Raw genomic sequence first — 274,887 nt, forward strand, 5'->3', positions numbered from 1 at the left:
CGGCTGTGCTTTAAAATACGTGCACTTGACACAAAAACGATCAGCGCAGCTATAATATCAAGAATCCCTAACAAAACGGACTATAATGGTCACAGACAAAACAAATATAATGTAAATTATAAGCGTTCAAAATATTCCCGCCGATACGGTTTATTTTTCAATACATATTATCAATACACGTATATGCAAATTTGTAAAAACAAAACCTACAAGCGGGTAAAATAGGAACGCAAAGATAGAATATATGTATACCTATAGGTACAAAGTGTTATGTAAAACACACTTGAAGCCTAACATTACATCCAATATGATTAATATTTTCTCCATAATTCACTTATTATTAATATTATTCAACAAAATCATAAGAACATCGTTTTATATAGTACAATAAATTAATGTCAATTGTCATACAACGGGTACATGATATAAACATGTTCCACAGGGGTTAATTTTAGAAACAATAATGAATATATTATACGGACGGTTTTCTGTGCACCTATACAATATTATAATAAGGTTAGAAAATTACAATATTTTCTAAGGCAAAAAGTATCCACGGCGAGAATATGAATCTATAAATATATTTTTATTTTCTAAATAATAAGAGATTTATTTCGATTTTGTATTATTTTTTAAAAGCGTTTCATTTAAAAATAAATTAATATGGATTACTTTATAGCTTAAATTTACAGAAAAAAATAATTTGGTATAAGGCACTTACTTGCGATTAAAATGTGCCGAACGTGTTTATTTAATTAGGAAATTTTGAATTTCAATAAAAATAAAATTATTTTATAGTTCATGTTATAGGTAACCAATAATAATTAATGTCAAGCATATACTCACTACATGTAGCGCATATAATACGGAGAGAGTTAAACTGCGGATATCCTACCACCTGGCTGAAATATTAAGTTCTGAACCAGACAATATTATCAAGCTCAGTCAATTTCTAACAGAAACTCACCTCATCGAGCTCCTGTAACCAACCTCGTCACTAACCTTCCATTCAAATCAAAACCCAATAGTATATAAATCTACACCATATTATATATATATATATTATAATATATTTATTATTTATATTTTTTATGAATTTATGACCTTATGTATTTGAATATTTATCTATATATTAATCCCATTTTATTTGTACATTAAGTCACAAAGTAATACATTGTAATGTCCAATAGCCATAGAAGCTGTGGATTGTATTCTAATAAAAAAAAAAATAATAAATATTATTGAGATACGAAAATTGAAATAAGTTAGAACAATTTTACAATATTTATACATGTAGATAGTATACATAAGTCAATGTGTAAGATTACTAAAAGTAATTTAGTGAAATATAATTTTTCCTGGTAAATAGTTAACTACAAAAACAAAAGGTACGATGTAAAAAATGTTTTGAATAATGTTTCAATTATGTAAACGCGTTCTTGTTCATAGAAAAAAAAACAAATACAACCATAATAACTTTAATATCTCTATGTAGGCTTCAATCATATATTTCTTTCAAATTAATTAATTTTTATTATTCCGAACATGTACAAATCTTTTTATTCGTTATCATAATAATAATATTATGACGTAATGGTGTTTTATTTCATAAGGCATAATTTATGGTTTTAATTTTTACCATTTTCTTTTATTTTATGCATCTTGTACTTTAAAATGTTTTTCTCTCACTCGAACATTTTAGAACCGTTTATAATTTCATTTTTCAAGTTAATATGTTCAACAAATTGTATTTTCATAATGTCAACCTCAAAACAAAAGTAAAATCAAAGTTGAAAACGTTATTAAAATCGTCACAAATAATAAATTATAACATATATAGATATTTTAATTTTACAATAATATGATGATGACAAAAGAATATGTTAGGTCCATTATTTGTCCATCGAAACGTTTACATCGTTTATAGAAAACTATATTGAAATATTGTGACGCGATGACCAATTGTTTAACATTCTTTTCTACTCGCTATTTCCGAATGATCTCATTCTATAACTAAGTTGGGCTCAACTTACTCATAGAAGTAAGAGTGAAAATATAACGTTGCTTAAACAATTCTATAGTTGAAGTACACCACTTTTGTTTGGGAACAATCAGTGTCCGATTCCTGTTTTATTTTGATGAAAGGTTCTAACAATCGCAAAACCGAAAAATAACCATTTTTCTATTTAAAATTTGATACTTATATATAATATTTATGTAAGCCATTTCTCAAAGTAGGTACTCACAAATCAACCGCGGTGCCGCCGTCTTTAACATTATAGCGGGTATAAAATAATCGATATCAACTCTAACAAAAACAATAGATGCGGCACGCGGCGAATAATAAGTTTAGCGTTATGCCGTTGTATACGTATTTTCCGAATATCAACGTGTTCGCTTGTGAAAAAATTTCGAAATTCAAAATTGTGAAAAGTTTGTTGAAATCAAAATCCAAGATCGTCATCACGGTTTAAGATTGCCATTGGATTTATAGAGCACAGAACACTATAATATAATTACACGCATAATCGGTATCAATTAAAATATAGACGTCGTGAATATAATTGCATTTGGATAATTCTTACATAATCACACCGCCTCAAGCATGAAAATTAAAAATGTCTTATTTTTTTTTTTATCTCATAATTTCTGCTGCTTACATTATATTCGTCCGTTTGTAATTGTTACAATGGTAATAATTGGTTAAGACGATCTCAAAACATTCTGGGTGCAAGAAAAATTTATTGCATAACAGCTGCTACACATCAAGACATGTCAGTTCAAATTTCTGTAACATTAAACGTTATCAACAATAATAAATTATTATAATAAGTACAACGCGTAATCTGAACATTTATCAAGTACAGTGTAATTTGTTTTCGACAATAACCGAAAGCGAATGGTGCAGTTATGTGATACATACAATACAATACTGTAATGTTCTTGATTGAAGAACCCGCGTTATTCACTATCGATTGAACCTCGTTTGGGGTAGATGTGGTTGGGTTCGTTCTACTCAATGGCATTTTCAATGTACAAAACTTTTGAATCAGCCCGTTTTTTGTTTCTGTAAATTGTTGCACAGCACTAAAATATGGGAACATTTGGTCAAGCATATGGAAAATACATTTTCGGATTTTTTCATCTATAAACCTTGATCATTTCTGATGTATTTCAAACTTTACAAAGAGATGGGGGGAAAATAGTCAAACAAGTAAAAACTGAGCAGGTCCGGGCCTAGTCGGCCTAACCTTGTAAACACGCCAATGGTTCTGCTTTAGACGTCACACGCGCAGTATTCGTGCTTGTAAATTTGAAAAGCTCTATGCTTTCACCTATACCTATACAACATAGGCGTGCGCAAACCTGTATTCCAGCGGGAGCTTACAATAATTGCGGCATCCATATTTAGAAAATGTGTAGATATATTGTGGTATATTAGTCCCAACGAATAGGTTTTCATTTAATCTCGTATATTAATTATTTGTATTTTTTCTATTAAGAAACATAATTTTTTTTTACCAAATATTTCTTCATTTACAATATTTCGGGGGGTGCCCGGGCATACCTGGCGTCCACCATACGCACGCCTATGCTATACAATGTCACTCACATAGGGATCGTCGAGCTAGGAAGTTGGACTACATAGCAGACATTGTCAAAAATTTACTGTACGACGACGATTCATTGTGCGCTGTGTATTGCATTATTAAATAAAAATAAGTATGATTAATAAGTTATATAGGTATTATATGTTTAAAAAATAATTGCACCAACACAACGGTTTACAGTAACATTATATGTTTATTTCATTTGTTTTTTATAAAAGTCATTAATATAATAAGGGTTATAATATAATCCAATAACTATGCTGCCAATCATGTAAATTTTAACATTTTATATATAAAAACCAGCCCGAATATTTTGTATTTAAATTCCATAATAAATAAACATAAGTACATCATAGATTTGATCCGATACATCACATTACGTGTTTATTTTTCATTTTTGTGTTTTTACTAGTCATTATACATACATACATATATATAAATATATATATAGTTCATTATGATATTCGCGACAATTTTTTTTTCTTAACTATGCCAGAGTCTTCTGAAATAACATAAAAATAAACGAATCATTTAAACAAACAATAATAATAGTAATAATAAAAATAATCGATATTTTAATAATGTATAATATGTAACTATCGCGCGGAGAAAAAAAAACAAACATAAAAACATAATAATAATAATAATAATAATATTAATAGTAGTTTTAACAACACTCTATATGATGTATAGAGGAGGAAGACGCATTCACGCAAGAGGACCGAAGGCAATGTGTGTTCGATAAAAAATAATGATAATAATTGATTTCGATAATCGTACAATAATTTCAAATATTTTTTATACGAACACCCGGTGACCGGTATGTGTATCCGGTTACGTTGCATATATACGTAATATAATATATATATATAATATTTCGTGTATCGGTCGTTTTCGCGACGTTACCCTACACTTTAGACGACGATGACACTACACGCGGTGTATCTATACCAAGTGCACACAAGGAGGAAACCTGTCGCCAATACAAGTTCTGTAAAATACTATAATATAAAAGTATATGTACAACACCCAACGTCCATGGCGGAAGGAAAGGGTTCTACCAAGCGCGTCGTCACTCGTCCGGGGCGACGAAGCGCACAAAAACGTGCGGGCCTACACGACCGAGAGAAGAGAATAAACAAAAACAAAATCGTTGGCCAACATTATAATGATATAGCGACTATGCGTTCGTAATACAATATATGATATCCGTGTGTACGGGTACTATACCGCGTACAAGTATCGATACCGTGATCGCGGGGTTCAGGAACTTGAAAAAAAATTTGACGAGAAGGTATAAAATGTGGAAATAAAACGCAAACGACCATCTCCCATTTACTCATCGAATCGCGTTAGAATCGAATGGCATGAGTAAATAATATAATATGTAAGTAAAAATGCATTGGAAAACTGATTGGCTGAAAACGGCAAAAATTATCCAATACGCGAATCTATGTATTATGTACGAGGAGATTAACACGAACTTCGCACTATAACCTTGTCGAGCCTACTACAAGTCACCATCACCACCACCGGACCGGTTCCCCTTTAATTTTATACCTAATAATATCATATTTTATTTTTGAGATTGCAGTGTACTAATTAAAACTTATTATTTACATCGATAAAATACTATTTCCTTTAAAATAATAATATTATATTTATAGTTTTATATTTATATTTAACTCTTTTGATTTCACGAAGCTAGAAATGGCTTTATTTATTTTTATGTTCCATTAAATATATTAATATATAACTTAATTATTTAATCATCAGGGACAGAAACCTGTTTTCGAATATTAGATATAAATTCTACTATTGGTCCGTGTACATAGTTGAGCCTAAATTTCATTTTTAATTGTTAAAAAAATTTATTGTTTTCCAAAAACAAAATGTATAGATAATGATAATAATGACAGTAATAATATTAAAATCTAATCGTGAAATCAATATTCCATCGACTGTAAATTAATTATTGAGTTGAGGTTACCGGGGGAAGCTCAAATAACGAATTATCTTGATAATACAACAATAAAACCAGACCTATATAATATATTCAGGAAGACTACATGTAAAATCAATGTCATCAATAATATAATAATAGCAATAATAATAATGATAATAATAATAATACAAACAAATCGCGGATAACTAATATTAGTAGGATATAAACACAGGCTCTGCCGTATCTCTAAACATCTAAAACAAAATTGCGTAGAGCTTCAATTTACATTTCGCTCCCTCCATACCAGCAGCTGTAGAAGTACAATATTATTACGTTTATTAAATACAAACGGAGTTGATGAGAGAAAGAAAAAAAAAACTAAACAATATTAATAATAATAAATAATACATTTTAATAACTACCAGCGCTGGACTTTGAAACACGGCTTGGCCACTTCCGCAGTACGTTTATACTATCGATATTTTATACATATAAAATATATGCATGTTATATGTATACATGTATAACATAATAATTTATAATTATGTATATAATAATGGTGCATTTTACAACATTAACTGTTAATTAATAAGGCACAACGACTTAAATACTATACGAATTAAATACGAATACAAATCAAACTAAACAAGATTGCGATCGTGGACTATACATTTTTTTGTTTCGTGGGCGAACTCATGCACAGCTCAGGAACCATCATCACAGTTCACCGAGGAAGAAACAGATCTCACAGTTCGACCACATTTTTGCCACCCGCAACTGTTATACGTCATAATATTGTATTGTTTATAATACGATTATGTATTGTAAAAATAGCGGTTATGCGGTATCTGCGGTGTTGATGTTGCGATTGCATATCGCAGGGCGAAAAGACGCACGACAACAACGAGTTTGTTTAATATCGTATTAATTGTCGTCTGAATATTATTTACACGCCAAGGATTTTTTTTTTTAATTTTTTTAATTTTTATTTATTATGATATATTTTTACAGCGAGAAGAAGTAAATAAATCGGGAATTTCTTTTTAACATTAATTGACTTGTCCAAAATAATGAGTAAATATACATATTTATATATATATATATATATATATAAATATATATATTTATATATATATATATATATATAAATATATAGATATATTTTTTTTAAATTTAAGCCACGAATTTTGTTGTTGCATAATAACGTGCGATAATACATAAAATACGTATTACCATCATCGTATCACAGATAGTATATTATTTAAAATAGTATCTTGTTGTAGTATCCGACGTGATTTGTATTTTACGGGAGTGCTGGTTGCTGCACACCCCGGTTTGGAAATGTCTTTGTGTTCGTTTGTCTTTTAGAATAACATTAAAAACGACAGTTCATTTATAAATATGATTATGGCACGGCGACGGCGGCTGTACCTATGCGATGGTGATAAGGCGACGTGTCCTCCTTCTCATCACCATTGGTTGTAGTTGTTGTAGTCACCGTAGTACTGCCCCGGGCCGTAGTTGTGATGGTTGGGCCTAGCTATGTGCTCGGTAGAACAGCACGAATGAAACCGGTTGTTATAACCGCCACTGGCGTACGACTGTTCCCGGTTGTTGTAGTATTGGTTGGGCGGTGGTGGCGGCGGCTGTTGCTGGTAGTGCATCCGATCGTATGACGGTCGGTAATACTCTTGTTGCTGGTGGTTCTGATACAACGACGGGGGCGGCGTCGGCTGCTGGTGATGGTGATGATACTCCTGGTGGTAACGTTGCTGTTGGGCGTGTTGGTTCCGGCTGTACGGGTCATGGTGGTACGGCGGTACTTGCAAGTGCCTTCCGCCGACGACCACGGCACCACCGGCCGCCGAACCGGACATATCGTAACCGGTGTACTGTTGGGCGGCAACCGCGGCCGCTGCCCGAGTCTGCTTGTTGCGCCTGTGCTGGCCGCCGCCACGTTGCGTCCTGCCCCGCCGGTTTTGCAGCCGTGGTGGTTCGAACGCGGCCACGGACGACCGTTCTTCCTGCTGAGCGGTCCCGGAACCGGGCACCGAAGACACTCCTGGCTGGCCGGCCGATTGGCATTCATTCATCGAAGCATCTTTCGGCGGTTCGTAATATTCGTGCTGTGAAAACCTGCCTATCTCGGTAGACCCAAAGGCCTGATGGAAGTTGGGCAATCGACCGTTGGGTTCGTGGCCCTTACACGGCAAGTCGCCAAGTTTGACATTACCGCTGCCGTCGCTGCTACCAACTACTGCAGTTGCTGCTGACGCTGCTCCTGCTCCTCCTCTACTTCCACCTCCTCCTCCTTCACTCCCACCTCCTCCAATTCCTCCACCACCGCTACCCCCGTCACCAACGTCTTGTCGATTACCGTGGTCGACTTCATCGTTTATGATGCTCGAAAGCCAGTCAATGGACTCCTCCTGAGGATTCGATAAAAAGAAATAAAAAAAAATACAACAAACAAAAACCGATATTAACAGAACGGCGGAACGGAGAAATGCAAACGGACCGATAATGACATATATTGGATGCATGGATAGGTTAAGTATATGATTGGCACGCACACGTTTTCACTTCGATTAAAACTATATAAACAAAACAGTGTGCGCGCGCCGAATCGGATGACAAGACGAGGAATATTAATATAAATTTCAAACATTACGCTTACCTTGATGATCTTGTCGTTTTCGTTCATGTTTTGATGGCCACCCAAGAAATCTGCCATGGGATCCATATTAGCTTGGGAAACCGGATGGTTGTTGCTGGCAAACGATTCCGCCGAAGATGTTGTCGCTCCTGAAACAAACGTGTAAATAGATTACGTCAGTTTCAGAAATCACTGAACGTGAACAACGGCAGAGCACGATTTTATAAGAGGACAAAAAATTCACCTGTCGACGTAGTTTGTTGATAACCATGGTTCAAGAAATTTCCGGTACTGTCACCGATATGTGTGTTGCAAGCGTTATGTGATAAACCAGCGTGCTGAAATACAAATTTAAATGTAATCATAAGTTCAATTTGACGTGTTCTCTCATTTTACATTAAAATATAACACTCCGCATACATCACGCGAATGTTTCATATTCAGTAATAAACCCGAAACGTCTCGCGGACTTCTACTCTTTTGACCCAGACTAACTCGTCATGTTGCATTATAAAGGTACACTGAGTAATTTTTTAATTATTCCAGTCCGGATAACTGCGAAAACATAATTGAAAATCTAGAGCGTACTTAAATTTTAAAAAATTTATCAACTTTTGAAACGAGTTTGTACTACGCACAAGGCTTCCGTGAGAAAATACTTGCGGGATATCGATATGGTTGGAATACAATAATTTAACAAAAATGTTCGTCTTAAATGTTATTCTATATTATAATTGGATAACATACGAATTCAGGCACTAATTAAGGTAATTAATTTGATAATGGAATAAATTACTCGAGATAATATTGTTTGAATTTTCTACAAACCACAGTGTAATATTATATTGTTTTATAAACCCTGAACGTGGTTCAAGAATAACAATAATGTTGAGCGAACCCGATTGATTATATAGGCTATTATGTAAAATCTCGTATAAAATATAGCCGTTCTTCGTTTATCGTCTGACGTTAATTTATAATAAATCAAAATGAATACAAAACGATTCTTCGCATAAGAACATAATTATTCAACATGCATTGGAAGACTAAGAACGCCTTGGATATTTCTCGAAAGGTATTACACACGCTCCGCAAAGTATGAACTATCGAATATCGCTGTAGTGTAAACACTACAAAGTGAACCGTATTTTCGCCGTCTCACGCGCAATCCCGTACTTCGGAGAACCGGTTAAAAATAATAAAAAGAGCTTACCATTTGCCCGTGATCGCCGCCAGGTGAGGGTGAACCATACCAAGATGACTCGGAAGCGGCGTAATTGAAGTAACCCGCGTCGGGCTGCGTCCCGTATCCGATGCCGCCATACGGCGTGTAGTCCGGTTGCTGTTGGTACTGCTGCAACATGGTTACCGAACCGCTGTCGCGTGCCACCGAACAAGTCGTCTCGTTGGTCGGCTGTGACCGGTGACTTGTGGTGATAGTGGTGGTCGTGCCGACGGTCCGGTTCGGCGACTTGCAGATCACCTGATGGGTCACGCCGGGGCTGGTGATGACGAACGGACCACCGCCACTCAACCGCCGCCGTTCGTCGATTCTTTGACAGTCACGGTGATCGAGAGGCGGTCGCACGTGTTCCGCACCGTTATCTTGGTGTTTCGATATCTCACCGTGATCTTGCCGCAGTTTTTCTTTACCAAAACTGTGAACTTCGTCTTTCGGCCAACCGCACACCGAATTCAAACGGTCAACGGTGACGTTCTGTACCTTCTGAAATGCGAAACAAAAAAAAAAAAAAAAATAATAATAAATAATCAATCCGTTATCGTATGAATGCGCTTATGTAAAACAATATACATAGGCTCTTGGAGAAAATCTTTAGTTAATCTTTGATCTGTACGTTTCTGAAACCGTCGTGGGCACGCACACGATGAGAAATACCTAATCGTAACGCTCGCAATTCGTTTCGATTTCGAGCGTTTATACGCACGGGCGAGTGTACATTCGTGTATACACATAGGCGCACCCACATGGGTTGCAGGGCGTGCGGTACCACCCCCAGTGATTCAGTTATAATTGATATTACATAATAATAATTAGATATAAATATTAACTAATAAATTGAAAACGCATTGAAGTGGTGCAACTATATAATTGACACGAAGACTTTAATAATTAGTTAATGCTGAAATACAAAAATCAATATAAACATTAAAAGACTGTAAGTTGTTTTTTCGAAAAAATAAGTACCAAATGTATTTCAGTGAAAATGTTCTGCGCAAGTCTAAACATACATAGGTTATACCTATATACGACGTTTGATTTAAAACTAGCTCATGGTTTTCATCGTTTCTAATATCACGAGTGTATTAAAATCGTATGTTGAATTCATGTTAAATATTTAAATAAATAAACAACGTACACAATACAACCTAAAACTTCGTACCTTTTAAAGTACAATACGTTCAACGTAATTATACGTTGTGCTCGTCATGATAGGCACTCAACATTTTTGTTTACATGAATTTCTTGTAACCCGTAACCGGTAGCATTACATTTTTTACATATATATATATATATATATATATATATATATATATAATACTATCCAAGATAAAATATTTTATTATGAATTAGATAGCATTTGTGGTAGAGAATCTAGAAAATTCATTAAGCATTTTTTTACGAGATAAATTTGTAAAAAAACTTTTGATCTATTATTTATTATTAACCACCTTACTGCTGAATGAATATACATTTTACCTAAATCTTATGAGCTTTTTCTTTTAAAAGTTATGTCCACTTAATAATATATTTATGAGATTCACTTGGTGTTCCATTAAAATGTTACTGCTGTTCGTACAACACATTTTCACTCGATTTAATTAAGTATCTGCCTAGGGATAATATTATATAATTAAACATGTAATTAATCAGTGTTTTTACCTGCTTGTTGGGTCGACGATGTTTAAATCTACTTTGATCCTAACTTAATAATTTAACTCTCATTTTATAACCAAATAGAATATTTTAAAAGCAACTTTATTAAATATTTAATTAAAAATATGATGTTACGTATCGTTGAAAATTATTTTATATTTATTTACGGTTTTATAAAAAAATATAAGAACTTAAATTGTTTAACTTCACTGGTATACGTAGTTTTATAATTCTATACATTATTTTCAAGTTATCTAATTTGTTTTAATAATTATTTATACTCACATGTATTCAGACAATAATACGGTTTATAAAAAGTATAGGTTAGACATTCGCAAAAAACACTTGATGTATGTAGTGAACATTTGATGGTAAAAATAAGAAACATCAATATTTATTTATTCGAATTAAAAACCCTTTTTAATATTATATTAATAATTCAATTTAATGATTATTGTCAATATGTATCAAAAAAAAATTAATGAAGAAAACCAATTTCTTAATCAGTTATAGGTTAAATTATCAACAATCCAAATTCTAAACCACGGCGATTCTTCTGAGTTATCAAAGTTTTGAGTTTTTAGAACGAATACATTCTTGTCGGGATGTGAAAATAATATAATATTTTTAGTGAAATAGGTTTCGGTAAGACTTCTAGAAGTGATTGGGTCTAACGTGCGCGTGAGAAGTCCTACTTGTAAAAATCAATCCGGTCAGCTAGAAAAAAAAAAAAAAAAAGAAAAGAGGGAAGAAAAGAGCAAAATTCTACTAGACTGTACTTTAACCGCAGTAAGAGTGCGATACATTTAGAAGAAAAATAAATTCATTATTCTAAGTGACGAAATACTATATTGTTTGTCAGTTGAGGTGACGATAGTAAAAAAATTATTGTCTGTAACCCCAAAAAAATCTTATATATTACATTGCCGAAGACTATATTTTATCGAAATTATGTCCACATAGAGTATCAGTATTCTAAAGATAATCTTTCTGGTGTTGCCGAGCCAGACAAATATATAGTAAAACGTCAATGATCAGAATTTGTCATTTCCAAGGATTTTTAGACAGTCGATTAACTCGAATAATTATGTATAAAATATATATTATAGTACATCAAGTACATAAAAGGTTAATACATTAATTTTTATTCAAAAATAAAGGACTTAAGTACAATCACAAATATTAATTTCCCGTATTTGAATTCGACGATTATCTTACATTTAGAATTTGATTAGAAATGTTTACCAAGTTGATTTTAACAACCATTTAATACGAAAAAAATGTTGGAATTCGCCCGCATCGACTATTTGCATCTCACGATAATCACTTTTGTTCGCATTCATTAACCGCGATAATTTTAATCGTTTTCCTGTCATTACGTTTTCCGTTCAAAGAAATAAAAAATCGAATTCACCAAGACGAATCGGACGAACGGTTTCATTGTAATCAGTACGGACACATTAACGTTCACTGGAAACGATTAAACATAATTATTTTGAAGACACGATATGGTGTACCGAACACCAGTGGCGAATACCAGGAATATTTTACCATACGGGCGGTGTACCGGTAGTAAAAATATCTGTTCACGTTCCGGAGGAGTACACGGTAGTATTATAATTTTCTGAACGCCTTCGACGAACAGAATACGTGAGGGCATATACGCCACGGGTACGTGTTTCGGAGCGGAATCGTAATACCCGCGCACGTATAGTACAGTATACGATAACGATGCGGCGGTTGGTATCTCGTACGGACAACAGTACCCGCCGACGACGTCGGAGCCGTAAGGTACGGCCACACTGCACGCGATTTGCGATACGAGCGATTAGACGAGCGATATTGTCCAGCGATTTTTACGATTTTGGTGTGGCCACTTCCGCGTTTTTATTGCTATGTCAAAGTAGGTTGTTACATATAATCACTAGTTGTTTGTCACCAGTCGTCGAGATGACTTCATACAAATCGAATCGTAAACGTAAAATACTTTTATCTGAAAATTGTGCTTCATTAGAAGCTGAAGTTGACTTATTTAAACAACGATTATGGGTGCATGAAATAAATAAACACCGAGAAACCGAAGGTGAATTTCACACTCTTTTTAATAAACTTCAAAAGCACCCGGATACATTTTTTGAATACTGTCGTATGGACGGAAACACCTCCAAATCGGTTCTTTCATGAAAATTGCTGACGCCAACTTTTCCGACTGGACGGGACATGGTGATTGAACAACGATTACAGAGCGATTAACCGCAAAGAAACAAACCATTTTGATTTTGACGCGATAGACGCGATTTATCGCAAAACGCAAATCCCACAACGCGCTCTATGTGGCCATGTCATAGCGATTCTGTAGTTTTGAAAAAATCGCTAGATAAATCGCTCGCATCGCAAATCGCGTGCAGCGTGGCCGTACCTGTAGAGAGCGAATCGCTAGAGATAAATCGCGGACGGCTGCTGCGGTGACAATAATAACTGCCTATTTATATGCGCGCGCGTTGGCCTCGCGCGAAAACGCATTTCCGGTACGCGACGTACGTGTTGCATTTACAAACGTACTGCGCGCGCGTTCCAGAGGATTTCATTTCATTTCACCGGTCCGTAGAGCGCGGAGAACACGGTTTTGAACGCATACGCGGGAACACATACGACGTTCGCACACGCGCGCGCACGGCACACATTAAGCGGTTTGCTTACCTCGTACGTGTTCCGGTGTACACGCGCGATACGTGTTCACGCGAAACACGTTGCGCACGTCGTACAACATATGCACGAAAATCATACGGTGCGCTGCGTACATACGACACCGTAGGTGTGTTGCAGTCGGGTAGGTTTTTGCGGTGTCCGCAACAGCCCGTACGGCAATACAGTTGTCATCCAACATAATCACGAGCCAAAAACTTTTCAACGGTCCACCCCGCGCTACGACATATCTCTTAGCGCAACAGTATTACACACGTTTATTGCAGAGGCGGCCAAATTTTTTTTCGGCCACGACCAACGAAAAATATACTTCACCTTTGAAGATCGACTCTCGTGGAAAATTTTTTTATGAACCACAATAAAAGATAAGAACTATACAGATAAAATGTATCGACAGTTTGTTCACAACCACCGCGATTGATTTTCGTGCACGCGGCCAAAAAATAAATTCTAACATAGATCGACTCCGAGATCGTCCGTTCGGCCGCCGCCGATTTATTGTGTACCAATAATCCCGATCTGCTGCCCGCGAACAAAAATGCACTATTCCACCGCTCGCAAATCCGTCCAATCGTACGTGTCCGCCCGCTGCTACCGCTTCAGTTACATCATTGTCGTTATCGAGCGACACCGGGCAGCGAGTCACTTGCAATTTGATATTAAAAAGCATCGCGCACTTTTCATAACTACTACTGTTACACACACATCATACGCGCGGACGAGAATTATTAACGACGACGAGAATATTCTATTGCAGTACGATATATAAGCGCGTGTAAACATGTTTTTGTCATTTTTTTTTCCTCCTCGGTCTCGTCTCTTCCGCCGCTGTTGCGTGATTTTAACACCACGTGCGCACGGTTTACAAAATAAAATAAAAAAAAATCCACTAAATTCGTCAACCACCACACGTCGCTTTAACGATTATTGTTATTGTTATTGTTATTATTATTTACGAAAAACGATGTTAAACCCATTGCCGTATACACAACAACGCGACGCGTGTTTGCGAATTCGAAATTACTGTTTTTCGTCGTGAATAAAAATCACTACTACGTTCCCAACCCTCTCACGTAACAGACCAACCAAAAAAACAACATACACATTCCTAGAACTATAATAATAACAATAATATTATGCCAAAAATGTTCAACAAATATAGGATATCCGATAACATAATATTGCATGGGGAAACCATCGATAGCTTATTAGCCACCTACCGCATGAAAAACAGCTACTTTAAATCGTTGTATAATTTTAATAAATGATTACGCACCGAATACACATTTGGGTAGGTAACCGAATATTATCTAATATAAGGGTTTGGTAGGCGAGTTGTGTATGTGTAAAACGCACTAATCTATATAATTATTCTTTTAAAGGCCGCCAAAGCTTTCGTTTTCAAGCATTAAATAATAACATAATGTACATATAGGAAGTGTGCATCGCTTTACGATTACGTATTTATAAATACGAAGTTATTATATGGTGCGAAGGAAAAGGGCGTCTACCGATCGTTATACTGTTAATAAATCTAACCGCGATCCTCCTCTGTCTAACATAATAAATATAACATATTTCACATTTATATACACACAACTCTGACCGCACGTTCCGTGTAAACAATGGCATCAAAACGCGTAGTATAATGTTTATACGATGATATATTACTGTAATACGTATATTATTAATAATACGCGTGCGCGGGGTTTTCTTTTCCTCTTCTCCACGTCCGGATTCACACATCGGTCACAAATCACAAATTAAAATCGTACATAATATAGTATACACACACACACACACACACACACACACACACACACACACACACATATATATATATATATATATATATACATCGTTAATGAGGATCTATGAAAAATGAATTCACCGGTGTATACGTACGCCACTTCAGGGCCTAAAACTGTGTCCACCACGAAATTTGAAAGTGTGTAACAAAATCTTATTCGTTGTAGGAACAAAAACAGTTACTCGCACGAGCAGTGGCGTATACAAGGGGGGTGTTTGGTAGATATGACACCCCCCTTGAGTTGTATCATATATTTCATTATTATAGGAATATAGGTAAATCGGTAATACAATATGAAATATAAAATAATGTACAATACTAATTACATATATACAGGTTAACATTATCGCGATTGCGACAATACGTGACGAAAATAATTCGTTTACGTTTTCGTGCAACACAAAACGTTTAATAATAGGTATTATAGCATCGAATACTGATATTCGAACAGTCAAATATTCGAATAATTTATGGTAAAGCTATCCGAATTCGAATATACATTACATCTCTATTACATACATTATGTATACATATTAATTAATTAAAATAAAAGTTTTAGTTCGTACGTATTATATATAATATTTAATAATTATAATTAACACCCCTCTTCAGAAAATCCTAGCTACGCCACTACGCACGAGCAAATATTGCAGAATCTGTTAACACTAAACACAAGAGGAATTACATAATTTCTACGATACATTTGTATCCAATATCGAAAGCTCACCTTCAACCGTGGATTTCATCGTGGCCTACAACAAACATTTGTTTATTTAAAAGCTCGGCGTGGTGAAGTACACAAAACTGCAAATTGTAGGCCACCCACCTACGCACGCGTCGACCGAACTCGCTAAATACAATATACGCACGTCCACCCGCGTGCCGTGCACCTCTATAATACGCGTACACGTGTGTGCTGCAGCAAGCAGACAGACGTACACATGTGCGCTGATAAAATGGTGAATTATATTTGTGCGGGTGCGATGCATCGGAGGCGCGCGTGTAGGCAGGAAAGACGCGATCACGTTAACAAATATATTATAATAATTAAAACAATAATAATAATAATAACAACAATAATATACGCGTAGTAAAATTTGTAATATTATTACGTTTATAAACGTGCGTGCACGGAAACGGGCGCTTGTAAATTGCGCTCACATTAAGTAGGTAGTAAAAATACTATAGTAAATTGCGCCCATAGTATCTGCTAGCTATCCAAGTAACCTCATATTTATAATTTTATGGACAAAATATTAGAGTTACAATCTGAAATTTATATAAACATTAATAGTATCAATACCTTTAATACCTAATAACTAAATACCTAACCTTGTAGGTTCATACATTTCATTCGTTCCTACATTTCATAACATCAAATCAAAAAAAGAAAAAAAATTTCAAAGAATGGAAAAAAATTATTCAACAATACAATGAAAACACTATTACGAGGGCTGAATATGTGAAGATGATGTCTCATTACTATGCAGATAACTTATAACTGTATTTTTTATTATTAACAGTTTTGACCTAACAAAAAATATTTAAAAAACTATAATTAATACCATAATATTTAAAAAAAATATATTAATTTTCTTAATTTTATTAATTAATTTATTCATTTCAAGTAAACCAAAAAAAAAAACACATTTTTTGAGGACAGTGATAGTCACCTCCTAGTGGTGTTCTCTTGGTGACGCTATATGACTATCGTAAAAATAATATTTCTATTGGTCGCAATTTACTATACAGAAATTTTTACCTGAAAAATACCGGGCGCAATTTACTACACAAAAATGTATACATGAAAAATACCGGGTGCAATTTACGTTTTCCTACGGAAACATAGGGGCGACGGCGACCGGAAACATACGAGTAGGTACGTACCGCGTGTACTTTATCGATTCGCTGCAGGTGCAAGGGGGTGTAACGATTATTAGTTACTAGACGACGACGACGACCCGGGGTTATCGCGGAGAGTGCAAACGATAAGCGTTATTGCACGTGGCTGCGCGATACGGTACGGCTTGCACACAAACCGACGATGTGTTCAACGCATTTTCTGTACCACAATCGTAAAGCTGCTGCTGATTGTAACGTAATAACGTACGTGTCACGCACTGCGGCTAAACACTGGCGAAGAATATAACATCGGTTTCGCGTCGCGGTCGTTGTACAACACATCGCATACGTAATACGCGCGTTGTAGTGGTATTTTATGGCGGACGACGACGACGACGGTTTTCAGATATCCCCGTAGTAGTAGTACACACTACTACTATACGGTTACGACGTACACTATAGTTATACGTTTTTGTGGATGTATCGCAACTTATACGCGTTCCGCAATCTCCGAAACGCTTTGTTCTTCTCTCGTTATACATTATATTATTTTTCTCCAGAACCAAATCTCACGCGAACCCGGCTATCGGATTTCAAAACGCAATATTTAGGTTAGCAAAACACTGCGTACTGCACGCACGTTACGATCATTAACAAGTGACCAATGTTTTATAAATGCTTTCGAGAACATGTCGCTGACCGCATTTGCTTAAACATCCAAGAGAAGTTGTTACCTACAATAGTGTATACTACTATTAATGCGAGATTGTACGATTCAACAAAGGTCTAATGAACATTTTTTGAGACGGTTTTTTCATCTTTGCCGTAAATGAAAAATTACGACAAAAGTACGATTTATAAATAAAATTTGTAATTTGTACGTCAAACATTATTATAGCAATCACGTGTACATACGAGTACACTTAAGCTAACATTACTAATGCATTTTCAAAATTTTGATGAGAAAACCATTAAACGAGATTCAGTTTTAAATTTCCAAACAATTCATATTTTATATAGAACCGATTTGCAATCTATATTATTTAATTATTTATAACAAAATCAAAAATAATACGAACAAAAAAACATTATAACACTATGAAATACTAAATTTATGGGTCCAGCAGTAAAATGATACGTCAAACATTTGAATATAATTGATTATTAAACGATTACAATATTTTGTTACAAAATATGACATTGCCATACATATTAAATATCCAAAATGAATTGCACACGAAAATAGTAATTAATTTTAATACAAAAATGTTAGAACCGATTCAGCTAAGTAGATAATTCATGAGCATCAACAGAACACTTCGTAGAATTTGATTGGTATTCTATATAAATAATGTAAACCTATTGAAAAAATACATAAATGTATATTAAATATTAAGAGTGATTTATATATATTTATATATTTTTATATAATTCATGTTAGAAACTAACTATATTCCATCAATTTAACGAGTACAATTAAAAAAGTGCGAATATAATTTAAAAATCTAATTGGGTTAATCAAATATTTAAGATAATTATTCTTTTTATTTAATTTTATAGTTCAATTATACAATAATAATACCTTTTTTATTTGAAACGCTATTAAAAAGATAATATTTTATAATGTAAATTTATAATAAGTACAAATTAAAAGAATTTTTGAAATAAATATGACATTTAACAACACAGCAGAATTGTTCAAAGTTTAAGTATTATCATTATTTCAATAACGAAAAAAAAACCCATTGGACATTAAATATAAACGATGTATTAAATACACAAAAAATAATAAGCTAAATTAGTGTCATTTTTAAGTCGAATATGGTGTGATTATCTGAACTACGTTTTTTTATTTTAGATTATTGAACATATGGTTTGATTACACAACGAACGGAAGAGAGGTCTAATCATGAGGTTTTTATTCGTAATTCATATTATAATCAATATACAGTATTACGCATTAGACTATAGATTAGACTATAATAATAATAATAATAATAATCGATAGCAGAAAATGTGAAAAAAAAATATATAAAACAAAACAATATACGTACATACGCTGTACGGACTTACGGTTTAGTAGTTATCTGCAAAAGAAAATGAAATAGCATTGCGAAACATAAAGAAAAAGCTACATACACACACATTTATACATGTATACATTTTGTAATACATGTAAGATACCCATCACGCATGCAAGTACTATAACAAAATATTAGCCTATCGTTAATATTCTCGTTGGAATATTTGCCACGTTCGACCTCAATCGATTGCAAAACCCTTTTTTCATTTTTCGGCCATCAGGCGACTTCGTCATCGTTTGTGCTGATATAAAAACACGCACGACCTCCCCTCTTCCTACTTATTTTTGCACTAATATGCAAACTACATAATAACACCTATGTTATGGCTGTGCGCACATGTTATAATACACACACGAGTACTCAAATATACTCGTCAGCAATTCGTACCTCGTACGTACAAGTAAATAACAATAAATACCGTTTCTCGATCAGCGAGCGCAGCGCAGGGTAAACATACAATAAGCTACATTTTATTTATAAACAAATAATACTCTATATTGAACTTATAACCAAATTTTATACACACATAAATATGTATAATAAATTTTAACTTAAATTAATATTAAATTTATCACCATCATCATAATTTATAAATCTTGATTATTATAATCAAATCTTGTCTGACAGAGTCCAATGAGTTAAAGCATCTTTCATTTTTAAGATTTCTTCAGAAGTTCTACGTGGAGGACATTTATCCCCGATTTTGTTTTCATTATATGTAAATGACATAATTAGAGTTTTCAAAAATTGTGAGTTATGTTTGCCTACGATTTAAAATGTTTTCGTATAATTTAATACTGTTGGATTGCAATTTAATGTTAAAAAATGTCATTCTATGTCATTTATAGAGCATCACTCCACTATTAATTATTCTTCTTCAATTAACGGTTCGTGTGTAACTTTTGTGAATAGAAAACAATATTTGGGTGTTACTTTTAACACTGATTCTAATTTTCATTCACGTACTGAAATTAAATTTTGCAAAGTTTTAAAAATGCTTGAGTTCATAATATGTACATCGAAGGAGTTCAATATTGAAAACTATCTATTGCTTAGTGGTAGTATTGAAATATGCGTCTGTTCTAAGGGATCCTTTTACGATAACCGACAAAAGTTAATTACAACGTATTAAAAAAACGATTTTTATCCTCCGCAGATTTCATATTAAAAATGAATCATCCTCCCAGTGACTATTTCTTAGTCATGCAGCAATGTTGTCTCATCTTATTGGTAGACCATTTATTAAAACTGATGAAATTAAGTGTTACTACCAATATTACATACTTATCATTATACTTATATTATTATCTTTTATAAAATTATGTGTGTAATTTTTATTAATTATGTAAATTGTAATGTTTTAAATTATTATACAAGGCTCCACCCATAAAGATAAATAAATAAATCATTGGAGGGAGGAGACCGTATCGAATATATTTCAACGTACAAACACATAATATCATGCATTCTTAAAAAAGAGAAAAATAAATGTTGTAGTTAAAATACAGAGATGCTCAGGGGCTTTGAATCAGTCAAAGATCAAATAAATCATCAACCGTTCTACGAGTTTCGACAGTTGCGTGTACAATAAATATTTTACTTACATACAACAATCTTCAATTAATTTTTTATGTGTATTTGAAAAGCAAAATGTTAGATTTTATGATGATTTTAAGCATTGCAAATATGTTTAAAGTTTTAAACTACTTAAATGACGGAACGAATTTGACAGTTTTCCTGATTCCACCGCTGTTCATGATTACACCTTAAACTCTGCTTTAAACAATAATATATATATATATATATATTACGGGTAGAGTACGAAAATCGGGTAATGTACACATCACCCGGGTAATATGAACACTACTTATGTCTATTGGATAAAGTAAACATATTTGTAAAACGTTTATTTTGTAGATATATTAACCGGGTAATTTGTACACTATCTACCTTTGAGTGGACAACATTTTTTCATAAAATAAAGTATGACAAAATATTAAATGTAATATTAATAAATACGATAAATACGATAAATAAATAAATTATACATTATGATAATCGTACGCATTGATATTGTATAATAATTTTAAACTTCAGTACAGTGCTATCGGTTTTTGAGTTCACTTATTTGGTTTTTTAATGTTTGATCATATAGTTTTTTTTTTTTTAAAAAAACTTGTCTTCTCAAAAAGAGAAATTTTATGAGAGTTTTAATAAATTAATTAATGAAAAGAAATTCGGTAAATTTAACGGAATCAAAATATTATGATATAAATATAAACATAGATATAAATATATATCTGAAATAAGAAACGTGATAAAAAACAAATAAATCATGATGAACCATTAATAAATAAAAAGTATCGGCTACAAAAAAAATTTTGTGTGAAATAGGGTGGTCAAAGTTTTAAAAAATGTTTGTGTAAAAATAATTGTTTTAACAAATAAATGTACGAGTAAATGTAAATCTGGGGAGATATTTTGCAACTCAAAATGCCACCCGAATCTGAACTATTCCAATAAAAAACTATATTTAATTTTTTAAATTTTTTTCATAAATAAAATAATAACTTAATTAATCATTTTTTTTTTTTTTTGAATTAATGTGATTTGGTTTTTTTTTCTCCTTCATACCTCATCCATAGCATACTGGATCGTTATACTATTCATATGAAAAAGTGTACTTTACCCGAGTATTGTGTAAACTACCCATTTTCGAACTTTACCCGTAACACATCTAAATATATATATATATATATATAATATTATTATCTATGTATATGATTTAGAGAAACTTCACACCAAAAGTCACCAATAGAACCAAATAAACGTAAGATGATAAAAGTTTCAAGTTATTTCATAGAAAACTACCCCTAAATATAGAATCGTCGGATATGACCCAGCGCTGTTGCGGAAACTATATACAAGAAAATAAAATATATTAAGTTGGTACATATATAAATGTTAAGAAAGTTTTCTCTTTCGCACTTGCTGAAACCCCACGGCCTCTGGCCGTTTGTACGTAGACGACGCGTTCTCTCCCTTGACGAACAAGATTACCTCCAGTGTAAAACGGCGATCCGCTGCTACACGTGACTCAACACGTGGTTCACCGTGTCGTATTGGATTGTTCAGATGGCGCTCCATACGCGAGCGCGCGCGCGCGCTATACGAGTACAACATAACAGTGCGTCGCCTTCGCCTTCACGCGTTTCCCGCGCTTATTATTATACACAGAGCACTCGCTGCCCGCGCGCCCCGCGTTTATACCTCCCCGTTTCGCCGAGGGAGTTGCCCGTTTCCTTTTTTTCTCAGTTTTTATGGATTTTCATCGGACGACGACTGCCACCGCCTCAACCGTTTCCATGAGTGAGGCCATCACCGTCCCCACCGACACATCTACCACCATCATCACACACACGCACGCACACATTCTAACACAGAGGCCTCTAAAAACATCAATTTTATCCACAGAGGTTCATGTTCTCTTCAACCCAGAACACTCTGGCGAGCTTTCGTTAACTTTGAAACAAGAAACCCGTGTACATAAAATTCGTCCCAATGGAAATGGGACGCTAGTTATCATTAGTCATCATAATTATTATTAACAGCGGTTTATATATATTAGATGAAACTATGATTAATTCGAAATCGCGTGAAAAATGATGTTCTGTTTTGATTTCGCGCTTGAGGTTCCAATTATCCCATATTAATGTTAATAAGTGATAGATATTTTTGAGTATTATAAATAATATTGGTTTTCCGAGTTTTATTCTAAAAAATATTTCGAATACCACGATATAATGAGTCCTATACAGTACGTAAATGTACGTTCAAATTGTATTTCAAATTACGCGTGTGTAATTTATGTGATGTTCTCGAAGGCATAATTCATTTCGAGAAAAATAAGCTTAAAAAGATCGTGAATAATAACGCTATGTGATGATTATTTTCGTATTTTTGAAAAGAATGAAAGAGTAAACATAAACTACATACTCAAAGAAATATATTTTTCGTTGATCACTCTGTTACAAGACGTCGCCAAACAGGCACATGCGTAATAAATAAGACTGCGATAAACAAATCGACGGCTAACTAACCAGACGCGAGCCAGAAGTTTCTTAACCCTATCGTTTTCTGGGCAAATCGCCTACACCGCTGACGCCGCCACGGTTACTGCCGCTACCTCTACTGCCGAATCGATACGGACGCTCGGCGGCAACCGGCTGACGACGGTTTCTGTAATCGAAAAAACTGTTCGTCGGTTGACGTCGTGAAATCGAAAATTTCCAAGCTGTGCCCTGCGGAAGTCATATCTTTGTGTGTGTATGTATGAATTGTATACCACACCCTATAAAGGTGGTTTCGATGGTCGAACAAGTAGTAGTCGATAAGTGGGGAAAATATTATTGACGAATACTTAGCTCAGAAATCCTAAAAAACGATTATATCATATTGTGTATTATGATGTAGAAATCCCATAAGTTTGGTAGTTCATAATAATGTTCAGTTACTGCGTATAAAACACAAAGTTACTTTCTTTTTAAGGAAAATAGAATATTATAGTTTGCCATGAGAATTAAATTTAATTATTTTATAATTTTATGTTCCAGATTTTAAACTTTCATAGTTTGTGTATACCTATTTTAAGTACGCGTCATCGATATACTAAATGTGGTATATGTAATTCGATATATTATTTATTTCTGACAATTAATGGCCGTTATCAATGTTAATATTACTTTACAATTAAATCGGCTATCAAGAAAAATTGTATACGCGGAATTAGTAGCTTCTCACATTGTAGTTTGACACTTAAAATTATAGTTGACACTAATTATTATTTTTATAGTCACATCAACAATATTTGGAATTTTATCATTAAATCTCGATTTTGATATTTTAATAGCGCAATACGTCTGTATTTTATTTAAATTCAATCAAATTGATTTCTATAACACAAAACACGAAAATTACTTTTTTAATGTAATGCTTGAATGTAACGACTTGGAAAATTAATGTTCTAAACCCGGTTCTAAACGTTTTCTTTCTTATAAAGGCTTATCATGTGAATTATACATATATAACATGAACAATATTTTGAATTACAACTGATAAGTAAATATTGCGATTTGGTTAAACTGAGTATGTTATTAAACATAATTAAAGAAGTAAGAATTCTGAGATGATATTGTACCATTCATTCAATAAACTAGTTGTAAATAAATTAACACGATAACGCGTTTTTTTCCGTGATGGATAAATTATTTGAAATACGATACTTAAAGCAACTTTAAATTAAATAATTACATAATATTTCTACATTTTTATTATAGTTAAATATGACCTATTTAAATATATTAAATCAATTATAACTCTATTTTTTAATATATTATACACACATACCTATTTACAATTATGTTTAATTTACTATTTTAAACTTAAATTGGAAACCCAGGACTCATTGTTTTTGCAGTGTTAAGTTCAAAAAATTATATATTTAAGTTATATATTTAAGCTAGTCTACTCAAAAACTACGTATAATAAATATATTAAACTATGCGTGGTGTGTCAATATACTTTTCTGGTATTCAATAGAGGATAACAAAATATAAAGAAATACAAGTCATTAACCGCTACATGAACTTGTATTCGACAAATGAATTAATATAATACAAATGTACATGTAATTATTCATTGACCAACACATGTAATAGCCTGCACATAGCACATTAAAACCAATTGATATTTTTTTTAAAAAAATTTGAATTATGATTTGCATAATGTGCTGATACGAATAAACTTTAAATAAAATTGTTCAGGTAATATGGAACTGAATTTAATACAATTCTTTTTCAATATATTTTTCTAATATACATTAATATGACAAAACAATTAATATTTATCACATGTAAATAAAATATATACGAAGTTAAGTAAATTTGAATGTGTATGGCCTATAGTGCACCGATATTTTTAATGTCACTGATAAATGATAATCAATATATGAATTAACTAAACATAACGTCACACGTTAAAAAAAATAAACAGTAAAAATCGACTCCCCTTGAGTTATGATAAGTTATTGATAAATACGTCAAAAGTCTTATCTACTCTTTATTTATCAAAATTTACTCTCAGTTTTTCATCTAAAAAAATATAAAAATAAAAGCTTTACGTATCAATAATTAAGCTATTCACATATACGATATAAATATTTTTACTAAATTGTGTAAGTTTGAAAAGCTTTGATGGAATTAACCTTCGTGTTCACTGATCAATAATACAATGTTAACAATGTATGGACAGTTATTTCATTTTGAAAATATTAAAATAATTACATGAAACTTTAATAAAAATTGTAAATAATTGTATTCAATATTTTACGGGAAATATAGAATGTTTAACATCATAGAACAAAATAAAACAAAAACGGTATTAATGAAACGATTTGTATTTAAGTTCAAAAGTCCCCAAATCACTTAATTCATGTTATGTTATGTTATGTTGTCTTGTTCTCTGGTTCAGTTATCATGATAACTTATTGTGCAAACCGTATGTGTATAGGTAGCCTTTTCTTCGAATAAAAAAAAAAAAAAAATTTAAAACTAAATATTATTCTGTAAAATAGACGAACATATACGGTCAATTGTACGGTAAAAAAGTAATAAGTTCACAGATATACCAAACATGTCAGTACACACTTATCACACGTATTGTAAACAAGTCTTATTTAAATTGTGACAAAATCCATGTACCATACATAAATGCGAAGTCGGTAAAATCGACTTGAAATCTACTACTTGGCATAAGTATATATACTCGGTACACTGCTGCACACTTTGCCTACTACCTAAAAACTGTCTCATTGTCGTCCGCCTCCCATACCTCTCTCTGCCAAAAACATATTTGTCCTACCATAGCACGAAGGCACATATCGATAACAACAGCGACACAGTGTTACGTAGAGTCGTCTGCTGATTGAGCGTTCGTTGTACGTGTGTGCGTGTGCGTGCGTGTACGTGTGCGCGCGCTTATACGTGTGTACGCGTACGCGTACGTGTACGTGTGCGTGCGTGTGCGTGTGTATTCCACAGGTGGTAAAAATCAATTATTCGTGGTAGCGCGCACGCGCCCGTCGTCCGTCGCGCTAGTGGAAATAACACCACATGACTAGCAGTAGCTGTAGCGTTACCATATAATACTACTGCAATGTACGTGCGCGGACGAGAGAGAAGGTATTATTATTTGGAGAGAGAAAGACAAGAAAAAAAAAAAGAGAGAATGATACTATAGACGGAACGAAAAAGATATAAAACAATAACACGTCGTTGTTAGATATAATATTGTGTGCACACACACGGACGTATAGTAATACTCCCATAGCGATACCGTACAACGTTCGTATACACATGTGCGTATACGCGAACAGGCGAACACTGTACACCGAACTTGGACGGCAAATTTGTTTACTATAAAAATATAGTGCACTGCGGTTAGGTGTAACCGTGATCGTGTTTGCGTATTGGCACGGTCGGTGGACGTTGGGCGATGAACGTGCGTATTGAAAACGACTGATTGGCTACACGTGCACTCACGCACGGTATACACACGTACAGTGTACGGGATGAGGCGTTTTCCAGAAGCGATCCAAACACATTTTTTCATTGTTAGATGAAAAAAATAAAAATAAAAATACCCAACAAAGTGTCAACAAAGGTCTTCCGGACGACTGAGGGCAGTAAAATAATAGTAATAATAATAATAATAATAATAATAGTGAAAGATAACGTACACACAATAATATCGTTGGATAGATTCCGACGAGAACCAGCCGATCAAAGATGGCCGTGATGTTACGCGCGCATGTTATACACGTATTGTGTAGTACGAGTAGCACATCGACGCGCCGTTGTCGTTTTCGTCACCGGGAAACGCGGTAGACGCGGTAGTTAAGCGAGGGGGAACACGCGATATCAGTACACGCGCTGTATGTATAGTGTACGGCTCACGCCGGGAGCGTATAAACACTAAGCAGCGGTAGCAGTAGCGTTCGTGTTGCGTAATCCGTCACATCTACGAGAAATCGCCAAGAGACTTACTGTGCACACGAAAACCGTACCATATACATGTACTAACAAGGGTCCTCCAAAATCGATAACATGCCCAAGAGACGCGCATTGACCGAACATTCGTGTTTGTGTACACACACATATAGTAAAAAACACACATTTCTATATAATGATGTGCGCAGCGGGATTTCGCGTGTTTGATATGACCGGGATAATATCAGCGCAGTGGCGGCATGCAGCACTATACCAAGCATCTTGTGTGTGTGTGTGTGTGTGTGTGTGTGTGTGTATATACGCAAAAGAAGTCATCACCCGCCCATGTATAGAATAAAGGCGACGAAAAAAAAAAAAAAAAAACACTAATAGGATTTTCGAAACAACGTGAGGGCGGAAGTGTAGTTTTATGTTTTGAAAGGATAAAAGCTGTCACGAGTAAATCCTAAAAACGTAGAAAATATCTTTCTTCGGTTAAGAATTGATTCCAACGCGAGAAAAAAAAAAGAAACATAAAAATGTATTTAAAGTATTTTGAATTATTAAAAAAACAATTTTACGAAGTTGTTAATAGTTTCCCGTTCGTCGACATATATATTCATTCCATAAATCGTTTGTAAAAATGTAAATATTCAATAAAATATCGAATAAAGAAGAAAATAAAATTGACCGATCGGTTAAGTACATTTCTAGTTGAAAAATATTTGAACACTCTGAATGCAAATACATTTAAAATAAACAAGAGAGCAACATTCGATAAGAATTATTTAGCTTTACATTTCACTTTTTACATATCTAGGAAAAATTATTTTATTGTTATAAATATACGTACTTTTTGTTTTTAGAACGATAATTTAAACATAAAAATTTCATAGCACTTGTAGAATTTAATAACACTGCAATTAAACAATTGTTTTGCTATACAGTTATAATTGTGTACATTCACAGTTGCTATAGAAATGTATTAAATTTATAAACATACAAATCGTATTGATGAATAATAGTTGTGAAAAGCATACGAAAATTCTGACGAAGATCAACATGTTGATGTGCGTAATTTTGGAGGATGCATCATAATTATAAATTTAAACAGGTTATTATATCAATAAAATATTAATGCCTAAGATTAACTTCGTTTTAACTCTTGAAAAATTAATAGAAAAAAATTAATTTGCACTCTTAAATGGTATATAATTTAACACTGTAAATATTTAATTACTTGAAAAACGTAAAAATCAAAAAATTTTATCGAAAAAGTATTTAAAATCGTAGAATAGTTTGAATACTAACAATATTTTGAAACAAATAAGTTTCGATGATCCTCTTTTATTTTTTTTAAAAAAAAAATTACGTAAATACTTTCTAGTTTCTAACTATTGATGGAAAATACAATTATTTTGTTAACAATTACGATTATATACACAAATAACAACTGTAAAGACGACTTATAAATTATAATTCTATTACTATATATAAATTTCAGAAGTCTTATGGTTCTGGTTTAACATATTGAAGATCATTTTTTTCAAATCAAACCATTATATAAATACTCAAAAATCGTTAGACTGAAAGTATATATATATATACACTTTACCTAAAAGTTTAGCCGCGGAAAACATGATTTAGCAAATATTGTTGCAAATACAGCATAATATAATAACAACAATATAGAACGGAATAAACTCGTGTCATTTCACATGATCGATAATAATCATAATAAAGGATATCAATATACACATTTAGTAGCCTCCGATGAATACGTTACCGGCACACTACACACGCATAATCGTGCACGGTGCATGGTGCGCGCACACACATACACACACACACACACACACACACACAAATGCATTAATTTATACTACACATCGATATGGTATAATACGCTATGTGTGGTTGTATATGCGTGCATCATACATGAAATACATACGAAATTCGTAATACGAATATATGTGACACATTTTAAAATCGTCGAGATAGATGAGTCGCGCCCGAGATAATTTTTATAATGATACCTAGACTTGGCAACAGTGCGTAAATGCGCGTTACGACTATTGTAATAACGTACACACACATGCGATCGCACGCGCACGCTCGGGTCCAATAAGTTTGATTTCCGGTGTTATCCGACAAATAATAATAACTTCACCGTACGCGCACATAGGTAGTAGTACTACCGAAAAATGTCCCCATTGTTTTGGTTTCCCCATTTCACAGTCGGCCGGGTCTCACACGAGAAGTCCTCCGTCGGTTTGTGCGGCCGTCGCACGGTTCACGGAAGGCGTCTGTATACACGTAATGTCCGTCACCACTGGGCGTATGGCGAACGACTTGTACCCGAGATGCACTGCACTGCAACACGGATTTACATCCCTACAGGAATCCCTCGTCGCGCGCCGCGGCCAATTATTCGATTTTCTAACGGCGCGTGTGCAACGGGCGGTATACGTTTACCGGGAACGGGCTAGAGCGCGAGGAGGGGGTAATCGTAATAATTATTATTTCGTAAAGAACACGTGATCGGAGGGGGACCGGTGATGGCGAACGATGACGTACGGTTTGGGGGTTAAACGAGTACAGATCTAAACGTACAAGTGTACATCGCACACGGGTGTGCGACGAGAAAAGGCGTTTTTAAACGTCATCATTACTTGTTGGTGCTCGTTTCGGGCGCGCACAGAGCGTCGCGGTGCAACGTGTGCCTATCCGCGTAACATACGTACTCCAGCCGCCAGACGAGAAGCGCACAGCTGGGAAAATACCGAAAAAATATTCGACGGTTGACCTATACAAATTTTAAGTTGAAAACGGAAGGAATTATATAAAAAAAAAAAAAAAAAAATCGACGGCCTGCGCCGTATACCAATGGCTGTACGCGCGTGAGGTCAGGCAGGAAACCCGAGCAAAGCGGTAAATGTAAATGTTCCAAAAAAAAAAAAAAAAAAAAAACAATAACAATAAAACGTGGAACGCGGTTCGGATACCGCCGTCCGTGCGTGGTGTTGGGTACACGCGCATAATGCGAGAGCGCACATAGCGCACGCTACGTAATGGGCGCGCGCGCGTATTATGTACATTACATTATAATAGTGCACACGCGTGAAACGTGGCAACGCGCGATATTGAAATCGTACGACGACAACAGCGGCGGCGTCGGTGGTGTCGGTGTCGCCGTTTCGCGGTGATGCGGTGACGGTGGCGGCGGTGGCAACGACGACGGTTGTTCATTATTGCTATTAGTTTTTTTTCGCCGGGGCGAGAGACGCGCACGACTGCCACCAGCAACACGGTACCCGCGGACTCGACATCATTTTTCCGCCCCATAGATGAGTACCGCAAACTGACGTTTACTTTTTTTTTTTTTTCAAATTAAATCTTTGGACGAAAGCACATATAGTCGAGTAGAAATAAAAATTAAAAAAAATAAACGCTCGAAACGAACATCGGAACGACAGTTTCATTTTACTTACAATGTAACTAACAATAATTCCCTAGGAATATGGCAAGACTATTCGGTAATTTACAGTGGTTAACGTTGGTTTTCGGTTCTAGTTCGATGAAAATAAAATTGCTACAAAGCACTTTGCACCCCAAGCAAGTTTCTTTGTTGCCTAAACGTGGATTCGTTCCTGCTGAGCTGCGGGCATAGCGAATTCTTCGAAGAAAAAATCCGGCATGTTGAGAATTCAAGACAACGTATGCACACGTGGTTTTTCTTAGCGAGCGCGTACAGATCAACCGTGTTAATTCACGGTTCGAAGGGGGGGGGGGGGATATCGTTGGTGTTGTTATTAAAATATTCAAAATATAACACGTCTATTGAATTTTTTTATTCAAATTCGGTTCCTAGTTTCCTCTTTAAAAACTGATCATATTATACGTACGACGTAGATAAGATGTTTTTGGGGGGTTTAAAACCCTTATTACCAAAATCCTAGCAAATAAATAAACAGGTAATAAAAAAAATTTATTTCTAAAAGCTCACAACATTAAAAACTAAATTAATAATATAACAATCTCTTCTTAAATCCATACGGATGTATGGAATACAACTTTGGGTATCAGCAAAAAAATCAAATTTAAACAAAATCTAGGCATTCCAAAATATCACACTACGAAAAATCACTAATATTCCACTCTTTGTCTCTAACCTAACTCTTCAAAGAGACCTAGGTATAAAAACAATAGAAAAATAAGCAGCTGTCTTCTATAAACGTTTCTATATTAGATTAAAAAAACACGAAAACTCCCTAGTGATAATCCTACATATCCCAACGCCTCCTTTAAATCCCAGGCGCAGACTTAAAAAGAAATGGAGTAGAAACTATTCAATTTAATATATAAAAAATTCAAAGTGCCACTAATGGATGACTCCTTACTCACGTAAGCACATATGTTTTTAGTGTCTAATATCATATACTTATTATGCAAATTGTATGTAAAATTGTATATTTCTTGTAAAAACAATGATATAAAAATAAAATATCTAAATTCTTTAAGCCCCATAAATAATCTTTACCTTTACTTAAGTATTACTGGTATTACTTGATATGTAAATATATTACGTATAACTTTAATATGTTTATATAGATGTGAACCCAACAAATCGTCGCCAACCATATTAATTATAAATATTATTGTATAATCACTGTTATTATTATTGTTGTTGTTGTCTTTATGTTACACGGTCGAAGTGTAAAAGTTTCAACGTTTCAAATAAATATTATTATAGAAGAAGAAAGAAATATAATTAAACAAAACGATATACTATATCGATATGTATCCTATATAATACATTTCATCCAGTGCTTGGAAACAGGGCCGTAGAAAAGGGATGGCAAGAGGTGCCTACGTCCCGGGCGTGATTCCTGGGAGAGCGCAAAAATAAGTATCTTGCATTTAATGTTAGAAATTACAACGGTCAATGTCGTATATTTTGTTTACAAAATCTTTAACATCTTTCATATTAATTAAAGCAATCATTGAAAATAATATCTAATAAGCATAATATTTTTAAATTTAAAATATATAAGGGCGCGTTTTAAAGTTTCGCTCCGGGCGCAATGTTTGGTTGCTACGGAACTGCTCGGAAAGTTCCTTTAAAAAAGGAAATCGTACACATTCACGTTCATCATGTTAAAAAGAAACTAAATCTTTTATCGTTTCTGACTTGAAGAAAATCTAAATAAAGAACATTTTTCTTTCCTCATAAATTTTAAATTCTTATCAATATAATTAATTGCATATAGTTAATTTTATAATACTTGTTTCAATTTTAATTATTTTATAATATGTAATAAGTCCATTACAAATTTAAGAAAAGAAAAATATTTATCAACTCCTGATCATAGAATACCAATACGTGAAGTCGAAATTGAACTCGTGCTTTCGTCTGACATAATTATTAATTTGTAATAAGTAAGGTTCGGATTTAATAGCACCAAAAATACTAAAATATGCGCTATAATATACCCAAAAAACACCAAAAATACCAAAAAAGAAAAAAAAAATGTAAATCAAAATTTTAAGATGCGGTTATTAGTTACTTGAGTTTTATTTTTTTCGATAATTTCATTATAAATATCATCAACGTATAATTTTCTCAAAAAGTGTTCGTCTGTGATTAGATTTTTAGTATACTTTTCTAAAAATTGTCCAAATTTTACATTAGACAACTTGTTTAGTGGTCCATTTACAGAAATAAGTCTTGCAAAAATTTATATTAAAAGTAAATTGTTGAGTGTTTTGGAACAACATAGAAGCAGAATATCCTGAAGTTGCCAACAAAGCTTTGCAGATATTATTACCATTTGCAACATCATATTTGTATGAAACAGAATTTTCTGCAGTTGTCGTATTAAAATCGAAATACCGTTTTAAACTTAATGTTAAAAACAAACGTGTTTAGCAGTTACAAGGTTGATTTCGAATTTTGAAGCATTAATACGCAACAAACAAGAAGCGTGTTCACAACAAATTAAATTTTTTTTTTTTTATAAAATAAAAATATTATGTATTAATTAGTATAAATATTTTATTTGTTTTTAGGAGGCGTGATTAATTGTTTTTACTTTCGGCGAGGCGTAACTCAAAAGTTTAGAAATTGCTGATATATGTTACGTACAACGATTTGCTAGAAATGTATATGAATTAGTGGCACTACCAGGATTGGTTGTGAATTTGGAAAAAATAAGCATTTTCTGCAGGCATTTGGTGGGATAAGGATGTAAGATTAAATTTGGTTTATGAGTTAAATATTTAACTGTTTAACTTCTATTTTATATTGTAATACCACAAAAAAAAGTATTATATATTCGACTATTGAGAAATCGTAGAAGCAAGGTTATTGATGTTCTTAAGTTGAACGGAACGTTACAAAACACGTTCTATATTGCCATGTTATTATTGTTATCAATTATAATACGAATAATATTTATATTTCATATCAATCAGCCGTTTCGCGTGTTCAAAATAAACAATTTTTTTCTTACGTAGGATTTGTAAATACCTAAGAAAAATTTTCTGGGCTTACAACCCCTCAACCACTGATTTGAATATCAAATATTTGTGTCTTTACACAACAAAAATATTTTATATTTCTCAACATAAAACTTTAATAATAAATTATACATTTATACTACATTGAAAATGTAAAGCTAATAAACTGTTATTCAAATATATAAGAGTTTAATTTTAACTTGATTTAACACTTAATGAATTAATAAGAAAATCAAAAACAATGTAATGAATGTAGATTTGTTATTGAATATTTATGAAAATATAAACCATATTAATTTAAGAAGTATAATCTGAACCAAAAATATTAATACCTCACACACCTAGTACTTAAGTTTAAAAATTGAACAAACATTTTAATGACCTAACACCAAACCAATAATAAACAGGAAACAATGTATAACATGTATAAAATTAATCTATGCGCCAGCAGCGAACAATAAACCCTTACATTTCCATAAACAATTATATCAAGACATCAATAATTGATTAATTAATAATTATTATTGACGTACCAACAAATATTCATTAAAATATATTAGAAAAAAATGCAGCACATATAAATATATATTCAGTATTCAAACATAAAATATATAATATTCGTATTTGTAATGTACTCTTAAAACCAATACTTTTGAAGACATGATATTCAAATTTTGCACGGTCTTACCTACACGTTTGAATAAATATAAATACAATTCATATATACTCGTACATTTCTGTAAGCACAGTACATTTGCCACATATTTTAGAATAATTATTCCAAAAATTATTCAAACATCTATTATCAATTTCTTATAAAACCTGATGAATTTATATTAGTGAAAGATTATATATTTCTGTTGAAATTATATGTTAACTGTTGGTGATTCAAAACTGTAAAAAAAAATAATTTTAAACCCACAAAAAGCATATGAATTGAATTATGAAGACAAACACAATTAGGATAAATATTAAAAATGTAATTGTTATAAAAATGTCAATATATATATATATATATATATATATATAGATTTGTCTTCCAGCCTTCTACATGCAATTAATGTGCTATAATTTCTTAACTATATTTTCCATAATATTATCAAAGCATACATGCAGTGTAGCAGACATGGTATGTTAAAGGGAGTGTAATCTAGGCTTCGTTTTTATCTTAAATCTATAGAACATTCTAGTGTTAAGTGCGGGTATAATATGGCAGACGTATCACAAAATATCTTAGTACATGTATAAGCACTCCGGTTTTTAATACATAATTGTATGCTCATGTATATATACAAACAATATACCGGTTGCAGGCATCAACATGCTATATATTATAAATGCAAACGTCTATGTCAGAGCAAAATGATAACCTTTGACCAAGTTCTGATAAAATAAAATAAATACACACATTAGAAGTAAACGTGGAAGACTTATGAAAAAAGAATAAAATGGTAACGAAATTAAAAGTATGCATTTAATAAAAAAAAAGAAAATTATAAATATGGACACATATATATATATATATATATATATAAATACATATCTTGTTACAATATAGACGAACACGTGAGATATCACGTGATTTAAATAAATTCTCAATGCTCAAATACAACCACATGCTTTTTAATTGTCAATGAATAATCAGTAAAATTATTGCCATTATTATATAGCAACGTATGAAATATTATCCAAAAAATGCAAGTATTAATTGGTTAAGAAATTTAAAAAAAAGTTTCGAAAGAAATATCATTAAGTATAATTGCAGATATTTGACCTATACAAACAATTAAAAATATAATTTGATAAATTAGTTGTATTATTATTATAATTATATTAGATCTATATACTGTATACAAGTTATAGCATGTGAAATGCATGAAAGTATTCAAATAACGTATACTTTTGTTGAATGTTGAGATTGAATTTCGATGTTAATCAATGAGCAATGAGTCAATAAATGAGCTTTCTATATTAATAAATTAAAACATTTTTTTCGCTTTTTCATAATATAAACTGTTTATCCGCTTAATAAAGAACAAGAACCTCATATTTAATATAGAAACGGCTGGTGTAATACAATCATATCCGATGATTGGTAAGACAGAGTTAGGAACAATCCTTATTACGCAAACCAAGGCTATTACTACGTATAAGATTTAAATTAATAATTATTGTCAATAAAACACGTCAACCAATAAAAATTTCTTTTGTGATTAAATAAAATGACATATTTTCTGATTAAACGAGGTGTGGTGGATCGTGGATATCAACGGTCAAATATCGTGTTAATTAATAGCATAATAAATACCTGTCATCTATACGTGAGAAAATATAAATAAGAAACATAATTTGATTGAAATCATCACTAGCTACAACGTGAAAGGTGCCAAATATATCCCATTTTTCGGGTTGACAAAAAACGTAGATGATAGTAAACTACAAGTACTGGTATATTTTAATACTAAATAATTTTAACTGTGTTAATTTATAATAAAAAAACTATTATTTTGATACAAGAAAAACTTAGGAAATCATTTTTCCGCTATTTTAGCTAAACTGCAATAATTGTATGTTTAATACCCGGTTTAATACTTATTGCGTACAATTAAAAATATATTCATCAATAACTATAAAATGTCTTCTCATTTAAATTATCTGTACACAAATTACTTAACAATATTATATAAAAATTACTTAAAATATTGCTAAGGTAGTTTCACATGAAAGTATAGAAAGTATTTCAAACGAGGATAAAAATAGCGATCGTAGTAGACTTTTATAAGTTATTTAATTGCAATTTCTGTACTAAAATAATAATAATATTAAATTTAGTTTTATAATTATTTAATATTATACTATAATAATTGTGGTTACTCACTAAAAAGTTTTAACATAGTTTTAATTTCAGCTGCTACAAACTTTAGAAAATATTTTCTTTATTATAGTAATATTTTATTATAATTTATATCCAAAAATAAATTATAAAATTAAATGTTGTGTACGCCTAATTAAAATTATTTTTAAATCTTCGAATGAGGTCAAGTCATTAGTTTCTTAATTAATTAAATTTAACAACAATAGCAATAAACAACATTAAGTCCCAAAAATAGCATTTCTTAAGTAGTTAATAAAACGAATGGAGTGCAAACAAATTAGCTATCAATATAATAATATTACGTCATCCAAGTAAAAATATTTTTTTTTAAACATTTAGTAGTATATATACAATCTATATCAATAAATACAATAAGTATATGAGCGTTTAGATATTTTAAAATATAGAATTTATTCTACCGTCCAATATGAGAAAAGCTTACCAGCTGATATATAATAACGGCATGCACAGTAACCAAAACCACTTGTTGACGATACAATAATACTAAGGTAAAACCCACAGTAAAACGCCCATAGTTGGTGAGTTCCCGAAACTAGTCGCATAAATCCGAATTCTTTTTTGCTATAAATATTCGGTATTACCAATTCAAACATCGCGCAATTATTTGGACATTATATTTATTGTGAGATAAGTACCTACTGGCTACTGCAAATATACATTAGTAATTTCTCGAAGTTTCTGGAGAAGTTTCAAGTATTCAGTATACATAATACAGGGAAAGTAAGGTGATTTTGTATGCCTTTTGGATGGTTAATCGATTTAATTGCACAATTGAAACTTATTCTGAGGTACGATAAAGTCAACTTAATTTTATTATTGAGTTTGAATTCTCGTTAATTATTGAGTTAAATGAATATTTGTTTTCATGTTAAATTTATCACCACCAATAATCGTAACTTAGGTACAGAATGATTAACATTTATTTCGTATGACCTAAAAGCATTCTTGAAAAATATTGAATTTTTATGGGAATTAGCAGTTGAGATATTACACTATCAAAAAATTTTGAGCAATAACCTGATCGAAATTGAAGATATTTTTCACAGGTTATTTATAGTTAAATATAAGAAATGAAGAAATAAATATCTTATTTTAAATAAGTATATAAATAGCATTGAAAACAAACCAAGACTTTAGAAATTAGTTTATTCTGTTTTAGTGTCTTAGCGAAAGTAGGTATACTATAGACATATATACTATAAGCTTTTAAAAATGCAGATTTGTCATGCAAAATCATCAACTTATAATTATTCATGTTTTTTCAGTCTCGGTAGTTTTACAAAAAAAAGAATTAATTCTTAAAGGAAAATAATTTTTTGATCATTTAAACAATGTAAACAGTTATTTTTAAATATTAGTAATCCTATACATGACAATATAAGGTATTCATTTAAAATCACATTTTAAGAATTGAAAGTATACATAAAAATTAAAAAAAAAAATTGAATTACAAAAAACTAATACTAAATTATTTATTTTATAGAATATTTGAAATCGAACATAAAATTATAGATTGTAATAATGAATTTTAATCTATGGGCTTTCATCTTATTAATAAATCGGATAAATACTTCAAAAAATATGAGGAACGACTTCACCAAAAACACATTGCAACAAAGTTGTATATAGGTAACTACATTAGGTCATGTAATTACGGAGAGTGCTCGAGTTTTGACTTTCCCCCTCATCTCATAAGCAAATCATCAAAATCAAAACAAAAATCAGCTTACCAAACTATTGTACATATATAAAAAATAATTATTAATTTTCAAAAAGTTTAACCTCTCCAAACTCGATAAAAATTTAAAACACTCCATTTCGTCATTAGTACTGTTAGGGGAGGCTTAAAATAATTTTCCCCTTAAAATCATTATCAACTATTAAATAGTTAAATTAATAATGATAATATAGATATATTGATCTGAATAAAAAATTATATACTACCTATATCGTTGTTTTTTGTATTATATCGTAGCCACATATATTAATAGTAATTTAGATGAATTTTATTATTAAGCTTTAGTCATTAGTTTAACGAAACGGTTAAACGTCGTTTTCAAATGTTCAATCGCAACATGTAATGTTATCAATGGATTTGACAACGAGGACAACCGTGGTTCATGAACGAAATTGAATCGGTTTTCATTAATAATTGTATAGTACAACACTTAACAGTTCAATAATTAAATAAACTGAAAATAATAATGGTAATTTCTAGTTCTAATAGGAATTAATAGTTTTAATTTGCAGCCTCCCCTAAAACTTTCCTACCGAATGCTTCTAGTTGTCAGCCACACGAGTCGATAGTTTTTTGAAAATAAAAAGCCGCAAGTCCGTTCGACTGAAATGCAACGACACGCATCAGTCGGTCTGTGTTAAACTTTAAACGACGTAGATGTATTTGAGGATCCAGAACAGAAACGTAAACCGTTTTTATGGCTCAAAAAGACGTAGACCCGTCTTACAGAGACATCCCAGAATCATTATATTATAAACATAATTTATCATTTTGTGTAAGTCGGCGTAAAGAACACGTGATGTTAAGAAGATAGTATACTAGGTGGTGATGGGTACTTACACGACGGTGAGGTGATGGTGCGGAAAAACGATGTAGTTCTCGTGACGCGTGGACTCTAAACGAAGGACGATACGTATTTCGTTCTCGGTGAAAACGGGACACGGACGAAGAGAAAAACGAGTATCAAGAAAGTAGATAAAAACGTAAACAGCGATTTCGAAGCAATCACGACGAGGCGCATCGGACGAACTGATGGCTGCAGACGGGGGAAAACCTGACGCGAATTTTCGCGGCAAACGGTCGCGAGAAAAGAGACGCACGGACGAGCGTATGCCGGCAACGAGGACGACGACAATTACGGTAACGTGACGATACGACACACCACAGTAGACACACTGCGTGTGAGGCGCGCACAGTGCTTGCGCTGCGGCGGCGGCGACGGCGGCGGCGGCAGGCGACGGTGGCGGCGGCGGTGTTGACGACGGCGACGAGCCCCAAGGCTGTTACGCGTGTTAAGTGCCACGCCCGCGTCCCCCTCCGGCCAAGCGGGTGCCGGGCGCGCGCGCAAACCGATCTAGACACGCGCCCGCCGCCGACAGCGGCACACGCACACCGGCGTACGACGAAGAATTTCGTCGCGTCGCGCGTTATCAATACGTTTTGGCTCGAAATAGCACACGTGCCCGCGTGATAACGGCGACGGCCCATTGTATAGGCCCGTTTATTTACGAATCGACTGTGTCCAATTGTCATTCCCCTCGTGTGTCCGTAATTACGGTTATCGGCCGTGACGGTTGCCAAAGACGTTTTTTTTTTCTTTTTATTTCATTTTTTTTTTCTCCCCGTTTTCTCAACGCGCTCGTTGCGTCTCCGGTTTATAATGGTCCGTAGGTAGGCTGCCGAGAAAGGTCAGACGACTCGCGGTCTTTTGAGCCACTAAATAAAGGTTAAAAGTGTATTAATAGACGCTGTATCGGAATCGTTTTCAGCCGCTAACGTGGCAAAACACGCTTATAGGCTCATATGCGAAAAATGTTTTTACGGTTAACATTTCAGAAAAACCATTGACGAACATTTGTATTCCATTTACAAAAATATCAAACATAAATAAGTCCATCGTGTAGGAAATATAAAATATGATTAATAGTATACACTAGAATAGGTGGTAAACTATTCCAAAACTTGATAACTAGTGGCGAAGAAGGGAGGTCTTAAGGGTTTCCGTTCCCCAAACTTTTTTTATATTGGTAAGGATTTAAAATAATAGGTAAATAATAAAAATATAAATGAACACGTATAATATTACTATACATTAATATAATGAATTACGCATAGCTTTATTTTTTCTTATAAAATAATAACTCAACTATTACCTACTTAACAGTTAGTATTTATTATTTATTTTTGTTGATTTAAGTACCCTTGTTATTGTTATGTTTTTCTTTAGTATTTAATGTTTATTATATTCTACATAAAAGCTTCTGTTATGAAAATTTGCGCTATTATTATAGTGTTACAAAATAAAATAAAAACTACATTTAGTTTGACTTGTAATCATAAATATTCTTTAAGCCATTCCTCCTCAGAAAAAAACGTATCCATGCCACTGACTGATATCATTGAAAAAATTGGTAGCTTTTTGGGAGTACACGGATATATTATAATAAATAAAAAGTCTTGTATAGTAAGTCAGTTATACCTACTAATTATGATCGTTCAGGATATTAAAACAAAACCTTATATATACGATATTTAAATAAATAAACAAATAATTTATGTATAGAAATAAACAAATAAAAGCTTAACCAGGAGTATTATTATATTTATCCATGCTTATTAATCCATGTTCCGATATTCACAAACATATACTTCGTAAGACTAGAATAATATTGTAATGTATTCAATAAGATCAAATTTGAAAAGCCATTTATTCAATGCTATTTATCAATAAACAAATTTTAGTGAATGTATAATTTAATTCCACATTTTAGTTATAGATTAATATTTAGAGTGATATTATGATATAGAAATAATGTTTCTAATACTACTGGTTCCTAGTTATTAGTGTTACTTTTGAATTATAATGAAATATATATAATACTTCGTAAAAAAAATCTAGTGTAAAAATGTTTATCTTTATGAATTGCATTTGCATTTGGTTATATATAATATGAAATATCTACAAGATTACTCTTTGAAATATCCTTCATAAATATGAGAATATTTCTTTAGGTTTAAGTACGTTTCAATCTCAGTTCTATCTTTTATCGTTGATAGTCGTCAACTATAATATCACAAATGTTCAGTTTTCAGCATAATGTGTATATTTCTCTGCTCGAATAAATGGAATGTCGAGGTTTGTATGGTTTGCATGTGTAATTCTAATAACACGTTAACCAATTATAAATGTGTCAAACACGATAATTTTTAATATTCACCTCTGTTACAAGCAGTCTATGAATGAGTAATGCTTTTGGTTACAAAACAATAGGAAAGAACCCATATCGTACTTAACAGTAACCGTTACTTGCAGCTGTAAACTAATGGTGGCAGTCTCAAATACACCGTTAAGTTGTAATAATATTTTGATCATTTGACTCTAGTAATTCAGTATATTATCTATATTATTACCACATTATAAATGTTTATCGATTATAACACTGTTTAAAATATTTTTTGTTTACTTATTAATGGGTAAATATAATACATTTAATAAGTATATCAGTATAATAAAATATATTCTACAAAATTTGAATGTTTCTGTTCGGCGAACATTTGAATCGAACACATGTATGATATATCAATGTAACAGATGCATGTATATCCGACAAATCATTTCAACCCCAAATGATCTAGTTCATGATAGGAAAATATTAATTGACAAGTGTTATATTTATAACATTGATAACCGTAAACAGGCATATAGTTAAGGGATGCCTTGGGGTGGCCAGGCCACCCAAAATATTTATATCCCACTATATTATACCCCAACATTATATTGTTGAAATATCTGAGACTCAAATGATTGAGTAAAAAAAGTTAAACCATATTTTAAAGTTTCCATTACGATATTTATTATTACATAATTATCTTTGATATTGTTTTTTATAATAACACGACCATTACTATATAATATGAGCAGAATAAAAAAATCTGCCTAACTTGAAGGACAGCACAAGTTTTTGCAACTTTGGCTCTTAAAAATATCCAAGTCTCTTATTAATTTTACTCCATAAATTAATAAACGATAAAGGAAATCGTTCAGTTACCGCTAAACGATCTTACACTGAATATATTTTATATTTGTATTACATTTGGTAATATCTTCTAACACACTAATTTTGTGAACCATAAAAAGTATAGTAAAATTTTTGATTATGACATTTCAAAATATGAGAAACGATTCTAACGATTATCTTAACAAATGTGATGAATAAATTAATTTTTTACATTTTGGAAAGATATATGGAAAATTTATATATGAAGAAGCTTTGAATATTTGTAGAACAAATAATATACTATCACCCAGTGAACAAATACAAAATATAAGAAAAAAGCGTTTTGCTTAAAAGTTTAAATAATTTTTTATTGATGAAAATATATCACTAGAAAATTAACAAGCTCAATCAAAAATATGATCTTACAAAATTATTTTTACTAATTTTATATAAAAATATTAATGAGTTATTTTCAAATATTTCCAGTACGCCATTGATTATCCACATCCGAAAAATGCCAATTTTATGAGTTATGATGACCTAAAACCTTTAACACAATTAAAAAAAATAATTAAAAAATACTAAAATCAGAACATAATATAATACCAAGTATAATAAACATTTATTACCGAATAAAATAAAATAAAATTCAAATGTATTAAATTTTGTTGATTTATTGGAAGAGTCTAAAATTGTTTTAATGAAACATACAAGATGGTTATGATTTAAATTACAATTTCGGTAATAAGTACAGGGTGCGAAAGAACTTTTTCTTGCCTAAAGAGACTTAGACATACATACGAAACAAAATGACGGATTTATTTATGATAAGAATTGAAAAGAAAATAGCAAAATCTACGGACTAGGAAGAAGTGGTAGATAAATTTGAAATTAATCATAATAATCGAAAAATAACTTTAATTAAATGTTTTTAAATTGTGTTTATTTTATAATTTCATAAATGTATTATATATTTATTATTATTTTATTATTTTATTATATTATTATATATTTAATATATTTTATAAATATGACAGGGTTGAATAGGGTTTAAATAAATCGTGATAAATTTTGAATGTAAAAATGGACTGTGTATAATTGAAATAAATAACTATTCGTAATATAGCTGTATATATTAAAATTATAATTAATTATAAAGTCATAAGTGACGAATTCAAACAAGAATTTTTTACTAGTAAAATTACTAAGTTTATTAATATCTAATAATAATAATTTATATGTTAAAAAAATAAGTTTATCATAATTTTTATATTTAAAGGCCCAGATATATACTCGTATATTAGGCACTGGAGCCTAAAATATCCTAAAAACGACTCTGGTGTTTTATAATTTTATTTATGAAAATATAATATTAACAAATAAAGTGGTATTTACATTATGTATTATAAAATACTCTATATTTTAGCATATTGTTATAAATCACGATAAAATATTATTAGACATTTTAATAAGGTTATTTATTTATTTTTATCCTCTACTTATTATTTCTTGAGTCTTAATATGATAAATATATTATCATGTATTATGGATATAAATTTTTGCATATTTACAGCAACTTAAATAGTAAATAAATAAAAAGTAATTTCAAAGGATTTATTTAGAGATTTTAAAAAATATTATTGCATTTCGAAAATTCTCTAAATTTTTCAAATATTTTGTTTACACATGGATGATGAACAATAGCCATACTTTCCACAGTAACGAGTCTGCGTATACATAATAAAGAAGTAAGGATGTGTGTTTCATTTTTTTTTAGAAATCCCCTCCGGTTATATGTGTGTTTGAAAGTCAACCGCGACAATAGACTTATTATGTTTTAGTTTTTTCTCTTTTATTTTTTATTAGAAATATACATAATGTAAGGCGAGCGACTAGCGAGTTGAACGCATGTGTTGGAGATGCGAGAGAACACAAGTGGGTGTGCCATTTGGGCAAACCATGGTTGTCGGCTATCGCTTTCACGTATTTTCATCATAGAGATTAGGGACTGTGAGAAAAGTAAAACGAAAATATTAATACTATCAAAATAAGTGTAGGCAAATAATATTTTTTGATGAACTGTAATAAAAGAAGTACTGAAAATATAATGTTTCAGTTGTCAATATTGTCTTATAATTAAGATAATATAACTTATTATAATATATTGTAATACATTCATACTGTATTTATTACTTAATAATAATGTAATATATAATGTTAATAAATAAGCAAAAATTATGATTTAGTTTGTTAAGATGTACATTAGGTACATAAAGATATAATATATTTTAAAATATTGTATTTATTAAAAATTAATAAAAATATGAGACTTTGAAATTTTTTATTTCATTTATCATTTGTTATTACACTTAAAGTATAGAATTAACAGAGGATAATCATTTTTTCAAATTAAGCCTTAAAATTAAATTTAATATCATTCCTATATAATATACATATAAAATATATTATATTAATATTATATAGATATCATTATATATTTGTATGCCAGTACAATATAGTATAATAGAGTGGTGGGTGACAAATAAGAATCACCTTTTAGATTGAAGTCGACAAACTCTATATAGAACCAGCACATAAAATTATAAGGTTTTACAATATACATATATATACATACACACAAGCAAGTACATATAAAGGAGCTCAAGGAGTGGGGGATCAATACGTTGACGTGCGACCACTCGTGTCGATGATAAGGGAGATCACCACCACCCCGTAGGGTTGGTAGCCACACTGAGGGGGCGGTGATCAATACGGTGCCGTGGGTCAGTAAACCTCTCCTTCCTCCCTCAACCTCCCCAATATCAACCTTTCTCCTCTTCATTCACCCCACCACCATATACTTTACACAGACATATACATAGTACACATAGGAGCTACATAACAAGCACCTGTAAGGATTCTTCTATTCACCGTCCCCTTTCCTCTTTTCTTATTTCTTTCGTACTATGTGTCTGTTTAGTCAATATAAGAGTTTCCTATAGTTTTTCTCATGTCCTCAAAAATTTCATCCGATACCCAATAACGGCAAATACTGATTATTACTCATTTTTTATTAGAGGAGGCGTATATTATTGCTTATGGTTTATCTATTTTATTAGAATTTAAATATTAATGTCATGTAATTTCAAATTGGTGATACAGATATTTTAATTATTTACATTGAAGCGCTCTGTGAGCACTATGGTAGTTAGCGGGGAAAAAATTATAATACATTTAAAGTGCATTGAAAATTATAAAATAAACTTGTTGCTATTTTAGCTACTGTACATTTTGATAAATTTCTAAATTCTGTATTTAATTATGTTTTTATTTATCCATAAAACACTCATAGATAGCGCTATCGTTTTAAAAGTAGATTGTACCGACTATGCATTCGTTTTATTTTTAAGATAATTTTTAAGGCGAGAATAACATATATATTAAAACCTGTCCAAGACTAACATTCGATAGGTACCAATTGTACTGAAGATATTGTACCGGATAACCTGTAACTTTAATAAAACAAAATATTTATTTATCCAATGAAATTTAGTTATTGACAATTTTCATAATACCTACCTAACATTCCAAATACATTATGCACTTAAAATTCAAATTAAAAACTTAAAAATCTTAAAATTTGTTAAGAAATATATTCATTTAATATAAATAAATCCAGGTAAAAAATAAATTATAATAAAACTTAAAAAAGGAAATTTAAAAAAACTTATAAAACATAGAATATAAAATGTTTATTTCATTAATATATTGTACTATAATTCCTAGTCAAATTTACTAATTTGTTGGATTTATTATTTTAATATGCAAAAATAAATTTATAGTTTTAATGAAATACATATTAAATTCCAAGTGAAAATGTAATAATAATTAGTAATTACAAATTAATGAGTTGTTATGAATTTTTAAAAGCTATTAACAATATTATTTTTCTTCCTTTTAATACTATCTTAAAACTTATTGCGTTTTCTCTTTTTCATTTCCGTTTGGTTCAGAATTCACTCAGTTTTTTTGGAAATTGAATAAAAGTGATAAAAAATCAAAATAATTAATAATTGGATTTACTAAGTTTTCTAATAAAGAAGAAAATATAATTTACTAAATATGGATAATATTTTGAACAGTTTTACAGTGTTACACTGCTTAGTTTCTAATAATTTAAGTCAATAGTGTTATACGCTTAAGAATAGTATAGTCGACCCACGGTAACTCGAAGTTCAAGGGGAAAAATAAAAATTCGACTTACTAAAAATTTCAAGTTATCAAAAACTTTTAGTAAGTATGTTTTTATTTTTAAATAATTTTTACATTAAAGGAATAAAAATAAATTAATAAAAATTCTTGCATTCCTACTTATATTTTATTATTTTTAAATAATTGGTGTAAAGTTAATTGTTTTTGTTTATTTAATACGTTTTTCTAAGTTCCATTTTCTAAAATACCTAGTGGTCTAAATAAATAATTTCGGTAAAATATTTTAAAATTATTTATTATGCCTTGGTCTAATAGTTGTAATATAAATGTAGTATTAGGATATAATAACTCTTGAATAGCATTAAAAGTTTAAGTTAAATTGTTTGCAGTACAATTATCAATAATAAGTAAGATTTTCCTTTACTCAGTGGCCATTTTTTTAATCTAATTTTATTAACCACAAATTAAAAATTTCAGATGTCTTCCAGGATTTTTTGTTCGCATAATAATCTAATGGTAATGATTTTACTTGTTTAAAACATCTTAGTTTTTTCTACTTATCAATCAAAAGTGGTCTTAATTTTTCTGTGCCCGACATATTTGCCCCTAACAAAATTATTACTCTTTCTTTGCTGTGTTTTCCACCTGAACAAGATTATCCTTTCAATATGAATTTTTCTTCAGATAAACATTTGAAAAATAATAAATTATAAGAAAAATAATCACCTTGATAAACAATTTTTAGTACTGAATTTGGATAAGAAAATTCGAGATATTGGAAACTTGTCAAATTAATTTTTGAGTTAACAAGATTATTTAAACATTAAGTGTTACTGTTGTTTGAAGGGGAATTTTAATTATTCGAGATATCAAGAATTTCGTGTTACCGAGAGTCGACTGTATAAATAAAATAAATAGGTATTTAATAATAATTAAATTATTGTATAACCAAAAAATTTAATCAATGTTATTATACTCGTAATAAAATCATAATAAAGGATCTAGGTAAATAAAATTTTAATTACCAAAAAAAATCTTAATATATTATGTTTAAAGTATAATAAATATCCTTTCAATAAATCAATATAATGTTACATATAATGTAAGTTAGTATTAAATTATATCTTTGGATGCTATTTAAAAAATGTCAAGTCCACTAGTTTGAAAATTCCTATGATATATTAATAATAATATATTCGTATTTCTTGATATATAAACATACATTTTAAGTTATCATACGACATAATAAAATCTAAAATCAAACATTTCATCTGCGATTCAAATTTCAACCGCACGATCGATATTTTTGTCATGCGGCCGAATATAAATTCCTATGATGGTGATTTGAAAATGTATGGTATCGTGGTGAGTTTAAATTTTGTTTTATATCTCACTTTAGAATTTTATTTAAAATTTTTTATCATTGTTAAACGTACATAAAATAGTGAAATACACGGAAGAGAATTTTTAATATATTATCGCTTATTAAAAAGCAAAAATTAATGTTAAATTTACTTCTATTACAAAAAGAACATGCCTTTATTAAACATAATATATTACGTAATGCAGAAAAAACAAAACCTACGATATGTATTTGGCTATAAAACCGAACATTTTTTTTAGTATTATCATAGAAAAATATTTATGACGGGATGGTAATTTTTGGTACATAACACTTCATATATTTAGGAACATACTTTAAGATATTATTGTGCAGAAATTATGCAAGTCCAATGCACGCTAAAAATTGATTTCTAACATTCTAGTATATTTATTCTATACATAAAAAAAATATAAGTTCAAGTTTTAGTTTTAAATAAAATGTTTGATATTATACCTAAAATATATATATAATCGCTTTTACCTTTAAGTGTTGAATTGCTCATTAGTTATTACTGGAAATAATGTAATTATTTTTAACAGTTTTTTTAAAACGCCTGATATTATTTGTCAAATATTTTCTCTCATGAGTTGAGTTTTATAATGTTTAACAAAAAATGAATGATTAAAATCCTAGCAGCGATGCAAGATAGTAGGAATGATGAGGGAGGATAGAGGGGATGAAATAAAAGTATTCAATAGCTATTTATAAATAAAAAATTGTAAATAATATAAATTACATAGTATTATTGTATTGATGTATGCCTATTGTTATATTTGAAAATCGACCATCGAGTATAAATCATTTGGCCACCCACCAACCAAATTTACCCCTTAATTTCCCTTCAATACTCCTGCTGCTCATTAAGATTTGCGCTTCTAAATTTTAGTACATCTAATAGTAAGAACGCAGTTTTCAATTTTGATATTCAAGATAAAGGTATAATTATAAATAATTGTAATAATTATTTATTATAAAGTAGTAGTAGTAGTAGTAAATGTAATAATACATAAATGAAATCATATTCATAATTCATGAACTAGTCAGTTATAGTAGATATTAAAAACTAAATATAGAACTAATTTAATAATTTCTATAATTTATTACATTGTACAAAAAAATTATAACCAACTCCTAAAACAAGAATTTATTGTTTACAAAATATATATTATATATTTCATTTATATATACCTATACTCGTATAAATAATACATGTCTACAAACTGGTATTTAACAATATTTAAATTTTCAAGTATTTTCAAAAATAGATTAATCTCAAATATTAAACTCCAACATACTACAATTTTGCCAATTTTGTAATTAGAAAACACTTTTATAAACAAATTGTTTAAAAACATACTCTACCCGAATATGTAAAGGAAAAAATGGTGATTTCGTTTAAAAAAAACGTAAGTTGTGCATACTTTCTGGGTCAACAATTTGAAATTTGTTTGGAATTGTGTTTTTTAGTAATCTTTTTCATTCTACGAAAACTCCATTTCAATACAAGATCATCCAACTGAAATATTACCTCTTAGCGTGAATACACTATTGCTATAGTGTTATATTAGTATAAATTTAAAATAATACCTGTCTACTATTATGTACTGAGTGCGAGTGTTTTGGTTCAAATACTTGATATTATGGTCAAACATTTTTATGGCTGATACTATTTTACAATAGAAGCTAGGAAAAATATAAAATGTGTGGAAATAAATTGGTAAAAGCTATTGATAACAGTAGACCATATATAAACTATATATAATATATATATATATATATACCATATATAGACCAATTTCTCCAGATCAAAAAATACCTGTTTGCCCAGTTACAATTTTTGAGTCACTCTTCCCCTGACTCCGACATACTATACTTATGATTAAACATTATTTTATCAAATAGTTATAAAAACATATTTTATATTATGCTCATATTCATACATTTATATTTATTAGTTAGTTGAAAAAATGTTTTGTCAACTTCTAAGAAAATAAATTTGTTGTAAAGATAAAAAAATGTCCCAACTTATGTCTCGTTTCAGTTAATATCTCCAATATAAATTAAAAACTTATTCTTTTTCACATTATAAAAACTCCTTTTCATTCGAATTAAAATAATTTTATGGCTATACAAATTTTCATAAAAATACCTGTTGTATATCTGAGTAATGGGACTTATTCTTTTAGCTGTGAGAACATATTTAGGGAAAGAGAATAATCAGGATTGTAAGCGTACAGTTTACGACCAGCGTCGTCAAGACAACTGCTACGACTACAACCTGTTGATTCGAATGCACTCCCCGTACCAATGAAAAGTGAACCACCCAATCAGTCAGCCGATAAATCGAAAAAAGTTATTAATAAAATAGAATTATTAGGTCAAGGTTTGTTTGGTTGATGTTAATTCATAATAATTTAACGAAAACAAATTATTCAATTATTGTATGTTTATATTTATGACGATAATAGTAAGTGATGTTTAGATAATAAACATCAAAGAGATTATCTGTGTTAAATATATGATTGAAAAAATATTTTTAAAATAAAAAAATAAAATCTTTTATAAATACATTTGTTGACGGATGATGATATGTATTCAAAAAATGTTATAATTTTTAAATATAAATATGCATTTGTAGTATGGTAATTATAAGTCTATAAAATTAAATATATTTTAAGTTGAGAAAATAAATAAAAATAATAAAAGGAGTAAAATTTAATCAAATAAATTAGAATTTAAGATTAAACTAACAAAGATGCAATTTTAGTATTAATTATTCAATGTACGTATTTAAAGAAATATAGGAATAATTTATAAACGCTTACTAAAATTAAAATCTTAAATTATTTTTCTGAGAAAATATTATGCATGCTTTTTTTAATTATATAAAAGCTAAAAAAATATTTGGTTAATATATTTCGTGAAAATTAAAGAATTAAACATAAAATATAAAGTTTTCATCCCTTCTACAGTACATAACCTAGGACCGGATTGGTGAATATTAGAACTATGTGCGAAAATATTTTGCTGGTCCTATTTAGTAGGTGTTTAGGTTTAACTTTGAAGCACCAATAACGGACCGATTTTCAGCATATTAATGAATTAGTGTCGAATGATTATTATTCTATGAGTAAGATTAACATTATGTATTTTTATATTGTGAAATAGTTTTTCAGTACTTTTTGTTTTCAAAAACATGTTCATATCATATATATAAATCAGTTTTATAAATATATTGATTCATAAATTTGTCGTTAAAACCATAGAAGTTACTGGTCAACGCAGCGTTCGTATGTGTCTTATATATTCCTATATTTATCAGTATTTATATGTCATTAGAGCAGGACAACACATTTCGTTAAGTCAACTTAACTTTTACAATTATAAATTTGACATAAATAGACCGAATAAGACGTATGTGTTTTTGAGTTTTGATGCATATCACAGACAAACCGTTTGCGACATATTAAATTAATGACCAATGATTTATTTTTTCCAACAGTCCATGGGGCCCCTCAGTACGCAGGACTCTGTGCCGCGGCACAGCTTGTATCGCCTTCAAACCGGCCCTTATATGACTATAGAATATTAAACTAATCGATGCATTTTTGAATGCAAATTATTATACTTAATTATATAAATCCTATGTTTTAAATTTAATTTGATTTATAATTATAAGAATAATTTAGTATTTATAAGAATATTTACTTTTATCACACATAAAATAAAAGATTATTTTTTGAATGTTACCTCGTCGACACTTTTAGACATATTATTTATTTCTCAAAATACACTGACGAATTAATATTATATCAATGAACGGCTATATAAATAAAATATCAATAGTAATCAGAATATAAATGTTGATAGGCCAATATTTATTAATGATATTATGAGTAATTATTTTTTATTACTATTTACAAAAATATATTCATGATTTAACGTTAAAGTATATTATGTACGTAGAGCGTGATATGCGAAACATATTACGATTACATTTTTATTCCAACTTAATCGTATGATTTTATAAAATATTTGGTTGATTTAAGATGATTTGGGAACCTAAATATTATTCACTAAACTGTTATAGTAACAAATCAACTTCAATGTAACATATATACTTATTTTTTCGTTCAATAAATACGTAAGTTGTAAAAAAAAGAATTACTTACCAAAGGCGTTATAATTGGCGTAGTGCATGATTTTAAAAACTTGACTCTTACTAGTTTTCCGATTACTTTTGACCCATTAGATTTGATGGTTTCCGTATTATTATTCCTACTTGATAGGGTCGATATAATTTCTGAATTTTTTCCATAATTTTCTGAAAATATAATTGGGATATTTATAAATAATGCTAAAAATATCGCTATATAATTATAATAATATTTAAATATAAGTAATATTTAAACATAATACATATAATTACAAAATATTTAAAACTTTTGAAGTATAAAATATAAAAATATATGTTCTTGCAGCTATTAAGTACCATACTATTTAAACAATAACTGTATAAATAATTCTAAAACTAAAATTTATAAAGGTTTATTACTATTAGTATCATTATTATCATTATTCGCAGATATAAATATCATCGGCCGATTGAAAAAATGTGATCAGTGTAAAATTTAAAAGTATCCAAGATATTTATTTTACTTAAATCAAAATCCTAAAAGAAACAGATTACATTAATTTTAAATAATATAACCATATTACACTTATATTTCTAAAATTAAAAAAACCGTTCTTTTAAAATTATATTTCCAAAAAAAAAAAAATTTCGCTCTAATAGTGGTATTATAAGGAAATTTTATGTCTGTGAAGATAATTGTATTCATTCATTTGATAATAAAACTAAGATGTTTCGTTTCAATATGTATTTTATCACAACATTATTTTTATTTTATCTATCATAACAATTTACCATGTATGTAAATAAAATGGGACTATTATACTTCAAAATATCATAATATGATCACAACATATCTCGAAAACAATTGAATCGTACATTTCGAAAAGGGCCCATATCGAGTTTTTATCAAAATAGACTTTGCTACATTTTTTTCATCTACACATATAGACCGATATTTTATGAGGGAGAAGGGCTCATATTTCTTTTCTATTTTGATGAATGAATTAATTATAGTTAATTGCTAAAACAAAGAAAACAATTTAAAAGAAAATCAGTTTCTTCAATTTCCTGAAAAATTTTAATTTTCAAAAATAAGCGCTTTCGAAATTCACGATTCAATTATTGTTGAGTTTTTATCATCGATATGGACGTATATACGTCAATACCTGTTATAAATAGTAAATCGTAATTACCAATTTGCTGTTTGTAGAGCTAAACATAATTAACGTTGTAGTTTTATTGATCCTTCATCGTGGATCGGAAACAATTATAATTCAATATGATTTTCGTGTCTAACAACCGAATGACGGTGATCTACAGCGAATAATATGTTTAGTATCACTTGAATGAGAGAAAAACAACCTCAGTCAGAACGATGACGTACAGTAGTGCATCTCGAGAGTCAAGAGTAGGCATTTGAGTATGCGATGCGTTGCGCCACGTCTTCGAGTGTTGGCAGTGTATTGAGCTTCCGCGCGGCGCACGTGCTGATCGCCGGTCTCGTAAGGTGCGCGCGCAAGTGAAAACACGCGCACACGCGCAGACATACCGTCGAGTACGAAGGGTGGAGCGGTGGAGAGCAAAGGAAATGAGAGCGAGGGGCATGTACGGTTCGGGAATCGCTGTCGTGCCCGCGGCAGAGTAGTCGTCCGCAGTCTTTTCGGTGTGCGTTTGCGCCGCTGCCGCCGTTACCGGCAGCGTGTTAAAGTAATAATGGATACGCGTCCCCGGCGAGTGGGTGTGGGACGTTGAAGGGGTGGTGACCGTGTGTTATTGTTGCTTGTGCGGAGGGGTAGCGATATCGGGGTGTGTAAAGCGCGCACGGTCGGCTGACGCGTGGGAAGCCACCGCCGCCGCCACAGACGCCGACGCCGGCGGCTGACACAGGCGCGCGTTTCAGGCGACAGTGGCGGTGTCCGCGCGCACTGCCAGTGGAATCAATACCGCCGTCGTTGCCGCCGCTGCCATGGTCGCTACCGCTACCGTCGCCGCAGCCAATCCATCGGTTTTCGACCGCACGGCGCCGCAACGCCGTCGACACGTCGCACAGCCACTCGGTGTGTGTGTGTGTGTGTGTGCGTGTGTGTTGGGTATATATGTACATATATATATACCGTATAGATTTTTTGCCGAGAAGGGAATAACAGGAGGTGGGCCACCCGTGTTCTGAGGGTTTCATAGCTGATGGTTCAGAGAAGGGTAGAATAACGCACGCACACACATACGCAGGCGCGGACTAACTCTGATATATATAAAAATTTAGGTTCGCTCACGCACAAGGTTCGTTTGATGAGTGGGGTGTGAAGGGAAAGTGTACGTGACAAACGCCAATCCCCATTACCCTTTCGCGCGATGGCATTAAACGTGGAGTGGCATACATACACACACACACACACACACACACACACACACACACACACACACACACACACACTTACTCATAAACATACATATATATGGTATATATGAGTGCGTATGAGCTAAAATATACGGTAGAAAGAGAAGTGAGAAAAAACATTTTTTCCGTGTCACGGGGTTGTAAGTCAAGTTCGGACGGGCGCGTTATGTCCCAGGTCCGCGAAAATGATCCAAAGCACACGGGATCCTTTTTGGTCTTCCTTTATCCAGAAACGACGGTATATGTATTCACCATGGACGTTATGGAATTTAATCGTACCAAAAACTAACTTTGCCCAATCGCAGTTAGCTAAGCATCGTGCCCAACTCAATTGTATTAATATTATAGTTTACGGATCATACAGCATGCATTACTTATTGCAGTTGACCGCACGCACAAGTCACTATGGTTTTTGAATGACGAAAAGAAATGATAGTGATATTGTAGTTATTAAGCTACAATAAATTATTATTTTTATTATTATTATTATTATTACAGTTAATTGTGTTCAACCTCTTTTGGCTATAAATTATCAACAATTCAGATATGTTTATAATAAAAGTTTTAAAACTAAATAATCAAGTGGACAATTCGATACAGAATATTAATACTATTAGGAAAATTCTTGGGATGGCTATATAAACTCGTTTGTAGTTTATTTCTGGACAAATTGAACAACAATTTTTCACGTAAAATGTAGGTAAGTAAAAATAATAGTATAAATATAAATAGTTGGCTATTGTTCCATTTTAAATTTGATTCAGATTTTTGATGATTTTAATTTTAAATATATGTAGAAACTAGGCTTTATAGAAAAATGAATGTCTAATGGTAAGTAAGCTTACAATATGCTATCAAGTTCAATATATTTTAATCTCAGATAACTATAAGTAGATAAATAAACTAATAAAATAAAATATTACAATAATGCATGATAAAAATATTTATATATGTAATTATATTTTCTTGAGAGGGGTGCTAAATATTAGCACTACGGATTTGGCGAATCCGGGGCCACGAGCTCTTACTGGTGGAAAGTCCCGGGCAGAAGATGGCGTAGGGAATGTGGGCACCCATCTTCCAACATAATTCAGGTATGTAGCAATAGCTTCCAGTCTGACTTGGAAGGGTCGGCCTGGACTCCCCGTCCCAGGGTTAAGTGTCGGGCCAACGATCCTACCATGTAAAAAAAACCATTGTTCAGGAATCAATCATCAATAAGCCTCGGACATATAGATTCAGTGGAAAATAGAACGAACACAGGAAACAGAATTTACTTTTTGAAACATGGAATGTACGAACAATTTTCCAACCAGGAACAGCTCTAAGTATAACTAAGAAATCAGGATAGTAGTGCTACAGGAAATCAGATGAAAAGGCGAAGGAAACATAGATATTAATGATACCACTATTCTGTATGGCAAGTGCAATGAAATACGACAGTTTGGGATAGGTTTCGCAGTACACAGAAGCCTAGTGCATACGATAAAGGATTTAAAAGTTATCAACAATAGAATTGCTATTCTTATAGTAAAGTCCAAGTTTTTTGACATAGTATTTCTAAATGTACAAGCACCAACGGAGGATAAGTCACAAGAGGAAAAAGAAAAATTCTACGATGAGTTAGAAGATATCTTTTCGAGAATAAGTAATAGCAAAATATGAATTATGCTGGATGATATGAATACGAAGATAGGAAAAATAATAGTTCTTCGAACCTACTATTGGGATGCATAACTTACATGAATCAACAAACAATAATGATATGAAACTGATAGATCTATTAACTGGCAAAGGATTTAGAATAATGAACACAATGTTTCCCCGTAAAGAAAATACAAAATGTACATAAAAGTATGGCTGTTCGATTGTTGCGTTTAAAAGTATTCATCACCGATTAATTGAAAACATCGATTAATCGATACATCGAAATGCAAAAAAAAAAAATCAAAATTATTAAGTTTATTACCTAAAAACTAAACTACTTAAGTTAACATTTAGTTAACTTGTGCAAAGAGACAGTAGTTGCGCTTGTAGGTAGGGATATAAATTAATGTAGGCATAGATCTTAACTTTTTTTGGGGACATTTTAATTAACATATTAATTAAAGCAAGAATATTAATCAAGACAGTCTGGAATTAATTAGCAGTTATTATATAATAACTTACTAATTATAAGTCTATAACTAACTATTATGATATTTGCTAAATAGAAAGATAAGGATTTATTTTAATTATAATACAAGCGCTGTGAGTTTTACTAGTTTTAGTCTTTAAAATTTTAAATACATTTCCTATAATAGTAGCATAAGTCATAACTACAAATTAGAGCCCTTTCATCAAAATTGTCAACCTATCTATACAAGTTTAAAATTTCAGTTTTTGGCACCACTTTAGATCTTAAAATGTATGTCACTACAGATCCTTAGTTATGTCATATTCTTAGCTTCCTGTAGGCCTACCCCTTTCTATAGGTATCAATGTAGTTGTTATATAATATACTTGAGGCCCTGGGGCCTGGGCAAGTAAACCGTTTGCACACACAGTGAAAAATTGTTATCCATCATCATTCTAATCATCAAACAGAATACCCTTAATACTTCTTAGTTCTTAGTATTTCAAAAGTATATTAAATATTAATCTAACGATAAATTTTTGCATTTTTCTTAAATGAGTTAACCAATAACATTAAACCTGGGCACCTGGTAGGAAATACAATAGAGCTATACTTAAACCAGTTAAACATTTATCCATATTTTGTTTTAATCGATTAATCGATTTTTTTAAATAGATTAATCGATCAAATTAATCGATTAATCGATAATTCCTTGGCTATTCCAACAAACGAACACTCTAGCACTCCTTGATGAAAATCTTCAATTAATCGAAATTATCGATTATTTAATACTTTGGACAGTCGATTATTTTATGACAATCGAATAGCTCTACATAAAGGTACACGGAGGTCACCAGATGGACAATATGTCAATCAAATTGAACATTTTTTAGTAAATTAGATATTTACAAATAATAACAATGATGTAAGAGTATATAGAGGGGCGGACTGCAACTCGGACCACTACCAGGTAGTTGAGAAGCTCAATATCTAATTGAAGATGAAACAACAGATTAATAACTTTAACTATGTCAAATATGAAATAAGAATGAAAAGATATGTAGAGTATTTCAAATTGAAATGGGGAGACTAACACAGCTAACAGATATTAATAAGAACCCATACTATGGAAGCTCGTTGGGAAAATATTTATCAGCTATTGTTAATGTATTATTAATGAAATAATTTACTTTTTGTTATCATGTAATTGTAATTAATTTTTTAGCTGAAAAAAAAAAATAAAATAAAATAAAATCCTCTCACCATCTCAAATAATTTTTTGTTTAATATGCAAACGATTGTGCGATAATTTTTTTCAGCTTTGAAATTTGATAAAATGTTACTTTATAAGTTTTTTTATTTTTTGTCTTGAATTTTAATAATTTCTGTTACAACTACTAGGTCATTAGCATTATATTTGTTAGAAAAATAAATAAATAAATAATAATATAGATAAAACAATAGAGTTTAAATCAATTATTTAGTTGATTGTGTACATTCAATTTTTAGTTATATAAAGTATAGTATTTTGATTAAATTGAAATTTTCTATTATGTTACTTTCTGTGTCTAGATTTGGGCCTAGACTTGTTCCAACAAGATTACTTACTTTTATGTTCAGTTTGTTTTTCATACTTTTTGTACTCCTTGAAAGTGTGTTTAATTGTGAGCATGGTTCGGCATAATTAACATATTGGAGAATCACATTTTGCCATCAAATAACCATGAATCATGTCTTGTGTAACCAATTTTGGTCCTATTTAGTTTTTTTCATTTATGATACTAATATTTGGGATTCGTTTCTATCTTTTTACTGATTGTTTTATTTGGTTTAATTTTTTTCTTTTTTTTTTGGGGAGGGGGGAAACTTCGTTTATATTGACAGAGGCAGTGTTTTCTTTAATCATCTGTTTTCTTATATCTGTATATGTGAAAAAGTTGATGTGTTGTGAGTCCTGTGAGTGGATTTTTCATTTGCCCTTTCACTGTCGATTATATCTATGTGTCTAGGTATCCAGATTAAAATGATTTTATTGTTCTTTTTTTGTTTTTTATAATGTTTTTAATTTGTTTTACTATGTCATGAGCGTTAAATTTGTTTTTTTACTCTAATGAGGAAGTTTAATGAGTCACTTAGAATGATATATTTTTTATCTTCATTTTGTTTTTAAACTTTATGGTCAGTAGTGTAAAAATTGCTTGAGCTATATATATATATATATATATATATATATATATATATATATATATATATATATAGAACATATTGACGGTAATTTAAACGATGTTTGTGCATTATTTTTTACTATAGATATTCTTAATCCTTCATCGCTTTTGGAGATATCAATGTATATTTCTTGGAATTCGCTTAAAGACTCAGAAGTACTTTTCAGGAAGTTTTTTATACATCTTTATAAGTTTATAACATATTACAAATAGATAGTAAAAATAATAAAAAAAAAACATATAAAATAATATTCTCAAAGTTTTCATAAATTCAGAATACATAAATATATTAGATGGTTATACTATATACTATACTATATTACTATAATATTATATATATTATTTACTATACTATACTATATTTATACTACTTTTGACAATAAAATGCAATAGTAAAAAATTAGAAATAAAAAAAAAATTGAAAAATCGTCTTTAAATATTACCTGAAAGGTATAAATGTTCAGGTAGATTATACATCGCACGAGCTTTAGTTGCAGTTTCATAGTATTTATGTTTGTCTTTAGTGTTTAAATGTTTCCACATATAGTTGAGTCTAGGAACAATAAAATGAAAAATATCAATTAATTATTCCTACTATTGTTACTTATAATAGATAAACAATCAATATTATATAGATAACAATATATAAATACATATATAACTAATTAAGCATGATTAATTATATAAACCTATACTTATTCATAAGATTTTAAAATTAATATTATTGTATTGATTCATTACATTATATAGATTTTATGATATTGTAGAAAATTAAAATAATATATTTCGCGTAAGGTTGATAATTTATTACAATAAAATATATTATAATATGTACTTATATTAGAATAATAATCTAAATAAATCTGAAAAGTATTTATTATTTTCGAAATCCAAGATAACCGATTAATTTTGAATTGAGAAATATAAAAAATAAATAAACTCCGAGTTTAGAGGATTTTTAACATATTTCATATGACATGGCATAATATGAAATAACTTTTAATCGACGATTTATACATTAAAAAAATAATAATCGAATATTTCATTAATTAACAGTTTATTTAGCTTACATCTATGATTATTGGATATTTTCAAAACAAATTATTAATTTCTGACTTCTGATTCACAAATATAATGGAGTTAAATACAATAATAATTATTTAATAATTTATAATTATGTTTAGTAAACAAGATATACGTTCTTATATTATTGTTAACTACATTAAAAAAAAAAAAAATCTATTAAGAACAATTTATCCACGGATTATATTTCGAGTTTAGTAAAATACAAGTAAATACTAAAATATTTTGTTTATTAAACAAAACATTTTTAATATTATACATTTTAAATATACTTAAATTTACAGCTTATTAGTTATAGTTAAATGTTTTTAGCATCATTATTAGCTACAAGAATATTTCTCAAGCTATATTTCTTTTTAGATTTAAGAAAAGAGAAATTATATGAAATTCTCACGAAAATGTTTATAAATGGGTAGCAAACACGATCTTTTCATACAGCCTTATATTTATTTATATATTTATTTTGAATAATTGAAAAACTATGACAACAATCGATTCTATATATGTATATATCATTATAAGCATACACAAAGTGGAAAGTGTCCATGGTTATATATTGTTTTTCATAAAATCATTTTAGGCAATCTAATAAGACTGTACTAAAGTATTTATAGTACGATTTTCCAATGTATCTGTAGATTATTTTAAGACGTTAGAATAAACTGAATAAAAAAATTAATTTTTAGAAGCATATAATATATATATATTTTTTTAAATATATTTATATTCACATACGAAAAAACTATTTTAAATGTATAAAACAATTATTACTATATCTTATATTATATATTTATTTTTTGCTATACCTACTTAAAATGTTTCAATTATTTTTATTTATATTTTTTATACACTATTTTTGTATACTTTATACTTCATATTAGGTATTAATTACTAAACCTACTACGTACTTAAATATAATATTTGTATTAAAATATACATAATAAAGACATAAGATTATCCATGTACAATGTATGTACATTGTACATGTGTATACATGTGTATGTACATACATATGTAGTAGCAGCCCATCAAAATACAGTATCTCACCGGACAGCCACTATTGGAGTATTTTTCAATGATATATAAATCGCACTTTTCTACTTAATATAACTTTTGTAATAAGAATAATGCGTATGATTAATTTTTGTTTATACAAAGCAAATTTATTGTCGTGTATTAATAAGTAGATAATATGAATATAACATTTAATTTCACATTTTATTGTCATAATGTTTTTTTCATTTCATACACATATTATTATTGATCAGTAGTCTCCATACATACGTTTTTCGCGTTAACTTAATCAGTCTAATTATTTATTAGTTAGGGGAATTATGTTAAACTATCCACCCTTAGTTCCATCAAGCATATAATTAGAAAACATTATAATTTTATCAACCACAATACCACATAATGTAAAGGTATAGATTGTACATATATAAATTCATATTATAACTATATAAGTTAAGATAATGTATGTTGTTAATTATTTATGAATAAAATTGATAGGTACTTACATCATATTGTTCAAAATCAAGAATGTAATAATAATTATAATTTAGCCTTAAAATTTGTTGAGCTACAATAACGTATAACAACATACGTACATATTATTATAATACCTATTTAAAAGTAATTATTATATTATTAGGATATTTAAAAAGGAAAATTGATTAAAAATAAATATGTAGAAAAATATTAATTTAACCTAACCATTATTGATGTAACTCTAAGCATATAAAATTATTAAATAATACTACTATGTGCATTAGTATCGATCAATGCTTCAACCGCGATGTATTAATGTTGTTATATGTTATTTAACGATTATAATATAACTACAACTATGATAGTCTAAGAAGTATAGATGTACACTATGTATATTATTCAGTAATAAAAAAAACATAATTTTCTCAAAAATAATTTTTATTTAAGCCACCCATATTAAAATTAAGGAATACAATAAGGATTTCAATTGTATTATTGGTTATTGATGTTATTGTTTGTATATTAGGAAGCAACGATAAGATGATAAAAATACTTTTCAACTCCATTTTATCTTTCAAATCTACCAGCTTAATAGTTTATGAAAATGGATTTTGGTACAATAACAATTCATCAGCTTTATTACTTAAAGGTTGAATTGTTTGTGCGTAGTATTTGACCTCTACCCTTCATCAAATGACATCTTCAATATCAACATGTACTATAGTAAAACATTATTAATCGGCCATTAAGTTTATTTACCATAATTTTATAACAGACACTTGTTGCATATTCGCGCAAATTGTCTGAAGTATTCTTTTTCGATGCGTTAAAGTTTTTTAGATAATATTTTACTAATATAAAAAAGTTTTCCCTTGTAAAACACATTTTTATAACATCAATGTTATGACACAACTGGGCGTGAGATTGGGATTTTGAAAAGGAAATTGGAAACATGGTTAGAGAATCATGAAGGAATGTGTTGTCTAGGACATTCTAGCACAAAATGTTTGATAACGAACCGGAAGAATGTAAGCATGTAGGGAAAAAAGTCAACGAAAAAATAACAAAATTACACAATATTTTCCTAGTAATTTTGACATTGATCATATTTTCATCCGAACCGACTTTTAATTCAATTCAATTAAGTCAATTAAATAAAATCCAACAGAACTAATGTATAATTAATATAAAGCCAAGTTTAATTTGAATAATCTATTTTATTATAATAATTATTTTTTTTAATGTCGTCTTACGACTGTTAATATCATTATAAAGTTGATTAATACAAATTAATCAAATAAAAAAAACATGTTCAGTAGCTATAATAATGACACACTAACAAGCCGTTTCACTATACCCCAAAATAATGGTGTAATTATTATTTTTTGTATATATATATATAAATATGTCTGATAAAAATTCCATTGATTAAATTAATTCCTCGTTAAAATAAAAATTAAGTATGGCATACAAAATTTTTTTTCAAAAAATTAAAACAAAAAACAAATGTCGTTAACTGTAGCATACATATGTAAAAATTATATATTCTAAGTTTCAATCGTTTTGATCAATTAAATTTTTCGGAATCCTAAAAAATATACCAAAAACTGGTTCACTTCACTCCATTTTACGGTATACATTGAACTATAAAATCTGAAATTAATGTAAATTTAATTTCAAAAATTATTTTTTTATGTAATAGCTAATATCTGATAAATTAAACACTTATAAATAGTGAAACATAATTAACAATAAAAATAACAAAATGTCAACAAATACAACATAATAGAGTTTCTGAACTAAACACTTATTTTCCTTCTTTCTTAGTGAGTTTATTGGGTTTACCTGAACTAAAATACTTTTTTAAAAGGTAGATATGAACTAAAGTTGAGTAATTTTTTCATTTCATGACAACATACTTAAAAAAAATATATTTTAATTATTTTCAATTGTTGTATTTTTTTAACCTTATTACTCTTTATCGAACTACTTTAAATATTAATAAGCATACTTATTCAAGGTTTAGATGAACAGTGTAGAATTGTGGTGATTTACAAAAGTTTTAATATACTACTTTACATCAAAAAATTAATATCAACTAGTATAAATACTTAATAGTATTAACTCAAGTATAATTATTATAAATTCTTTGCAATAATGATATTCAAATATGATGGATCATTCTTTAACATTCAACCTAACCAAAAAAATGTAGTAATTAACGTAATAAAAATTACTTTATTTATTTATTTATTTTACTTAACATTTTACCCGATTTTAAAATAAATGGTATTTAACAAAAAATATATAGGTAGCTTAAATGTATATCTTTCAAAGTTGACTTGTAATAAAATATTTAATACCAAATTTTTACTTAGCATCATATACTATATATTTCAATATTATTATAGTACTAAAAATGACTAAATTTGAAATTTATATTATTTTTTTAATTGTAATAAGTACAAAAGTAAATTATAATATTACATTTTATTTTGTTTTACGATACTTAGTATTTAAATAATACAATACACATTTTATAACTTGAATTTTGAAAAACAAGTCGATGAAATCAAACAATTAATACTAAAAAAAATAGAGAATTAGTTGTGGAACAATGGAAATTAATTCTAAATATAAATAAATATTTACGTATAATACATATTTTTCAAAGTAACTGATATTATGTATTATAAATATATGCTGTTATATTTGTAAATGATTTATTTCAAAATGTGTTATATATGATTATTACTCAAGTCAGTAAAAAATCAAGTATGAGTATTATAAACTTAAATTGAACACGCATATTTCTTTCTTCATTCAATGAGTTTAAAAAGTTCTAGATTTAAAAAAAAACCTCCTCAAACTTAAAGCATTCATATTCTAAACAATAACTTTAATAGTGAATACAAATAATCAAACTTAGTAAACAATCTATAATACAACATTATTTAAATTCAAGTAAATTTAGTATTTTAAATTAATGAACGGTATACATCATATACATATCGATAAGATCAAAGACGTACCCAAGAGGGGGTTTTGGGTCCGGACTCTCCTCCATTGGAATTTCTACATACTAAATGGTTTAATAGTAAATAGTATAATAAAAGTATATAGTGTATTTTAATTTCCTATTATCTTCAATATACAAAGTTTATAGATTATATAATATACCTATAATGTATAAACCATATAATAGTATATTAACAGTAATTTGTTGATAATGAGTTAAACTATAATTATAATTAGAGAACAGATAAAATAAAAATTTTAAACCACCCCCATAATAAATTCCTGGGTAAGACAATATAACAATTGTAACTACAACCTTTACAATTTCACTCATAACTATTTATTAAACATTAATTAATACCTATGTATAAAATTATATAGATATATTATTACACATTATTTTAAATGCCCATCAAAATGTATGTTTATTAAAACATTTTTTTAATTTTTTAACACTCACAAGTTCTTGCGGTAGGCTTCAGATTTATTAGCATATAAGTAACCAAGTTGCATACGAAAATCTTCACAAAATATATGAAATGAACTAAAGCTCAAATTTGCTCTGGCACGTCCATATACACGCTTCTGAACGTTGGTATTCTCATTAGAAATCAATTCCGGTTCAGTTTCTATGTCATCAGTTAGTATTGGCATGATATTCAATTTTTGTACAGTGTTCAACTTTTTAGCAGGAGCGTTTTCGTTACTGATAAAGTACATTGTGCCCCTAGGATAAAATGAATTATAATACGTGATTATGTATATACAGGTTAGTATAAGTAATATTACAAAAATATTAATTTAAACTATAATTTCTGTAAAATTGTTTAAAAATATGAAATAATTAGACGAAAAAAATAACCACGTTTGCAATAAGTAATTGTTGGGGAATTTTTAGAATTGATGCTTTTATTCGTAATAATGTTAGGCTAAAGACTAACCCCCAAATCCCCCTCGAATTTCGCCTATGAACAGCTCTGAAAATAGATTGAAATTGCCCCAGAAATTAGAATTAGCGTAAGTCAATGTCGCGCTATGTACTCGTGAAACAGTCATATTATTATGCAGTAAATTACTAATAGAGCGTATGTGTATGTGTATACTTTGAATTATGATGAAAGCAAAAATATAAATAAATAATAACAAATATAAGAATAATATAGAACGACTGGGTTGTAACTCGAACTGATAGGCATAGGTTGAAGGTAAATAATTTTGTGGGACTTTACTCAAGTATATTATACTTCCTGGATAACACATCTGAGAAGAAGCTTATCTTAAGCTCCTTTAAGATACTACAGTATATTATCAGATTTATACCTCCCTCTTCCCGGGAAGTGTCCGGACACTTAATCATTGTTGGTGGATTTCTCCTACCAAATACATAACTAGAAACATTCATTTTTCTGTAGAGGTTTGAAAAAATAGTACCAATAATACTTCTGAAATGTTGATACTTGATAAAAATGTACTAGAATATTATAAATACGTTTGGACTATAGCAATAAAAATAATGTCTTGTGTGCAATAAAATTATAAAGTTATACATTTTAAAGTAAAAACTTGCTAATTACTTGAAAAATGAAATATTAGGTTTAAAATATTATCATTATGACTTCAATAAATTTACTTTTCATAAAAAAAAAATAAAAAATGAAAAAAGATACGTATTTAGTCTATGGTTTACCTTGTTCATATACCTGGTTTTTATAACATACATGAAACTATATTTTTGATATTTTAAAAACATTAAATTCATATAATTATTGAAGTATTAAAAATATATATATATATTAAGTCAATAGTATAATTAACATACTATTTATGTTTGATCCAACTAGTGCTATCTAGTGATGTATTTTGTAATTTATAAATAAAAATATAATGTGCAATTTTAATTGTACTAACTCTACAAAAAAAAAAAAAATAATTTTCCTTTGACTGTTTAATAAATTTATTTACTTTTGTTATACCATTGTTATAATCTCCAAAATAATTAATCCAGTAATACAATTATAAAACTTATTTATATTATTAATAGTTCATATCCGCAAGTCATTGTATTTAACTATATTTAATAATGTTTATTTATTGTAGAATAGTTTATTTTTTTTTATTTAGTGTGATACTTTTCTACAAATGAGAACTAAATCCTAATATTTGATAATTACAAATATGTGCTATTTTATAGAAATAAATGGTTTTGGAAAGGACATATAAAAATAGCATTTATTATTAATATAATAATTACAGTGGCGTTTTTATATATTTTACTTCTAAGAGTAGGTAATTTTTAATTTTTTCGATACACCCTCTACCCTCTCGAAAAATTACTTCCATTGTCAAATAAGAATAGATTTGTGGATTCATTTTGATTAAGATTACAAATTATTGTACTCTCAATGGAATAAGGGATACCTACAAATAGTTTAACTAAAAATTAAATAAATTCATTGCACTTCTATTTAAGCCAATTGTAAATGTAATCATAATCTGGTGCAATATATGTTAAAAATACTTACAATATCATTGATGTATAAATAACCTAAGTACATCTTATGCAAAGATAAAATTTTTTTGGTGGTGGGGTTCTATTAATTTCGAATAAAATTATTATTATCAAATCGTCACTATCACAATCATCCATTTCACTACCTATGCTGTATAAATAACCAAACAATTAACTTCCAAAATAAATAAAAATTAAGCAAATTTGGTTAAATATGTATTTATACTATTAAAATTTAGGTCTGAACAATGGATTTACCAATTAACTTTAACCACTTATTTCAAAATTGTTTTCAATAAATATTTTTAAAATTAAAATTAAATTTCCCTTGAAATAGGTTACTTGCTCCAGTAATTAAATATACCACTTTTAGTAACTATTATCATTCATTAAATATATATATATATATTATCAATTGTATTATATTAATATTATAATTCCACATCACAAACTATGGTGTGCCATATATTTGCAAATAAATACACTTTTAATATAATATATATATATTAATTTTTAGTATTAATTATATTATTCATATCGACAAATCAATAATATTAATTTAAAATGTAAATATACTTTTAGACATAATGTCGACGATCATTTAAACGTTATTTTATTATTCAAAAACGTGTTTTAATTTTTGTGAAAAAGATATCATGTGTATTTACCTGTAAACGTTTATTACAAAGTGGTTCGGATAAAATGAAATCAATTGCCGATCAGTGAATCTTCGTTGACACTTTTTTAACTGTACGACTAAACTACATTAGAACGATTTATGACGGAAAAAAAAATGCCATTTACTCATTTTATAAATGGCAATATACTCCATAGAGCAAATTAATGGTACTATAGAAAAAAAAATCAATCTTATCAATAAACTCATCGTTGACGTCGTTGATGTTTATAAAATCAAAATCAAAATATTTTACATGTGCCTATTATTTAATATATATATTGATTCTTTTAATATTATACAATACGTACTAATAGTAGTATTAATACTATTACTGAAAATGTAACTGCTGCTAGTCCTATGACAATTTTCAGTTATCCTTTTCATAGATCTATAGCATACTTGTATAGATCTATGGCCTTTGCTTATTTGCTACTATATTTTCTGTTGTAACCGTTATTTATTTCATGGTAGATAACTGTATACGCTATCTATGTGTACGTCTTATAAATATTTCCTTATATTGTCAAACACTTAAAAATTACCATTGTAGGCCTAATATATAGCAAAGTTAAAGTATAATAATTTTATTAATTTTCACAATTTTCTAAGAAAATTATTTTATTTTTTATTTTATTATTGATGAATTATGAGAAAATGACAACATATAATTGTGTGATTATTTGTTTTTGTTTTACAATTTTGGTTACAATGTAAAAAAATATTACATTGAGAAATCTTGAAAGTTAAAACCAGAGATTCAATAATTGAAAAAATTTGAATAATAGGTGATGATTATTTAAAATGATTATTCAAAAACTGTAATATCTCCAAAAGAAATTATAAAAACATACCACACCTGTATATCATTTTTTATACATTTTAGGTGCTACAATTAGAATCAAATCATCAATAGTAGTAATATATATTCAAAAGGATTACAATCAAATTAAGACCACAATCAAAAAAGTTTAAAATCTGCTTTGAGTAGATTGTATAGTGTTACGGCTGCTATATGCAAATCTAATAATTCTCCGTTTTTTAGCCAAATCGGCTTGTAAAATATATTATTATACGACGGAAAGAGGTACTGCTCACGTCAACGGTCATAATAATTATAACGCGTAAAACAACAGTTGAAAAAACTACCATCTTTTCGTGGATTATTTGTATAATATGTATATGAATTTATTTATGGTTAGATTTTTGGTATTAGTTTATGTCAAGGAACGGGTTAAATGTAAAAAATACTATACATAATATAATTGGGTTTGCTTTATTTTATATTTTACCATGTATTAATGGGATAATATAATAATTTATAATTTTTAATATATTTGATGCTTGCTTTTTTCAGTTTTCAAAATTTTATCGATTATGGAGTCTAAAGAATGCTGAAAATCATTACTTAATGTTCATTGAATTAATAACTTAAATGCTATAAAAAAAAAAAAAGAATTAAAAAAAATGTAAAAATAAAATAATAAATATTTTTGGTTTATATATTTAAATATAATAATGTAATTATTTTAAATTTTCTGGAGAATAAACATCTGCTCCAGCAACACCAGTTCCTTTGGAGTCTCCAAGCCATGGGTATTTTTTAGGGCACTCCTTACACGTAGATAAATATCTAAAATAATACATATTTATGATTACATATATTTTTATACTTTCATTTAAATCGTTTGTTTTATTCATCTATTTTACATTAGTAAAATACAATTGTTAAATAGTGATTGAATTACCTTGTCCCTGATACATTAGTTTCTGGATGCTTAAATGAAAGTGGACATTTGTTTGGCAGATTACAAGGTGGTGAGGGTAACTGATCGGTTTTATCGCACATCCATGGTTCAAATCCATTTAAATCCTTGGTGGTCTTTGGATCAGTCATCCATGTTAATGCTTGAGTAGTTGTAACGAACCATACATCTGGTCTAAAATAATATTTGTATTAAAGATAATTAGGTTTTCATCAATTGCAAAGCAAACATTTTCTTTACTGTTTATTTGCCCAGTCAATGAACTTATGTAGTCCTTCTTCTAGTTCTTTTATTTGGAACCAGTTGGTATGGAATGGCATCATGTATGGCGCCCGATTTTGATTATAGTACCGGTTGAAGTCTTCACGAAGCCATTCGAATACTTCGGTTGCATCATGACTATGCAACACACATTGATCTAAGTATGGACAATGACCACCTTCGTATGTTTCCACATAATGAGCATTCAAAGGAACTTCCCATGTACCTATTATTAATAAGAATAAATATTATAAATGTATAATATTTAATAACAAGAGCATTGTTCAAACATATTTTGTCTTCATATTTTGTACTTCTATCTTTTTCTAGAAATTAACCTTTAAATGATTTGGTTGGACATGTCCCAGACTTGCATTCGTGTGGAATTCTATAGTCAAGGGAGTATGGCCATATTGGTACCTTAGATGGAGGTATACCGATTGAACTATCATAAACGAATCCATAATCTTCAATTACCTAAAATTAAATTAATGATGAGTATATAATCTAAGTTCACCTATTTTTTCGACTTATGGTAAAATTTCTTTACAAAAAATTGATAAAAACTAAATCAACAATTGGAGTAAACAGATTTGTGAAATTAGTAACAGTACCTATGTGTGATTGCCAATACAGCATATTCTTAAATATATACGTAAACCACATTAATTAAATTGTATTCAAAAGTCTAAATGGAATAATTATTACTTTTTTGATAGTTTTCTAAAGATTTTAGTAATTTATCTTATATTCATACACTTATATGACAAATAAATACCTCGTATTGTGTGTTTCTACCAGGTTTTAAGAATGGAGCTCTCATTCCAACAATATCGCCTTTGGTTAAATTTGCGAAATTTACGAGAATTTCTCTCATTCCAATCATTTCAGCTACCCATTCTTCATATCCTTTGTCATGTAGACCTTTTTGTAGGCTGAAAAAAATGTTGGTCTTTTATATTTTTAATTAATCGTATAACTAATTTATATAGTTTCTTTACACGAAAAAAGCGTTATATCAATACAACCATACAATATCCATTAAACCAGTGGTGTAACCATTATGGGGAGGGGGATGTTAATAGTATATAACCTGAAATACCTCTCTTATTTTGTAATATTTATATATATATATATATATATATATATATATATATTGTATATATGTTATGCCATGTCATCATAAAACAATTTTCACAGTTTCAATAAGCTAAATAAAAGCACATTTAATTTTTTAACTCATATTTAATCGACTTGTTTAAATTAAAAAAATAGTATTTATATAGGAGGGAATTTAAAATTTAAAACTCTTCATTGAATTATACAATGTTAAATGATTCATCAAATAATATTAATTGATTATGTATAATGTTTTCAATATGCAGGTACTTACGAAACAGTTTCAACAGCAATCTCATGGCCTTTATGTGCAAGCTCTTGTACCATGTTATAATCACAATACTCATGAGATATAAAGAATGTTCCTTTTATTAGACAGCCATTAGGGTTTTTTTTATTATGGGAAAATACTTTCTGATAATGATCATAATTATTTTGGTTTACTGCTCCATCGAATGTTAACAGTATTATTTGAGGAGTCTAAAAATATTTTTAATAATCATGTATTTATTATTAATAAATATATTTTATATTTTTATAACAATAAAATATACCTCTTTTGGATCTAAACCACCTGGTATTAAGGTTCCGTCTCTTGAACAAAAACAGTAAGGTAATACACATTGACTTGTATCACATTTTTGAGCTAAATCAATTGGGTTCTCTGTACTTGGGGCTTCAGCTAAATAAAAATAAGATGTTCGTTCATAAATGTCATATAATTATTATAAATTCATAAAGCCTTACTAGTTGGAAGAGGACCACAACGGGCTTCACTTTTAAACGTACATAACTTGTTTACATCATCAAAGTACAAACCGGCAGGACAACGGTTTAAATATGGGAAGTTATCTACACACTAAAAATTATTATTTAGTTTATTAAAAAGTAAGAAAGTTATAATATAAATAATATTTATGAAAAATACCTGATAAAATCTACGGCATGTTGCGGGATCAGCATAATTTCCGTTACCGCCGATTTCTGGGCAAACAAAAGTTTCACCAGCAGTCTCACTTAACACTAGAAATATTTAAATAAACATTAACTGATTTATTCAATGCATTTTACTCAAATTATTTATTTATTATTATACGAATATATTTAAATATTATATAATTATAATTGTTATATATGATAATTGTTTTTCACATTTTAACTAGCTGTACTCGCATAACGTAACCTGTGAAAATAATTGCATTTCAAATACCCGTTAAATTTTAATTTTATTGTTAAAATTTAAAATTGAATTAAAAAAAAAATATTATAACTATGCCAATAAAAAAACTGATGCTCATCACTATTTTTTTCTTTGTATATATGTAATCTACAAAGTGCAAATATTAGCATTAATTTATGGACATTTTTATAAATTAAAATTGTTTCGATTATTTGATTTGTAGTCTTATATCATTGTTGTCTAGGTAGAATGGGCTCAAATTTCTCATTAAAATAAAAGATGCCCACATTTTGAAGAACAGTTTTTGAGGTGGAACTCCAGAAGACATTTAATAATTAAGAAATTCAGTTGGAAAATTTTTTCCCTCCTTTTCTAAAATGTGTCAACTGAATAGTAAATTTGTGATTGTGTATCAAATTTAGAAAGAACCAAATCATACGACGGGAGAGCGTTGTGCTTACATGTGTTGTACGTCTGCCATATCAAAATTTGATTGATAATTGATTGATAATAAAAATGTTATTAATCAAGTTATATCAATAAATTATACACATAAACTGTCCTTGGTTAATTGTTTATCAAACAGTGTAAACCACATATAAATCCATTCAGCCATTTCGGAATTTATCATATATATATTATATATATATATAATGTTATTGATATTTATGGTACGTTTATGATTGAAGAACCAAACTTATAAAATTATAAACCATAATATAATTAAGTTATTATTATATGAATTTCATAAACATTATACACCCTAAAGTTATTTAAAATGAAAATGTTTGTGTATATTAATAAATAGTTGTATAAAAACTAATTCATTAAAAGTTATAAAAAATAAAAAATTTAATTTAAAAAATGACCACAACTAAGCTGTTATTCAATTACGTAACATTAACAATTTGTGTAACTCATTATCTAATTTATTCATTATAATATTTATTAGTAAAATTATATTGATTCCTAATTAAGTGATTTTACCGTAGTTTTCTTAAACATCCAAAAGAAAAAAATAATTAGAAACCATGGTTTCATAACAACATTTTATCAGTTCAAATTGCTTTGGGAGGGGTTATATTAAAATAAAAATATAAGATTCAACAATCTTTAATAACAATGGGAATATATTTTTTGCTAAGGTGAGAAAACTATATTCAATGTCTAAAATCATCTTTTTCAGCTTTCTTTAATTTAATGTTAATATTTACGAGAAAAATATTCATTTAATCATGATTTTTTTTTTTAATTTACCAGACTTAAGGAAAGCTATTTTTAACAAATGTACGAATTGTATGAAATTTATAAAAATTACATTATATTTATTGATATATTTTTATTTCCTTGATATTTTTATTGAATATAATATCTACAAAAATAATTTAACTTAATATAATTACACACATATTTATATAATGTAAACAATTTGGAGATATAAATAAATAGAATACAATCATTCTGAAAAACATAGTTTTTAAAATGAGAGATTAGTTATGTTATACGACATAATAATTAAAGAAGTAATATATTTTGCTGATTTCTTAATAATTAAAATTCACTTGTCATACAAATTTGACATAGGTAATTAACAATAAAATTTACTTTTGGACCACCTTCATCATTTTGAATGGCGAACAATGACCTGAGAATGTCTAGAAGGGTTCAATGTTCTTTGACGACCTTAGCATATATATTTATTAAAAACCACCATCAACATTTTTCTTATTCTGATATTGCTTGAGGTGAATAATAATTATGTAACAACGTGTGAGGACTGTGGAGATAATGTGAGAAGTTATTGTAAAACATGTGGTATGTACATAATCGACATTTAAAAAGATGAATTGAAATGTTACGCTTTCACAGTAAGGTCGATTATTAATCAAAATAGTATTTTAAATTGTCAGCTTTAAAAAATAATCGATTCATTGTCTTTTTAAATAATTATATAAATATATACATGTATAAGGATTATAAAAAAGTAAAAATTTGAAAACTAATTTGAAAATCATGATTGATATTTTCAAGAATTTAAGAATTGTCACTAATTATTATTTGAAATCGGTTTCACTGAAGTCTGATTTCACTTTTACTCACCGTGTGCTTGTTACGATTTATTACGAATTTCTCCTAATTTATAAAAAATCTAAAGTACAAGATAATTTTTTTATCAAAAGTACATATTTATTGTTAATTTAATAATAATAAAAACAATGTACCAATATAAAAGTATTAAATTAGTGTGCAAATTATACACTAAGGTTTCCAATGCATTAAAAAAAATTGTAGGCCTTTTTAATACGTTATTTATAATTCTGACTAATATTGTACATAATAACAAGTTTTAATTTTAGGTCAATCATTATTCAAAAATCAGTTTAAGTTACAAAGTCACATTAAAATAGTATAACCTCTTATTAATATTATTTAAAACAATATTCTTACAAATATTTATTTTGAATTTTAAATATATATGTTATTAATTTTTCTAATGTAGTATAATTAATTTAATACGAGCTTAGTAAATTTAATTTAATAACTCTATGATCGAAAATATATTTATTTCAATTAAATTTTAATCTATTTCTATAGTTTTAAAAAAATGAAATATTATACTATAATTTAATCACAAAAGAAGTTACGAGTAGAACAAGGTGTTCAACGAATGTACCTTCTAACCTTACATTCAGTTAAAATATTTAATGTATGTAATTTAAATAGCCAGACTTTCGTTTATAGTCATGAGTCATGAAATTATAAAGCATGTATGAAATGTATTTATGGTTATTTTTTTTTAATATATATGTTGTAAAATGTAGTTATAATCAATATGTTATTTGTGAAAAAAGAACGCAGTCACAAATCGTTTATATAAAACAAAAATATAATAAATACGAATATATAGAAGTAGGTTAATTTTAAATAATATAATAATACATTTAGGAAAAATATAATAGTTTATTTAAATCTCCTCAAATAGCTTGTTAAATAATCTATACGATTGTTTTGCAAAATTAAAATAATGTAGTAAGTTCATTCGTAAAATAATACAAAAAATGACAAAGAATTATTTGGTATCCATAAATACATACAATATACATAAACATACATATAAATTTGCAAGTTTACGTATTACTTATAAATTGCATTACATTTTTAACTTTTAGTTAATTTTGAGGTGATATGGTATTTTTATTTTTGTTTTCAGAGCAATTAAACAAAATTTTACTTACCAGTTGAACAATAGTTAAACACGATCACTGCGATCACTTTGACTGCAAAATTCATAATTACCTAATTTCGTATTATTAATTTACGAGTTCACAAAAATATCTACGTCATTTTTTCATAGGTGATATTGTTAATTCGACCAATGACCAACTGGCTTGCGTACTGTTGCTGAACTGTGTATACAGGTACGCTGTGTACGATGGTAATGTATAAGGTTGACCACTTTCTCACACCATAACCAGTTTAAGAGAATTTTTGATTTATCATTATTATGCTTTTATTATTATTATTATTATTATTATTATTATTATTATTATTATTATTATTATTGTTATTATTATTATTATTATTATTATCATCACAATCGTCAGTATATCGTTTATATTATGTAGGTATGAGGGTATGACAGGATTTTAAGTTAGTTTTGTTGTGTTTGCTACATACAAAGTCAAGGACATGTATGACAACAGAATATCGTAGACAGACAATAATGCTTAATGATTTATTCCTTTGAATAATATGATAAAAGAATATATTATATTAATATATATATATATATATATATTTTTTTTATTTAATGTTATAGAGGTTTTTTGATTTTATTTGTATATACATACTCGTATAAAATGTATACATGTAATATGCATGCCTTGAAATATTTGGCCAAGACTTCGCCTTTGAAAAGTAATATATTTAATATAAATAGTTAACAATTTTAAAATAATATATTTGATTAAAATAAAAAATAATTATTATTCAATTTCTATTGTAATATTACTATTTAAATCAAATTATGAAACTAAATGTAATTTAATACGATGTTGAAATTTTATTGAAAAAATGATGTTCCAACGAAACACTAGATTTATAGTTTTATGTGTAATTGATTTATTTTGATTCATGGTTAGACTTTCAAAAAATGTAAGTCAATCAATTACCTAAAACATATATATATATATATATATATAATAGTTTAATTGTTGTTACACATTAGGAAAGAAAGGTTAATTTATTTTATTATAAAAAAACATGTGTCATTTCATTAACACTTTCTCTATAACTGATAAATATAACTAAATATATCTTTCAACGCTTTTAAAACCTGAAGTTCTAGATTTATCACTTTCTTTTAAAATGTTTATAACTGACATAACTCGTTGGTGTAAGTTCAAATATTTCTCTATATGGTCAAATAATTATTGCAGTTTAATGGAGTGCCATTAAAATAATTAAAATTGTTATTTGCTTATATATTTTACTTAATTATATACATTTTAAAAACTATTGACATCGTTATTCCTAATGTTTTCTTATACTCATTCAAAGTTTAAATATTATTTAAAGAAAATACTTGAAAATACAATTAAATTCAATAACATACACATTAAACATTAAATATAATGTACTTAAATTCTAACAAATAAAATATTTTACACAAACATACAAAGTAAATAATGATTTGAAATTTTTTTAGAAATTAAGCATTAAAAATAAAATGTTATAGACGTTTTAATGATTATAATTCCATTAGTTTATTTTTCCAACTACTTTCATAAATGAATCATAAACATTTTTTATATCTCAAACTATAAAATATTAATTTATTTTTATAAAAAATGTAATAGCATTTAAACTATGATACTCCATGAATCTTCTGTATTAGTTTCATATTTTTCCAGCTACAGTGAAAATAAAATTCGAGATATTAAAAAAAAATACCCTGTTATTAGCATAATTGATACTTATTAATTTATTTTTAATAACAAACTTACCTTATCAATAATTGTGTCTTGACAAGACATTCTAATTTTTTCTACAGTTGCTGGAGCATCAAGTCTAAAATATCCTGTAATGCCAGCATCTTTTCTAGCTGAATATATTGCATTTTTGATGGCGAAAAAAATCGAAGAAGATAAAAACAATGGGGGTTCTCCAATAGCCTAAATATTATTATTATTATATAGTTTATACTTTATAGAATTATAAAGTAAAAGAATAAAAAAAAAAAAATAAATTATCTAATAAAATACTTTTGATGAATAAACAGCTCTTGAATTTTCTGAACCTTTTAACAGTGAAACCGTAAATTGTTTTGGTATATCTGAAAATCCTGGTATTTTATATGTACCAGGGCCTTTAGTGTACAGTATTCCTTTTGGACTGTATACTAGTTCCTCTAATGTGAATAATCCGTAACCTTGCATAAATGCCCCTTCGATTTGCCCCACATCTATTGTTGGATTTAAACTTTGTCCAACGTCCATCACTATGTCGGTACTTAAAACCTCATCGAAAGAAAAAAAAAATTAATAAAAACCTGTTTAATATAGAAAATATGAAACACCCTGTATACTTCATGGTCACCAGTCAAACAATCCACTTCTACCACCGAAACAGCTGCTCCATTAGTAAAATATAAATGATAGTTGACCGTGCCTTGGTCTGTTGTTGTTCCTATAATGTGATTTCTGTACAACATAAGTAATTAATTTTTCATGGTTATCTGCCAAATGCAATTATTATTTTTTTAATTTAATTGTCAGAGTCGGTGTGTTATGTAAAGAAAAAAAATCAAAATAAGAAATACACTTTTGTGTTAATCTTACATCAAACATATTCAAAATATATTATAAAGTTAAAAACCATATTATATAACTAATAAATAAAACCATATTAATATGTGTTATGATATTGAATCTAATGTTTTTTTTATTTTTTCTGTATCCGTAATTTAAGTTCAATAGTATACTATAATTTTTAATCGAATCTTCTACAGTATCGAAAATATTTAATGTCAAAAATACAATAAATCAGTATTTATTGATATAATATGATTACTTTTTCATATCAATTTAAGATTTGATTTTAATTTATTAATTTTATTAAAGATCTACAAAGTATAAGTTCTAATGTTTCGACTTTTTATAAATATATTTATTTTATGTTATCTAAAATATTTTACACATTAAAATAAAATTAATATTTAGTTCTTAAATTTACTATTTTTATTTATTTAATGTTTAGACATAGTTATGTAAATATAATACTACAAAAAGCAAAAATAGAACAACAAACAAATAGTTTATTCGTTTCATGATAGTTTGAATTTTAAGTTTAAAGTATAGAGATAGGCAGAATAATATTCTTAGAAAATAATATTTTTATGAAATTTCAATTAAAATATATGATTACAAATTTTTGAAAAATAAATAATTCGTGCTATTTTAAAGTACATAATAGTTGATTTATAGTTTTAAAAAAAGTATTTAAAAAAAAAAAAAAAAACTTATATAATATTATTAAATTAAAATATAAGTATTTAACGAAAAATATAAATCCATATTTTTTAGCTCATAACTATATGGTATATATTTTAATAAATTAATAACATGAATACTCACGCATAAAATCCCGATGCACATAAGTTCACTTTGTCAAAATAAGCCGTTTTCACCCACTCGGCCCATGAACCTGTTGGATTTTTTTTCTTTATCGGTTCCAATCTTTTATTAATTATCTCACATGCATTCTGCAAATTATCACTTATAAAATTAAATTACGATGTCTTTTAATTTAATTTATAAGTATTTAGGCAACCCACAAGAATAGCCATCCCATTGAGGTCGGAACTGAAACTACCGGCTGTCGGTGACATATTAGCCACTTTATCCGTGCTAGTTTCTTTAATGTGTATTAAATCCGTGGAAATACCCAAGCCTTTACTAGCCACTTGAATCATTTTCGTGTGCAATCCTTGGCCCATTTCGACTCCCCCGTGTGTTAACAGTACAGAGCCGTCTTCATAAATTAGTATAAGAGCACCAGCTTGATTTAAAAATGTAGATCCTCCTGAAAATCCAATACCATACATTGTCGGTATAGCTGCGATTCCACGTTTCTTCCATCGATTCATTCTATATCCACCAATCATGATGTGTTAATTATGATACTTGTATACTGATTAAAAAGAATATTGTTTGTAAATAATTATATTTATTATAATATTAAGTTTTTGCAATAGGTCCTAATATGTAAATATCAATATATATGTATACACACGAAATAAGAATCGCATACCTATTGAACTCTACGATTTCGTTGAATTTTAATGTGTGGTTGGATCTTTCTAATACTTCGTTCCAACAATCTTTTACAGTAAAATTAGAGACCAATTGATTATAATGCGTAATTTGACCGTTGCTGTAAAAATTTTTAACTCTCACTACATTTGAATCAATGCCCAACTCTTTAGCTATATGATCGATGATTGATTCCGCAAAGAACATCCCTTGCGGAGCACCAAATCCTCTAAAGGCTGTATTAGATGATAAATTTGTTGCGCATGCATATCCTGATACTCTAACGTGATCTATATGATACGCATTTGCTATGTGACAAATGCATTTCTCAATTGTCTACAAAGCAAAAATTAAATATCACAATACGAAAAAATAAGTTTATAAAATATATCAATAATTACACTCGTGGACAAATCCCTGGAACTCCCTGCATTACAATAAACCGACATATCTAATACTTGCATTATCCCATCTTCATTAAATCCTACATTGTACTGACATAAAAATGGATTTCTACCACCAGTGACTGACATGTCTTCGTGTCTATCGAGCATACATCTTACTGGTTTTCCAGTTCTAAGAAAGTAAAACTTAATTAACATTATTTTCTAGAAACCTATTCAAGTCAATATTTACTTCATAGCAGCTATTGCGCATGGTACAGCTACAATAAATCCTCTAGTTTCTTTACCACCAAAGCCACCACCAATACGCTTTGTTTTACAAACTATACGGTTTGCTGGGATATCCAAACAATGAGAAATACATGTCTAATCAAAATAATATCCAAAAATCAATTGTGATTTCTACATTTATAACATTTAGATGAAATTTTTATTATTGATAACTATATTTTCAATTCAATAATAATGAAAATAATTAGAATAATTAGATCATAATTCAACATGAAATATTAAATAAATAAAAACACATTCATAATAAAATCATATAAATAAAAATAATTTTGATACTCATGATAATTTCGATTTTGTGTAATCTATATTTAAACTAATTAAATATTATATTGGGTATTTTATGTTTTCCAGTTATGTGTTAATTGTTTTTTTTTTTATTTTATTTGATGAACATGATAATTATTTAAAACATATTTAATTATGTGACTATGTGTATTTTATTTTGAAAAATAATTATTTAACTTTATTTTCAGTAATTTTAAGTAATAATTTTTGTTGTGTATACCTGTAATTCACTTGGGCTTTGTGTTGCACTTATAATTTCGATCTCATTGTGTTCATTTAACGGTATTGCTCTACAGCAATGCGTTTCTAAATAAAAATGATCTTGGCCTCCTATTCTCAAAGAACCATTTATAGAGCGACTTGACTCTTTAAACCCTTGATCTATACTCCCTTTTTCCCAGTAAGCACATCGAGCATCATAATATGCTTCATTTGTAATGGCTTCCTATAATATGTTTCATAATGACCACATTATTTGTAATTCATTGCATTGATGTTCGTTTATTTCCGATTATTTACATTTTTTTAATTATTAAAATATAATGTGGTTTGATTATTATAATTTTAACTATTTTTAGTAAAACCAACCTCAATTGTTATTATTGGCTTTAATTCTTCATACTCAATATGTATTAATTTAATTGCATCCTGAGCAATTATCGGATCTGTTGCAATTAATCCACAAATTACTTGCCCAAAATTGATCACCTGAGAATAAAGATTTTTCTTTCAATGTTTGAACATAATTTAAGTTTGAAAAATTAAATTAATATTAATTTTAAATACCTTTTCTCTAGCAAAAACATAGTCATCTTTTACCGGCATTATACCAACCATATTACGATTTCCAGGTAAATCTTTTTCATCCACTATTGTTACCACACCACAACATGATAAAGCCTCAGTATAGTCAATTTTAATTATCTTAGCATGAGCATGAATAGACGTTTTAATAGCTAAATAAAGTTCATCGGAACGAGGAGGTATATCATTACAATAAACCGCTTCGCCTAAATATAAAAATAAAAGGGAAATTACAAAATACACAAGTTCTATTATTTTATATTCGAAATAATATCTTGTAATTAAATCAAATATATACATATTAATTTGTTAAATTATAATACAATTTTACCTGTAGTTTGTTCTATAGCTGACTTATGAACTAATGGTTTACCAATAGCATCATCAGAATTCTGAGAATTTGGATTTATTTGATAATATTGAGCATATTTTGAAATGCTCACAGCAGCGTTATAGTTATTTTCCACGTGTGTCATTCCCAAATGTAATTGATTGCTCACATAAAGATAGAATTTAAAAAATAAACTAAAAAATAAATAACTAAATAAATAACTAACAATAAATAACTCGTTAGATGAGAAATTAATTAAATTTCACCAAAATTTCACCTTAAAACAAGAGATTTTCGATATGTTACCATTCCTCCAGGGGCATTTAATGCCAGTGGTAAATCATTGAGTAACTCCAAATACACATCATCTAACATAGTCTCTGACCATTCGCTATTAATAACTAACGATTTAGTTTTTTGAGCTATAACTGCAGTAGATGACATACCACCAAAAACAAATTCTGCATCTTTTACCGTATTATTTGACATCTCTACATAAAATGCGGCATTAACTAATGCTATATCATCTTCTTTTCTTCTTGATTGTTTAAATGATTTAAAAAATGTATGCTATAAACAAATTTTTAATACGATTACAATATTTACTAATTTAAAATAGTAATTTAAATTTAATAAAATTTAATTTCATAGGTACGTACTTTCTTTGTAAATGGGATAAATAAATCTATTACCACTTCATCCGGGCTTAAGGAAGTTTTTCGATAACCTGTGAAAAAAGTACTGTCCATTTTCAGGAATCGTATTCCGTTTTCTGTAAATAATTGTTTATATTCAGACTATTAAAAATGATTGATTACAATAAATTTAAGTATTAGAATTATTTTTACTTTCACTCTGAACTTTTAACTGACAACGTGCAGCTAAAAATATTGGATTTAAATCTGATATAGGACTTCCCGTAACAATATTTCCAGCTATACACTACACAAATAATATTAAAATTAATAACCTTATCACTAAATTATTATTGATATAACTTACAGCAACGTTACGAATCTGTTTGCTAGCAAACCAGGGAATCATCTCTATTAAAGATTTTATTACTTGGGTTCTATAGTCTGTAACAAGTTATAAATATTATCACGAAAAAATCTATAAAACGATGTAGAGCAGAGATTGGCAACTGGCGACCCACGGGCCGCATCCAACCCACACATCTTTTTTATACGACCCGCCTTAAATTACAAAACTAGCAAATGTCATTGAATATAATTTAAATTTTTTGTATTCTCTGGCCTGTGAAACCTTTTTAAGTTCAAAGGTTGCCGACCACTGATGTAAAGCTATCTGTATCTTAACCTACCTGGCATGGTATCTACCAATTTTTTCAACTCATTTTCTAATTTGTCAATAGTTACCGCAGCTCCAACGATTAATCCCTTTACACTTTTTTTAATGACATTTAACTCTGAAACCTTGTTGGGTTGTATCATAACAGGATACTGACAATCTTTGAACTTAATTTCAACTCCTATTTTTAAAAAAAATAATAATGTAGTAGGTATTCAATTTTTAATTATAATTTGTCTATTTATAAGCTTAACCAATTTCGGTGTTTCCGACAACTATTCGAGCATTGGGATGTTCAGACTTAAGTTTCAATAACTCTAAAAGTGTTGTTGGCCTGTACCAGGTCGTCTTCCTACCTCTAAATACCGCATACTCCTCGTCAAATTTTTTAGTTAGCTACAGAAACATTTTAAATATACGTCCTGGACGTATCGTTCATTGAATTTAATTAAATATATTATGTTATTCTCACTACAAGTTCCGGTGGAAAAATTGGTTCTTGAGATGAGTCGTAAGGTAAAAAATCAGATTTTACTACATATTCGATGTCATTTTCAATTTTTTTCTTAGTCTTCATACAACATTTTTCTCCCATTGAACATATGCTTGTAGTCTTATTACTACTAGTCAACATCATTAATCCTTCTAAAATTGGTCTATAACCTGTACATCTGCACAAATTACCTGTAATCAAGTAATTAATAAGCAATTGACACGTAATAATTATTTATACTCAAATATTATGCATGCCTTGTAAAGCGATTTCTAGATCTTTTTCACCCGGTGTTTTTTCTAGAGATCTAAGCATTGCATATACTGACATCACGATACCCGGTGTACAAAAGCCACATTGAGTTCCATGACTTTTTGCTATTCGTTCTTGTATAGGATGCAATCTTGTTTTAGTGCTACCAATACCTTCAACTGTTATTACAGCACATCCATGTACACTAACTACGGGACATAAACAAGCATTGACAGCCATGTGTCTATAGTTAATATTTTAAAGAATATTTATTTTTATAATTAATATATACAATATATTATATATATCAGCGTACCCCCTAGGGGGTCGCGAGAAGTTTTTTTAATTATACAGACTGCAAGAAACAAGCACATTCATCACATACGCCTAATTATTAATTAAGTATTATATTATTATTATTATTATTATAAAGTAGTAAATAAGTAATAAAATAGAAATAATTTGTTTTTTGTAATTATGTTTATTGATTCTGCAAATGTAAAACTATGGGGTCGTGATAGATTTTTGAAAGAAAATTTGGGTCGCGGTCCTAAAAAGATTGAGAACCACTGATATATATATGATACAATTATGAGTTATAATTTATTGTTAATTAAGTATTATCATTGTATATATATTTTTATGTTTAAATCAGTCAAAGGATACAGTGGACAATTTTTCAAACGATCGTATTTTGATATCATTACAGTACAAGCTCCACATCCTCCTTCAGCACATCCCAATTTAGTTCCACATAAACTCACTTTAATGATGAAGTCAAGGAAAGTACGATACTGATACTTTTAATTAACTACATTTTTGTCATGTTATTTGAAATACAAATAATAATTCAAAAGGATACATTTAGTTCTCAAATAATAAAGTAAAGTCCATTGTGGATCAGCTTTGGTTTCAACAACCTAATTAAATATAATTAATTGTTTCACATTAATACATTACTATTATAGCAATATAAAATTATTGACATTTGTAATAGCTATAACATTTTCAAATGATCAGCATACAAGTTGTTAATAATCTATAATCACAATAAAAATTGACACTACTATACGGTTTATAATTAAGGACATAGGTACAGTGTATAAACATTGATACATACAAGTTACTTTATGTATTATAATCTAACAAAAATAAATAATGATATTTAGCTAACATTATTAACTAATTAATATTTTCTTTATTTAATAAAAATATTATGTTAAGCTACTTTTTTCTTAAAACTTATCTTTGTTTACTCTATATTTACTAAACTTTTTTGTTGAAATATTGCATTCTAATCACATTAGTCTTATTTATAAATTTACAATCTACATTTAACTGTACAACAATTATCTTCTTAGATTGTTGTGTATGTTGCATAATACTTTCAAAATTACTTACAATTGAGGAATTTCAGGCATATATCATAATAGATAATTAAATTATAACAGGCCAAAAATATTACTTTTAAGATCAATTATAATTTTTAGAGTAGCATGAAAGTAAACATGAAAAAATTCACTTTTTTAAATGTAATTTTATCAAGTATATTTTTAAGTCTTAAATTTAAATTTTATCCAACTGCCTTACACTATCATGAAATCTAAAATAACATAGATACAACAAAAAAAAATTTTGTTTAATAAAATATCTTACATTAATGTACTACAATTACGATTAAAATTAAAAATATTAATAATCCATTTACATTTTGAGTAAAGACACGAATATATATACTAATATATTGATTTTTATCGTTGAACTTTATTTAAATATTCTAAATTATTATTGATTTCCCAATGTATAAAATAAAAACAAGCGTAAACTATTATGTAAGTACATACCTTTTTACCATTGACAAAAAAAATCAAAGTAGATGTGATATTTGTCATCGTACAGTTTTAATATTTATGTTCTATATATTTAAATATTAAAATAAAATCATCTATTCAATTTTGGCAATTTAACTAATTATTAAATTAAAAAAAAATCTGTATTTCTAGTTGTTAACTGTAATAGTGTTATTTTATAAAGACATAATAAAACTGAACAGAAAACTATACATATATTATAGTTTTTAGAAAAATTGAACATAGAAGGCTTCAGAAACCATAAATTTCTATTTTTTAACTTGAGATCAAATACTATGATATCAATTTCGAACACATCAATAGCTTCTTGATCATTTTACGTAAATGAAACACATCCTATTAACGTGCAACAATGTTTTAAACTAGTTACTAGTTTAAAAAAATACTTTCAAGAAAGCAATTCAATTAGCATATCCCAAGGTCATGTATACCTGTTTCAATATTTATGTAATAAAATACTAAAAAATCAATCAAGATTTTAGTCATAGACCAGTATGTTTAAACAATTTTGAAACTCCCAATTTGTAGAGAGGTTCATTTAAATAAATATATATAACGTATTGAAGATGTTTGTTATGTACTAGTTAATAATGAATTACTGCTGCTAAATGCTATCAATTGTTGGTATTAATTTTATGTGACTCACACTGAAAATGTAAGGTTTATAAAATTAACAAATTCGATACACGATATACTTATAATTAATACTTTCATGCTCATATTAGTTTTATACATAAATATTTTATAATAAATATGTATTTTTAAAAACATATATATAACTATAAGATTTTGAATGATGGTGACTAAGTCCTCTCATTATTTTAACACAAAAATACATTATGTATCAAATTAATGAATTTGATTGATAGTTTAACTGTTAAAACTAAGACCCGGATTTATATTAATTTGCATGTTTTTTCTAAACTGTCCAAAAAATAGCTAGGTAAGCTAAGTTTTATTTTGCATATTTTTGCATATTTTGCTATATTTTGACCTGTACTGTTTATTTCTATATTTTATATGGTTTTTTAAATGCATGATATGTAATATTTTGCTTATATTAAATCAAATAATATTTATAATTATATTAATAGTCTCTTCTTTATAATTTGACGATGTCGTTTTCTTATCTTATCTGAAACCTAACGGGACAAGTAGTAATCTGTTAATGAGTGAATACATTAGTCGATTTAGTTTCTTCGTGTTTGTGGTGATCCGAGTGTGTTTAATTTTCATTCAAAATAATTTATTTATACTTAAAATACCGAAAATCTATGCAAATACGTGTAATAGGCTTAACAAATTTGATGTCGAATATAAAGATATTTTTTTTACAGATGGCTTAGTTTTGTTAGTTTAGTTATTTTACATATTTTTTATTTTTTAGAGCATATTTTTACAAAATAGGAGCATATATGTATATTTTATAATGCATATTTCTGAGGTTTTTACAGCATATAAATTCGGGCCCTTGCTATAACTCAAATATTGTAGAGTGGATCATTATTACATAAAAAAAGTCATATAACTAAAAATATAATGTCGTTATAAACTTCAGTCGATTTTTAACCCTTTCACTACCAGTGGGTACTCCAAGATACATAAAGTTGTAAGTGTGATAATGGCGCAGTTTATAGTGTTTAAATCTGAAATTTGAAAAAAATTGTAGCAAAATATATATATTTAGTATAGAAGTTGAAATCATACTGTTAAATTTCAATAATATATAACTAAAAGCTTAAAATCTAAAAAAAAATTCAAGTTTTTGATGTATTTATTTTTTTTTTCGACTACACTTCTTTTGATTTAATGTGGTACTTAGCTAATAGATAGCGTGGTGTTCAAATAAATTATAGTGATTAAGTAGTATCTTTCCATAAAAAATTATAAAATTTAAACTATATTATTTAGACGATTATTATTTAAGTACTATAATTTATATAATTATTCATTATATATTTATTATAATTATACTAATCTACTGAATTTAAGTATTTATCAAGGTAAAAATAATCTATATTATAAATCACAATGGCAACGTTGTATGCAAAATGGACGCATATGGGCTATAAATCGGCAGGTTGAACCTTATCTTTCGGGCGCATTTGTCCACATCCCTCAGGGCGCAAATCAGTGGCGTACCGATAAAATGGCATGACGAGCAATGGGCCACGGGCCACGACTCTAGAGGGCCCATCAAGAATAATTATAATAAATTCAAAAACAAATCACCATTATACTTATATACAGGGCTAGGGAATTAAAGCATTTGCTTATTTTTATGGATTGACTTAAAATGTAGCAGAGTTTTATAGAAGTGTATATCAAGTTATAACATGTACAGTTATGGAATTTGAAAATGCCTTTTTTTTTGCTTTTTTCAGCATTTTTCTGATTATTTTTGTTTATTTGACCAGTTTTTTTTTTAATGTTTTCATAGTTTTCTCCAGCAAAGTCGTTTTTGATAGAATTAAAAATAAAAATAATTCTTCTTATCTACGTTGTCGCGTAGTTTGTCGTCGCCCGAAGCATTGTTGTAGGGTTAACAAAGATATTCCAACGCTGAAAATAGAACTGAGTGTCAAACGTCAGAATGATCAAAAACAGAAAGAACAGTTTACATTTTATTTTTCAGAAAAATCACTTAGAAAATCCATGAAATCCTTAAAGTCTTGGAAACAATTGTGTATACTACGAACTTATCTACTTTTTATCACTGATAAAAAAGGAACGGATTAATATGTAAATCTGTAATATGTAATACAAATACAAAAATATGTACATATATATGGAAATAATTTACAAAATATATGTTAAAAACATGGAAATACCTGTATGTGATAAAAAAGTTTCAATTTCGGTACTAGTACAATAAATTTATAGAAAAAAATATTTTTAAATATAATTTAAAAAAATATCAAAGTATGTATAGCATTGAATATTTTTTTTTTTTTAATTATTGAATGTTGAAAATCGCTGAATAAGCCTCAAAATGTTTTTAAAACGACTAAAATGATCGTTCCAAATCAACCGATGAAATTGGAACATATTTAAGCGCATAATATCTGAAGGTGATAACTCCAGAGTTTTAGAAAGGTGACTCTAAATTAATTAATATCAATAAAGCCTGGATTTTTTTCTATAATGGTAAGAATTTTCGATTTTACAATACCTCCTACTTGCTCAGTTACGAGATTTAATTTTTCTATCACTGATTCGAAAATGTGTAGACTATCAGTTATGGACACATTTTTTATTGCGAACGTTACAATTGTAGGAGTAATTAAATTAAAATTCAATGAGATGACAAGCAAATCAATGTTTCGAGGTTTTCACTGTTTCACTATCGCCGCGAGTCCGTGCCCTTGGTTGTTAATATGAATATTGGCTTGAAAACACTTGTCATGTGAGACAACGGTAGCAACGAATAAACATCGAAAATCCCTAAATAAAAATAACCAGCGACGAAAGTTTTTCGATTGTCTCATTTGACATACCGCGTTGACGTGGAACATTATTGTTTGCGCTCTTACTGATATTTTCTTACATTTCATCCGAACGCAACAGATATGGACACGTTTGTATTAGAGTACTTCCTTAAAAGGATATTAAGAGTGGAGAAGCCGACGACGGACTGCCACCGACACGTTTCCGGCGGGAAATTAGGAACTAACGAGCTGATGATCGAACCGGCCACGGGCAGGTGGTTCGGAAAGTGCGCCACCTGCAAGCGCAGACGCGTGTACTCACGCATGGTACGGTGCTTTGGTACGTTCGAACGTGCATTGGTTTCGCGCGTGTTTGCGTAGTGGCTGCCTCCGGTAGTGCACTCCTACGCGCGGTTTAAACTTATGATTTTCCGTGTCCTCGTAACAGAATGCCAATGGTGCCACAAGGGTTGTGCGATTCGGGTGGCGGAACGCGGGGATGACCGGCTGCTCTCGGTCGACCGCGACCGCGACGTCGGTCGCTTGTTCGCCGACGCTTCTACAAACACGGAACCGGCCACGGTTGTCGGTACCGCGATCACGTGGAATTCAGCTACCTACGTGCACGATGAAAAATCGGCCACCGCGAATCTCACCGACCAGATTGTAGCCGACACGGTGGCCATGATTGTCGACACTGTGGTTTCTTGGGGTTTCGCTACCGAAGTGGACGACACAGATTCGGTCGCCGCGATACTTGTCGACGAGGTTGTAGCCGACACGGTGACAATGATTATCGACACCGTGGTGTCTTGGGGTTTCGCTACCGAAGTGGACGATGATAATTCGGCCACCACGACGCTTCCCGTGGGCGAATCGGTACATGTCATACCGTCCACTACGGTCAATGAAGACAGCAACTCCAGGACGCAGTCTCCGGTTAAAACCGACCACGACGACGATGAACAACCCGAAGTCGCCGTCGCCGTCGTCGTCGCTCCGTCCGAAATCGAAATCGTTACGTCGGACGTTCACCTCGATAACGTATGAATATAAATCGATGATTCCTTATAATTTCTTAGATCAGACCAATAGTTTTCTTCTTATACATAATTTTGGTTGAAAGTATAACGGGTCCCGCAACTGTTAGCCTCTAATATTTTCGTATCCGTTACGACCGTTGCTCGTGGTAAAATAAAAACCACATGAAGTACAGTCAATCTATCTTTTTCAGGATTCGGTAAAGACCGACGAACAATCGAGCACATGGCTTGCTCAATCGTTGAAGATTGGCCGGACAATTGCGGCCGATAAAGGTATGCTAATTGGTTATGTATTATGTCTAGTATAGTTTATGAACGGCGTTATTAAAATTGAACCATATTATAGAAGAAGACATTTCAACATTTAACGATGACGAAAATTCAAATAATCATGTTGATAGGCATTTTGATAAGGGCGATGCACCAAATTATCCGTCTAGTTATTCTATTGTGGACTGCAGTAAAATACAAAATATCGAGACGAAATGTGCAGAAGGTAAATTTTCTACCGATAATTCTAAACAAAATACTCTCTGCGATAGTACATATTTTTATGTTATGTTTGGTTATAATACCAGAAAAAAGTAAAATAGATGTTTCATGTTTTCGTGATGTAGAGATTATGGCAGAAAAAATGATTTCGACAAAAAGTTGGAACAAGTCAACTGATAAAATGAGAATCCGGCCTAACCCAAGCCTAAACACTAATCAAAAAAATTCACAAAAAATGATAAAAAATAAGATTTTACCCCTTTTAAAAAATGGTTCTCTACGTACTCCTTCCGGAGAATTGAAAAGTTGTATGGTTAAAAACTTTGGGCAAGTTATACTATGTAACACGTGCGCATTCGACACTATTGCATCAATATTAATGGTAACAAATTGCGATAGTGTTAACTACAACATTGCGATTAGTGGTAAAGAAATCGTTTTCATGAAGTTCATAACAGGAATAGTCAAAAATGGAATTTCTGCCAAAACATACTCGATCCGAGCGGAAATACTGGTATGCCTATAATATACGCATAATAAAGCAATGGTACAAATTTTAAATGAAGTACCTACTTTATATAAAGAGAATCCGATCCGAACAATTGATAATATGATTGTTGTTACATTTTCCAAAAAATAATTTATACAAATTTTTGTTGAGTTTTGCAAAAAAATGAACTTAAAACGTTTTTTTATAATGTTTGCGAAACGAGTATGATTACGAATATGATTCAATTGATTACTATGATTAGATGATTAATGTATGAGAATTTTGGTTTTATAATGCGTGACATTGTGATATCAAACAATTTATAATTTTTGATATAATATTTTCTCAATATTCTATTGTTACTTCGAAAATCACAGTAGATTCTATGATATTATATGTTGTGTATTATGATATGATAAACTATGATACGCATCAACTAAATAAACTTATATTTTTGTTAACAGATGAAATATTTACAACCAAATATAGAGTATTTAGATTATGGTACGAAATTGGCTTCATGCGAAACAACAGTGGGAAATATTATTAAAGAATTATTAATTCAATTACCGACGATAACGGATAATATCAAATGCACAATTCCCACTTGTACGAAAAATAATCCTTTGTTTTCGTCGTACATTACAATACTTGTGATGAATGGGAATTTAAATTTGTTGGAAGAAGACATTAAAGCTAGATTAATAGTTGAAACTTCCAAATGTCAAAATCGAAATCGAAAAGGAGTGAATTGCAATGGAATTAGAACAGTTGAACCAAGAATTTCTGCAATACATTTATTTATTGAATTACTCAATTGGGAAGGTATTTTACTGTCGCCCAAACATTTTCATATCATATAGTTATTTATAAAAATATTATTAAATGTAATTTTAGAGAATCCAACCAACCAAAATTTCGATTCCGAAGTGGCCCAACAAGTTTTGATAAATTTAGAAAATGTGCCTCAAATTGTAAATGTGAATAATGTCCAGTACCATCTTAGAGGAATATGTTCTCACGCGCATGGGGTAAACGGTCAAATAAACGATATAGGACATTACCGTGCCTACTGCAGAAGAAATGCTGGAAACTGGGAATTGTATGACGACCAACGACCTAAGTCCATGCCGATAAATTCCAAGACTAAAGTTCCATGTGAACTATTAGTATATTCAATATAAATGGAACATGGTAAACTGCGGAAAAATTAACCTTTTTTTAAAAGTCGATATGTAAGCTGCGGCAAAAGAAAAATTAAGATTATACAATCTGCGACAAAACCGATAAGTACATTATACAAACTGCGGCAATTTATCATATATACCTTTATATATACTATATATACATACCGTTACGATTACCTATATACACCTTTATTGTTTAATTAGGAATAATATGTGTTATGACAGCTCTTAGTCTAGTTACTCTTAGAGTATTAGGCATAAAAATAAATAAAAATCAATTTTTAAAATTGAAAAATATTATTATTTAAGAGGCCTTAAATTAATTATTAATAAATACAAATTTATTAACGAACAGCGAGAAATGTAAGAAGATGGACGAATTTCAAGATATGAATTTTTGGAAAGAGTAATTTTAAAAATAAACGACAAAATGTTAAGAGGACATCACACCCGCATGTGTTGTCTTTGTCTGACATACGTACAACAGCAAATTTGTGTTCAGTGATTCAAATGTAGTGAAGTTAGCTTTAATATTAGTGTAAATTGACCTATAATCCAACTTTAAGGGAATAACATTATCTGTGTTTTGTTGGTCGGTTTTTTCGGATATTTTAATTTTTAAGCGTGTTATGAGTTTGTAAAATATAATAATTAAAAAAACATCATAGCTAGCTAAAAAATTAAAATATCGGGAATAACCAACCAACAAAACACACATAATGTTCTTCCCTTAAAGTTGAATTATTGGTCGGTTTAATATTAAACCTAACTTCACTACATTTGAATCACTGAACGCCAATTTGCTGTTGTACGTATGTCAGACAGAGACAACACATGCGGGTGTGATGTCCTTTTAACATTTTGTCGTTTATTTTTAAAAATACTTTTTCCACAAATTCATATCTTGAAATTCGTCCATCTTCTTTCATTTATCGCTGTTCGTTAATAAATTTTTGTTTTTGCGTTTTCGCTTTATTTTTTTTTTTTTTTTTGCATTATTCCTTCTTCTGCGATTTTAATTTTTATACATGTGTCAACTTTTTTATAACTTATTTTATCAAAAGTAAAGGAACCGATATTACCGATATGATTCGTTAAAACTTAAAAATATATTTGGATTTACCTTACCACTTTGTACGCAAGACGCAACATTTCATAATTAATTAAATGATATACGTACATAGGTAGGTATATATGTATGATTTAGGTACTATAATAAATAGTAATGTATCTTATCAGTTTTGTCACAGATTGTAAAATCTTAATTTTTTTTTCTACAGTTTACGTATCGACTTTTAGAAAAAGGTTAGTTTTGCTGCAGTTTACATAGAGCCATATAAATAAACTAAATAATCTATAAAATATTTTTATGTTTACAAATAAATAAATGATTTATATTTCATAAGTATAATGTTCATTTTCATTTTTTTTTTTTAGTTTTATTTTACATAAACAATTTTTGCAATTATCATTTTCATTAAATGGACAAATTTATCATTGTTTTCTAAAAACTGCCCATATACTTCAATTTTAAATGTCTTTTAAGTTTATTTAGAATAGATCATAGCCACGAAAATATTATAGTTCACAATTCTTATACTTGATAGTCAATTTATTTACCGCCTGGTTTTAAGTGGCTAAATGTTTTTTGAATTTTCTCAAACAAACCACATGCTCACATCCATAAACAAAACTATGATCTAAATTAATTAAGTAAATATACAAATGGCAATGTCAATGCTTTACGTAAGCTTCATTTAAGTCGACGAAAAACAGTTATATTCTATGTTATAATCATATACGACTAAATATAAGTAGCCTAGTCGTCATAATAATGCCCATACCATTACTTCGTGTAACATTAAATTCAAATAGAATTATCGAAAACTAACGCTTTCGTTAAAAACTAGAATTTTATAAAAATATTTAGTTTTTACCTAATCGGCCGTATGAATTAAGTTCCTAGTAAATATAATACAAATTTCACATGATCACATAAAAATCTATATCTGAACAATTTTTTCCTGAATAAATTATTCAAACATCAGGTACAAGCATTACTTGATTCTGCTAAATGTTTTGAATCAATGAGTATGATCTAATATATTTTACAAAATAAATAATAATAAAATCAACGTTTGAACCTTGATAGAATACTTACTCTATAATACAACTATTTCTGTTCAACCCTTACTATTAGTACTGGAAAAAAACAAATATTTCAATGTGATTGAAATAATAATTTATAATTGGATTAGCTGAAAATAAGAAAATGAAACTACAAAGTTATATACAAACATTGAGTGTAAGTATAACTAGCATGTACAGTATTCATTTTTTGAAAATCAAATATCATAAACATTACAATAATGGATTAAGATACTATGGACGGTTCAAATAATTAATCAATCATATTAATTTTATTAAATCTTTTAAAAATTAAAAACATTAACAAATAATATTAATTATCTTTGCTTGAACATAATATTAATTTTATCTGACATTTTTTTCTTTTATCAAAATAGAAAACAATTGTAAAGTCAATGAGATTCTCGATATAAACTTAATTAATATTTATTATTCCTCAGTTCAAATAATAAAAAACTAATATAATTGATCATTTTGGTCTTAAAAGTAATTTTTATAATTGATCACAACTTATAACAAAATATTTTTATAAATCCACAAAACCATATTTTGGGAACGTATAGTAGATAAAATTATTTTTATAAGTTTATATTTTACTTAATGTTTAAAGCAAAATGGAAAATTTAAAAAGTACTCTGACGATCTAGTAATGATAAACATTTGTATAGTCAGAAGTAGTAAATTGAATGCATACATTAGGATATTTCTGCCGCCACTCTTGAACATTCACTTCTTTAATGTTCTCACAAAAGTTTACGTCCATCAACTTAAGATTCTCGCATTTCTCTAGGAACTTGAAGCAAGCGTCAACTGTTATTGCTCTGAGACCGACCAAATCAATTTGTTCTAATAAAGGACAGTGATCCGCAAATGCAAGAAGATCCACGTAACGAAACTATAATGATCTTTTTCAATTTTGGACATGATTTCACCAAGTCCACAAGACTATCAACAGGTATACTCAAGGCCAAACTATATAAATAAATATAATATCAATCGAAATACAACTGAGTATATATAATATAACATAGCATTGATTGAAAGTTACTTGCATCCCAACAAAGTTGTTAATCAAAATTTCTTAAAATGCCTTTAATATTATTCAGATACAAGTTACCTGATTTTATCAATTTGTGATGCAAGTAAAATGTACCATTATCATCATAACATATACTAACCACCATCCGAGATCAATTTCTTCTAGGTCTTTGAGGACTGTTAGAAACCGCAGCCTATTAGGACATAATGTGTATAATAACCCATGAATGCAAAAAATAAAATAAGTCGTGAGAAGGGATGAATGGGAAGTATGGGGGATGTGGTATATATGTGAATGGCGGTGAGGTATTGATGGATTGTTACCTTCCTCCTTGTTTGGGAGGGCTCTCAGGGTTGAGAAGGTTCGAGAGCCGATCAGCGCAATTATACAGTCTGCCAAGCTAAATAAAACAGCACTTACTAGTTTTGCCGTAGAGCTTTTAATGTTGACGCGAGGTTGAAAAATAAAGGACAAATAAATATTTCACTATAATAAATTATAGTGATTAAGTAGTATCTTTACAGTAAAATTATATAAGAATCGGAAGAAACGGATCACTAGATGGTGCAGATGCTAGTCATAAAGTTGGTGGGTATTCAAATGCCCACTGGTAGTCGATTCAAAATATGGATCAATCAATATTATTTTATGTTTAGTTTTAGAAATATCCTACCCCCTTATTTTTACTTATCTTCACAATTCAAATTATTATTAATGATAGGTTTTTTTTAACACATATATACACATTTATAATCTTGTCTGTTGATATTTTTTATCAAAAACCATAACATTTATAATTCGTCTGTCGAACAGTATCGTCTATAATATTTTGTACAAGTTATTATTATAATCGTGATTTTTCACTGTGAGATTTGACTATGGCTAATAAATTAAAACCGAAAGATATTCATCTACCAAGGCAGTGAGACTGAATTTTTCCCTCAATTTAAAAATAAATTTAGTCCAGGCACTTCAGTTGTTCTACAATTAACCGAACATATTGAGGAAAATAAGCACTTCTTATTTTTTGATAATTTTTTTGCAAGTTATAATTTATTCGAAATATTGTTGAAACGGAAAATATTTGCAGCGTCGACTATACGAGTGGATAGATTTTCAAAGCCCCCATTTATGACTGATAAAGTGCTTCCATAGGGAAGGGGACAACACACGAAATTCGAAATGACAAAAATACAATCGAATTGTTAAAATGGTATGATAGTAAATCTGTTCATATGGCATCAAATTTTATTGAATCTGGAAGTGTAGATAATGTCGAACGGTGGGATGAAAAAATAAAAAAATATGATACAGTTGAACAACCAGAAGTAATAAAACTATATAATAAGACTCTATACTAATAAGTAATATAACTATATAATAACTCTATAATATTTATAGTATAAATATATTAAAAAAGAAAATAATTAATTGTTAAACCTCTTATCATTAAAATATATGAATTGTCAATAATTTAGATAACTATACTCAATAGCGAATAAAAATGTTAAAACCTTCAACTAATAAATTTAATAAATATGGACATTTATTTTGGTATAGTTTATTTTTTAACATATATAAATAAATAAATAAATAAATAAATAAATAAATAAATAAATTATACAATTCATAAAGTGAGTAATTTATGTATAGTATTTTACTTTAAATGTCTTAAGAATCAGATTGCTTCATTTAAAGTTTCATTTTCGCTAACCGTCAATGATATAAAGGAACTAGGTTTTGTAGTTTCTTCTTCATATTCATCATCACCTTCTAATAACAAATCTTCAGAAACTGTCGAAGGCGTAGTGGTTGTTGACTTCAGTAGCATTAAACTAGGTTTAGGAGGTACTAAACCTACGATTTCAACCTAAAAACATAATTGATCATTTAGTAAAAAACCACAGTCATAAATCAAACATCAAAAAATAATACAAATGTATTTATAAATCTGTGTAATTTTCCTTTTATTAATTACGATTGATATTTTTTTTAAAGCTTATTAATTTTTAATTATTTAGGAATCATTTTCTTATCCCCTGACTGAGGCTATTATATTCACATATAAATGGTCCCATACATTAATATTTAATTTAAAATAAAATAAATAAATTACATGAATGATAATTTTAGCTATCACCATTTTTACCACGGAGGATAAGTATATTTTTACCATCTTATTCAACTAATAACATTTTATTTTTTTAGGTTAATTTCAATAGTTTTTTGCATTTAAATTCTACATATGAAACTAGATAATATAGAAATATGTTTTATATATAGAATAATTACTCTTTTTTTATCAACATCACAATTTCGTCCAATGTATCCATCAGCACAAAGACATCTATAATTTCCATCTTCTTCTGGGAGACTTATACAAGTAGCACCGTTTTGACACGTTACATTATTGGTTTCACAATATTTTAATTCTAAAAATTATAAATTGATTACCCTAATTTTTAATTTATGTTTTATTTTTACAGTTAAGTTTTCATTACCTTGGTCACAAAGCATACCACCCCAACCTGACTTACAGTTGCATTCCCACGGGCGATTACATGTACCATGAACACATCCTGGATATGGAAAACATTGAGTACAATTTTTACCCCACCAACCAACTTTACACCTATGTTTATAGTTAAACGAATGTTTAATTTTGCATTTTTTGTAAAACTTAAACTTAACATTTATACATACCTGCATTCATTTGGTTTACGACAATATCCTCGATCTCGATGACAACCCTCGGAACATACGGCTTTAACAAAATATGTTTACATAATTATTTGTTACAACTTTAAAAAAAAACTATTTTATTTTACTTACGTATCTGACATAAAATCCCTTGCCAACCCTTTTCACATTTACACTCCAAAGGCTTTGAACATGTCCCATGCATACATCCTGGCAATGGTTGACATTCTTTGCAGAGATCACCAGTCCAACCTAAACGGCATCTGCATAATTTTGATAAATACCAAGTAAAAATTAATTAATTCCAATGCATTAAGTTTTATGGTAATTTATAAGTATTGATAACATTTTAAACCATAATCAAAAATAAAAATGTAAACAATTTAAAATGTCTTTTTTTTATAATTTATATTGCAATGTTATAATGTCTTATTTAAGTATACATTTACTTATAATAGGGATTGTTAAACATGATAAAAATAAATTAAGATTATTATTAAACACAAATTTCAGATATGGTTTGAATATATATATCTAAATATTATTTTCTCAATTCGAATAAACTCATGAAATAAATATCAAATTTAGCGAACACATCAAATAAGTAACATAAAAATTAATACTTTTCAAAAAATAAAGCACTAAGAATAGTTGTTACTTTAATACTCTGTTCTTTCTTTCCAAAAACCATTTTTACCTGCATTCCCCGGGCCAGTCACAATACCCTTTACTTGGATGACAGTCTTCGTGACAGACCGCTATAGAACGTTGCACATAAAAAACATGTAAATTATTTAGATAATTTTAATGCACCATCTACATTCTCCATTACTTTCAATAAAAAATCATCATTACGTTCTGAACAGAATATGCCATCCCAGCCTTCTAAGCATTTGCATTCAAAACTATTGTTGCAATAACCATGTTGACAGCCTGGTAGTGCAATACACTTGTTACACGTATCACCATAAAAACCTAAACAATTTTATGTATTAGATTTAATTACATATAAAAGAATAAAACATAAATTCGTGATTTTCTACTTAATTTCACTCACCCAACTTGCAGCGGCATTCATTTGGCCGTTTGCAATAACCTTGAATTGGGTCACATCCTTTTTTACAAATGGGAACATCGCACAAATCTCCTATCCATCCAGGTAGACATTTCATATCACCATTATCGTCACAAATATAATGACTTGATTCATTTTGCGTTGCTGGTGCTTCACAAGCCTAAAGAAAGTAAATAAACAACACATGACATTCAGTAGATGGTTTATTTGTTCAATATCGTTAATCGACATTATACATTCATTTTTAATAATATTCAAAATAAATATTTTTATATGTTATATATAGGGCTCAGATTTTAAAGCAAATGCTTCTTTTTTTACATATAAGATAGAACTCCAATTTTTAAATATAAATTCATTTTACATCTTTCTGTTTCCAAATAAACTAATTTATTTTCGCATTTTCGGCTTTTTTGTTGCATTTTCAGTTATTCCAACTGTGGAATTTTTATATGTTTGTTATACTATAGTAATAAAAAAAAAATGTTTTTTTTATTAATAACAAAATTGAAAGCCCGGAATATGGACTAAATGGTTGTATTGGATAATTATTGTTTTCGGCTAAATTGTTAAATTTATTAAGCGTATAGATTATCAATACGCAGACAGTTAGATCGTTGACAAAATGTATAAATATTGCCTTAGATGCAGAAAAGAATCAAATTAAACTAATGGAGATATTTCAACTGCAATTTTAGGTAAACTAAATCGTATTCTATTGAAAAACAAAGGCTGGAAACAATTAATATATATTAATCATTAATAAAAATAAATATGCTTTATTTTTGCTTTTTTAAGACAATGTTGCGCTTTTTTTGTTATTTATTATGCTTTAAAATCCGAGTCTTATATATATACAAATATAAGATTAAAGAACATAATTTAGAAAAAAATGTATTATGCTGTTTATTTTGATAAAATACGTATTTGGTTAGAATTGAAATATGTTAAGATATATTAGACTATAATCATTATCATATAAAAATGTTTCAGTAAATGTTTAATTATGAAAATTCTTCATAGCTGAGCATATTGAAAGTAATTTGGTATTTTATACAAAAAATTAATGTATTAATATAACAGTAAAGCTTATTAAAACATGGACCTTCTTACTAAATATATTATCAGATTTTATATTTTAAATGTAGAAATATTTTGCAAATAGTTAAAAGTTAAAAGTGCTAATTACAATTTTTTTTTTGTTTATATTAATTTGAAATATAAATTGAGTAATGTAGTTAATGGACTTCTATTTAATATTTTATAAGAATTTAAAAAAGCAAGGCATGACAATGGAAACAATAATCATAACAATATGCAAAATAGATATAAGTAGTGGCGTAACTGGGAAAAAATCTAGGGTGAACAATATAATATATTTATTATTGCCAAAACCCTGACTCCCTTCCCCCTCACCAGTTAAAACATATTTATATTTATTTAAGGGGCACTTGCCCCCCTTTCCCCCCTACAATTACGCCACTGGATATAACAGTAATATAGATTAAAGACGTGTAGCTATAAAATATATATAATGTGTTCATAAATATACGGTAAATGTTATTATTTTTTTGTTGACTCTAGTTTGAACTCTGAAATAAGTATTTAAAAGGTACTGCTCGCATCGAGATTTTTTCATCTGAACATATTAGGATGCTTCATTGAACAATAATTGAGGAAAAAAATATCTAACTGATTGCATTATTATATTTTTAGTACTTCATATTTATTTATTGTAAAAAAACATATTATCAAAATAAAATAATCTAATAAAAAATAAGATACTACGTTCAAGATGTCAAAATTAAAGAGATATTAACAATGACAAATAAATAATTTTAAAGTTTTGACAACACAACAGTAATAATAATAATAATCATAATAATGAATCATATGAGGAATAATGGCTTCTCGTTGATATTTAATTAAGTTATATTTTAAAATCTTTTATTGTTAAAAAAAAAATATATTTTTATTTAATAATTAAAGTAGGTATTTGTTGTATTAATTTCATATTTGTTTTTTAGATTTTAAACCAATTACTTAAATACTTCCAACATATAGTTATTATAACCATATACAAAATATTTTATTACGATTTGTAAAAGTTTTTAATTATTCATTTATCGTATGTAGACTATCAATTTTACCGTTGTACGAAACCTGAGAACTGTAGAACATATATCCAACTTGTATGATCCAGAAATCGACACTTTAGCCAACACATCCTTGTTTATATAGTGGGTCACTAGGCTACCAGTTTTTATCACGGGTTTAACCAATATCGTATACAACGTGACCGACGAACGATCATAATAGAAAGTCACTATACGAGCCTTTATTGTTTCATTTGGAATGCAACTGTTTTTCGTTAAAAAATAATTTTTTAAATTACACTTAGATGATCATCAAGATACTCGTATTAATAATAATTATTATTTTTACATAAAAGTGATGTCACAGTTTAAATATTTTAAAACAAAATGAAACAATTTTATGTTTTAGAATTTAAAAAAAATTTAGTCAACTTCGTTTATAATTGTAAATTGTTTTTACCTGTTTTTTCCATTTTGGAATATTTTTAGATGCAGCTAGAATCCTCGGGACTCCAAAAGTACACAAAGTAAAAAGTACGGCTAAGATTCGTCTGTCGGTCATGTTGACCAAATGACGTTGTATCAATGCTTTCACCTGGACTACACTGACTCATCAAAACATCCAAACGAGCCACTTCCCATTTCTTTTCTGAATTATCATAAAAATGTGAGCTCTCTTCTGAGGTGCATTCCGTTATTAATTCTATAGCGGGGAGGAGTTCACCCAAGGGTTCTCATTTTTATTTTAAAAGTTTAAAAAATTAAAATTACTTTTACTACAAATAAAATAATAAATTATTATGATTGGTGAACATCTATATATCAGACGTAAAAAAAATCACCGTACAATCAAATACAATTCTCAATTTCTCATACCTCTTTACAAGAATACAAATTAATCCAATAAAATACTACCACAACATTTTATACAGTAATGTATAATGTCCCGAGTAGTTTACTATTAAGTTTTTATTAGTTATTTTTATTGGACTATCTTTTGCAAATCATAAAATATGAGATACAGACAAATTAAATGAGATAACATTGTTGAATGAGAAATCTAAATTCTAAATTATTTATCTAAATTTAATTTTTAAAAAATTACTTTATATAGAAAATATATATATCAAATATTAAATCAATATTCAATAATATAATATTTGATAAAAGTTCATACATATTACCGAAGTTCAATTAAAAATAAATAAAGCCATTAATTTATTCTTCAATTTCACTTCAAATAATCAAAATAAACTGTGTGTATTTATTATAAGTTATGTAAATTTAGTAACTTCTTTATTAATTATTATTCTTAAAAATTATTTACCTATATAATATTTTAAATTTTTTTTAGTTTTTATCAAACGTTCAAAGTAAAAAGATTAGTTTCTATGTATAATATTTAATAATTAATTTAATGAGGTTAAAGGTTACATTAGTCGAGAGTTAAGGTTCAATCAGGTTCAATTGAATACAATTTAAAATTTAAAATTGTATTCATCAGAATTTTGTTAACATACTTTATAAATATTTTATTAAAACAAAAAAAAAAAAATTTTTTTATAAATAATAAACAATTATTGTTTTGTAAAAAAATTACTAAAAATAAGTATGTAATTTTTATTAAAATATGACGTATGTACACGTTATTGAATGGAAAAGCTCTAAAGTATATGAACAATTTCCTCAATCCAACATAAATTTAAAAACATAAAAATATCTTCAATGTTAAAAGTAGTTATTTTAAATTTCTCTGGCCTTGGTTTGAATTTATCCTTTCACATTTTAGTCACAAGAAATGTTGTATTGATGGTTAATAGTTATAATTTCTTAAACAATTGTCATTAATACTGCATTTAAGTTTTGCTTATTTGAACTTGGAGGTAACTTAAGTACCTATAATACTTTAATAAATATATTAATAGATTTATCAATAAATAGTTTCTGCAATAATTGTACGTAAAAATAGTTGGAATATAATATACATTGGTAACACTAGACAAGCCGGCCGGTAAACATCACCCTATATGTTAAGGGCCCGTGTTGAGAATAGATAATGCAAAATGTATCTAAATAAAGATGAAAGATAATATGTTCAAATCCATTTAGATAAAGATAATAGATAAAAAAAGGATATTTTCAAAAAATTTTATTTTTTGGTCAATATTTCATATTTGTAATAATATCTATGAAGACTCAATTATAATCATTATTATGAATAGGTACCTTGGTGTTTAATGTTTATTGTAGTATTATTGTGTACCATTAAGTAATATTTATATATAATGTACAATAATTAATGCTAGTTAATCACTAAAATGTTACTAAAAAAAAAAAAAAACAATGAAAATTGCTCGTATTATGCTCGTATTGCTCGTATAATTGCTTGTACGTATCAGGATGGATACAGAATACATAAGAAATTATTTTAAATTAACAATATTGTTTTCCATATAATCTTAATTTGATGATTTTCATTATTCTATAAGTAGTTACGACTTAACAGGTTCCAAAAGTGAAGTATTGACTATTCAGCGTATGACTTACATGTGTATATTAAAATCAAATACCTATTATATTTGGAACTTCCATGGAAAAATAAGAAATTAAGTTTAAAAATACCAAAAATATTTTCCCAACATGAAAATACAAACAAAATGTCATACCAAGAAATAATAATTACTTATTAATAATACACAAATTATGATTATGAATACAAAATCTACATATATAAAAGAAAGTTGGGTTGGTTAGAGAATTTATAATTCAAGAACGGCTGGACCAATTTTTATGATCTCTGATTTGTTGGAATCGCCTCCGTACAAGAATAAAAATAACTTTAATCTTGGAAAAAATACAAACAATTATCTAGATAAGTCCCAACACTGTTAAGGACATTAACTTAAATATCTCTATAGTCAATAGTTCAAACCGAAATGTAATGTTAATTTTAACGATTTACTTCCATAATTGTTTTCATTATATTTTTTTCGTACTTACATATAGTATATGTAGTACATACAGACATACTTATGGAAATAATCTCAATCATTTACGTCTTGATTTACGTAGTAATAAATAATAAAAATATAAATCTATAAAATATACATAGAACAAAATAAAATGTTCTAAACAGGCAATATAATATAATTTGGTGTAATATTAGTTATCTATGCATAATATACTAAGGTGTCATCGAGAACTATGTTATCTTTTTTAAAAATTAGTCTCGTTTAATAACAAATACATAACCAGCTATAAACGCCTAAAATAAAAATTGTATATTTGATCATGTTTCAGTGAATCAAAATAATTTATGGTTTCTACAACTTTACTTAAATAAAACTTTTAATTCTTTTAATACAAATGTGTATAAAACTTTTTTAATACATTTTAACATTTATATGTTTGAGCTACAAAAATGACGTAGGTACTGAATTTGATTATAAATGTATAAGCATTATACATTTTGTTTTAGGTATATACATAATGAAACATATAATTTATAAATCAAAATATACAATACAATACTATTATGAAATGATTGTTGAATAATTTTTACTGTCGTAGGCTTAAGTTACAAAAATATAATTTCAAAACTGAATTAGTATTTTGAATAACTATTTAATCGTATTTATAAATGCTCAATTTAATCAAAAAATCATTTTTTATTCTAACTTATTTTGGAATAAAATTTGAATTAAAATTGTTCATGAAATAACACCATATTTAGTCATTTTTTATGTTACTATATATATTTACTTGGAATGTATCCATACAATTTTTATATATTTATAGAAATAAATAACATATGTAACTACTTTATTCCTAAATTATAGCCTGAACACAATTATACATTATATTAGTTTAGGTTTTAAAATATAAAATGTAATATAAAAGTTATTAATAATCAGTAGCGTACTTGTGGGTGGAGGGTCCCTGGTCTTAGACATTTATATTTCTTTTATCATACTATTATTTATCGATTACCCCAACATTCAATGGTATGAATGGCAAAAAACAATTTCGGGAGGGTTTTGAATAAGTGTAAAATGTAGATAAATAGCATGCTTTATTACTCATTATATAATATATTTATTTGCAAGTCTAATTGGAATCTTTGAAATAACTATTCAATTTGTAGGTGTGGTTATTTTTTCATAACATTTTCTTCTGATATGTCAGGGGAGTTTTAACCCCTAAAAACTTCACGCCTCCTACATACATTAATTGATACATTACATCGATCGTTATGGGTTCGTGTACAATTTTAATAGTGAGCATATTGTATTTTACATATGATACGATCAGAGCCGTGTCAAACATTTCAGCGCCCTGGGACAACATTTTTTCTTCGGGGCCACTGAGCACAGGTAGCATATTAAGTGAATATAAGGGTGTTCCATTACTTTTACAAAACTACTGTCCTCTTTGACTCCTCTCCCCCTTAACACGGCCCTGGACTTTATGGATTAAGTTCCAAAAAATTAAAAAATTTACAAAATTATTCACGCATTCAAACTTGATGAGATATTTTTCATTTTAAAACTACTAACCATTACAAACTACTATCCAAATACAAACGATACCATGTAAATTAAAATATTAATCTATTTCATGGTCCTTATATCCATAACACAAAATCCGACGAACCGATGATATTATTAAAATGTTAGATAATGAGGGCTGAGGAAGACGGATAACAGATAAATAACCCTTTGGTTGACAATGATTGCAAGATCGATTGTACCCCATTAATTTAAATAAAAATAACAATGCCCAATGACGTGATGACAAATAACGTTGAAAATATTATTAGGTTTTATTATTATACACCGTCGTTTTTACAAGCAGCCTGGATGCCGTAACGACACGGTGTTTTCGGGCACTGTCCGTGTTGGCGACACTGCGCCGACGGTTCGCGACGGCAGAACGCGAGTCTGCGCGCGCGCCCCGCCGCAGCTGCCCGACGCCCTTCATTAGTTGAGTTTGTCGGCCGGCTGCGGACGCTACTGAGAGGATTACTACGTGCTTGTGTTGTGTTGTTTTTTTTTTTTTTTGATTTTTTTTTTTTATTCCCAATTTTTTTATATTATTTTACACCAGTGACGATGCTCTAAGAGCAGTTGTTAATTAAGCGAACGGCTACGCCCGCAATAATATTACTGAATAATATATATTAATCGGTGAAGAAGAAATACTGTTCGTGTGCGATCTCGAGATTAAATACGGTGTAGCATTTTATCGTCCGCGGTTCGGCACCAAGGTAAGCGTTCGTCGTTTTAGTCGCTACACTTACCTTATTATTATAACTTTAGTGTGCGTGCTCTCGTCGTTAGCCAGCTATTTACGTTAAATATTACCTATTCCATAAAAATATGAGGGGAAAAAACTCGTTCGCAAACGCCCCCGCCCGCGCGCCCGTCTAAAACGGCAGTTGTAATTATTATTACTATTGGCGAACTCACTGCCGTGGTAGCCTTGACCGACATAACAATTTGTACGAATTTAACGTGTACACGTATTTTATATTTTATAATATTACTATAATCAGTCGGTGACGACGAGGTGGCTGCTGTATTACTAATGTTGTTTACCGCGGGTTCTGCTGCGCGCACGGAAACTCATTCCCTCCCATCCATCCTCGGGAAAACGCCGATATTTCCGACCGCCGAAGTCCCCGGTACCACACACCCCACCGATGATTCATCATTCCACTACTCATTTTCTTTCTCGTCTTCTTTCCTATGATATGTTGGTTTTTCTTATTTTAAATTGTTATACTTATTTTATTTAGTACATAACAAGCTATAGTGGTACTTTTGTTTATGTAATGTATATTTCGACTTTCATGTCGCATTGTTCATGATTGTCGAAATTGCCGACGCCCGACTCCGTGCAAAGTCATTCAGTGCTATCGTTAAAGATAACGTCTACTCTCCTGGCCCCCTCTATCCTCGCGTAATAAACTTTGCTTAGCCTTGTCAGATATATTTCTAGTCTCCAAAAAAGTTGTTGAATGCGATATAAACATATTCAATATACCGTGTTACGGTTTTCTTATCTAATTGTATGCGATAGGTTTACAAAAAATATTGATAGCAGCCCCTATCTTCCGATCTGAAATATGAATCCCAACCAATGCCTAAGCCATTTGCTTTCGGATCTGACAGTGAAAGGTATAAAAACTCAGAAATTTCGAACGGCTGTTTTTGGGATCGCAGTTTTGGCTTCTCTAGCGACGGTTTCATGAAAGTAATTATTCCTATTTTCGATGGGCGTCGATATCGCGGCGCATCTTTGCATAGTCAGTTGTCCGCGTCCAATTTATATTCGTCCCACTGTAGTAGGTCCTGGTATCCGAGGCACTCACGGTGTGGCTCCCTCCATCAATGAATTCCGTTTGTTTAACGTTTAACTAAGTAGTAATGATAACCAGGCGTTTCCGTTCTGAATTTTTATGCATTACCGCTAATTGTGCGGCTCTCATGCTAGGTTAGATAACGTAGTAAATTTTATTTTCATTGAAAGCTATTTATTTAATTTTTTTTTTCGCCGCGTTGAAACGTGTGATGCATTAGTTTACACTACATGTTTAATGCTAACGATAAAATATTGCTATTAGTACTACAAATTAATGACGAAGAATATTACTATATTATTGATAACTATTTACATAGTTCGCATAATTAAACCGCTCATTCATCTAATATTGTTATAATAATGCTGCTGCTATTATCTTTCCACCCATATAAAAATTCGTATACTCATAAACGTGATATCTGTATTCTGTTCTACAAAGTTTTGTAATTGCGGCTTACTTTTAAAACTTGTTTTGCATCCTTTTTGAAATGTTATTTAGTTTTTCTTTATTAAAAAGTGATATTCCAATCTCATCCATTCCTAATGGTGTACAAATACAAGTATGTTTTTATTTTAATTAATAATGATATGCACACGAAATATACGTAAGCATAATAGTATAAACGGAAATCACTTATTTCTATCTCTGCCAAGTTTTTAACTTGCCCATTGCCAAACCGTTGTTAATCAATCATTATGTAATTATTTTTGAATAAAGGATATATGTATAATAATAACATAATATGTGTAATATTTTATAAAAGTGTTTGAGATATTGAAAGAAAAAAAATGGAATTAACAGTATTTTTTACTTCGTATCATTGATTACAACTATTAGTATTTATTAATTAAATATATATATAGTATTATTATGTATTTATTTTATTAACTAATTCCTTGGAAGATATTATAAAGAAACCCTTGTCAATGAAACGCTGTAAAGATAACACATACATGTAAATTTCCAATAAGTTATTACCTACATTAAGAACATAAAACCTTTTGAGTTTAAATGATTAATTGATGATAATAATTTAAATGATGGGACAAAAATATTACCAGTGGTATATTTATTTATGATGAACGGGTAATAACCCTTTTGTGTGAGCACAAATTACATGTGTGAGCACATTAATACAACTATCTATTACTATATAATGAAATACAAACATTAGATATTGTATTTAATAGTTACAAATAAAAGAGTATTGAATTTTTTTCCAGCAAACAATGGATGTGTATATACTATTACGTTTGTTTAAGGGTTTCAAAAGCAGTTAATAATATCGTTAAACACTTATTATACAAAGAAATACAGTCCACCAGACTGTTAAAAAACTTCAATATTTGTAAATCATGAAATAGGTAATATATTTAATTTAAAACTTTCTTGCTTTTCTAAATATACTAAGTACAATAATAAATAGTATAAATATAAATATAAAGTATGATAATACATTATATTTATCTTGTGTAAAACATATAGGTACATGAAGTTCTTAATTTACAAATATTCAATACTTATTATAAAAAATGAAATTGCGTGGTCGTTTTCTTTCACGATGCACAAACCATTACCTATAATACCTGTTTAAAAATAATATTATTCGCGATTATGACATCATCTTTGACTGTGGGTTGCCGGTTTATAATACATCATATATCTATAGGTTTTAACTCCGCCTTCTATATATTTCTTTGAATTCTTCTATGTTACAGCTCGACAAAAATATCTAAACCTAAATGTATGAATATTTGCTACTTTATATACAGTCACTTTAGACCATATTTCTTATAATTTGAGGACCTATACAATATTAATTTAATAAAATATATAATCAACCTAGGATATTCAGTTTCGACATTTTACCAAGTACAAATTAGCTTTGATATTTCTACGCTTACCGGGGTTGACGATCTATAGTGGCTCATATCCAACGTTTTAAGACATTCTTTAGATTATTATAGAAAACTAAAATACTCATATTAGTCTTTATTTGGAATAAATCATTAGATAAAAAGGTCAAATTGTAGGTATTTATTTTTAAAATAATGAAACTTCATTATTATTGTTAACGAATGATTAATGTTTAACATAATGTACCCCACTCAAGTATAGCTATTTGTATATTTCGCCCACTTGACCTCTATCTATATAGTATTTTATGAATTTCTGTCAGCTGGCTTTAGTGTTGCCTTATAGTACAACAACTCAAAATATGTAATATTTACGTTGTTTATTATTATATTATTTATTACTAAATATCCTATATTTATTTTACTATTCAAATTATTGGTATACTAAGTTACAATAATTTTTATATCATACTATTGCTTAATTAATTGTTATTCAAGTATTTGATAGCATTAAGATTTAATAACGACTTGCAATAATAATTAGTTTTGAATACTAGTTCTGTACTTATCTTTTGTAACAAATATTATTCTAATATTTAAAACTATTTACCGTTTTATAACTTATGCATTCTATAAATCAGCACTTTTTTTTTTTTTTTATGAATAAAATCAGCACTTATAATTTTAATTTCCTTTATATTTTATGAACCTACTTCCTATTAATTACTCGAAAAACTTTAATTGCAATTAATTCTATACATTTTTTAATTGGCTTATTGAATTTGATAAATATTAAATTCGAAATTAAATTACAAGTGTCGTATCTATTTATTCTTGTAATATAATATATATAACCTTACTTCGATTAAACATCGCATGATATCAATGTTGTAGTTGAGAATTTCATTTTGTATATTTATTTTATTCGATTTATTTTAATAAATTAAAAAGAAAATTTTTGTGTATACCTATCGTATTATGTCCAATATAATTTTGTTTTACTGTCAGTTTAACACCGGAAAAATAAACAGTTTTTAAATAAATTTAAGATTTAAATTGACACTAAAGTATATGATATAGAAGTTGGTTGTATACAACAATGCCTCGTCGTAATCGTAACAGGCGCCACAAGGGCTATAAAACCAACCCGATATCAATCAATGCGACTACGGTAGAACGCTTGCAGGGGTGAAGGTCTGTAGTGTCTCAAACTACTACTACTACTACTACTACCACCACCACTACCATCGTTTCGTCGTTAGAGTAGAGTGTGTGTGTTACACCCGGTTCGATCTTTAAAAAGCTCACTATTTCTGCAACCCGTACACCAGCTGATCCCGAAAACGGATCGAATACTGTCTGACCTAGTTTTCGGTAATTTTTATCCATTAATACCTGATGGCAAAAAAATGACTTTATAGTTTTATTTAAGCTTTATACTTGATCTGTAGTGTAAAAAAATATCCTTTAAATACGATTTAAAAAATATATATATACACACGAAATTGCAAGCTTGTAAATCATGCAGATACAATATTTATGTACAAGCACGTTTGAGCGTATATATGATAATTTTATGCAAACATTGTGAATGTATAAGTGGAAATAAAGATTAATTGAATTTTTGAATTTTCATCTACATGCTTGTTCAAGTCGCGTTGGTACAATAAAATCTGAATGAGCGTATGTATGTCTGACAGGCAACGCACAATCAGTAAACAATAAATTGTTAACAAACATTAGATGTTATACCTTAATCTCATAATTGTATTTTGTTTTTTAATTAAAGGTGTGATAAGGGACATAGGTTTAAATAAGTTTCTTCGTCCATTCACAGGTAATTGTACCAATTACGTGAATATATTTTTAACTAAATTTATAATTTTATATAGGAAAAGTTTTACCTTACAGTAACTAATCTTTACACCACATAGCACGTTTCTACTTAAATTTTTTCCTTTTTAAAATCGCAGAGAAAGCTACTAAAACAAGCGCGTCATCGTCCAAACTCGTCATGTTTGGATCAAAAACTGACATTATTTGTGTTTTAATATTTACTTGCTTATCTAAAATATTATTGTTACCAATACTATTTAATAATAATATTTACAATTTCATATTTCTATTCAGATTGTACAAAAACTCTTACAAAAATATTCTAAATTAAAATATGGCGAATAATACCAAAGTGTAATTAAATTTTGTTTAGTTAAATTTTATTATGAGATACATATTTTAGATATTGTAAAATATAATAGGCACACATATGAATAAATATCAAGATAAGTATTAATTCAATTTTGCAACAATTTCCTATAATAAATATTATTATAAAAATGTAATAATAATATGTAATTGTATTTTTTTGTCAACATTGTTGTTGATATTGAATGTATAACTTTTATGACTTCAAAATGTATCAAATTACTTATTACCCTTTTACATACCCATATTAAATTTGAATCTATGTTGACACCTTACATTGAAAAAAAAAATTTGTATGTTTAAATAAACATAACTGTTAAACTTATCTTCGTATTATTTGATTTGAGCAATAGCTAGTCAGTAGAAATAAGATAATATACAATATACAAAATAAAATAATAAAATATTTAATCTTAATATTTTAATAAAATATTTAAAAATTAATGAGTTAAAAATTATTTGCCTATTTTATGAAGCCTTACACCAAGACTATTTTGACTAAATGCGGGAGAAATAATTTAGTTTATTTTGTTATCTACATTGTTAGACAATTTTATTACTAATTTTGAATATCTCTGACGAATATTAAATATATCAAAACCTAAGTACCTTGTTTAGTGCCTGAATAATGAGGGATTCGACATATTAATAATCGATCTAATTCATAATAACAAATAATTGAGATAAGATTTATCAGATCATATGTCAGATTTGTTATTTGTTTAATCATAAAGTATAGAAAATAGTCGTTTAATGTTATTAGCTAATTACAAATATTGAAAATATTGAACAACATTGAAAATGCTTGTAAAATATTATTAATATATGTAGTTGATATTCATTATTTGAATGGTATTTTATGATGTTGTTTTTAGTTTCATTCATTTGAACTAGGTTTTCATATACATTTGTACTGTTTTTTTGTTATACCTAACTGAAAAATATTTTGAAGTTGCGAGTTTATGAACTTTTTATACAGTTGTTAATACAAACAAAATTATTGAAAAAATGAATTCTTTACGTGTGCCCCATAACAAATGTTTCGGCTTTTAATATTATAAGTATGTAGCTTAATGAAAAAATACTTAGATAAAACTCTTTTTATTTATAATTTATAAACTATGACTATAGTCGATAATATTGTCTTATATGCTCATAATTATATTTATTTAAAATGTACAAAATGTACAACTATTTAAAAACAATATTTTGTAGGAATATGTATTACATGTTAAATTAGTTTTACACCCATAAACTATTCATAGTAATATACACGGCTTGCAAATGATTCGTCTTTAAAATTATTTTCATAAATATTGGGTAGTTATTGAACTTTTCATTGGTTTATTAGTAGAGTGGTTTATATTTTACTCTTTTAAAAATAATTCTTACATCCGCTTTTTTCCACTTTGGGTATTTTGAATCTATTTATTCCAAATGTATTTAAAAATATATTTTGTAAGTATCTGATGAAATAACTTCATATACAATTAAAGATTTGTGAAGTTCCTATTTGTATGTAAAGTTTTGTTTTCCTTCACAACAGTTTACTTAATTACTTATAAAAAAAGATTTGAAATTATATTTAATTTAATTATTAATACGTGTAAATATCAAAGCAATGAGGAATTTTCAAAATATTTGGAATTCTATAAAATTAATTGTCTTGAAATGTATTTTTAAAATTACTCAATAATTACAGTAATAATGATATTTTGTATAATTAAATTTAATCATCTGATTTCAATCTTCTACTTTTGCTTGTTTAATAATTTTGAGAATAATTTTCACTATTTATGTTAAATTTATTATGTTATTAAATTAGTTGTTTAAGTAGATAATCACTTGTTTTATTGTTATTTATGTACACTTAAATTATAAATAAATATCAACCATTAAAATAAATAAATGATGAAATAATGATGGAATTAATAAGATCATAGTTTTTTCCGTAGTTTTTATTTAATGACAGAAAGTTCAATGTAAAAATTATTTAACAATAATTAAGTGATTATAAATAATCGGGCTTTAAAGTTAAAATATAAATCATTTTAAATTATTGACTTTCTTTAAAATTTATGCAACAATCGTATATTTTATTCAGTTTTTTTTGTATTAATTATTTTTTTTTAAACAACACTGAGAAACACAAAGTACAGATTATATTGAAAATGTAATCAATGTGTTTATAATTCGTACATGACCTTTATAACCTTACGATTTTATTTTTTTCCTATACTCATTACATGAGGTCAAACTGCAGGTCATGTCCCCAGTTATTTATTCTTCTAAATTTATGGAGTATACAATTTCTATAGTGTGTCATAATCTTAAAAATTAATTTTGTATTTAATATTAAATTTCAACTCAGCTGTTCATCATATTTGATAATAGCCTTATTAGCTAAATATTTCTATTTTTGATTTAACAGTTACCTATTTAGTATTTAATTTGTATTCCAAAACTGGTTCGTTTATAATACTTTTTTTAAAGCATAGACATGTTATTATAATTTTAATAATATCATGCTTACTTGAAGTCTCGTAATACATTAATACATTTTCATATTTTACAGATCTATATTATAATAAGTACATAATAATAATACTAATAATAAAAAAATATTTTTTAAGAGTTGTAGGTACTTGTTATGATTTCTTCTGGAGTTAAAATTTTCGTGTTATATATGTATTTTATTTTTGTAATCATTACACTCTAAATACTATATAATTTCACTTTTTTTTTTTACATTTCTCGTATTTCTTTGATTATAAGTATTGTAAGTATAATTCATCAATATTTGAATGAATCTATTAAACTCTGTTTTGTTATAAATTTATTGCTTTTTTTCTACTTAAGAGCCAAATTATTGTTATAATCGATTACATTCAGCACACGAAAAAAAAAAAATGATCGTGATTTAAAATCGCTTTTATGAAACTGATAAAAAAATTTTGATGGGAATAGTTTTGCGCTGTGGACAACATTGAAACATTATTGAAACGTGACGCACGAACATGACATCAGACCTAAAATCTACTAATAAACTTAAGTGTGACGTAAATTTAAATAACAATCTTAAGAAATATTGTATTATTATATTATTATTTATTTAAATGTACAGATTATATTAGTTACATGCCTTATCTTAGTTTTAGGAATCAATGGGTCATGAATGATTTTTATCCATTAATTTAACGAAGAAAAATAATATGATTTATTTCTCCTATCGAGCTGTGACTATTAATGAGCAAATGAAACAAAATTGTTTTGATTACTTTTTATATGAATAATGCCAGGTCGCCAATGATGTTTCACTTTCTGTTTTTGACCTTTTATTAATTGGAATCAATGTTTTGAACTTAACAACAGAAATATTTTAAATAATAAAATATGTGACTAATATAAGTAGGTATAATAACACATTGAATTTAAACATAAAACAAAGTGCAATTTTTCATTTAAACTTATTGGTTGTTTTACAGTTAAATACTAGTTAAGTATTTATTTTTACAGAATTGCTTTTAGCGTAGTACCTAGTCTTTAAGGTAACTCGGCGTAACCGGTTTTGACTTTTACTTCTTCGTTTGGTTCTTGTTGTCGACTCATTGAAGCCATCTAAACGATTTTATGATGTTTTTGTATTAATCATCAGTGATACTGTACAATTTTACTAAGACTTTTTGCTTCCACTCTACGTGATGGAAAATTGTTGATTGTTTATTATGTATGAGCATAGTATTTGTTTTTTTTAATTGTTATTAATTGTTATTTTTTGCTTCAATGCGTCCATGAAATTAATATACGCCCTTTTTTTATAAATAGGAAGAATCGTATAAATGTTTGGCAAAAATGAGTGAAAATATGCGTCTATGTAATAAATGTAGATATGTAGTCAGTTCTATAACACTGACTCGACCGGTGTTGTCGCTTTGCCAATGATGGTGGAACCCGATGATGTTATTCTCGGTACATTCCTCCCCCGTTCGAAGGATCTTTCAATTTTATTTTTCATTCGTCGGTACCCACCACCATCGACTAGGGTTCTTCGTGTGAACGGGAAATATTATTATTGTAATTTCCTCCACGATGTTCACTTGTACATTTGAATCGCCGTTGCTTATTTAGTATATTATATTATTATATACAAACCGTTGATGCCGTTGCCGCCTGCGTCGGGCCGCCATTAACTACTTGCACGGAATTCTGTGCGTGTATAAAATCGATAAGTAACGCCGCCGCCGCTGCCGTCTCTCGGAGGCCAGTGGTTTCCAAAACGGAAACAGAAAACTGCCGCTTTTGTTTCGGCGCGCGTTCCGTGGCATTAAAAAAAAAAAAAAAAAAACAAAAAAATAACACAAATATGTCATGGTGGTTGAACTCGGAGGTCGGTATGAGTGTACGGTTTGCTATGGAAAACATAGTGTAGGCAGATATTACAATTATTATATTATCATTATTATTATAACGATGTATACATTCGATAACCACATAAACCTATATAATATTATGCTATTGCGAGTGAGAGGGAGCGAAAAAGAGAGTAGGGTCACCTTTGTGCCGCCCAGTCCGTGTTGTATATACAGTGTGTTTTTAGTTGAACGACCTGCACGTTGCTTTATTTCACTCGCGACACATTGTTCTGCCACTGCCGTTGGGTACCGTTACTGACGTTTCGCCGCGACTCGTGATGGTCGAACGAAAAAATACGGCGGCCGTGGTGATGGCGGTGACGACAATGTAATTAAGAGGCATGTATTTATGTATTTGGTGAGCTGAGAAGAGTTGTTTGAGTCGTACGTACTCAACCGTTATTTATATTTGTTTTTTTCTTACAACTTAGAAAATTACGTTTTTCAATTGGAGAATAAGGTTAAAATAATAACATGTCACATTTTTTGATTGTCAGTTGTTCCTCTATCAAAGGTTTACAATAAATACGATATAATCCATACACTTTTTAAATGTATGTATTTTCACAAATAATTTAAGAAAAATTTTTATGATATGACACTAAATTACGTTATTTTAGTGGTTGTGCAGTGTCCCCAAATGTATTCACGTATTCATTTTCATTATTGTAAAGTTTATTATTATCTGGCTGCCCTACAGTTTTAGTGACATTCGACTATTAATTTAAAACCTGTGCCCGTCCCCGACCTTTCCTGATTACTTATTATACCATACATAACTTAATTTATTGCAATAAAATACCAGCTTGACAAACGTTGCTTATTTGTTTGGATTTCGCATTATCATAATGTATTTGTTTCTTGCTATGCATAGAAATGAATATCTATATAATATATAGGTTACTTATAAACTAATATAACTTACTTTCATGAAATTTTCAATTATTATTTTTGTTTAAAATGTATTTGCTTATGAGGCAGTAGCGACTTAAATGAGTTTATATTTTATCTATTCTGTGTATATATACATATATTATATTCTCACAATATGCATTATACTTAATGGATTGTTCAGCGGCTATACATTGTTTGGGTGTGGCGCCCAAATGAAGAACGGCGTTTTCCTTGACAGACCACCGTTGGGACTTGCTCTGGATATTAAACTAAGTTACGGTGACTAACCCGCTTCTTAAATAAATCACACAACGAAATTATTCTATCCAATTCTATGGACATTATTAGACCCGATGTGTTTTATATGTTGTATAAAAAAATTATTATCCCGCTAGTGTTCAATAAACGGTTTTCGTCAATTACATATACGTTCATTATCGTGTTATTTTTCATTTATATGCTTTCAACTTATTTACTGGTATCGGATTTTATATTTCGATTAACCCAAGGTTTACACAATTTTACAATTACCTAGTACCTACTTTTACCAATGTCAAATTATACATCGTTATTGATCATATAATTATACTATAGTATATATTTGGAAGATAGTAATAATGCTATAGGCTTTTATTACATTTTTGACTATGCAGTTTAATGATACGTTAAGTTTTAAAACATCGATGAGAATGTATAATTAGCATTATACAATACAACAGACATCAAGTACTAAAACCTGCAGGTTACTCGATCAATTTGCACACCAACTGGTTTCTAAACAATGATACTATACGTTAAATATTATATTCTGTGTATAATATTTACACGGAATAGATTATCGCGTATGGAGGTGATGCATCAATTATTGCTACTTATTGGAAATAATTTCTCCCATGCCAATATATAGTGATTCACGGTTATATGATCATTTTAACTTATGCAAATGGTAAATTGCAACTTGAAGTGATAAATATTAGGTTTTTAGATGATTTTATTGATTTCTAATCGTTTAGCTTGACCTTTTTCGCATACTTACAAAAAAAAATGGTGCACTGCGATTTTTGAACGTCTTTTTTATATAATAATAAGGAAAATAAAAACATAATGAAATAAAACTGTGCCAACTGTTCTGTATACACCTATATATATATATATATGTGTGTGTGTGAATTTTCACCGTAGGTATCACCTAAGGAAATGTTTTGTTGTTCTTGTTGTATTATAGGCTCAGTTGCTTCCACATTGAGAAAGAGTAAAATAAAATACATTTTTTATTTTTTTATATTGTACAGGACAAACGCCGTCAGTGACTGATGTCTAGTGGCACGCAAACTATACCGATTTAAAACTCTATGTACAATGTATAACTTGTTCACTGGAAAGGCATAGGCCCTTCATTATGTTATTATAACTGTTTTAAATTAATCTATTCTAATTTAACTGCTGCTGGTGGATATAACGCCTACGTAACATTTTTTTCTCGGACCACATTTTTCAATATTTATTTTAGAAACATTTGTATATTTTAACAGTTCAGAGTTTTTTTTTTTTTTTTGTTACTCTATGAAATTATGTAGTCCCTTTAAAGCAAACCACTGTAGTATTTTATTGTAAATAATATATATTTTCCAAAATATTCCCATTAAAAATAAATATTTTTCTATGATTTCATATTTTTAGTAAAAATATATTAAAATGCATTTGATAATTAATTTATGTAGAAGCCAATTCATAAAAAAACGTTGTAATGAACTTATAAATAATATATGTATAATATTCAGATGTAGATATTTTACCTGCATTAAAGTTATACGTTCTTTATTGTGAAATCCAAAATGACAACTTATTGAGAAAATAACTGTTTAATTAACAATATGAATTACCTATGTTTATTTTTATTAAATTTAGTATAATTAATAAAACGAAAATATGTTAAATCTATCATAATTAAAATTAAAGTAGAAATTCAAATAATAATTGAAGTAAATCTTAGAATCATTTTCAATTACAGGAAATTGGTTTCCGCATAAACTAATTGTTATTGTAATGTATTAATATTTTTACTTCAATCCTTTTTTATTATTATTATGTTGAATTATTTAAATAGGTATGTAATTTTTATATTAACAACACTTCTAAGAATTTTTCATTTCCATGTCGGAAATTTGAAATATATAATCAAAGATAAAAATAAACAGCGTTTCCTAAAAGTTGCCTTTTAGTTATTATGTCTCTTATATTATTTTCTTCTAAATTATTTTTGTATAGTTTTTTTATAGTATTTTTATTTAATTTAATAAATTACCGGTATTATTTATTAATTTTAGTATTGAAATATAACATATTACACTCGATATTAAAGTAGTATTTTATTATAAGCATCCGTAAGTGAGCAATAATAATTCCTTTTGCTCAGTTAGTTACATAATTGCAGTAGCCACCTCTTCTATGCATCCGTTTAGTAGTGTGTCCCGTGTGAAACCAATGTGTTTCAATTTTAAAAATATTCTCAACAGCTCTGAAAAGCGGTTACCGAGTTCTATTTTTGTTCGTGCATCGCGTTGTAACTGCTCTAAAAAATACTACTCCTACCATACATTTTTTTTTCAACCAAATCATAATTATGCGATTTACCATGTACACACGTGGTTTTTACTCGTAAAGCTTTAATACGTGAATATTTTACAATATACATCGTAGAATTAATAAAATTAAATATAATTTAATAGGTAGTAAATTTTCTATATTGGAATTTGTTAACATAGATCGAAAACTTTTACAAATTTAATTTATATTAAAAAAACTCTTATTTTTTTAAATAAAAAATTAATAACTTAAGGGGATTGGAAGCGGCGATTTTCTTTCTCTGTTTAACACACGTACAGCATAACAATTTAGATGTTTTCTAGTTCCAACGTACCGATCGATTTATTAATGCAATAAGAAATCTAAAAACAGATTTCCCTTTTCGACTTTCCCACATTTTAGAAATTTTGTGCTAAGAATATCGAAAAATTAACTTTTGATTTTTAGGTTTCTAATTAGCTAATTTATGGGATTTTGGGGAAAAAAATCAAAAAAGTGGGAAAATCGATCTAAAGTAGACTTGACAACAAATGCAAATCTGTTTTTAGATTCCTTATCGCATCAATAGATAGATCGGTACGTTGGAACTAGAAAACGTCTAAATTGCTATGCTGCATGTGTGTTAGACAGAGAAAGAAAATCGTAGCTTCCAATCTCCTTAATTTTCTAATTATTAGCTTTACCCGTTTAAACTCCATTTAAACAAATTATAATGAAGTTACTATATTATGTTTTTGCTTTTGTTTTGTGATTATTTAACAAAAAATAATAATTTGTATCAATAAACCAGTGGTGAACCCAGGGGGGGTGGATCCCGGGTCCGGACCCTCCCCCATGCCTCATGCCATAGTATTTATATTTATTTTATATTTTTTAAAGTTACTGAAGTTTTCATCAAAACTTATTGATTAGAGTTATTATTAGTCACTATATTGTTGATAACACGACAAATCTGATAAATAGATAAATAAATAAAATCAACGATTGTCGATGACCTGCTATATCATAATAGTTGCAACCGCAGTGCAAGATAAAATATATATATATGCATGTATATGCATACATTCGTATGTCGTATAATATACAATATATAAGATATTATCTCAATCCGCAGGTTTTCTATGAGTTTTACTGACCGGCGATAGCCGATAATATATAAATATGAGCGATAAGACGAGCGGTGTGAGTGTATTACTAAAATATACATTATAAAATATCAATAATCATAATTTTTAAAAATCATAGTATATTTGAAATAAAACTATGTATTGATAAACAATTGACGAAAACCGAAAATTTTGATTGTATTTTAAAGCAATGAAATATATTTATAATGTATATATTCAGGAAAAGAACAGAAAAATAGTAGATAAATAAATTTCTTTCCTGGATCCCCCCTTGAATAAATCATGGTTGCACCACTGATTGATTATGTACTCACAAAATGTTCGAACCAGGAAAACTAAACGATAAAAATGTATTAAAATTATTGCAATTAAATATTGTTAAAAATAAAAAAATGTTATTAACACGTGAGATTTCTATTTTAACCAGGACTTGGAAGTTGTAGCACTAAAAAATATTACTTTTTAGTCCTTAAATATGCATTTAACTCGAAATGTTATAACATTTTTAGAAAAAAAATTGAATGTAATATTAAAATATTATTAAAATGTTGGATTCATAGACATCAAAACTGTCTCGACTTGTTCAATTATAAACTATTAACAAACAATTTAAATTATTTAATTATATTTTAATATGTTATGCCCAGTTTATAATTTATGGCTTGTAGATAAAAGGGATTATTACTGTTAATACATACATACAGGTATCTTTAAATTAAATACACACACGCTCTTTTTGTAATCGAGTATTAAAATTTTATGTTCGTGCATTTGGTTTTAAATCCTAAAATTATATAGCCCATCATAAGGATATCCGGCAATTCAATAAATGTAAGACGTGATTAGCTTACCAGTTACCTTTGAAAACCAATGATTATACTTATCACGTATTGAATTTCTACTTACTAAACAAAGCAAAACCCACCCTATTGACTTTTTTTTTTATTGTGTTTTTATTAATTTACATTGCAATATCTTTATCAACATATTTCAAATATTTAATGACATATTTGTAATAGTACATATTAAAAGTAAACTGATAATTGTTTTTTTCTGCTATAACTATTTATATGTTTGTATTTCAGGTATAACAAACTATATAGAAGTGGCTGGCTGTCATGACGACAGATATCTCTGTGGTCCGGTGGGATCCGGCCATACAACAAGATGGAACTGGTATTGTCGAAGACTATGAATATGATGGTGGAAACTCGTCATCCAGACTATTTGAAAGATCCAGAATTAAGGCTTTAGCTGGTTAGTTATGATTATAGTTGTCTCAGAAGTAATAAATAACATGTAGTTTTATTGAATGGGGTCGTAGAAAGTAATCCCTCTGATAATACCACCCCTCGAGTATTATTTATGTTATCTTTATATGTCTAGAGGATTTTAATCATTATTAATATTATTATTATTTTATTATGATATTGTTCTCAGACGAAAGAGAAAGTGTCCAGAAAAAAACATTTCAAAAATGGGTGAATTCCCACCTAGTTCGTGTACATTCTCGAATCGGAGATTTATACATAGATCTCAGAGATGGCAAAATGCTTATAAAACTTTTGGAAGTTCTTTCTGGAGAACGATTAGTAAGTCTACTTAAATTTTAAAACTTATTTATTTATTTATTTATTTATTTTTACCTATTGTTTTTTATAGCCAAAACCTACTAAAGGAAAAATGAGGATACATTGTTTAGAAAATGTAGATAAAGCTCTGCAGTTTTTGAAAGATCAAAGAGTACATTTGGAAAATATGGGATCCCATGATATTGTTGATGGAAATCCAAGACTTTCATTAGGTCTCATATGGACTATCATTCTTAGATTCCAAGTATGTTTTTACTATAATTTATACTATTTTTTGTATATTAAAAGAAGGAATATAATTTATCATAGTATTTTTATTTTAGATTCAAGATATTACTATTGAAGAAACTGACAACAAAGAAACAAAATCTGCAAAGGATGCTTTGCTTTTATGGTGCCAGATGAAAACAGCTGGATATCACAATGTTAATGTTCGTAACTTTACTACTTCCTGGCGAGATGGTCTTGCGTTCAATGCAATCATCCACAAACATCGTCCTGACCTTGTGCAATTTGAAAAACTTAACAAATCTAATGCCATGTATAACTTAAATAATGCTTTTAATACTGCTGAAGACAAATTAGGAATTGTAAAATTATTGGATGCTGAAGACGTATTTGTTGAACAACCAGATGAAAAATCTATTATTACATATGTTGTAACATATTATCATTACTTCAGTAAAATGAAACAAGAAACAGTTCAAGGAAAGAGAATTGGACGTGTTGTAGGTATAGCTATGGAAAATGAACGTACAGCTCTTGAATATGAACGTTTAACTAGTGACTTATTACAATGGATTAAGCAGACAAAAGAATCATTAGCTGAGAGAAAATTCTTAAATTCCTTAAATGGTGTCCAACAGCAACTACAACAATTTAATAACTATAGAACTGTTGAAAAACCTCCAAAATTCGTTGAAAAAGGAAATTTGGAAGTGTTACTTTTTACATTACAATCTAAAATGAGAGCTAATAATCAAAAGCCATATACTCCCAAAGAAGGAAAAATGATTTCTGATATTAACAAAGCTTGGGAACAATTAGAAAAAGCTGAACATGAAAGAGAGTTAGCATTAAGAGAAGAAATCATAAGACAAGAAAAACTTGAACAGCTAGCTCAAAGATTTAACAGAAAAGCAAGCATGCGAGAAACATGGTTAAGTGAAAATCAACGTCTTGTTTCTCAAGTTAGTTTTAAATAAATTAGTAACTTTTTTTTTTATGAAAATAATAAAATTAAAAAATATTAACATGTTTTATTCTGCTTACAGGATAATTTTGGTCTGGATTTAGCTGCTGTAGAAGCAGCAGCAAAAAAACACGAAGCTATCGAAACAGATATATTTGCATATGAAGAACGAGTAGAAGCTGTTGTTACTGTTGCACAAGAACTTGAAACAGAGGACTATCACGATATTGTCCGTATAAATGCAAGGTACACTTTTATTTATCTATATTTATAGTTCTATGTACTATATTTTTTATTTTTCAGAAAAGACAATGTTCTTCGTTTATGGAACTATTTACTAGAGCTCTTAAAAGCTCGTCGTCACCGTTTGGAATTATCATTACAATTACAACAAAACTTCCAAGAAATGCTGTATATATTGGATTCAACAGAAGAATTGAAAATGAGACTTCTGTCTGATGATTATGGAAAACATTTAATGGGAGTTGAAGATCTTCTTCAAAAACATAGTCTTGTAGAAGCAGACATTAATGCTTTAGGTGAAAGAGTAAAAAGTGTAGTGCAACACTCGCATAAATTCTTGGATGAAGAAAACACAGAAGGCTATAGACCATGTGATCCAGCTGTTATTATTGAAAGAGTTCAGGAACTTGAAGATGCTTATAGTGAATTGATCAAATTGACTGTTGAAAGAAGAGCTCGCCTTGAAGAGAGTAGGAAATTATGGCAATTTTATTGGGATATGGCAGATGAAGAAAACTGGATTAAGGAGAAGGAACAAATTGTTTCTGCTGGAGATATTGGTCATGACTTGACCACTATTAATTTATTGCTTTCTAAACATAAAGTAATTAAATATTTTTGATTTTTATTGACTACTCATGTCTAATTTATTGTTATTGTTGTTTTATTAGGCACTTGAAAATGATATACAGAGTCATGAAAGTCAATTACTTGAAGTAGTCCAAGTTGGAGAAGATTTGATAAACAGCAACCATTTTGGCGCCGATCGTATACAGGAACGAGTATCTAGTACACATTCTATGTGGGAACATTTAATCTCATTGGCCAAACAAAGACGCAAACGTTTAGAAAACGCAGTTGATTATCATCAAGTAATTTTATTGTTTTGAATAATTATTTGTACATGCTTCTTAATATTTTTAACAAATTATATTTTGTTCTAAAAATAGTGGTTTGCTGATGCTGATGATGTAGATATATGGATGTTAGATACATTGAGACTTGTATCATCTGAAGATGTTGGTCGTGATGAAGCTAATGTTCAGTCATTGTTAAAGAAACACAAAGAGGTATTGACAGTTAAAATGTTTTCCTAACTATTATATTATATTATTCTTCTTATATGTAAAGAGGTAAGTGAAGAATTACAATCTTATTCACAAACCGTAGAAGCTTTACGGTCTCAAGCCAATCAATTAAGTGCTGAACCTGGTGCGCCGACAAGTGGACCTGAAGTAAATGAGAGAATGTCATCTATTGACAAGCGTTATAAAGAATTGGTTGAACTGGCCAAACTTCGTCATCAAAGACTTTTGGATGCTCTTTCTTTATATAAACTCTTCAGTGAAGCTGATGCTGTGCAACAATGGATTGGAGAAAAGGTATTATATAAAATTGTTTTATTTCAAATTTATTGAGAGATAATATAACGATTATAATTATAAAAAAAAAAAAACTTTAGAACCGTATGTTGGAAACTATGAGCCCTGGTAAAGATATAGAAGATGTTGAAATAATGAAACATCGATATGATGGTTTTGACAAAGAAATGAATTCCAATGCATCACGTGTTGCCGTTGTTAATCAATTGGCACGACAATTACTTCACGTTGAACATCCAAACTCAGATGAAATTGTTAACAGACAAAACAATGTAAGATTTAAAGTTCTTATTTTTCTTCAAATTTATTACAAATTTGTTCATAATAATTTTTTAGTTGAATCACGAATGGGCTGATCTACGGGATAAGGCTGAAAGCAAACGTGACCAACTTAATTCTGCTCATGGTGTACAGACTTTCCATATTGAATGTAGAGAAACTATTTCATGGATTGAAGATAAAAAGAGAATTTTACAGTCTACAGACAGTCTAGAAATGGATCTTACTGGAATAATGACATTACAGGTAAAATGTTCAATTCAACTGTTAATTTTTTTAACCAGTTAGAAAATAAAGTATATTAAAAGTTAAAATGTGACTTTAAATTTGTAAATTTACAACAGCGTCGTTTATCTGGCATGGAAAGGGATTTAGCTGCTATTCAAGCTAAATTAGACTCATTAGAATCTGAAGCAAAATTGAATGAAAAAGAACATCCTGAAGAAGCTGCCGTAATTCGAGAAAGAATTGAAACTATTCAAAAAGATTGGGAAGAATTAACACAAATGGTAATGCAATTACTAAATAAATTCTATTAATTATAATAAATTATTTTGTTGTTTTCTTTTATTTTATTCGAATTATTTAAAGAAATATTAATTTTATTGTTCCTTAGTTGAAAGAACGTGATTCTAAACTGGAAGAAGCTGGTGACCTTCATCGTTTCTTACGTGATTTAGATCATTTCCAAGCATGGTTGACTAAAACTCAAACTGATGTTGCTTCAGAAGATATTCCATCATCACTATCAGATGCTGAGAAACTACTTTCCCAACATCAAGCTATTCGTGAAGAAATTGATAACTATACCACAGATTATACTCAAATGATGGAATATGGAGAGAAAGTTACTGCTGTATGTACAACCTTGTAATTATATAAATTATATTAAAATAAAAATGATGTGTAATTTTATTTGTTTTAGGAGCCTGGAACACAAGATGATCCTCAATACATGTTCTTGAGAGAGCGACTCAAAGCTTTGCGTGATGGATGGCAAGAGTTACACAAAATGTGGGAAAATAGACAACAACTTCTTTCTAAGTCGCTTAATCTACAAATGTTTAATCGCGATGCTCGTCAAGCTGAAGTATTACTTTCTCAACAAGAACATGCTCTATCTAAAGTTGAAGTACCAGTAAGTTAAATTTATTTATATATTTAAGTTAAACTAAAAATGGAGGAATATTTATGGTTTTATTTTTTTTATTTTTTCCTAGTCTAATCTGGAACATGCTGAAAATCTTATAAAACGTCATGAAGCTTTCTTAACCACAATGGAAGCTAATGAAGACAAAATTAATGCTGTCACTCAATTTGCAAATAAACTTGTTGATGAAGACCATTTCGAAGCTGATAAAATTAAAAAGAAAGCATCATCCATACAAGAACGACGTGAAGCCAACCGTGATAAAGCTCAAGAACTTATGGATCAACTTAGAGATCAATTACAACTTCATCAATTCCTACAAGATTCAGATGAACTCCAACAATGGATTCAAGGGAAGAAGTTTACAGCTCAAGATGAAACTTACAGAAGTGCAAAGACCGTACACAGCAAATGGACACGTCATCAAGCATTTGAAGCTGAAATTGCATCCAATAAAGACAGATTAGATAGAGTAAAACAATCAGGAGAAGAGTTAATGAAAGAGAAACCTGAATTAGCTCAAATCATTCAACCAAAGATATCTGAAATGATGGGTCAATTTGATGATCTTGAAAAGACTACAAAAGAAAAGGGTGAACGGTTGTTTGATACTAATAGAGAAGTACTCATTCATCAGACTTGCGAAGACATTAATTCATGGATGGATGATCTAGAAAAACAAATTGAAGCTGCTGACACTGGATCTGATTTGGCATCAGTCAATATTCTTATGCAGAAACAACAAATGATTGAAACACAAATGGCTGTAAAAGCAAAACAAGTTGTTGAATTGGAAACACAAGCTGAGCACTTAAAAAAAACTGTCCCAGAAAAGGTTGAAACAATTATTCCTAAGAAAACTAAAGTGGAAGAAAGATTTGAACAACTTAAAGAACCATTGAAAGTTAGACAAAGACAGTTGGAAAAAAAGAAAGAAGCATTCCAATTCAGAAGAGATGTTGAAGATGAGAAACTTTGGATCACTGAAAAAACTCCATTGGCTACATCTACAGAATATGGAAATAGTTTATTCAATGTCAACATGTTACAAAAAAAAAATCAAGTTAGAAAATTAATTTTAATCTATACATTATATTTTTTGTTTGTGTTAGAGCTATTAATAATTATTTTATGATTTTATTTCAATCTTTGGGTAATGAAATTGACAACCACGAACATCGCATTAATCTTGTCTGCAGCAATGGTCAAAAGCTAATTGATGAAGGGCATGAAGATGCTTCACAGTTCACAGATCTCATACACGATCTAACTCAACGCTGGCAACAACTGCAACAATCTGTTGAACATCGCAGGAAAATGTTACTTCAATCTGAAAAAGCTCAACAAGTATGTTTGTGTAATCATTTGTAAACATTACAATGTGAACTTTATTTAAATTATAAATAATACAATATATCTATATGTATTTATAATTTATACATTTACAGTACTTCTTCGATGCCAGCGAAGCAGAAAGTTGGATGGGTGAACAAGAATTATACATGATGGTGGAAGAACGTGGAAAAGATGAAATCTCAGCTCAAAACTTGAAAAAGAAGCACGAATCTTTAGAATTGGCTGTTGATAACTATGCAGACACAATTAGACAGTTGGGCGAAACTGCTCGCCAACTTACAAGTGAAATGCATCCTGAAAGTGACCAAATAGCTGTAAAACAGTCTCAAGTTGACAAATTATATGCTGGTCTAAAGGATTTAGCTGGAGAGCGTCGAGCAAAATTAGATGAAGCTTTGAAATTGTTCATGTTGCACCGTGAAGTAGATGATTTAGAACAATGGATTGCGGAACGTGAAATTGTTGCCGGTTCACATGAACTTGGTCAAGACTATGATCATGTAACTGTAAGTTATTTTTTTTTTTTGGTTAAATTTTTCTATTCATATGTTATTTACTCTTTATATTTATAGTTATTATGGGAGAGGTTTAAAGAGTTTGCTCGTGATACTGAAGCAACCGGTAGTGAACGTGTTGCTACTGTCAACGGTATTGCTGATCAACTTATTAACATTGGCCATAGTGATTCAGCTACTATTGCTGAATGGAAAGATAGTCTAAATGAACAATGGCAAGATTTACTTGAACTTATTGAAACTAGAACTCAAGTAAATTTTTTTGAGAACAAACCTTTTCTTTGTTCAATAAAAAAAACATATTTATTTTTTTAGATGTTGGTTGCTTCACGAGAGTTACATAAATTCTTCCATGATTGCAAAGATATGGTTAGTCGTATTGCGGAAAAAAGCCATGAAATGTCTGAAGATCTTGGTCGTGACGCTGGCTCTGTCCATACATTACAACGTAAACACCAAAGTTTCTTACAAGATCTACATACTCTTAGCTCTCAGGTTCAAGCAATCAGTGAGGATTCTGCTCGATTACAAACATCCTATGCTGGAGACAAAGCAAAAGAAATCACTGGAAGAGAAGCAGAAGTTGTGAGTGCTTGGGCTGCTTTACAATCAGAATGTGAACTACGTAAACAAAAATTAGCTGACACCGGAGATTTACATAAGTTCTTCAATATGGTTAGAACACTAACTTTATGGATGGATGACGTAGTTAGGCAGATGAATACATCAGAAAAACCAAGGTAACTTAACAATGATAATTGTAATATTTTGTAATATTTTGTAATATTTTTTAATATTTTAGAGATGTTAGTGGTGTAGAACTATTAATGAATAATCACCAAAGCTTAAAAGCAGAAATTGATACCAGAGAAGATAATTTCACGGCTTGCATTTCCTTAGGCAAAGAATTACTTTCAAGAAACCATTATGCTTCTAATGAAGTAAATAATTTGTTTATTCAATTTAAAATTGACACTCATATATAATTGTTTGATTCTTTTAGATCAAAGATAAACTATTGCTTTTGAACTCTCAGAGAAGCTCATTACTTAATAGGTGGGAAGAGCGATGGGAAAATCTTCAACTAAGTTAGTATTTTGTATTTAATTACTATTTTATATTATATGTATATAATGTACAATGTCAATTTTTTAGTTTTGGAAGTATATCAATTTGCCAGAGATGCTGCAGTTGCTGAAGCATGGTTATTGGCTCAAGAACCATATATCATGAGCCTGGAATTAGGAGTAAGTAATTGAAACAGTCTTATTAAAACTATTGTCTATGAGATTTCTCTTTTTTTTCAGATGACTATTGATCAAGTAGAAAATTTGATCAAGAAACATGAAGCATTTGAAAAATCAGCCATTGCACAGGAAGAAAGATTCTGTGCATTAGAACGTTTAACCACCGTATGTATAAATAAGTTTTTTCATGATATAATAAACTGCGTTTATAAATAATGATAACAATAAATATTTTTTATTTAGTTTGAATTGAAAGAAATTCAACGTAGAAAAGCAGAAGAAGAACGAAAACGCCAAGAAGAGCTAGCTAAACAGGCAGCTCAAGCTGAAGCTGAAGCAGCAGAAAAGTCTGCGTATGTCAATCATTTTTTTAATTTTCCATTAATAAAATTTATATTATCTTATTTCATTTAAAAATAAATTCATATTTTTCCTTTATTTTACAGAGCGGAAGAAGCATCAAAAGTAGATGGAAAACAGACTAAAGATGGGGAAGGTCGTCCTGGTAAGTTAACTTTTGTGAAATTAATTTATATATCTATAATGCATGCAAAATTTTGGTTATAAACAATTTAAAGAAATTCATTGTTGATGTTGGATTTTTGGTTGAAATTGATATTGGTTGAAACTCACTGATAATTTATTGGTGTTGCTTCAAGAAAAAAACCTTAATAATAATTATTTAATGGACTTATAATCGATTACAGAATTTTATTTTGTAATCTGATAAATTTATAATTTTCTAATGAAAATGTGTTAAAATATTTTTACTCTTGTTTATCTAAATACAATGAAATCATTAGATATGTATGTATATTTGCTTAATGGAAGAAAATTACTAATGTGAAAAATAGTTATATGTACCAGTGTGGTTCAGCTCTAAGCCGAAAATAAGTAATATATTTTTTTTTTATTATATAATTATAGTATTTGTTATTTTATTACAGTACACGATATTCAAAAACTTGCTAAAGAAAATTAATTTTTGGTCCTTTAATTATATTAATTAAATGAAAAATAATTTTCTCTTCAATGATTTATATTAAATAAGGTTGGAACTGCACTGATACAAGTTTAATATGCTCTAGGAATGTCAATAGTGTAATATATATTTATAAATATTAAATATGTTTTTAACAATTCGGTTTAAAGTTTGATCAAATTTACGAAATATGATGTAAATAAACACATTTATAATTTTACTGCTATTGCAAATTATAAATACACAATATATTCACATTTATTTGATCTGACCGTCAATCGTGTACAAACTTTTTTAAATAGTAAATAAAAATTGCGTCATCGATGTTAATCTACAACATTTTAATTGAGTAAATTATAAGTGATAAGTTGGGGATTACAAATTTTAAAAACAATATTGACACATGTATAATATGAACATATTGTTTTTCTGTTATTTGCACGCTTGCGTTCTCTAAACCTAACATTAGCGTCAATACGTAAACCTCCACCCACTAACCTCGCACTGACATCGCCCATCGAAAAACCGACCGCAGGTCAGTTAATATAATTTAAAACAATTATAACATACATGGAATGTATTTATTTTGTTCTAATATATATATTATATAATATTTTGAATGCATTTATTTATTCTTATTATTTATAAGTGCTTAAATTGCATTATTTTACTTTCAGCACCATATTATTGCATGGCTCGCGTTAACATTTTAATTGTAGTTTAAGCGTTATTTATTTATTCTTTTCATTTTGGCATGAAATTGAATTGAAAGTGTTTGTTATTAACATTTGTAGTGCATGACAGCTCTGCATCAAGTAGGAAGAGCATTGCCAGTCCCGCTGCACCTGCAGGGGTCGCTAGATCTGCATCTACCTTGCCCTCAAGTAAGTATTTCGGCTATTTCGAGCGTAACGCTTGCGGCTTTCGTTAAAATAAATAAATTGTTTAAATTAAACGTGTAATCGTTAGCATGTGTCGTCGTGCTTTCGTGTTCAGGCATGATACTATGTGATGACGTTTATTTTAGTTTGCTTGTTTGTAAAAGTATTTCTGTTTGTGTGTGTATTTTGAAAACGTAGCTTCGCGAAGCCAATTAGTCAAAGACCGCAACAAGGACAGGTCACGCTCAAAGTCACCATTCCGCAGTTTCCGGTGGAAAAAGTCACCACAAAAGAGCCCGTTGTCAGCTGTGTCAGCTAGCGACGACGAGGCTACCGTTGAACCTACTTCAGGTATTGTAATCTTAACACATGAGGCTGCGACATCAGCCGCTATTTCGCTTATAAGTTTTGCGCATAATGGTTCTATTACAATAAACCCTCCTCTATACACGACAATGAGCATACTTTAGGGTCTATATTATTAAGGGGATTGTGTTTCTGTCCATTGCATTTGTCTTAACGGCGTTTTCGGTCGTTGTTACAGATCAATCAGCCACTGAAGCTGATGGTGAAATTCTAGAAGGTATACTCAACAGGAAACACGAATGGGAATCTACCACGAAAAAAGCGTCCAACAGGTATACATAATTTATTTTTGTTTTCAAAACTGATAATAATGTTGTTTTACATGCTAAACTTAAAAATTAATGAAAATATTAAATTATAGAATTTAATAGTTGTGATATAAAAGTATGTGTAGAAAACTAAGAGGAGATAAGTGAAAAAAAAGTGAATAACATTTTAAATCGGAGTCGTTTAAGAATAAGTTATTGCATTAACGCCTATCGATTACTGATAGAATAACACTTCTTATTAATATTGCTATTGGACCTGTTTGTCCTCGATGTATAAATTAGTATCATATCATTGTGACCATTTTCGCATGAGAAGCTGAGGTAGAAATCGTTTTCTTGGAAACCGGTTGATTTTGGTTTGAAGTCAGTTCTTCAAAATCTGACACATTCGTATGGAAAATATGGTGGCTTTGTAACGTAATACCGGTGCTCAAACACATGCAGTTGCGTTCGATAAAAAATTTCTTCGCGTGAAGACTAATATGTAATTAAAGCGTTAGGATATGTTGCTCGAATTGTGGATAATTTGGTCCTTTCAAAAATATAAATTACCGAGTAAAATAATTCTAAAACTATTTTTAAAACGAATAATCATCTCACCAAAAGTGGTGTTTGTAGAATTCACTCGAAACAATATTAAAGTCGAGTCTCATCAAATAATTGGCTATTGCAAACAGTGTCCAAAGGAGAATAATATAACATTTGGTTCCGCTGTCGATTTATTAGCGAAGTGAACAAATTCTGCTTTTCTGTTGACTGTGAAACTGCTATTAAAAGGTATAAAAACGTCCACGAGACATCGGTCGTACCGAAATACCTAGAAATACCTAGAGAACCCCTATAGAACGGTTTCGAATCGCGGGAGTGTTCCGTACCTACGGGTATTACTATGCCGTATACCGACGGCAGAAAAGTTTCTCGTTGTTGTTCGCGCACGCGTTGCGCGTTCGACGTAGAAAGAAAAAAAAAAAAAACGAAGCCCCGTCCGCTAACCGAAACCGCGGTTCGCCGCGCCGTGTTTCCAGGTCGTGGGACAAGGTGTTCGTGTGCGTGGTCGGCACGAACTTGGCGTTCTACAAGGACGCGAAAGCGGCAAAAACGTCGCCGGACACGTACTTCAAGGGCGAGGCGCCGATCGATCTGCGCGGCGGCTCGGCCGAGGTGGCCACCGACTACACCAAGAAGAAGTTCGTGCTGCGCGTGAAGCTGGCCAGCGGCGCCGAGTTCCTGTTCCAGGCGCGCAACGACGCCGAGATGCACCAATGGGTGAACACGCTGAAGGCGGTGTGCGAGCAAGACGCGGCGGGCACGCAGTCGCGGTCGCAGACGCTTCCGGCCGTGGGCGACAAACGCGGCGACGAGCCCAAACGCCGTAGCTTCTTCACGCTAAAAAAGGTGTGAGCCCCGAACCGTAAACGTTGACGGCCACCACTCGACGACAAAAACAAACAGCACACGTTTAAAAAAAAAAAAAAAAAAAAAAAACAAAAATAATAATGTCTCGCTCGTTTTTTTCTCCTATTACCGACGTGCAATCCCCCCTCCCCCCAATAAAGCGCAGACTAGACCACTGCCACAAGCCCACTCCTCGAGCGGGCGACGGGTCTTCAGTCGTCGCGGCGACCAGAGACTCGCATCATCTCCATCGCGCGTTTTTCGATTTTTTTATTTTATTTTTTCCAAATCGTTCGAGTAACAGTTAATTAATTATTATTACTACTGTTGTCGGAAGCTAAAGATAATATATTATTCCTTTATACTCGCTTCGAAATATGAAATCAATAATAATATAACATACCTATTACGTGATCACGGAAAGCAGCATACGCCCGTGTGAACATTTTAACTTTGCACATCAACGTTTTATTATTATTTTATATTTTATACGTGTACCAATTAACCAAAACAATATATAAATGTTTAGTTTTATTTATTTTAGATCTTAGAGATGTTTTATTTATTTAATGTATTTTTATTTATTTATTTATTTTATTTTATTTTTTTTTTTTTTAACGCCTATTTACACCCGTTTAATACATCTAATTTATTTATAAAAACAAATATATTAAGATAATATTGACACGTTGTTCATATTTAAAGTATTATTTTTGTTATAAATTTAAATAACAATATGCCTGGTCGATGAATATTAAAAAATATAATATATTTAGAGCAATCTTAGTATTTTTAAGAATTTTTGATGATTTATTTATATATAGCCATTTATATATAAATATAATTTTTTAAATTACTTTATTAAAATTTATGGAAAAAAAATTTTCTTATAGAAATCACACAATTTTTAGTTACCTTTAAGGCTTTAAAATGTACATTTTAATATGATTTTGCTATATTTATTTTTAAATAATATATATTTAAAATATAAATCTATATAATATAATATAATTCTACTATCCGGCGTTTGGTTCCTCTGCGCTATTTTTATTTTGTGCTATGAGAAAATTGTTAATTTATGAGATGGAAATAAAAATATAATTGATGAGTATACTTAAAATATTACTATATTAGGTAGAAATATATACCTATGGATATTTTCAATGTTTTATGTAATTAAAAGATATTATATATTTAACTTTGCTTAAAAAACAAAATTTAAAAAAATTGAATTGTTTTAGTGGATATAATAAAATTATCTTCAACGAAAATATTCAGCGTGTTTTATTTTAATTTACACTGCAACTCAACATGAATCCTCAAAACCTAAAATTCTGTTCATTGGTAGTTTACCTTAGATTGATGACTATAACATTATATGTCTGATTAAAAAATAAAATTAATAATCAACTAATAGTACTATATTTTATGACTGACTAAAAGAAAAAAAATTAACTTTACTCATAATTTATTTCTAAAATAAAGGAAATGTGAAGAACCAGTACGATTCCAAATTTAATAGTTATCAAAATAACAGGTATATTTGTAGCAATTAATTAATTCTACCCAACCTCAAATCAGTTTTGTGATTGCAACAATAAAAGTTTACATGAAACATTGATTTTAGAAGTTACTTTATTTATTCTAAAATCAATGTAATAATTATCTAATTTTTAAAAATATGTCCTATTTAACCTTCTATAAGTTGATTTATGCGTCAAATTAATTTATATACTTGTCTAACTTGATTAATTCCAAATGCATTGTGGTAATACAACTAATTGTTGATAAAATGATTAAAAAATAATTTTCAAAACTAATATATACACGTATATTACAAGATGACATAATTATTAGATTTTTTTTCTTTTTGACTATTATTGTTTTTCTCCATAGCCCAAATATCATTTTTTTACTATATTTAAAATTAAAAATAATTTACTCACTTATAGTCGATATAATATATTTGATATTATAGTCAATCATAATGGTTGGCAAATTGAAGCATTCAGGATAAATTTACATTGAATGGTTAGATAAGGCAGAAAGTTCAATACTTACACCAAAACCAACAAAGCATAGATAATATATATAATGCTGCCAACAAACTTTCACATGACTTAACTTGTATACATAATTAATTTAATTATTACCTTTCTGTATTCGCATACTAGTGATGTCTACCAAAATATGTACCAATTATAGGTAATACTATCAATAATCCATACGACTTGAAGTTAACTTGAAATCAATCAGGACACTTCTTCAGATTTATATCCTCAACTTCAATAATATAAAAATATTTAAATATTGTATTCTCTATTTAAAATAATAGTTAAGTATAATTTAAAACATTGGCCTCATCAATATCAAATAAACTTCATGCCAATATCTATTTTCAGAATTTTCATTGTTGTAATTCATCAACCTTTAATGATGGACAAAAAGTAGGCAGTTTTTATAATATTGCTTTGGATAAAATCAAAGAAAATATATCGGTTTCGAATCCTTTAATCTTACCTTTAGGTAAAATAGCAGACTAAAAATAGGGTAAAAACAACATATTTACAACAAATCAGCCTACATAAAATATATATTTGATTTTATTACAATTATTACTCATTCATAAACATAATATATATATTAATATTTAATATATAAATTAAATGTTAGTTGACTCATTCTATGTTAAAAAAAATAATATATATATATATATATACATATTATATATATTTTTTAAAATACTATAAACTATAATCAGTCAATACACACTTTGGAACCCGAAAAAGAAAGAAATACTAAGTTTCACTAAGATAAATAAAAAAGAAGAAAAAAGAAAAAACCAAATAAATTAAATGGTACTATATATAAATCCTAAATAAAATAAAACCCTAATTAATAATACAAAAAGACCCGTGAAAATCATTGACAAAAATAATATTAAGATTATTTAAGCTAAATAAAATAACATAGGGACTGTAGCAAACCAAAAGATAATTGTGCGGTGTATACAATTTCTAAAATAAATTGAAAAAATATCAAATAAAACCATGTGCAAAAAGCACACATAATATTAGACTGAATAAAGTTATAAAATGTTGATGGTAAATCAGTTCCATAATATCTTTGGTAATATTAATTTCATACATGGTAAAACTATGATTATGACTGTTACAATATTTATTGCTAAAGAATATAAATTGAAATACTATGTAGTAATAGATGATTTATTCAACCAAATGAATAAAAAATAGTTTTGGATCATCTCTTAATTATTAACTAAAAATACAATTCAACGGTAATATTTGAATAATATTATGGTTTTTCAATTTTTTTTTTCAGTCTTAGACTCGTTTGGCCTTTATAGATGTTGCTGTAAAAGCAAACTTTGTTAATAAATATTTATACAATAAAATTTGATTGTTTCTTTTTCATTACTTATTATCATTATTGGCACTCTAAATATATATATATATTCTAAAATTAAATTTATAAATGTATAATAAATATACACATTTACCTATGTATATACTTTTATATATTTAATACATTAATAAAAATATTTAAAATTAAATTTCAGGTATAAATTTACAATTTAAAACAATGAAGAATCAAAACCGGTAAAAATTGACCAAACCCTTCCCCCCATCATACATATATATATATATATATATATATATATATATATATATGTACAAATGTATATGTGTATTATATATATTTTCATAATATTAATAGACATAAGTTAATTAATCAATAGTTAATCATGAAGGATTATCCATAATTTAAACCTCCAAATGAGTCATGCGCGAAGCGCACCCGATATCAAAAATTTCACCGGCCGATGCTGGTGGAAATAGTGGTTAAAGTGGAGATAAAGGTGGCCCTGAAGTTGCCTGGCTTGTTAATTGATATGGAGATGGGAGATCCAATGAGATTTTGTTTAGGAACGGTGAAGAGGGCGGTTGCTGTATAATGTAACCACCGGTTGTATTGGTGGCATTTGAAGACTGGTTAAAACAAGCGACAGGTGATGAACCAGTCAGATATGAACCAGCAGTATTATTGATGGGTTGTTGTACTGGAGTCGATTGCTGATGTGGTTGGTGTTGTTGCTGTTGCTGCTGGCCGACCGTGGTATTGTTGTACACTTGATATGTACCCGAGTTATTCGGGTTGGAGGTTGTGTGCTCCTTGTGGTAGATGTTAATGTGTGCACGTAGACTGTATTTGTTCTTAAACACCTTACCGCACACACTGCAACCAGCAGGATTGTATTCATCACTATGCCTAATACGCATGTGTTTTAATAGGTTAGACTTATTGGAGATCACTTTTTGGCACAAAGGACATGGCCGACGTCCTAGACGGTCTGAAAAAAAAAAAAAAACCAAATAATTTTATTTACTAAAATAACATAAGTGTCAAAACGGATGAGGTAAATTAGACATTGTGCAACATAATTCGTGCAATTATCAAGATGGTGAGTACCATATCACCAACACAAAATTAATATTTGTGTTATTAGCCTATATATCAATATATATATATATATATATTGATATAACTGGCACTGTATTTGAAATTAATTACTATTAAATAAATAAAGTATTACAATTTATAATTGTATAATAGTTCAGATCAACATAGTAATAATCATAAACTATAAGATTTATTTATATTTTTTAATAATTATTATTCTATGGCAGCTAATTACAATATCATTATTCAATAATGTAATAGCTAACATCAAAACAATAACATATAATTCATAATTAACACTGTCAACTAAGAAATATCAACATTGACTGAAGAAATTCAAACAAGACTTGTATACAATATGAGTAAAATAGTAATAACCTACTTAAAAGTTAATATATACTTCTTGAAATTATGTACATATTTCTGTATATTTTAAAACCTACAAATAAAGAAAAAAGACACAAGATAATGACAAAAATTACATAGCCCTATCGCTAACAGTCATATTATACTTCTTTGTTGTATCATAGTTATACTTACAAATAATATATGATTGAATTGAAAAATATAATACCCAAAATGCTTTAATTCATTCATATTTTATTTGAAAGTATAACTATGATACTACAAAGAAATAAAATGTAACTTAAAATCAAAAAATAATATTAAATAATTTATGAACAAATGTTATAAATAAATATTTTAAGTACTTAGGAAAACTTTTACAGTAAAATATTCATGTAATCAAAAAAAAAAAATTCTGAATAATAATATTTAATACTTATTTAATTTATTCATATATACAAAAATACTAAATTGACCTTATGAACATAAAATGTTTACAAGTTTAGGTTATTATGAATTAATTACTCCATTATAATATTGATAATATTGAATTTACATATTACAACAAATTAATTAAATAACTGAAGTTCTAAATAAATTGTATTCAGTTATACCTACGTAGTTAAAAACATATCCTATTATTTTTATTTGCTTACTGAGATTACTGTTTTACTTAATTTAGTTTGAATATAAATAATTTAATTAACAATTTTAATAATTGGCACATGTCTTTAAAATAAATAATACTTGGGTCAAATCAAACATTGAAATATTATTACAAACAACATAAATATTTAACAAAATAATAAAAATGGAAATAGTTAATAGAATACATTAGTATAATTTAATAATCTGTCATAAGAATAAAAATATATTATATACTATATTCCTAATGATTGCTTAGGAATATAGTCAACTTTTAATTTACATCCAATAAAAAAATTGATTTTTCGATCATATATTTTTAATTTTAATACAACATGCATTCAAAAATAAACCAACCATAATGAATAATTTCTAAAATAATATTATAACAAAATACTCATAGTCGATAATTTTATCAAAATATATGTTAATTATTGTTATTAATTTTTTAAATTTTAATCAAGAATTTATTATATTATTACATTAACCTAAGTACTGAAGAATAATAATTTATGGGTAAATACAATTACAGTAATCTGTACAATACTATCCTTATACTTTGTCCTAAACCTCCATTAGTCTTATTTTCTTCATCCCTTATGCATACACCAACAGCCCTCATACATTCTCAATTGTATGTAACCATATCTTCTTTTGGTCTTCCTCTTCCTCTTTTCCCTTCAACGTTCATTTTCATAACCATAACTCTTACTGCATTTATTTTTTCTTATTTCATCACATGTCCAAACATCTCCTCAGTCAATTTTCTCTCATCTTGTCCACTATTGATGCTATACCAATACTATCTCTCAAAAATTATCCTTATTCTACCTTCTCTTATCACTTCACTCATCCATCTAAGCATTCTCATTTCCACTACACTCATACTCTGTTCTATTCCCTTATCAACTGTATAACATTCTGAACCATTTAGCATAGTTGGTCTCACTACACTTCTGTAAAATTTACATGTCAGCCTTATTGAAATTCTTTTATCACATAAAACACCCGAAGCTTTTCTCCATTTCATCCAACCACACTTAATCCAATGTTTTATATCCATGCCAAAACCCCCATCCTTTTATACAAATAATCCTAAAAGTTTAAAGTTCTCAACTTCACCTATCACTTCATAGCTTATTGTCATGTGTCTCATCATCCTCTCAGCATCAGAGCATCTTTCTCCAAAGTCATATTCTATATACTCTATTTTATTTCTACTTATTCTCAATCTCTTTCTGTTAATTACTGTTAACACTTACATTTTGGATAATTTATTAAAAACACATTTTGAATAAGATAACTATACTAATAACCATTCATTATCAGTAAATTAAATAAATATGAACCATAGAATTTAAAAAGTAATACAAATTTAAACCAAATTCAATAAACCAATAACTTTCATCTAATAAAATGACATTTTTTGTACAATACATATATATGAATTAATATTATTAAAGTAAGATTTCATTTGAACCTAACTTTTAGTAACTGAAATTATTTTAATCAAAAAATATTTAAGTTCATAATTAATATTGAATGATAAGTGCTCCAATAGATTCATATATACACATAAATAAATTTACAATCCAATTGGTACTTAATTTTTTTTTCAAATGTATAAACAGTTTTAAAAAGCAATAAAAATATTTTTGACTAATTTTTAGTATTTTGTTTAATTTAAAAATCTTCTAACTAAATAAACATTTATGAATGTTTGGAATTTATACTTCTATTTTAAAATAATTTTGAATTTCGAGTTCTAAACCAATAGATGTATGTAATATAATGTAATTCAATAGACAAAATGCATTTGAATGTTTAAATGTTAGTATTTGTAATACTTGATAGTTACAAAAACCATTTGATTTATTTAAATTTATACAGTTTGTAAATTTTACTTAAATAATTCTAAACAAAATATATTTTTTATACAAATATTTAAAGTAAGACCAAGCATTTATTAACATAAAGTTTCATTAACTTCAGTCAAGAGCACTTTAAATATTTTGAATAAACTACAGTAAATCAAATTTTACTAGTAACTTTTTCGATTAACTAATGATTGTTTTTTATATTACATAATTTATCTAAGTAACTCATCGAAAAACTTTTGTTCAACATTAAAACCTCTAACTGATAACATTTTATTATATTAAATTGTATAAAATCAAAACATAACTAATTTTACCCAGAAACAATTTAAAAGTTACAATTAATAAACATGATAATTATATATATATATATATATATATATTAGTTACTGACTTGATAAATGGTTATACTTCAAGTGACTTGATCGAATAAAAATTATTATTAATACATAAAAAAGATAAATCCTAATTAACCTACTTGGAAAGTTTGATTTGAATTGAAAAACAAGAATCAGATTTCACGATTTCCAAAATACAACTGGATTTTTATGATTATAATGAAATTATAATTTGAAACAAGGATAATATAAATTAATAAATAATAGTATTAAAATATCAATGATTATACTTGGTGTCACTAATCTATCATTTCATTTTAAAATAAACAATAATTAAATAATTAATTACTTAAATGCATAATAAATCAATGATCAATGCATGAAACATACTGAAAACTAAAAAGTACAATTTTGACAAAATAAATAATACATTCCAATTTGGATAGAAGTCATAAAATAAATACCAATGCTCAAAAAGTTTATGTACTTTTTTGTTTAAGGCTTATGTTATTTAGAATATTTTTTATACTTGTATAACTATATATATTTACTATTTACAGACCGAATTTCATAAATTTCATCTTACTGTTATTTTGAAAAGAATAGTGTGTACAAATAATATTTTTGATTAAATAATCAACAGAAACCACCAAATAGAATAGTTTCAATATTGTTAGACAATTAACATAAAGCTGAAGTTAATAAATATTATGTTACTATTAACAATCAATATTACATTATATAATTAATCAATTAATTGGTGTTATACTTGTTTTAAGAGTAAAATTGTTAATTTTTGAATTTGTACATATTTGGAATGTTTAGTGCTCGAGACTTCCCTATCACAAACAATACACCATGCTCCGTCTGACCGACAACCATTTTTGTCCACTTACACAAAATATTTCATCAATCATCATCACAATCTGACATTGTGCTCTTGTCGCATGTGCGTTTTGTACGCCTCGCGATACACAAATGAACTGGGGCAAAGGTAACAACACAGCCGGCGCATCAAGTCCGAATGCATTAAACGCACATGATACTTCAGCGACGACTGGTTGTTGTACATCTGTCCGCAATGGGGGCAGTCCCCACACTGGGCCAGGTGGGATCCTGTAAAAATATGTGCGCCATCTGCATGGCTCATAAGCCACGAAATAAATTCATTTCCAATATGGGAAAAGATTGTTTCTTTTTTCTCATTAAATCGATATAATTTACCTACAATCTAATATGTTATTACGGATATGTAAATATTACCTGCAGTTGTTAATGATGAGTCAGAAATACATTGGTTGGTAGGTGTTGATGCTATTGCAAAATCAATACTACTAGACGAACTTGTGCGGATATCTGAAAATTTAATCAGTTTAATAGAATTTAAAATAAAAAATAAATATATATAAAAAAAATTACCTTTTGGATCATTTAACATACGAGAAGCAATTAATGACTTATCAAACATAGAAGTAGAATGTGAAGCATCTTCTTCTTTATCTAAATCCACATCTTCATAATCATCACCATCAGGTTCTTGTGCATACTGATCATCACCAAAATCATCTTTTGATCCGTCTTCATCAATATAACAATCGGTATCAATATTGCCATCATCCATGTCATCAACTTTTAATCGACTTAATATATCAGTTTCACTACCAGTTGTTTCATCCTATTAAATTATAAATAAATTACTATCGTATTAATTATCAAATATAATATTTTATTTTTACCATATACTCTGTACCATCATCTGAATGTTTTTTTAATTTTACTGGGAGACATTTCTTTCTTTTTGCAGATACTTTATCATTAGGAGAATTTGGGGATTCAGATTTAACTGTTGAAGATGATGTATCTTGCACCTCAGTTTTATTATTATTAGTAGACAGTTGCTGTAATGGGGGAACAGCATTCTTTTCCAAACTAGTTCTAGTTGATTCCTACAAAACAAATCAACTATTAAGTAAACTATTATAATTTTGCTTGATAAAAATATTGTATACTTACTAAATCTGTATTAATGGTTGAAGCAGCACCTGCAAGACCTCTGATCTGTAATAATTCAGCAGTACGTAAAAAGGATGCTAATTTTTTTTCTGATATATATACAGTGCCTTGGTACACAAAATTGAGCAATGCCTTAACATCATCTTGATTTACATCTTTTAAAATTACAACTGGATGTTTACAAGGATTATCCTAAAAATATGATCAATATATCAAAAGTGCAATATTAACACACAAACAAAAATAATCTACTTAAACATAATTAATAATAATCTTTAATTTACCTTGAATACATTCCGAAAATAAGAACTGCACATGGACAATACTACTTTATGAGCTTTGAACAGTTGTCCATCACATGATAAAGTGACATCTACAAGGTCTTCACTAGTACGAAGGCTGTCCAATTCGGTGACCATATTCAATGGATAGTTGTTCCATTTCAGACAAAAATGATCAGCAGTCATTGTGAATCCGAATCAAACATCAACAACAGTAAATCACCAAGCCCTGGAGCACAAGAAGTTAACTCTAAACAACAAATAATAAAACGTGTGGTTCAAGCATCATTTCAAGATCTGTTTGTCAACCCATTCACTGTTTAATAAAACTAATCATACTTCAACAACAATACCGTACACATGAATATTTAAATATAAAATGTGTGTATAAATATATTATTTTCATATAAACATAATATATGTAAATGTGTACCTTTTTAAGTCTATGTTATGGAAAAACAGAACTCCGGACTTACCGCACTAGTGAGCTATTCAGAGACATTCGTACTGGCAATGGACGCCAAAACGTTATTCACGTTTGACGGGGTGAATTACAAGCAAAGGACGAGGCCATTAATAAACCAACAATCAATGTTCTATTTAAGTAATAATTATTTCTTTTTTTTTTATTATTATTATTATTATTATTATTATTATTATTAATAACAATTAATTAAACTGTTCTTATCTAAGATGACTAATTCCACGCAGGTTGACCAATGGGCGGGACAAAGTCACACGTAAATGCACACTGCGCACACACGTTTTTCTGTCGTCTGTCCGCGCCGCCGTCGCGTTTACCCGATACCGCTCCACCACGCAAGCCGAACAAAAAATTAAACAATGCTCAGTGCGTCGTCCTGCCCACGGTGTCGTGTGGTGCACAATATGTAGTACGGTGTCCGTCACCTGACAACAGTTATGGTATTCGAAAGCTTATCATTAATTAGTGTCGTATAATTAAGACTCAATCGTAAACGTGTAAAACAATATTTATAATTCAATACGATCCGTGATTATATTAACCGCTATTTTAACTGTTTTGTTACTGATACGGCACGTGATTTCCGTGTAACTCATTGTCTCCTCATAAACCGCGCGCGCCTGAAGATTCTACGTTCGAATCGTTTTTTTTTAGATTATTGTTCGATAGTAAGTCTACACTATTTATATTAATCGACGATTCTTGATCCGTTGAATGCCATAATAATCTCAATTATGATTTGTTTTGTAATGAATATTTATTGATTTCGCCATATCGTGTTAATGAAACATCAGCGTTCGGGGAAAATATACTAATATTTCTTGAGTACCTAGATACTCGGTAATGCTGCTGTTTTTTAAATCAATGATATAAAAATCAGTATATTAGTACGATAAAATAGATGTTATGCTTAATAGACACTAGCTAACTATAATATTGATTACTTAAATATTTCACTTTCAGAAACTAGTGATCCCTATTCTACTTTATAAATTTGGATATCATGTGTCTATTTATTTAGTGTTGTACATTTATTGCTGAATTAAGTTTTTTATTTTATTTATTTACTATAAATTTAACTGACTTTAAATGTCCTTTATTATAAAGTATTGATTACAGAAAGTACTTAACAGTCAATTACAATATGATATTAAATAGAATAAATTAATTAATCTAAGTTAATTAAATTAAATTGTCGTTGTAATAATAGAGGTTAGTAAAAATAACTAAAATTTAAAAATTTTATATAATAGTTCATTTTTTAAACAACAGATTGTTACCTATATATACTTATATTAAAAAAACATTAGTTTTGAAAAACTGCTGAGACATATTCAACAAATCATGAATAATATAAATAATATTGACTAAAAGAAAAGCCCTAGGTAGGAATGAATTTGTATCAGTGTTTGTTTTATAAAACGGAATGTTAAATAAATCTAAATTACAGATGTGTTTGAGGAACACAGAAATTAATTTGGGCTTAGATCTCAGAACAAATAACAAAACCATTTCAAATATCAAAAATTAACATTATATCAAATAATTTATGGAATATATTCATAATTTAATAATTTATTTTATTTTATTGATTAATTCTCAAATTATTAACTACCAATTTTCCTTATTTATGATTTAGAATAAATTGAAAATGGCTACATTGGACTTGGATGAAGATTTACTTAAAGATGAAGAATTGGTTAATAGTATTCAGAATTTGGATAAGTCAATCATTGAAATTGAAGCATTACTTGAATCACAAATTGCTATAGATTATACCTCTTTATCAGTTGAAGAAAAAATTAAGCATGATTTGCTAAATGTTTTTGCATTAAATAGTTTATATTGGATGTATTTGCGAATGAATGGCACTGATCCAACTACCCACAATATCAAACGAGAGCTTGATCGAATAAAATCAACTATGGATATAGCTAAAGGTGCTATGTCCAAAAAGAATATGCTAAGAGTAGATAAGGGCGCTGCTGGGAGAGTTATTGAACATGCTCTTTGGACACCAGAGGAAAAAAAACGTAGGTTACAAGTCATGGAAAATTCTAATAAAAAAATTAAATTTAATGAAAATGGTGATCCATTACCATGATCCACTCTTATTATCTTTTATAATGTACTTTATTATGAGTTGTATGTTAACGTTATTAAACTATATTTTTTATTTCTACTTATTTTATCCTTTGGTACTTGTTGGATCCTTACATTAAATTTAACTAAGCAGAAATATACCTAGATACTATTGATCTGGCGATTAAAGTTAAAAATATCATATTGGTTTTTAAGCAAAACCTTTATTTTCATCAGTTATAATGAACACACATTTTTTTTTATATTAATAAACATTGTTTAAAGCAATGGTTCTCAACTTGGGGATTTTACTATCCTAGAGAAGTGTGAGCATTTTTAAAAACCATTAATTTCAAATAATACTTAAACAAACTTAACATCTTTTTTTTCAATCATATCAATTGACCAGCACGGATTCGTTCCAGGTCGATCGACTGTGACCAGCCATGTTGACTTTTTCTCCTTTTTACACAAGACATTTGAACTAAATAATCAAGTTGATGTGATATACACCGATTTTTCTAAAGCATTTGATTCTATTGATCATAGAGCTCTTCATTATGTTTTTGACAGACTAAGTGTTGGCGAGCTTTTACTATCATGGATTAGTTCCTATCTTAGTGAGCAACACCAATTTGTAAGTCTCTTGGGCAAATCATCCGATCTCTTTCGAGCGTCATCCGGAATACCTCAAGGTAGCCATCTAGGACCCTTATTATTCAATATTTGTATTCACACTGTGTGCTCAACTGTCGCCTTCTCCCATTTGCCTATGATTCCAAGATTTTTCATATGATATCATCATACAGTGATCAACTCGTTCTACAAAACACCCTTGATAAATTCGCCGCCTGGTCTAATTTCTTTAATTTGTTGCTAAATATTGCCAAATGTAATGACTTTTCATCGTTCTAGGTCAATAATGCCCTTTGACTACAAACTAAGCGGACTACTGTTCAACGCGTTAACCAAATCCAGGATTTGGGTATTTTGTATGTGCCCTCGCTCGATTTTAGTCAGCACATCGATATTATGGCTGATAAAACTTTTCGAATATTGGGTTTTATAAGACACGCTGTTAATTTTAATTCCCTAAATTGCTTACTGGTTCTCTACAATGCATTGGTTCGTTCGGTTCTTGAGTATGAGTCTGTGATCTGGTCACCATACACCGCCGCTGACATTCGACCTATTGATCGTGTGTAAAACTATTTTATGAACTTTGCTGAGTATTGTCTAAATATCCCACATCCGAAATATGATTACAGGCCTATTATTCAAGCTCTTAATTTAAATTATATTTCAGCTAAGCGCGATAAACTTGGAACTAATTTCATTCGAGGTTTGATTGATTGTCGAGTCGATGATCCGAGGCTTCTCGAACAACTCGATTTTCGTATTCCCAATAATATTAGGCTGCAATGCTCTTTTTACCCCCCAAATAATAAGTCTAACTTCGCCAGAAATGCCTCACTCTCAAAGATTGATGCGTGTAGCAAACTTGCCTTTGTTATTTTAATACGAAGACGCACATTTTTTGCTTGTTGTTTCTTGTTTCTTATTTGTAATTTCGTTATTTTTATTATTAAACCTTAGTTATTTAAGTTAAACCATAATAACAATACTGTATTTATATAATATCTTGTATTCTTTACGTATTATTGTAAAAATCTGATTGGGATTAATTCTAATAAAAAAAAAAAAAAAAAAAACATTACCGATTATTGGTGCTTGGAATATAATGAAGGATAGTCAAAAAGTAGATGGGAGAATCATTTAAGCCAAGTTTGTATGCATGATCTGGAAGAAGCGAGTGGACGATGGTAGGTCTAGATCAGTGGTTTTCAACCATTTTAACAATGCGGCACACTTCATCTCCCACAAAATTTTCGCGGCACACCAATCCAAATATTATGTGAATCATATTTTATGTATATACAAAGCAGTTATATATAGTTCGCGTGCACCATAGCACGAGCCGCCACTGATAATATATATATATATATATATATATTACCGGCAATATACATAATACGAGATTTGTTTAGGTATTATGTATGTATAATGCCAAACGTGGGTGAAATAGGCAATATGATGAAAAAAAACAAAATTAGGCATCGTCTAATACCAACAACTTACCGTTTATCATAAATGTGCGTGCACGAGTATTAATATACATTATACATTTTAAGAATGTTTAAGTATTTGTGATATTTATCTATAAATATGAAGATTATACAAATCATAAAATGTGTACTGACTTTATCATAAATAAAAACCATTTACATTTCTATTCATATCTGGGGTGAATACAGCACTTGGCCATAATTGTAAGTAATTAAGTATCAATTATGTTAGAGTAATAAACACTTTAAATATTTTAACATTGTATAATGATAACCATCAAGCATAGTTAGAATAATAATACAATGATTTTTATTAAATTATGAAATTTGGCTAAACCCCGAACTAAAAAGAAAATATGAAACAATAATTAAACAACTCAATATTGAATACACTCAAATAATGCACAGCTTCTTGATGAGCGTACATTAATCTCCACTATGTTGCATGTTCTATTAAAAATCAACAACATCATCACCGAATGTCAAAAATACCAACACTACTACAACCAACTCCACATTTTTAAACAAATATACCAAATCCCCAAGACACAAGGAACTGAAATAAATTTTTGAAAAAATCTGAATTATATAATTTAATATAAAACCTATGAATTGTTAAAAAGGTAAAATATACTAATGACCTAAATGTCGATGTGTATAAGATCAATAAAAAAAAAATAATACATTGAATAGTTATAAATGCCATATTTTAAAAATTGTTAATAGTTTACTAATTAAGAAAAAATAAACTTAAATAAAATAACTAAAGATAATAAAAGTTTCTATTGATGTTATATTTGTACAGCTGTTTAAACTGTATAAAAAAATAATCTACAATTACACTTTTTTTACAATTGAAATACTTAACTTAAACAACAACATTTTAATTCATTATCTGAAAAACCAATTCTAAATTTGTAAATATTTAAAAATTAACGAACAGGGACCCATTCTTTGAACATTTCACCAACCTTCTTGCGTTCTAAAACAAAAAAATTCAAATTATTATTAACAAAACAAGAAAAATCAAAAAAAATTTATAAATTAAAAACATCTAAAAGTAAAGTTGATTATTAGGTAAACAAATTTATTATCAAACTAGTGAACTACTAAGTGGCGTACTAAATAGAATATAACAAGTATTAAAATTTGATTGAATTAATTGGGCTAGTAGCTAAATGTTGCGATACATTTTTTTTTTTCTAAAACTAAATATCAATTATTTCCTTAATAATGATAAAGATATTAATTAGATTTTATTTAGATGAAATATAAAGTAAAAGCAAACTGTTATTTTATTTTTAAATTACATTTTGATACAGATGTTTAACTTATTTTAAATAATATATAAATAAGAAATCATATTATGTATTTGATAAACAAACCAGGTGGTGGAAAATCTTCAGGGTGTAATTGAACATAATGCCTATACATAGCATCCTTGTCGGCTAGATAAGTATCTCTATATTTGTTTACATAATAAAGTATTCCAGCACCTACAATACCAGCACCCAATTTGACGTGTAATCCTGTAAAAAAAGTTAATTTTTTCAATAGAGTAGTTAGATAAATATAAAGCCCATAACATTAGAACTTTTTTTTTTTTTTTTTTTTTTTTTTTATTTAAACTTTGTAAATACAATTAGTTTCAACAATTACGAATTATAAAATACAATTATTGTTACAAAAGCATTAGAACAGTATAAAATAAAATTAGATTAAAAAGCCTGAATGGTTAAAGAAAGATAGTATACTTAAAATGATGTTTTTTTGTTTATTAGAAAAAATATTTATTGTATCGAAAGGGATGTTGGAGGTGTTCAAAATAGATAGTAGGTGGTCACGATGTGTTGATAGGCTGGGGCAGATGTAGAGTAGATGGTTAATATCACAGACCATAGGGTCATGGTGTAGTGTGCAGTAAGGGGAATCGTTCAGTGACAGTTTAAAGGAGTGAGAAGGAAGTCGAGTATGTCCAAACCGGAGGCGGGAGAACGATGTTATGCATTTTCGATGAATATCAAGGTTGTGGAACCAACATTAGAACTTACCAGCATATATTGGTTTTCTAGCCATTACATCTTGATACCATACTGCACCACTACCTACAAAAAACCCCAAGAAAGGTAACCATTTGTCATTCAACCATGTCGAATGGTATTTTTCGTAATCTGGACCATTTGTCAAAAGGTTTAATGGAGTGGGATCTACCGTAGTTGCAACTTCATATTCCACGATGGGTTTCATAATTGACTAATTGAAAGAAAATAATAATTCCAAAACGCACCAACTTAAAAGATCTTAAGGATAAAATAAAATGTTATTTGACCCTTTATCAAAACTTTATCAATTATTTCATAATCCCTGTCCGATCGACAGATCAGTGTCACCAACTAACGAATAACACGATTTTATATTCGATTCTACCGTGGGAAAAATTAGATTAAAGTTTTTGCTACCACCTTATTTTATGTTTTTGACTGTTAATTTATAATATTTAAACTAAAAACCCTTTGTCCCAAATTAATATTTATGTTGTCAAGACAATTTACTCAAGGTGACAGGATATTAAAAAAGAACGACTTATTTCTAAACACTCTGCTTCTTCGCTCTTAGCACGGTAGTAAATATTATATTATCTCAACATATCATCTAATCGGCTAAGTTCATTATTGTGTTATCATTATTGTATTATCATTATTGTTATCATGATATGAATAAATTACTTTTGAAATAAAATTACTTTAGATCACACGGACGATTTATTATAGTACGTCTTCTCCACAATCATATATTGATGCGCATATGGAGCGGCGTAATAACAATGCAACTTTTAAGTTGCTCTAGCGGCCGACAGAAGAGCGATAAAACTGTCTCCGTCTGGTTTCCATTCCCATAGTTTAGTGTCTACGTTAAGCCGGGTTTACACGACGCGAATCAAGATTCGACATGATTCGCCCTGTCTGAACTTGCCTCGGGTAATAAGCGAGTCAAGCGAGGATGCCTGGTGGCGAACAGAAGCTTAGTCGGTATTTGGACGCGCAACAAAGAAGATTCGCATATTTGTTTCTTTGTTGTTTTGTTGTTTGGTTCAACATCACCGACAACAAAATAGCCATTCCAAGTGGACCCAAATTCTTGGGATAACCTAACAAGGGAACAATACAGAGTTTTAAGGCAAATTATATACTTGAAAGTTTGTGTGCTTTTTTTCTGTTTCTATTTCTGACAAAGCCGTGTATTTTAGAAGCTTTGTTTATGATCAAGTTATGGTTCAGCTTGAAAGATACGTCAGATTCAAAGTGAATACCCAAATCCATAATTACTTCAATCCTAGTTAAATTAGTATCGTTCAAATAAAGTGGATAATTTTGTTGGAAACGAGTGTGTCCGGAACGGTGGTGGAGGCCGCGCAGTGTTTTTCTTACTCAAATATTCGGCGATAACATATTTCAGCGGAGACGCGGTTCTGTAACTACCCCGCGAAACTCAGCAAAGTCGAAATCTGTATCGCGACCGTCATATTTTGCTAGATTTAATCGTCCAACGAACGAGTCGAATCGGCGATCACAGCGGAAGCTGCAGTCGATACGATTCGTAACGTAGGAAAAAATCGTTTATTGAGATTGACTCGTCACCCAGTGCTGGCCGAAAAACGTTCGAAACAAATACGACGCACTGCAACGGGGTACCATGGGATACGGATGTTTCTGGTCGAAACGACATGTTTGGATAACGCATTTGTTGACTTGTCAGCGAGCTATGCAGCACAATTCTCGAGAATAAAAATAACAACACAAACGGAAAAGCCCATTCAATTCGGTGCCCGCTATTGTTGCAAACCTCTCAAAAACCTAGGGCTATTCGATTATTACGATTATTTTTTTTCCCGTCGATTATTTTACAGTTTTTATAAAATTCGATTAATCGCCAAATAATCGAATTTCTGATTTATCGATATATTATCATAGGCGTGCATAGGAAGGTGCTCGGGGGTACTTAGCACCCCCAGATTTAAAATTAGCATCCTCAGTTTCCTAGAATATTTATTTCAGTATTTCAACAATAATTTGTACATTTTTTTTTCCACTATAAATTGACAATAATATATAACATAGTTGACGAATTCATGATTAAAACAGTATTGTATAATTGCACGTTTTACTGTTTCAGTTTTTGTCTAACTATTAAATTATAAACAGCAATCATAATATTATAGAAAATCATATCATCTTATCTTACTTTATATTCTTATATTATCTACGCTTAGCATTGAGAGAGATCTTTCCAATAAAATAGATAGGGGAATTATACTGGAAAAATTTGCATCATCAAACAGGAAATTAAATCTTGTTTCGTATATTATTAATAATTACATATTATTATAACTTATAATATAATTACTTTTAAATATTTATTAATAAAAATTAAAAACTATGGAAACGCAGTTGATTATAATATTAGAGGGATGTGGGGGGAAAAGCCCCCTAAGGATATGTATACTATAAATTATTCAAGCACCCCCTGCATTCACACATAACGTGCGCCTATGTATATTATATATATATACATATATATATATATATATATATACTTAAATTTTAAATCTGTGCTAAATGCTAATATGATGTTCTGAATTAAATAATTAGGAATATATTAAGGATAATATTATAAAAGTGGACATTTGCATCAACATATCATCCTGCAAATCTTGTTGAAAATTATGTAAAAGTTAAGGAATCAATTTATCCATTGAAAAAAAGTCGATTAATCGGTTAATCAAATATTAGTTAGAATACGGTTATTGATAAATCAGTCGTTAAAAAATGGATTTTCGGTTTGAATATTAATTTTTGATTAATCGAAATAACCGATTAGCATGTGAAATTAATAATCGAGTGGTTAAAAAAAATAATCGAACAATCCTACGAAAACCGTTGGGGACGCAATTTTGACTTCACGTCGCGTAAGTACAGCTGTGTCGCACGCCAACGCCGTCCCACGACCAGGGACGGATTTTCAAGTAACTCCGATGAGCTAACTGTCCAAGAGTTTAAACCAAGATCTAAAAGGAGAAAAAAATTTTCAAGAGGCCAATTCTGTCAACACATATTAACTGTGGGTCAGCTGACCCCTAACTCCCCCCCTAGATCCACCCATGCCCCCGACCCGAGGGCGTGGTTAGGCAGTCGATTTTGGGTGTCGCGCGAACGACGAAGAGATCGTCTAACAAGATTGTATGATATGGCTAGATTGGTTCCGAAAAAATAAAATTGAAGATACACATATATAAAAATTTTATAAAAATTATTAGAGATTTTTTTCATAAACGGCACTGAACGCAGTGGCGTAGCCAAGGGGGCTATAGCCCCCCCCCCAAGGGCCGTGTTTATATGTATAATGTATCTTGACTAATAATAATTTAATAAAATCAATGGATGCTCGTTTTAATCAAAGGCTTATTGATGTTATGCCACTTGAAGGACTTATTCCGGCCAATTTAAATATGTATGACGATAAAAATATTATAAAAGCTGCTAAAATATATGTCCAGGATCTCCATGATGATGCCTCATCTACAATCAGAGCTGACCTGTTCATATGGAGGCAACAATGGAGTCATAATACTATTCCAAAACTGAATTCTGCTCTTGATTCACTCTCTCGTCGCATCAATCTTCGACCTAACATTAAAATACTTTTACAATTATTCGCCACGTTACCAGTTATCTCTTTCACTACGGAAAGAACGTTTTCAGCACTTAATCGCTTAAACATTTTTTTAAGAAGCACCATGTCGGAAAAAAGACTGAATTGGTTAGCTATGGCTAATATAAATAAAAAAGAGCAATTCGATGAAAGTGAAATAATAACTGAATTTGCCAGAAATTCGCCTAAGGTTAGGTGGCAACCCTGGTCATATGGCCCATAACTTAGAGTCAGAGATTTTAAAAATTCAGATTTTTTGAAAATTTTTAAATGTTTAAAATCTCTGCATAGAGTAATATATTATTTTATGGCCAATAACTATTTATATATACATATATATATTATAACTTATTTATTTGTGTATAAATTAATTTATTTATATTTGTGATATGATCAATGGTTACTGGTTATACGTTGTTCTGTTATAAGGTTTATAGATAAACCATGGTTCTGCTGATCATTTAACCAAAGGTGGTGATTTTCGATAGGCGGATCCCAAATTTACTGTGGCGTGTTTTGACCACATAGTTTTATTAATAGATCAATGTGATATGGATATAATTATGAAATGTACTAATATAGATGGATATTTACTCATAATATAAAAGAACATTATCAGAATATTTGATTTTAAATGAATAACGTAAAATAAGTTTTAAAATGTTTTACGACTATTGTTGGTTTATATTGATATCTTTTTGGTAATAATATTCAAATACGGAGAACCCCTGGAATTTCGTTACCGCGCCGCAGCCGACGCTGTCAATTTATCTAGAAACGACTGTACCGTGTTTTTATTTTGGTTATGATAGGTTACGGTTGTTTCATTTGATATCCTGAGCCCGGTCTTTTATAACATGTTATCAGTTACAATTGTTCGTTTGTCCATGAATCGTTTTTATTCATAACGATGAAGTTGCAGTCATGTTTAATATTTATTGTTACGTCTTCACTGCATAAGTAATAGTTTATTTTATCCTACCTATAGTCTTATTTGTTGACTGTGAGCAGTAATCTTGTAAAGGTAGACAGTGAACTGTGAACATAGCACTCAATTGCAGTCTTAAACGTTGTTCCAACACACTGTTACATACCTTAAGGGCCTTAAGGACGACGTAAGTATGTGCATTACCTAGAATTTACGTAATTATTACGACCCCGTGCCCGCCATACTTCCCCGCCCAAAAATTCCCAAGGTATTCATATTATATTCATTTTATATATATTATAAAATTATTATATATTATATTATATTATTGTATATTCATATCCGCAAAAAATTTGAAAAATGATTAATGCTCAGCATTTCAAACTCTACAATTTGAGTGTATAAAATATAATAAAAAATAATATAATATCATAAAATTATATTATTAATATATTCAAATTTCTTAGTTAATTTAATAGCAAATGATATTAATTATGATTGGGAATGTATCAGTTCATTAAATATAATGAAAATGACTGAACATGCGAAACCCGAACATAAGAAAAAAAAGGTGTATTGCAAGGAAGTAAGTTTTTTTACATATGTAGCATAACACATTTTTTTTTGTAACTGTTTATGATTCACTTATCATTTGGGTATATTTTTTCTCCCATACTGAACATTTTGAATTTAAACAATTCATGGTTCTCATTTTTAAGAATTTTTAAATTCATTACTGACCAAAATAATTTACTTATTTGAAAAAAATTGTCATTAGCTATATTTATTAGATAAATCATTATTTAATATTGAACTGAGAATTTATATGATTTCTTGGTATTGTACTGTTTCTTCTCCTTATTCCTAAGGACCGGATTTATATGCAAATGCTTATATGTATTGGAATAAGCTTTTTGAAATTTAATGAGCATTGTCCTTGATTTAGATCTTTCTTATTAAAATAACACAATTTAATTTTGCATATTTCAACGTTTTTAACTATTAAATGTATATTTGTAGTTTTATAGAGCATATTATTATTAATAGCACATATTCGTTTTCGTCGTATTTCTCGTTCACAGCCACATAATATTGATAAAATTGCGATCGGTTGTTATTTCCAAAGATAATAATATAGAATTTAAGTGTTGACTTGAAGACATAATATTTTAAAAGCTTTTTATACTTTTTTTAATACCATATTAATTAATATATATTTTTACATTTATAATACATTTCACATATTTGTACATAATTTTAAACAACATTTTAAGTGAATATTTAAGTACATATTTAAAAATAAATACATATTTTATATCATATTACAGCATTTTTAAAAGCATATTTTGAGGATTTTTTGCGCGTATAAATCCGCTATTTATTACTAATGAATGTTTTTTTTCAAAATGTTTAACCAAAAGTTTTCTTAGAAACGTAAGCCATTAAATTGAGATGACGAATACCTAGTCCTCTTGAAATGCATACATTTTTTATAAAAGTCTTCTCATGGAAATACTTGGAAACAACTCTCAGCATTGTATTAAGATCACTGTTGCACTATGGTTTCAGTGTTGAAGCATTAACTCTTTTAATATGGTCGGTTTTTCAAGGTTATAGATAGTGGTATCAAACCATCCATTTATCAAAGAAAATGCTAGACATTTACAGGATTTGCCTTTAAATCCATTTTCCAGTCAATGTATAAAATGCTGGCATTACTTGAGTGGTAAGAACATTTCATGATCAACAGGAATTTTGAAATCTGATTTAAATGTCCCTAAATGGCTGGTCAAATGTTAGTGTCATTATCCTGACATCAAAGGTCTTTTATTCTTATGACCTATTGATTGAGCTTTTTACATTTTATTCTAGTCTAATGGCTGTATTGCCTCCGGAATTCATTGGTGAGAAACACCACTTGTAAATAGTAAAAGTCATTGACAATAGTGTTATATGCTGTATAAATCATTAGCAATAGAAGAAAATAGGCCTGTTTGTGGTATAATCAGTTTGGAATTTGGTGTGGATCTGTCATATATTAACCCCGGTAGGAATGCCCTGTTTGCTAGGTATTTTTCTTGAACTTCTACTCTTGAATAGCTCTTGGATCTAATAAATAATCTATGGTTATAAATGTACACTTTCATGAAACTTTAAGGCATGACATATTCTCTGTCTATATTTTATTCCTTTCTTATTTGAATTCCTATGAACTATACCAGTTCCAGGTTGATAAAATAATATATACATATGTTGATGTTTAGAAAATGTCTACACTGGAAGAAATATCAATTCAAGGTATAAGAAGTTATCATCCACATGAAAAACAGAGTTTAAAATTTCAAAAACCACTAACATTAATTTTGGGCCAAAATGGTTGTGGAAAAACCACCATAATTGAGTGCCTTAAGTATGTAACATGTTCAGACCAACCAAAAAATACAAAATCTGGTGGTTTTGTATGGGATCCTAAGCTATCAGATTATAATACTGTAATATTTTTATATTTTTATTTATATTAAAGTGTATCTAATTAATGGACATTTTTTGTTTGTCTTAGGTTAAAGGCAATGTAAAACTATTATTTCGTGACATTAAGGATATTTCTGTTGTAGTCTCAAAGACTTTAGAATCGACTCAAAAATTAAAAACTGTCACTACCAAATCTCTAGATCAAACTATTTCTAGAAAAGTAAATTAATTTTAAACAATATCATTAACATTATTTTTAGTTGTCAAAGTTGTGGGTATAGTCTTATTTATAAATTGTAAAACACTTATAGGTTTATTTTATTTCACCTGAAACTAATTTTTGTTGGGTATTTTTATAAAATTAATTTGAAAATATTGTAAAATGATACCTATTGGCTATTTATAACATCATAACTTGACCAGTTGTTATTTATTCAGATTAATTGTATGGTTAATTAAATATAACTATTTTATAGGGCCAAAGTACTTCACACAAATGTACAAATATAGATGAAGTGATGTGTGATCTTTTAGGAGTTTCAAAATCGATTTTAAAAGATGTTGTTTTTTGTCACCAAGAAGACTCTAATTGGTATATTTTTAAGTGCTTAAATTGTGAATAAACAATTAACTTTTCAATTTTCAATAGGCCTTTAGATGAAGACAAAAAAGTTAAAGAAAAATTTGATTCAATATTTGACGTTGGGAAATATGACAAATGTATTAAACAAGTTCGTGATAAAATAAAGTTAATTGGTCAAGGTAAGAAGAACCAACTATTATTAACTGTCATTTATATAATTAACACTTGGTTTATAATTTTAATGGAATATATTGTTATTTCAACTGTTAAATTAATTAATTAAATTGTAATTACTTAGAATAAAAATAATATTATAATATATATAAAAACTAAATAGGTATTTTTAATTATAATCATAATCACAAATTTTTGTTTATTTTTTGTATTTATAAAAAATAATTATACATTTTCAGAAAAAAAGATAGCTGATATAGAATTAGAACATTTAAAAAATTATCGAGAAGAAGCTCGTACCAAAAGATCTATGCTAGATAATAAAAATTGTCTGTTAGAAGAATTAGAAAAAAAGATGAACATCATCGATAATGATTTGAAGCCCGTAGAAGACCGATTTATTGAAATATTGCACATTGAAGATAACTTATCTGTTTTAAAAAATTCATTATTAACTTCACAGGGACGGTTGAAATCTCTTAAATTAGCTCAAAAAGAATTAAAATCAGTAATCAAAGTAAAGTTTGAAGGAAATGATTTTGAAATTGATGATGCAATAATGAATTTCAAAAATAACTTGATGTAAGCTTACTTAAAATACTTTTTTAATTTTTGTGTTTGGATGATTTTAAGGAAACATACTACTATCTTTTTTTTTATTTTTGACTTATAAATAATCTGATCAAAAAAATATATTTCTATTGTAAATATTAAATTAATATACTACTAATATATATTATAAGTCAAACTATCACAAAAAAAATATTAAATTTAGAGCTATGAATAAAAGTTGTTTATCCAATAGCCTAAGCTGTTATAAATAATAGTTATGTAAAAATAGTTGTTGGTTTTCAGTGTTAATATATATTGAAAAAATTTGACATACTTTTATTTTTATACGAGTAGATTTTTATTATTTCAAACAATTAGTATCCTTTATTGGAAAAGTAGCTAAAATATTTATTACTCAACTGTTTTTGGATGTTCAATAAATTAGTTATAGTTACACTTATCCTTTAAACTAAAAGTTGTAATATATTATATGGTGTACAAGTTATATTTTATTATAGAAGTTTAAACATTGTTTTTATTGCTAATAATCTGCAGAAGATAAGACCATTGGATGTTATTTATTTTTTTGTGTTGCATGTTGACTATTGCGGCTTTGGTAGTTGTTTCCTTGAGCTTTCATCTTGTCCACAAACAAACTGTGCATTTAAACCCAGCTGCCTCATCCTGCTTGGTCACAATTTCTCTTGGTTAAAAATTGTATGAAATAATAAATGTTAAAAAAGAAAATTATATTTTTCTTTTTCTCAGTTACAACTTTTTGAGTCTTCTATTTTGGAAATATTTCAATACTTCTATTTGATCAATGAATATTCTAATTTTTGTAATTTTAATTTTTTTTTACAGAAGAAAAAATGAAGAAAAGAAAACATTGATTGATAAAAAAAACAACTCTATTAGCGATGAAAATAGAATTCAAGAAAAGATAAATAAAGAACAAATAAATTTAGGGAGTTATCAAAATGAGGAAAAACAATATCAAAATAATATGCAAAAACAAAGTACAAAAATAACTGAAATAGCACGTGAAATGGAAACTATTTGTAAATATTAATTTATATTTAATATTATTAACAGCAGCATTAATTTTTGAATTTAATTTATTATTAATTTAGTACCAGCTTTAACAAAATTTAATCGAATAGAAGTAATAAGAATTCTGTCAAATGAATTGAAATCTATGAATGATAAATTAGAATGTATCCAAAAAGAAAATTATAATACTGAAATTAAATTGCAATCAAATATTGATTATTTGAGAGTAGAAAAGGCTAAACTAGATCAAGAGATTAAAATCAAAGAAAAACATTTTTTGGAAAATTCTTCTGAAATTAAAAATCTGTCGAAAGATGTTGAACAAGTAATTTAAATTATTTAAAAAAATATTGTTTTTCAATAACTTATCAATTTTTTAAGGTTAAATATTTAGCAAGTAAGTTAACAATACTTGAGAAATCAAAAGTTGATAATGAAACAAAACTAAGAACATTAAATGCATCATTTGATATTGATGAAATTAAAAGTGAAATAAATATGAAAAAAGAAGAAAAAAATAAGTAAACATTTATATGAATTTTATAAAAAAAATTTAATAATATTAATTATTATTTTAATTTTAATAATTATAAAGTTAATTTATTTTACATTGATGTTTATAGATTAAATTTAAAATTAGAAGTTGTAGAAAAAGAAGTACAACAATTACAATTATTTAGTAGTGTACAAGCAGAACTTGATTCTGTACTATTAAATAAATCGGGAATAGTAAACAAACTTAAAAAATTGTAAGTGGAATTATTTATAATTTGAAAATATTTAAATATATTATATTTTATGTTTAATGTATATATATATATATATATTACATTCACCTTTTATGTCTAATAATTATTTAGACAAAACAAAGTCAATGATGTGTTAAACGATCTACTTGGGTATATACCTGAAGAAAAATTACCTAAACTAAAATTTGTGTTTACAAAATTTTTAAATAATTTGGTATGCATTTGATTTTTATTACTAAATATTCAGTAAAATTAAGTTATAAATATATTTTAGACTGATTCAGTCAAAGTCAAACGAAAAATGGTATCAGAAATGCAAAGAGAATATACAACCCTTGAAGCAAACTATAATCATACTCAAGAAACATTACGTAGAAAACAAAGAGATCTTTCTGATGATGAACTTGCTATGAGTGATATGTGTCTAGGACAGGAATATGATGTATTAGTAAAAGAAGTTAATGAAAAAGTGGAAGAATTACAAGTTAGTAAAAATTATTCATTATTATCTTCATTATTGAAAAATAGTTGTGTTTTTTTTTTTTTTAAACCTACTATAAAATGTTGAATATGTTGTTATAAATTGATATTTATATATGGACAATGATTATTTTTTTTTATCATAGAATCAAAAGGGCTCAGTCTCAACTTCTGGTCATCTTTTTCGGCGATATATAAAAAGTCTAGAAGCTAAGGATCCTTGTTGTCCACTTTGTCATCGTGGCTTTGATTCTATGGATGAAGTGACTGAACTCATAAATGATGTAAAACTAATAATTATAGCTTAATTAAATTTTTTTTGTATACATTTATAGTATAATTATTATTATAGTTAAATGTGAGAGTTGATAAAATTCCTAATGAATTAGAAACAACAACAACACAATTAGAAACACTTCTCGAAAAACAATCTAAGCTTCAACAATTAAAACCTACCTATACTAGAATAGCAGTTTTGAATAACACTGAAATACCTAAACTCAAGTAAAACTTTTTATATTATTGTACTCAATTTATTTTTAATATCTAAAATAATTTTTTTTTATTAGAGATGAAATAGAAATGTTTAAAAATAAGTCAAATAAATGTCGCAAGGAATTGTCCACATTATCTGATACTCTTGAAAAATTAGAAAATACAGAAGCAACTGCTAAAAGCATTTTATCTGACGTAATAATGATTGATAGTTATTATAATGATATTCAAAGATATATAAATGAAGAACAACGTTTAATATCAAAAATAAATGAAACAGGCTCTACTAGAAGTATTCAAGAAGCACTATCTGAGCAGAGCACTTTAAAAAAAATTATAAATAATATCTACAACACTTTAGAAAAAAAACAACATGAATTGAGTGAATATAATGAAACATTACATGCCTTGCAAATTGCACAAAATCAAATTGTAAGTGATGAGTTAAATATAAAAAGGAAACTACAAGATGAAAAAGTTATGATGAATAAATTGAATGATTTACAAAATCTTGAAGCAACATTAAGTATAGAATTAGAAAGTAGTAGAAAATCCATAATACCTATTGAAAACCAATTAGAAACTTGTATAAAAAACTTTGATCAAATTAAAAAACAGCATGAGCAAAATATTGAAAATAAGAGAAAAGAAGTAATACTAGAATCAATTTTAAAAAAATTTATATTCAGTAAAATAATTCACTTTTAATTTCAGATTATGTTTCTAGAAAAAAAATTTCAAGAAATAAATAACTTGGAGACATTAATTAATGATTATGAAAAAAAAGAGTGGTCATTACGAATAAAAGAAGTAAATAATTTGATAGACAATTTAATAGGAGAAAAAGTACTATGTGTTGAAAACCAAATGAACATTCAAAAACAAATTGATTCCATTAATGAATATAATGCTAATCAAGAGGTAATCAATATGCATGTATATAAATCATATTTATTAAAATAGTTTTAAAACCTGTTATGTAAAATTGTAGATAGTTTAACTGATTTCACTAAATAATTTAATCATTGACTTTATATTATAAATCTAATTTATAGGGCTCAGATTTTAAAGCATAATAAACAACAAAAAAAAAGCACAAAATTGTTTTAAGAAATCAAAGAAAAAGCATATTAATTTTTAAAAAAAGATAATAAAAAAAAAAAAAAGTGTGACTAAAAATTAACAGAAACTAGTTATAAAATTGAAAAATTAATATAAATTAAAAAATAATTTACTACCATGTATTTTGCTAGATTTATAGTAATGAAATTATTAGGTCCATAAACTTTTGTTGATAACATTACGTTATATTTAATAATGATGTGAATAAATGAAAACAATAATGATCTAATATAACCATTTAATCTGTGTTCCGGGTTTTTACATTTCTTATTATAGCATATTATACATATAAATATGCCAAAGCTGGAATAATTAAAAAATAAAAAAAAGCAAAAATAAATTAGTTCATTTGATATTAGAATGACATAAAACAAGTTTATATATAAAAATTATATTTCTAAATCATATATAAAAAAAAGCATATATATATTTACATATTTGTATTTAAAAATCTAAGCCTTACTAATGACTAAGTAATAAATAATACCAAATTAAGATAGTATGAATTAAGAACACTAGTATAAACAATGTAATAGTAAACTTATGGATTTATTTTCAATAACTATTTTTATATTTTGATTATGTTATATTAGCTTCTTATAGTTTTTATTAGTTATTTCCTATTAGAGATTATTAATATTAGTTATTCTTATATAAAATGTATACTTTAGACCATATTTGCTTTCATTTATTAGTTGTATATTACTATTTTATTTAATACTTAAATTTTTTTATAACTATTCAAATTTTTCTTTTAATTGACATTAAAATTGTAAACTGTATTAAAATTTATTACCTACCTAAATACCAAAGGTGGGCAATTTAATGAAAATAATTAACTCGAGTTAAGTTAAGTTAAGAGAACACAATATCATTAAGTTAAAAGTTAACAGTTAACAATTCATAAATTTCACTCGATAAGTTATAAGTTAATAAGAAAAGAAAAAATTAACTTAACTCAGTTTAAAAAAAGTTAATCTATTTTTTTTAATTAGTAAGTAGATCACATATAAAATGACTTCGTTCTTTAGAAAGATTTATTTCCTAAATTATAATAAACAATTCTATTTAATTTTTTATCATAATATACAGCAGTGGCGCTGAAGTGTTTGAAAAATACTATGACATTGTACATCAAGGGGTCACTCACTACTATATTTATTTATCTTTATAGTTAAAATTCTTTATACATAACATTCTGTATCCAGAACTCAATACCCAAAGGTGATCCCCGAATCTACAAAATCATATATGACATCTGATTTACAGTATATGCGACTATTTTACTTTACATGATTATTTAATTTTTATATTAATATTTATGTATAAATGAAAAAATTTAAAAAAATTCTAACTTGATCCTTTTTAAATCAACTGTAAAAAGCTAAGTTATTTCAACTGCCAATTAATCTAGTTAAGTTAAAAAGTTCATTAGAAAATTAACCAACTAGTTAAGTTAAAAAGTAAAAAAAAAAATTAACTTTTTAACTTAACTTTAGCTTTTTAACAAGTTAATGCCCACCTTTGCTAAATACCAACTAATTAATTAATATATATAATTTAAATAAATGAATGAAAATATTAAATTTTTGCAAATAATTAAAACTAAATACCATATATATAATATATACCATATATATATAAAAGAGTTTTTTTATTTTATAATGTGTAGATACAAAAAATAGATTTGGAAAATAATAAAAAATTAAGACAAAAAATAAACGAAGAAAATGAATGTTTATCTGAAATACATAAATTAAAAAAAAAAGTTGGAAATTTGGATGTGGATGATTTGATGTATGAAAAAAAAAGTAACAGAGAAAAATCAGAAACCTTGCATAAAGAAGTAACATTTTTATAGTTATATTTACTGTGAAATCTAGATTATAATATTATATATATTTTTCAGAGAAACCAAATTTCTGGTAGAGTAGATGAATTATATAATGTTATTTCGAGTATTAGGCTAGATTTATCAGCTATTCCTTATTTAAATGCTGAACATAAATACTTGCATAAAAAAGTAAATCTAGAGATTTTAAAACGTGTTGAAAGTGATTTATCAAAGTACGCTAAAGCTCTTGAATGGGCATTAAATCGGTTTCATACAGATCACATGCAAAGTATAAATACTATCATTAAAAATTTATGGAGAGATATTTACACCGGCAATGATATAGACTATATTCAAATAAAAACATCTGATGATAACAAACCCATATCAACTGATTCAAGTATAATTATAAATAAACTGATATATCGAATATTTCTTTAGAAACTTACTATCATTTTTTCTAGGTAAAAAAAGAGTCTTCAATTATAAAGTTGTGCAGATAAAAAATGATATTGAATTGGATATGCGAGGAAGATGCAGCGCTGGTCAAAAAGTAATAGTTAATAATTTTATTACTTCCATGTAATTATGGTTTTATTTTTGAAATTTTTAGGTTTTAGCTTGCTTAATTGTAAGAATGGCATTAGCAGAAACATTTAGTAAAAATTGTGGTATACTAGCATTAGATGAGCCTACAACAAATTTAGATGAATCCAATATACAAAGCTTAGCTGAAGCTTTATCGGGGTATGTTAGATATACTTTAAACATATTTATTTATTTATTTAAATATCTTATTTATTATTTGTTAAAGAATCGTACAGCGTCGCAGCTTACAAAAATCTTTCCAATTAATTATTATTACTCATGATCCAAGTTTTTTGAATAAATTGTCTGCAAGAGACTTGGTGGATACGTATTATGAAGTAAAAAGAAATAATGAGTAAGTTATCATTAATTATTTTCATAAACAATTCTGTATATTTTAGTCCAATGTATTAAAGTTGAAATTAACTTGTTTTTAGTGGTATTTCAATAGTGGAAGAAATGGATATCAAACTTTTGCCTTAAGAAAACTTTAATATTTAGTTATAACTATATTTAATAAATAATATACAGTACTTATCCTTTTATATTGTACTTTGCTATTAAAAAAAAAAAAAAAAACATTTTTTTATTTCTATTAGCCATATTCAAATAATTAAGTATATAATCTATAATATATATATATATACTGTAAGAATTCATAATACATTTCAAGTTAAAAAATGAAATTAAATATTTTGTTTGCGTTTATAATAAAGTTATTTATTTTTATTAAAGCTAAATTAGGAAGTCTCAAGTAATGGATAACAACTATTAGTTATTAATATCATATTGTAATTTATTCTTTGATTAATGTAATTAAATGGCATTTAATATTTTAAATAAAATTACTTAGCATTAATGTTAAGCAACTTTTTTGTTGAAAACCTAACCTAACCTTTTTTGGTTTGCTTAAAATTATATATTATTTTATAATGTCTTATATAGTGCTTTCCTAGCAAAAATTGTTTCGTAGCATCAAAATCATTCAATTGAGACTGAATCATAATATTTAAAAGAAAAAAAAATTCAAATGTTGGGGTTGAATATTCTATTTTAGTTTTTTAATATTCAACTCTAATGAAAGTGCTAAGATTGTTATAAAATAGCATAACTGCATACCCTTGATTCTTTCTGTAACTAATGCTGATCATATGGTAATTTTTAAAGTTGAAGTAGAAAAAACATCAAGAACTATACATAGTTTAGTAGTTAATATATTAATTAGACTTATTATGAAAATAAGGTGGGTGGAAAATTGAAACTGGCTCAGTTTATTCTATGATGATTTTGAATATTTTGAATATGCTCTGTGTTTGAAGAACTGGAAGAAACAACCTGTAAAGTTAATGGAGTGCAACCACACATTCTTCTTTTATCAATTGTACACCTCAATTTATTGTTGCATTATTAGTACTAAAACCGATTTTTAGCATTACTAAAAACCTCAGCTTATCATTGCAAAAAGTAGATTGCGATTTAAGCAGTTGCGTTCAGTATTCAAATAATTTGTATGAAGAAATCAATCATATGAGAGAAAATGCAGAAAGTAATTATAAAAATGTTTAAACAAGCAACGGAAACGGCAGAAAAAAACGGTAGGTATCCAAATGATAATTTCTCGACGTGTTAAAAATCAAATATATCGTAACAATTATGCAGGCAACCCGGAAGCATATCATTGTAAATCGATATTTATTCAATTTTTAGATCATTATCTGAATCAATTGAGCTCAAGATTTGACCATAATACACTACTTTTAAAAATACAAATATTTTGCCGTCGAAATGCATAACATTGGATACAAATGGAATAAAAGAGACAGCACACACTTTAATAACAGAATGGCCAAATAAGATACTTGGAACATCAGAGGACTTAATAGCCGAAATAGTTATATGGCGATGGTAAGTTCTAACTTAATTATTCGAGTATTTGCTTGGTAATTTATCTCACTCATTCCATATTTATATTTGTTACAGGCATTATTTGGGCATGCCAAATGAAAATCGACCAGTACCTAAGTTTTATCGAAGTTCTAAACAAATAACGATTCAACACTGTATGAATCAGTTTATTGATTTTTGCGTATTGGTGCTACGCTCCCAGTATCCTTAGCTACAAGTGAACGCTTGTTTTCTTCCCTCCATAGATTGAAAACGTATTTACGTAACAAAACAGGAAAGAAAGATTAAATGGATTAACATTTTTAAATGTACATAGAGACATAGAAGTTAATTGTAAAGATAAACTTCACAAAAATAAGATTTAATTTTGAAATTTGTTTGTATATATTTAAAAAAAAGTATTGTAAGTACTAATTATAACTTATTTTCATAAAAAAATTTGTATGTTTATTAAAAAAAAGTTCTACTTTTCAAAAATACCCCCAAAAACTTTTCTGCATATGTCCTTACTAGATAAGTCTGTAATTGGTGTACTGAACTGGAGTCTTATAAATGCTATTTGATTGTGTCATCGTCAGTTAATAGTTTTTTTCGCCAATTGGTTGACCTTGTCCTTGATCAAAACATTCAAATGGCGATGGCGTTGTTTTGTAATCTGTAGCTTTTCCATACTATTGTTTTTCTGATCCGCATGTGACTTCCTTTCCGTTACTATTATTTGATTATTTCACAATTAGTTAAATTTTTTATTTAATTCAGTTACTTTGTAGTGTAAATTTCAATATAATATGAAATAAATAGGAATATCTAAATGGCGAAAAAATCCAAAATTACATGTATAATTTTAGGATTTGCAGAATAAAATATAGTAGAATTAGACAAACATACTTAAAGTTCATTTTTGTTATTATTATAAAGATTTAATTTTATACTTTCCAAAATTATTTTACTACACTTAATATTTATATTACATTTTGAATTGAATTATACAATTTTTTTAAATAAATAACTTAAGATAATTTCTAAATAATTTCTTTCTTTCTGTTAACAGAAATTTTCTGCAAGAACCTAAGAGAAACAATTTATTAATACAAAATATAAAATAATATATATGTTTTTAATTATATACTAATAATATATTACCATAGGTAGTGTAATAAAATTAAATATTAGTTTAATAAATGTAAAATAGTGAAAATTAAACTAATGGTCCTATTTGTTGAAGCTATTTTCAATAATAATTTAAATTATAATAAATAAAATAGAAACAGTATAAACAAATTAATTTGTTTCAATTCTAAGCATCTAAAAATATTTATATCTGTTTCACTTAATTGTATAAAATAGAAATTTGATAACTTATTGTTATGTTTAAACTAAATTGACACACTAAAAAATTCTAATGCCCAGGAAATTAATGAAACATTTATGAATATCATAAACATATTTCATCATACATTTAATTAAATAATAAAAATTACGTTAGTATAAAAAACAGTTATGAATCAAATTTATGAATTACTTTTTTAATCCATCAGAATCCAACATTTTTAGAAATAGACCCAAGCTTAACTGGTGAATTTGATTTAGACCAACTATCATCTTTTGGAATATTCACAGATTTAAATGATCTCTGAAATAACTGATATTTAAATAATAATTATTAGTAATAAATTATACTATTTTTACTTTGTGCTTAAAATCATCAGGTATTTTAAACATTTTCTTAATAACAGTAGTTGATCCAGTATTTAATTCAGGTTTTACTTTATTACTTTTAATGCATTTATAGTTTTTTTTTTTCGATTCTGAAGTTAAATTTAAATTAATATTTAATACACCATTGTCTTCTACACTTCTTTGAATAGATATTATATTTTCCTAAAATAGATAAAACAATTTTAAATTACTAATTGTGCATTAACTTTTGAAATCTGATAGAAGCAAATTAACTTTTTTTTTAAATGTAAATTAACATGTAGTGTAACATACACATATAATCAGAAATGGTATAAAAATCCGGTTAGGATAAATTTAATTGATTCATAACAAATTAAGATTAAAACATTTGTTAAATATAACTTACTTGATAAGGAGAGATTTCTTGAATTGTTTTACGTTTTTTAATGATAGAGTTACCATTATCTCCTAAAGGTGAAGAATTTCTTTTTAAACTTGAAAAGTCTAAAGAATGATTATTTTTTTTTGAAATGGATTCACTACATGTACATACATAATAGTCATTAAATCCATTTAAACTTGTATCATCCTGTTTATAAAAATAAAATAAAAATAGTTTAAAACTTTTTAAACATTTATTCTTTCAGAAAATGTAACATCCAAATTATATTTAAGATTTTCTTAGCTCTCTCCTGACTAAAAAATTACCTTACTTTGATTTTGTTGTCAATAAGATAATTTTAATGTTATAGTAATTAAGTAAAAGTTGTTACATCAATTATAATTGGTTTTATTTACCTGACAGTTTTTTATATTTTATTAATATATAAATAAATATTATATTTATATATTATAATAAATAACTATACAATACTACTGAAATACTAGATGAGGGAAATAACATTTATGGGATCCCTAGTTTTCGAAAAGATCAATGAGTTTCGATACCTAGAAGCAGTACTGAGTATAAAAAATGACTAGATAGGGAGGTTTAATGGTAATGAAGCCGAAAGAGCATATTTTGCACTAAGCAATTTCTTTAAACCAAAAACATTCTCTAAAAGCATCAAAGCAAGGCTTTACACAGTAATAATAAGGCCTACGCTTACATATGAGTGCAAGATATAGGCTACCACTATTACTACACTTGTACTACCATCAGTTCTTTTGTTTCAAATATGAATATAAGTAATTATAACCAATAATTAATTTTACTTTAAAATAAAGTTGCATTTTACATTTTTAATAAAAACATGATTTAATTAAGTAATAATAATACTAATGTAATATTTTTTTCAAATAAATTTGAGAATAAAAATTAAAACAAAATTGAAAAAAAAAAGATAGATTAATAGTTTAAAGACATTTAAACATACTAACATCATCATAATTGATACACATCTCATTTTCATAAACTTTTATTTTTTTAATTTCATTTTGAGATAATTTTCTTTTGCTAAAATTCTGCCTAAAATCATACATTTGTAATATTTAAAACAATATTTAATTAATATTTAATTAAATTATAACTTTGTTCCTGGATTTATTTTGATCACACATTTAGTAAGTTTTAGCAAAAATTCCTAATAAATATAATTTAAAATTAATATATATATATATATATATATTCACTAAATACTAAATACATATGGAACGTCAATTTTGAAAAGGGCTCATACCTGAAAATAAAAATTTTTCAGGTAACTAAAAAAAACTGTTTTTCTTTTGAATTATTTTCTTTATTTTAGCAATTAATAAATATAACAATAATTGAATCATTCATTCATTATAATACAAAAGGGATATGAGTCCTTCTCACTCATAAAATACTAGTCCATATGTGGATAAAATGTAGCAAAGTCTATTTTGATAAACTAAACTCGAGATGGCCCTTTTCGAAATTCACAATTCAAAGAGAAATTAATTTAAGTATTGAGGTAACAGGCAACTGATTACTACTGCTCTTGCCAACAAATACAAGTTATATGTTTTAATTTAAAATTAGAAAATAAACTATTTAGGAATTACAGAGAAGTTTTTAAATTGTCATATACATGGATTCATTTCGAAAATTAATAATAAAATAAAAATAACTGAGTGTACTTTTCCATTAACAAATAATTTAAAAAAATTACTTAAGCTTCAATACAGTTTCTTTTTCTGCATTCAAATCAACAGTTGCTTCATTTTTTTCATCCAAGGAAATATTATTCTTAAAAATAATTTAAAATTATAGGTACAAGAATAATTATAACCTTTTTTACATTTAAAATATATTTATAACTATTCATTGCCTAAATTGAGTTAAGAGACACTAATTTTTAAATTAGACAAGTGAACAACTATTATTTCAAATTAAGATTACCTCTATTTTTAAGTTTTTTATTTTTTTTGTGCATTCTTCTAAATTGGGTTTAAACGTGTATAAATCAAAATCTTTTATATTCAATACTTCTAGTTTTTGTTTTGATGCTATATTTTCTATATACAAAACATAAATTGTGTTTTACTTAAAAAAAATATTTAGTAAATTAACATACCTTCCTTTAATAAATCATCAATAATATCAGATATATCTTGAATTTTTTCTAGTAATATACAAGTAGTTGTATCAACAAAATGTATTATATCTTTTTGTCTGATTTTTTCATTATTAACTGTGTCTCCAAGTATATTTAAATGTTTGCATAGGCTTATAAGACTTGTTTTAATATACATGTATATATCTTTTAAAGATTTTTTTCTGGAGTACAATATACAGTAAACAAAACAAATTTTAAATTTTAAAATATATACTGAACAATATAATATAACAAATTAATTTTAATATAAATAATTATTTTTAAAACCCTTACATTTCAGTTTATGAAAATAATTTAATTCCAAGAATATTGACTTATAGAGTTTTAATCTAGACAAATTAATATTATTGTAATTATTGCTTTTTATAGTTGATATTTGATGTGATATAATATATAGTTAATAAAACATGAGAATTTTCAACCTTAATAAAATATAGTAATCAAAGTCAAAATTGTGTTATAACATATCAAGATGATATCAATGATCACATTTTATACTTGTGAACAATTAAGTCTAAATGAAAATAATTTCAATGTAATGAAAACAAATGGTGTTTTTAGTATGCATTCAGTAATATCAATTGGTGACAACAGCAGTAAACTATTTTATTACCTTTTATTTATTACTAATAATTTATATATACATGACTTGATAAGTGTCAAATTACTATTGAAAATATCATTATAATGGAATTATTTAATAAAATTATATAAATGTAAAATAGATACAAAAGCTAGGGGGGTATTCCCCTTCTTGCTCACCCAATGAGCACCCTTGAATATTTTTCATTATAATATTTTGAAATTTATTTATTTATTTGTTTTATTACTTTTCCATTATATTCTTGTGCTGGTCAGTAAGAATAAAGTTATTTTGAGAATTATTTTTAACTGAATGTAAAGATTTCTGTTCCAAGTCTAATCGATTAGTGTCCAAGTTCTACATGAATGAAAATATAACAGGATAGTTAAGTTCTTGAATCGATATAATAATAATATAATAAATATAAAGTTTCATAGATAAATATTTTAAGTGCTAACATAAATATACTCACATTAAGATTATGAAATGTAATATTCCTAGGTAAAAGTGATTCATTGGTTTTGTCAAATTCGTCGATAACATTTAATAAACTAGCATGATGTTCTTCTTTAATTTTTAAAAGATTATGATACAAAAATTAACCAAGGCTAACTGAACGCTTGATGGTCGATTGTAGTATATTGAGTGGCGTATTTTAAGGAGGGTGTCCTCTATGTCTGAACACCCCACGACTTTAAAAAAAAGACCTATGTTAAGAAACACTGTTTATTATATTAGTTTGTTAGTATTTTATCTAAATTAAAGTATGTATAAGTGTACATCATGATGACACAATGAGTCATATCGTGAACTGATGCGTGTGTGATCAAAGGCAAATGAGACCCCTACCCAAACGACTGATCTAAGGAATCTACTGAATAAGCCCATTTGGCCGGATGACGAGTTCGAATGGGAGAGCTCACAAACGTAGCAGGCAGTCTTGGTTCAGAGCGTTAATACGACAACACTTTTGTTGGAGCCTTAAAATTATTATAACAAATTAAAGTTTTTTCTTTTAGTTCCAAATATATATAACAAAATCAGTTCATGTTTATTTAGTGCACGGACAATATATTTCGATAATCCGTAACACCTAATATATTGATATTATCATTTAAACTATAATATACTATATTTATTTTATTATAAAATAAATTGTACTTTTATATAAATGGTCAAACTGAAATTAATTTGATTAGATTCGACGATACGCTGCGAGATTTATCTAGAGTTTATTAGGGATATCTAGAAATGGTTAAGAAATAGAAACTCAAAAGTTTCACCGGATCATTGAGATTAAAATAATACCTGAAATACCTGCAGCGAAAATACAAGCGCGTTCATACGTGTCAGTTTAAACGATCATTAAAACCGATTAATTTCTATTGACGATCCTATTGGCTGAACAAATCGTTTATATGGTTCAATAATAATGATAATATTTAACTGTACATTCTTAATGAATAGTCATCTTATTGTTTACTCGCGGTTGTATAATACATTTATTTTTGTAATACCTACTTGTAATATTTTTCGATGGCGAATTCACAAAAATCTTTATTGCAAACTAGTATTAGGTTATGATGTGCTTAAATATCGAAAGAACTACAAAATATATTAAACCGAATTTAAAAATAAAAATAACACGAAGATGGAAATGTCGGGAAATTAATTTCAGCACATGATTACGTTGGGCACTAGTGATGGTTAGAGGTTAGTGCGGCGTTCACTGAATTACTATTTTTAATACCGATGGCTATTATTTAATTATTATATTGTTGACATAGATTTAAACCTTATGTTATCATATCTGGGAATTTAATAAATAACATAATAATAAAATTATACTCAAATAAAATAACCCAATTCATAGATTGAAAATTGAAATAACAATAGATCAAAATTGTCAGTTCCGGAAAAGTGAGCTCATACGCAACTATAAGTGAATGCATTTTTTTCGTATTTTATTTTTGATTATTTCACACCATAATGACTGAAAATATGCAAAATGTATGTAATTGGGTAGATAAAACAGAAGATAAAAATGTATTATTTGATTCTGATCAGTGGTGCCGAACCCTATGCTTAGGTCAGGCCGTGGCATGACTACATTTTTAAAATGAGGCCGGGGATCAAAGGGGCCGATTTATGGCAGGGACGGTTCCAGAGCCTTGGTAGAAGTTGGCCAAGTTATAATTTTACAAAGTCTTATAAAAAAAAGAAAACAACAATTTTTACAACACAAATTCAAGTCGTCTATTTTTAAAATTGGCAAAAATATCAATAATATGATCTATTTGATCTAGAATATCTACTTTATGATAGACATTAATTAGACATAATACTGATAGTCCATCTTCAGTCATCATTGAACAAAGCCAGGTTTTTAGTCTCCGAAGTGTGGAAAAACTTTCAACCGTTATACCTCTATGGCTCTATCTACATACTTGTGCGTGTCGTATGATAGTACATATTATAATATGCATTTTTTGTTAACAATATAAATTTTTTTATAAATACGGCACGGTCTTGGGAGGAGGCCGCGGTCCCTAGGGTCTGCCTCTGGAGCCGCCCCTGATCTATGGTTTGTACTCTGCAATATTCTGACCTCGCGAGGAATGCCGAACAGACTCTGTTGGATCAGTACGTGTATGAACGGAACGTAAACATTCAAATGTGAATTACCTAAATTAAAATACATAATAAAATATTTTTCGGAATAGTGTCTGACTAGTATGAATTATTCTCAATACTCGTAATTTTAGAGCACAAATTATTTTTCTGTATTAAGTAAAAATTTAGGTTTGTGGCCGCTAGGGTTCTTGAAGCCGTTGTATTTTTATTTTACCTGAGTATAATTTTAGAAGTTCGGCGCCACTGATTCTGATGATAATAACGCTGATCCAAATTTTGTACGTACAAATACACGCGAAACGATTGATCTGAGATGTATCTCAGATGTTGCGTCAACAGAAGAAATTAATATTAATTATCCTTCTATTAGCAGAAATTGTAATATATAAACTTAAATTAAGATTAAGTGTAAATATTTCGATAAAAAGCAGTTATTTTATTATTATTATTTTATTAGTGTAGGTACTGCATGGAAAAATTTATTTTGCAATGTAAGTGATGGTGTAATACTTAATACCCTTAATCGATTGATAAGAAAATTAAAATTTAGTACTCATTAATAATAGGATTATAGTCGAGTAGCATCTAAAACCAGTATTGAACCGTGGTGATACTGCAGAATAATTATACGAAATAACTTTCCTCAACCGAAAATTAAGAACAAATGAACAAATTAAATATTTAGACAAGTATACTATTTACTAAGTATGAATAACTAAGTTCCAGTTCGTAGTTCATACTTCTTTCAAATTCAGTACTTTTATCTTTATTATTCTGAAATCTGGGACTTGAGTTAGAAAAAGCGCGTATTTGGTTGTCGTGCTATCACACGCTGCACTTGTACCAAAATATTAATGATAACAGCTCGCGCATGCACAGTATCACCACTGTTCAATATTGTTTTTAGACGCTCATTTTGCTCGTAGTCTATATCACGGTCATATAATAGATATTAAATATTATAAAAAAATAAATATTAATAATATTATTTCTGGTTGTCAATTTTCACGTATGAGCTGTTCAATAATACAGTATTTTAAAGTTTTTAATATTGAACATTTTAAAACTACTTACAAAGAATTGTATTTCTCATATGATATAGTATTAATTGTGAACAAAGCATAAGCTAACATAAACTGATAACCGTTTCTTAAAGTGTGTTCAGTATATAGTTACATTTTTTATATTAAAATTTATTTATGCACTTTTATTAGGTATTCATTTTTTAATATTTGCTTCAATGGCTTGGAAGTCTCATGGTCGTAGTAATATTGAACTTGTTCAGCACTTAAGAGGTAATTAATTATATTAAGTATAATTGTTGTAATTTAGTAGTAAGTTTCCAAGGATTTACTTATAAATGTATAATTATTCTGTAGCAGTATGCCTTATAGTTAATTATAGTTATACGTTTCAAATTTAAAAATAATATAACTTAACATTTGAACTATTAATTATTATCAACCTAGGAAGACCTAGGTATAAAATTAGTTTAGATTTGTTTTTAAGCATTTATTAGGATTAATAACTAATATTTTTAATTGATTAGTATTGTAGTAGTTGTTTAACGTTTTATTACAAGTATATAATGTCATTACCCCTAGTGTATTATCAACTTTAGTATAGCCTAATTACTTAATAAATAAGTTACACAAGTATTTACTTTAAACTATTGTATTGTATTTTAGGATAATTCCTTCTAATTTTAATTTCATAAAAATAATATATATATATTAGTTAAGTAAATTATGTTTTTATTATAGTTATTATTTATTTTTGCAGCAAACAATATTATTAAAAGTGATAAAGTTGAAACAATAATGAAAGCTGTTGATAGAGGAAATTTTGTATCAACATCACCATACTTAGATCAACCACAAGGTATTGGCTATGGAGTAACTATTAGCGCACCTCACATGGTAATAAATTAATAAAAATAATTTGTTACAGAATATAATCTTATTTTATTATGTTTATATATGTGGTGTTATCAAAAAGTAACAAACATTTTTGTATATTGCATATAAAATTTAAATTAAGCTTTCTGATTTTCGTTATCTTATTGTCAGTAAGGATTTTAATGTATATTTAATATAGCTTAATCAGATGATTAGTTTGTGATTGATAGACACATTTTTTCGACTTGTACTTGTATTTTGTAAGATTTTCGTATTTTAAAAATGAAGGAACAACCAATTTGTATTATGTTTTGTATAAAAAATAAAATTAAGTGTTAATATTAAAAAGGCTTTTGGAGAATTTTCTGTCGACACTTATGGCTTATGAATGATACAAATGTTTTAAAGAGGTCTATGAAAATGTTGATAATGACGTTAGAATCGGGCGTCCTAGCACATCAGTGATGAAAATGTGTCAAAAATCAATAAAATTGTGCTAACCAATCATCGAATTACTATAAGGGTGGTTGTAAAGAAGTTAATATTTCAGAAACATTTGAATAAATTTTTACAGATATTTTGAGCTTTAAACAAGTATTAGCTAAAATGATGGACAAAAACTCTTGGTGTTTGCATCACGATAACACATTGGCTCACACTTCACTTTTAATTCATGAATTTTCAGTTAAAAACCAAACTGTCATCATACAGCAACCACCACTAAACTGGTTTCTGTACGATTTCTTCTTGTTCCTGAAAATGAAAAAGACTTTAAAAGAACAATGATTTTTAACCATACAGAAGATAAAAGGAAAATCGCTGGTAGAACTATAGACCATATCTAAAAGTGCACACCACAATTATTTTAATGATTTGAAAAAACGTTGACAAAAGTGTATTGTATCAGGTGGAAAGTACTCTGAAGGAGATCATATTAATATTAATGAATACATTAAAACATATTAATCATTTTGAAATTTAACATTACTTTTTAATCACACCTCATAAGTTTTTATTAATTAAAAAAGTTATTTCATTTACCCTTTATTTTAAATATGATAAAAGATACAGATATTCAGTTAAATGTTTTAATAGTCTAAAATACTAATACTTTATAGTAAATAAACATTTATTTATTGTTAACTAAATATATAATTAAAATAATGTTCACTCTAGCATGCATATGCTTTGGAATTATTAAAAGATCAATTAGTGGATGGTGAACGAGCTTTAGATATTGGTTCTGGATCTGGATATTTAACTGTTTGTATGGCTGTTATGTTAGGAGAAAAAGGCAAAGCTGTTGGTATTGATCATATACCTGAACTTGTTGAAAAATCTATCAACAACGTTAGAAAAGATAATCCTGAACTTTTAAATTCCCAAAGAATTATTTTAGAAAGTAAGTGTTTAAAGTAAATTTTTATATAATAAAATATTCATTAATTTAATAAGAGTATTTTTATTTCAGCTGGCGATGGAAGATTAGGACTAGAAAAGTATGCTCCGTATAATGCTATTCATGTTGGAGCAGCAGCAGAAAAAATTCCACAACCGGTAATCCTATGAATGCAGTAAAGTATTGTTTAAGGAGTTATTTATTAGACTTTATTCATAAAACCTAAGATATTGAACAATTGAATCTATAAGAAATTTAATAGGGGTTTTTTTTTCGAGTTTTTGAAAATTCACGTTATTGCATAATAAACATATTCTAATAATTATTGGTAGGTGAAATGTACTTAAAACATTAATTCTATTTTAGTTTAACTATAGTTATTGCTGTAATCTTGTTAACTCGAAATTCGATAACCTGAAAACCTCAACTGTTTTTTTAGTTAATTGATCAACTGAAACCTGGTGGAAGACTTGTATTACCAGTAGGACCAAAGAATGGAGACCAGGTATTGCAAGTGATAGATAAAAAATTAGATGGTTCATTATCCAAGGAAAAGTTGATGGGTGTTATATATGTACCACTAACAGATGCAGAATCTCAAAGAAGTAAAAGAAATTATTGACTATGCTTATAATTACAAAATTATATGTTACCTATTTACACTATACTGAATAATCAGTTTCATTCAAAATAATATCATTAGTATATAGTAATTATATTATTGATCGATTATTAACTTATCAATTTATGTATATTGTTTTAAATGCATTGTTAATATTATTTATAATGTTGTTATAAAGTCATATTTATAAATTAAACAACTTTCAAATATTGCTAATTGATTATTTTAGATTATTTTTGGAGTAAAAACCTTTATTTTGTAATAAAAACTGGTATAATAAAATATTTGTCTTATACATTTTTCCTTATGTTATTTTTATTTGTTAGCAATTACAAGAAAAACAAATTTTTTTTGACACTTAAATGTTTTCAATTATATTTTATTAAAAATTATTATTTATAATTTAATTTGAGATGTATTACTTAGAAAAAAGCCTCTGTTTTATACTCTTATATGTATATGTCATAAGGGTGTGAAGACTGTTGGCAGAGTATGTAACTATTAAAATTTTCCCCTACTCCGCAAAGATATAAATGTCCTCTAAAATTTATGATAGAAAATATTCTTACATATTTATTATTTTTATTTTATTTTATTTTTTTATTATTTTTTCTATTTAGTGATACCCTTTCAAGGGCAATGAATACCCTAGGTACAGAAATACATAAACATAGAACAATAATAATAACAGGGTGCATACAACTTTGTAAAACAATATTTCAAAATAGGTATAAGAGGATACAAATAGTATACATGGTGAAAAAAGATAGATAATAATTTTAATTAATAGATTAATTCAAGGAGAAAAAAAATGAAAGATACCTGTTGAAATGAAAAAATATTATTTAAAGAAAACATTTGTGGTTAGTAGTCATATATTTTCGATGTGTTTACATAGACATAGTCAAAATTGGAAATGTTATTACAAGAAATTAGTATATGGTTATCATGATATTTATTATTTTAAAAAAATATTCAAATACAGGACATATTGCGCCCGACGTCCAGTAACGTGGCGATAGAATTATTTGCAAGGGACAAACATGCATTTTTGTTATCCAACCACCATTTAATAATTGATAATGAATTTATTTATATTTTTGAGAAAGTCAGGATTTAATAAATAATTTTTAAGTATTTGTTTTCGAATGATAATAATTTTTCATTACAGGTTTCAGGTCCAACATAACAAATAAAATGTACAACGCATTTATGTAAAATATTTAGATTCCGATCATACATGAATATTTTTGTCAATCATTATGATTGACAAAACCTATATGGGTGGGTTCTAGAAAATCGAGCCGAACTCAAGAACAGATCTTAATAGAGATAAATATAAGATAATTAAATAATTAAGATTGTTGAATATGGAGTAATTTCTCCAGCGATCGTAATCGTTTTCCAACTTTCAAGTATAATGTGCCATAGGCTAATCGAAGGCTGTGAAGCAAAGTTTAATTATAACCACAGGCACACATTCAGTCCAAACCTTGGAAGTGTTAAAATTATTCACCTCAAGGTGATCAATGCGGAGGGAGGGGGCAGAGCTCCCACAATCCCTTACATCTGCCTGGCACAAAACGTTTAAAGTTTTATCATATAATTATAAATTTGGTAATTTTCCATATTACACCTAAATAGTATTAACCGAAAATAGTGTTCAAGTAATAACGATATCGCATGCGTTATAAATACATAATACGGCAAATCCGTATAGTCAATACGAGCATTCGTAATGTTTTACGCGTGTGACATTAGCGCAATACCAATGGGGAAACGAGTGGCGACCAGAGTCAAATCGCATTAGTTCAACGTGTACGCCTTGCCGGAAAGCTTCAGGAGTATGATTCGACTCAAAAAGCGTATATCCAAGGCGCGTGATATATTGATTTTCCGTCGACCCGACCCGACAGAGATGCACATGTCGGTTCTAATCGGACGAACCGACAGGAACCGTCGCGCGACCGCGTGACTCACCCGGGTGCCGACGACGACCGACGAGCGCGTCCGGCGTGGCGTCATGGTCGTGCAACACAGTACGCACGCCAGACGCTAGCGTCCATAAACACGCCGCCAGGCGTGGCCAGGTTAGGTGTTGGCCCGTTCGATCGAGCGACCACCGCGGAAGCGATCTTGCGGGCAACCGGTACGCCGCGGGTCGCCGGTTATATGTGGACGCGACCCGATCGTCCGCGTACAGGATCGGCGGTGTAGAGGGATCGCGGTGCACCGGCGCGCTGACCGATCGCGGGCCCCGGTCCCTACGACCGATGGCCGTCGACGCCGGTGCGGCAAAGGGATCCGGAAATCGGCGCCAGTCCGTAGCGGGGCTCGGGAGCCGGACATGCGTTCGCGCGCACCGCTATCGCACGTCCGAAAAGCGCTATCTGTCGTAAGCTTGACGTCGGACGCTACACCGGTCGGCGTCGACGGGGCGCATTGCTAGAGCACGCGCTCCCGCGCGATCGTCGGTCGTTAACCGTCCGCTGTTGTCGCGAGCATAACTTTTTTTTCCCGAATTTTTATCGCTACGTACACAATAAGAGTGTGGTGGCACCCGGTGCTCGGGGAGTTACGATGCGCGGAAGCCGTAAAATCATAAAACAACACGCGTTCCATCAATTTTATTTCTTCTCCCGTTTCTTGCGCAATGTTATACAACCTCGATCGGCTGCCCTAATCGTTCCAAAAACTTTATCGAACGGTATTTATTACCGTTCGCCTCACGGTATTGTTCACCAAACTGTAATCGAAATGCGCTGCTGTTAGTTGTAGATTTTGTTTTTACCAGTGACGTACGAACATGAGTTGAAGTCACAATTATTACTATAAGTATTTGGCGGCGGCCGACGCAACAACTTGTTTAATAAGTACAACAAAAAATTCTTAACGGAACAGTTAAAGCGCCGTATGTTTTACCGGTACATTTCAAAATCTTATACGTTTTGAAAGTATGACAATAACATTTCCGAAAAATTATCGAAGTCATCCCTATGTCTCCAACAATGTAAGTAGGTACCTACTGATTACACTCCCATCGTATTATAAACGGCAAATGCAGTTTTTAGTGCTCTTATGAAATATTTCGTTCGTGTCATGGGAACCGTTTAACAATAAGAAACAGTATATTTTTATTTATTTATTTTTTATTTAGCTTACCATACGGGCATGTGCCAAATTTACAATTAATATTTGTCATATTGTCACGGAAACGTATTGATTTTCTGTAACGACAAGACAGATTATATTAAAAATTTGAGCTTTAATAGCTTTCGCTTGTTTATGTCCCAATCCTAAATCGTGTATACGGTAAATCCAAACTATAAAGGAAAGCTATAAAGGTTATGATTATGGCTTCTCATAAATTTTTCAATTTATCAAGTCACGTAATCATAACTTTTACTTATAAATGTTTTAGATAAGTTTTAAAGTTACGTGTTTATAATAAGTCCACCATTTCGTTACTATAGTGTGTAACCTGGATTAAGAGATTGTATTTGTATAACTTAGATCCTATATTATAAGCATTGTTTAACATTAATTAGTTTTTACTGCAGTTGATATAGCAACGGTAACAGCAGTTTAAAATACTATGCTGTTTTTAATTTTTTTTAATTTGATGTGTATAGCTAAAAATACTTTATTATCATGTAAGAATAAAAAAATGACTATCTAATATATATAGGAAAGTAAATTCACCAATGGTTGGATGAATAATGAATACAATTTTACAAAATATCTATATTATTTCGAATGTTTTTTAGATTGATATTCAACTTTCGTTTTTAGTAAAACATTATTCTATACCACTCTGAATTCAAGAATGTTTTATTTTACATTTTTAATATTAAATATTATATTATTTAATTTTAAATGTCATATAATATATTAAAATGATTGAAATGTACACATAAATATAAAATTAAATAGTTATTTAAAGTTTAAAATTTAAATTATAATTTTCCATAGGTACTTACAAAATATGAATTACAATATTTTACTTAAAATAACATTAAATCTGATAGTTAATATATCTGATATGTTAAGCTTTAAATTTTTAAACCAGTAATGTTTTAAAAAAAAAAAGTTTGCCATCATACAGCATAGTTTCATTTAGGCCTATCGACTAGATACGAGTTTCTGGTCAAAAATATTTAGAAGAGGAGCGAGCCATAGCTGTATCTGAACGGCCTCACATATTTACATTTTAAGTATTGGATGCATAAATATATACTTTACATAATAATGATTTTATATTAAAAAATGTGTTGTTTATGTACAAAAAATTCTCAATATTTATGAAATAACAATACATAATTAAGGGTAATTAAGGCGTTTAGTGGATACACTAAACGCTAAAGAAAAGTAGAATTACATGAAACTAGAAACTTATGAAATAATATAAATTCAATTTATTGCATCATTTTATATTTACAGAATATAATAGCAATAAATATTGATAATATTATGTTATTAATTTATAGTAATGTATATATATTATGTTACATCAATAAGTTAAATGTATGTTAAGGGCAATATACATATAATAAGATACCTACCTATTATGCACAGTTCTCAAAATAAGTATGCCAAGCAAAAATGATTACCCATTGACTGAGCTTTTTTTAAACAAAATACCATTATAAGGCACATAGTACACCGTTCATAATCAAATATGAATATTATTATCATAAATAATATGTTGGTCAGTATTTTATAGTATTCTAAAATGAAAAGTATTCTGAATTATTATAAATGTAAATTTACATTTTATAGTATTATATTTTTCTACCGAACAAATGTTTTATTACGCCTTCGTGATCAATGATTATTTTCACTATTTAATTTATGTTAAGAAGAGTTATTGCCAAAAGATATAACGTTTAATGTAAATGTTAAAAATTATATAAGATAGTAGACAATAGACATGATTAGATTTACCAATTATTGACGAAAATGCCAAGAAAAGACCATTAAAGATGTAAATATTATCAGTACCTACATTTTTATGATTTAGTAGAGAACAAATATTTTTTGTACTAGTCAATATACATTAGAAAAAATGTCTAAGTACTCTAATGACGTTATGTCATTTTATTATGACATACATGTCTATAACAATGTAGATATATTTCACGTTTATCATCTCACGTCCATTTATAACATATCGTGACTAGTTAGCATTAATAGGATAATGTACTCGTATGTATTTTCCTAATTATTAAATCAAGTAAAATAAAAGGAAATATTTCACTGTTCCAGGGTTCAATTGTGTACTGTAATAAGTGCCTACAACACATAAGATTTGTATTTAAAAATAAATAAATATTATTTGATGTATTTAATTTTTATTCTTAAAAAAAATAAAAATCCGACAAATAAGAAATCATGATAGTTTATGTTTTGAAAGATTAATCATCAGAATATTTTCAATTTTGAATATTCTTAAGTTATGTTGATGTACTTACTATACTATTTAGTTGTGAATAATTATAGTAGTGTAACTTAAATATATAAAATAAACATGTACTTAAATTATAATTTAATAAATTATTAAAATATTATTTTAATTATTAATGTACAATTTATTTTGAATTGACTATATTTTATCATCCCAAATTAATTAATATTATAAATTTGTAATTTATATTTTACATTTATTACTTAATTTTTATATATTTACTGATCTATTAAATATTAAATTAAATAATATACGATTTATTCTTTACATTTTTATTTTTTTAGGAAATAATAATTTAAAATAATATTATCAATATTTATTGTATAATACAGTATTTTATTATATATATATTTCATTAATAAATATAATACTCGTATAGTACATCTTTAGTATACTACCTACTGAATTTAATTTTCAATAAAAAAAAATATTTTTTTTTCAAATTTTGAATTAAACTTTTTTTGAACTCGCATCTACATTTGATGGTTTAGTTCAATTCGTTTCGCATGTCTGGAGCTGTTATAGTTATTGACGACCGAATAAAATCCACTACTGAGGTCAAATATAATATTGTGATCAAGGCCTATACACAATTTACATTATATATTGTCAATTATAATGGTAGTATCATAAGAATCATCAATAATGTCGCATTGCCGCAAAAGTGACGATGTTTGGGGTCATCCATTTGGAGTTTCAAAACACACTTCATCATCAAGGACCTTAGTATCTTACATACTTATGGTGGCTATACTGAAAAGGGTGATGATTATAAAACTGAATAGAAAAAACCCAATTGTGTTTGTGTAAAAAATATTATAATTCAATTGTTATTATATTTGGCATCAAAACTGTGGTAACTAGGACGTTTGAATAATGTACTCTGAATGACAATTGGGCGTAACGTATGGACACATGGTCAAATGTTACTATATAAAACGACCGATTGGACATAAGTTTTCAATCAGTTCATCACTCGATTGCAGTGGACACACGATAACTTCTTAAATCACCACAAACATTTTACTCAGTTTTAAATAACAACCAACATACAGAAACAAAATGCAATTCCAGGTAAGTAAACGTTATTTTAGATGTTAATTGTAGTGCAAGAAATATATATACTAGCGGTTCCCAAACTTTTTTATTATTTAAATATAAGCAAATTACTGTCGATCTAAAATTAAAATAAATACACGATAGTCCAATATACAATATAAATATTTACCTTGCGCCTTCCCAAATAAAAGCTTGCGTCTCCCAAGGGAGGTATGTCTCACAGTTTGAGAACCGCTGATATACAAGATTTGTATTTCAAACATACTGGTAATATTCATAGAGACGTAACTTATTCTATATAACAATGTAAAAATATTATGAGCTCTAAAGTATAAAAAGTAAATCTTCAAACCCGGAAGTTTTGTAGCATAGCTCATATGGACCGACGTTGACAGTATGTTTAACCATATAGGTGTACATCTAAGTAAGGGTTTCGTCAATCTTTGTGTCACATAAGTGTAGAACGATATACTATCAGTTGCGACGTAGAAAATTTCACGAATAGGATGGGGAAAGTGTTAAAATATAACACACGTTTGTTTCAACTTTGGTGTTGTGTCACGTTATTATCCAGGCTATGATACAAGAAACCAATCATACTGATTTGACAACACATGGCTCGACTGTGGGGGTTTTGGGTAGAAAGAATTCCAAAATGTGAAATAATGATCGAAATAAAAACTTAACATTAATGTACACACTTTGTTCGAGTTGTGATTTCTAAAAAAGACCAATAATTAAAAAATGTAATATAATTTAAACATATTTTTGTCATTAATCATTTTCTTCGTTTATCCTAAGGGTAAAATAAGTTATAAAATAATATTTTCTTTTTAATGATCATACCATAAAAAATGTAACAATTATTATTACATATTTCACCAGACGAGCTGTTTTTTATACGAATCAATATGTTGTAACTGATGAAATGTGATAGAATTTAAATATATTAACTTATATTATGTATACCTATCTAAAAATAATTTTATTAAAAAAATCGTCTTATAACGGCTAACTGGCCATTTTGTCGCTTGAAAGTAGTTTTGTTGTTTGGACTTGACTTTAAACGATTTATAATGATTCCTTTTGTTTTTTTGATTAATACTTTCAATCAGGTATTTTCAGCGAGCCAAGTATAAGCTTATGAGTACTTGAAAAATGTTTTCTGTTCGAATTTTATAATGAAATTCATAATGTGTACATCGGATTTTCGCAGACGTCTTTTTCTCTACTCGCCATTGCTGTGTGCGTCATCTCTGCGTACGCCACCGAACAGTCAAGGCAATCGTCTCAGTCGGCCACCGTTGCAGGAGACCGCAATAAACGTGGTTTGTACGCTTCACCATACTTAGCTCCGTATGGACCTACACCGTACTTGGCATCTCCGTACGCGGCATCCCCGTACGTGGCACCCCCGTACGTAGCCTCGCCATACGCAGCCTCACCCCGTTACGTTTCATCGCCATACGTGGCTTCGCCATACGTCGCTTCTCACCATCCGTACGGTGCCGTCTCGTCCTACGCCACTTACCCGTACGTCGCCAAAACTTTTGCCTCGCCGTACGCTTACTACCCTTGAGACGATGCTTCGAGAACACGGCAAAGCTGAGCATTACTAAACCGTGGAATACCTACCAATGAACATCTAACTTTTATATACTTAATGTTAACATACCATCCGTGATATTGTATTTTTTACTATAATTAAACACTTATTATTTCAATAAATAAACACGCATATATTTTATATTATATTTGGATAAAATTTTGTAGACTTGTTTTCTATTTATGCAATTTTTGCGGTTTTCCGACTCTTATATATTACGAGTGCATTACTCTGATGCATAAGTATACACGAATTGTATGCGCTTATACAACGTATACATCATCATTATAATATTGTAAGCTGTTCCCGAGATCATAAAAAAACAGGTTGTTACATACGATCGTATTATTGTGTATACACGTAGACGTAGTAGTAAATACGGTGTACGTTTAATTCGATTGTATAAATGCGGGTGATACGACCGACAGTTAGAGATCACGACCGGTAAAGTGAAAACCAAAGGCCGCGAAAGGGAATTATGTACCGATCGTATTGCAGCTGACGATTATTAATATTGTTATCATTTTTATTAACAAGGTCATAACATGGTACGCCCGTTAAGCAAAAACATAAAATATAAATCATCTGATTAAACCACAAAAATACTCTATCATAAAAAAAAAGAACCGTAGCAGGTCGGGTCACTCCAATTTCGGGCATGCAGCGCCACAGTGGTCTCCACGTATTATTACGCATGTTGCACGTGACGCAACAGACATTTTGAAGACAATATACGAACTGAATGATGAACGGGACTCGTGTGTGTTTTTGACATACTCCGAAATTTGAGTATATAATACGTATACGTAAACTGCACCTATTGTCGCTCGGCTATACAAGTCCACGGCTTACGCATTTTGTTTTACTATTTATGACGTTTTCAAATAGCTTTAAGCTCCAACCTATTATGTTCATATTATTACATTTGCTCTGAATAAATTATATCAGATTAATTTATTATTTTGATATTTGTAATAGATACAGCACTTAGGCCATGGCCTGAATCCTTAATTTTCTAGTACCAAATTAGGAACAATATACTTAATAACTATAATAACAATCAGAAGTGTTTTTTAATAAAATGAAAACATTTTGATTGATCAATTTTTTTTTTTAATTTTTTTTTCATTGCATAAAATTAGTTAAAATAAATTGTTTCTTTATATTATTATTATTATTAATATTATAACTGTTCACGTTTGGATTATAATTATTATTTTAATTTCATGCCGTTTATTGTGTATTTATATTGACGATATGAATAAATATTTTATCGCTCGATAATAAGTGCATTAATTGTTGCTGCAAATGGAAAACAAAAATTATTTTTAAATGTATAAAATATTAATTTTAATTGTTTTCACTTTTCATGATTATTAAAAATAATTAGTTAATATGTATTTAGTTAATAAAAACATTCACATAATAATATTTTCATACGCCTGTTTGATTATAATTGAGTATTATCTTAAATAAACTACTTATTTCCTTATTGAAAACGCAAGGATATTTAGAAGGTCTTCTATTGTTACGAATGTGATATTCTTAAAAGTACCTGCAGAATACATGAATTAGGAGCCTATTTATTATATACCTACAAATATATTAATAATTTTATGAAAAAAAAACCCATGTATATTTAACTTCTTTGATTTGCATGTGTTAATAAATATCAGCCAAAAAAGTTTATCAAAAAGATTGTGTTTCTTCCAAGGGTTTTTTATATCCCCATTTTTTTTTTTAATTTTATTTAGAAAATATGCAATTTATACAATCTATTAGGCACAATAAGAATATGCGTGCGATGTACAGAGAGAAAATAAATAAAACAAACAAACCAAAAGATGCGAAAGAAGTGATTAAAGAAGCCACCCATTAGTGACACTTTAGCTGTTGTATATTAATTAAATATTGAAGTATAAAAGGTGTTTTTTTGTAAAAGGATATCCCCTATCTTAATTTGTATACTAACTTCATTAATTTATAAATAATACATTTTAATTATTTTAAAATAAGTATATATTTGTGAGCTGTGATTTTTAAATTAAGTTTCTGTAAAATTGTATTGCTAATACAAATAAAACAAGATGAACAAGACGTATTGTATAATGATTTATGTATATCACGAAAGATAATATAATATATTTATATTGAAATATTTAATTAATTTAAATATTTTTTTACATCAACCTGTAGAAAGTAATGACCATAAAACAAAACGAAGTATGCGTTTAAATTTAACTATTTACTCATACATACGCCGCAATAGTTCGTATCATAAAAATCATATATTTTACGTTCACCGTACACAGAATTAGCTAATATAAATGTAGCTTGTGTGTCTGTAATCAATATTTAGATTCCTTTGTTCAAAAAAGTGATTGTCGTATTGTTTTATTATTTTCTTGCAAGAAAAATATTTGAATCAAAAAAATAGTAGTTAAGCATTTAACATCAAATTAATTAATTTAACCTGTGTTGACATATTTCAAGTACACATCTGTTTCAAAGTATTAAATCTTGATAAGTAATGACATATTATCTACAGTGGTATTTTGCGAAATTATGTTTTGAACATTTTATTATAAACAATTTTAACTATAATTTCATTTTATTACAAAATTCAATATAGTTTATACTATGATTCATTTTAATAATACAATATTTAGAGAGCGAAATTAGTACAATTTATTGGTACAAAATGTATACTATGATGTTGAGAAATAATACTATACATTTATTTATAATCTTTAGTAGTGATTGCAGTGAAACCTGTCTAAGACGGATTCTGGATAATATAATAATTAGTTCTCTCATAAATAATATTATGGTCGTTGAACTGAAAAGCCGGAAAATATTCTAAAATCGAATGAGTCTTCGGTACTATACACCCACGTGATTTTATTTTATAGACGGTCTTAATTGTAAGTTGAAGAATTGGGATACAAGAGCTTGTAATCTTTTTTAGAATAATGCAAAATTATAATCCGTAAATCTATAATGTTAATAGATAATATCATATAATTTTTAAATATAATAATGTAAACTTACAACAAAATGGAACAAGGAAAACATTTATTTAAGATTTTAACAGATATTTGAACATGTATAATTGATTAATTCACATCTGCAATGTAGATATTTGCTATTAGAGACTTATGTGGTTTAAATAAAATAAAATATACAAAATAGTGAATGTACAAAATTATGCAGAAAATATTTTCATATTTGAAAATGTTTATTCTATAATATTATATTATTATTAATTAATTTATCAAGAACCTAACTAGTCAAATAATCAGTCAAACATTGAAAAACCGTTTTTATTACCTTATTAAAACTCAGATTTGTGATGAATTTGTACTATAATTTAGTTTGTGTATATGAGTTAAACATTTTTAAATTTGCATGCGTTTATGCATACAATTATTTTTGCTATATAACATATGACTTTATAATATCCTCTAGAGTTGAACAACTCTTTAATGCGGTATGCTTAACATTTATTTTATAATGAGTAGTTTCTTTGTTCATATTTTAACAGTAGATATAATTACGAGTATGTATATAATATGTCCAGTATTAAGTAATTACTAATTACTTTTAGGTACGAAGGTTCGGAAAATATTTCTAAATCGTTAACATTATTATTTTTATAAAAAAACATTGTAAAATATCAACTACATTATTTATATTTAATAGAAAAATCCATTATTACTAATATATAAAAATCTATTTTATATGAAGCAAATATTTAATTTATTATTAAAATAATTTATAAATAATTCAGTTTATAAACCTTATTGTATTCAATGAATTCAATTTAAATGATAAATATTGACTATTGGCTTTGAAAAAATAAAAATAACAGCTCGAATAAAAAAAAAAAAAATTAAAAATAAAAAGTTGCCACCAAAATTGATAGGAAGTGTATACTAATAAACAGTTTTAGAATATATAACTCATAAATAATGTTGTATACTTCACTTCTTCTAAATGTATACTATGATTTTTACATCACAGTTCTAAAAGTATTCGGTAAGAAGTCGTGATCAACTATAATCACGTGGTTATGAGATTATTATCATTTTCTATTAGAACCACGAGTGAATGGTGAATGTTTGATTATACTAAATAAACAAATATCGACAAATCAAAAATCAAATTTGGAAATGAAAACATAATATGGTTTGACAGCTTATGTATGTATAACTTTTTAAAAATATAATGCATTATATGGTATTATATTTTGGACGAAGAAAAGTTTTACGCGTATATGGGTAATTTCAAAATTTTTTTAAAAAAATGAACAAAGTATGATGCAGAGCCATATGCTCTGTAATTACGTTTGTTTACCAGAAGTGAAAATTTATTTATATTTTTTCTCAATCAAAATATTGAAAAAAGTGAAAAATTGTTAAGATATTGGCAGAACAGGATTGTAATTTGTTATTGCTTTTATTGATAATAATTATAAATTGTTGCTAAACCTTTTACCACTGCAACTGTCTTAAAAATATTACACTTAATGTTAAAAAAATACTCCGATTAATTAGTTGTCTTGTACTACTAGAAGGTATATATATATTTATATAATCTTAAAATACTTAAAGTCTGTTATATATACATTTAATATTACGAGTTATAATAATGTAATTGTTTTTAATAGCAAAAACAGAGTGCATCATAGTATTTGAGTATTTGTTTTGTTATATAAATATTATAATAATTTATAAATATATAGGTACTTAATTAAATTTGAATGTTCTGTGCATAATTATATTTCACGATTACATGTTTTATTTGATTTTAGAATTCAGAATTTTCATTTATAATTCAGAACGTTCAAACATTTTATGATTTAGTTAATTTATTATTATTATAGTTGAAACGTAGTACATTTCTAACAGTATTATATTTAAACATGGACGTGATCTTGCACTCAAGGAGAAACCAGTAAAATTACGTAATGAATGCAAAAATATAATGGGTCAATAAGTTTTTAAACAATTGTTTGACTTAAGAGTAGATAGCTGAAATTTTTTCTTTAAAAAAAATATAATAAAATCATTTTACATCACAATATATTATGAGCTGTTTTACAAAATCTTGGTATGCAAATCAATCTTTGACACTAAAAACTTTCACAGTCCGTGTTTACTTCCTTTATGTTTACGTGTCGTCCGGTTTAATTTGGCCTAGAGCAGAAGACCGCAGGAGGACGAATGTTAGATTATATTAGATGATCCACAGCGTTAAAAAAAAAACAGGTTCAAAAAGTGAAATGAATTGGCTACCTTAGAAGTACGTCTCATCGCGAAAGTAGACAAAAATGTAGCACCCACTTCTTATAAAATTGTCAATGCGCGTGCAATTAATACGAAGAATATGGAATATAAATTTTACTTTCACTGATAGAATTTCTATGGGGTGTTGGCGTCCCTTGACCTATGACTAAATAGTGCCAAAAATAAATAATATGAAAATAATTATATAATTTGTATCATGAAATATATTCGATTTTTTTCAATCCTTTTTTAAAAATAATGAAAAAAAAGGGAATACTTATATTATCTCAAAGTTAAATTTTTTAAGAATAAAACAAAATAATAATTTTTTTTTAATAAATTCAACTATTAAATTGATCAAGGAATAAAAATTAAATGGAAATATTAAAATATGACTAAAGTGTAGATGTATTAATATTGTAGCCAAATCATTGTAATACGATTAATATTCTATTGTAATAATTAAAATTGTAAGACATGGTTATATGGATATTAATATAAAATAATAATTAATAACATGTTAGACACCTAATTTAATAATAATAATAAATTACCTAACTAATAAATTAATATAATGTTATTTATTTTCTTTATTATTACATAGTGGATTACATAGTAATTAGGTTTGTCAATAAAGTTTTTATTTTTCAGATAATACATGGACTGAATATTAATTAATACAATTTAAATTTAATGTTATTTTATTAAAAATTGCAAACATATTTAAATTGTAAAGTGGAAGACTTTTAATGTTTATTTTGAAATGAAAAATAAATACAATTTTTAATAAATTATGGTAAATTTATTATTTACAATAATCTATCATATTATTGTAACTGATATAGTAAACATCTACTAAAAATGTACTTAAATCTTCGGAAAAAAGTGTATAAAAAAAAATATTAAATTTTCATTTAACTAAAGATGTCAAATTATATAATTATAATCTGATTATATAATATAAAATAAGTCATTTTTATTTTTATCTTATTTCTTACAATATTAGTCATCTTAAAAAACGTTAATATCTGGATAATAGTTTCAGTGACCTAGTGAAAGATATAATATTTGTGCTTGCGCATTACATAAATTATTTGAGGAAGGTTTGAATCCTCAGAACAATAATTTCAATACGTTCATGCATTTAACATTAACTTACACTATAAAATTAAAATATAAGTTGTATTCAAATTTGTACTAGTATTTTTGTATCCTATAATTGTTTTAAAAAAATATTTTTTTACGCTCAATAATTTGTCTATATATTCATACACATGTAAGTATTTTTTGGTTATCAAAGTAGTTATTTTAATACTTTTAAAAATCTGAATACTTCATATTAACACTCATTTTTTTTTATCAAGCTTATATTTTTTTTGTTTTCATAGATTAGATAATTGATATTTTTTATGAGCCAATTGATGCAAATATTGACAATTTGTTTTTATTCTATTAATTAATTTTTGGATAATAAATCATAAAAACTTGTTCGTAATTGCTTTTCTAGTACTAAGGTTTATTGTTGCTTTCAAATGTTTACAAATAATATGACGAACTTACAAATATTTTATATTATCGAAGCTAGTATCTAAAAATGAAATAATTTCTCTATAACCAAATTAATCAATTTTTATAAATTAAAAAAAAAAGTATAAATATATTAACCACTTTTATTAGTTATTGGGCATCATTTATTTATTAAATACCAAAATTATTTAAACTTTCTGTAACGTCATTATATGCTTGATGACTAGAATACCATGGGCCATGACTAATGACATCTTACGTGTAACCTTCATGTGCCAACAGTCAGTGAAATTCCATCAACAAATTACAAACGTTTCTATATGCAACTATAATATATAAAACACCGGCCAACGAGTATTTCATTTTACTCATTTGTCGTATAATAGATAACCTTATAAGTTATAATACAAAAATCGTAAAAAATAACATATTCAGTGACAAATTATTTTCTTTAAAATGTTATATATTATGTACACCAATCCTTGTAATTTTTAAAAATCACTTCCACGTTAAGAGATTAGAAAAAAATAAAACTATTTAATTTTTTCATTAAACTGATCATCGTGTTTATAAAATTAAATAAGGCGATACTTCAATATTAATTTTAACATTTCTATCATTAAAACATTTAAATTAATAAAAAATATAACCTGATTTATAATTGTTTTAAATTATTGCTTTCTAAATTACTAAGATAATATACCTAATACTTGCCCTGGAAAGTGTTGTTAGAACAACAGTACCTAATTAAACATGCGATGAATACCTGTTTCTTAAAAATAATTATTCTTATACTTATTTAAAATGTTATCTGAAAATAATTAAATAATATTTATAAATAGTATTTTTATGCACTTAAGAAATATCAAAAACTTTTTAATAATTATTTTATGTCTAGTAAAAACAATTTAAAATATTTTTAATGTAAGACTTATTTTCAGGCCGGGCTCAAGGGGTAGGCTACATAGGCCCACGCCTAGGCCGGTGTTTAAAATGTTTATACTATGGATAATTTTAATATAATTAATACACTGATAAATATAAAACTTCTTGCAGGAATAACATTAAACATTTAATTTTAAATTTAAATATTTATTAACGATAATTGATGAAGTTACACGGTAGTATTAGGAAATTATTAATTATATTATAAATGATTGATGTTCACCATATAATTATTAAGATTACTATAGAAGCATGGTAAAATATTAAACTACATTACAGTTCTATAATGTACGTATTATCGATTTCCCAAATCTTTGTATTTTACATAAATTTATGGTTCCAATTAATTTTAGCGTTAAAATATTTAATTTATATAATGTATTAAATATTTAAACTATTTTCATTGTATGAAAATAATATTAATTTATATCAATTACCTATTATAATAAAAATTAAACAAGAACTGGTATGACAAGTTGTACGTTTAATTTTGATTCGGGCATAACAACAGTGATTTTTAATCAAAATGGTTCTAAATTAACGACATTTTGTTATCAAAGAACGTTGATCAATCAATCAATCAATAAATAAATAAATAAATAAAAATAAACACTAAAACCAGATCTCTTACAAAAATTGACACCCAGGGTGCCGGAAGTGCATTCTTATATAACAATGCGTCGCAAGTCGCGTGCAGGCGCTACGGACACGACACGAGAACTACTCGTCGAAACGGCATCGCATGGTTCCGGTGAAAGAATACAATATTATTATTTTCTTGGACTACGTTCGTTTTTATACGGTTGATATTACCAGACACGAGGTCATTTGCTTATAGCTTATAAGACGAGCATGTACTTGTGTGGTTTAAATTACGCAACGTGATCAGATCTGGACCACGTCCTGTGGTGTTGTACAGGTATACGTTTCGCACGTAGAAAGTATTTTAACCCAACCCGAGGAAGAGGATGTAGGCGTGTTCATTGGGGACAGCAAAGACTGCAACCCCGGTAGTAAAATTTAAACGTGTTTTAGGGTCGTAAAATGTAAGTACATTTTTTATAAAAAGGTACTACTTAAATACATTTAGGAAAGAGCATTTAAAATATTTATCGTTTATTGTTTTGGCCATTGTATTATATTAGAGTTGTTGTTTTTTGTTTTCAACAAAATGGTTATGGTATATCGCTATCTATGAATACCAGAATTATTTTTTTTGTGAATTTATTATAGTTATAAATGTTATTTTTCCAATCACTCTGTATTCTTAAAGTTTTATGTTACTTATGTAATTAAATTAATTATAATAACTGTCAAGTAACAATAATAATATAGACATAATAAAGTACTTAAACAGACTAAACGGTTTAAGTATATTCTTTATGATATACGTATTATTATTATCGAAGATCAAGGGGTACGACGTCGTTATTTCAGGAAAAAATAAATAATAAATACTAACACTAAAGTCTAAAAATAAAAATAAATTATCGATTTGATGATTTTCTGCGATGATAATATGGGTCTGTAATTTTATTAGTATTCAGACATTCAGTTGTGTTGTGACTAGTGAACTTTGGGTTATTTATCCAGTAACAGCACGAATTATTTATTATTGTGCATTTGTAGAGATTGTTCTGTGGACTGTGCCACTGCGGTCTGCAGGTTAATAATAAAAATATTAAAACTAAAAATATTTACGATTATATTACAAATAGTAATAAAAAAAAATGTTAATGATTTGCCACAAGTTCTCAAAAAACCTTCTTAAGAGTTAAATACTGTATAACTGTATACCATCATATGCGTATGTAGAACGCTTATTCAATGCTGGAGTACAGTTATTCGAAAAGAGTAGAGCATCAATAGCAGATAAAAATTTTGAATGACTCTCTTCTTAATGTTTAATGAATTTAAATGACTGTTTTAATTATTATAATTTTGTATTTTAATAAATATTATATTTTGAATGAATTTTTTTTAAATTATAAATATATTGTTACGTAAAAATAAAATTTTAATTCGATTTAACTTAAAATAGATATCTAACTTCTCTATCTATATCGTGAAATATTATTAATTTTACATATTATCTTAATATTTAAATAATATTTTCATTTCTAATGTATTTTTATACAATTGATATAATGGTATGATCATACAATTCAAACAACTAAACTGATTTTAAGTATTTAATACCTTTTAGTGATTTTGTGATTTCTTTTAGAAATGAAAAACTAATAAAATATAAACTATATAGAAATATTGTAAGTCGTATGAAGTACTATAAAAACTTTTTTTTTAACTTGTTATTTTTTCATACGTTAAAAGTTAATAAAATTGTTGGTTAACTTTTAACTTTAAACTTTTTCTTATCGATGCGTATTAACTTAACCGAGTTAAAAAAAAAAAAAAAAAACAACTATTGTCCAGCCTTGAATATCTCCATTGGCGATACCGTGGTAATCATGATATCATGATACAGCGCTAAACTGTTACGAAGGAAGTAGGTAGTCGACGATATCAGATAGAGGTTTGAGCAACAGAACCGTGATTTCCACGTTATGGAAACAACGGTGATTTCATGCCGGATCATCATAAACACAAATTCATAACCGGGAAGAAACGACTAGTCGATTACAAATATTGAATAAGAATCGGCACCCGGTCCGCACCAACTGTGGTACGTATCGAGTACACCGTTTGAGAATTGGACGGGGGGGGGGGGAAACGAAAAAATTACCGTCTCGTTTTTAGAAAACGCACGGAATCAGTACGCAACGGTATTGGTAGGTAAAACGGGAGGGGTGCAAGGAACGACACGATTTATTCGCGCTGCACGGGCGAGAGAGGAACAAGAGTACTTATTACCGATTTAAACGATTTAAAAAAAAAAAACTGTATCGGCGGCAGTACAGCATAACACGTTAATGGTAACGATAATGATGATGACGACAGTGTTTCGTACCGGCGTAAACGTGTCGGTGTGATACGTCGCGGGCGTCGCGCGCAACGAGTGAAAAGAGTTCGGAAAACGGACGTCGAAGCGATCGGTCCGACGGTCAACCGGACCGGAACGCGCGTGGGCCGACGGCGATCGCGTGCGCGAGACGCGCGCCGCCCCCGCGTGGTCGTCGCCGTACGTGCCCCGAGGACAAGTTCATCGGCACCGGGTTGGTGCCAAGGGTAACAAACGTGTCGGGAAAGTAAAAGCGGCCGGGCGGCCGGGCGGCCGGACGGAGGGGGGGGGGGGGAGCCGCGCGGACCGACTTATATAAAACCCGTGCCCGGCGGGACGGTGTGCGATTCGCGTTGTTGCCGACCGTCCGAGAGGCGAGCACCAGATCAACGACGTTCCTCCAGCCGAGACACACGCGTACGCGACGACGATTTCCAGCACGTGACATACTCCAGCACCATGCTGTTCAACGTAACGCCGGTAAGTCGTCCACCGATACTTGTTGGTCGCTCGCCGCCCGCGCGCGCACTCATCGCGATGGGTAACGGTGTCCGCGTTTCCCGGGCGAAAACGATTTTCTCCCGTTACCACCGGTCGGACGAACCGGCCGAGCGCCGTGCTTACGTCCCAGCGTTAAGAGACGATCGTGTAAGACGATCGTCGTACTTCGATTAGGCGCTGCGAACTCGTCGCGAGACGTCACGTCTGTTACGGACCGATCGGCGAGTACGTTCGGTTTCGATCCGGAAGACAACGGTTAACACCTCGGCAATACGAATGGTTTATGATTTCCATTCGTTCGTTACGTTTATTATGTATTCGCTGTCTTCAATAACATACGTGCGTCGTATCATTTACACGAACCGGTACGATTTATTAAATGCTCGACGCTTTAAAAATACTTCAGAAGAAAAAGTAAAGTTCGATATTACGTTTTTTTTGTCACCTCGCCGGTTTACAAACTCTTTCGCTTCAGATCCCATACACGGATACTAAGTTCAATAAAATCCGTGTATGAATTACAGCGAGATAGTTTTTATGATGTGAATGGTTATTGAGAATTTAGGATATACTACTAGATTACACTCAATAAATGAAAAAACGAAAACGAAAAAAAAACGATTCTCTTTGAAAATTGTGATCACACATTTAAATTTAAATGCTTTTGATTACACCGTCAATATTTTTTATGCTGCAGAAGTGTAATCGATAATATCCTTATAATATATGACGACTTCTTTATGCCATTTAAAAATATCGGTTTGATTTTGAAAGTGTCTTTCCAGGTATAATGTTTATTTATACTTTATGTATTTCGGTTTTACATTTTTTTTTTTTTTTTATAGGTATAATTCGTTTTTTACATTTTCACTTAGTTTTTTATGTCAATATCGGAACGAATTTCTATAATATTCTGTAATTAGAACTGTATTATTTTTTATATTTGTTAGAAATAATAAATCAAATTATTTTATAATCTAATAATTAGAATTCGTCTAACGTAAATCGTTTTAATTTAAATCATTTTATTGTATTTTCCTTTTGCGGAAGAGTTTATTAAGATAATTTATTCTCCAAAAAATTATACACGTGTTAAATATATACTTGAACTATACCTTTGTACATTTATACTATAATTAAAATTATTATTTAATTTTAAAACAAAAACATGAATGAGTTCATATTTATGATACCGATTTTTCTTTTTTTCAGTTTTTTATTTGAGACTAAATCCAAATAATTTTAAATAAACTAACTACATGATAAATATGTGTAGTTTTTAACTTTTTAATTGAGTTATGTACATTTTTAATATTTCAATTTATTGTATTGAGTACTTTACATTTATAATACATCTAAATGATATTTATATAAACGTTCAAATGGTGTGTTAAGATAACAGTTATAACTATGAAAAAAAGAATCGTTTAATTTTATTAAACAATAAATATATATAATACAACAAGAGTGTACATTTAGTTTAAAATACTTTTAGTGAAAATTATAGTTTAAGAAATGTTATTTGTTCTTAAGATTTCTGAAATTATGCAAAGTAATCTGGTTTACTTAGTTTTCTTGTAACTTTCGCTAAAATATATGAAACGAAATTGAATTGTTTGATTGATACTTGAGTATTGTTACATTTTTAGTAAAAACAATTCTACTAATTTACTACAGCCTTTAAATGTATGTATTTCATAAGTACATAATTATTGACTTATGTCAAAACACTCAATATGTAGATTATGTCCTGGTAAAATTTAAAATTGTACTAATAGTTTTAATGCTAAAGAGAAAAAGAAAGTATATTGTTCCTATAAATGATGCACATAAATATAATAAATACGTTGTAATTCTAATACATAAATATTTATAATAAATACGTTCTAATATGAATTAATAAATCATTTTTAATTATGATCCTAAATTAAATAAAGAAAATGTATTACATGCAAAATAGTAACAACAATTAAAAAGTAAAAATTAATAATGCATATAAATAATAATACATGAAATGTTCATATTACGTATATTTCCTATTAATTACACGTGCAATTAAGTCAATTGGAAAGAAGAAAATCCGAAAGTATAACTGAACGCAATAATTGTTTATAGCATAACATTATGGTAATGAGTTTCTAGGAGAAACATGTCATATAAAATTGCAGGAGTACTAACTCACGCGAATGATTGATTACACAGATTGAATGTATCATTAGTTGGACTGAACTCAGCAATACATATGTAGATAGATGTTATTTTAGTAGCATAGCGTAATTTCTGTTTGCATCAAAATTAAAAAAAAAAAATCTTAGGTATAAAGTTAAATAAAAATCAAATTTGATTACGTTTTATTTATGATATTTAACATATTAATAAACGGAATAGTATGTACTAAAAATGTTATACAAAATTAGGATACTTACTAAAACTTTGAATAATCTCAATAACAGTTTTTATTTTAATAAATTATACGGTATTTGTTTTATAAATTATGTTCCAAGTTGTACATGTGTATTGATTGTATTGTGTTATGTGTTCTTATGCAGAATTAGTTCGTCTAGATAAAGATAAAAATATACTAGCATTACATATCAAACTTATTATAGAACAACTAGAAGAATATTTTTATAATGCGAATTTGTATTTTACAATTATTTTGACGGAGTAATTTTTTCAGGAACTTTCTATTATTAGCAAAATGGTGTGTCGTAAACACGTTAGTGATCTACACATAATATTTTCCTTACGGAGGAACCTCGTTGAGCAAAATCGATCAGTGAAAGGATTAAAGCTTCACATATTTACGCGACCAGAATAACATTTGCATTTCTTTTAGTAAACTAGAATAATTATTAGTTGGCTAGAGAAAAACTAAACGGTTTCTATTTTTTTCTGTTTTGTTTTTACTTAAACGATTATATAATGTAATTCTATAGACCTAACAAATGTCCAAGTAAAAGAAAGTTCCAGTATTAATGTAACACATCTGAACATCTGCGGATGAATGGAATTTGAATTATAGTAAATCCATTTAGATAACTGGCTGCAATTGAATGGAAATTATGCAAAAAAACATTTTCACGTAATATTATGTCATTACTATGCGAAAAATTATGACGTGAGCTATTTTATTATGAAATTAAATGCGATTCAATATTGCGTACAATAGCTTTTATAATTCTGAACGGTCTTTTAAGAAATTCATCGCGATTAAATAGTAGGTACCTACCTACCAGTAATAATAACACCACAAAATGTTATTCAACTCATTATTTAATTGTGCTTTGACATTTTTTGTGTCTTATTCAAAAAAAAAAATCAGTTTTGCAAGTTTATAATTGAAATAATATTTAAAAAAAATTTTTGTACGAATCTACGAATTAAAAGATAAACTGGAATTAATTTTAAAGAATTATTGATTAAATATAAGATTTCTGTTCTGTTAAATTTACAGAACTGTTCAGATTCCTTATAATTTAACATAACATGTGTTATCACTTGAAATAATATTTATTTTTTTATTTAATTTTCAATAAACATTAATTTTATTTAAAAATTAATTAAAAAAATTAAATATCTTAAATTAATTAATTAATTCTATTTATTTTATTTCATTTAAACGGTATTAAAAACTTATGCGAAATTGCGTTTAGAAATCTTAACACACGTGTTTACGTAACACTATAAAACGGAGTTGCCGAAAAGTCGTACTCGTAGATTTATTACTGAATAATGATAAAATAACTTAGAAGATGAAAGCCATATTATTTGAAGTCTTTGCGTATCGCTTAGAACCTTAATATTTCAGCGAAACATAAACAGGTAGTGTCCCGTGTGGTTTTCTTAAGTGCTCATGCATGAACAAAAAGAATATGATAACATTGTTAATTTTTCTGATCACAATTACACGCGTAACAGGTATGGTTGTTATGTTTAAAACACAGTGTTTTAATCAAAATGCTTTAAACTGTTTAAAACAATTTATTTGAAACATTATCAACAATGATTAAAACATATTTTTCATTTAAGCGTTTTATACTTATTTTTAAATAATTTAGAATTAATGTTAAAACTATGGGATATATATTATACATATAGAAATGTAAGAATTATGACATAGTAAATACTTAAAAATAATATTAAATTATTTTAAAAATGTTAATTTATAAGTAGTGGTGGAATTAGAAGTGGAAACGGGGGTGCATCCCTGGGTGTACATTTTTAGAGATATAATTTTTGTAGTATTTAATTTATTATTGACAACTAGTTTGATATTTTCAATTTTTTTAATAATAATGTACTTAGAACTCAATAAATTTAATTGTATGCTAATTATAAGAAAAAAATTGTATAGAAGTGTATTTGATTCTTGTTCTATGATAGGAGTATTTTAACATTTTCCTCGGGAGTAAAAATTCTTAATTTTGCCTCTGATTACGAATTATTACTAATTAATTATATACTCAACACATAAAACACGAGTAACTATTAGTCAGGTGCAGATCTAGAAATGAAAAAAGTGGGTGCTAGAAAAGTGAGTTATTGCCATAATTCGTTGCGTATGACAATTTTTACGAAGTCTTTCTTACGTCTAATTTTTTTTAATATTTTAAGTATCTACATTCAATATGATTATACCTAATATCTAAGGGGTAGGGGCTTCAGCCCCCATAACCTCCCTTATATTCGCGTCTGCTACTTGTAGTTATATAACAATTTCAATAACTGATAAAGTGATGACGAAAACGATAGTTTTTATCGAGCGTCGTTAGAGAGGTTATGTATGCTGTACTTCAGTGCTTCGTAACACACTGTTAATCACTGATTGGGAATTATTTGTTTTTAAATTCTTTTAAAGCAATTTAACATGACATTTTAAAATTAAATAAACAAAAAAATTTTGTATTCCTATTGTTCAAAAAATAATATGGAATATAATGACTCTGGTAATAAGGAACTTGACTAGGGGGTGATAGGTATGCAAACAACGTACGTGAGTGAGACTAACGTTTTGTTTTGCTTTCTAGTTTTTGGCGGCAGTGCTTTTGTGCACAGCGGTCGCAGCGACCGAGGTGACCGACAAACCGGATATGTCGAAGGGGAAACGCGACGTGGGCCAAGGATACGGCTCGTACGTAGGCTACGCTCCGGCCGCGGACTACGGAGCGCCAGCAGTCGGACAGGACTTGGCCACTGCGTACCAGTACGCGGCGGCGGCTCCGATCGCCACTGCGCAGTACGCCGCTTTGCCCGCGGCTCCAGCCATCGGTGCCCTGGTGTTACCAGCCAATCAGCTATTCTACCCGCAGCAGCAGCAGCAACAGCAGGTATACGCGTACCCGTCGGTCGCGGCCTACAGCGCCCCGTTAGCTTCGGTGGCTTATGGTTCACCGGCGGCCACGGTGTACGGTTTCCAATCGGCCGCTTACGGTGCAGGCCAGTCGGCCTCATACGGTTCCGGTAGCCAAGCCGCGTACAGCTCGCAGCCATCCGCCGCCTCGTACAGCTCGTCGCCGGCCGCCTCGTACGGTTCCCAGTCGTCTTCTTCGGCGTACAAGCCCGGGCCAGTCACTTTCGGCAAACAGGAATACTCTGCGGAAACGTCCACCTACTCCACGCCGTCGTACCAAACGTCACCGGGATTAGGATCGTACGTCTCGTCGTCGTTCAAAACCAACAAGTACCCGTCTACGTCCAGTGACTACTACGCGTCCCAACACCCGTCGTCCTCGTACGGCTTCACGAAACCCGGTTACTCGTCGGATAACTCGTACAACAAATTCAAGTACCCATCGCAGCAGTCGTCGTCGTCGTCGTACGCCGGAGGCGCGTATAAACAGACCCCGTCGGCCTACTACAAACCGTCGCCAGCGTACGACCTGTTGAACCCGTCGTACGGACAGTCACCGTCGTACGGACAATCGTCATCGTCGTACGGCGGACAGTCGTCGTCATATGGCGGACAGTCGTCGTCATACGGCGGACAGTCGTCATACAGCGGACAGTCGTCTTACCCGGTTGTACCGCAAAAGTACAGTGGCTCGTACAGCAGACCGTCGTTGCAATCGTATGGTTCACCGTCGGTATACAAACAACAGTATTCTTCCCTGCACAAGCCGGCTTACAGCAGCTCCGGCCCGGCCTACGAATCGTCTTCCCCGTACAAACTATCCTCTTACCCGGCTGGCTCGTCTTATGAAGGATACAAACCGGTATCTTATGGTAGTTCATCCTACGAAGGTTCTCCGTCGCCGTACAAATCGTCTTTCAGCAGCTCGTCGTATGAAGGATCTTTGTCTCCGTACAAATCAGGCCATTACAGTGGCTCGTCGTACGAAGGATCTTTGTCCCCGTATAAATCGGGCCAATACAGCAGTTCGTCTTACGATGGACTGTCCTCTTATAAATCGTCACCTTACGGTAGCTCACCATACGAAGGATCATCGTCCTCTTACAAATCATCACCTTACAGCAGCTCTCCATACGAAGGATCGTCGTCTTCATACAAATCATCACCAATCTATTCGTCCGGTTCTTTCAAACCGATACCTTCCTCTTACTCCCAAAGTGAATACGAATCACTTTCGTCTTCGGGTTACAGCTCCAAGCCAAGTTCTTCCGAATATAGTTCTAAATATTGACACTAACACAATGTTCCTTTTTTTAGATAAATTTATTTTATAATAAAAATGTTTAGATTGTACCTTTCAACAATTGAGAACTTGTGTATATTTTTATCTATCAAATTAAGTTATTTTCGAACTGTTAAATAATTTGAAATTCGCTAGTTCACAAATAATTATTTTTGAATTGTTTGTTAAGCGTTTTATTTAAATTACATTATTTACTTAAATATTATTATTATAATATATAGATAATGCTTGAATTGTAACATTATTTATTTGGTCGAAGATTGGAGTTAAACAAAATCAAACATTATATATATAAACCAAGTATAAGTGTTAATTACATTTTTTATATTGAATGAAATTATGTTGTTACAAGTAAATATCTTATAATTTATACTATAATGTAAAACAATTCCGTACTTTGAAAATTAATATGTTGTGTCACATATAAGACGTTATAAATGATTCGAACGCCAAGGAACAGTAGTTGAATTTATAAATATTAATAATATATTTTTATTACAAAGATTTTAAAAATATTTGAAACAAAAAATTTATAAATTTATAAAAATTTTACGAATGTAGTTGAAAAATTTGATTAGGATTTTGCAAAAAAAAAAAAAAATGGAAATTTATATTTATATATATTTATACGTTTAAAAATAAATACTTATTGAAAATATTTCTTGTAGTGGTGTTAATAATGTATTGATAATTTATAATAAGGATGGCTTTTAGTCGTTTACTTGCATAACTGGATAAACAATTGTTTGTACAGTAAAATAATTAATTAATGTATATTGCAAACTACAGTTGATAGCCATAAACATGGACTACTAATCTTAAAGAATGAAAAGTTATATATTTATATATAAATGTGTTATGAATTTTTAAATGTGCAAATTTTATTGAAAATCTGGAATATTTTAATTGCTTGTTATACATTTTATTTGCACTAAATTGCAATTTTTTCGGATTTTTAGTTTAGTAAGCTGTATAATTTGAACACGTATTGTACATTAAACGTAAATTATTACTAATATATAAAGTATTAGTAATTATTAGTATGAATATTCCGGATAGAAAATTGATCATAAACTAGGTACCGAGTATTAATCAAGTAAAAATTCAGTGTTACGACGATACCAGGAATATCTCTAATAATTATCATTCACGAATAGTTCCTAATTAAACTCGTATAATTAATACTAATATTATTTTGTATGAACACTTCAATTAAAGAAGTCATTCAGTGATAGTACTTTGGTAGGAGTGGTTAGGTTTAAGTTGATAAATACTATTTTTTTTTTTTTTATTTGTAAAGGAATAAGATTATTTTAAATTTAAATTTTACATAATTATATATTTGTATACTACGTTAACCAAATTATTCACCAACTAAGGAATCTCTGAGACACATTTGCTTAGATACTTTGTAGGAATACCCAAAAAAGAGTTTGAAGAGAAGAGAACACTTGGATTAGAGGGTTGGGATAGAAATGGAGCCGTTTGTAAAATGTTCTATAGGGTTTTTTGTGATTTTCTAATAATAGTTATTTGTAAGTCGATGTGAAGAGTGTTATTGAAGATATATAGAAGAGTATTAGAGATGGATTTTTGATAGAATCACTTGTATTTTATGAATTTAGTAGCTCCTTACAGCTAAATTTCGTAGGTCCATATAAGTTTGAGTAAAATATTTTATTAATTATACTTAATTTTAGATTTTAAATTTAAATTTGAAGTTTGGTCACATAGTACGAAGAGTTTTTGATTTAGGAATGATATAGTTATATGATTGTGTTTGGCTCAGTTGAGTTTTTTTATCTAAAGACAATTCTAAATATTAAATAGTGTATAAGTGAGGAATTATCTCATTAATTAGTGTGACTGAGAAGTTGTGTGAAATTTGAAGGTAAGGTAGATTTTTTTTATTCACCATTGAGAGTATCGAGAAAATAGATGATCGAGATGGTTTCGCAATTATGTCAAATTTGTCGAGAAATCCATGTAAATCGTAATTCTGAAAAATGCATTTTATGTCAAAAGAAAATCGATAATAAAGGAATAATTGTATCATAACTGGCTAGTATCCGTTTTACCATATAACAGCACCTTGTATCTGTAAAACACGCAAAATATATTGTAGTTTTCATTAGCTGCTGTTAATTTAGTGCAATTCATCGGTATCATGATTGGTTACAGGATGTAACATGTAATATTTTTAGCGTGTGTCATCAAACCGGTATAATTTTGCAACTAAAGTTTACATTTTTTTTTTTTGTACCATTAATAATGTTGTGTTTTATTGCTTGATTATTTTATTCAAAGCTAATTTAAATTTGACAGTTTTAAAGATAAGAAACATATTTTATACTAATCTCCGTTCAGAACCATTTTTCGTTTCATTATTGTTTTTAAAAGTAAAATTAAATATAACATAAAAAAGTCCTTACTCTTAGAATGCGTATTTTTCCAGATTTGTTTGTATTCAGCTTAAATTTATTTTATGGTTTTAATAATTTAATAAAATTTTAAAAACTCTTTATATCATGTATTAAATGTAATAATAAACTGCTCATGTTTGAACAGAAATAGTGTTTAACCTTTTAAAACACCAATACTCAGGTTTTCTTTTTTTAATGATCTATCTTAGGTTCAGGATAATGTGAAAATAATTACTAGTTTCAGTATAATTTGATAAAATTGAGAGCTCTATGATATCAGAGCAACTTTTACTCTTTATATATTTTACGCTTTTGTGGCTAATATTAAACGTTTTAAGGCGATTCTATTTAATTTATGAACGTTACCATTTATTATCAATATTTTGGTGTTGAAAAATATGTTAAATAATTAAAATTCAGTATAAAGTAATTCAAATTTAGTTTTAATGTGATTGTATCAATTGAAAGTTTCAGAGTAAAAATAATATAGGTACAATTGGCACATATTTAACCGGTAATGTAAATAATAACAGTGTATGGTGACTAGAGCTTAGCGGCAATAGTATACACATCCCCTATGTAAATGAATATGTTATTAAAAAATTTAATTTAAGTTGTAATTTCAATAACCATTACAGATGATACTTTTTTCTATAAAATAAAAATAAATTATTTTCGTAAAATATATGGAAAACAAAGTTGTTTTAAATTATTAATTTTTATTATTAATTAATTTTCTCACTTCTCGACGTGATAAATTAAAACCCATTTAAAGTTAAAAGTAATCTGAATTCTGAAACTCTTATCGACTAATGTTCGAACTTCTAATCTAACTTCTCATTACTTTGTTTAAATTAATTATATATATTTTGTATTCTTTCTAGCAGTTTTCCATTTAAAAAAATTAATTTTGTTTTAGAAATCAAATTAATTATAAAACTATAAGTATAAATTATCTTGATCTAATACGGTATAAAAAGTGAATGATCACATAGTGAAAAATATTAGACAATATTAAATTGGAGTGATTATTTGATGAAATTGTTAATTTCATAAAGTGGTTATGATATACGAGTATATAGTTTTGTTTATTATTTATTTATGTTAAATAATATATAATAAAAATAATTGTTATAAAAGAAGGTTAGGAACAATAATTAGATGGGCCACTCAAATAGGTTGTATATCTACCTACATATATCGTATCTTAAACACATTAGTAAATAAAGTAAAATGGGTTATAGATTGAAAATAAATTAAATTAAAATGAACAAGGTTCAACTATTAGTAACAGTAAAAAGTACCTGATATTATTGTCTTATTCGTATTATTTTATTTTATTTACACCAAAAACAATGTATAGTTATAAATTAGCTGTAAATTAATTCAATTTCATTACAAGGAATTACATTTTTAAGGATATAAATTAGTTTGCAATTAATTTATATAGTTAATATAAAATTATACAATTTAATTACAATTAACATCTGACATGACGTAGATAAAATCAAATAAATGTTATCTAAAGAATTATATATTATTTTTATAATGAATAATCATTATCCTTTACAAATAAAATTGTGATAAGAAATAAAAATATTTTCTAGACATTTCATAAAAAAAAAAAAAAAAACATTATATATTATTTTATGGATTTATTAAAATATTATAATTATTTTAAAATAGCGTATTAAAATGCAATGAAAATAGTTTGTTCCATTTGTACGACTGAAAATAATTAATTTAAAAGTTTATTATTTTTATGAGTTATTGATTAGAGAAAAACGATTTATGGTTTGTTACGGTTACAGCAACTCATTCATATTTACGATGTGGCGATTGTGTGGCTAATTTATAGAGATCAATGATAGTTTCCACTTTCCTACCTCCGATTTGAGACGCTCAGTATTAAATAAATAAAATGTTATTCTCTTTTTTGTTAGAATATTTTAATCTCAGTTGAACAGTTTATGTGATATAACTAATATTTATTAATAATAATTTCATTGAGTTTACATTTTTTAAATTATTTATTCGATAACTGATGTTTATATTGTTATACATTATTACAATTAATTTATTTTGGTTAACTAAAAATATTTATGCATTTATATTTGCTAGTATAATCTTTTATTTTAAATATAATATAAACTTAAATTATTTAATTTAAAACACAATATTACTTTTTAAAATTGGTTTATACTCATCGCTAAAATTATCTTATTGTATTAAAAAAAATAATTAGGTACTAATACAATTTTGGTCTTAGAATATGTAATTTTTGACGTTTATTAAAATTTGACCACATAACCTAACCACTATACTTTTATATACTGTAAATTTAACCGTTATTACAAAGTAAAATTAATGACTGAAGTTAAGATAATATCTTATTTCATGTTTACGCTTTGTTCGATTTCTAATATACTTTGATATTTAGTTCTCTATCCTGTGAATGAAATTTCATATGAAAGAAAACAGCAAAACTGCGCTTTGATCGTATTAGATATTATTCAATAGCAATAATGTCAAAACCAAACAAAAATACTCATCCACGACCTTGTCATTAGAAAGTAGTCACCTGCAATATCGCATAAACCAGTTCTACACCTTTTACTTCCCAGTCTTTCTTTGTTATTGACTTAAGTTTCGATTTTGAATTCAAAGATTTAGTGTTTAAAATGACCAATGTGTTACCTATCATATTATGCGTTGATGTTTAAAAAAAATTATTGGTGTTTACTCGTATTTGTTTTTTTTTTTCCGTAAAATGCAAACATTTTGTTTTACGAGGTGTTGAAACTCTATGTAGTAATTACGTTATTCATAAACGTAGTCTAACACTTAAAATAGTCCTTGATACACATAATTTTATTTGTATAATAAAATTACCGTCGGTAATCTTTAATGGAATAACAATGGAGCTACCTAATACGTTGATGGATAAGACGTGTATTTACGCACATTGTTCCGGTTGCAAAAATTTAAATTACGTCACAATAAAATATAATTATACTAGGTATTTGTTTTTTTTTATTTTTTGTTAGAGTAATATATCTTTTTCAAGTAAGGAGAATTTATGTTTTACGTAAACAATAAATTTTCTTTTTTACTTCCTCTTATGATAGTGTTGTATCCTGATTAAAATGGCCAGCTAATATGAAGTTTTTAAGATTTTTTTGAAATTTTGATGTAGATGATATTCACAACTAAATACAAATGCCATGTGTTGAATATAAAAATATATTCTAATCTCTCTTTTTTCAATTCTCTGTTTTTGTATATGTACTAAAGAAAATTTACAAAAAATAAAAAAAATATGTACTATGAGCAAGTTTGAGTACAATGAATATAAAATTTTATTTTAAATGGTTTAATTTTTATTCAATCTAGTTACTTTATTAGTGTTAGACTCATTTCCGTTGTAGGTATCCGATGCTAACTGTTGATTACGTATTGTTTCTTGTTACATGAGATTTGTTCCTATACTAAAGTACATTATATTGTGTTTCGGTGATTTAAAACTTCATTAACTTTGTAACGTCCTAAGTTGTTTTCATTGTTGTACTTTTCTCCGCATAAAATCGTTTGTTTTTATTTTACAATTTAATTAAGGGTAATAATGATGATTTTTAAAAGAGAAATTTTATTATTTTGAACATAAGACATTATTTTTTTTATTTCTGTTACATATACAATGTATATAATTGTACTGTTTAGAGCACATATATAATGATAACTTGCGTATAAATATATTCACTTAAAAATTAGTGGTGCATTTGTGAAGTCTTAAAATATAGATCAAATGTTACTTATTTTCAGTTTTTACTGTTCTAAAGAATGTTTGATTTCAGTACATTGAGAGATCGTCGAAGAAGAATGTTAAGATTCTGGTGAATAAAAATTGTATAAGAAAAAAATGATTTTATTTATTAAGTAATGTGTATTATTTCAATTAGAATATCCAATAGAATATGATATTATTGCATAATTTAGTTTGATTTTTTATTTGCAATTCAAATATAATCTGTATGAGTTGCAATCACGCGTGAACAAAATTGTTTGTGTATTTTATAATTTTATTTTGTTATGTTAACAGACATAATTTACGAACCTCAAATATTTATGTTTCGTATTGTGAAAACGTATGGAGAATATTACAAATAAGATAAAATCTATGTTGTATAAATACAAATAATGAATCATAAGTTATCAACAGCGAATAGATATCGTTATCATCAAAATTAATAAACGGTATTACTTTACCTACTTTAAATAATACACTATAATTGATTGATAATAGAACTAATAATAGGTAATCAAGAAATGATAGATATTTTATTATGTAAATTACTAATAAATAAAAATGTGTATATTAAAATTAACGTTTCCTCATTATCCTTACCTTGAAAAAACTAGTATTGTACAAATATTATAAACATTAAATTTTACAATGATGATTTAGATTGGATCTCTAACTATCAAAATCTGATCAAATTTACAGTTACATTGTCATTTTTTATTTAATTGCAATATCTACGAAAACTATTATAAGAAATTAAAATAATGTTATATATTTTATTATTCAGGATATTTCAATAATTTTACTGACACATAAAATGTTTACCGCAAAATGGATAGAACATTTCGAAGCTTATAGGTATTCCGCTTTGCGCGATTTAATGATTTGAAATTTACATATTAAATGCATTTTATCGTTGTAATATTTAACACTCTAATTGATTATCTTTATAGTACAAAGTGTACCTCAATAAGAAATTTAAAATAATAAAATAATAAAATTAATTAATATATACGAGTATAAAAACTGTCATTATGTTTATTTGAGCACGGTCTGTAAAGTTAATTCGAACTATTATCCCTTGGAATAATCAACGTCGTCGGACGATGAATTACTATAAAAGAAAGTATGGGATGGTTTCCTGACATTTCTTGTAATGCATTTTTAATATTAAAAGTATTATGTACACCGAAAAGATAAATCTAATTACTGTTTCCATGTTACAACAGGCCGTGTTAGTAATTTTATCTAAAATGTTTGGAAGAAAGTAAATTTATTTTCATTTGGATGTTTCAACCGAAATCTTAGAAAATGGTTGTAAACCTCTGTATTAGAAAATCAAAGATAAATTATATTTTAAAATAATTTGTTCATTATAATTTAATTAGTATTATATTTTGAAATACACTAACATAATTACACCCCTTGGGATATTTGTTATTTATTGACTTATTATTATAATAAATAAATAATTATTATTATTATAGTCACCGAATTTTACACATATATAAAATAACAATAAAAATATTGTTTTAGAGCTAGATTTGTTTAAAAATGTCTGTCAATCTATATTTTTAAGTGGTTTATGGTTAAAAGGGAACAGGTAACCGAAAACGGATCTCATGATAGTTTAGACTGAATAAACTAACAATGATGCGTAAAATCAGTATACCGTTTCATAATAATAATATGTACTCTATTTATCTAAAATCTATTACTAATCGAGTGCAAGGCACAGTGAACAAATAGATAATGTCTAATATATAAGCGTTGTGTTGGATAAGTTTATCCGAATCGATTTGTGTACAAGAATCTGCAGTGATAGAAGACAGTGGTAGAAATGACATTGCCCGTGACTTGACGCGTTCATTTCACGTGATCCGTGATCCTATTCAATAATGTTAGTCAACACAACGGTGGGGAATAATAAAGATCACAAAGGTGTTTCTTTCATTACTGGCCTGAATGAAAGCGATTTAAATCACCGACAATTCGTATTATTCGAGCACACTCCCCTCCTTTTATTTTCCATGTGGTTGCGAGGGAAATACATCGCGCGATAATGTAGCCATGGTCATTTTTGCACGTTTCCCGGCTCCAATTGTGTGCAGAGAGTGATCGCGGAAAATTCTCGCAGTCAACATGTTGTCTACGTTTGCAGTAAGTACATGTATTTTATCGAATCTAAATTAGAGTTAATGTATTATCGGCGGTTATTAGTAATACATACGTATATAACACAGAAAGGTTTTCATTGGACACTTATAGTTGATCATAAAGTCACAATGTTAAAACACACACAACGGAATTATTTAATGGGTCGATTAATTTTTTGAACAATTTATAATTTTGCTTTTAACTTGGAGTTTATTATTGACTAAAATATACTTAATATTATATTTTAACCTTAACTAGGCTTACGTATATATTTTTAATGTTTCGAATAACTTAAAATTTTAGTACACAATAAATAGTTTAGTTTAAAGTTAAAAATGAAATCCTTAGTTCAAGATACTATAAATAAGATTTATTTTTTTTTGACTTAATTAATTAATTAATACTATGAATTAAGATTGTTTAAATAAAATGGGTTTCGGTAATAGTATTATAATTAATTACAAAGTAAGAGTAAAAATAAACAATGGAAATAATTAAACGATTTAAACACATTATTTATAATTAAATATTAATGTTAATAAACTATTTATCAGTGAATAAGCCAATATGTATGGAAAAAATCTATATTTATTTATAATTATTAATGGTCATTTTTTGACTTATGATTAAAGAAAACGAATTATAAATAGTGTATTATTATAAAAAGCAATTTTCTCTTATGGTAAAAAACTGATACTATATAATTTCAATTATAACCTGTCAGCACCTAAATTATTAAAAATACAAAAAACAAATATTAAATTATATAATTTATTAAATTAGGCTTTAAATACAGTTTTTACATAATTTTGAAGAATTGGTTAGTTTAAATATATTAAAATATCAACATATACAATATAAATGTAGTCATGTGCGAATGATAAATAAATATAGAAAATAAAGCAAATTAATATAATATAATAAAGAAAAATAATGGCGATTGGATTAATTTTAAAAAGTTTTTGCCATTTTTGCTTGTCATTTTATTTTTCTTTATTGAATTTCTCGTCAAAATTACTGTTTCGTCTTGCTTAATAATGGTTATGATTTAGTCTTAATCACACGACCACGCCAAAACGGTTTGTAATTCAATGTACTTTCCCCAATGTTTATAATACGTCAATGATTCGAATCGGCTTACGAATTATCGTGTCTAATTACTAAAACATTAGTTTTAAAGATTTTATACGTTCAACTTGAAAATTAGACGTCGTTGATTTTTATGCTAAACAAAATTGACTAATAAATATTTACCTTTAAATAACTAATTCTAATAAATTGTTGTCTGTGAGCCGAAAATTTTGATACATTTTTAAAATATATTAGAACCGCGGAAGTATCAAAACGTACACCAAAAGTTCCAATAAGGAGTGTATACTTACTATTTTGTGACATGTACGTCTATGCAAACATTCGTTGTGTTTTTCCTTCGCGTAATATTCAAGTTTAAAAATATGTATTTGATTCAAGTAAAATGTGAAATTATGAATCAAGATAAATTTATTGCTAGAAATTACACAGTCAAAGCCCTGAACGTGGAAGTAAATTAGGTAGAAATATGGTAGGGGGTGCTTAGAATATGGGTGATAATAAAAATTTGATATTTTCAATTGTAATGAATACTATAATATTATCTTTAGTACCCTTTACATAGCATTATAGCAAATAATAGAAACAAGCAACGTTACGCCATGTGGTCTCTATTTTCGTTGAATATTTTAATTTCCGAATAGAAAAAAAGCAATAGCTACGCGATTAATTAAGAATTTTTCATAGAAAGCATAAGTTAACCTAGTAACGAATTTTTTTAATTGAAAATAATTTATTACAGATTATAAATAAATATTATTAAAGCGTTACTTGGAACAAAGGAAAATGGGAGTAATTGCACCTTTTTTTTTTCATTGAATTGTACTAGGATTAAAAAAAAGGACAGTGTTCGAATTGCACTAGGATTTAAAAAAAAGTTAACATTCAAATTTAATTCGGGTGGATTAATGGAAATTTTCGACTTGAAATGTAATGCGGAACATTTGATCGACAGAAGGAATTGTATTGATATACTGCACCCTCGAATGTATTATATTATCAATTATATATTGTTCGAAAAAATTCGAGTTTTCGATGTTATTATCGATATCGTCAACGACAACGATGGACTTCCCACTGGTCGTTTAATAATTTCGTCTAAACGCATCATACCTGTTTTTAAGGCGAGTGCAATTCGAACATTTAGGTTTCGGCGAGGTGTGCGAGATGCGCAGAGATGAGCGTGCTTTGAACGGCACCTAGCATGATCATTTCTGCGCCCGTGGGTGGTGTGGAGAGGCACGGGGATTAGTTGTACTTACTGATGTGCCGTGGGTAAATACCCGACGGGTAGGTAAATATTTTGGGTATTTACCTACCAAAAATGTAGGTAAATATTTATTTTTTTTTACTGTCAAACATAATCATTTTCATTAAATAAATTTCATTTTAAAATTTGAAGCGTTTTGGTTAGTTTTTATATTCTTAGATTTATTTGTTTCCCCGTTAAAAGTGGTATTGGTTTCAAAGCGAATAAAATTAACAAAAACTTCATAAATATAATTTATGTACTCTAATCATCAGTCTTGGAAAAACATGAAAAAGTCAGGAAACAATCATAAAAAGGTATTGTGATATCAATCGATTGGTTTTAGCATTTAAAAATAAATTCATTCAATTTATCGGGAATAAATTCCCGGTATTTACCGGGTATACTCGCCCATCACTAGTTGTACTAATGAAAAGTTTGGCCTTTGCAGGTGTGCTTTTGGGCGACAACCGCGTTCGCCGCGTGCAACGTCAAGACGCGGGTGCATTACATACGCGCCGAAGACCGGTCACGCGGCGCCGTCAACTCGTATTTCCCCGAACGGTTGCAGTCGCGCACGTCATCCATTTTCGGGTCCGCGGGCGGACAGGCCCAGACCGCGGCCACCGGGTTCCCGTACCGGTTCGTCTTTCCGGCCAACCATCCGGCGCTCAGCCGGCCCGTGTACTCGTCGCCGTTCGCGCAGACCTCGCATCAGTCCGAATCGCCCTACTCGGCCGAGGATCTGTTCTCGCCCTCGTCGTCCAAACACCATCCGCTGTCCGAATTCAAGAACCAGCAGCAGCAACCGCTCGGTTACGAGACGATCGGCAAAGTCCAATACGAATACTTCGGCGGCGGCGGCGGCGGCGGCAAGCACCTCGTGCAACCGCAACCGTACCATCTGATCAAACAGCCGAAACACTACCAGAGCTACGAGCTGGGGCCGAACGCCGCCAACACCGTCCAACACCAGCCCAACCAGCCGGTCCACCAGTCGTTCTACCCGTCCACGTCCGCGTCCGTTGCCCAACCGATCATGTTGCTCATACCGTCTTCCGGGCAACCGGGCGCCCCGTACCAGACCTTGGTGCTGGTCCCGTCGTCGGCCAGCTCGCCGCCGCCGTCGCCGCCGCCGCCGCCGTCACTGCCGCAACACCAATCGCCGGTGTTCACCGGTTTCCACCCGCAGATCCATCACCTGCCGCCGCCCGCGCAATTTTTGCCCGGTTTCGTCACCCATCCGCGAGGACCGCCGATGGTCGCCAGCTTCCCGTCCGGGCTCGGCGGCGGCGGCGGCGGTAGCATCGGGCTGGGACGGTTCCCCGGCGCGCAACTGTTCCACCGGTCACACGAGCCGCTCCAGAAGCAACAGCACCACAGTCAGTACTCGCAACAAAAGTCGTCCCACTCGTCCCCGTTGCAGTTACCGCCGTCGACGTCGTACCAATCGCCTGCGTCGTACCAAGGTTCCGGGTCGGTGAACGTGCAGCACACCACGGCGACCGGATCGGCGTCGGCTGCGGCTGCTGCTACGGCGGCGGCGGCGGCGGCGGCGGCCGCGGCGGCGCAACAACCGTTAGAGGACAAGGTTAGCCACGGTTCGGGTGCGTCCGGAGAAAATTCGGACGACCGTAGCGAAAACAGCGCCGAGACGAAACGCGAGGAAAAGTCGCCCGAGTTCGGTGACAAGACCAACGCGAAACTTCCCAAACGGATCGTAGTCACGTGACGCGTACTTATGTATACATTTAATTATTTTCATCATTCGGGCGTTTGCCCGTTACTCGATTGCGTCGTGCCGAACCTGAACGCTCCAGCAAGCCCTAATTGTGAATGAATAGAATCGTTTCAACGTCCATTTGCAGTTATTTTCAAAAAAAAAAAAACCCCCGCCGAAAATTCAACTTCTCGTTCGATGTGTAGACTTGAATTGATCTCCCCCAGATCAACGTCCAATAGTCTTTTCTCACACTGCACATGTTTGTACAGGCAAAATGATAACATATAATTTTTTTAATACTGTACACACTGTACGTTCAATCATTTCATTCGATTTCAATTTCATAAATCATAATATTCTTTAAAAATATTTTTATTTTTATTTTTTTAAGTTTAAAATGTAAATAATGTTGAATGGAAATCGAGTATCGATACTTTTTCAATTAAATTTTTATTTACGTCTAACTTAATTATACTTTTTATACTGTATAACACTGGTTAATATACTGAAAATTCACAATGGAAACACTACGATGGTTTTATTATTACATTTAAGATTATTTTCACACATTCTATATACCTCAAATATCTTATTCGCTGTAAATCTATACAATTCAAACAAACAAAATGTAGTTTATGTTAGTTCAAATTAAAAGTTTGAACAACTGTTTATATGATAATCTGATTTACATAAAAGTTATTGTCACTTTTCTGAACCAAATACGACAGAAATATCCTGCATAATGTGCATTTAGTTTTACTAAAATTTGCAATTGTTTAGCTCTTATAAATTGTATTTTCATTAAAATAATGGTAGAATAATGATGAATAATTTTACTTTTATTTAATAATTTTCTTTAAATATTTATTAGTTGTATAGGTACTATACAATAAAAATATAAAAAATAAATAGAATTTTAATGATCATATTGTTGTTTTATCAATATTCATTGAACTGTGAATTATGCAATTTAAATACAAACAATAATCTAAATTTTCTTAATTTTTTTCCGGTTGGCGAAATCTAAAATAAATAAATAGTATATTTTCAATAATTATCAAGGAAATTCTTATTTTCATACTACACATTTCATAACGCTTTAATGCTTTATACCTGAAAATAAATTTTGCGGAACAAATCGAAATTGATGTCTTATATTCTATTTTTAAGAAACACTTTTGGCACTTAATGACAATTTTATAGAAAATAATTATAATAATTATAATAATATAATATTAAAATAGGGAGGTATTTTCAAAGAGTAGTTCTTATTTATGTTTTGTGTCGATTGTAAATAACGTTAGGTTTTTAAAGAACAATGTAAAATATCTATGATAATAATAATTAAAAACTCGGACATCGTATGGGTAAAAATCTCTTCACTTAAATAGACAATACTTTTAACAATAATAATAACGTACGTGTGTGATAAATTGACTCAAGTTGATCTAAAAAGTGTTTCGAATCGTATTCGCTGTAGAAACCGTTTTTTTATTTAATTTTTTTTTTCGTCATTCTTCAAACAATATTATTTGTTCAGCTCTGTCCATCTCATGAGCAAGTAATGCGTTGGTTTTCTGTTTATTATACCTGATGAATTTTATATTGCAGATTTCGCTTTCATCCATCAGTTTCTAGAGACCAATGAGTTTCTTCGATTATCCATGGCCCGGCTTGTCATTAATTTTTTTATGTACGTATTGTTTCTTTTTTCGATAATAAAATAAACATTTCGAAGGTCGTCTGGGCAAAAAATACACTATTAAATGTTAAAAATACTCCCGAAAATGCAGACGTGTTGTTTAGAAAAGGGTTTTTTTATGATGAAGACAACACGGAAAGTAAAATATTAAAAAAACGTATGTATTAAATATGCCCATCAATAAAGCCGGCTTTCATAACATATGTACATACAAACCACGGTGAAATATAATATACAATTGGGACTTCAAGACATAAAATACAATTTATTATTTTTATACTCTTTTATGTACATTTTCATTTTAAATATATGATTGCACTTATACTCTCTTTTACCATTATTTTATTATATATTAATTTGAACAAAACTTTGCTAAAAACCAATTTGAGAGAGTTAGCTGGTATAGGGGTTTGGTGAGGTACTAGAATATTTGATTATTAACTTCATAGCAGCAGTAAATTTTAGAATTTGAAAATGGTTCTCAGTGAAACGTGGTTTTTGGTGAATACTATTAAAATTTTAAATATTAATAGTTATAAATGGTATTAAATTATTAAGTGAAAAATTATTAATAGCTGTCAGCTTGACTAAAAGAAAAAAGAAATCTTAAACAGTCAATCAGTTCTAATGTTTTAAGTAAAACTCTGAGAACTCTATTCGTGATAAAAAATTATAACACATAAAGTTATAAATACTATACATCCTATGTGCATATTATAGGGTTTAACAATTAATTAAAAATTATACGTTAAACGCATAGTTATTCATATGGGTGATGGGAAGTTTCCTCACCAAGCATAACAGCTAAATGTTTACATATGTAATATCCAACACAAAAAACATATACTGGAACTTATATTCCAACACGAAAATGATTTCCCGGTACGTAAGTTTTTACACGAATAAATGTATACGATTTATGACTAAAAATCCAGATAATAATAAAATAAACAAACATTGCGATTATTTAGTGAAAGATTATACAGGGGAAAATAGTACATTTTCCTCTAGTATGTATTTGGGATAGCCTTATTGCTTGTAGAAGGCTTACTACAAATGGTTGTGAAGGTTTTCAATCCAAATTCAACTCAAATTCTTATCATCATCATCGTCATCATCCTAATTTATTCAAAATAATGGAAGTCTTAAACATGTTTTACATACAGATAAATATATTATGATAAGAACATAAAATACCAATAACCTAGAGAAGTAAGCAAAATTAAGAAAATTACAGAAGCAACCAAATTTACAACTTCAAACTTTTAACACAGTATGATTGTGTTAAAAGTTTGACCTTTTGTAAAAGGTGACATACCATTGAATTTATATTATCTATATCATTATAATAGTATACAAAATTATCCTATTAAATATGTACAATATATGGATGACTATGTATTATCATACACAAAAAATAAATGTTATCTCATCAAATATGTTGTCGGCCCTAAATAAAATGGGTAGGAAATTTATATTCGTTATAAATTTTTTTTGAGTAGGAACTTACGTGGACATATCCATAAGTGATTTTTACCTGATACATCGTGTGGAAACTTACATTTGCCCTAGAATTCTGCTTAGGTTTGCCATATTATTTAAATATATACAAATGGATCTTAAATTTATAATATACTAATTAATTTTCTGATTAAATAATAAATAATAATAATCATATATAGAACTAAAATATAGCGAATGAAAATATATTTATCTAACGTTATACAACTGTAATTTATATTTAAAGAAAATCTATAATCCAATATTTCATGTTCGTTTGTTTTTAATAATACGTAATTGTGACAATTTTTCAGTGAATATAAATTATTTGAAAACAGTTAAAACGTGTACAAGTCTTTAGTATATTTTAGTAAAAAAAAAAAAAATTCCTACGAATGTCTGGAGCAACATATGCTAGTTATTATCATACGTAATAAAATATGTTAAACATTTTGTGATTATGTATAACAATAAATAGTTGTACGGGCATAGAATCACAATTAAACTAATTAGGAAATGTATTATATTATGTAATCATATTTTATGATTTTGACAAAATGATTTATAAAAAATTCACTAAAGTGAATTTTTAAGAGAATAAATTATAAATCATTAATTGTTGAATCAGTTTTTGTTAATAATAACTTACTAAAAAAGTTAAGAAAATTAGTGTAACTTATATGAAACCATAATATTTATTTATTTATGAAAATCAAGTTTGATAAAAAAATAAAGAAAAAATTATTGCAATAAGCAAAAAACCTTAAGGCAACCATTTTTATCAAAGAAAATGGTTCATATTGATTCTCTTATTTTGGGGGTATATTTAGATTACATAACATACATATACAGTTTGAAACAATAGTGTTGAAGAGAAATGAGAAAGGCATATAGGCTAACTTCTTAATGTAAGCTACTACATAAATAGTATTTTAAATTATTTTGTAATCATTATAAACTTAAAAAGTATAAAAATCTATAGGAAACATAAAATTCATTATAAAATAATGAAAATTAAAAGTTAATAAATAATTAATCTTCGTAAATTAATATTTAATTAAACAAATAGTTTCTATATAGAAATAAATGAATTAATAAATAAATGCTCAGTCTGAAGTATTGTTATATTTATAAAATACGACCAGTTTCGAATTAAAAATTCATCATGGGGCATTTTTATACAAAGTCTATAAAATCGCGACTAAATATGAAAAAATAAAGAAATAAAAAAAGGAACCGGTAATATTTTACAAATATAATAATAATCAAATTTTTTCATTTTTGTATATAAAATATTTGTTTATTTATGTATATATATAAAAATTATATATTTTATATAGAGAAAGAAAAAAACCTAAGACATACCGTAAAAATTATAACTATTAATACCTTCAACTGAACATTTAAAGTCTTTAGACTATAGTTTTATACTTTAAATATACGTGTATCTTGAAAATATAGACCCATTATTTTAGAATTTGTTCAAAAAAAAAAAATAGTTTTCTTTAAAGATTAATCGTAAGTGCATTAAAAGGTTATTTAATTAGTTACATATATATAGTATATATATAGTATATAATAGTTACATATATGTATGTAAAGTAGAATCGTTGATACTATAACTTTTCTTATGATGAAATCGTCGTTAGGGAAACAATGCATTTTACTCATTCTTGTTAGGCGTAAGATAAATTCATATGTTGATGTTCTTGCGTATCGTGTATTCTCAATAGTGAATATAGTGAATAGTGAATTTTTAATATTTTATTTCTCTTATTAATTATTGATGTTGATGTACTAGTTATTATTAGTCCGTATAATGTATAATGTTTGAGTAAAATCTATACAATTTTCTTAAAATTAATCTTAATTAAATATTTTTATTTTCATTCAAAATAAGAATCTAGAGTATATTTTTATTAGCTTATAATATTCTATTAGTGTTATCTTGTAAAGTATTTTACCCTTAAATAATTAACATAGGCTACATATTATACACAAAATCAACATGAATTTCATTTATTTTATTTTTATATACAATGTACTTATTTTATTTTGATAGTTATAAAAGTATATCTAATGTACTATTTTATGAAATATATAATTATCTTATAATGTCGATGATTTAGCAAAATAAATATAAGGATGGAATTTGAAATCTTAAATGTATTAATTAATTACTATTCGTAAATATAATAAATTTACTATTGTATAGGTATTTTATTTAAAATTGATGTATTATTACGTAAATTATTACTATTGATTGCAATTCTTGTTAATTTTTCATTACATTTAAAAAATCAGTATGAAAATTAAAATAATTATTTATTTAAATTGTCACTTTGATGATGTTTTCAATAAATTATTAGGGTTATAACTTTTTTTATAAGTCGTCTTTCTTTATAAGAACGGTCTTTAAAATCTGAAATTGTAATTCTATAATTAGTTATATGTATTAACATTTATTGCATTTGAAATTATGTATTACTTGATTGTATAAATATTAATTTTTAGTTATAATTATAATCAAAGCATACCATAGTTAATTTTATATTTAATTATAAGTATATCAAATTTATTATAATAATATAAAACGTCTTTGTATTATAGCTAATTAGATTAAATGGTATACGATATATGAACTTTCAATCTTTAAAATTATAATTTAATATTATTGATTTTTTTTTTTTATAAGCAAATATAAAATTTCAGAAATACAATTGCAATATGTAGTTTTAATACTTATAAAATATTTATACGTACTCGTATACATTAGATCCTCTAATTAGGTACTTTCAATATAGGCGGCTTGGTTTCATAATATTCTACTATTTAATATTATATGTTTTGAATATTTAAATGTCAATCGTTTAAAATTAATTAAGTCTACGTGCATATTTAGGCAACTGTTAAAGATAACATTGATTGGGCTGCAAAAATTTTTGAAATGCCAATAAATACAATATATTTAAATTTACAATAATACTATTAGCAATTAAGTGTTAAGAAATTTGAACGTTAACCAAGTACATATTTAAAGCATACTGTGGTGATATATTTATGGTAAACAAAATATTTTATTAATAACTTAATAATATATTATTAAAAGTTATTTTAAATTTTAAAACTTAACTATAATTGTTTTATTTTTATTAAAAATGGAATAATATATATATATGTATATAAAAAATATATTATAATAATAAATATTTAAAACCTTTAAAATAATTATATTTTTAAATTTATTTTAAATACAGATTTATATCATCTATACTTTTCAAATTAATCATTTTATCTTTATTTTAGCTAATATTCACTATCTTAATAAAATATAACTCAATAAAAATATTGAAATTTATCTATAGACTTAACTAACACTTAAAGAGTACAAATACAGTATATAATGACACTCGCATAGTTTTTAATATTGATTACTACGAATTAATATTATAATTCAATATATGATATGTAATATTCAAGTATAATGTATATTTCGTAAGTTTTATTTTATTTAAATCTACCTATAAATTATATCTATATATGTATATACGAGTATTATTAAATTATTAATAAAAATACTGAAATTATATACACCAAAAATATAAACTATTTATTATTGAAAATTAAACAAAATACATTCCGGTCTACTATAGACATCGGTGTGTATCATATTTTCTTGTTAGTTTTTCTAGAAGTCTTTAAAAGTCACAATATTTTTCGTATAAATTTTTAACCAATGTTATTCACCACTTTATCTATTGTATTATATGAGTCATGTGCGTACACCATTTTAAATAGGACTAAGGTCCGTTCATAATTATAATATATAGATAAACAAATACATTAGTAAATAGTGCATATATGTGTTTTATATAGTCTACGGTTACAATTAATTAGCAAAAATTAAAAACATACAATTTAGGAAACAAAAAGTATTTTTTATTTACTAACTAGTATTCTACTATTGTGTAATTCAAAAGTAATTAAAAATAATTATTATTATGCTTCTGTACCGGTATCGTGCCCCGAAAAGTAAAGTGGCAAGAACAAGTTGACCAAAAATTGTCATTGTCTGCTAATATTTAATTGGTTACATAAAAATTCGTATTTTTTTACTGTAACACTTACAACTTCCGAATTAATATTTCAGATATATCCAAAATTTTAATATTGCTTCCTCTGCTATCGAATACGATTTCACTTGTCAAAATCATAAGATATTTATTTATTTTTGCTAATATGATTCTTTTGTAAAGTTTGATAAAGATATTTATATAAATTGTTTCCAATTTGTAATGATGACTGATGATTATTTAATTGAATTTCATTTCATTTGTTACGGGAACGACATTCTACCTTTGTAATTAGACGATGTACTTAGGTAGATCGAAAAAGCTTAATGGGAGGGCAAGAAACAAATGAAGAAAATTTCCTATAATATTAATATAAAAATTAGAATTAAACATAAATAAAAATTATAATCGTATAAACACCAAGAGTTAGAATATAAAAAAAATATTTATACATTTTAGCATTTAGATTTCAGATAAACCTGAATTAGTTATGTTATATAGTAAGTAAAAAATAAAAATTATTATCCTGACATAATCAGCCAATGAAATTTTTTCTGTGATATGGTATTTGAAAATAGTAAAATCATAAATTACGTTTATAATACATCAGTATAATTATTAACAGGCAAGTTATAAGTCGTTAAAAGTTGTTAATTACATGTTAATACAAACTTTTACCATAACTATTTGCTGTAATTACATCTGAAAACATGTTCAAGACGAGTATTTACCATGATGGTTCGACAAAAAATCGAACTACTTATTACTTGTCTATAAAAATAATTGCATTTTGAATAGAAAATAATAAAAATCGGTTAAACGTTTTTAGAATTTGAGAGGTATCTTTATGTTTTGCATTAATTATAAATATAATAATGTAAGCAATTATTTTCTCGTATGTTGGGTAACGTCGGATTAAATATTTGCGAGTATTCGGTCAATTGTACTTTCGAATCCACAAATGGGAAAAATTAATTTTTCTTAAATGTCAACGAATGTATCTTTCCATGTATTTATTGCAAAAATATTGGAAAGATATATATCCTTGACGTCGTATGATCGTTCGGGTGAAATTACCGTACGTAAAAAAAACCAGACTGGAATTTGACGGAAAACCACTTTCACTGAACCGTGGTGACATACGGGATACAATGCAGACGATCCAGACCAGTTTTTCGACTTCCTGTGGTAAAGCGGTCGTTTGCATTCTGAAGTGGAAAGCACATACGAATCAGCTCCCACGTAGTTACGTCATCAACATTTTGCTGAAAATAGAAACCGACTACTGCTAATCGATTGTTTTTCTTATGTACGACAACGTAGGGGACAAGGACCTCGTAAACTTACACATCAATTGAGTTAAAAGTAAACTGAAACAGAAATTAAAAAATATTTGAATTATGACCATTTATCATCACTCATAATATCATCAACATTATATCATAATATCACCAAAACTAATCGAAATTGCCTCCAATTAAATTGAGTCAACTCTTGTTCATTTATATATACACAATACTAAAAAGCAATTTGACGTATTAACATTATAAAATATAAAAGTAAATGGAAGTTCCCATACAGATACAGTCGGTAAAAATTCTCCATAAGTATGGACACGAAAGTTCTTACTCGAAAAAATACATCCAATATAAGCAAATCTTAACATACACAAAAGTTATAACAAATACTTATTTTTTCTCTTTTTATTAAGAGATTTTTTTATTTAATTTATTTAATAATTTAAATGTACTTTATGTAATTATGTTTAAATATTTGCAGTGGTGTGGTGGAACGGGTATACCATATTACACATATATTACATAGCGTATAACAACTTTTCCATTTTTTTTATTGATGCGTATACTTATAATACAATTTTTAATATGCGAGTATACGGATACATCAGCAACTAACAAAATTTAAATATAAACTTTATAGCTATAACCAGTTAACAAATGTTGTCTTTTTTTTCTATCAAAATCAAAAATACCAAACATATTTCATTGTTATCATGTTTATTAGGAACGGTTATTGTTTTTACATTTTACATATCATTTTTTATTTTAATTCCACGAAAATATAGTATAAAAATAGTTACACTGCTGCAAGTGGTTAGTTTTAAATTTTATTTTATTGATTTTAGTGCTGTATTTTAATTTTGTTAGTTATTCTTATCGCTCATGGACAACAAATAAATTGGGGTGATAGAAATTCACTCTACTCATTTTTTTACTTAAAATTAGTGTATACTCAAGACTTTTTTTAGGAATACATCTCTGGATATTTGTTTATTTTTAGATTTGATAAATATGCGTAAATTCGAATCCAATTTTTAATTTAATATTAGTAAAATATTGAATTTTAATATTGTATACAAAGTTTAACACTATAGCTTCATAAAATATTATTGCATAAGTGTCAATTAAATATCAAAACTTAGTTATTGATTAAGTATTTATACAGTCGATTGTTATTTGTTAAACTGATATATAATAATTAAAAACCCATTAGTAAGAACAATTCACGTGTTTTTGCCGTTCTTCTGTTCATATTTATATCAAGTATTTTACGCACGGTCGAATCTCACCGGAAACCGAAGCGTCTTACTAGGAAAAATGGTTACTTTTATGTAATAAAATGTATTTGTGGTAATCAATCCGATTTACGTAAGGGAATTTTAACGAACAGTTTAATTAAATTGTATGTCCAACTAAATGCAATAATTGTTTTAAATTTAAACATTTAGAGTATAAGATATTTGACTTTTTTTGAAAACTTTATTTAAAATTTGTTGAACCATTATTATTGTAATTTATTATTAATTACTAAATAAAATTAATAATAAAATAAAATAAAATTATTGGTTTCTTTTAATATATTATCATAACATTATCATGTTATGAGAAGACCATATTATGTATTAAATTATCTAAAAAAATAATACAGATGTTTGGATATATATTTGTAATGGAACTTATATTTGAATAATTAATGTATATAATTAAATGCATTAAATGACTAAAATTTTTAGACAGTGTATTGTTTACTGTTGAATAGAATATCGTTTTCATAAAAAATATGGTGAAATCTTATCTACATTTATACATTTTTTATGTTGATTTATTGTATAAATTATAGTAATTGGTGGATAAAAATTCAATTTTTATAGACTAAACAAAAAAAAAAAAAAAATAAATAATTAAAAATAAGTTTTTTGGCTATATTTTTGTTTATTCATTTGTCTTTAAATATGATGTATTACAGTATATTAAATTAGTAATTTAGTGTATCACCTATATGTGTTTGGTGTTATTGACAAATAATTGTATTATAATATTTATTCATGTACATGTACTTAAGAGTTTATATAATTGAATTGTTTATTTAATATTAAACAATAATAATTATTATAATATTATATTATATTATTAATTATAATAATTGATATTAATGAAATGACAATATAATACCATTATTTATACAAGGTGCCTGATTAATACTTAATTTATAAGACTGTATGAGTAGTATATTTAAATATGAATTATGAATAATGATTTCGTAAGGAAGGTATTTCTGTAATTTTTTTGCATGTAAAACTAGTTTTCAGTTTCAAATATAAAGCAAAAGCTGTTAATGTAATTTAAATGTTTATTATGTAAAAATGATAAATTTTATATAATGCATATTGTTCAATTAACTATATTTCTGTAGATTATGAAATCTAGTTATTAAAGTAATATTAATATTAATTCGATTGCTATCATATATACACAAATTATGATCAGAATTTTCCAGTAATCAGACGTGCATATTACATTTTTTATTTGCAATTAGTTATTACAAATGACAAATTAAAATAGTACCGTAAATTAAAATACTAACTATGCAATAAGATTTCACTCGGTGAATTCGGTACGGCTGCATTATGTATACTTTTTGGTAGAATTACTGTTAACTGTCGACGTTTTACTTTATTTCGACTATCATTACTTGTTATATTTACCAGAAAATTATACGGTCAAAAAAAATTCGTTATATTTAAAAACTATTTCATTGTTTACCTTATATTTAATTATATATTATAGACGATATTTTTGTGTTCAAACATATTGAAGTATTAAATATCTCATAAAATCATTAGTTTACTAACAATATACTAAGTATTGTATCGTAATGTCACAGTAATGACAGTAATATATCATTTTTTCTTAATTGAACACTTTATTCATAATAAACATGTTATGTATTGCATGTACACTGTAAGATTTGTAAATATCTAATATATGCGCGCACAGAACCCTTAAAAGGAAACAGAACTTTATCAATTCCGTCGTTACCTATATGAATTATACAATTTACAGTCAGTTATCCAGCTCTGTTTATATATATATATATATTATATTAGTTTCATCAATGATAACTATGGCGATTATAGAATATAGATTAATTGCAATATAATTTTTATGAAAACATTGACTTCTACATAGATAGAAGTATATCATTAATATTAAACTTAATAATTCGATATAGTTACTCAAATTCTTCGAACTTTAATAAAGAATGGAACTATATACTTGAAATACATACTTAAATTGTTTGATAAACGAAAATATGTTATGAAAGTGTATAGATAGCTCGAAAATTGTACATATTAAGACAAACAATTCACTAATATACGTTTTTGTATAAATTAAGTTTTTATAACACAAGCAGAATAAAATATTTTCTACTTTTCCTTGGAACTTTTAATAAAAATATGTGTAGACGTCTACCATTTGGAATCCTAATTTATATTTATATTTTAAAACATTAAAAATCAGCACAGAAACAAATGTAAGGTAAAAGGTAAATAAATTATATATGTAACAACATCTAATAAAATTCAAAATATAATCAAAAAATCTTAGTTTTGATATTAATTGTTAATTTATTGTAATAATAATTATGAGCCAAACTATTACATGAATACTCATTTTATAATAAATTAATTTTGAAATATACCTATGTCGATTTAATTTATATCAAAATATATTTTATAAGTTCCTATTAAATATTTTGAAAATTTAAGATAGTTTATTTAATTTAAAGAAACGTATGACATATATTAATACGTATACTCGTATTTGGACTTCAACACGAATTTTTTTCATATAATTAATTAATTTATTTATTTTATTTAAAAAAAGATTGTTATATAAAATAGAACTCTGAATATATTTTTATAGAACAACGTGTTAGAGAACAAAAGATTTCTGGCGTTTTCTTGCGTAAAACAATAAAACTATTTACCTCACTCATAATACAATATCATTTATAACAATAGGATCAGAATAATTTATTATGTCATGATTTACAATTCTCAGTTGGAGTACCCAATGAGGTAAAAATATTTAAATTTAGTTACATAATATTCACTTCCCTGAAATTTTTTATTACACTAATTATTTTTAATTTTTTGCATATTTTCGTAATTAAAAAGGTATATGATGTACGAAGACATTATTTAAAATTTAAAATTTACATTTTTAGGCTATTTTAAAGTAACTAATCCATCAAATACGTATTAATCAACAGTAATTATTGTTGTTTAAATATTGAAAATCATTTAACAATTAAGTATAAAATAATACATTTTTTTCCGTACACTTGATACAGTTTATTACATATTGGCTTGTATTGTAAGTAGTCTATCAATGTTTTGTAAATGTTTTTTTTTTTTGTGATTTGTAATAAAATCAATATAACTAAAAATGCTTTAAAATGTAAATAGATTGTAGATTGAATGGTGAATTTTGAATTTACTGTAACCGTTTTAATTATATCTTATCATAATATTAATAAGGCAAACATCTCCCTTCACGAAGTTACAAAAATATTTTTATTTTTAGAACAAACAATAGTAGTTGACGAAGTTAATATTTAGTTATTTCAGAGTAATTATTGTTATAAATAATTAAACGAATTTGGTGGAGAAACTCACAACACTGTAAAATATGTACAACTTTAGTACAGAATATATTAGTTGTGCTTGAGATAAAACATGTTAGGTCAAAAAATGTTATAATTTTTAATAATTAAATGATTTATTGTAACTTATTTTTTTATAAAGTAATTTTTTTTTTCAATGTTTATGCAAAATATTGGTTTTTGTTACAAATAAAAATAAACTAATTTTATAGTTGCGATAATATTAAAATTTTTTAGTTTTGAATATTTCATCTTTCGATGAAACATGTTTTTTCCGAGTACAATAGCAGTGCCAGGAATGGGCCCGTTACGTTCATGGCCCTACCTGAAAATGACTGACTCGACTCCACCAATGGCTTTGCCGCTGGTTTGATCTTAGACATAATTATATAGTCAATTTTTATAAGTAGAATTATTTTTTAAAGTAGTTTTGCCTTAGTATTTTAATCATTTAAATTTTTAAAACATAGTTATTAGCTCATATTAATTATTATTTATTTTTTTTTTTGCTGAAGTCTCATTTTTTTTGGACTCTACTTTATAACTATTAGCCTCCTATTGACCATATTTAAAAAAATTCTGATTTTAGCAAACATATAATTTTGAATCAATTAATCAAATTATGAATTATAATTTATAATACTGGAATGCCCAGCATATTTTCCTAAATACCTCCGTAGATGTACATTGTATTTAAAATTATTATGTTTTAGCGTAAATTCGTTGAAGCGACATTATGAAAAATATAAAAACAAATAATTTGATTTTAAATTGCGATACTTAAAAATTATTCTACTTCTATCGTGACTATTGAAAGCTATTTTGTAATTATTTTGAAATTTAAAATACAATAGTTATTTTTCATTCAGTTAAGGAATGAAAACAGGAATTTGGTAATAAATTGTTCTGTAAAATACTACTATAAAAGTTTACTAAAACAAAAGAATTGGAAAAATAAATTATATCTACGGAGATATTTCCATGGCAAGAACCCAGCATATATAGGTACTGTAGCTATTCATAAAACACCGAGCTGCACTTACGATAGAACCGTCGAGTAGTTATAATATTCACAAATACATATGTTAATATATGTATATATATATATAAAAAAAAAAAAAAAATAGTAATAAGAATTTTTAACGAAACAATCAAAATATAATGCACTGTCAAAATTGTAAAATTTCGGGACGCATTTAAATATATATATATATATATATATATAACTATATAATCATACAACCAGAAAAAAAATATTAATATTTGTGTTATAAAATGTAAACGCACCGGAATCAATTAATTTTTTTCCCCGCGACTCGTGCGCGGTAAAATCTTTGCTGTTTAGTACTTCTATTAAAAAATTAAAACCGACGCGCTAACGAAACGACAAACGTACAACAACAGGCACGTCGGCGAAACAACATCGCAGACAGTCAAACGTACTGTCGAAAGTTTCTGTAACGCGCGAGTACGCTTTGAAATCGCGCGAAATCTTACCGGGGAAAAACGTTCTCGGACAAAGCGAACCGATCGGAGCACGCAAACGAACGGGCGGCAAACACGTGCACATGTGGCGTGGACGTCGCGATCACGCGGGCGCAAGTCGCGGAACTTCGTTGCCGTCCGCACGAACCGCCGAGCGTTTGCCGTTTCGCGTTAACGTAACGGCGTACGTACAAGTCGAAATGAAAAAGAGAGAGAGAAAAAAAAAAAGAGAGAAATAAAAATAAACGCGTTCTCCGCTCAAGTTTACGATCAATAAACATAATAATAATAACGCGAGAGTGAAACCGGACCGGTCGCCGCCGTCTCGTCCGGTGAGATAACGATGACCAATATGTGGTTTTAATCTAAAAACAAATCCGGAAACGCGCGATTACGTTGCCCGTCCGTCGGCAGCGCGTCCCCGCGCGCGCGGACATGCGAAGGCGCCGCCGTCAACCAGTTACGATATTGTAAGTTCGTATCCCACCACAACGGGATCTGCGAACGCCATTAGTGCCAAGTCCGAACGTATATAACCGCAATCGTTGATCATCGAACGTATCAGTCGTGTTCGATCGAAGTTTGCGCGGCACACGGAGACAACACGTTCATACGTTTCAGTATATTGAACAACTGCAAGTGCAAGACCGTCGAGTAAACGAAAATGGCATCCAAGGTAAGCGTTCTGGAACGCAGATATCGGATTTTTGAAAACAATTCAAAGTCCGAAAACTGACGGTTGTAACATGCTTAATATGTCCCCTTCTCTATTTTAACCCTTTGTAGATGTTGTCCGTCTGTTTGGTGATCGTTTTTTCCGGCATGTGCTTGTGCCAAGACAACGCTGCGTCGGTGTACTCGCAACAGTCTGATGGTTCAAAGGCATCGTTGCAAACGAGATCGGCTGCCGTCCAACAGATCAAACTCGAAGACATCGAACGCGATTCTTTGGCCGCGGCCGCTGCTTACGGCCAGAAAAACCAACAGCAAGCCGGCAAACCTGCAGCCCCCGCAGCCATTGCTCAACAACAACCGCAGCAACAGTCCTACCAGGCCGTCGCACCACAACAACAGCAACAGCAACAACAACAGTTCTACGTGCAGCCGTACAACGCCCAACAACAACAGTTCTACGTGCAGCCGTACAACGCCCAACAACAACAGTACTTGGCCCAACCGTACCAGTCCGCATTCGACTACGCCGGCGTGCAGTACATGATCATCAACCCCAACGCCTACAACCCTGTGAACCCGATTTACCAGCAGTACTACGTGCCAGCTGCTCAACCAGCCACCGTACCCGAATACGTGACCAAGCAGTCGATCCCGGCCCCGGCCCAACAGGAGTACAAACAACAACAAGCCGCCGTCTCGGTTCAGGCCCAACCGCAGTACAGACAACAGTTCGCCGCCGTCGCTCCGTCCGCTCAGGCGCAACAGGAGTACAAACAATTCTCCGGAGCCGCCGTGCCGTCCGTCCAGACCCAGCAAGAGTACAGACAACAGTTCGCCGCCGCCCAGGCCCAACAGGAATATAAGCAACAGCAAGCCGTCGCCGCCCCGGCTCAGTCCCAACAACAGTACGTCGTCCCCGCACCCGAGTACCGGTACGTCCAACAACCGGCCGCCGCCGCCGCCGCCGCCGCCGCCCCCATCGCCAGTCCCGTCGCTAGTCCCGTCGCCAGCCCCGTCGATTTCTCGTACGTCACCCGCCACCCGGCCACTACCGGCGCTCAGTTCAAGGCCCAGCCGCAGCAGTTCCAGTACAACACCGTGCCGCAACAGTTCCAACAACAACAGTACTACTACACCGTACCGGCCTCCGCCGCCGCCCCCGCTGAACAGCCACGCGTCCAGCAGTCGGCCAAGAGCCAGTACTCGTCGGGAGTCAAGTCCACCACGCCGTCGCCGTTCAAGGAGCCGTTCGCATACAAGTTCGAATCCTCCCCGCCGGCACCGCAACAGCAATCCGGTTCAGCTTACAGCACCCTCAGATACTCCGCCTAGACGTGCCGTGGCCGAGCACGCGTAACTCGCGCGCATCGCGTACAACCGTCAATCATTAATCGTTATCATTATTATTATTATTATTATTATTATAATTGTTATTATTACTATCGTTGTAGAGTTTAAGGACTATTAGTGCGTTCGTCTCGATATTATGTGTTATTTATTCCGGGATCGTCTGAGTCGCACGCATCAGCTCACGGGTACCCTCGTGCCCGGGCGCGTGCGTGCACCGTGCGTCCCGAAAAAAAATAAATAAAATAAAATTAATAAAAAAAAAAACAAAAAATCTCGTACTCGGTTGTATCGTGTATTTGTCGACTAACTTCCCATGTTTTCGAACCGTGTTCGCGCTCACCGTTTCGCCAACACGTCATTATTTATTGCGATATCTTGTGGCGTTTCGTGAAAACGCTTGTGAATACACGTGAAAACGCTTCGATCTATATATATATATATATATATATATATATACATGTACAATAAAAAAATGCATATATGTATGGAACGAACACCATTGGTGTACTTGTTTTCAACGGGCCGCCGAAAACTTTTCCATTTCACATAACGGCCCTAGAAAACGTTTAATCTCGTGAAACTGTTCGCGACTTACCACCGCGATCAGGTATGCGACGTGTACGCGTGTTGCGCAATAGTCGCAGCGCGTCCGTCGCACGATAAACGGTACATTATGTACCGATCTATTATTACTTTTGTGGCCCGTGCGCGCCACTCGTTGAACATCGACTCGACTCGTTTCTACGGTCGGTTACGCAACGATTCACTTATGTAAATACGTACTTCCTAATTATTGCAATTAAGCGGTTTAACATATTCCTGCTACTTACTAAATCAATTGGTTGTTCGCGTAAAAGGAAACGTGCGACTGGCATTAGAAGACGTCTATAACATTACAACAGTAGCATTCGTACTACGAATAACGTTTGTTTGGTTTTATCGAACTTCGAGGGCGTTGAATTTAACTATATTTATATTTGCTTTACTAAATCTAGAGGACAATATTGATTGGAAAATAGTTCAAACGTATTTATGGTTACTATACCGTCCGTAATATTTAAAAAATTTGGTCTAAAATCGAAGGAAGTCGTAACTAATTTTAAAAATATATGGACATTGTGTAAAAATGTACTTAAAAATTTTAAAATAAAATAAAATAAAGCAGTTAACATCATGAAGTCTGGAGTACGTTAATTTATGACAATGTTAACACACTTTTACAGTTTTAACATAATAATAGTTTATTAAATTAAAAATTATTTTATGACTCGTTTGAATTTCATAAAATGATTTTTAAGTAGGTATGTTTAAACAGAACAGTGTATTTACTTATCCGATAGATTAAGAGAATCTCTTAGTTCATATTATATATGTTAAATATTACATATTACTATGCAAACCTTAGTATAGGGACCGTTTGAGTTCAATACAAATTTTATATAACAACTTTGAATGACTAATTTCAAAAATAAAAATAAGTTGACATAGTGTTGCATAAGTATTAGGTTTCTATAAATTATTCTAGTTATCTATTTCATAGCAATGAAAATTAGAAAACTATGATATTCCAGCAAAATATGAGGAATAAGTTAAAACAACTTTACATCTGAGAGTAAATGACTCTTACTACTTTTAACTCTTTATTTTATCTACTATAGGGTAAAAAAAATATTTTATTTTAAAATTTTTAATTGAATACCAAGTTAATGTAAAATTACTTGTCAATGTGTGAAAGTATATATTTATAAAAAAAATTAAGAACGTTTCGGCTTTTTTTTCTATTTCTTTATTTTTTATGATTTATACACATATTATAGCTTTCTATATGACAAAATATGTTAGGTAGTAGATTGTTTAAAATTTACAAGATAAATTTAATATATTAACCTACACATAAATAGTTAAATATAAATAATATAAATATGTGTAGATACATTTTACTAATTAATATTTTTAAGCATTTAACTGCTTAAGCTATATTATTGTATACGATACCTTTTAAAATATTGTTTAATAATATCAGCTTAAAGTCTGAGCCCAAAATTCATCAAATGTTTTAATATTTTTAAAATGTTTATATTTTAGAAAATTTAGAGATTATTATGTTACAATCTATAATATAATGATGATTCAATGTATAGTAATTTTTTTTCGGTACATCGTGATGTACGATGACAGAATATCTCTTCAATTAAAATTCCGTTATTTTCAAACACACTAAACTTTGGTTAATTAAGTTAATTTTAGAGCTCATAATAAAAATCATAGAAATCATTGCGGTTGATCTAATTAAGTTTAATTTTAAATTTAACGATTAATATATTATGATTATGTTAAATATTATAGATTAATTTATGAACTGGATATTTATGATTATAATTTAATTACTCAATTATGAAATGAAAAATTATTATTACATATTGTCATTACTTTAGATGATGCTATTCTTAATGTGTAGAATAATATCCCGGACACGGACACATAATACTCAAATTGTTGATGAATGAAAACCGTCGTTGAATGAAATTTGTTTCGTAAAATTGAAATATAAGATACACTATATATATATATGTGTGTGTATGTGTATGTGTATTTGTATGCGTGTTTATTATATAGGCAAATACTGATTAAAAAATTTTTCACCAACGAGTAAATTACGTATTTTTCCCGGACTGTACAATTTATTGTGTAACAATTTAACACATGGACTACATAAAAAACGAAGAAAAAAAGACATAATAGATGGCGGTAACATTCAGACATGACAAAATGTTTATTGGGACCACCATACATTTGAAATACTTTCCCTTGTGAATTGTTCCAATAGGCAATAGTGATGTTATACAATAGTCAGTAAACTCTGATACATTTAATGATTCCGTCTTCATCATACTGGAAATAATGAAAAATATAACAAGAAGTTAATAATTTCTAAATTCTAGCGAAAGTTGAGTTATATTGGTTATTTATGTTATATCTGTTTCAAATTAAAATGTGCCTAAACGAAAAATAAAGGATTTCTGATTTTATCAGACTTAAAATTACTTATAAATAACGATAATGATCATAAAAAAAAATATATTTGTACAAGAAAATCTAATAAACATTTAGGATCATTGACCTAATTTTATCTTCATATAACTAATTAGTATGAGTTATCTCAACCATTATGATCCGTCTTCATGCATGAGGATTTCACATCAGTTAGCATAATATACGTTTTGTTTCGAATTATTATACATAATAAATTCGTTGAACTTTGTTATTTTTAAAAACTCGTATAGCAAATTGTGTTGTACGTAGATTAATATTTAGTAACAATACGATATACATAACTGAATAAAATTGAAGCAGAAACTTTAAAAACAAGGGCATTATTTGTCGACACTTATTGTTGTTATAATTTATTAGTAGAAGATAATTAGACAAATGAAAAAGATTATACTGTGTATTACAGACTTTATCATTACTCTTCTCCATTAGAATATGTGTACAATTTATAATTATCTGCTTATGTGTAGACGTTTACTATGAAAGAGTTTTCACATTTTTTTTTCGTAGTTGCTTACTATTATGGTAATTAATGTCATCTTAGATCAGTTTCACAACTAATATGCGTAACGGGTATATGTTTAATTTCCATTCAGATCGTAAGCAAAACCGTTAATTCAGTCTACTATGAAACGAATCTTGAAGGAGCCTGTCCACGTACTTCACACAGCTGATTGTTTTTATGTTTTTAATACATTTTGAATATTTTATTATTAATTTTAACGATGTATTGTCTTACAGAATGGCTTTTTAAAATTTTTAAAGATTGTTAATTTATTAAACGATAATTTTAAATTGTATACTCAATGAATCATTCTCCAAAAAACCATAGTTTGAATATATTTATAACGTAGAATATAAATAAAAAAATAATTTAATATACCAATAGTATTTTAAGTTAATTAATAGAATCTTAATTTAAATAATTTACTGTTAATTTTATTTGAATGAATATTATGTTTTAATTGCTTCTATATATATATAAAAAAAAAAAAATCATTTAAATAGAGATTTTGCTAATTAGAGCTCATCAAAGTTCAAAATAACTATTTCATATTGTATTTTTTATTTGTGTGACTAAAAATATACTACCTATTGGAACAGAATACTAATTATAATTAATTTTAAGTACATGTAAAAAATGTAGCGTATATCATAATTTATAAGTAGTAAAAGTAAGTTAACACGGCCACATTCCTATAAATAATTTCCATTTTTTTATAATATTAATTGACGAACAATAACTATCACTGGATCCATTTTTAATGCATTTTAGCTATATGAATCCTTATTACTTATCATAAAGTTGGAAACTTTATAAATAATGACATATTTTTTTTATCTCTTCGAGTTACCAAATTTTTAATTTATAAATTTATAATAATGTATATAACAAAATAATATACTATTAGTAAATAAGAACTAATTAATTTAGTTATTATTATATTATATTGGTTCATTTATAAATTTATAATGTGTTAGTTATTCATATGCTTAAATGCATTTTGATTTCAAATTTTCAATTACCAATAAAGTATACAATATATATTGGTTGAACTAAAAAACTACGAATTGCATTCATCATAATTTCTTAGTTAGATTTTATATGACTATAAACATGTTGCAACGTATTACATCAAACAATATCATAGTAATAACTGTCACTAACAGCATGTCATCTCGGAATAAAATAATAATTTAGTGTCGGGAGTACTCTTTAAGAGTCAATTAGAGACGGTTTGAAAAACACGATATATTAGGGAGACAAACATAATGTAACGTAGAATACAAGATCGAGGTGCTTGAGTTTTACTTTCCTTTATCATTTAATTAGCTTTTACTAAATATATTTGTTTTAATTTATTGAACACACGAGTATATTTTTATTGCATTGTGATGAGTTTTCCACTTTCTGTCCGTCCACCACCATCCTTTCAATTATTCCGCTTTCTTGATGCGGAACTGTCTTGGATAGAGCTGACCAAAACGGACAAACATTCTTCAGTCGTTCAATCACGGTTTTCCGACACGACTCCGTTCGTCAATCTAGTACAGTAACTCGTGCAGAATCGTCGTTAGTGATTTTTATTTTTTTTCTCCGTCCTTCATATTGCATTCAATTCATTAGTGCTTTTAAACAACGATATGACATAGTGAAACTTATATTTTATTTTTTTTTTTTTTGCAAGATATATTGTGTTTTTATTTCGTTGGCCGAAAAATATTTTATTAAGTCGAAACCATTATGATGAATTTAAATATTTTGGTAATATTCATTGTTCAGTATATTAATTTTGTTTCAGCACTATACATGTGCTATTTTTTCGATCAACATTTGTATTAACTCGTAATTAAAATTTATTGTTTCTAGGTGATTTTATGCTTTGTTCAATTTACATTGAGCGAAGACCGAATATCCGTGGACACGGTAGGTACAATAACAGCAACTGCAGGTTATTCGATAACCGATAATCACTCCCCAACTGCATCGAGTCTGACTTCAAGCATAGAATTCCCGGGTGACCACGATACTTCGAAAGACTCGTCTTCGTCGGTCGAAACTTATTCCCCGGGTGCTGACTCCCGAAGCACTCAAAGCTTAGGACTGCGAAATAGACAAGCCAGAGGAAAGCCAAGCCAATGGCAATCGAGTGGAAGTGTCGAAGAAAAAGATCCTGGAATCGCGACATTTCCGTTGACTGATCATCATGTGAGCGAACAATTGTACAACGTTAAGCCTCAGACGTTTGATATTCAATCGTCGCAGTCAACAGACATTAAAAGCGATGAAAGCGTCGAGAAGACCATTGCGTATAACAAAAAGATGCAAAAGAACGATGGTCACGATGACCGGCCGGTTTTTACCGATTGGTCAGAAGAAATTCGTATGAAATTCGACAATGATAAACCAATTAGATCACGTAGGAAGAACAAAAATCAGCAGGATAGTGTACAACAGGAGAAGAGAAAACAGCAGATGAAAAAGTTGACAAGTGGAAATACCGATAAAAAAGATGGCTGGCAAGAACTGACTCCTAATATGGAAATGGCTACCGGGATCATAACAACCGTACCAGATCATGATTCTTCACAGGATACGTCTGGTAGCTCAGGTACGTTAAAAAATAACTATAAATTTTGTTTTTTGCTCATTCATGTACAAAATATTTTTGAATAACACAACGCGATTGTATTTCTCATTTCGCTAAATTTATGAGTAAATTAACATTTGTATTAATATTTTGTACAACATCAGTAATAAATTATTAATATTTATGATAAATTTAAACACTTACATTTTCTTTGATAGGAATAGTATAATTGTTTTGGAATTTTGAATAAAAGTGAAAAAAAAAATCTAATTAAATGCAATAGCTACTAAAATAACTAAATAAATTGTTAAAATATTTATTAACGATCTTCGGAATGTTATAATCAAAATAATTAAAATTTTTTACGAAAAACAATAATAATTAACAACTACACAGAAAATATTTTGTTTATAAGTCTTTAAATGTTAAATTTAATAGTAAAAAAGAAACAATTCCGGATAAATAATATGATAAATAAATCAATACTCAACTGTGTCAGTACTGTCGAAAATAATACGTCGGGCACAAAAGTAAAACGCTACAATTATACATACTTTATAGTTAATACATTATTTATGAACAATTATCCAAACCGTAAGGATCTATTCTTAACTCAACTACAAATTTAAATCATTATAATATTTCATTTGTACGGAAAACATGGAAAGTATAACTATAATGAAAAATATGAAACGATATTCGAGTCATTAAAATCTTACGGACTAATTAAACTCTTCTATTTCCTTCGGTTACTAAATCTAACCAACGAATTAATGAAAACTAATTAATTTACACGGAGTGAAAATTTTTATTCCCCTGTAGTGTTTTATGATTATACATAATATTTTGCAACAGCGGTCTGTATGCACGTTAATGCACACTCGCGCACACACGTGCGAACGCGAATCGATTGTTTTTTGACATTAAATTATAATACCTACCGTGGTGCGTAGTAAAATACATAATATGATACGTTGAGGATGAGCGTAAAATAATCGAAACCATAACGTTGGCGGCGTTTTTTTCCACACCGTCATTGTGTATCCGTCCGACGCGACGACGAGAGTATAATAATGCGATCCGTCGCTCGCCGTCGGAGAAAGTGTTTAATCTATTACCGATACTCATTCCGTTTATCGTATGTTACTCCGGGTTTTTCCGTGAATGTTTTTCAAACGCATTGTTTTCGTACACTCGTTGCAGAATCGTTCAAGGTGTCCCACCCGGGCCTGTACCACTCGGAGAGCATGTCCAGCATGGAGACCGCGGAACAGGTGGAGCCGCAGAACTTCAACCACAAGCAAGTGCTGTCGAAGATGAACCATTTCGACTTCAGTAACGCGGTGTCGCAGACGAACAAGATGCCGCAACCCAGGGAGAAACGGCTAAACTACCAGGTGCCCGGCGGCGGCAACCTGGCCGCCAGGTACCCGTTCAGCGGTGGCGGCATCGGAGGCGGTCAACCGTTGCATGGTCTGGTGCCGTCGTCGCCCACGCCCGCGGTCGTCAAGTCCGTGAAAATCGAACAGCCCAACTACCACAGCATCGTGGTGCCCATACCGATCTCGCACCAGATGTACGCGGCCATCGGCGGCGACCCTAGCTTACCGGTGCACGGCCACCAGTTGGCCAGCAGCACGGTGCAACAAGCGATGATGTCGCTGCCGGTCGTGCACAACGTGTTCTTCAAGACGGACGAGAACGGAGGCGGCAAGACCATGCCGGCCATAGTGATACCCTTGAAACCGGAATACCTGCAACACTTACAACAACAGCAGTACATGCACATGCAGCAGCAGCAGCAGTCCTCTCAGGACGTGGTGGCCCCGGACTCGCAGAACGCGGCCGGTCACCAGCGTCCCGTGCACCAAGTGGGCAGCGGCACCAAGGCGTTGCATTACCAGCAACAGCATCAGCAGCAGCAACAGCAGCAACAGCAGCAGCCGTTGACACCTCCGCCGTACTCGCAAAAGCCGAAATCGGTCAAGGTCAAGAAGCCGTTCGGCTTGATAAAAGACGAACAGCACCGCGTCGTCAAGCAGCCGTTCGGTCTGCAGCACCAGTTCTACAACAACCCGTTCGCGGGCGGCGCAGGAGGTAGCGGCGGCGGCGGAGGCGGCGTTGGCGTCGGAATCGGCCACCAGCAGCAACACCTGGCGCACCAACACCACGGCCACCACGTGCAGCAGCAGCAGCAGCAGCAGCACGACTCCGCGGACGATTCGCGGTACGTGCAGACGCCGGCCGCGTCCGTTCCGCCGGCCGGCCACCCTTACGCGCAGCCCGGCCACTCGCTGATCGTAAAGCGGCCGCACGCGTACGGGTACGCGGCGCCCGTGGTGCCGACCGCGCCCAAGTACCTGCAGGCCGTCAACAAGTCACCGCAGCAGCTGCAGCAGCCGTCCACCGAGGAGTTGGCCTCGGTCATCGCGCAGCAACAGCTGCAGCCGTACAAAGCGACCACGTACCACCCGGGTTTCGCGTACCTGAACGGCCCGGACGACGAGTACCCGTACAGGCCCATTTACAAGGACATGAAAAAGCGCAGCGACCTGTCACTCCCCGTCCGGGACGACCGGCGCAAGTGATTCACCACCCCCGATCGACATACTACTACTATTGCTACACTACAATATTAAACGCCTAAACGGTTTTCAGGACTTTGTCGACCTACTACGACAGTAATTGTTAAGGATTATTCATCTATAGGTAGACGAAGACTATACGCTAAGACGGAACAACGTAATTATTATTATTGGTCTACGATAAATTAATATTTATAAGTATGTGTGTGTGTATATATATAATAATATTTTTAGATTCGCATTGCTACTGTTATTATTATTATTATTATTATTATTATTATTAGCATTATTATTATAATATTGTGTGACTCGCCATATAGTATTCGCGAACAATAAATCGTTACTATACAATATGAAGTAAAAAAAAAAAAAAAAAATGTATTAATCTTGTATTAAAAATCGTATATCTCGTATTATTACGAGAACCGTAGGCCGTCGTCGGTAAGTAGTCGGGTACGACGTTCTGTTTTATTCCGACGGTCCGTACAATCACGGTACGCTGATGTGCACGCGTTATCATGATACATGCTTTCGACAGGCACACGAAACATCAATAACGTACGGCCGTACGCACCACGTGCGTTGTCCGCGAACCGTTTTTACCCGTTGTCACGAGAGCCATCGACAGGTTAGCGTTGCCCGCGCGAACGGACAACGCGGTCTCATCGCAGCCCGACCGAGCCGACGACGATCGCCGCCGAAGGTTCGTGAAACGTCCCGGTCGCGTCGCGCGTGCGTTGCTTTCACGCAGACGTACATCATTCCGAATCGTCCATTAAAATCCGATTTCCAAGTGAAACGTGCACTGTGTATACGTAGAGATGCGTACGAATATTTTTGTATCGACCGGTAGTCGTCGCTGTGTTTTTTTTTTTTTTTTCTAACATGTTCAACGAAACGAAAATTGTGTTTATTTACACGCGCACCGATTTACGCACGATTATTTATACCGGCTCGCGCGGATCCGTTACGTTAATGTTTTCGTCCGTGCAGTCGAGGTACATTCGAGTTGATTTCGGAATCAACGAACCTTGTCTGTTTCATCTCCGACGTTCGGTTTTCGATATGATAATGACTGAGGAAATCTATCGCGTTCGAGTTCGTATTACTAACTAACTCGTAACGTCTTCCGCGTGTGCCGCATATATATAAATGTCGATTATTATGATCTACGTAAAAATATTCCGATTAGTTTCCTCGTCCCGAGCCGATGGCAATTCCTCGGGTAGAAATTATTTGAATACCGCCATTACGTTGGTCGAAAACCTTTGAAAGCTAGTTTTTTTTTTTTTTTCCATTCGATATTTGTATCTAAACAATAAAGTAGCTTAATGCTACTCCGAATGTACTCTGATTTTCTACGGCCATTTCAAAAATTGCGTTTACAGTTCGTGCGGTGGATAGAATATCGTGTTACGTCAACAGTATGTATTCCCGAGAAAATTAAATATAAAACATGAACAATTCGATACTTCAATAATTTAAAATTGAACGAGTTGGAAAATTGTCCAAAATATCCGAGTGGTATAAAAACGATTTATGTAAGAACGAATAAATAAAATAAAATATTATAGGTAGTTTACGGTAATTCTGTGGTTTTTCGATGCTTTAATTGTTGTTGAGGTTGAATGATCACTAACCTAACTAATAACCTAACCATAACGTTATCATAACGCTATCAAACTAAAACGTTTCAGTACAAAAGCTTAATTAGAGACTATTGTCACGTTTGTAACACTTAGATATTAATTGATTTAAGTGTGGAATGGTTTGGTTACTACATAAACAGTCGGGATGGACGTAAACAACAAATTCGATTAAATCATTCCGTCCCATCGCGATAGTACACTAACATTTAAATACAGCCACAGTTATAAAAAAATGTGATCGTTTTCTAATATGATCAATCGTCGTTTTTACAACACATATGATAAAAATATAATAAATAAAACGTGAATACGACTTTTAATAATAATAATAATAATAATATAATAATACATATACTATCTCTATTACCATCGAATTACACCTATTATTATTATTATTATAAGAATTTTCGATTGCAATATATTATAACAGCACAGTACAAATTATAATGACAGTGTGGCCAATGCGACGAGATGGATGATGTGATAATGATGTTTGACGATGATGGCTGATGTATGCATACTCGGTATACAATAAGTGCAGATGCAGTACCGTGCAAGGCGCCTGGGCATGAAAACGTGAAATTTAATGATTTCATGCTTTCCCATGCCCGCTGGCTAGAAAAATGTACAAGGTCCGACAGAGTAATACTCATGTATACATTTTCGGACGATTCACTTTCAATGATTATCTTAGCTCGATGAATTCGTGCTAAACAGATTTAAACATTCCCTCTTCGAAACGCGGTTGGCGTTGCACACGATACCGTAGAAAGTGAAATTCACCATGCAGAATGGTAAACAGTTATAATTAGAACTCTATTTTTATTATTTACCGTACAGGGCGATTTTTTTCGTAAGATTCGTATCTTTAAAAACTCGAAGAACTCAAATGGTTAATCTTTGTTATTTAACTTAAAGTTTCACCCAAACCCCGACGTTTTTTAAAATTCTTATTGCATTGATTTTTCGTACTTCTGGCTATAAATATCAGTGTATTATTAAACGATGACCACGCTACCGTAGTTTGTTTTTAAGATTAATTAGCATGCTTTATAGAAGATTTTTATGGAGGTAGAGATATTTTATCTTATTCGTTATAAATTAGTATGTTCACCTACATCGTTTAAAATATACGATAGAAATATAGATACGATAAGTACATAACGTGACATCGACAGTGATCGGTCCCGAAGGTAGTGGATTGACATGATCAACACTAATATTAACACTTAACAGTTTTATTGGAAATCGAACCGCGTTGGTAAATTATATATACCGCGTTTTTCGAGATAATTTGATATGCTAACAAATTCGATGCTTTATTCAAAGATTTTTATGAGTGAAGAACGCGATATAAATAATATATTTTCCTCTTTGATGATGACCTGTACCTACTACATGGTATTGAATAAGATTTATTTTATGAAATTTTAAAATCTCTTATATACCTATACATTTTAAGCAAAAAAAAAAAAAAAAAATCATTGGTTTTATTATCATCGGTAAACGCTAAAATGTATTCCACTGACTATAATTTCATCATCCCGGATATGTTTTCATCCACAATTGAAATTGATGGAATTTTCCCCGCTTTAATATCGCAATACCGTAAAATGTTATAACAGCAACCATAATATCGAAGAACAACAATAATATACGCTCTAGTGAATAAGTAGTAGGATTTTTTAAATCTAATCTACAGATTAAAAGCCTATTTTCATTATTGTGAATAGTAACTCCGGAGTATCAGTGAATAGCGTAACAATGTAGTCTTAATGATATGGTGAACATACGTACTTACATTTTGCAATTTTATAAACTATATAGTATTATAGAGTAGAGTTAAATGCTTAGTTTTGAAATTTAATTAAAAACATTTTTATTTTAAATATTTTATGCTTTTTCATTAAAAAAAAAAAAATACCGATTCACTGGTTTAAACAAGCATTTTAATAGTCAATTTAATCATATGATAATATTATACAACTATTTACTTAATTTCATGTAAATCATAATATTATTCTTTTTATAAACATTATATTTTTAAATATATACATATTATAATATATTTATAATATATATATTTCAAAAGTTGATTTATTTTAAAAAATGTTCATCGTCTTAAATGTATTATTGATGTACCATATATATATAACGTTTATTTATTGTAAATATTTGTTTAATAAAATCATTAGTTTGCATTTTATATCCTTTTCGATACTTTTTAATATTAAAATAAAATTAATATCTATCAAAATATGTGATTTCGACCACATAATATATTTTATTTAATAATTACTTTCTAATGGAGATTTGAATTGAATTAGAAATTCCGAAATGTTATTAGAAATTATTTTATTAATTAATGGTTTTTTCTAAAATTTGCAATTAATGTCAAACAGAAATACTTAATTGTACATTCATTTTGTTGAAGTAATGGTGGATTAATAGTGTTAGAAAGATTATATGGAACGAAACGTGAAAAAATATATTAATTTGTTAATAATGATTTATTATTGTAACTTAGGTATAAACTATATATGAACACATTTTACCACAATGAGATGTTATTGTTTAAAATTGTCTTCCTGTATAATGTATTGCGTTTCAACTTTTGTGTTTATTATTATAGGTTGTGAATTTTCTCTTTTAATAAAAAAAAAAAAGTGTAATAAATAATGAATGTATAGTATAAGATTGTAATACAAAGTTATTTTTTTATTTTTGTATTTTTGTGGTTTAATCTTTTGATAATATGTTATAATTTCACGATGTGTTATTGTAGGAAACTCGAATTTAACTGACGTTTGCTTATCTAATATGTTTTATCATTCTACTTTTTTTATATCATACGTCTTCGACCCATTAACTTGACAGATATTATCGTTCATAAACCTGTATGCATTTTGATTCTACTCTGACGCATGAGATTCTGCGTCTCACTTAGATCACCGTAGTTACACGAAAATTGACCGCATCTGTAGTGCATTCTGGAACACTACGGTACACCATTGTGTGTTTCAGTTTTGGACTTATTTGCGTCACATGGCAGTTGGCTAATATTTAACTTGATTGAATCAACGGTATTTCTAATTAACACTCTACACATACTAAACTGTAGTTAACGTCTGTTCTATTTATTCATTTCGGATTTTAAGAGTATATCATATTTTATCATTAAATTAACTGTTCAACTTTTACAACTTTTTGTATTTAAACTAAATGAAATGGAATTTATACAAAAAGACTAATAGTAAGTGTTTAATTAACAAACTAACGAAATGTCAAGAATATATTTTTTTATTTTCGTATGCATTTGGCAAACGCATTAGTAAAATATTGAAAAAAAAAAATTATTCTTAGATTTCTATCGAAACATCTAATTTAATTTCTTAAGGAAAATTGGTTTACGAGCTATGGGTTTATGGGTTTGTTAATATTTAAAATCAGTTCATTAGGTAAACTTGAATCTTTCAAAATATAATGAAATATTAGTTATTTATATTTAATTATATTTATCGAATTTATTCTGAAGTAGTGAACTAAATACAAAATACAATCCGTACAAAAAAATAGTTCAAGGTAGTATCTTGTATATATATACATACATACATATATAATTTATTTTTAGTTTTTTAAATAATATAATCAAATAATTTTTTTTTTTATTTTTTGATATAAGAAAGTAAAATACATATACTTCAATAGATTTCGAATGAACTACGAAGTATAGAAATGGGCTTAACAAAATTTAAGTTATTCTATTATATTATTAGACCAAACCTAACTAAATTTGATGATTTATTTATTGATGTGTATAAAATGGAATTGGCTATTTTGTAATGCCAAATTCTACGTGAAATAAATTGCATATTATTCTTATGTAAATTAAGATTATGAAATGATATTCTTTTATTATCAAGAAAACGATTTGAAGAAATACATACCTACTAAACCGATTTCTCAATATATATTATGCAATATGTGTAATAAAATGTATCATTATATTTGAAAACTAATTGTATAACTGACAGAATTACACTGTCACATCTAGATTCTGTAATATTAAATGTAAATAAGTTTTTTTTTCTTAATTCATATTTTATTTTAACCACATGAGTATATAAAAATATGAATAACTTAAATTTATTTCAACAGTATTGACAAACTGATTACCGGATATATTTTTCAACAATATGCTAGCTATATAATTTAGTTGTTGGTATAGGTACATCAATTTAATTGAGGTGATAAGTCAAATATTTAATATATCTACTATAAATGTCCCAAATCAGATTTTAGTTTAGAACACTTTAGTCTCACAATTGAATGTAATTCATTATTTGTACGAACTATAAAATAATTCAAAATTAATTATATAATTATCTATATCATAAGTACATGAGAATTTTTTTTAGTGCATGTTAAAAATCTAAAATATTTTTTTTTTTAAGTTCTAGAGTAAATTTATTTAAATAAATTATTATTAATAATTTGATTGCACTGAATAACTATAATTATTATACAAACAATTAATTTTATTATTTCGTTAAACTATATGGTGACAGTTAATACTTTCATACATTCATTCATCATTTTCGGAGAATAATATCAAAAATTTGTTTGTAGTTTATTCATAATTTAACATATATAATTTTAATTACATTTTACACCAGTTACAATTCACATGCTATATTTAAAGCGAATTTACTAGTTAAAATTATCTTAAAAAACAATATATAAGTGCAACAAATAAAATATTTTATGAAAAATATACCAAAAGTATTTAAAAAATAACTTAGATTTCGTAGACTATAGTTTTATTACATAGGATTTAGTACTCATATTATAGAAATGTTAAAACGTTTATAAGAAGTTAAATATAAATTAAGTAGCTCTTTTAAATGGATAGTTGATTACTCTTTAATTATTATGATTAATAAATATTTATAAAAAAAAAAAAAAATAAGTTTCAATTATATGTAATGTGCCGTGAGGATTTACTTTTTGATGGGAGTAATAGAAACTAATTTTTCTTTCCTCTCTAAATTATTAAGACTTCATAAGATATTTGTATACTATTGTTATGCTTATTAAGCATTTTTGTTTCGAGTTTTAAAAGTAAGTAAAAGTTTTTTGTAATAACGATTTTAATTTAATCGTGCATTTATACTCAATTTTCAGTTAGAGTAATATAAATTCTTTTTTTACTATGTTTGTACGCCATACGTTTTAATATAAAATAAAAACGATTATGAACTACATAACTACCTATTGTATTTTAAAAAGATAATGTATTTTGAAATAAGGTGATAATAGTTGTAATTATATAATATAATACATAATTAAGAGTAAAACATTGTTATACATGTTGTGCGTAAGCTAATAATTTTAAGCATACGTAAATGTGTATTAGTAATTGTATCATGATTATATTTTAGGATGCAATTTATAGATAATTTTATAATACTTGGCCTACAATTAATAATAATTATACATGTTATATTTGACCATAAGAATGAATGAACTGCTATTTTTATATTATTATTGTTTATTTTTATTTTCTTCATCCTAATGTTATATTTGAATCTTAATTATTGATATTCGCAGTACGCATTATAAAAACTGTTTATAATCATAAAGAAAATGTAAGTTAGTTAATTAAGTATCGCTTAAAAATTATCCATCTTAGATCATTAAAACAGAATTGTACTGCAAATAACCAGTTAGTTCACAAAAATTTTTATGACACCTAATAAGTGCCAAATATAACGATATAATATAATTAAGCGAATTCTGTTTCACCAATTATTTTTTTTATTGATTTTTCAACCAGGAACATAAATTTTTTGAATTTACTATAATATTTTATTGATTTTATTGATTTTAGGATGTTCATTATGTACTAGCATAAAAGCCACCAAATCAACATTCAATATATCCGATTCAATTTCAATAATTTTGAACGAATTCAAAACTTTATTAACTCGTAACATTATTAATGTTTTTTTTTAACAAACTCAGTACAAGCTTCTCATAATAGTTTATAGTATTATTATTAAATATTTTATCTTGAAACATCACTACAATTTAAATTATCTGTATTTAATTCCCTTAATATACTATACCAATATCAAATAACTGAAATATTTAATTGTTTTTTAAACATTAGAATCATATCATCAATAACATAAATATCATAAGCTATACTATAACACATTTTATAAATTTGTTAATGCATTAATTTAATGAAAAATTTAAAAGTAAATAAATAAAAAAAGTAAAAAATTAAACAAAAAATATGTATGCGTAATAATATTATACAATATATTATTAACATTGTTTCTTATGAATGTTTTTTTACATTGTAATTCTTTGTATTTTTTTTTATTTTATTTTTTATTTTTTTTTTTTGATACTTTATTATTAGTAAGTACAATCACATTATTTATTATCATCTACTAATAATAAATAATATATTAATATATGAAGTATTTGATATGGTTTATTATAATGTACAATGATATCAAGAAAATAAATATAGTAGGCGTAAGCATATAGGCAATCTAATAATCTCTATGAAAAATTAAACACAGAGAGTAGATTTAGCTCTCATTAAATTAAAAAATTTTAACTATCGATTGTTAGAAAAAACGTTAAATTATTATAATACACTGTAAATAATATTTTAGAGCTACTAGTATTAACGATATAAATTTATGTATGGTAAATGTATAATAACTGGTATTACATTAAAATATTAATAGTAATTTTTGTAAATAAAAATGTCTACTAGTAGAAAGTAACATATAAAAATAAGTATTAGATTGTCCAATAAATTATCTCTTATTCAATAAGACTCATATCCATAAGTCGATGCAAGTTTATGGAGAATAGACCTATTGGATAACAATGATTAACCAAGTGATCAATTATTCCTCATTCAATCCGTATAGTCTAGATAATTATAATTTCCATTACATAGATACAATAAATATTAAATTCAAAAGTTTTCTCGAGGGATAGGTAATCCTCCGAGAAAACTTTTGAATTTATTACATAATCATTGCATTTTGGAAATAATATTTGGTTTGTAGTAAAATATAATTTTCCAGAGTTTAATTTCGTACGGGTTAAAATTTACAATGATTACACAGAAAGTTAACAATAATAAACAATAATAGTAAAACAAGTAATAATAGAAATAATGATAAATAGTAATAATAGTAACAACTATAGAAAACAAAAATAATATATAGGTTTTAGTTAAAATGTGATGATGATAACATAAGGTTATAACATAAAATAGCGTGCAATAAACGGTTATAATCAATGATATTATGGTTCAAATATTTTATTTTAAAATAAGACTAATTCCTTATTTTTTTTTTATGTTGTTATCTAGAAAATATATATCATATAGTAATTAATTACACTTAACATTTATAAGAATACATCATAAAAACCAATAACAAATAATTTACAATTCAATAAAGTGGAAGAAAATAATTATGAGTGATTTTTAAATGACCAATGTAGCATAATATAGCGTAGTAATGTATTAGAGTAGTCTTTTAAAAAAGATACATCGGGCATTACTAGTCCTAGTTGGCCAATTTATCGATGATAGATGGATGATCACATCATCCAAGAATTTAACAACGAATATTTGTTCCTAAACTACGAGTCCTAATTCACTGACTTATAAAAAACATACGGTTTTCTTAATATAATAAATTTCTAAAGTTGTTATAGATTAAATGGAAAAAGTATAATGTTCTTAACGATAATATATAGAAATGTTTTTATCTACATTAAAATTATTTGGTTGTCATGTTCAAACGTTTTACCTAATAAAAAATCCCATTATGATACAGGTTTTGAGTATGAGACTTTTGTTGTGTCTAGTTTTTTTTCCCATTAGTATCAACTACAATTATAGATAATATATATAGATATATATATATATATACAGATTATACCTTTAATCGTGTTATCAACAATAACAAAACAATAGATCATTAGAAAAAAGAAAATTATAATTTTTAAAGTATATTAGTGTTTTAAAAAGTTAAACAGTATTTTTGTCCAATTATTTACTGTATGTTGAGCGTTGGATATCACTTTATGCAGGCTTTTAAGAGAGTATGTATTCAATTATTTGTTAAAATAATAAGCTTTGTAAGAATAAAAAAAAAGACATTAAATTAGTCGTATCTGTAATACAGTAAAATATTTAATTGTAGATTCTGTACACAATTGAAATATAATTTCGTGAAATAATTCTTAAATTATTTATTAAATAATTAATGTTATCAAATTTTAAGTTTGAAACATTAATCAATAAATTGGCCGAGTTGAAAATTTAAGTAATTTCAACAATTTTTTATCCATTGAAATTAAATTACTATTTTTATCAAAATAAATGTAAATAATTATTAGGTGAAATATTACACTATTTCTACAGTCTTTTTAGTTTTTATTTTATTCACATGGAAAAAAAATTATTGGTATAGTTGAAAAATTACATCTCTAGATATAGATAAGTAATCCTTGATTTAAAATGTTGTAGTATAAAATATACAAGCAGTTTTTTACAACTAAATATTTAAGAAAAATCTCATTGTAAAATCAATACGATCGTTTACAATTTAGATCAAAGCAATATTATAGATTATATTACCATAATTTGTCTCAGCTATAATAATTAATGTTAATCATATTTATAATATTAATTATTGCATAGTTTTAGTATCGTACCATTTTCTAATGTTTGATTATATACCAAAAACTAAGCTAATAAGTAATAATATTTTTTTCTGACTTATTTACATATCAGTATTATTAAATTTATAACAAAAGAGTATTATTTGAAAACAATTCTAGTTTACAATATTTTGTGAGATACGAAAGTTAATATTTAAAAAATATGTATGCATTATATCTAGCAAAATAAACATTTTCAAATAAAAAATATGCGCTGTATATTCATAATTCATAATTATATCAGTTAAAATTACTGTTTTTAATATATTTTTTTGTAATTTAATAATAATAAATAAAACATTTTATTTTATATCAGATATAAAATAAAAAATAATAATATATATAATGCATTGTAAACATTGTAAGCATTATGAGTTATAAACATCCGACCAATATTCTGTACCTTCGCATAACTATTCTTGCTAAATAATATTTTGATTTTCGCTTGACCTAGTGTTATCTTTTTTTTTTTAAAAAAAAGTTGTGATCAACTATCGCACTAAAATAAACCACCTCAAGATAAGTTAAGCGTATTTATACTCCACCATAAATAAGATAGTTAGAATTGCATACAGTCATATAATTTAAGCATGTTGTTTCATTAAAATAAATATAAGCTCTTATTGGAAAATTTTTTGCATTTTTCTTTCATATCGGAAAAACTATCGAGAGCAATTAAAAAATTATACCTCTGAAAACTACAATGTCTATATTTTTGACTTTAGTTAGTAGTTCTACTTAAAAGTTTGACATTCAGTTTAAGAAAACTTAAATTAATACATTCCTCGTTTAGCTCATATAATACGATCACCTTTTACCATAAATAATTGCAGATTTTATTAAAAATTCCAAATTGAACATAATATATCAGTTTCTTGTGGATCATTTGAATTCATATTGAATTTATTTTATATGTTGAACTAATAAAAAAAAAAAAAAAAAAAAACAGGAAAATGATTTCCGGGATCTAGTAACCAGGTGTTTTTGTTTTCCGCGTTTTCGACGACTCTTTGAACGTATATGAAAATAATTTGAAAACGATTTTTATGGATGTCATAATGTTATATTTATTTTTTACTATTGCGTTTGAAATACATACTAGTCAACAAGGTTATTATACAAAATAAAAAATTATTCATAAAAATGCCCATCGGCAACGTGTATGGTATCAGTCCACAATTATCATCAGTACCGTAACACTTGAGTGCTTACATAACTTATTTACATATATTTATAAGAACGCGGTTATATACAATAATATGTAGTCAAGTGTCACGTCGCTGTCCGAAAAGGAAAACGAATATCGTTACAAGAAGACAGAAACAGGATACACGGCTGTCGAGGGTGCCTTACGTCGCGGACTTATACTACCAGCCGCTGAGCCATTTGGTCCACTTGGGCTCGTGGTAGATGTGCTTGATCTTGTACACGGGCACCGGGTACGGTCGGTCCACCGGCACCGGGACCTTCTTCTCGATGTGCACCGGGTACGGTTTGTCCACGGGGTACGGCACGGGTTTCTCGACCGGGTACGCGACCGTCTTGATTACCGGCACCGGGTACGGCACTTGGACGGGCACGGGTTGCGGCACGCCCACGGCTACGGTCCTGTACACGGGCACGGGTATGGCGCGGTTGATCTCGACGTGTTGCGATATGACGTGTTCGGGTCCGTACGCCGGGGCGTAAGCGGGTCTGGAAAATCCGATTGAAAAGGAAAAAAATTAGTTAAAAAAAAATGAAAAAAGAAAACAAATCGGTGTTGCACATGTGGATACACCATTATGGTTGTACGCGTGCGTTGTTTTTTTCCCCGTTTAATTTTTCCACACCGTTATCATTATCATTATTATTATAATCATAACTATCCGGACGACAGTCGTTTTCACGGATTTGCTCTCGTGGCGGCGGTAAACGATGTAATAATTGGTCGCGGCCCACTGTCAACAATGCACGCGATTTCCGTCCGGCGGCGCGGAATCGATTACGCGTGGGCTGCGAGTTTTACCATGAAAACGTGTCCGGTTACGGCCAAAGACACCGGTTAGGTTGTTACGTGGCCACCAGCCACTGATGTAATGTTAGTATAATAATGATAATGTTGTGTGCACAACGAGGTATGACGGAAACGATGCGACTGCGGGCGACGAGAAGAACACGACGTCGGAAAAACGTCGTTCTCGTCCCGTTTTCGACCACTCGATCCCGCCTAACCGAGAACTACGGTCGAAAGATCTACATTACATTTGAACATCGTCGTTGTTACAACTGTAACAGCGGACATGCAGTCGAAACGTGAATTTTATATAATTTACGTAATCCTCGTTTTTCTTCTCTCTCTCTCTCTCTCTCTCTCTCTCTCTCTCTCTTTCTCTTCTCCTCTCGTCGTCCACGGTTTTCCATGAATTTTTTTTTCCTCTATGTACGTTATGCAAAAAAAATGAATTTCAATTATTCACGGTCACCACCGTCGCTCGACCAATCCCCGTACGCACGCGAACGCGATCAATACCAACGGAAACGACAACGAGATCGTCGCCGTAACCGTAATCCAAGCGTATAACTTACCCAGCGGAATACGCGGTAGGTCCGTAACCGTAGGCAGCTGGCGCGGCGGCGATGCCGACCGGAGCGGCGGCCGCGGCGTAAGCGGACGGGCCGGCGTAAGCGGTGGGGGCCGCGTAAGCCGACGGGCCGTAAGCCGCGCCCGAACTGTAAGCGATCGGGCCCGAGCTGTAAGCGACCGGAGCCGGTACGTCGGCGGCCGCGGAGGACGGCGCGTAAGCTTCCGCGCTGGGCGCGTACGAATCGCCGGCGTCGGCCACGCCGGACGGAGCGTACGCCTCCTCGGCGCCGTACTCCTCGCCGACCACGCTACGTTTGTTGGACTGATGGTCCTCGTCGACCGACTGCTGCTGCTGCTGCTGTTGCTCCACATTTTTCGTCTGCTCGACGGCCGCGTCCTCCGCGCGCACGGCGACCGCGACGAAACCGACCAGACCGATGATCACCTGCAGCGCACGGTGAAAAACGAATTGAACAATTTTCTCCGCACATCCTGGGCGCTTGCTCGTGAACCGGAAGACGACAACCGTTCCGACATGTCTTCCGGTTCGCGTACCGTTCGCAAACGATTTCGCCCCCTTAGCACGGGTCGTCTGCCAAACGTGCCCTATCCTATACCAATTTACATGCCTCCCCCGCCCCCACGTGTAATCGCAATCGGATTATTTGTTAATTTTTTTTTTTTTTTTACTGGCTGAAATCGCGATATACCGTCGGTTCGGATCTCGAGAAAAATGTTTGATGAACTCGAAACGTATCAGGGAGTCACTGACGACGTCAGTATTTAGATATGCCCCTATTCATTGAACGGCTAAAAATTGTTGTTCGTAATCGTTGGTCAATGATTAATCGAGTTATTATGATAGAAAATATTATATTGCTCTTATAATTTGATGAATTGAACAGCATAAAACAGCATAAAACGCGTATCGCGTTGTAAAAGAGTATCTAATGAAAACCATAATGCTTTCGCTATCTGTATGGTATTAAAAAATACCGTGTTTCTAAAGAAAAAAAAAATGCTGATAGAAATCCCATGATTTTTCTTGATCTTAGTTTAACATATTTCTCCCGCATTTTTGATGATGAACTAATGTGTTTTTATGAAAATGTTAGTAGTTAAACACTAATGATTGTTCGATGAAAAAAAAAAAAATTGCGACGCGTACAATTAGGTTTGAAAATTGTTCACCCAGAAATTACAAATAATCATAGTTGAAATAATAACAAAAACTCACGTGTATTTTCATTTTGAACGATTCGATTCCGTTGATTTTTTTGATAACAGTATGCACGTTTAATTGGGTATGTGGCAGTGTTCCCGTTTATGGTTCGCACTGTGGCGTGTGCTGTTGTTGACTGACGATTTTCACGGAGCAATCGGATTATATATACTACTTTGATCGTACGCATTTTTCTATAAGACTTTCTCCGGGGCAACCGGGAATACTACCGGGGACCATCCTCCGGACAAACCGGTCGTTTGTAGAATTATTCCGATCCCTTGTCAACCGACCGTTGTATATCTGATATATGGCCGTATGGTGTCGTGACTATAGTGACATAACTAACCATAAAAACCGGTAACGATTCTGATAAGGAAATCGGTATATTTACTCTATGAAATTATTACTTTTTTTGAAAATTTGATCAACTAAAATTGCATTGTTCGGTTAACAAAAATCTTCAATCGATTTAGATTTGGAGGTCTTCTTCCCCAAGCCTTTAGATTTGATAAGCAATAGAGGAATTAACGACTTGATAAATAAAACCGATCAATTCTTATGGTGATTTCTTATTTCGATTAAGAATTTTAAAACTTCAACATAACCAATAATTAGGCTGTTACTGAATCTAATACTTATAAATTAACCTTTAAAGGCCTTTAATATTCAAAGTAGAAAGTAATTATAAAATTTTTCTCAACGTTTTTGATCATATTTATTGGTTATTGCTGTTTAGATAGTATACTATTAGTAAACCGAAAAAAATAACAATTTGGATTTTATAAATACCACAATCCTTCAAATATAATTACAATTAGCTATTTAGGTATATATATAACAATACATATATTATTTATTATATTACTTAGGTATTTGAATACAAAAGTATTATATTTTTTCACTAACAAGGTGTAAATATTTTGTTCACTATGTTCATTATATGATTTAGTTGAAACTGTTTTGATTTGGTATGTAAAATATTTTTATTTTATTTGTAAGATATATTTTTATTATATAATGGTAGACATTTTAATGTGTTTTGTATTACATACACCTTAGAAAAATTAGTTTTGTGTATCAGTAAAAAATGTTCAATAACAAACATTGTTCACTTGTATATCTACTACTATTATACTTTAATTACCAGAATTAATATGGAAATGTATTAACTTATCAACTACTGCTTTTTCTTATTCTCAGAGCTAATATATGGCCCGTGGTTGTAGGTATGTACTTGTATAATTTTGGAACCTTATGAATTTTAAGTATAAACGCATGAAAATTGTATAACAATAAATAAAATAACACACAAAAATACGAAATTAATTGTTTTTTAAATTTATAAATCATATGTAAAGCAAACATCTTAATAGTACATAGTACTTGACTATGTATATAGTCTATACTTGACTGTATAGAATCAAAAAGAAAAAAAAAAATAATTTTGAATATGGTGGATGTAAAAACAATATTTAAATATTTTTCTCCTTCTTTTTTTCTTTCTCCAAACTATTTGGGTTCAGCCATCCTTGTCCTAAACCTTCATTCGTCTCGATTTTCCACATCCCCTACGCATGCACTAATGGCCTTCATATCATTCTCAATCGAATCCAATCATATATTTTTTTGATCTTTTTCTTCCTCTTTTCCCTTCAATAATGTTCATTTTCATAAAAAAACCATTTAAGTCATTATAAATTATTACTTTAACACCGGGTAATGTTCAAAATCAAATATATTTATAAAATAAATAAATAAATAAAAAATAAATAATTGTTATTAATCATTTAGTAGATTTTATTTTTATAATACAATTCCTTATAAAGGCGAGTTTAATTTAGGAGAAAATAATATCTATACAGGTTAGAATTCCACTTTCTATTGTTTAAAACTTCCATAGAATGTTTTATATTTACGGTAAATACATTTCCTTATTCGAAAAGTGATTCCGTTATATATTATCAACTCAACTATAATTTTTTAAAAGAAATAAAACTTGGGTATTTTTCAATTTAAATTATTTCTAAAGTATACTATAACTGTTTAAGTAAAAATATTGGTGATTTTATTTCATATTAATTACATAAAAGTATTGAAATTAAATTATCAGGGCTTACTTATATCTGGTAATAAAAAAATATTCAACTATCTCAAGGTTTTATCATTTTGTATTTTTTAAGTCTACTTAATTTACAATATTTTTGTATGTGAGAAATACTCTAAAATACTTTATGATTCTTATACAAGTCCAGAGTTACATTAAAAAATTATTATTTTTAAATTTTTTGATAGTTTTCCTTATTGTTAATAAAATGTGAATCAACACCAACAATATTTTAAAAGGTTTTTTATTGTTAGGTTAGGTTAAATTTTTTTATAATATTTTTACTATTACAAATTATTTATTTTAGATTTCTATAGACATAATATTATGTTTACAATAAAAAAAAAAAAATAGATATTTGATTATAATAGGTATCTTCCTTTTGGGGTTACATAGTTAATATTTGAAAATATTGATATAATTTTACTTCATAAACATTTTTACAAAGTTTTGAATATCTATGTTTGAATTTAATTTATGAATGTGAATGGTCAATTTTCTGTTATGATAAATTCCTTAAAGTTTGCCCTTATTTTAGCCTTGCAAGATTAAATCACATCATATTATCAGATATAGTATGAGTTTCTATAACAATATTCACTAAAAAAAAAAAAAATATTTAAAATCAATGAATTCAGTAGAAAAAAAAAATCGCTTATCTAATTGAAAACTTGTTGTATAGTATTACTAAATTAGCTTTCTATCCGCGACATTGAGCTTGTCACCGTGTGAATTAAAACTCAGTGGCATTGCCAGTATAACTGTATATGATCAGTATATGACTTGTGTCTCATTCAGTTTCGCCTACTAAAATATCATAATAAAATACAATCATAGTGGTACTACACGAATACGCATTTAATACGTAATTTCATTAAGTCATTATGTAGTTTTATGAATGACATTCCTACTTTAGGTGAATAATTTTACACTAAAAGGTAAAAAAAAAAAATTATTTTATTTACTTGTTTCTCCAATGGTTATGTCAAACTCGTAACGGGTAGGAGTAATATTTAAGAAAACAACGGGGGAGGGGGGCTGATTACAATAATCAAGAGGTATAATAAAATATTAATAACGAAAACGTAAGATCAATAGTCGAATTTCAGGCTGCCAAACAAGTTTCCTTAAAAAAAATCTTCAATTCTTTTACCGAAATCATTAGCATGAGTATAAGATACGATTATTTCCAAAATCACGTGACTTCTCTGCGACATCAATCACTTTCTATTATAATTGACCAAAAATGGTAAGTCTAGGTATTTTGTAACTTTTTTCAATTTGGCAATCATAAAACTGATTCTATCACCAGGTAACATTAATTTCACCTAATGTTATATTATATATTTATTACGTGAGCAGTGGCTTTACTGTCTATCAACTGTAAATGATAGATATAACCTTGTGGCTTGTACCATAAATGTTTATTTAAATATTATTTGTTAATATTAAAGTATATATGGATCAAATGATATATAATTTATTAAGATGTAGAAGTATTAAATATTGATTTTATCCAAAATCAGTTAAAACATGTCTTAAAAACTATGTACACAAATATTAATAGTGAATATTGGTATACCTACAGGTATATTATAGAAGAAAAATATTTATAAGAAAATTTTAATTGTAATTATTTAAATTTAAAATCAACATTACCTATATCATTACATATATAAATATCGTGTTACTCCCTTACTTTGTATTATGCACTGATTGCATGAGTTCTTTATTTATCATGGTAAATAGACAATTGACATAGACTTATCTACAATACTAAGAGTAATATTGAACATCAGTAATTATTTTTGTCCACCAGTATAATTTTAAGCTAAAAATAAAAAATACTTTCAATTCTCGTCCAATAATTTTAGTAAGTTTAAATTTTTATCTTATGACTAGAATAAAAAGAGAGAGAGTTAACAAGAAGTTGTGTTTTATAAATTATTATTTATATTTTATAATTTAATGTTAATAAAGTAATAAATTTCTTTTTTATTTTAATAAATTTTAATCGCAAAAAAAAGGAAAAGATTTTTCACTATTATAAATTTTATTATAATATTAATCATAAAATAAAACTAAAAAAATTAAATTTAACTCAAAGTATAAGTATGCATGAAAAATAAGAAGAAAAACTTATACTTTTAATTTATGTAAAAGTGAATTAAATATAATTTAATATTGGTTATAGCATTAGTTATTTATATTCATATTTATTAGTCATATTATTATTTATACTTAATAGTTAATAATTATTAAGTACATACTATATTACTATTATTATGTCTAAGTAAATAAATTGTTTATTTGTAATATAAGCTCAAAATGTATTATATCCCATTGGCATTATACGAATAAAATATATGTTGAAAAAAAATTCAAATTCCAAAACTATTTTATAATTATTATGAAATTGAATAAGTAAATTAAAAAATCGTTTTATAAGTAAGTTATGATTATTTTCATTTTTAATTTACCACTAAGATTAGCTGATAAATTAGCGAGTATAGAAATACATTTGAACTAGCTGTTGAACTTCAAAATTAAAATTAATTATTAATTATTGATATTTAAAATATGATAACCAAATTATTTAGATATGTGCATACTGAAATAAATATAAGTAAGTAAAATAGGTAAATAGGTATTAGTTTTTAATTCGTATAATTAAAACTGAACTGATCAAAGGTTCATATATAATTAATGAAATAAATAAAGTAAAAAGATTTTGAAAATTTTCAATAGTAAATAATTTTATGGAAAACAACTAAATATTTTTATAATTTTAGATATTTCATAATATTTTATTTTATTTTAATTAGTTACACGGGCTCTATATAAGTCATTTGGACATTAAATATTACATATTTTTTTTAACAGAATTCTTTATAAAATCAAAATTGAATCTATACATTTATTCATTAATATAATAAGAAAAAAAAATCTATCCAATTAAAATAACTTATGTTATAAATATATACACAGCTTAGCAAATCGTCGGAGGCAGGGTCTGCATTAGTAAATTAATTAAGCGTCTTAAAGGCTCATTAGCCATATAGTTTGTGGTAGCATGTGGGACATTCTGTAGAGGGCCTTGGAACGAAATGAACGGGAAGGAATTTATATACCTATATAATTTATACATTATATGCCTATTTTTTAAATAAATTAGGTTGTTTTATCCTGGATAAATATGAAATCGTACATGTTTTAATGTTCATATTATACATACTATTACTTAATAATTATAATTTTAATATAGTCAAATAACTTATGTTATAACATGAAAAAATGTGCATTAATAAAATAATATTAAAATATATCTAGGATATTAAAACATAATAAGGAAACACTAGTGAAATTTTGTTACGATGAATTTCAGTAAATATCACTAAATGAAAGAACGCAGATACGCATAAAAACCGGATCTGCAAGTTGTAACAAGTGGCTGAGCCTAATGCGTGTTAATACATTTTATATCTGTCAAAAAATATTTCCTTACAAGTTGAAATTTATTGCATATTGTTTTGTTATTTCCGGTGTCATCATAAATTAAATTATATATTATATCACCATATAATTCTCTTCGATATTAACTACCGTCAAAGTAATTATAATTTTTAACTATGAATTTTATAATACGATCAAATATTTTTTATTTATGATAACTAAAATTACATTATACTTTATTATTCAGCGGAAATGCGCAGTATTTTTCATTGATCAGTTATATAAAAATAGCAAAAATATTTTTTATTATTATCATAGATGAAATAACATCGAAAGTATGTGATGAAAGATAATGTTTAATTTACACTTAACTATAAATTATTAAGTTAAATAATTTATTGCAGTGTAGTAGAGCATATTTCACTTAGTTATATAGTGAAGAGCTATTTTATATGAATATTACTCTTTTGGGTTAAGCTCTAGAATTAAATTTACGGACTGAGGTTGGAATCATTGTTTAGTACCACAACAATTTAATTGTTATATAAATTGTTATGATTAAGCTTACTACTAGAATGCCAGTTCACCAATAGAAAATGGAGCAAAACAATAAACTCGAATAATTTAAATTTAATATATATATATATAGGTATATTACAGTTTCGAATTACGAAAATATGACGAAGCAATGATAAATATAAGGTTGCTGGCTCTCATTCTAATCTCTCATACGAACGAATTGATATTTGAAGACTGGCTACATCGAATTCAATTTCCAGGTCGAAATCGCCATTGAGAATTCCAGGCTTTTAAGATGACAGGTAATCTTTTATCGTTTAAGGCAATGGTTTTCAACCCAAGGGTCGCAAAAGATAGTTTGGAGGTCCCCAAAAATAATGAATAAATTGTTATTAATTTCAAAATTTATTAATTTAATCTAATTATTATGAAAGTACAATAATATTTCAAATAAAATAGCGTGAAGCGTAATCTTATCTGCAGATACTGTTATGTCTACGGATTATTAATTATAAGCGGTTGTGGTCACCGGTCTTAATTGGATTGACATTTAATATCTGGTTACTTTTACACTTGTACCGTATGCGTGTATTTCAATAATTTTAGTCAATTATTAGATAACAGCTTTTAATATAAAACCTAGCATGGAAATTATAATTTAGAAAATTTCAGCACAAGTTTCCCGTTAAAACAAAAAGATTACTAATGTATATTTTCATATTATTTATTTTTTTTAAATGTTTTTAATCTTTTTAAATGTACGTATTCAAACATACTTCATTTTCTATTATTTATTATGTGTAAGGCTCACATTAAAAAAATAAAAATTTGTGGTTGCGATTTGGAAAAGGTTGAAAATCACTGATCTAAGGTAAAAGTCATTCTGAATAAGCGCTGGAGACTATCGTAGATATGAATGAGAGACTAATGTCTGAATAACTGATGGGAATTGCATGGTATTTTATAGGTGAGATTTGGCTATAATAAATTGTAGTGGATATATTCATTGTGTTGGATCTGGTACAAACTTGTGTATTTTTTAACTCTCGTCCACTAAGACGTAAAAATACTACCGCGTTTAAAAACAATTATTGGTATAAAAACTATTTACATTTAAATAAGCGATTCGTTTTCAATTGATAATATTAAACGTAAACATTGTTTCAAGATACTATTTAAGTACTATACTTGATATTAGTGAGACATGGATAATATTAAGAAAAAAAAACTAAACTCTTTGATGACACCTCGAGTAATCAAAACTAAAAAGAGAAAATGTAATTCATGTTTCTGTATTTAATTCAAGTCAGGTTCTATCATATGGTGACAAAGTATAAATTAGTGAATTTATTACCAACGTACTAATGCGATTGATAAAAATTGTACTAATTAGGTTGATCAAATTGAATCACTTCCTCACTCGTTTATCTGTATTGATTATGTTAATAGCAACAGTCGATAATGATAATCTTTGATGGTACTATATTACGTAAAAATTAATTTCAAAGACCTCGTTACTCAATGAGTTGTATACTGAAGGGTATTATGTTACCTATATGGAATATAAATACAAGATTAATTACTTTATAAAATGTGAACAATTTAGTTTCGAAATTATCATTATAGGAAGAAGATCGGATAAAAATGAAAAGAAAATGCGGTTAATTGTTGTTTAATAATAGTCAAGGTATGATGTAGAAAAATGTGGTTACTTAGTACTTAAGCAACCTTCTAATACTATTGTATGATGACAATAAGAAGAAGATTAGATATTTTGATTATCACATCAAAATTTCCAACGGTATATAAAAGGACTGATGCGTCCTAATACGAAGTACTAACACTTAGACTCTCGATTGGTTATTGTGGTTATTTTTTTATATAGGTTCAATACTTCAACAACATGAATTCTTTGGTGAGTAAATTTAATTCACATATAATTAAATTAGTTAAACCATATTTATTTTATAATATTGGTATCTACTTATGATATACAAATATATATGTTTAAGATATGATGTATATAAATATTTATGTCTATACATATTTAATATTTATTATGAAATAAAACTAATAAAATCACCAGTACAGAACGCATTTCTACTCGTAAATTTTGTTTAATTTCTCAAAGAGTACCTAAATTTGTATTCAATATGACAATTTAATATACTTAAATAATGATTCTAAATAAAAATCGATAGCCTAAAATTTTTAAACATATCAAGTACTAATAAAAATTAATTTTCAAGTTAAATGTCGGTGGTTTCGAGATATATTTATGGATTAATCTACGAGTATTAACATTTGAAAAATGTATATTTTATGAAATATGTTTTTGTAATAGAAAATAATTCCTGTGTCAAAATATTTACAGTATTATGTGTATAATTAATTGATATAATCGAGTTATAAGTTTAATAAAAATAACTACGTAGTTAAAAATTGTACAAATGTTCACTTTGAAAAATAACTGATCTATTGATATCTGTTGTATACACTTATATTTAAATATTGTTATATATAATTTGTTTAATTAACACACATTAGTAGTTTAGTAAGTTCAAAAAATTGTGTATACAATTTAATTTTTAAACTGTTTATATTAACGCGTTACGCATTTAAAATTATAAACATTTATTTTATTAATAAGGTAATATCTTACAAATTCTGAGAGTTGATATTTACTTATGATGGCTCAAATTAATTTAAGTCGTATTTATATATATATTATTATATTGTATATTTTATGTATCAAAAAATTTTATTCGATTTTCATTCCATTGGCGTGTTACGTATTATACAGTGCTTCTACTCGTACTTCTATACAAAAAAAAAAAAAAAACTATTAATCTTCTATACCTACTAAATTCGCAGACAATAATTATCTATTTCGCAGACATAGTCCTTTGATGCACAGTTTGTGCAGGAGATGTTCGGTTCTTACGCAACGGAAATACGAGTATTAAGTATAGGTACAATTATTTTGAATATATTTTTATAACGGGTTATGCACATGAACCGTAGTGATTTGTTATGATTGATACGTACATCGAGTTATTTACTATAACTATAATACGCTTATAAAAAAAATATGAAAATACTGCAGTAATATTGTATATTTTATGTAGGTATATTCTACCGTACTAACACAAACACGAGCTTCTCGAAATGTAATATAAAATGTAGTTGTCCTAAGCGACTACAGAAAAGTACAAAGTTTTAGTAAACAGTTTTAGTAGATATGCCCGTCGTAAAAGCACTTTTCGATGCACACCAAAAAAATGTGTATCGAATAGGTATAAGAGAATATTTTTAGCAACGATCGTGGTATTATATAATTTCTAAAACGACGTTTTTATTTCGTAGGTGATCGTCATGGTCGTCGTGTTCGTAGCCGCTGCTGCCGAAGTAAAGATCCCTCGAGCCGTCAAGGACGAGAAACGCGAAATCTCATCGTTCGGCAACGGCGGTGGTGGCGCGGTCGTCGTGCAACCGACACCGCAGCCCGCGCAACCCGCGTCCAACACGGTACCGACTGCGTACCAGCCGAGTTATTTGCCCACTTGCGTGGTGCAACCGAACGGCAACCCGTCGGTACCGGCGTACTACCCCGGCGCGGAGTCGTACGTGCCCGCGGCCCAGTACCAGCCGTCTCAATATCCGGTCGCGTACCAGCCGTCTCAATATCCGGCCGCGTACCAGCCGTCTCAATATCCGATCGTGTACCAGCCGTCTCAGTATCCGGCCGCCTATCAACCGTCACACTATCCGGCCGCGTACCAGCCGTCTCAATATCCAGCCGCGTACCAGCCGTCTCAATATCCAGCCGCGTACCAGCCGTCGCAATACCCGGCTGTCTTCCAACCGTCGCAGTATCCGATCACCTACCAACCTTCACAGTATCCGATCGCCTATCAACCGTCGCAATATCCGGTCGCGTACCAGCCGCAACAATCCTCGAGTCCGGTTCCGTATTCTTACAGTTACTTCAGTTCGTCGTCGCCCAACAACGGTAACAACGTCAACGGCAACGCGCCCGTGGTGTCGACGAAAAAATAATACGTTTTGGACGACCGAATGGACGGCACCCGGTTATTATAATATATTCCCGTAATAATAATATGCTGTCGAAACGATACGTCGATCGGACGAAATGAATAAACTCTAACAGTTTTTAAGACAATGATGTTCTTTTATTTAAACACGTTACAATATTATGTTGTTCATGAATATATACAATATTATAATATGGGTTATCATCGTAATCATCATCATCGGGGACGGTGATAACAATGATAACGGTGTAGTACGCGTTGCATGTATTCATGTAGAAATGTGTTTTTGTCGTGCGGGTCACTGGAGCGGGACCGCGTTAGTCGTGTACCACGAAGTCATCTCAGTAGAGGGACGAGGCGAAATACGGGGCCTTGTAGATGGGCGCGTGGTATGGGAGGGGAGCGTGATAGGACAGGGGTGCGTGGTAAGAGAGAGGGGCGTGGTATGGAAGAGGTGCGGCGTAGGAAAGAGGGGCATGGTAGGGAAGAGGAGCGTGGTAGGAAAGCGGGGCGTGGTAGGAGAGGGGTGCGTGGTACTTGATCGGCGAGATGATGGACGTCGGCAGGGCCAACGGGGCAGCTGGGTAGGTCAACGGCGCGTGGTAAGCAGCTGGAAATCCGTAGCCCAGTCCGTAGATGTTGCGCTTCTCGGTCGTCTTGGTTTGCTGTTTGTTGGCTTCCTCGGCGGCAAAAGTGCACACGATGACAGCGGCCAAAAGCAAAACGACAGCTACGAACTGAAATGTAAAAAAACGTCAATAATTATTATTGCACACGTGTGCCCTTAGGTTAGTAGTGGGAAGTAAAAGGAAGGACCGAAAAATGCGAAAATTTCCGCTTGATTTGTAGGTACGAGGTCCTGTGAACTACCTATTTCCGGGACTCCTTTTGAGTCAAAAATAATAATAAAGAATTGCAAAACTAATGTTTGATTAAATGAAAAAATATTTTAAAATTCATCGTCAATAGCTAAGATGATTAAACGATGATTAAACGATTTTAGCGAGCTTCCTCCGAGACCGTGTGGTTTGAAGTATCGTATGCGATTCCGTGTCGAACGCAAACGATCGTGAAATTGGAAGTATAAGTTTATATATAAGGAAAATCGATACCCAGCAAAAAAAAACTCATTCTATTGTACACTTGAAATTTGAAAATAAATTGAACAAACTAAATAAAAGTTGTAAAGAAACAATCGGTAAAAGATTTACACTCGATAAATCACATTGACAAATGTGTGCTGCTGCGTAATAAATGTCTAGAAACACCAGAATTGTAGTATGGTGGTGGTGAGACGAATAAGAATAAAAATACAATAAATAATATGTACTTACGGATTTCATGGTGATTGTTTTTTTGTTGATCGGCAAAGTGTAAATAATAGAGATGACGGTATTGTGCTTGCTGAAGAAGCTGATTGATGTGTGATCTATTTCGAATAACAGTAGTACGTTTTATAGTCCGGTGAAACTGGATCATTGATACCAGTCAAAGTAGCCGCCCCTGTACTTGATACCCAAATGGGCCTTGTTTATTAGTCTGAAAACTAGTTTACACTTAAACGCGTAATAAACAATTTATGTCCTCTTTTACCATCAACACACGAACCACATATTTCATCATTTTTGTCATATTATTAAACTCGATACACAATGATGTTTAATCAATAGTTATGATTCTTAATTTAGAATATAAGAAGGTTTAAGAAAGTTAATTGATTAATTTTATTTTGAGAATTAAACTAAAATATGAAATATGATTAGGATAAGTTGCATTGCGTGGCTCACGTATATAAACAACTAATAAGAAGGTAAAAAAGTAGATTTATTATCTGAAAAACGATTTATATTTATTTTATTTGTCTTGATTATTTTTTAATTATATACAGTGATAATTGACTTAATGCAATCCAAATAAACTTAAATAATGTTTAATGACAGCTATTATGCATTAATTTATCATCGTAAAATGTAATATTTACGTATAATTTAATTATTTATTTTATTGTATATAAAAGTACGGAACGTGTCCAATATCAATACAATTAAAGCACAATCAAACTGACTACAATTCATTTTTATAAAATTCAAAATCTTTGATCAAAATGCATTATTGCAATAGATATTTCTCAACCATTAAATAACCATTAAATGTTCTGTGTATACTTGAGAATTTAGGATTGTATAATCCATCATAGTCTTGTTGATATTTTGATTTTTATAAAATGTATAATATAGATACAATAGAACGTTTTAAAACAATTATTAACCCATCTGATATTTTAAGATTTATCAATTAAAACTAATATACAATAAGCAAAAATTACATCAAAATATTTTTATTTTAAATACCAAGTATGTTATAGAATAATCAATCATCTACTTTGTAAAGTAAAAATAACGCACATTATCATACAAAGTTAAATTTTTCAGTGATTAAAAAAAATGTAGTTAAAAATTCAGACATGATTGTGCACTACGAGTTCGAGATTAGATATAACTTAATTTTATTCATAATTAAAAATATCCTTGATCTAGATATAACTTGTAAATTAAATGAGACTAAAAATTTTACAAAAAAGTATAAATTTAGAAAAATGTAATGATTTAAGTACAATCTATTTTATGAATTATTCATCAACGGATCGAAAAAAAAAAAAATGTCTTAAAATAAAGTTCAACTAAATATAGGTTATGAATTAGTTGGTACACTATGTTAGTCTATACTTTTACTGAAACGTCTTAAACCATATTAAATAGATACAATTATTTCAGTCAAATTCATTGTATATTATTACAATAATACTTTTTTTTAAATAACTGATTAAATACTTCCGCCTTCTGATATCAATATACTCGTCATCTAAGTTACCACTTATTGACTAATTTTACTGTAAATTTTAAGTTTGGTTAAGTCTTGGATCTTTTGCCACTCATATATTTTTTCTTTTTTCGTCGTATCTTTCGTCATAGGCACAACGAAGGTTTTATTTTTGGAGGGGGTTAATTTTTTTTTTTTGGTATTTCTTTGATAAATTACTTTTACTTTAAAATTCGTATATATATCTTTTATGTGGAGAATAAATTAATATTTGGGGGGCTTATCCCACCTAACCCCCACCTAGTTGCGCTTATGGACATTACCCGTAATCAACCTAATCCATAAAAATGTAATACATAAAATGACTTAGCTCATTTAATTTTTGTTTTGCATGGTTTTTAATTACATTTATAAATACCTAAAATGTTTTTTTTTAATTTGTCTCTATTACGTATTTTAATATTTTCAGACCTTGCTTCAATTTCCCAATAAAATTTAGAAATTATGGTTTATACGATTTATGAAAATAATACGAAAGAACTAAGTAGAATGCATACATAAATCATTTACGTATGTGTTCCTTCTTAGTTCTTACATAATTATTATGTACGTATTTTCCTTTTTTATAAAACTTCAGTTATTATCTTAATAAGGCTAACAAGTAGTAATTGATCAAGCCATAAATATGTATTTTATAATACTTATACACACTCATGCTTGAATTAAATATTACAAAATATCGAAAGAAAGTTAAATTTGTTAAATACATCAAGAATTGGCACTACTCACAGTCTCAATCCATTATAATTGATTAATTGTGGCTAAATTATTATTTTTACAGTGGATAATTTATGGAAATATAGACTTCTATAAATTAAATTAATATTTAAATAATATTAATATTGTTAATTTTAAATATTTTTTATCCTGCATACATTTAAACTGTTATTTGTAACAATATTTGTGTTATAGGTACATAATAGATTCATAAGTTTTTAGACATTTAGACGATATAAATTAGATGATAAGATTTTTATTTCCTATGACTTAAGGTTTTTTTAGTATCATAAATTGTATTTAATTTTAAACCTTGAGAATGTAGTCTACATTGAACAAAAATGAAAGTTTAAAATGCTGTTTTTTTTAAATTAAATTTTATTTATAAATTGAATCTAAATAAATGAATTACCTAGAGATTTTACTTATTAACAGTATTTATCTTTTATATTTTTAATACACCACTCTCACTGTGTATTTAAATTATATTTAAGTAGTGTTTGCTATATGGAGTAGAGTTGACGAAGAAGGGTTATTCATTTATGGAACTTCTAGCGTAACAAATAAAATAAGTGATATAACTAATTATATTTTACAAAGTCGATTAATATTATTGCAATAGATATTTTAATAATTGTTTAAAGTTATTTAAGTATTATTCAATTTTCCAGTAAAACTAATAAAAAATATTATTAGTAATTACTTTTTGATTCTTTTTTATTGACTTCCTAAAGTTTTTCTTTCAACATTATATTTAGGTTAGTATTATTTATACGTACAGTAAAATAAACTATTTTAATAATAATCTCAAGTCCAAATATTTTAGCCTGTGGAATTAAAATTTAGATTGAACCAAGTTCCTATTGTTCGTATTTTAAAAATATCTTGTCTAATTTTTTTTCCATGATATTAGTATAATTGATTAAAATCAGTAATGTATTTTTATTAATTAAAAAGTTTCTTCTGCATAAATATTAAATCAAGTACTTTAAATACAATACAATATATTTCTATAAATAATATTTAACATGGCCCAAATAAAATTATTAAACAAATATCATAAATTATTATTAAAACTTATAATTCTATAATATAATATACGAGTAGCATAGGATAATATTGATGTTAGTTTAATTGTATTCAACAAATTATAAGGAGCAAAAATAAGTCTAATCAATATATTGTAACGTGAATATAATTATACGAATATTTGAGACAGGTTATTATTTTTATAAAGTTTAAATAATCTATAGTTTTTATTTATTTTAAAATAATATTAAATTATAAAATATTTTGTTATCTAAAAGTATAAGTAACATCGTATTTTTACTAAAGCAATTTACATCAATAACTGTAATGGATGTTTAAGAAAAACTAAATCCTAGTCAATTAATTTATTAATTATTAAACAACGTTTAAAAATAATCCAATATATTACTGTGAAAACTGAATAAAAAAAAAAAAAAAAAATAAATAAATAAAAATATGTTTTTAAATTGTAGTAAGTACTACAAGTAGTAAGTTTAGTAAAATAATGGATTTATTTACATATATACTTATATTCAAAAGTAATTTTGATTTTTTTTTTTTTTTGGTAATTTTATGTTTTCCAAAGTGGTACCTAATGAAATCTTAACATTTGCATTCGTATTAATAGTATGGTACCTACTTAGTACATCGATCGTAAAGTATCTTATAAAAATGTTTGTTTTTAATACATTTTCAAAGCCAACGGTATTCAATATTTCATTGCAAAGATCATTTTTTCGTATACACCCAATATTCATAAGTTATTATGTTATACTTATCAATATATTTATTAATTTCTTTTGTTTAAAGTATTACTGCTTATTCTCATGCCAAAAAATTAAACATGTATTTATATGCTCCGATCATATTACAACATAATTTTTCCATTTACGGAATATTAAGAACACTAATCGGTCTTCTCTGCACCGTCACTGATTATACTGGTGTACATTATGAAACGTTATAAAATGTCTCAACGTATCCAATCTGTATACCATTGTTTCAAATTGTTACTTTTTTTTCGGTCTTTTAATGCAATATTTTGTTACTGCAATTAAACAAAAATTGTTCAAAATCCGTGAAGGTTGTTACACAACCCTGCATTACTGGCTTTGAGGCGTAGTAAGTTATTTTCTCGTTGTCCTAATTTGCCAAAAGCTGATTAATAAAATAATATTAAATACAAATTATTGAAATCGTGTACATTTGTTTGTGGATTGTTGAAAAAATACACTCGTCGATCATTAGTAAGTACCTTTACAGCTACAGTTTATCGCCGTACTCGCATAGTAGAAAACTAGCCTTATCCAATGCATCTTCGGAATTCTATACCGCGGACACTGTAGTATAAAGCCATAACACGTATATTGCGTCATGTTAAGTTGATGTTCTCGTTATTGGCTACTGCCATGTACATGGTTTCACTGAAATCGTTTAAAAACCACTAGATTATTTCACAAACTAGTTCGTTAAGACGTGACAAATATTTTTTTATACGTTTTTTTTAAAATTTTTATCATTATTTTCACTTAAAAGAAATCGAAATAGGCAAAAAGAAAAAAACGAAATACAGGCGAAGTCGGAAGCTTTTAACTAGGGCATGTTGTTTTATTATTTACTCCTAATACATAAAAACTTAAAAACACGTACCAATAAATATAATGTAGTCCAATTTAAGACATAAGTGCAGTTTAAATTTGTTAAAAAAATTACTAAACCCTATTTTATTATTTTTTGAAAACTCAATTTACTTAACCGAAACATCTGTTATACTCTAGGGTAACACGCATACATTTATTACTAGTATATGTATGTAACTAAAATATTGCAATAAATAAATATTTGAATACAATTGGCACTAAAATATTTCCTCATGATAATTAGTTACGTTTAACACTGGTAGTTGGTAATATTGAATAAAAGTCCACTTTTCCTCGAAATCATAGCTAGTTTTAATGTTTTAGTGGAACCCAATTATTTTTCATTTGTTTAATTTAGTTTGTACGTAATTTATATTTAGGTACTACTTTTTATTTCAATACAATAAAAGTATTTTTAATGCATACACGGCACTTCCGCATTCACAGTGTGCAATAATGCGTTACTTATCGTTGCGTTTTCATCACATTTTTCGTTAATTTCTTTTCGCGGCGAACCAATAGAATTGGTCACGTGTACACGCACATAATCGTAGCGTTTAAAATATCGTTTACACCTCTGATCGTGTTCAACAAACGAAAAAATATTTTTACCGCCTAGAGTAGAATTATGTATACTATGAAATTGATACTGAAACTTACAATAAGAAGAATACCGCAATTGATATAATGTGCCACGATTAAGGTTAATTCCAATATTATTATTCATATAATAATGATAGATATAATATCTGTCACTATTTAAGCAATAAATACTTTGATTTTAATATTCTTATGAATCCTAATTTGCCGTTTTTAATTATAACTTTATATCAATTAAATTTAAACTATATTTGGAAACCATTATTATAGGTTCTGTTTTTTCGTCTAAATATGTACGAAAACGCTGTCCAATGTTTGTTTGACACAAAAATCGTTACAGGATATTAGGATATTATTATATTGCACTTGAATGCATACAGGTCCGTATTTAAAAATTTGGCACCCCCGGGCATATAATTTATGCTCCCTCCAAAAAAAAAAAAAAATAATAATAATAATATAACATTTATTATTTCGTTTATAATCGAGATTCTTTAATATTAAATTATAACTTATAAATGAAAATCGTTTAATACTTTTTTTAATTAACAAATTAAACAAATCATAACATAATAGAACATACTGTATTATTTTTTTTTTCATCAGCTACATCATTTTTAAAATTAATTTTGCTAAAATATTTTGCCACCCCTGAAACTTGACGCCCCCGGGCGTTACCCATGTTCCTCCCCCTAAACACGAGCCTGAATGCACATGTACGTATAACGTAGCGCTACGTCTTTATTATGTAGAACTTTAACAAATAACGCATATTGTATACCCTTGAGTGAGTAGCCAATACATTGTAGCGTATATAATCGTAATTTTTTTACTTCACATACTTGATTTATCGTCAAATACTTAAACCGCTTTATACGTACTGCGTATAGTGCGAGCAGGCCAAACTCGCTTTATAATATTTTGCGTTGTAGCCTTAATTATAAGATATATGTTTATATATTGTACGTAGGTACCTATACGTGGTCGTGGAAACGGTTTATTGTATTAAACCAGAATAATAGGGAATGCGATTTTATTTATTATGAATCACTGTTGTAAAATAATAATAATAATAACAGTGCACCGTTTTGTTCATAACATAATGATATTACGCACAAAACGCAATACCTGTACAATAGTTGTACGCACGTAAAATATATCGACGCAAGTGCGTGTTACGAAATAGTATATAATATCATGAATATCGTACACGTTTACAATGCACAGTTGGATAATAGATCACCGAGACAAATCAATGAGAAAGTAAACCCATGCGGCGGCAGCGGTCCTGAACGCGCGCACAGGTGCACTGCCTGTTCGCTTACACTGTAATAATAATAATAATAATAATAATAATAATAATAATAATAATAATAATA

At 28.7% G+C, this 274,887-nt stretch overlaps 20 protein-coding genes and 3 long non-coding RNA genes across 35 annotated transcripts; 10 read left to right on the forward strand and 13 right to left on the reverse strand.

The window, feature by feature from the left end:
- Positions 1-5,683: 5,683 nt before the first annotated feature.
- LOC112685998 (serine, glycine, tyrosine and glutamine-rich protein-like) lies at positions 5,684-39,706 on the reverse strand. Its single transcript, XM_025558089.1, has 5 exons — positions 39,589-39,706; positions 9,426-9,938; positions 8,457-8,550; positions 8,234-8,361; positions 5,684-7,985 (listed from the first exon to the last, which is right to left on the reverse strand). The coding sequence occupies exons 2-5, from the start codon at positions 9,573-9,575 to the stop codon at positions 7,026-7,028; spliced, it is 1,332 nt and encodes a 443-aa protein (XP_025413874.1). The 5' UTR covers positions 9,576-9,938; positions 39,589-39,706; the 3' UTR covers positions 5,684-7,025.
- A 3,523-nt stretch (positions 39,707-43,229) lies between these two features.
- LOC112685999 lies at positions 43,230-54,436 on the reverse strand. Its single transcript, XR_003148851.1, has 3 exons — positions 53,671-54,436; positions 52,515-52,666; positions 43,230-43,293 (listed from the first exon to the last, which is right to left on the reverse strand). It is a non-coding gene; the product is annotated as an uncharacterized LOC112685999 (long non-coding RNA).
- A 15,024-nt stretch (positions 54,437-69,460) lies between these two features.
- On the reverse strand, positions 69,461-75,607 carry LOC112686046. The gene is made up of 10 exons (XM_025558151.1): positions 75,553-75,607; positions 72,065-72,159; positions 71,884-71,995; positions 71,691-71,818; positions 71,411-71,616; positions 70,796-70,952; positions 70,356-70,494; positions 69,997-70,243; positions 69,739-69,930; positions 69,461-69,623 (listed from the first exon to the last, which is right to left on the reverse strand). The coding sequence occupies exons 1-10, from the start codon at positions 75,605-75,607 to the stop codon at positions 69,515-69,517; spliced, it is 1,440 nt and encodes a 479-aa protein (XP_025413936.1). The 3' UTR covers positions 69,461-69,514.
- Positions 75,608-77,120: 1,513 nt separating this feature from the next.
- Positions 77,121-85,769, reverse strand: LOC112686101 (xanthine dehydrogenase). The gene is made up of 24 exons (XM_025558235.1): positions 85,645-85,769; positions 84,663-84,720; positions 84,467-84,563; positions 83,806-84,044; positions 83,528-83,739; positions 83,310-83,451; positions 83,069-83,236; positions 82,747-82,823; positions 82,593-82,686; positions 82,404-82,516; positions 82,022-82,314; positions 81,745-81,938; positions 81,396-81,619; positions 81,198-81,317; positions 80,830-81,054; positions 80,266-80,399; positions 80,031-80,205; positions 79,628-79,965; positions 79,152-79,464; positions 78,952-79,079; positions 77,904-78,018; positions 77,581-77,835; positions 77,323-77,490; positions 77,121-77,229 (listed from the first exon to the last, which is right to left on the reverse strand). Exons 1-24 carry the CDS (start codon positions 85,690-85,692, stop codon positions 77,179-77,181), a joined length of 3,981 nt encoding a protein of 1,326 aa, XP_025414020.1. The 5' UTR covers positions 85,693-85,769; the 3' UTR covers positions 77,121-77,178.
- Positions 85,770-97,124: 11,355 nt separating this feature from the next.
- LOC112686082 (delta-like protein 4) lies at positions 97,125-101,992 on the reverse strand. Its single transcript, XM_025558205.1, has 9 exons — positions 101,830-101,992; positions 99,256-99,433; positions 99,054-99,173; positions 98,896-98,956; positions 98,331-98,461; positions 98,202-98,262; positions 98,000-98,130; positions 97,791-97,930; positions 97,125-97,368 (listed from the first exon to the last, which is right to left on the reverse strand). Exons 1-9 carry the CDS (start codon positions 101,929-101,931, stop codon positions 97,177-97,179), a joined length of 1,116 nt encoding a protein of 371 aa, XP_025413990.1. The 5' UTR covers positions 101,932-101,992; the 3' UTR covers positions 97,125-97,176.
- A 4,346-nt stretch (positions 101,993-106,338) lies between these two features.
- On the forward strand, positions 106,339-133,752 carry LOC112686123 (spectrin beta chain). Of its 6 annotated transcripts, none has more exons than XM_025558271.1 (30): positions 106,339-106,635; positions 121,899-122,070; positions 122,254-122,405; positions 122,476-122,649; positions 122,729-123,595; positions 123,680-123,843; positions 123,901-124,444; positions 124,512-124,712; positions 124,791-124,910; positions 124,974-125,222; positions 125,303-125,494; positions 125,559-125,747; positions 125,846-126,010; positions 126,118-126,357; positions 126,427-126,639; positions 126,722-127,714; positions 127,798-127,998; positions 128,100-128,513; positions 128,580-128,774; positions 128,838-129,262; positions 129,325-129,463; positions 129,526-129,610; positions 129,678-129,769; positions 129,830-129,934; positions 130,013-130,122; positions 130,216-130,274; positions 131,546-131,635; positions 131,831-131,983; positions 132,177-132,270; positions 133,293-133,752. In XM_025558271.1, the coding sequence occupies exons 2-30, from the start codon at positions 121,932-121,934 to the stop codon at positions 133,666-133,668; spliced, it is 7,140 nt and encodes a 2,379-aa protein (XP_025414056.1). In that variant the 5' UTR covers positions 106,339-106,635; positions 121,899-121,931; the 3' UTR covers positions 133,669-133,752. The 6 variants fall into 6 exon arrangements, with proteins under 6 accessions (XP_025414056.1, XP_025414057.1, XP_025414060.1 ...); XM_025558272.1 differs by having other exon boundaries at positions 126,722-127,710; positions 127,794-127,998; XM_025558275.1 differs by lacking the exons at positions 131,546-131,635; positions 131,831-131,983 and adding an exon at positions 131,221-131,286.
- Positions 133,753-137,204: 3,452 nt separating this feature from the next.
- Positions 137,205-144,297, reverse strand: LOC112686160 (broad-complex core protein isoforms 1/2/3/4/5-like). Of its 5 annotated transcripts, none has more exons than XM_025558350.1 (8): positions 144,120-144,297; positions 143,647-143,872; positions 143,363-143,554; positions 143,086-143,295; positions 142,769-143,024; positions 142,613-142,705; positions 142,246-142,465; positions 137,946-138,034 (listed from the first exon to the last, which is right to left on the reverse strand). In XM_025558350.1, the coding sequence occupies exons 2-7, from the start codon at positions 143,827-143,829 to the stop codon at positions 142,269-142,271; spliced, it is 1,131 nt and encodes a 376-aa protein (XP_025414135.1). In that variant the 5' UTR covers positions 143,830-143,872; positions 144,120-144,297; the 3' UTR covers positions 137,946-138,034; positions 142,246-142,268. The 5 variants fall into 5 exon arrangements, with proteins under 5 accessions (XP_025414130.1, XP_025414131.1, XP_025414133.1 ...); XM_025558349.1 differs by having other exon boundaries at positions 142,246-142,486; XM_025558345.1 differs by lacking the exon at positions 142,246-142,465 and having other exon boundaries at positions 137,205-138,034; positions 144,120-144,293.
- A 129-nt stretch (positions 144,298-144,426) lies between these two features.
- LOC112686161 (nuclear nucleic acid-binding protein C1D-like) lies at positions 144,427-146,313 on the forward strand. The gene is made up of 2 exons (XM_025558351.1): positions 144,427-144,795; positions 145,767-146,313. Exon 2 carries the CDS (start codon positions 145,779-145,781, stop codon positions 146,229-146,231), a length of 453 nt encoding a protein of 150 aa, XP_025414136.1. The 5' UTR covers positions 144,427-144,795; positions 145,767-145,778; the 3' UTR covers positions 146,232-146,313.
- A 2,795-nt stretch (positions 146,314-149,108) lies between these two features.
- On the reverse strand, positions 149,109-150,685 carry LOC112686162 (NADH dehydrogenase [ubiquinone] 1 subunit C2). The gene is made up of 3 exons (XM_025558352.1): positions 150,387-150,685; positions 149,721-149,864; positions 149,109-149,317 (listed from the first exon to the last, which is right to left on the reverse strand). Exons 1-3 carry the CDS (start codon positions 150,580-150,582, stop codon positions 149,268-149,270), a joined length of 390 nt encoding a protein of 129 aa, XP_025414137.1. The 5' UTR covers positions 150,583-150,685; the 3' UTR covers positions 149,109-149,267.
- Positions 150,686-154,894: 4,209 nt separating this feature from the next.
- Positions 154,895-165,670, forward strand: LOC112686163 (DNA repair protein RAD50). Of its 2 annotated transcripts, none has more exons than XM_025558354.1 (22): positions 154,895-155,163; positions 157,237-157,464; positions 157,533-157,664; positions 157,921-158,036; positions 158,094-158,206; positions 158,441-158,783; positions 159,618-159,814; positions 159,887-160,131; positions 160,188-160,327; positions 160,430-160,555; positions 160,667-160,769; positions 160,830-161,039; positions 161,182-161,319; positions 161,388-161,539; positions 161,605-162,181; positions 162,245-162,451; positions 164,325-164,498; positions 164,562-164,886; positions 164,951-165,039; positions 165,100-165,233; positions 165,301-165,429; positions 165,512-165,670. In XM_025558354.1, exons 2-22 carry the CDS (start codon positions 157,240-157,242, stop codon positions 165,555-165,557), a joined length of 3,921 nt encoding a protein of 1,306 aa, XP_025414139.1. In that variant the 5' UTR covers positions 154,895-155,163; positions 157,237-157,239; the 3' UTR covers positions 165,558-165,670. The 2 variants fall into 2 exon arrangements, with proteins under 2 accessions (XP_025414139.1, XP_025414138.1); XM_025558353.1 differs by having other exon boundaries at positions 154,896-155,159.
- Positions 165,671-167,407: 1,737 nt separating this feature from the next.
- Positions 167,408-171,334, reverse strand: LOC112686164. The gene is made up of 8 exons (XM_025558355.1): positions 171,200-171,334; positions 171,025-171,140; positions 170,795-170,871; positions 170,040-170,127; positions 169,066-169,248; positions 168,669-168,860; positions 168,502-168,621; positions 167,408-167,690 (listed from the first exon to the last, which is right to left on the reverse strand). Exons 4-7 carry the CDS (start codon positions 170,058-170,060, stop codon positions 168,514-168,516), a joined length of 504 nt encoding a protein of 167 aa, XP_025414140.1. The 5' UTR covers positions 170,061-170,127; positions 170,795-170,871; positions 171,025-171,140; positions 171,200-171,334; the 3' UTR covers positions 167,408-167,690; positions 168,502-168,513.
- A 34-nt stretch (positions 171,335-171,368) lies between these two features.
- On the reverse strand, positions 171,369-173,541 carry LOC112686166. 3 transcript variants are annotated; one of them, XR_003148867.1, is made up of 4 exons: positions 173,346-173,541; positions 172,297-172,531; positions 172,072-172,181; positions 171,369-171,402 (listed from the first exon to the last, which is right to left on the reverse strand). It is a non-coding gene; the product is annotated as an uncharacterized LOC112686166 (long non-coding RNA). The 3 variants fall into 3 exon arrangements; XR_003148868.1 differs by lacking the exon at positions 173,346-173,541 and adding an exon at positions 172,674-172,791; XR_003148866.1 differs by lacking the exon at positions 173,346-173,541 and having other exon boundaries at positions 172,297-172,665.
- Positions 173,542-173,620: 79 nt separating this feature from the next.
- Positions 173,621-175,196, reverse strand: LOC112686023. Its single transcript, XM_025558123.1, has 4 exons — positions 175,161-175,196; positions 174,673-174,766; positions 174,345-174,509; positions 173,621-173,634 (listed from the first exon to the last, which is right to left on the reverse strand). The coding sequence occupies exons 1-4, from the start codon at positions 175,194-175,196 to the stop codon at positions 173,621-173,623; spliced, it is 309 nt and encodes a 102-aa protein (XP_025413908.1).
- Positions 175,197-175,432: 236 nt separating this feature from the next.
- Positions 175,433-178,460, forward strand: LOC112686039 (protein-L-isoaspartate(D-aspartate) O-methyltransferase). Its single transcript, XM_025558144.1, has 6 exons — positions 175,433-175,613; positions 175,673-175,753; positions 176,241-176,377; positions 177,533-177,758; positions 177,828-177,913; positions 178,195-178,460. The coding sequence occupies exons 2-6, from the start codon at positions 175,699-175,701 to the stop codon at positions 178,375-178,377; spliced, it is 687 nt and encodes a 228-aa protein (XP_025413929.1). The 5' UTR covers positions 175,433-175,613; positions 175,673-175,698; the 3' UTR covers positions 178,378-178,460.
- A 6,336-nt stretch (positions 178,461-184,796) lies between these two features.
- Positions 184,797-186,625, forward strand: LOC112686075. The gene is made up of 2 exons (XM_025558199.1): positions 184,797-184,915; positions 186,117-186,625. The coding sequence occupies exons 1-2, from the start codon at positions 184,904-184,906 to the stop codon at positions 186,477-186,479; spliced, it is 375 nt and encodes a 124-aa protein (XP_025413984.1). The 5' UTR covers positions 184,797-184,903; the 3' UTR covers positions 186,480-186,625.
- A 10,927-nt stretch (positions 186,626-197,552) lies between these two features.
- On the forward strand, positions 197,553-204,444 carry LOC112686103 (DNA-directed RNA polymerase II subunit RPB1-like). The gene is made up of 2 exons (XM_025558240.1): positions 197,553-197,705; positions 202,757-204,444. The coding sequence occupies exons 1-2, from the start codon at positions 197,685-197,687 to the stop codon at positions 204,368-204,370; spliced, it is 1,635 nt and encodes a 544-aa protein (XP_025414025.1). The 5' UTR covers positions 197,553-197,684; the 3' UTR covers positions 204,371-204,444.
- An 8,144-nt stretch (positions 204,445-212,588) lies between these two features.
- LOC112686067 (ecdysone-induced protein 75B-like) lies at positions 212,589-217,618 on the forward strand. Its single transcript, XM_025558185.1, has 2 exons — positions 212,589-212,767; positions 215,554-217,618. The coding sequence occupies exons 1-2, from the start codon at positions 212,750-212,752 to the stop codon at positions 216,832-216,834; spliced, it is 1,299 nt and encodes a 432-aa protein (XP_025413970.1). The 5' UTR covers positions 212,589-212,749; the 3' UTR covers positions 216,835-217,618.
- Positions 217,619-224,690: 7,072 nt separating this feature from the next.
- On the reverse strand, positions 224,691-232,008 carry LOC112686149. The gene is made up of 2 exons (XR_003148865.1): positions 231,355-232,008; positions 224,691-225,470 (listed from the first exon to the last, which is right to left on the reverse strand). It is a non-coding gene; the product is annotated as an uncharacterized LOC112686149 (long non-coding RNA).
- Positions 232,009-232,115: 107 nt separating this feature from the next.
- On the forward strand, positions 232,116-233,840 carry LOC112686148 (probable basic-leucine zipper transcription factor Q). Its single transcript, XM_025558327.1, has 2 exons — positions 232,116-232,228; positions 232,339-233,840. Exons 1-2 carry the CDS (start codon positions 232,217-232,219, stop codon positions 233,557-233,559), a joined length of 1,233 nt encoding a protein of 410 aa, XP_025414112.1. The 5' UTR covers positions 232,116-232,216; the 3' UTR covers positions 233,560-233,840.
- Positions 233,841-238,861: 5,021 nt separating this feature from the next.
- Positions 238,862-242,532, forward strand: LOC112686124 (alpha-protein kinase 1-like). Its single transcript, XM_025558277.1, has 3 exons — positions 238,862-238,894; positions 239,000-239,741; positions 240,924-242,532. Exons 1-3 carry the CDS (start codon positions 238,874-238,876, stop codon positions 242,306-242,308), a joined length of 2,148 nt encoding a protein of 715 aa, XP_025414062.1. The 5' UTR covers positions 238,862-238,873; the 3' UTR covers positions 242,309-242,532.
- An 11,229-nt stretch (positions 242,533-253,761) lies between these two features.
- LOC112686144 (LIM domain-binding protein 3-like) lies at positions 253,762-256,662 on the reverse strand. The gene is made up of 3 exons (XM_025558320.1): positions 256,524-256,662; positions 255,289-255,731; positions 253,762-254,415 (listed from the first exon to the last, which is right to left on the reverse strand). The coding sequence occupies exons 1-3, from the start codon at positions 256,533-256,535 to the stop codon at positions 254,088-254,090; spliced, it is 783 nt and encodes a 260-aa protein (XP_025414105.1). The 5' UTR covers positions 256,536-256,662; the 3' UTR covers positions 253,762-254,087.
- A 7,748-nt stretch (positions 256,663-264,410) lies between these two features.
- Positions 264,411-266,770, forward strand: LOC112686053 (adhesive plaque matrix protein). Its single transcript, XM_025558160.1, has 2 exons — positions 264,411-264,502; positions 265,954-266,770. The coding sequence occupies exons 1-2, from the start codon at positions 264,491-264,493 to the stop codon at positions 266,644-266,646; spliced, it is 705 nt and encodes a 234-aa protein (XP_025413945.1). The 5' UTR covers positions 264,411-264,490; the 3' UTR covers positions 266,647-266,770.
- Positions 266,759-268,084, reverse strand: LOC112686054 (cuticle protein 12.5-like). The gene is made up of 2 exons (XM_025558161.1): positions 267,977-268,084; positions 266,759-267,379 (listed from the first exon to the last, which is right to left on the reverse strand). The coding sequence occupies exons 1-2, from the start codon at positions 267,983-267,985 to the stop codon at positions 266,984-266,986; spliced, it is 405 nt and encodes a 134-aa protein (XP_025413946.1). The 5' UTR covers positions 267,986-268,084; the 3' UTR covers positions 266,759-266,983.
- Between the last annotated feature and the right edge of the window lie 6,803 nt (positions 268,085-274,887).

This window comes from Sipha flava, unplaced genomic scaffold, assembly GCF_003268045.1.
Source record: "Sipha flava isolate LNK unplaced genomic scaffold, YSA_version1 2_pilon_pilon, whole genome shotgun sequence".
Lineage (NCBI taxonomy): Eukaryota > Metazoa > Arthropoda > Insecta > Hemiptera > Aphididae > Sipha > Sipha flava.

Coding starts and splice junctions, on each gene's coding strand:
- LOC112686163 (XM_025558354.1), top strand. CDS start 157,240: ATGTCTACACTGGAAGAAATATCAATTCAAGGTATAAGAAGTTATCAT. Junction 158,207..158,440: donor AATAAAGTTAATTGGTCAAG/GTAAGAAGAACC, acceptor ATACATTTTCAG/AAAAAAAGATAGCTGATATA. Junction 160,770..160,829: donor CAAAATTTTTAAATAATTTG/GTATGCATTTGA, acceptor AATATATTTTAG/ACTGATTCAGTCAAAGTCAA.
- LOC112686023 (XM_025558123.1), bottom strand. CDS start 175,196: ATGAACTACGAACTGGAACTTAGTTATTCATACTTA. Junction 174,767..175,160: donor AACTTAGTTATTCATACTTA/GTAAATAGTATA, acceptor GATACATCTCAG/ATCAATCGTTTCGCGTGTAT. Junction 174,510..174,672: donor ACTTCTAAAATTATACTCAG/GTAAAATAAAAA, acceptor ATTTTAATTTAG/GTAATTCACATTTGAATGTT.
- LOC112686144 (XM_025558320.1), bottom strand. Junction 254,416..255,288: donor CCTACCGCGTATTCCGCTGG/GTAAGTTATACG, acceptor CGGATTTTCCAG/ACCCGCTTACGCCCCGGCGT.
- LOC112686039 (XM_025558144.1), top strand. CDS start 175,699: ATGGCTTGGAAGTCTCATGGTCGTAGTAATATTGAACTTGTTCAGCAC. Junction 175,754..176,240: donor ACTTGTTCAGCACTTAAGAG/GTAATTAATTAT, acceptor TTATTTTTGCAG/CAAACAATATTATTAAAAGT. Junction 177,914..178,194: donor CAGAAAAAATTCCACAACCG/GTAATCCTATGA, acceptor CTGTTTTTTTAG/TTAATTGATCAACTGAAACC.
- LOC112685998 (XM_025558089.1), bottom strand. CDS start 9,575: ATGTTGCAGCAGTACCAACAGCAACCGGACTACACGCCGTATGGCGGC. Junction 8,551..9,425: donor GCGGCGATCACGGGCAAATG/GTAAGCTCTTTT, acceptor TTTGTATTTCAG/CACGCTGGTTTATCACATAA. Junction 8,362..8,456: donor TCAACAAACTACGTCGACAG/GTGAATTTTTTG, acceptor CGTTTGTTTCAG/GAGCGACAACATCTTCGGCG.
- LOC112686103 (XM_025558240.1), top strand. CDS start 197,685: ATGCTGTTCAACGTAACGCCG. Junction 197,706..202,756: donor TGCTGTTCAACGTAACGCCG/GTAAGTCGTCCA, acceptor TTTGCTTTCTAG/TTTTTGGCGGCAGTGCTTTT.
- LOC112686124 (XM_025558277.1), top strand. CDS start 238,874: ATGATGAATTTAAATATTTTG. Junction 238,895..238,999: donor TGATGAATTTAAATATTTTG/GTAATATTCATT, acceptor TATTGTTTCTAG/GTGATTTTATGCTTTGTTCA. Junction 239,742..240,923: donor GGATACGTCTGGTAGCTCAG/GTACGTTAAAAA, acceptor CACTCGTTGCAG/AATCGTTCAAGGTGTCCCAC.
- LOC112686082 (XM_025558205.1), bottom strand. CDS start 101,931: ATGACCGACAGACGAATCTTAGCCGTACTTTTTACTTTGTGTACTTTT. Junction 98,957..99,053: donor TGGCATATTCTGTTCAGAAC/GTAATGATGATT, acceptor AACGTTCTATAG/CGGTCTGTCACGAAGACTGT. Junction 97,931..97,999: donor TGGTATGCTTTGTGACCAAG/GTAATGAAAACT, acceptor TATAATTTTTAG/AATTAAAATATTGTGAAACC.
- LOC112686160 (XM_025558345.1), bottom strand. CDS start 143,829: ATGACTGCTGATCATTTTTGTCTGAAATGGAACAACTATCCATTGAAT. Junction 143,555..143,646: donor ATTTTCGGAATGTATTCAAG/GTAAATTAAAGA, acceptor TCATATTTTTAG/GATAATCCTTGTAAACATCC. Junction 143,025..143,085: donor ATGATGGTACAGAGTATATG/GTAAAAATAAAA, acceptor ATAATTTAATAG/GATGAAACAACTGGTAGTGA.
- LOC112686161 (XM_025558351.1), top strand. CDS start 145,779: ATGGCTACATTGGACTTGGATGAAGATTTACTTAAAGATGAAGAATTG.
- LOC112686101 (XM_025558235.1), bottom strand. CDS start 85,692: ATGACAAATATCACATCTACTTTGATTTTTTTTGTCAATGGTAAAAAG. Junction 84,564..84,662: donor TTATTATTTGAGAACTAAAT/GTATCCTTTTGA, acceptor TCATCATTAAAG/TGAGTTTATGTGGAACTAAA. Junction 81,055..81,197: donor AGCCAATAATAACAATTGAG/GTTGGTTTTACT, acceptor AACATATTATAG/GAAGCCATTACAAATGAAGC.
- LOC112686164 (XM_025558355.1), bottom strand. CDS start 170,060: ATGTGTATCAATTATGATGAT. Junction 169,249..170,039: donor TGTGTATCAATTATGATGAT/GTTAGTATGTTT, acceptor TTTTATAAACAG/GATGATACAAGTTTAAATGG. Junction 168,861..169,065: donor AAGAAATCTCTCCTTATCAA/GTAAGTTATATT, acceptor TATCTATTTTAG/GAAAATATAATATCTATTCA.
- LOC112686123 (XM_025558271.1), top strand. CDS start 121,932: ATGACGACAGATATCTCTGTGGTCCGGTGGGATCCGGCCATACAACAA. Junction 122,406..122,475: donor TTCTTTCTGGAGAACGATTA/GTAAGTCTACTT, acceptor TGTTTTTTATAG/CCAAAACCTACTAAAGGAAA. Junction 129,611..129,677: donor ATGGGAAAATCTTCAACTAA/GTTAGTATTTTG, acceptor TCAATTTTTTAG/TTTTGGAAGTATATCAATTT.
- LOC112686162 (XM_025558352.1), bottom strand. CDS start 150,582: ATGAAACCCATCGTGGAATATGAAGTTGCAACTACGGTAGATCCCACT. Junction 149,865..150,386: donor TAGAAAACCAATATATGCTG/GTAAGTTCTAAT, acceptor CTTTTTTTACAG/GATTACACGTCAAATTGGGT. Junction 149,318..149,720: donor TGAAGATTTTCCACCACCTG/GTTTGTTTATCA, acceptor TTTTTGTTTTAG/AACGCAAGAAGGTTGGTGAA.
- LOC112686046 (XM_025558151.1), bottom strand. CDS start 75,607: ATGAATTTTGCAGTCAAAGTGATCGCAGTGATCGTGTTTAACTATTGT. Junction 72,160..75,552: donor GTTTAACTATTGTTCAACTG/GTAAGTAAAATT, acceptor AAATATTTCTAG/TGTTAAGTGAGACTGCTGGT. Junction 70,244..70,355: donor TCCAACCAAATCATTTAAAG/GTTAATTTCTAG, acceptor TATTAATAATAG/GTACATGGGAAGTTCCTTTG.